Below are 280,733 nucleotides of genomic sequence, written 5' to 3'. Positions count from 1 at the left end.
GGCCAATATCCAAGCTGCCTCCCCCCCCCAGGACAACCCCTCTTCCAGCCTCTACCCTCCAGCAGGAGACTCAAACGCAGAACCAACAGACGCAGAGACCATTCCTTGGCCACAGCAGTGTCCCTCACCAGCAGTAACTGTTCCGCTATCAACAGACACTTTGCACTATAGTCAGCTGGGATCCTATAACTTTAGAATCACCACAGTTCTATCTATCTGTCATCTATCCATCCATCCACCTTTTATTCAACCATGTGCTGCTTCTGTATGTAGGTAGACAGTCTAGTGTTCATAGTATGGAAATTTCACATGCACATGCTTGCAAATTGTCTTCAATTGCATGTTGGATGTTACGCCAGGGCCGCACCCACTGAGACAAATTCCTTGTATGTTCAACGTACTTGGCCAATAAATATCGCTCTGATTTTGACTCTGATATTTCATGCTGCAATTTCTCACCCTTGTGGTAACTGTGGTGTCCTGTCTGTCAGTGCCCAATGACATAGTATCTCTCCCAAGCCAATTTCACACTTACTGCATCTGGTGTTTTTGGATGAGCAAACATTTTCTATTTGGTGCTGTTTGTACGTTGTTTATTTGTTTGTTTGCATTCTTAAGATGCACATTTTGCTCCATGTGCTTTGAATTGTGACTGGTTTGGGGCTGTTTTCGTCAGTGCTAGATGAATTTAACAGAAATGCTGCACACATGCTGAGTCGAAGTCTGTCCTTGGACAGACAATAGTCGAGCCCCTTTTTTTTCCAGTAACTAGCATCGATGTTTACAGAGATGCGGCCGTCACTGGACTCTTTGGACTTGTTAGGAGTTTCTTAACCATTGTAATGTGTTTCAAGACCTCACGCCAAACAAATTGGCTCACTAATTTCAGATAGATCTCATTTTCAAACATCCTTTGGGTGGCATTAGTTGAAAAGTGTTTGAACTTTTTTCTTGGAATCTAACACTGGCATAAAAAACAGAAGTAGAATGTCAGTTCAGCTTTGGTCGTGTTTGCTGTCTCATTACAATCAGTTGGATCATAAGGAATCCCGGCCATTAAACAACCCAATTGAACTTTTTATAGATCGTTATCTTTGTTATATATTTTTGATCTTCTGACAGCTTTAATGAGCTCTTAATTTGACAAAAAGTACATAAACACAGACACAGCAAATCAGAGAACCGAAGAACTGCTGTGACCCCGGGACCAAACGCCCTGGAGACAGAGGGAGTGTAAACAAAGCAGACAGAGCAATCTGCTCCTTTTGATATGCTTGTTTCTTCGCATATCTTTCAGTTGAGCGTTTTTTTGAAGTTTGCCGGCCTGGTTGTAATCGAGATTCTCAGAGAGAATTAAACATACAAAACAAATTAGCTGCCTCAGCATCGACGGTTTGGGCACGGAGCAATAGCACCACGTTGACTGCATTCGCAGCGTTTACGGTCACTTCCCTCTGAGTGCCCTCCCAGCTGGGGCACCCCGACCTGAAACCTGCGGTTGGCGCCCAGATCAAGGTCCTGTTTTGGTTTCTGTGAGCCCTCAGCCCCTGAAGGCTTAGTTTGCCGCACTTATATGACGCGAATCGTACCTCTCCCAGTGCTTCAGCTTGGTTCTAATTAACATGTCCTGTGTGAAACCTGCCTCTCCAGCTGGCAGCGCTGACCAGCTAATTACACGAAGGGCCTGAAGCTGAATTATCCAGCTGGACTAACAGACGAACCCTTGGTTACAAGGTGCCGGACACAAAAGGCGCAGCTCAGCGCCTTTAAAGCTGGACCCTGAAGCGAATTTCTCCAAACAGGGATTTGAAGAGCTCCTGCGCAGCATGACTGCGTTATGAAGTCCAGAAATACACATGGGTAAACAAACAAGTCATGCGGCTTCACCGTCCTCGGTATCCCGCAGGTTTCACGGGGTGCCGTGACGCCGGTGAGGTTACCATGGCTACAGCCTCGGCAATGGGAGAACCTTCCAGTTCTCTAGCATTTCCCCCGGATTAGCCAGGAGTGACATTTCTGATATCACCGATACCCTTGACATCTACCTGCTTTTTCCAAGCCACTATGCTAGATTAATCTCTATAGCAACCTCTGTTAAAAACGAGGGCTGCGCAAGGACACCGTGAGGAGTGTGAAATGACTTTGAGACGGTGGGTTTAGCGCTCACCACCTCTCCGCGAGAGTCCACTCCGCGGTCGTAAACATCACCTAAGTGTGACAGAGTTCCGTGCACCCTCATCTCCGCTGGGCTTGGCCTGAACGTCCGCTGTAAGGACCGTATGGAATCTCTCGCATCTACGTTCACCTCCCGGACATTGAAAAATGACAGTGATGGTAGGGGAGTCTTCAGAGAAGAAGGGAAATCGGGGTTGGATTAGAGGAAGTGCAGAACGGTATGAAAAGGGCCTGTGAGGTATCATTCAGGAAACCTTAGAGGCATAATTTTGGTAATGAGTCTACAGGGTGAGTATCTGGATTTACTTTATAACCACAAAAGTCCATGAGGAGGAGGACTGGCCACACAGTTATCTGCATCCATCCTGGGGGATATTTTCATTCATATTCTCTGAGGTCACTTCTTCTTCCCTTGGTAATCCTCCTTGAGGAACCTACTGACCAGCTCAGTCTGTATCACTCACTCTGGTCCTACCACACTTTATGGTTATGACCTTACTGGCTTCTTTTACTGAAACCCAGATGATCCCAACAAACTCATTTTCCTTACAGACGCAGATCCCGTAAAACATCCCATAAACCACTTGACCATAACTGCAGCGGCAGGCCGTGGGAACCAGACGAGAGCGCATGGGAGTTTGTCAGACTTCCCTGCCGTAGCTGCTCTGCTTTGACCCAATCAGCAGTTCCATGATAGTAAAACATGACGCGATGTTCCCTGTTAAAAGGCGTCACCCGGCAAAGGCCATCTCGCCTAACTGTAGCAACCCGGTGATGATTTATGGCTTGTCTCTGGAGAATTTCAGAGGGGACTGCCAACCCCAGTGACGAAGCCCTCATGCTTCATGGAGATCTGACACGTGGGGGGTGCTATCAGGGTTTGGGTTGGGCCTTTGGCCTCCATCAGGAGAGGACCCCCACCCATTAGCACTCTCCGGGGATTGGTCCAAAGGTAAGTGTTTCTCTATCTGCGAGGCCCATAAGAATCACGGATCATATACATGCAAACATGCTAATACGCATCCTGCCCCCATCTCCTACATGTCGATCTCTCCTCATTCTGTAGAAATGTCCCCCCTCCACCCACATGCCAAGTCCCCACCCATTCCTACTCCTCCTTCTCTGCTCCAGCAAACCTGAAACCTCTTAAAAGCTGGGCCCCATAGCAATGATAATGTAGAGTTTTGCAATCATCATGAAAACTCATTTACAGTCTGATCGTTACAGATAAGCCGCAGACCCCCACAGCAGCCAGCAGGGGGTGCTGTGGGGGAAAGTCTTTTATTCCATCTATCTGCTTATTCCGGTCAGGGGCCCGGGAACCTAATCCAAACAACGCAGGCCACTAGGACGGCATACACTGACGATGAGATTCCAGAGGGAACATAACCTCCATGCACAGACAGTCATACACTATGAGATACCAGGTACCCGCACTACATATATCGAGACTGTGAGAGGAAATGTGCACAACGCAGGAATAACATGCAAGCTGCACACACAGAGAAGACCTGTGAGGTCACCCAAGTCTTCCAGTACACAGTGAAAATCAAAGGATAGGGTTAGCAGGAACAGGGGATATAAGAGAATGCCACCGATAGCCCTCTTAATGCCCAAGGACCATCTAGTGTCTGCTGATGACCTCTGAGGCACTGGTCTTAGCCTATGACCTATGACCTATGACCCATATAGCCACAGTTACTAAGGGATGTCCGGAGTACACAGCAGAACTGATTTCAGTGGTCAGGTGGCTATTTGCTGAGCAGAAGCGTATAGAGGAGCATGATGGGTAATCAGATTTTCTCCCGCTGAAGTCCGCTTGGCGCATTCACTACAAGCCCAGTACAGGGAAGCTGGTCAGTCAAAGTTCTGAGACGAGTATGCTGTGCTTTAAATTTGCAAATGCAAGGCCTAGGACCTGCTTGGGAAAGGCCATCTTTGCAGACTGTGCTGTAGGACATATATCCCTGTCTTCAGAAACCTGACGACTGAAGTGTCAGTTTCAGGCAGTTTGAAAATGTCCCTAAGCATCTGTGAGAGTAATTTCAGGGATTTCCCAAACCTAATGCACCATTCTCTCTTTGAATTGGGGATTTAATGCTTTTTTTTTGTTACAATTATCTAGGTATCGTTTATGCTCATTAAGGAATCCATTACATGCTTTTTGATGTTAGAAACACGCATGAGAATGACTCTGAAAAGCTGTCCGCTTCACGAATGTTCCGGAGCTGCAGGGCAGCTCCTCTGTCTCTACTTGCCGCATATTTATCTTCATTTATGCTTTTTCTTCTTTTTCAGCTGAGGCCCATCTGGGCTCCGCCCTCTCAGGCCTTGTGTGCTGAGCTATCTGTGTTCACTGCTTAACCTCATACCTGTGTTACTATCTACTCAGATGGTGTTCAGTATTACTGCTATGCTGCGTGATGTACAGTGTAGCTACAGCACTTTGGTGTTCAGTATTGCTACTGTGCTATGCAATGTTCAGTGTAGCTACAGTGCGTTGGTGTTCAGTGTTACTGCTGCGCTATGCAATGTTCAGTGTAGCTACAGTGCTTTGGTGTTCAGTATTACTACTCCACTGCGTAATAATCAGTGTAGGAACAGTCCTGTAGTGTTCGGTATGACTACTGTGCTGGGTAATGTTCTGTATGCTTGCAGTGGTGTGATGTGCAGCATTACTACTGTGGTGTATCATGCAGAGTTTTGCTTCACTGGTGTTCAGTATTAATTTTGCACTGCCCATCACAGCAGGGGGCCCACTCCCGCCTCCTGCCCGCCGCCAGCAGATTTTTCTAAATGCCAGAGAACAGATGATCCTGAAAATGTACACCCCCCCTCCCCGCTCTGAGACCCCTCCACCACCCCTGCCATAACCCTAAACTCAGCCCCAGTTTGTTTGGCAGCGACCAGTCCATGTGCTTCACTGTGACATCCTGACTGATGTGCTGTGGCCATAGGCCAGGACTCAGCACAGTACCAGGGGGTACGGAGACTCGACTGAGGACAACATGTTCAAGACTTTTGGCCATGAACCTCTGGAGACAGACCGGTCGATAATTTGCAATCTGCAATGGGTCGATGAAAAAATGGGTACGCTGAGTCCTACAGGATATTTGTGAATGAGTCCCGCTGTCTACCCACGAGTCCTATGGAAAGGGGAAGTAGGCACTGAGCTCATCACAAATCATACCATTAGGTCACCAGATCGGTTCCAATAAAAGCAGACTGACAGTAATAGAGGAAGTGATCTGATTTTATCCTGATTCCATTACGTGTGTGTGTGTGTGTGTGTGTGTGTGCGTGTGTGCGTGTGTGCGTGTGTGCGTGTGTGTGTGTGTGTGTGTGTGTGTGTGTGTGTGTGTGTGTGTGTGTGTGCGTGTGTGTGTGTGTGTGTGTATGTGTGTGTGTGTGTGTGCGGTGACGAATGCCGTCGCGGATATGACCTGTGCTATGCTTTAGTTTGTGTAGGATGAACGCCGTCATCCTCGGCTCAGACCTTTATTAGATTAACTGGGAAAGCAGACAGTCATGCTGCCAGATGCGTTGATTCCCACCGTTACGCTGTGTTTTGTCAGGGAAAGGGGCCCTCTGTAGATCCTTACTGCCATTCTGCTGATGCCGAGGGCTGCCGTACGGGGGCCACGTCGGCCGGACGGATATTAACACACCGGAATGAGAGGAGGATGACAAAGAGGGAATGAAGTTCATTTTACTTCACCATACCAGGGCATTTTCTCATGAAATGACTGCGCAGTCCGTACTGTGCGTCCGCCGAGCCGCCACACCTGACCGCCAGCTGGGCGGAACGGAGAGTCTCAGAAGCAGACAATGTTGCTTCAGGCTGAGTATTGTCATTCTCCACAGGCTCACTGTTAGCCTAAAATATCATACTTTTTTTTTTTTGTCTTCCATATGAATATGGAAGAGCAATCCGGCGCTTTGTGTTCGGGAACACTGGACAAAAATGGCTGTGGTTCACTGTGGACCAAAGCTGTGTATCGATTGGCCACTTCGCCCTGGCTCGCGCCACTGGCCGGGACTTCACACAGCCATTTTGCTCGTCCCTAATGAAAAACAGAATTAATGTATTTGTTCTTTTTTTCTTATTTGTGCTGAGGCAAATGGAGCTGAAGTGCAAGGCCTTGGGACGCCGGGCCAGTTCCGAACCACAGAACGTGATTATTGTTTCAGCTGTGTGCTGGCTATTGTCTCAAGCTAGTGATGCACAGGCCTGGAACGGAGGGTGGAGAACCAATTGTGTGGGTGGTGCTGAGGGCAGGCTAGCGCGTTAGCGGCCCGGTTAATGACGCTGGCGTTCCGTCTGTCAGCTTCGTGAAGCATTTTAATAGCAGCATGGTATATTACACAAGAACAAACCCAAGTCAAGCCAAACTTTATTGTCATATCAATGCATATCGATCATATGCAGGCACACAATGAAATCAAACAGCATTTGTCCAAGAGTCTGAAAACAGCTTTACACATAAGACGAGAGACACACGAATTATGAATAAATAAATAAAAATGCTGTATAATGTAGTGCAACTTACTACTACGGCTGTGCAATGGGTTTAACTGTAAATAGCTTATAGTGAAGGGCACATGCTTCCATAGCGATTAGTATTATTGTGGGCAAGCTGGTGTAGTATCTAGAGCAAGCTCTCGTGTTAGCTGGCATCCTGAGGGCATGCTGCAGTAGTAGGAAATGAGTTCTCACCGAATGTGTGTTCAAATGCAGTCTGAACACCGTTGGTGCCAGAATAAATCCGAAGCCCAGGATTTTAAGGGGCACCAGTGGCATAGAAAAGGGGTGGGCATTTGGCGGGGATTTGGGTCCTCTGGTCAACTGAGGTGGGGGATGCAGACCTCCCAGTTTGGCCCACGTGGCTGAATCAGACTTTAGTGAGGGTTGGTCCCTGGTCAGATCTGTTGGGTCCGACCAAGTTCTCACTATCTGTCAGAGTTCTGAAGCAGCAGAACCCCCTGGAACGGATGAATGTGTCTCTCATCGTTCCACGCTGTCTTCGCCGGGACGGTCATGCCAGTGAGCCAGGCGTCTTCGCGTACCTGTGCCCAGGTGTGTGACTCAGCAAGGGCCCCGCTGGCCGGGCGGTGACCGTAATTACTGTCATCATGGAGCGGCGTAAGTATAGTCGTCAGCCTGTGGTTCTGGCCCAGAAGATGCTTCCTGTTGGTGTTGGAGCTGTCCGGAGAACAGCTGTAATGAAACAGTGCATGCCTGTTCTTTCCATAAAACCCTGAGAACCATTTATAAGTCTCTAACCTACGTAAATTTCATTTGATAAGTCTTCGGGGAGAGATCTCTGTCTGCGTATCAATAGAAGAATACACGCAGAAGCTAGGACAAGCCTCGTCCAGCTTTGGTTACATCCATTTGTACGATTTTTAGGTTTTATATGATTCATGTTGAGTAGTACAGTGGTTAGCACAGTTGCCTCATACCTCTGTAAGCTGGGTTCCAGTCTCTGCCAGGGTTCCATTTGTGTAGGGTTTGCATGTTCTACCTATGTTGTTGTGGGTTACTCCAGTTTCCCCCTATAGTTTAACAACATGCTAAGTTTAACTGGAGTTACCAAATTGCCAGTGAGTGTGCCCTCTGCTGGGTTGGCACCCTATCCTGGGTTGTTCCCTGCCTTGTGCCCTCTGCTGGGTTGGTGCCCCATCCTGGGTTGTTCCCTGTTTTGCGCCCATAGGCTCTGGCCCCCTCTGACCTTGAACAGGACAAATGGGTTCAGAAGATGGATGGATGTTTCATGTTTTTTTCTTTGATCAAACAATTTTATTGTTTTTAATTTACAAAGCCATACACAAATTGTTCCAGGAACAATGTCCATGTTTAATGTGTCCTCCTCCCTTTACTTTTCAACCCAACATCACTTGCTGTCTGTCCAGTATTTTACCTTTGGCACCGAACCACAGTCAATTCTGGAAGGTTCACACCTACTGACCATAAAGCATTTCAAGTTCTGACAGGACTGAATAAAGCTGAGTTCTGACAGGCCTGAATAAAGCTGAGTTCTGACAGGCCTGAAACGATACGTGTTTTTGCTGAGCCTTGCGGCCTCAGCTGACCATGCACCCCCCGCCCCCCCCCCCCCCCCCCACCCTGAGTGGACCTGCCTGGCACCTCATTAACATCCATCTGTACGGTGTTTCACTGCGCTGCAGTCACCATTCCGCTTTAGAACCGCGTTCACGCTTCTCCCCGTTTTCCCGACAAGCACAGTGAGATAACCTCACAGGCGACACATAGCAGAGCTGCTAGTCTCTCCCCACGAGTCTGGGCGGGGTTGGCAGTGACCTACGCATGGGGGGAGAAGGTCTCGGCCGTGCGATGGGTCGGCGAGGTCGAGGAATGCGCAAGAGCGTGACGCATTCAGCCTGTAATCCAGTCCAGTGGTTTGTTCTGATCCGGCAACAGAAGATGACTGAACTGTCAGCATACTGAACGGTTTCAGCACGCTGTTTGCCTGGCACTTACAGACAGTTCAGTCATTTGCACATGATGCTCTTATGCAACCTCATTTGAAAAGCAAATAAACAAAACTTATTTTTGTCATTTTTGATATGAGACCATAAATTACTTAAAGTCGGGCTTCCTCATCATAAGTTACAGTATCGGGGACCAAAGTCATCCAAATAAAAACTTTTGCTAAATTTCCCTCATGAAATTTTCGTAAACATGAGCTTTGGAAATCTGCTTGTCCTTTGTTGTAAGACATCTTTGTACTGTGTTTCCTGTAAAATTTTTATTTCTATTGTTTTCTTCAGTTTTGTGTATATTGCACTGTGAAGTCTGCCTGCTGAGTGTTTGTCCCATATTTCGCGTTTGGCGCTGAACCGTAGCCAATTCTAATAATCAGGAGTTATTAGTGCTGAGTCCTGAGTGCAGGACGGACAGAGCTGTGGTTCGTTGGCCAGGAAGCTGCAGGTTTCTGCCGTTTGCAGGGTGAATATGGGTGAAGAGGAACTGAAGGCCGTGTGCTGGTGTCTCACCGGCTAGCGTATCCGTCTCCCGGCACACCGTCGAGCACCGAACAATAACAGCTTTATCAAAAGCACTGATCCAGGCAGAAGCAGCACCATTCAAGGAAAGAAACGGCACACATGGAATTCTTCCAGGAACGTGTTTTATCAAGTAATAGTTTGTTTTTCACTTTTCCAAGGTGCTTGCTTGCCTTGTGTTCTGTGCCTGCTGGGATATTCTCCAAGCTCACACTACCAGCCTTTACTGGGTAACTGGCAAAGTATATGAATAGATGGAAGGTCTGTTCATTTCAATAAGAGAATATAAAATTCACTGCATCGAGAAGTTTGTCAGGTTGTACCTGTTTGATTATACCTTTGCTGACTCATCAGATAACATTCATCTCTTTTTGTAATTTATTTATATACAATACACCCTTAATTATTAAATAATCTATTACAGAATAAGGTGATCTGGTAATTTTCCCAAAATAAAAAAAATCTACCAGGAAATGACTTTTCTGCCTGACCACAAATAGAAGGAGCACAGTCACTTTCATGCCTGACCACAGATCCTCAGGAGCACAATCACTCTCCTGCCTGACCACACATAGAAGGAGCACAGTCACTCTCCTGCCTGACCACACATAGAAGGAGCACAAGTCCTATCCTACTTCAACCACGTCAGATCTACAAATTGACCACACCCACTAAACCCCCGTTTATTTACTTTTTGGCCCAGTGCCTGTCAGAGAAAGGAAAAATATGCATGTAGTGTATGCATATGTGTGGTTTTGTCTAAAAGTCCGAAATGATATATTTTATTCTACTTAAATCAGTATAACTCTACAGCCACTCCTCCCAAATTACCCCGCCCACTCCCCACTACACTCCACCCTTTGAGGGAAAATGATTATTATTTTTTTTTCAATTCTGAGATTTTGACCTTAGATAGTTGTTTATGGGTTGTTTGACTAAGGCGAGAGGGATGATCTCACACGTCAATGAATGAGAAGATTGTAAACGATCCCGAAAAGCCACCTGACCTCTTACTGGCTCAATCTAAAATAAGCCAAATGTTGCACCGTCATCTGGTACGGATCAGCGGAGACGTCCACTTCGACATCTACGGGGTCCAGCAATCCAGCTAGAACTGTTTTCACTGCGGCTCAGAAATATTGTGGCTTATTCACAAACGTTATGTTCAATATACATGCCAGGCTGAAAACATTTTCAGTTGTTTGGAAGCCAGTCAAACCTGTAAAAATGTTTATTCTTCAAATGAAATTGAAACGGTTAGTCTCAGTGTATTTAATAAGCACAACACTCCCATGATCCAGAATGGTAAAAACTCCACTATTATTAATGAGATCTGAAACAGGCAGCTGTGACTGGGGTCCCAGTAAATGATAAAACTCTGCTTAATAGCGGTAGCTACCGAAATGATCAGGAAGGTGCAGGTTTCCTTACATTTGTACCGTGTTGGGCTTCAATCTCCTGTGTTAAAACCTTTATAGATGTCATGCAAGTGCTAACATAATTATATTTAACTGTATTTCAGTGCTGGCTCAATAATGTCTGAAGGCTTTTGGTGAGAGGCTCCAAAAGATGCTGTTGGACCAGTTTTTGGTGAAGAAATTTCACTACAACAAAGAAGACTCATGGATTCAGGATCCTGGCTCTGCGCTGTGGAACACTGTGCCACACTCGCATCCCTGCACCTTCATCCGAACCACATCCAACATCATCTCCAACCACCTTTGAGTTGGTCTGGTAGGAGACATTTTTTATACATCATACGCTTAGAACCATATGACAGATATCACATAGTTAGGCGCTTTCACACTGAAGTTCTGGAACCTGGGCTGTTTCTCAGTATGCATACTTGACCATATCTGTGTCCTCGTATTTCAAGTCGTCTTACACTCTTGAAAACCAGTTCCGATACTAAGAACAGAACCACAGAGGATGGTAAAATCCCTGGATGTTTTTCTTGCCACAACCCAAATATCAAGGATGCATCAGTTGCATCCTCGCCAAACGAGACCAATCCCATGATTCACCGTGCCCTTGGGAAGCAAGTTAGCAAGATTGGTCTTACTAAGACCACAAGTATGATTTTCGCGTTCTTGGTATTTGGTCTGGAGAACTAAGAAAGGGGTTTTGGAACTGCCTCCAAGAAACTACAATCAGGCCTGCAATGTGAACATGGTTCCGCAAAAAGGTTCTGGTTCCTGAAAAAAAGGTTCCTGCTTTGTGAAAGAGCCTATTGTCCTGGTTAGATCACACATATTTCCATCGCTGTGTCAGGGGAATCAGTGTTTAATTTGTTGCTTTCTTTTTGCTTACTCGGGTAGTTTTGTACCACTGGTGAATCTGACATGTTACCTGTAGTTTATGTGCATGTCAGTGAAGTATCAGAGCTTCTGGTGGTAGAGATGGTGCTCAACAACAGGCCATAGTGCTGGAATAAATTTCCAAGTTGGTGACCTGAGATGACTGGCTAAGGTTGCCATGGCTGGGTCACTGGGGTCCTAGCGTCAGAAGGCTGGGGAACGATTATGAAAGAGAAGGCTTTCATGCCGCGATACATAACAGCAGTGTTGGAAGACAAATCTCCTTAGTGAAGCGCTGCTTCTCTGGCAGACTTCTTGTTTCTGCGGAGAATCAGCACGGAGATCCTCTGGCTAGGATCTGTAATAAAACGTAATTAAAAGGCACAGTCAGAAGACGATGTATAGATACACTGAGCTTTAGCATGGAGTTTTCCCACTAACAGTTATGGCTGAAATTGGTAATGACACCCAGATGGTTCCGATCAATGAGGTTTATTTAATTTGCCATGTCACCAGTGGGGCTGAAAGTGGGGACAAGTATAGCTGGGGTAAAGAAAGGGGGGCAGAGTCCCCACCACGGAAACAAGCTGGGAGCACTGAGACGCCCGTTAGGAGAGCTCCCCAACTTATGTGGATTTGCCAGTGTGCTCCTGGATCTGCTCCATCCTCTGTGACCACCTTCCTCAGATGAAACCACGATCTGTTTATTTTTTTAACGTATATCATGTAGGCCAGTGGATCTCGACCAGGGGGCCACATGGCCAGGGGGCCATGGCCCACTAGGGGGCCTCAACAATGAAGGAAGGCCACGCAAATTATTTAAAAAGCTAGAAAGCACTACTATGTTGCTGTAGCTACAGCTTCGTATCGAACAGCCGATATCGAATTTTTACCGTACATCAATATTATTTCAAAATGAGGTATGATATGACACAATGCCATTCATATCAATTTATTTTAATTGCGTGTTATAATTTGGGCTTTAGAAATCAGCAGTATTCATTCCTGGCTGTGAACAGGTCATGATGCACAGAATTCCAGAATCCACAGCTAGAATCAAAATATTCAGTTAACGAATCATTATTACCTGGTTCACGTCACTTTAAAACGTTGTTAAAAATATTGTAATGCTGCAATACGTTTTATTACGTTGAAGGCTAATTCCTTAAAGATAGGGTCTATTCAATTATTAGATGCACATTAAATGGCTGTCAAACATCTGACTTTAGAGCCAAATAGGTTTTAAATCTAGATTTTTAGATTTTTGTTTTTAATTTTTTTTTATTCATAAATATTCACCTTCTGATTTCAGAGCAATATCATAAACTGAGAAGAAAAAAAGTGTTGGTGGATGTAGGACAGTAAAAACGTATTTGAGTCATATTCATATTAAATGACATTTCTTGGCAGTGTAACCAAATAAAATTATGTTTATGTTAATAATGACAGGGAAGCTTGTCATCATTGCAGAGCGCATAGAAGAGGAACCTGTGTAAGAGAGCTCAAACATGTTTTCCTGGGTACGGGGGGGTCCTTGGATAAGGTAAGGCTCAGAACCGTTGGTGTAGGTGGCTGACACAGCGATGGAAACGCCAACGGCATGCCACTGAGAGGACTGCCGGCGTTCGGACACGCCGCCGCATGGCCTGGATGCGAGACGAGTGCGGATCTGTTTCGCATTAATCTGGCACCATTTTACCCCAAAAAAAAAAATAATTCCTCCACCTCATGCCTGGCTGTGGGGGTCAGAAACCGCTGCAAGAGCGTGGATGCCTCTGGGTGCAGGCGCCAAGTGCCGAGCGGGGGCTGAGCTCTGGCGGTTTGGACAGATGTGGGGAGGGGGTAACTTTATCTCCCTTAATCGACAGGGATGGCAGTCACTCCGGATGGGAGCCCCTCAAGGCGCACACACACACACACACACACACACACACACAGTCCACGTATTCATATCTTTATGGGGACTCTCCATTCATTTCTATGAGCATAACCCTAATCCCAAATATATCAACCATAACCCCCTCCCAGCTCATACCTTAAGTACCCAAAACAAAATAAAAAGATTTTTGGCTATTTTTGCTTTTCGACTGCATCCACAGATTTTTATAAAACTGAGGTTATCCTTGTGGGCACAGAAAAAATGTCCCCACAAGGTAAAAAGTTACAGATTTTTATCACATTGCCCACATAGCCAGGCCTGTGTGCTCCGGCATCAGCCTGCTGTGGATGATGCTGATGGTTCGGAGTTTCCATGACCTCCACTCGAAACCCTCTACGCTTCCTGTTTGACTCCACACCACCCACATGTTTACCTGTGTGCATGTGAACGTTTACGTTTGTGCGTTTCGCCGTGTGTCCCTACGAGTGTGATGGAGGCCCTGAAACCTATTCAGGCCTTAGGGTGTGGTTCTGCACCGTGGACGCGGTAACAGCTGCCTGCGTTATCATCGTCATGGATATCTGTACGATTATCTCAAAGCGTAATGCTTTCTTCAGTATCGCACACTTAATGATAAACCTGTCGACGCACGCCCAGAGTAAATAGCGGTGAATCCAGACGAAACTAATAAATCATCTCTGTCCTCACTCTGCCTTGACTTATGCACACACACACACACACACACACACACACACACACGCAGCCCAGGCCTCTCGCCCTGCGGCCTGACCATGCTTTTCTTGGCAGGGCAACGTGAAACATCATCGCTTCATCTCTCCCTCCATTGGTGGCTGCCCTCCGCCTGCAAGGTCACCGATTGGTGCTCCCTCTATTGTGTTTAACGATGGAAAAATGACCTCAGTTGAAACCTCACCGTCTCCATCTCTGATCCAGAGGGTCGTATTCGGGGAGGAAAACAGATTAAATCGGAACCTGACGTCGACATCCATGGGCCATAAATGACAGCACTCCTCTGCTGAGGGTAGGCCTGCGATGGCTATCATGTTCCCAGAAGGCCATGGCTCCATCTGAGGTGATACTTCCCCTGTGACCAGCTTTCCAATCCCAGAGCTGTCAAAGACTTGGCTGGTGGACAACATCAAACACATCAAATGTCCCGGAGATGTTTTCTCTTCTGTCACTCCTCTGATCTCCTAAGGGACTTCCTGGATTTCGGCCCTGAGGGTGAATCCATGTCTGGCACACTTACTGCTCTTCACACACGGAGTCAGACATAGCTCAGGTAAATATGTACCTGATGGACTACGAATATAATTCTTTCATCTGATAAGAGTGTATGCTCAAGACGATGTCAGATATACATCAGTAAGTTCAGACTTCCGTAAGCTTTCTTTGCTAAAATGATTCTTTTGCTTTGAAAAGCATCTAAGCTCTTAGTTTAATAGTGTGATTATACGGCAGCATTTTGGTCACTGGTGACGGCTCAGGGGGCGGTGCTGTTGCTGCAGGTCTGGTGTTGTGGTTCTGGACGTTCTCTGTGTAGTGCGGGTTTCCTCCTTCAGTCAACATTTAGGCTAATTGGTGTCTCTAAACTGCCTATTTACTATGACTGTATGTGCATGTGGCCAGCGATGAACCGATATCCTGTACAGGTAGCATCCCCCCCCCTCTGCTGTCCAGAACAGGCCACAGGTGACTTGGACTGGATGCGTGGATATTAGAGACCAGCAACTTCTGTATGTCTCTGTTATTTAGCTTAATATTATGTGAAATTATTCAAATTACCATTTTAAAAAACATTTGAGGAAAGTATTCCCTTTTTTCAACAAACTGCAGATACAGTTCTCCCTGCCAGTGGCCAGCAGTGAGTTTCTTTGATCGATGCTGGATGCTTTATGATCTTATCTTGCTTTGATGTTGCTCCTGAAAGCTTCAGGGCACAATCTCGATTTATATCATTTATGTTATATTCCGGCTGAGGTGCAGGAGTTACTGCCGCCTTTATGGGATGGACCTTGGTCACCTTCTGCCTGATCAGCACTGTCCGTTAGAAGTTCTCATCCCTGGTCCAGATCCAGGGTGACTTTGGTGTCAGAACCAGTCAGCTTCAGGGTGACAGGACTACATGTCTTGAGCCCCATGACTGACGAGAACTTCAATATTATTTTTAGGACTTTATAGGCAATTAAGTGACGGATTAACTTTAAGGTAAGCCTGGAGTAGTCGGTGCATCGCTGTAAGGTGGGGGGGTGGGGGGGGTGGCTGACATATCAGACCCATTGCTCCATGATATGTTTCTTAGGAAGGCTGCCCCCTACTGACTGGGGTGAGAATGTAAAACCATCACAGGAGAGGCTCTTTATTACGTAACCGTAATAAACCTTAGCAAGCCTTAGTTGCCCCGCACGTTCTCTCCTTCCCTGTCTCGCTAACCATCACGCAACACTGTGTGCTTCATAAGCCGATCAGTGTCACCCATTACCTGGTCACGTCCATCTGGGGCAGGAGTGTACTGATCCCAGCTGAAAGCTCATTGGCCCCCGGAGTGCCCCGTCATTGGCTAATGAAAAGGTTGACTCCTCTGCATGAATTATGGCCCCTCTTGCGTCCTCCCGTCCAGTTCGGCTTCACCTGAGCCGACACGCTTTCAAGTCCGACTACAACAGAAAACCCGGTGTGTATCTGGGTTATTGGACGCTACTGCAGCCTGACCTGAGAAGCTCCCTCCTCTCTGCTATTTCGGTAACTGTGTCTTCGCCCTGACGCAGGCTTCTGATGTGCGTAAAAGCTGCTGTCGGCTTTTGCCCGCGTGACCCAGAGAAATCCCAGCACATCCATCCCAGCTGCTCAGGTCTGCTCAGTGTGTCCCAAGGCAGGCGGCTGGGCTCACATTGAGGTCCCTGGACTGGATCAGAGCTCCAGCAGTGTCAGGTTTCGGGGGGGGGGGGGGGATTCATTCAGCTTTTTCTCTATGAACGTCAGTGATCAGCTGCAATCAGCCTTGAATGATAAACACTGCATACCCCCCCCCTCTACATGTCCAGACTCATAACTCACCCCCCCCCCCCCAAACTTCCCCCATAATTCATGCCACCTCATCCCCAAATCTACATTTCAAATATGGTTTAGCCCTTAATAGTTCCTGGAACATTAACCTTGTTTCCGTTTCAGCATTTCAGTACACTGGGTTTCATTAAAGACAAATCAAACCTGAATCAAACATGAATTCCCTCCCTTGTATGAAATGATGAGAAGGGACAGACGCCGAGGTTCAGCTTTCAGGATCCGTTCTTTTAATGGTAAAAATCTCCTTTCTCACAGGAACACAAGGTACAACATTTCTCCGAAGGGCTGCTAAGAATCCGCACAGATGCCCAAGGACTGCAACAAAGGGAACAGCCGAAACATTAACAAAAATAGCATTAATAGAAAAATACAAGGTTCTCCTTTGCAGCAAAATGTGGTTCCACCGCGGGGTGATGCAATTCGGGGGGGGGGGGGGGCGTGTGAGCCTCTTCCCCGCAGCGCAGCGCTATCGCATCATGGGTGAGGGGGCCGCTACGGAACACATGGGTCCATATTTCCAGCACAACCTGCGCAGCATCATTCAGCCGTACGTAGCTGAAGAATCAGCACAGGATTTCTGACAGGTTCACGTGTGAAAAGAATGACAGGCTGGGGCCAGACTGAGGGATTGTGGGTAAAGCACTAATAGGTAGCTAAAAGTCACCCTGAATGACTTCGGCATGGTGCTCGTATGATCATGTGACCGATTATGCTGAGAGAAACAGAACTGAAGGTGCCCACATCTGACTGCTGTTAGCCTACCTCAGGTCCTGTATATGCTAGCGGAACATGGTCCTGCCGGACTGTGGTGCAGATGGATTGTAGGGATTAGTCCCACTATCCGTTCTGGGGAGCAGGAACCAAGATGCCTATATGTACTGAGCTGATGAGGATGGGTGGAGACAGAATTGTGACCCATTCACCATGCAAACCTGCTCCCCTGGCCCGTACCAGGCTCCACCCCCAAGCTGCCCAGCCCACCTCCTTCCATAGGCTGTGATTCGAGTCCCCGCATCCTGTCATCAATCAGACGCTGTGCAAACATCACTCCGTCAGAGGAACTCCTCTGAGAGCACAGAGCCATGGAACCCCCCCCTACCGCATGCTTCTACCGCTTTTGCGGGAGCTGCAGAATTCCCTGCCCAAGTGTCACTGCAAACAGCATAGAGCGCCTCACAGGGGGGAACACTGACCCCTTATAAAGACATTCCCAGTGGCCCCAGTGGCCCCAGTCAGGGGAGGCCGTAAAGGCGCCTCACTCAGCCCTACGATGCACCACTACCGAGCACACATTACACTTCCTCTTAAGAGATCCTATCTTTTCAGCCCTTTTGCAATTCAGTCTTTCTACAGCGAGAGTCTGTGAAAGGAAAGTATCTGAAGTGTTGAAAAAAAGTCACAACTTTACACACATAAAACAAAAAAAAATCCAAACACTAGCACTCCCTTGGCAGCGCTGAATGCTGGGGACATCTCGCCGTCGTCATTAAGCTAAATCTTTGGTATTTAGCTTTGGTTTATTTATTTTTTTTTACTTGTCTTCCCGCCATCGATGTCGCCGCTCAGGTCACACGTGGCAGGTGAGGCAGGATGCAAGCCGGGAGCCCCCCCTGGGGGATGGGGCAGTGGGGGGGAATCTGCGTGGGTGGCCCCCAGGTCTCTGCCAGCCCCCAGCATGTGCGGACAGCAGCGTGTTCCAAAAACCTGTGCCTGCGGCACTCAAGGCAGGCGGCCTGACGAGGCCGAGTGTGGAACTGGGGCTCTGCTCTTTGCCCTTCCCATGATGCTTCTGGGCCACGCAACTGTTCATGAAGCCTGTTATGTCTGCCCTCTGTGCCCATGTGCAGGACTCAGTTACAGGGCAGCCAGGTTGAATAGGAGTGGTGGTGCCACCCAAAGACAGGCTGGACCTGGGCGATGCAGTAGTTGCTGAAGTTGCCATCGGCCACGTAGGGTGCAGGCTGGTAGTAGCAGGTGACGTTGGCCACGTTGGGGATGGCGTTCTGCTTGGCCAGAACGTGCACCGCCAGCATGGCGATAAGGCTGAGGGTCTGCCGCCTCTCGTGTCCCATCAGGCACACCGTGCTCTCGTTCACCACGCCGTGCAGCGTCATCAGATAGTCGTACTTGCGCTCCTCCAGGCCGACAAAGTGGTTCTGCAGATAGGACTCCAGCTTGCGCCGCTGCTCGCCGATGTCCGAGAAGTCGATGAAGAAGCGCGAGCACATGTAGCGCTGCAGCGACTTCATCTCCGCCTCGGAGGCCGCGCGGAAGCCCCTCACCAGCAGGTGGCAGTACTTCAGCAGGCCGCCCCCTCGAATCTCCTCTGGGCTGCGCGTGCAGATGACTCGGTGGCACAGGTGCTCCAGCGCTGCCTGGAAGTCCCCGTAGACGCTCTCAGCGACGACGGTGGGGTGCAGCGTCTCCGACATGGCGTTCTCCGAGCAGTCGTGGAAGAGGAGCAAGGAGTCCAGCTTGATCTGGAAGGAGTCCACGCTGAACTCGAACTGGCGACGCAGGGAGCCCACAAACTTGAGCTCCACGTTCTTGCCATGGTTGTTCGACAGTGAGATAAGACTCCATCGGTCCGTGTCCGTGCAGACCTTCACCATCTTCTGCACGTAGGCCTCCTGGGGGAGGGAGGGGGGGGAGTGGAGGGGGAGAGAAGCAGTCCTTCATGCTGTTACTGTTCTGATTGATTTAGATGAGGAATGATAAAAACTCAGGCAGGTGTTTACACTTAGAAACTAAATCGACTTATTTTTCCTGGTTACAAACGGGAAACTTAGCCAACGACAGCAGAGGCGTTTACAAATCGACTTTTATGGATGATTAATGATCAGCTTTGCAGAAGTTTACTAGGGAACACATCAAGCTGAAAGCACCGTTTTAATTTGTGCCCGATGGCATCATTCTCCTACGTGTTATGCCAGGTGTCATTTCGTGCATTAAATCATTAAATCAGTAGCGGCCAAAATTAATGTAATTGCAGGATTATGTCTCTCCCGGTTTAATTTATTTTTCCTACATCTAAATGCGCGATATTACAAATTATGTTAATTGATATAATTACGTAACTGAATCCTTGGAATCGCCCTCTTCCGTTTGGCATAACGAGCACTTGCTGGCTGTGTAGAGTTTGAGGATCCACTTTAAATAGGTTTAATTCAATCCTCTTAATGGTAGAAAAGCATCATTTTACTAACAGAAACCTTTCTAAATATATCTCAGGAATACCTAACGGGCACGAGACTTGGGTCTGCACTGTCATCCGGGAAATGTTACTTTATGGTCTTTACTAATATGATGTAATGAGTGATCAAACCCCAGAAACCCATTTTAAAGAAACGTGTACCTTCAGCGTTAGGGACGTGATTTTCTTCTTATTCACGCCTTCGGGTAGGAAGTCCAGCAAACAGTCCAGAACAATGTCCTTGATCACCTGAAACTCGGCTTCACCTTTCAGGTCCGCGCAGAAGATGAGGTCCAGGTCTTTGTAGCCCAAGCCGCTGTCCTCATGAAGAACGTGGCTCGCAGCAGACCCGTTCAACCTCACATCTCGGACACTGATCTTCTTGTCCTCCATCCGACTCCTGACTTTCTTAACAATTTGCTGGGGTTTCATCTCCAGGGTGGGGAAGTTGCCCCGGCCGTGGATGGGGATCGTTTCCGTCAGAATAGAGTCCAGGCGCCGAACCTGCTCCCAGTTCAGCACGCTGGAGTTCCTGCTGTCTTTCTCAAGTCTTTCTCTATCAGGGCGCCTGACATCGTCTTCGGCCATCCTGACAAAATGCAATCTGCAGACACAAACGATTCTATCTATCTCGTCCCGGTACCGGTTCGCTCTCGGCGGGGCGGAGCAATGCTGACTTTATCCACATCGGTTAATCTGCGCCACCGCCACCGTCTTAATTCACTGCCTTAAATCTACGCATGCTTTAAGTAACTGCGCTCGTCCTAAGGCGTCTTCGGAGGAGAAGTCCTTACCGATCTGCGGATCTCCGCATCCTGCCTACTGCTGTAGCAGGGCTTTTCTGGAGGTCCGCCCGCGCCTTCATCGCCCCAAGGCACGCCTATCAATTTGCATGCAAGCTCGGTGGCTTTTGGCAGCTTCTGCGCATGAGTCTCCGCATAAGATCCCTGCCAAACTTCTCCGGACTTAAGCTTCAGATAAAGTGAGGGTTTAGATGGGGTTATATCCGAAAATAAATAGAATATCCTGTCAAAATGTCCATGCTCATTTTGACTAAACATAAACTGGAGTTAATCTGTAAGGTGTTGCGTACTTTAAAACTATTTGTAAACTTTTAGTGGTCTAATAGCGTCTAGCTAACTCCTTCTCGGGCTGGAAGCTTCTATCAGAATTCTGTCCCTGTTCGATCTATTTAAAAAGGGCGGTGCAATTAAAACTTTTGTCGACCATTTCTAAGTCCAAAGCACTCCTAATATTCTACAGACTTGGATTCGGGATGAACTTACTGTATTGTACCATAAAAGTGCATAAACACTTGAGAGGCTGTTTCAACTTTATTATAATGTTCATAAAACATGTCATAAATGTAATAGTATATGTGCAGAACATTTGATAATGTGTGAGATGCCCCTCCCTTCACAAGCCTTGTGGAGTACAGCTGAGAGTTCTGTACATTAACACTGCTCCCTAGAGGATGTACACTGACTTGCAGGATGGTGTGGAACATCACTCCATTCTGATCTATGTATTTCCATACATTTGCATCTTATATATACAGCTTGTTCTGATGAGGACATTTTCTCTTCCAGGATGGAGGTCTATAGGGGAGAAGAGACCAGAACTGAGAAGGTGGAGGTTTTATGGGGGCTGTGTTTTTCTGGGCTTCTAACGGGGTCAGCATGGAGCAGGAAGGGATGGTAGTGAAGAAGCAGAGAAGTTTGCCTGGGAGTAGAATGTTGGAGGGTGGCCGGGGTGGGGGGCAGAGATACACGTCACCCCGAATCCATCAGCCTCCACAAAGCCCGACGTCACTGCGGCCTGACATCCCTTAAAGCCAGATTATCCCAATTATTCAAGCACTACCTTAGCCTGGAAACCTGCCACCGCCCAGCAGTCTGCACTCAAGCTCCCCTCCTAGGCTCGGTGGCTGCCAGGCCTGGCCTGGACACTTTGCACGAGGGAGCACGCGTCCGGATCCCGACACCGATCCCACATTCCTCGGCTGCCTTCACAATGAATGCAGTTTGCAAATGCGCTTTGCAGGCAGCGCATTAAGACCTGCTGGCTGCACTTGCGTATGCCACGCCTCCTCTTCCCTCTCCTCTGGAATTGTTTCCATAGATATGGGATATCAGCCTTTCCCCCGGAGCGCCAGAGGTCAGGTGATCAGGTGGACGGCATGTGGCCCCTCCCAATACCGGGGTCGGTGAATAGACACACATACTGTCACCCCCGCATCCACCTATCTGCTCCTGGAGGTGGGTCCCCTTTGGAGAGTTTGTTGGGCATCAGCTGGAAGGTCCACCGGCAAGGCCTTGATCTGCAGAATTACTAAGGGCTCTTCCTGGCTCGAATAAGCATGGGGTTCCTAGGGACTAGCAGGAGAATCAGCTCCAAAAGAAGAGGACAGCTGCACCACATCGCCACCATGCAGGCAAGGTGCTGGCAACAAGTGCTGAATTCACCACCAACCACATGCACTGTAAGAGCTTCACTCCCATTCAGCCGGAGGGTGCGGGAGGCATCATGACCTGGAGGGTAAGCTGCGGCGGAAGGCATTTGATACGTGTCCCTGGACTTAATTAATTAGTCCCCTTAATTGTGAGATTACATTCACAGATTGTGTTTGGCACTTCATCACTATTCCACTCAGAACATGAAGGTGTGAATCTCCCCCCCCCCCCGCTCTCAATGTTATGGACACAGCCCCTTCTCCCACATTTCCTGGGTGTGAATGTGACGAAGCAAGACCTCGGCCATCTGTTTGCCACCCTTCCTAACGGTGCGCCGATGGTTTCCACATTCGCGGGGAAGGTCAAGAAAACCAGCTGGTCTGCAGCCCTGTGCCACGGCCCTTGAAGGAGGGCCTGTGCACGCTTTTAAGACGGATAATCAGCAGGGCCGCGTTCGAGGTCTGCTTGCAGGTCCACCACTCTATTTTTGTGTACATGTGGACTTCAGCCAGAGTCATTAATCCCGTAGGGGTGCTAACACACAAATAATTCCTGAGGATATATTGTTGATTTGCCTTAAGAGCAAGACAGTGACCCTGGGTGCACAGTGTAACCACTTTTGGTTGGGACTGTGGCTCAAGATTATCTGATATATGATATCATAGCTTGTCATGAATTTCGTACTGATAACACCCACCACTGCTGATCTTAGCTGCAGATTTCACCTTCAACGTATCAATGATTGCGAAAGACCAGAGCGACGAGTAAGATGGGTGGATAAGTTAACTACAGACGGCTATGCTATACTCCAGAACATATATTTAACAAGTTTTCTCACTCTGACCACTAATGTCCGCGTCTCTCCAGTTCTGGGAAGCTCTACCTCTTCTCTAGGCACTGTGCCCAAAGCTTAACAACCGAAGAAAAGTATCACTGAAAGACGGCGATGTTTGCCTTAAAGACAGGCTATGCTGACTAGCTGCTCCACTGGATGAAGTGATGCATGCACAGGACACAGCTGAGAGCGGCAATCAACAGACATCAACACTCAACTTCCTGCACGATGATGACAATGTGTAATCAACAGAGCTAAAATTAGACACAAAGGTCATTGTGGGTTTTTTTTTAGGCTAGTTTGTGTTGGAGCGCAAGTTGAGCCACGTGGTATCCAGTTACGTTTGGGACGTGATCACAGAATGCAAGGAGAATATGACTTCAGCTGAAGGCGGAACCGGGATGGAAAATCGTTTATGTTTAGGAATGAGGGACAGAGGAGCGCAGTTCTTCATCTGGATGTGCATGTCAGCATTCCAGGGGATTCTTAAGGAGGCCTGTTGCCATGCACCTAAGGAGAGAGGATTGAGAGTTACCTTCTGAGGAGGAAACTATATGAAGGTCCTCCGTATGATCCAGGTGGCCGGTGTAGAAACAATTAAGGCGCTCAAACACTCAGCACCATGCTGCCTGCTACCTTCTCCACCCAATGTCCACCTCCACTTCATCTACAGGGGATTATGATTCAGCTGGATCACTTCGCTCCATTCTGTCGCCATTCTGTCAGGAGAAAAGGCATCACAGGAAATTGGCCCCGTCCACCCATAGTGGCTTTGCCTTTGACGGGACAAAGCCAAAGAGCAGGTAATCCCCCTCCCCCCCCCCACCGCCCCCCTCCGTAAGGCCTCTGGCTGCCAAATGGGATTGAACGGCCGGCACAGGCTAACCCGTGGCCCAACTGTAAGGACAGGCATGACCGGAGGGTTCAGCTAAGGAGAGAAAGAACTAAACCAGTGAGCATGTGAGGCTTTGGCACCCCCCCCTCTCCAAAACGAAAGTGACAGATGTCACAAAGATGACAAAATGAACAATGAGGACAATTAAAACAAGGACCAAGACAAATGTTATTTCGGAGAAACCGTGTTTGGCTAGGAGGTTTTTTGCCTGCTAACTACACCATTCATGATGAACTATCGCAGAGGCAACAGCGACCCCACAGAACACCTGCCTCACTATCAGTGTGTAACGTGCACACATGAGCAGCCCAGACGCGCTATCGCTCGACAGAAGCCCAGATAAACACAGCCCACAATGAAGAAGCATCCTGCGAGCTGATTTCACAATCAGTCTATGGCTAAGAAGAAAATGGAAAGCTCTGATAACGGAGGGAGGTCAACTTCGAAGGGATGATGCAGCTTGTGAGAGGCAAGTAAACGGCAAACCAGCACCATGTTGAACATCAACCAGGGGACAAAGCACCTCCAGTTCCTGGAGTGATGCTGCAGTAGGTGCTGAGGCGGAGGGCTGTGATCGAACCGGCTGGTGCTGGTGCTTAGAGGAGAACTAAGGTTGACAGTGTTGAGCAAGACAAGCTAACAGCTTGCAGAATAAATGGACAAGATAAATACTCAGGATAGCATCGGCTGCACGGCACAAGATAAGAACCAGCAAATACACACAGCAACAACCGCTTGGCAGGTGTCTGGCCATAACAAGGCAGGCCACTAGCAGAGTGGCTCCCTCCTGCCAGGAGCCAGACATATTAATTCCGGCCCGATTTCATGTGCCGCTCCATAGATTAGGCGTCTGTGCCTGTGACCAGAAGGTTGGCAGTTTGAACCCCGTTTTTGACAGAATAGTCACTTTTCAGTTGGGCACTTGACCAAGGCCCTCCATGCCTAAGGCTGACCCTGCACTAGGACCTCAAGCTTCACTCTCAACTGAACTTTGCGCTTAACTTACAAAGCAATGGACGACTTTGCACCAAAATATCTTTAGATGTACAATTCTCATACAACCCTCCCTGTCTGCTTCAATGTTAAGGGGCAGGATATCTGTTAGTATCTAGAGTAGAAAGAACTATGGAGCATTTGACCCAGCTCTGCAGCTTCCAGTAACATTCAGGCTCACTCTCAGTATTCAAGACTAAAAACACACTTTACATTATCTTATGGGCACTCTGATTCTAGTTCAAGTTCTAGCTCTAGCTAGCTGCTCACCAGAGGTGGATAGTTCAGGTCCATGAAGTAAAAACCCAGACCAAGATTTTGTATCAGCCAACCAGTTGAGTATAGAGGCATAGTCACCGAATATGCAGCTGATTGGTTGAAACATCTTGATGTGGATTTTTACTTTCTGAACCTGAACTATCCACCTGCGCTGCTCACTCCAAGTCAGACCTATGGTGTGAGGCGTAGAGCTGGGTGGGGATCCGTGCCATTGGCTTTGGATAAACTGGACTGTCAGTGCTGTCACTCTAGCTTCACACCCCCTTGTGGAATTGCAGTGCTGATGTTTCAAGGACTCCCCATGCCTGCATTCCCACTTGCTTCTCCCTCCTACTTATGCTGCCATTGCCATACCAGTACTCACCTGCCAGTCTGCACTGCCTCTAGTCTCCCCTACTCTGGCTAATGTACTTTTTTACCCACCCATTCCTTCTGGGGATGTGCTGCCTGGAGACTCAAAAATCAAGATATCCTGCCCACCCTGCAAAGCCCTACTACCTGCGACTTCCTTCCCATCTGCCCTGCTGCCAGCGATTCTGCATTTACACTCTGTCTTAATCTGGTGAGTACAAATCAGGATGTCCTCTGCCGGCCCCAGGAGAACGGGCTCCCCGCTTTGAGACTGGTTCCTCCCAAGGATATTTTATATATACACACACACACACTACTGTGCAAAAGTCTTAGGCAGTCCAAAGAAATGTTCAAAGCTGTTTATCTGGGTAGCAAGTGTACTTTGGTTTAGAATAAAAAAGACAATCTATTATAACATGTGCAGATTAAGAGTAACACAATAAAAACTAGTAATAATTTCTTCTGTTTTCTAAAGAGTTACTGATATCTAGTTGGATGGCTAGATGAACTGCTTCAGTTCCCAAACTTGAGGGGCACCTCATTGATTTTGTTAAATTTCACCAACAGCTCAATTAAATAAGTAAATATATTGGTTTAAAAAGTCACTGACAGATTGACCAGCTGTATGAGGTGTGCTAGTGGCAAAGTCAAAAAATACATGGCTGCACTGGACCATCGCTGCAAATACTAGGATAATTTTAGCAGAGGTTCTGAAATGGCTGAGCTGACACACTTTGACAAGATAATACCATAGTTTTACACCAACAAGAGGATAATCTAAACATTTTTTTGCCTGCCTAAGACTTTTGCACAGTACTGTACACACACACACATACACACACACACTTGTACAACTGGCGAATAAAAGCATCGGTGGATTATCTCTAACGTTGCCGGCAGCCACTCATCACTGACACAGAAGCAACATACTGCAGAGAGCAGCTCTCCACAGACATGAGAAGAGCAGCAAGTCGCCCAATGCGGGTCTCAGCTCACTCTGCTCTTCAAAACTGGAGTGTAGCAGGTTCTCAGGAGAATGAAGAGAAAGAGAGGTGTCATTGCACAGGTGTGGTCTTTATTGCGTGGCTGCAGGCTCACTGCAGGACTGGGGGGGCACATAGCCTAAGACACCCAGGGTCGAGGTCAGCATTTTATTTTCAAGACCTTAGAGCACTGGTTTCCCAACCCAGTCCTCAGGGTACCTCCAGACAGTCCACATTTTTGCTCCCTCCCAGCTCCAGGTAGCAGAGACACGGACTCTCTGGGGTTGAGAAACACTGTCAGGAGCAGAGCGGTTCCACAACGCAGCTACAGGTACCAGCAGTCACTAAGAATGTAAGAACGGCACAGACGAGTACAGGCATGTCCTGAGCATTGCTCTCCAGCCATGCAAAACACACACAAAAACTGTGTACTTTGCCCCACTGGGCCCCTCTGTAAAAAAGACACACTGCCTGGTACGTTCTGTGCCATCATTCTCCGAAACAGCTGCCTGCACACTGCTGTAGTCCTCAGTGTCTTATCAGGCTTATCAGGCTTCATCGCCAGACACTATTAAACTGAATCCCAGACCTGTTCTTCAGACCTGGCTCCATCTTCCCAGCAGACATCTGACCCTGTCTCCCAGAGCTTCCTGGGAAATGAAGTCTGTACTTTAAATCAGTTCTGACAGAGACCAGTTTCCTCTCTGCCAGCTCTTAACCTGGTGTGTTCCAGTTCCTGGGGGGGGGGTAATATGGGCTGCCAGGGCCATGCTATGGGACCATCACCAAAAGACTGCAAACCTATTTCACACAGACACTCAGGTAAAGCACAGCACTGCGTCGGAGAGGATGAGGGCGGGGGTGGATGTCACGGTGACACTGGTGGTGGTGGTGGTGGTAGTGGGGGGGGTGGGGTGTGTGAGCACTGCTTCCACTCTTTGTCAGTGCTTGTTCCATGTGGGGGCTGCAATGGGCCCCTGGGAAGCTCTCTCCACCACAACAAACTCCTCCGGGTTGTTGAGGGCCTTGTAATGGAGAAGCAAGTCCTGAATGGCTCGCTCCTCGATCTGAAACATGGAGAGGTCACAGAGGGGTCACAGAGAGGTCAAAGAGGGGTCACAGAGGGGGTCACAGAGCCAGCAGTACCTGGATGAGCGCCAGCGGTTTCTCCCGGCTACGACACAGTGCTGCCTCCTGCTGGAGCTCCTCCTCCACGATGGAGGCGAAGGTTACCATGGTACCCACAGGTGGACTTCCCACTGCCGGCAGCACCCAGGGGCTGATGGGAGAGGACAGTCGGGGTGTCAGCTTAGAATGGGGCAAACACAGCAAGACCTTTCACTGAGATCTCATTACCCTGCATGTGGTGGTCTCTCAGGCCTGATCTGGGGACCGCAAGCCTGACGCTAACATACACACGCACACACACACACACACACGCACACAAGCGCTGACAGGCAGACAGCCCGAGCCATAAGCAGATTTCCCAGCTCTCTTATCTGCCAATGACCTGAGAATTAAGGGCTAAGTGTCCCTGACTTACTGCTACACAAACAGCATGAAAACAGAGAGCCCCCTGCTGGAGATAGTCCATAACTGCAGCTACACAATACAGCCAGACAAATATGCTGTACCACTGCCTGCATCCCCAGGGTATGTGTGTGTGTGTGTGTGTGTGTGTGTGTGTGTGTGTGTGTGTGTGTGTGTGTGCGCATGTGCATGTTGTCAGAAAAAGGGGTACAGCTCACCCTGCTGGTCTCTCCATTTCTTTTATCTCACAGCTCTTAAAGGTCACTTTCCTGGCAGAAGAGCAGGACCCTCCTGGACCTTCAGCACTGGCCCTGACCCGCATCTCCTCCTCTACCAGAAGGTTCCGAAAGGACTGGGATGCCTGGGGAGACTGGAGAGGCGTCGCCCTGAAAGCAGAGATGCAACACAGCCAGGGTTACTGGCGAACCTCACTTTGCATTAGGGAGGATTTGGCTCAAACCATCACAACCCACAATAGACCCAAACACGACTACTTAAACCTACCATGCTCTCGCGGTTTTGGTGGGGGTGGAGGTGGGCGCAGGGGAGGACTTGACCGAGATGCTCTCTGTGCTGGGCTCCTTGGTTGCCATGGCGATCATCTTCCGCTGCTTCTGAGACAGTTTTGGCGGGAGCGAAGAGGACTTGGTACCACCTCTGTCGATCAAGGGGAATGAAGAGACCGGCGTCACGGGACCTTGAACCTACCCAGAATCCCTCAGGGGAGTAACCCAAACGCCTTCCTGCAGAGCCCAGAGGCACTAGGACGAGCGGAGATGAGGCCAACTTACGACCCAGGGCTTTTGGGCGGAGTCTGCAGGTTCCAGGAACATGCCTCCATTTCCATGATGGTGCGCATGTCCAGAACAGGAGGTGGCTGGGAAGCGCTGGAAACAGATCATATGTCGCCCATTAAATATTGGTCCCCAGGCAACACAGCTGGGTTATCCGATAACCTGAGGTCCACCCACCTTGGTTTGGGTCTTGGAATGGGCTGGGGGGCAGAGCTCCAGCCAGGGGGAGCCACCCGGGATCCCCCGTCTGGGGTTTGAGGTGGGGTCCTCAGTTTCAGGATACGAGTCTTGTCCTCCAGCTGCATAGACCGGACCCAGAACCCGAATCAGAACCAGAGCCGAGAGCTTTTCTCTGCAGCAGCAGCAGTACATGGGGGGCCCACGGCTGCACCCTACCTGGAGTCCATCCTGAAAGATGGGGGAGTGGAGGTCGCGGGGGCTGCCCACCCCTGCATAGCTCCCCTCAGAGTCTGAGGTCAGCAGCTCCTGCAAGGACTCAATGGAGCTGGTCTTCCCTGACCTCACCAGACCTGCAGGGGGCGATACTCATCTGATTCGACGCATGCATACCATTACACCCGTCTCAAAACCAAACTGCATCATATCGTCTCTGTCTGACTTCCACTTTTTGACTATTGCGTCTTTATACTATAAATGGAACGCGTCCATTTTCCTCCGTCTACTGATAGCATTTGACATCTGACCCATAAAAAGATGTTTTATGAAGTATTCATGATGGATGTTTGTATAGATCACTTCATATAGCTAATCTTAATCTTGATTCCTAGATAATTGTTAATTGTGAATATAAAGCGAGATTAGTTTGTATCTTGCCGACTCTGACATTTGCCTCACTGACAACAATCACCATAAGTCCGTTTAGAACATTAAACCGCTGACTGACGGCTGTGTAAAGGCAGGTTTCTCATTGCGTCATTACGGGTGTCTCTACGTTGTTTTAGGTTAATTTTGTCGAGTAGTTACTAAGAAGATGTTTCTTCACACTGCTGAAATAATGGATTTTTGGAGCAGTTTTTTCACTGGCCAGTGACGATATGCGGTATGGTGCGGTGGAGATGTTCAGCTCAGAGGGGGAGAGGGTACCTGCAGCAGGGGGGCTATGGATGACGTCTGACAGAATGTACCCCCCCGAGCTGTCGGACCTCCGGCGTGGCTTTCGTTTTGCCTTTGCTTTGGCTTTCTTCAAAAGAGTCTCTCTGAGAAGAGCGATGCAGCACAGGTGAAGTGAGAAGGATCCTGGATTGTACCACTTTAACCACAAAGCAAAACGTTCTGTACTCCTGAACCACAGGTGGGAGACCTGAGGAGTATGCACCATGTCACAGGGCAAAGGTCACCAGAGGTCGCCATCATTGGTGAGTGATTGGTACGCCATACAGTACCAGTCAAAAGTCTGGATACACTTAGTGACAATTATTTGGTTTTCAACACGATAACTCTAAGCACACCTCAAGGTTGTAGTAAGTATTATCTTAAGAACAAGGAAAGAGACGGAGTGCTGTGACAGATGACCTGGCCCCCACAATCCCACCCCCCCGGCAGAAACCCTTTAGAGCTGGTTTGGAATGAGCAGGATCCAGGAAGAACTTTTGCCCAGAACCGCTGGAAACATCTTCAGGCCTGTTGGAGAAGCATTACAGGCGGCTACATCTGAAAGCTGGTTGAAAGAATGCAGGGAGTCTGTGATGCTGTCATCAAAGCTAAAGGGGGCTGTGTTGAAGAGTCCAAAATTTAAGAAAATGTTGAGATGATGAACACTTCTGACGGTAATTGCAGTATTTGATGAGTATTACTTCATTGCCCCGTGGCCTTTTACTATAAGGGGAATAACAGAGTTAAAATAGAGACGGATGCATTAACAGCAGGTGTGTCCAGACTTGACTGGTGCCGTGTGAGTGCAGGTGTGTAGAGTCATGTGACCAGAGAATCACCGGGAGGTGTGGTCTATCTCCGTGCCGCTGTCCGTGTTGAGAGAACAGTCCCAGTCCTCATAGGCGCTGAGGTCCGGGCCGTCGGGGTTCGGTGTGATCAGACGCTTCTGCATCGCTGGAATCTAAGGGCAGGTTGCGAAAATGACAGCGTGAGTCACACAGAACGTGGAGGAAGAGGAGGAGGAAGAGGAGGAGCAGTAAGGGCTCACCATGTCCCTGTACACCGCTGAGAGCTCAAGCTGCACATCGGCACTCAGGATATCCAGGGCTCTGAGGACAGACACAGGGGGCATGAAGCACAGAGTCCACACTCCAGGTCATTAATAAAGGACCATTATTATTTATTACGTCTTATTTTACTATTCACTACTGTATATTTTGCTACTTATTCTAATTAAGTGTTTTTTACTGTTGGTGTTATTGTGTAATAAGCCGCTGAGTCCAAGAATTTTCATTGCCAGTTAATGCTGTTCCATTGATATCTATATATGACAAAAAACTGGATCCCTGAGTGATTCTCACTTGGTCTCCAGCAGGGAGGCCATGTTAAGCACGATGAACTGCAGGCAGGACAGTTTGAGCTGCTGGGCATTGTACATTGCTGCGAACTCCAGCAGCTCCGCCACGTTCTTCAGGGTCACTGGGGGGGGGGTGACATCACAGTACATCACCCAATCAGGTTCCTCCACTGGCCTGCTCAGAGTGACAGCTAACTAAGAGTCAAGAGCAGAAATGGCTGTGATGATTGCCCGACGACAGCACCCAGCGCAGAAACGTGGCCCTAACTCCAATACCCTAACGTCGCTTTGACCCGGAAGTTAACGGCTCTATTTTAACAGATCTTTCAGGTTCGCTACTGACTGGGAAAGGATCTGTCCACACGAGCCACATTTCGCTCTGCGGCCGCGCGAGAACGAGGAAGTGAACGTGGAAGGTGGTACATACGGTTCTCCACGACGGTCACCTCACAGATCTCCTTCAGGCGAGGGATGAGAAGCTGGTCGGCCACGACCAGGACATTGCACACAAATTCCACGTTCAGCGACTCTGCGAGCAAAGATGGCGGAGACAGACATCTGTTAGCACATGGTCTACTCCAAGCACATCAGCATTCATGTGCATTTAACTACCAAATATATAGAAGGTTGCTGGTTCTAGTTCCTTCTCATTCTGCTACAATACAAACTACATAACTGGGTTAATTTTGGCCAAGCTAGCCAGCAAACGCTGTCCTAGCTGATTATGTAGTTATTCTCAGACTTTCTACGCTGCATGCCACCTTAAAGAGAATTCTTACTTCACTTTTCCATGTGTGAATTCAATTTCATCATCGGGGTTTGGCTGTGGACGGCTATAGTCCGTACGCGCATAGCCCAGATTTTTACATCTAGCAGAAACCTTGTGCATCCATGTGTATGTGCAGGATAATCGATTAGGTATTTCCGGTAGCTGGCAGTGCAGTCTTTCATAGATCAGCGGTCACTGACAAAGGAGTAGAGGAAGGATAGCAGTTGATGTTGTAGTAATTATGGTGAGCAGCTGTATGAAGAGGGTCGGAGATACCTGCATATCTAATTTTTCATACTGTCCAGACGTTACACCGAGGTAAACGGTATTTTTAAAAGCAAAGTTTTAAAATTCGCCAAGCGGGTTGGGGGGGGGGGGGGGGGGTTGTGGCTAATTTTGTCTTCAGGATTTAAAAATACCGCAGTACGCCTTCTTACCGTAATACCACCCAAGCCTGGACTAATAACGTTAAAACTGTTCACCCGTTTCGCTACGCTGCTTATATTTGCGTTTGTTGCGATACATCTGCCCTCTGCTGGTCTGGTGGAGTATCACTGCTGTACGCAGCGCCGACCGCGACCGTCCGCATCTGCAGCTGAACGTGGTACGAACACAAGCTGTTGCGCACGATGGTCTGCAGCCCAAAAGTGCAGTATAAACTACTCTTTAGAAAATATCTGGCTCTCCGTGGCCAACCATTGTAACTGATGTTCAAAAATAAATATACCTCACTGCATCACTAGAGGGAGCTTGAGTACCACTGGAGGTACAAATACCATCGTTTGATGAGCACTGCAGTAACAGACTATCCTGTCTTTCCATTTTCCTCACTGGCATAGCGAACGCAATCTCATATATCTGATTTTATGGGCAGCCTTCACCATCATGACAACGTACATAAGGGCGCTCAAACACAGGTAGGAGCCCAGAGTTGGCTGTGCAGGGCAGAACCGTCCCATGTCCTCATACATGCACAGCCCCATGTCCAGCGCTCACCTTTGACTGTGACTGACTCATCTGTGTACACATACTCCAGGATGACCTGCAGGATGTCTGCCCTAGTCGGCATCACCAGTGCAGTGCAGCAAGAGGCCTGCAGGGGGCAGAGTGAAGTCATGCAACAGAAACAACCAACTCAGCTGTTGTCAAGCATGGATACAGAGGACACAGGATGGAGATGGTCCAAATATGAACTCAAAGCATAATGCAGTAATATTACTAGAGTTCAAGTGGACTGGAAATTACCAGCAACTGACTGAACTAGACTTTAACAGTTAGAAAGGGTAACGCTTACTTCAATCCAGGGGTTTCCCAGCATACTGTGGAAGTACTCTGTAAAGAGAGACCGCGCCAGTGTATGAGAGAGTCCATAAGAGGCGTGCACACACGCGCACGCACACACGCGCACGCACACGCGCGCACACACGCACACACGCGCACGCACGCACACACGCGCACGCACACACGCGCACGCACACACGCGCACACACAGGAACTCACCAAGTCGAGCACACAGTACACACTTGTGGCACGGGAAATCCTTCCCATCTTCGGACCGCAGAGTAACATCGCAAAGGTAAGAGCTGTGGTCAAAGCGAGGGTGAAAAGCTGCAATGAATTCTGGGTTACAGTCTCTGTTCTAGACCGAATTTCACCCCATGGAACACAGGAGAGCGTCGGGGTAATGAGAGAGGCTCGCTGGTCCCACCCCAACCCACGACCATGATGCTTCTTCAAAGCCACGCCCACCCACAGGCCTCGCTGACACCATGGCCACCTACCATTTCTTTGGGTTGAATTTCAGCTTGTTTCCGGACTTCTTTTGTACAACGTTGATCCTTCCGTTCTCGTATTTCACTCCATCCAAGCTGTAACGGCCAAACAAAGCGATCTAGACAAGTTTAAACTCAAATAAGTGTTTTGCTGTGAAATGTTGAGGTATCATAAGACAAGGAGTGTCTCTCAATATGCATACTTGACCGTACTTGTGTTCACGTGCTCCTGTTTGACGTCATCTTCCATGCCAAAGACCAGTTCCAATACTCAAGAACAGAAGTACAGAGGAAGATAAAAATCCCAGGATGCCATTCTTGCCGCACTTCAAACATCAAGGAAGCCTCAGTTGCATTCTCAGGAAACGAGGTCAATCCCGTGATTCACTGCATCCAAAATTCATCTTTGGGAGGCAAATTTGGCAAGACTAATCTTGCCAAAACCACAAGTATGATCTTTGCATTTTTGGCATTGAGAAACACCCCAGTGCCAAGAACGCAAAGATCTACAACAATGGAAGATGACGTCAAACGGGAACACAAGTACGGTCAAGAACACATTTTGAAAAACACCCCATGTCTGATTTAGTCACCTTCCAGAACAGTTTTGAATGCCCACCCACTAGCCAATTAGCCAATTACATCAAACTCTATAAACCTACCTAAGTAAATGACTTGAAGTTGTGAAGTTAACAGGCTAAGTAAAGGGAGAGGTAGAGTTTCATTGGCCAGTCCAACAGTGGGGCGTTCCTTACCGTGCAGACAAACTGCCGACGCCCAGTCTCTTGGCCACACCCTGAAGGACCTTCACTGGGTTGACCCCTCCCTCACTGGCCTCTTTTCCTCTGCTCTTCTTGTTGCTCTTATTGGCTTTGCCCTTTGGCCCCTCCCCTCTGCAGTTGGAGGCGGGCAGCGAGCGGTACACCTCCAAGGCAGACCGGCCCTTCAGCTCCTGGTGGAAGCCCAGCTCCTGCAGGTCATGGATCAGCTGGTCCGATTCGATCCCCGGGCTGCGGTCCTGGCTGGGCGCAGCGGGCTGGGATCCCGGTTGTAGCATCTGGCAGCTGTCCGTGTAGATAAACTGCAGCACCTGCTCCAGCATGTCCGCCGGGACCTTGTCCAGCACCAGCAGTTCGCAGCCCATGGCATCCTCGCTGCGCGTCACCTCTTCCACCTCTTCCCCCTGACCCGGCTCCGGGTACAGAATACGCCGGAAGTAGTCGGAGCGGGAGGACAGGATATATTTGTGTGCCGGGAAGGTGCGGCTTCCGGCCCGCAGGGTGACGTCGTGGATGCTGTCCGTCTCTTCGGCCTCAGCCTGCAGGCTGCGGAGATGCTCGGGGAATGAGGAGGCAGAGACGGAGGGGACCTCGAACAGGCTGGGGGGGGGAGACGACATTGGGGGGGGGCGGGGCATCAACGCAACGCTCACACGCTGCACACTTCCCACGAAGCCGGCATTTCTGGAAACTCGTAACAGCCAGCACCATATTTGACAGCAAGCAGGGTGAGATAATAGTCCTTGAAGCGATTAAAGGGCCTTGCTCAGCAGCCCAACAGCAGAATCACACTACCTTCTCTGGGATTTGAACCAGCATTCTAACCTGCTGAGCCACACAGCCACCCCCTACCCCCAATCCCACACCAATACCTCGTCTTAGGGTCCGACTGCAACACCGCAAAGTTGCGGCCCTTGGCGTCCATGGTGATGCTGACGGCCCTGTGGATAAACGGGATCCTCTCCAAGCGGATCCGCTCGTACGGCCCGCCGGCCTCGGACTGACCCAGCTCCAGCACGCTTCCTGCCTCTGAATGACCGGAAAGAAGTGGGGTTTAGAGTCACGAGGGGGTGTGGAGACGTGCAGGATGCTTAGAGCTAGCAGGTGGACGCAGAGGAAACCTTTGCGATCTGCGTTCTTCTTGCGGTCTTGCTGCCAATGGCCATTGAAGCCTTCACCCTCCTGGGTGACGAACATCAGGTGGTCGTCGCTCAGCGCCATGTCCTCCACAAACACCTGCCGGCCATACGCCCAGCGACACTGCTTCACGGAGCTGCTGGAAGATCTCCAGCAGAACACCTGACAGCGAGAGGGAAGGCGTCATAAGTGACGAGCCAGGACTGAGCAGGGCCGAGAGAGAGGCATCTATACATACCCTTCCTGCCTGGTCCAGGGCGAGGATAGACACCTTTGCCCCACCCTCATCCGTCAGCACCTGGGGGTCCACACGATGGTCCAGGCTCCCCCCACTCACTAGGACCTTCTTGATGTTGAGCTGCCTGGGATGGAAAGAGGCAGAGGGGTGTGGTCAAAGGGAGTCAGAGGGAGCTCTCCACACACAGACAGAAGGACGGCACCCCACCTGGAAGCTAGCTTTTTGCACTGGTAGTCAGCGAGCAGGTAGACATCTCCCCTCTCGGTTGCACACACGGTCGCCCCGGTGCTGGCTGCCAGCATGCTGATGGTCACGTCCTTGTGGTGCAGGGCAGATACCTGTCGAGGGGCCGTCACGCACTTCTCCCCATTAGGGTCGAGCAGATAGCCTGCAGGTGGGGAGGAACATTCCTAAGAAAGCACCGGAATGGGTGGAAGCTGCTCCTTAATCGCAAGGCCGGGACCCGAAATGGAGCAGGACCTCCAAGCTCAAGGTGTCGGGTCTCACCCAGCTGGCCTCCGTTCAGCCCCATGGTGTAGACCGCCTCCCTGGTCCACAGGACAGTATGGAACCTTCCTGCCGCCACTCCCACCACAGTCCTCCCCTTCAAAGCCTTGGAGAACACCTGGAGGCCCATGGATCAAAGAGCTGATCGCTCCGCATGTCTCAAACTCAGACCTAAACATCCCAAACAACCGGAGATCTCCAACATTCATCTTATCAGGCGGTCTGGCCAATTATGCAATTAGCTTTTCGCCGCAGCTTTTTTTATAGTCAGCGTGGCACAGCTGTCAGTGAAGGCCAAAGCCCCCCTTCCAAGAGATACGAGCAGGACACAGGGCGCTGATCCCCAAACAGGGGTTCGACAGGGCCTCACCTGTTTGGGCACATTGCTGGATGCCGGTGGGGGGGTCAGGCCCAGCTGGTGAAAGGTGTTAAGGCCAAAGGTGTAGACATAGCCCTCCTCCGTCAGGACCACGGTATGATCCTTGGCGGCAGCAACTTGCGAGCAGTGGTGGGACAGAAGACCTTCCACCACACGGGGCACCTGGGTAACGGAGGCCAGACGCAGGTGAGGCAGACCTCCCACGGCACCGACGAGGAGCTACACCCAGCGCTAGACGGGGGAGACTCCTACCAGGTAAGTCTGCTCGTCGCCGTGCCCCAGGCGGCCGCCCTGACCGTGTCCACAGGTGAACAGCTGTCCCTTCTGAGACAGGAACACCGAGTGGAACTTGCACAGCACCACCTGGGGGATACAAGTCGAGTTCTGTTAGATCTATCATCTGGACAGCTAAACCCGTGAAAGAGAAAGGTCTGAGCTGGAGGACAAAGCGGGGGGAGATATGAGACACACTGACCACAGACACGTCGCCCCCGCCAGGGGCTGATGTCATACTGCAGCTGTCAGAAAACAGTGTATATATGTGTGTGTGTGTGTGTGTCACACTGCCCCATCTCTCTCTCTCTCTCTCTCTCTCTCTCTCTCTCAGTGAATACGATATCACAGGATGTTCCTTCTCCTCATAATCATCTCTTCCATGAGCACCAGACCATGCTCTTTAACATCTGGCACAGACACCTCTCATGGAAGGAGGCCATCAGCCCCACTCCGACAGGCCAGAGGACACCATGCTGCCACACGTAGGCCAGAACAGGAATTACACTCTTCGGCTTGCCAGGCGCACAAACACTCTATGTACCACAGTAGGGAGGGAGGGTGAGATTAATGGACAGAAGAAGCAGACATGGGACCAGTTACCCCGCAATCTCCCCCCCCCCATGGCCCCTCCCAATGCCCAAAAGGAGAGCAACTGAGACAATGAACCTCTATACACAGCTGTCCATGGTCAGACTGACTGTGGCTGCAGCACAAGCTATAAATGGCACCAATGCCAACCGACTCCCATTAATCCAGATTCCACAGGCCAGTGCCAATCATCCTCAGCCTGTGCCCGCATCCCAGTACCAGGGAAATCACGGCCCTGCTATGCAAACCCAGTTCTTTGGGCCACCCCTGTGCCAGACCCAACCCAACAGTCCCATTTTAAGACATTGACAGACTGGGAGAATGACAGCTCACCTGTTTGATGTAAACCCCAGTCCGGGCGAAGAGGTCTACAATCTCAGGATGATGACGGCTCTCCTGGTTACCGTGTCCCAGACTGAAGTTAGTGTTGCTCCCCCATGTGTAAACCTCCGTGGGGTCTGTTCAGAGAGACAGGCCTGCTTAGAACAGCTCTACATTTCCATAATAACATCAACAGACACCTTCTGCTTACACCCCGTTCAACAACTAACAGCTTAGTGTTCCTAATGCTCGTGGCAGTTTTACTTGCACAGAAATGTTGAGGGCAGAATGGAAAATGAAAATATGAAAATTCTTTCTCCAAACCAATCAGATTGTAGAGGAGGTGGGTCCAAGCAACTCGAAGAGGAGGGACCAAGACATCTTATTGGTTGGTCTCACCTCCTCTACAATCCGATTGGTTCTTTCTCTGAACCAATCATTTTCCGTTCTGCTCTCATTACATTTCTGCGCAAGTAAAACTCCCAAGAGCTTTCCGAACAGGAGTTATACTACCTGCAGTCATGGATGAATCCGGGGAAGCCGGATTCCACCATTCCACTCTGCAGATGGCAATCCCAAAACACAAGTGAGTGCGAACTAGAGAGGCCTTCACACGAGCCGAGTTCTGCTGTCCTGGATTCCCAGCCAGAAAAAAACTAACAGATACGATGCCCCAACGGCAGTAAAGGGACAGTGAACAGCAACAGGACCTGAAGTCAAAGTTCTCCTCACCAGTACTCCTGAAGACCACATGCTGGGGCCTGTCCTTCATGGTCAGGTCCAGGACGGAGAGGCCTTCTTTGTCCAGGGTGGTGAGAAGGCCACCATGCTGGGTGGGAGACAGGAAAGGCGTGTCGAGTCTGAACCAACTATGGTTTGGTACGATTAAAGAGGAACAGTTTGAGGCGGAGCTTGAATGTGGATTAGCCAATGAGAAGCAAGCACACAAGCAGAGACCAACTGTATAACCAATAAACACACACCACGCACAGCCGGTACCTTGATCAGTGCCAGCAGACAATGGATGTGCCCGTAGAAGGCGCTACGGTGCAGGGCGGTCCACCCGGACTCCTTGTCCTTTACCAGGAGGTCAGCACCTTTGTTCTGAAGCAACCACTCCACCAGGGGGCGCCGTCCCAGCGAGGAAGCCATGTGCAGTGCGGTGCGGCCGAAGGCGTCACGCAGCGTGGCCGCGTTGTGACAGTGGGCCGATAGAAATGCCCGCAGACGTCCCTCTGACTCCGTAGTCGTCATCGCTGCCACCACCTCAGCTGCGTGCCGCGCAGACCGGCAACGGGCCGTACAGTCCGAAGGGGGGGGGCTCATCCTGACCGCCAGAAGTGTGCCCACACAGAAAGGATCCCCCAAACGCGGCCACGACCAACTCGCACGGGAAAGTGCCGAGAACCAGAGGCTGATATCTCCTGGATGGGAGATAGGGGGCGCTAGCACCGTGCTGATGTCAGGAATCCACCGCACGCTAGCAGCCCCAAAACAGCCTCACCTCACCGCACACGCGTGTCGACCTGCTCCGCACACACGCGCCGTCCACATAAATACATACAAAACTGTACAAATATAGACTCTCTCTGTTGGCAAAAATAGACTTTTCTTTTATATAAACAGTTCCATAGAAAATGTAACGACTCCTTCCTCCTTATTGCTGCAGTCTCCTGAGCCCCCACCCTGGGGAAGGGAAGAGTCCACCTCCCCCAAACTCCGATATCTTTCAGGCCTCCATAATTGTATGTCGAACCTGGGTAGAAATGACACACAGACACACACACACACAGAGTTAGATACCTTTAGTAGGTACAGATACCGCGGTATAAAAACATCATGGAATTAAGTCAGTTTCCATCTACATTTAAAAACTGTATTTAAGAAAATATATATCTGTACACACTGAAGGACTGGAAGAGACAAATAATCAGGGCCCGCTCTGCCCCTTCGGCGGTCCAAGGAAAAGGTTTACTTGGGAGGCCCCTTTACCGAGAAATCTGCTGTAATTCAGGAGGCCTAGCGACGCCCATTCTGCCTAGCTATACAGCTGTAATCTGCAGCAGGCAGATTATGGATCAATGAAATTCAGTTTGACATTCAACAATTTCAACAATAATAAATTCATAAATAATCTTTTGGCACCAACCCCACCCCACTCACTCCAGAACTTAGCAGTCTGTGTTCCATAACGTGACAGTTCCAATTTACAAGGAGAGGGTCAATGACAATAGAGCAACCTTTTTGGGGGAGAAGAAGGAGGGGGGGGGAGTTTGCTGGTCTGCACTGCTGTGAAATGACACTGCAAACTCAGCTGCTACTTTCAGGACCCGGAAAAGTGCATTTTCACTAGAGTCATTCTGAAGACACAGGGCAGCTCTTACAAAGCGGCAAACAGACTCCAGCTGCTACATGCAGAAAAGCTCTGGCCCACAGGACTCCGGGCGACCGAGCCGCACAGGCGATCCGCTTCATCTCCAGTCAAACGAATATCTCCAAAACAAGAAGTCCCTTATCTAAATAGTTCTCATAACGTACACTTGAAATTTAAGGACTTTTATGTTTAACGCCTTTAAAGAGTGTTCTAGCTCCTTCCTCATTTACGTTTGTGCGTTGACGTGAAAAAATACCAAACGCAAGACAGTCGGGTTGAAATCAGGACAGGAAATGTACCCATGTTGCATACAGATGTCCTCTGGTGATGAAAGACCCCTTACCTATAAACAGTCATCCTTTGCAACTTTTACTAAACCGTGCAGTGCTGCGTATTATAACGCTGCATGGTGCTGAACCCTCAATCAAACCCCAACAAGCTCAACCCCCATTTGGGTACTTTATTACAATCCACAACACGGGTGCTGTATTGACCACCAGCAATCAGAAACCTGCGGTTATCCTTTTAGCAGTCCGGCTGATGACCTGTAATTAGGCTGTGACACTTTTAATGCTGATATGTGTCCGGGGTGTCGAAGCCCGATTTAAACTTACGCCTAGGTAACTTACTCCAAATCCTTGGCAGGAAAGTGACACTGGGACCGCAGGCGTATATATGAGCGCAGATCGGCCTGACGGATAAGGGAAACGACCGGCCGGAGCCGTCTCTGTATGTCCGGCCCACAAACCCCTCTCACCTGCCGCTAGATGAAGCTGAAAACGGGGGTTCGGCGGGCCTCAGCGACACAGATCCAAGGGTTCATGGTGCAGAAGAACGCGGATCTAACAGGAGGACTGCTGGAGGTATACGGCCAAGGAGAGGGGACACGGAGGCGCAGGGTTGGCTGGAGATGACGGCCGTAAGTCGCGTCAGACTGTCGCAAACGCTGCAAATGCCCTTAAATGAGTTCCCCACTTTTACCGCGATCGGCGTCGTAAACCGCCCTGTCAAAAGTAGTCGGTCGGCTTTCACATACTACGAGACCGAGAACGACAGTAAGATATGAGCAGAGGTCTTATATTAGCTACCGCCCCTGCCCATGTGTAGTGAGCTGATAATATGTGCTCAAGCAGCCTAGCACGCTTACAGCACCCAGTGAGTCATTCTGTCAGGCATAAAGGGGCCTCATTCTTACCACAACACTACCCTTCACTACTTTTTAACATACTAAGATATTTACTAGAATAACCATGCGCAGGGTTGCTGTGCAGAAGCACAACTTCAGCTTCTAGGATCTCAGCCCCTAAACTTTAGGTCTCATATTTCATAACTAAATACCTCCACTGTTTACGAGCAAACACTGCAGCTTTTAATTACACATAGGCATACTTTAAGGTTAACAGTAAGTGCTTACTTCTTGGATAAAACTAAACATTAATATCGACATACTCTGAAATTTTATGACAGTAATATTCTACGATTTTATCATGTACAGTAGAACTAAACTGAAAGTTAGGTTTTATTCTCTATGAGAAAAACAGCACTGCTTCTTATAGCGAAATTATTATTTTTTAAAAAAGTTGTTAATTTTTGTTTTATGTCTTAGACGCTATTTCATGTAATTAACAGCTTGTTGTGTAATTATTTTTTTATGGCACTAGGTGGCCTAAGAGGACTGAGGTTTGCTCTTGATAGATCACAGCGTAGTCCCCGATTATTGCTACTTATCAAAACCTTCCATCCTCCGAAGGCACTAACGGACGGTGCGATAACAAATGGCTGACTTTTGTTAGTCAAAAATGGACTTGTGGTCTTATCTTTGTAAGATATACTTTTAGATTTTGTATGGTCTGGGGGCTCTGGAAGTGAAGCCTTATTCCATTATTACACACAGACACACACACACCCGCGGGTTCCTGGTAACAGAGATGTAAACTATTCGAGTTAAATTTGTTGCTTCGTGTGTATTGGGTGTGAGACTCCTCTGACAGTAAGGGGGGGTGGTTGCATAGATCACATTTGGGGACTAAAAAGTGCAGTAAAACCTGGAACTTCCTTACTTTTGGGGTTACTTCTTCAGGTCCCCATTTGATAACCTCAGTTTTATAAAAATCTGTGAATGCAATCAAAAAAGTAAAAGTGCCCAAAGTCTTGTATTTGGGTTGGTTACTTATGGTTAAGGTTAGGGCTGGGTGGGGGTTAAGGGTGTCGTGATTGGGATTAGGGTTTTTCCCATAGAAATAAATGGGCGGTCCCCATTTAGATAGGTACACCAACTTGAGTGTGTGTGTGTATGTGTGTGTAGGTGTAATTTAGGAACAAGCCATGTCCAAAACATGTGATAGTCCAGCAACATGACTGTGTCTCTCTCACTCCTCTCCTGCCTGGCTTTTTGAGGTTCCTGGAATTTGTCCTATGCATATTTACTCGTCATTAATCAATTAAGATTACTAATTAGCATGTAATTAGAATCTAATCTAAATTCATGAGAACCATCATAAAATAGTGGACTTCTGCTGCTGGGCATCGTGGTGGGGGGGGGGGGGGGGGTAGTAGGACAGTGGTGTTACGCTGTATTGTGACTAAACTGTCTACGAGGCCTGTTAAAAAGCACAGCACCTTGTGAACGTTCATCCGAAGGTGAACTGCAGAGGTTAAAAAGCCAGCCGCTTGGTTGAATTGTCAAGCCAACCCAGCAGACCACTGATTAAATTTATTATGATTAGCAAAAAAAAAATAAAAAATTATAATCACCTGGTGCTTTCATCTGTGAGTTACTCACTGGGCCAGTTTCCAGTCAACAGTTGTTGTTTCCAGGTAAAAGCCAGGCAATGTAATTTTCCATCCAAATGATGCTTTGGATGTATCCATAAAGGTGATGACCATGGGGCTCTCTTAGGTGCCCATTTGGGTACCTAAAATATGCGTAAGCTGGGATATTTGTGTTAGATGTGGTGTTTTGGTTAGGGCTGCAGTGCCAGGTCGAAAGAGGCTTTAGGGAAATAAAGTACATCGTTACAGATGGCTGTCTGTGACTTTAACTTCATCCTGCATCCCTGTGAAACCTATAAGCTGGAGAGAATTAGGCTTGAAGCCACCAATCGAGATTTGAATAAAAGGTACCATGTTGATTTGTGATCCACAACTAGAAGGTTGATGTGCGGGAAATCACCAGGACTGTTCCTTCGGGTCTCTGAGGAGTTGCTGAGAAGCAATTTACATCACATTTTTATGAAATATGGTGGCGTATGAATGGGTGCTTTGTACTATTAATTTCGTAACAATACAGTAGCTGTACCGACCATTGCTCACTGGGGGCGCTAATTTCATCTTCCTATAAATGAAATGAAGGTAGGGACAATTTCGTACAGGAGTTCGGGTAACTTGTTTTAATACCGCAAACATCCTAAGATATCCGTGTTTTGAATTTGATGTTAATACTAAATATTCGGAATTACATTTCCTACACTCGATAGTCTCCGTAATTAAGCGAAACTAGCCTATAATAAGTCTGAGACCGGTTATTATATTGAGGACAGTATATTAATCTGTATAATACAGATTATTCGTGTTAGACATGTTACTTCGATGTTAAAACACTTAAATAATGACATGTGGAACTATTTTCCACATGGAACATCTGGCCAGATTCAATCCAGGATCAAAACTTTGAATACGTTCTCACCACCCACCAATTTTAATGCACGCTAATAAAAACATGATCGGTGTTTACTGCTGCATGAAGCCATTTTTTCCATTCGGTTTGGGATATTTTCTGGATAAAATCGCACTTTATAAAGTTATGTGATGGGTGGTTACACAGTTGAGGGCGGGCGGTCCGAAACCCCGCCGCCCTCGCCTGATGGTACATCCCTGGCACCGCTCCGTTTTACGACTAACTCTCTGGAAAGACTCCCCCCCCTTTTCCTAAAACAAGAAGGAACATACAAAGGGATGGGGACTCTGGAGCAGCTGTAAACGCAGGTTTGCTTCAGTAAAGCGCTGCGCTCGGAGCATTAGTTCGGCTTAAAGCGCCTGTAACGACCGAAAAACGCCTAGATCTTACAGTTTAATTTTGGATTTGCCTGTTTAGTTGTCAAGTCAACGCAACAGGAGAATGCTGCAACAAAACCTTTACTTTTTCATTTTATTTAAAAATTAGAAAACAAGAAAGAAGAGTAACGCCGGCATGCGTGTAATGCAAACTTTCTTCCTCTATATTTCGTTAATGTGTTAATGAGCCGAAATCTGTGCGTGAAGTCTTGCTTCATTTTTTCGTGTCTTATCGCTGGCGTGATCGGAGTTATGCGAAGCTTCCGGTGCAAAGACATTTGAATTTGGACCAGCATAATTTACCAACTTTCTGACGACCGTGGAGAAGGGATCTCAGAGCAGTTCAAGAAAATGCGTGTTTCTGGCACCCGGCTTTTATCAGATTGGAGACATGTAATTACACAGAAGCTGTGCTTGGTGCTTTTCCTCAAGGTATTTGCTCCAGCTCTGTGTCAGGCTTGCCCGGACCCATGCCAGTGTAACGAGACAGCTGTACGGTGCGAAAATCAAGGCTTATTCGCCCTTCCACAAGCATTTCCGAGAGACGTCAAGTACATTCTCGTAACTGGGAACAACATCAGCGATCTTACCAACAAGTCCTTTCCAACCGTCCTGGAGCAGCTGACCAAACTACTCCTCCCCGGGAATAATATCGAGCAGATTGGTCCAGAAGCGTTTGGTAAATTGCCAAACCTTAACTTCCTGGATCTGAGCAACAACAAACTCAGAATGTTCAGCCCAGAAGTTTTCTTCTCAAAGAAATTGATGCTGAATCCTAGCTCAAACAAGTCTGTCTACAGCAGCCCTCAGAATGATGGAAATAACACATGGCAAGTTGTAGCCGTTCAGGTGTCTACTCTGAATCTTTCCAACAACAATCTGTTTTTTCTGGATAAGACACTCCTCAGCCTGGCCAGTCTCCGTCTGCTGGACTTGAGGTCCAATGCTCTGAAAGTGCTCCAGAACAGCACACTAGCAGCCCTCAGCCAGTGCCCTGACCTTCAGGTCCTCTTGGCTGGTAACCCCTGGCTCTGTGACTGCAACATCGAGGACTTTCTCTCTTGGCTCAGGGAGTCCGACAGGGTTCCCGATAAGTTTAATCTGTCCTGCTTGTCCCCTAAGGAGCTGCAGGACGTCACCTTGCTGCAGATCAACCGATCAGAGCTGCAGTGTGTTTTCTCCAGCGGTATGAAGGGTGTACTGGAGACATCCTACGTGTTCCTGGGTATGGTGCTGGCCTTTATCGGCCTGATCTTCTTGCTGGTCCTCTACCTCAACAGGAAGGGGATCAAACGTTGGCTTTATAACATCCGAGACGCATGCAGGGACCACATGGAGGGATATCACTACCGCTTCGAGGTCAGCCCTGATCCCCGGCTGGACCAGCTCTGCATGAACTCAGAAGCATGAAGGTGCAGGTGGTCAGGGTCTGGTCCTAGATATGCATGCCACCCTCCAGGCCCACCTCTTCCCCCCCAAATTCGGTGTTTTGTCATATCGGCTGATGTACTGTATTTGTGTTGTGCAGTGTTGCATGGATTGAACAGGACAGGTGTGGATCCTGTAAAGTGCTGCCCCCATGTTGCTCATGGGACTGATTTTTATATGTTTATCTGTATTTGTAGCCTCATTATTGGTTCGGGTCATTGCTGTACCCATTGTTCTTGAAGATGTCCTGTACCAGCACTTCCTTTGTCAGACGTGAGCGTGACATCCACGTACTCGTCTTACCCCTGCTGGACTTTAATGTGGTGTACTTTGTTGTACAACGAAGTCCTTTTCCAGCTCTTTCCTCCTGAAGATGTTCTGTTGAATAAAATGTCCTTCACAGCAGCTGTGGTCAGTTGTTCTAACTGGCGGTGGATCACATGCGTGTACAAAAAGACACACTTCCTGCATTCTCCTCACTTAGAAATACACAGATCTCGCATACAAACGATGCTACTGTACAGTGCCAGGCTGGCCTGCATGGAATGTAACAGAAGGTCATGCTAACAAAGTGATTATCCCAAATACAGTGTAGAAGTTCATAGAGGAAAAGGTAGTGATTATCCCAAATGGAATGCAGACATTCATAGCAACAAAAAGTAGTGATTATCCCAAATGGAATATATCAGAAGTTCATGGTAAGAAAGGTAGTGATTATCCCTCGTCAATGTATAAGTTTTCAGGGTTGCGGGAAATGGTATCTTTTTCATATTTGTGTGTAAGTATTGCTGACAGCTGGCAAGTGTCTGCAAGTCAAAATGCATTCGTTTGCCCGACATTAAAATCTGCTTTTATAATACTTTGCTAATTTCAAAGATAGCAGCAGGGAGGGTGCTAAGCCTATAGGAGCTGACCAACAGGATCCTGAACAGTGTTAGTCCATGGTCACATGTTGGTGAACTGAAAACACAGGCCTTTCCAGGGTGGTCCTGAGTGGGGTGAATACGTGTGTCCATCAGCTGATTCATTAGGTGGGGGTGGTCATGAGCACAATTACACTCAGGGAGGTGTTACGGTAATGATCTCCTCAAAGCTAAAACCAGAGGAGCAGAAATGAGACGTGTGCATCCATCACTTAACTAAGCACCATCGGAAAAGAGGTGAGATCCCAAAAGACACAGATTACCAACACAGGGAGTCATAATCCCTTCAATGAGGGAGACGGAATCACGTTCTGGGGATGCACCAGCATGGATGTGGGTTGTGAAGAGCAACGAGAGCCTTTATAGTGTCTGATGCTGACTTACAGTCTCACCTGGGAGGCTGGACCACGACTGATCTGATCTATCCAAATGTAGGAACCCCCAGATGTAAAGAAAATCACAGCCACTTTTAATATAACAGCTATGAAGAAGCCGCAATGACATACGGTCACAGTCTGAAATCGGAGGCTGGATCCTGTGGGCCTCCTGCTGATTCAAGTACCCTGGAAATCACAGAGAACTTTGCTGCTGCTTAATCACCACAAGCAGCCCTCAGTCCTGCAGGGTGTCACTTCTCAAGGGTTATCATTACAGCGGGGCTCATTTGGACCTGTCTGCCTTTAATTCTACCTGAGGGGTGAGGTGCTCATTGAACGCCCTAATCCAACTAACTGAGTCTGATCTTGGTCCATGCTAACATGCTACCTGCAATAGTAACATGCTTATTGGAAGATGTGAAAATACACCAGTCTCCCAAAACCAGGAAAGCTGTATTGATCTGATCTCAGAATCATTGAGCTGGTAGAGTTTAGAGGAAGAATCAGCACATAAAGTCACCATAGAATGAAGGTTGAATTCCCTGTCCTGCTTACTAAGAGTATATACAGGGGCGGGGCCACAGCTGAAATTTGATTGGTACCCAAAGAGTCCCCTCCCCTGTCACTCACTGATTCAAAACATATCATTGGCTAACCATAGTGTTGGCCCGAGAGCATGTCTATAGGTGGGCTAAATCCTAAAATCACCCTTGCTGCATATGCACAGCTTTCCGGAAGTCTCCATCACTCCATCTTGGTCAGTAGGTGAGATGGGGACCATGCAGTACAAGGCAGTTTCACAAGCAGGGAGATGAGCGCTAGTTGAGATGAAGGCCATTGTGAACTGGATTTTCCCAGAAGTAGGGGATATATCAGCTGCAAGGTCATTTTACATCTTTATTATGATTAAAAAATGTCTGTGGGTGCAGTAGCCACTTCACGAGGAGCTGCTGGAAGTACAGCGATACAACAGCATCCGATAACCCACCCCCTCCCCCTCCACAATAAACACAGGCAGTATTTAAGCCTCACTGGAGGCCTTTCAGACGGCATCTCAGTCAAGACCAGCAAGCGGTTTTCTGACCATCTGTTCCACAGTGACCTGCGGCCTTCCCAGAACACACTGCCTGGGCATGTTCTCCTGACGAAGAGGACCAACCTTCCTCACAGGAGGGATCAAACTCGGCCTTGATAGAAGCGTGTGTGGTTACGCTGGAGGAAACGGGCCTTTATACCCGGTCCATCAGCCTGTCCCTCAGGCCTTCGTACCCGGTCCATCAGCCTGTCCCTCAGGCCTTCGCTTCAGTGACTCCTCACAGAATCAGAGATGTATTGATGAGTGAGAAGATGTTTGCACTGTTTGAGAGTGCTCACTCAGTCCCCGCTCCTGTGTCTGGCCTGGCCTGCAGTCTACTTCTGTGATAAAGGCTGAGCGTTGTTAGTTATCACACAGTACACAGGACGGCCCTCTTTGCCAAATGAGAGGGTATTTGGTGCTTTGCTCATGAAAACACACATCCGCCGTTTTGGAAACGGCTCCTGTCCGCCCTCTGTAGTTACACATGAGGTCTGGTTTCCCTACTTCTGTGCCAAAGCTTGAAAAATGCGACCCGGGGTCCAGGGTCCTGTTCAGCAAAGGGTCGTGGGTGCAGGGACACGGTGACACGCCCAGAGGACGTGACACTCGCCTGCCTCTCGTTTCTATGGTAACGGTGCTGCCGCCCTTGCGCAGTATGGCCCTTTATTAATGCTCGTGCTCTGCCTGCATCGGGCCGGCCTCACGGGGCAGGTGTAATTAGGTCTGGCGGAGAGACAGGAGGATATCAATGCGGGGGTAGCTCTGGCAGCCCTAGGCTGCTGCAGCCGAGCTTCTGTGCCCATTAAGAGTGGCCCCTGGACGTTTTGGAGATGGAGCAGCAGTTTATAACGCCAGGCTGTCATTCCAGCCAGGATGCGGGCTGCCATACTGGACGCCATCCTCCCCTAACCGCCACTTTGCTACGGTGTCTCTCTGCCTCCCCCAGGGGGCCCTTCCTGGGTGTCGTTGTGGATGGGGACATCCCCCATGTGTGACTTCAGGCTCCGCCCACCCAGGCCACTGTTAAACGTACAGGGGTTTGTGGGATGAGCTTAAATCTCCACTGGTTTTCAGAAAGCCGTATTGGTGTTTGTATAGTGCAGGGAGACCTCTACTGGTTTTTTGCAGAGCACGGTCGCTCCATACTGGTTTTTACAGAGTAAGGTCATTCATACTGGTTTTGGAGACTACAGTCATTTCATGCTGATTTTTGCAGAGTATGGTCTCTCCATACTGGTTTGTGCAGAGTCTGGTTGGACTTCCTGGGATATCTGTAATCTGTCTCTCAGTCGTGGTTGTCTTGTGGTTGAAGCTGTGACTGCAATCTGCCGTGTGGGTGTGTGTGTGTGATCCTGCCCAGTCCCCTCAGCCCCGCGCTGTGATATCTGCCCCACGGGCGCCACTCTGCTGTTGATCTTCATTTTCCTCATTAGACGCTCCCTAATTTGGATTTATTGTGCTGCTCATTAGTGCTTCGCTGCTCTCCTCAGAGCCACGCCGCCGTTTATTAAAAACCTCTCTGCTAAATGAAGACGGATAGGGCCACCCGTCGCCACGACAGCCGGGCTGCCCTGCCCGACATGACCGCGGGACGTCCGCCCTGAGGACGGCCGCGGAGGACGAGAGGGCAGGGCACAGGGGCACTCCAGCCCGCCAATAAGATTCGATATGAAAGCAGCAAAGGTGGGAAGCATAAGAGGGGGGCATAATTCATACAGAGAGATCAACCTTATCATTAACCAATGATATGTTTTCAATCAGTGAATAATTGGGAAGCGGCACTCTGTGGACCAATCAGCTTTCAGCTCGGGGCAGGGTCCCCTGTGAGTCCACCTCTGAAAATGCCCCTGCAGACAGACCCACTTCATGTTATCGATTGCAGGCGAAGGCAGACTCACTTAGGGTCTGCATGATTATTTAATGATGCATGTGAGAAGTAAGAGATGTCCGGGTTCGAGCACGAACCGCGGCCGGAACCGAAGTCGGATAACACTTTATGCAAGGAAACGATGACGTGAATGTCAGTTTGCGGCGCAGATGTATATAGGTTTCTGCAGCTGTAGGGTTAACGAGAAGTGCATGCTGGGATATCAGAGTGTTTCTCACTGAAGCAGGGCTCAAGGCCACCACTCATTTGTGTTTTTCCTAATGACATGCGGGCCTGCAGGAGGCGCCGTTCGCAGCCAGCCCACATCGCTTAAGCTTTCCTCGGCCATCCTTAAATACCTTCTGTAGCCATCTCTGTCTCTGGCACTTTCTCACCCCCCACCCTATATATCATATTGAAATGAAAGGATACTTTATTTGCCATTTGTACCGACTGTTTTTCACATATCCCATCTTGCTCTCCTCTGAGACATACATGGACAAGTGACAGCACAAGTGGATTTTTATTTTATTTTTATTTTTTTGGGGGGGGGGGGGGTTAAGGGCCCTGCCCAATGGCAATTCTGGTGAGCATGAAATTCAGACCGGCAACCTTCTGATCACAGACACAAGCCTAACCACCTGAGTCAGACAGGGACGCGTGTGGACATGTGATCCATGTTGGTACCTTGCCGGGGGTGTCCTGATCCCATGAGTGTGATCTCTGTTACCATCTCCCAAGACCCAGGGTGAAGGCTGGGCACGTCTCTGTCTGTTCAGGACCACTGCCATGCCGAGGAATGTGACACAGGATGAGAAGATGTAGCTCACTGGATTAGGACACCATGCCTGTGATCAAAACACTACTGTTTCAGAACCCAGAGCTGGCAGTGATTTCACTGTTGGACCCTTGAGCAATGCCCCTGACCCCCAATCGCTCCGTGGACAGTCCTGACTCTACTTTCTGAAAAATGCACGTTCTGAATAAAAGCTGAATTAATGGAAATAACATATTCAAAATGAAGTTAAACTTGAGTGGAAAGTAAAAGTATCATTTGGACAGCGTTGGAATGACACTCCTAATAGAGCTAGGTCAACATCTGGAGCCATTAAGCCCTCTCAGTTCCAGGCCATGGACGAGCGTAGAGATGAACGCCCAGCCAGATGCAATGGCCAGGTCACCTTAGTCAGGCTTCCTGGGCTCAGCACAGCATAAGCCACCAGACTCAACGTACGCATCCGACATCCAAGTGTTTTTGATTACGACGCAGATTAGAAGTTATGCAGGTGTTATTTATCAATGCGTTCTCGGTGCAGTTTCCAGTGTAAACAGTCAGCAGTTGTTGTGCACCTTGCAGGGCGCTGCTAAGCTTTTGTAGCATCGTTAATAATTAAGTCTATAATATTTTCCGGTGTCAGCTTCCCGACACGCTCGCGCTGAATGTGCCGGAGGGAATCTGCAATGTGGTAATTAGGCGTGTTTCGGTTTAGCTGTGCAGGACAATCAAAGCGCTCCTCGGTGCCTCACGGTCTATGAATAGTGCTGCCTCGGTCCCTCGTCTCTCCGGTATCCGCCGAGGTATGTTGACCCCGCAAACAGAGCTGTTACCCAGTATCCAAACTCCGAATCTGCTCCGTCGCTCAGATGACGGGACCATTAGCGATGCTCTCTGCGCTGCCCCCCCCCCCCGTGCTCTAACCCGATCGCTGCCCCTCTCCTCTCACCGTTAACCCATCCATCGTTATCCCTACTGGGAGCCCCTGTCCGCAACCTCACCACCTACCGCAGCCTCCTGTCCCTCTTTTCATCACGTCAAACTAAGGAAGCAAACTTCCCTTCTACGTGTGATTGTTGTTCTCTGGTTTTCGCCCCCCCCCCCCCTTCCGCGACACATCTTTTATAGAATGCTCTGGAATATACGAAGCTCACAGACCGCAGCCCATTGCCTTGGGGCAACACTCATGTGAAAGGCACTATATAAAAATAAACTGAATTGAAGTGAGCTCGCCTTATCACTCCGTTCGGTTTTATAGAGCGGTTGTCTCCAAAACACATAGCCTGGGTGTCACATTGGACAATCAGCTGACCTTCTCCCAGCAAACAACAAGAATCAGTGGGAAAAGTGAAATATTTTTGTACAATATTCGAAGAACATCGTTTTCTTTCGCAACTGTTCTCGTCCTTCCAGCGCTGTCCGACCAGGCTCCAAGTCCCCCTCCCTTACTAACAGCCTCTTCCAACAGCTAATATTAAATCAAAGATCTTTACGCTGTACATCTGGTGCTGGAACGTGATTACTCCTCTCCCTACTGCCGTGCACAGAGATTGATATACTTTCTGATAAGGGGCTTTTACCGCGTTTGTGCTTTCTAGATCTAACTTGAACGGGTGTGATTAATGAGGTCTTTCCAGCAGGACACATGCAAGCCCCAGTCCGCGTCGCCCGCCACATACAGAATCCAGCTCGGGATTTTTTTTTTTAATTCTCAGAGTAGTCCGGGTTTAAAAATAAAGTCCGTAAGTGAATCTGCTTTTCTTTACTGACCTGTCTAGCAATGTGGAGATAGCATCGGCGAAGAGAAATAACCTACGGTTTCAGAGAAGCGCCGCAGCGCGGAGCCCAGAAGCAGGAGGCTATATAATTAACAGGCGCTTGGCCCGGACCAGGGCTCCAACCGAAGGGGATCCGAGGCAGTGATAAAATCCTTAAGTAAAACTCTAAGACGTTTTCGCAAACTGAAATACGATAGAAAAATAAAATTAAAAACAGCTAAACGAAAATTAGAAGTAATATGCTTCTCAAACTAACCAAAATAAAACAAACAAAAAAAAAAACAAACGTCAAATACTTTCCGCTACTGTTTCAAATACTATTTAGCTAGAGTAATGACTTATCTTTAATTACCATTAATAACAGCTGGGACGGGGGTGGCATGGTGGTGCAGTGGTTAACACTGTTGCCTCACACCTCTGGGACCCGGGTTCGAGTCTCCACCTGGGTCACATGTGTGTGGAGTTTGCATGTTCTCCCCATGTCGTCGTGGGGTTTCCCCCGGGTACTCCGGTTTCCCCCCACAGTCCAAATACATGCTAATTGGAGTTGCTAAATTGCCCGTAGGTGTGCCGTGTGAGTGTGCCCTGCAATGGGCTGGCTTCCTATCCTGGGTTGTTTCCTGCCTCGTGCCCATTGCTTCCAGAATAGGCTCCGGACCCCCCGCGACCCAGTAGGATAAGCGGTTTGGAAAATGGATGGAATACCTGGAACATTTTTGTCCATTTTTCGGACATTACAAAATTTATGTGCGCTGTGTATTTATGTAGGATTCTCTAAATATCAGAATGTATCTTTGATCTAGGTAGCTGTGGTTTCAAATGCACCGAGAATGCACGGATAAAGAAGAGTTTAGGGATCACTGCCCACATATGACCATCTTCCAAGATTGATATTGTCCCCCCAGCCTCAGTCAAAAACTGTTACCGTCGCCACGCCCAGGTTGACTGCTCTTACAGCATTATCACACATGGTCGGACTGCCCAGCAGGACACCCCCCAAAGACACTATTCGATCACTGGTTTGTTACCGACAGCCTTACGGCAGTAAAGCCCCCCTGACCGCCGTCGATAAGCGTCACGCTCCAGCGGCCCGGCGGCTCTCAGCCGGTACGCGCTGCTACAGCGCGCTGAGGTCTTAATTATGACTGATTAAGCCACCGCTTAAATGAATTGTGCTATTTGTACCACATCACGGTCAACATGCTGAGAAAGCTCCCCGCAGTTCTTCAATTAAAGCCGTGTATGTGTTAGTCCACAGACACAAATAATGTTCCGTAGACTGTTGCGCATGCGTGGGAGTGGATTTGGCACACGCCGTCCTGACCGGTCTTTACAGACCAACATTGTGACTATAATCTGCCTCTTCTCCACTATCTGATCGGGACGGAATTTCAGTTCAGTCTTTAAATAAATTATTTTAATTGGATCACAACTGCAGGAGAACTCCCACCACCCCCTAGGGTAGTACGACGCTCCTAGCTCTGCGGCTCGGGGGGGGGTCCTGCACATTCAGCAGAGGCAGTAACGCACGCACATGGACAGCAGTCGGTCCTCCCACCTCCTTTCTGTACAAGCTGCACAACCTGCACCCCCCCACAGAAATAGTGTTTTTCTCATTCAAACCCACTCAGCTGCTAGACAGATCTGCTGAAACAGTTTCTGTAATTACCTGCCTAAAATTGGGAAACGGCTTGGAATTTGGCCTGAATGTGCAATTAGTAAATTGAATTTAGGTCTCAGACCTAACACCACAGGCTTCTCACACCAGAAGGCTCTCAGGTCCGAACTCCTTCTTAGGTCACTGTGGGCTCTGCCAGGGTGAATCCGTAATTAATTGTCGACTTGGCCAATAGCTTGGCCTTTAGATATATAATAAAAAGTAGAGCGGTGATATCTCTTCGATATAATAATAGATAGAGTGGGTACACCTGTTAGATATATGGAATAAGACAGATAAGCATTAATCCTTGCAGACTGCATAACACCTGCAACATCTGTAGCACCTGTAGTTGTCCAGCAACACACATTTCTAGTCCCTGTGCAGATCACTCTCTCTGTTTCTCTGTTACATCTCCACCAAAGTGCCTCATGGGAAATTGTGATGCATTTGTTTCTGGTGCTGCAGAGATAATTAGGTGAGTCAGGTACTGCTTTTATAGCCACAGGGATATCGTCGCTGGATGTGCTCCTGCCCCCCACCACCAGCCGGAGCCCCCACACCGCTCCCCTGAAGCCCCAAACCCTCCGTCTCCCAACTTCGTTCACCATCTGGCCATTGTGATTGGCTCTGACGTCCTCATGGTTTCATAGGATGTCAGGCAGGAAAGAGTCTAGGATTAGCCAATCATGTGTCTTCAGCTGGTGAGAGACAGGGAAGGTGGCTGGGGGTTAGGGGGGTGCAATATACGCCACAACATTGCAATGGGCTGACATGCAATAGTCAAATCTTAAAGAATGTGACGTAAGAAAGACTTTAATAGTTTTTAAATAATAAAGATTTCATAATTTAAAATAAGAATAACAGTTTAAGGTGCTGTTTCACAAACAGATTACTTAACTAAAAAAGAATAACTGATTCATATAATGAAATGATTTTGTCTGATATAGGACTACAGTCTCGGTTATGTATCTGCAAAGCAAAAAAAAAAGGGGGGGGGGTGAAAGTTCTTTCTGACACCTTATTTATTTGTCTGCATAAACTCTGCCCACAGGGGTGCTGAGCTGGCTGTAGGACCTGCACTCAGCACACTGGAGGGGAAAAACAGAGACCCTAGAATTTCTGGCTGTGACCTGGGGGGGGGGCAAAACCCTCTAATCAGCCAATCATGACTCAAACTAGATTTGGCTGAAGGGATTCATTTATCACAGTGGTGTGAAGCTTGAGAGGCTGATGTGAGCATAGAGGTAACTGTGTTACGCTCCCTCAGAACTCCACCAACCCCCCCAGGAGATAAGAGAAAAACCATAAGGCTCTGAACAGCGCTCGGGGCCCCCAGTCAGACACTGAGTCAGACAGAAAATGAGAAATGTGACAAGCTCCAGTTGGGGACTCTGATATAACCATCCAATAAAACTGAGACAAAACCCCCCCAAATGTTTTTAACAAAAGTTTATTACATCTGCAAGTAAACACTTTTTGTGTAAATGAAGAGCAATAAAAACTGACTATATTAAAAAAAAGAGTATAACTTCCTCCTTGCTCACTTTGGAGGTGACGGATTTAACTTCATAAACATTTTACAGAGACACATGTTGAAGGGCTATCAGTGGGGCTTCTGCGACACATGAGATTCATTATCTTCTCACACCAGACCTGCAGCGCAGTTCATTTCTAGAAGCTTCCTTTAAGCTTGCAAGTGCCACAGACAGAACATGCCGGGTAGCGCGAGAGAGGCCTAATTAGCTCACTAGCGCTTTGCTTACGCAGTACCAAACAATGCTCCTTAGGGGAATCGTCGCACCGTCAGCGCGTTTATAAGCCATTTAAATGCCGCCAGAGGGCCAACAGCGGCGACAGCGAAATCACGCCGATATTTGTGAGAATGAGCCGAGGTGGGAACGGTTGAAGCCACGTTCATCTGTTCTCAAATACTTCCTGTGGAACGTCCACGTTTCTCCATCTCACCGACAGAGGACATTCCCTACACCACACAGCCTTTGACTCATTCTCTAAGCACAAAAAAAATCACCCCATTGGCAAGCTGGAAAACACCCTCACCCTACCAGCAGTGGGCAGCCAATAACCAGCTCGGCCTGTGAGTGACGTGGGATTCCCCTCGACTCTAAAGACATATGGCGTTGGTAAAGTGAACCAATTGGGGTCTTGGGGACCCCAGTAAGCCTTAAGGCTGACTTATACTACTGCGTTTTGCGTACGCAGGGCGTATACCGTGGCCTATGACACCGCGTGCATTTATGCTTGTGTGCTGGTGTGTCTGTCATTCTCCAATTACGCCACCAAAAAACCAGGCGGCTGAGTACAGAGGGTTTAAGTTTTGCTAAAACATTTTTACTTTCATAGGAAACATTACTTAGCAACGTAGCTTTGTAATGTTAATGATTGTTCCTTTTCAAGATGATCTAGTATGTTTCAAAAATCGGTTTAAACTTTTCTGCCGCTGCTTTTCCATGAGCCCTGCATGCACTCTTGAGCCAATCATAATCATTTTCATCCCTGCCGTTTAAATCACTCAGGCAGGTTAGTGAGAAATTCATTTTGAGCTTCATTTTTGCTTTATAAATATTGCAATATTTATCAGGGGGAAAAAAAAACCACATCGTGAGGTCTTAAATTTTCCAATATTGTGCAACCCCGACATGAATGGCTGCAACCAATTCTTATTATTTTTTTTTTTAAGAAAGTGGACAGCAGCAATCATGGCAAAAACGGCAGGCTAGCAATGAGCTGCGTAGTTTCTATGCAGAAATATCAATCAGCCTTTAGACACCGTTTCTCACAGCCAGCCCGATTACTGAAGTTTTAAACACTCCAATAAAGTCTCAAGATGATGGAAGATCCCACAGAGAAGATCATGCGGCAAATGTGTTGGTGTATGTTCGCGTGCAACCAAGTGAGGATCAGTTTACGTCCTGAAGAAAACACAAAGCTCAACAAAATAAGCGTTTAATTAAGGTCAGGATAATGTCACAAGCAGATGTGCGGGGGCCGCTGGGCCCAGAGCCGGACACTCCCACGCCGACGCGTCCCTGGGTGTCCAGCTTCAGAGGGTGAGGAACGCCACCTGCGGGCACACGGCGATATCTCAGGTGCTGCGGCATTTCCTGCACGGTGCAGGCTGCCATGTGAGGGAATGCGACCACGCCGCTGAAACGAGCAGCAAAACGTGGAGTCTGGAGGTTACGTCCCACCCACCCACAGACCTCTGGGTGTCCAAGAAAGTCTCCACACCAGCATCTATAAATCCACTCGATAGCAAGGGGGAGTCCTGACACCCCAATAACTTTACTGATCATTTTTCATCTAACTCAAGAGTAACCAGGCTGTTACTCCGTTCGTGTGGATATCATCCTCTCTTTTCTGTCAACCTGACATTTTTATCACTTAAATATTATTATCATCTTCCTGTTTATAATTGGTTTTGTAGTCAACACTAATGCTAAAATATTCACTTGTAATGAAAGTCGATTTGAGTGCTTATTAATGCCTCGTTCTGTTGTACAGATGAGGCGCAGTAAAGGAAAACAGCCTTTGCTAATGAGGTGGAGCGTTCCTACAGGGTGATTCGAGTGAGCAGCTGGTAGCATCTGTCAGATACAGCACCTCAGACGGAACTGATTCCTGGTAGATTTATTCCTGGATGATGAGAAGCAAGGGAGGAGGGAGATCTGTTACTCAAAGCTGGGAGCTTCCTGAAGCTGCCCACCAGAGTTCGAGTCTCAGCAGCAAGCTAAATGTCCTTCTTGACTCCAAGGTAACCTGCATCCAGTTCCTGAAGACCCTGGGACATCCCTGGAGACCTGGGTTGTGGCCATATCCAAATCACAACCCTACAGCAGCCAAGTCGAGAAATCATTCCTGGGCCAAGTTCACAAAAACCTGGGATGCAGAGAAAAAAAAAACACACCCAACCTGGTTCTGGGAACAGGCCAGGGGAGGATCTACAGAGCGACGGATCAGGCTGCAGAGGCCGAGGACTCAGACGATTTCGCGCAAAGATTTTGCTTGGGATGTAAGCGGGACACGACGCCAGTGAAAGCCTGCGCCTTACTGAGTGCTCCGTGTTCAGAGATATCACCCAGAAGTTCTCAGAAGTTCTCCAAGCAGGCTGACAGGTAAAGAACGAGTCTGTAGTGTGTAATTACCCTTAATCTGCCAGCAGAGCAGAGAAGAAAAGGTTTCAGGAAACGGCAGCGTGCAGGCGGAGTTAACCTCTTCACCGCCTGAACCTCCGAGTATTCCAGGGTTTAGGGAAATGCACAGTACTCAACAGAACCAGATTTAGGCTGGTTGGTGCCGTGACCCAGGGCCACGAGCCAGTGGCTGGGCTCACGGTCCATCATACCACATCTGCTTAATTAAGTGGCACCGACCCACTGCTGCGTTTACCGACTCACCTGAAAGGAGTTCATTGTGCGCAGAGACGGCGGCAGAGAGGAAGTGCTGGCAGTCAGCAGCTGCATCACTTCCCGGCAGGTGGATAAGGGCAAAGTAAGGGGATGCACACCTACATCCTTTTCCCAGGCCTCAGTTAGCCTGTGGAGACACACAGTAACCAGTAACTACCCAGAAAAATGCCAATGACGATCTCTCTCTCTCTCTCTGACACACACAGACACAGCAGGACAGCCCTGACTGCTGACACTCATTACAGGTTTATTCTCAATGTGTGTGTACAGGCTTAATATATCAAATGATGGGAATCCATCAAAGGGGCGGAGTCAATTCTCAGGAGGAGAAAGGAGATGCGATTACTGCTTAATTACAGGAGTGGAGTTTATTTCCGTGGATGTGTTAAGCGAAGGATCCAGGAGGTTAAATATAAACCCCTGAACACAGCCTGGCAGGTACCTGTCTCCCCTGCCTGCTTCTGCCAGGCCAGTTCTGCTTCCCTGGGCCCGCCAGGGACACGGACGCCCCCCCACAGCCGCGGCCTGACATCCGCAAGAACGTACATGGGGACAGCGCACCCTCCTTTCCCATTTCATGGCAAAGAGCCAGAGGTTGTCCAGCAGCTCTGATGAAGTTCTCCCTCAGGAAGCAGAACCCAGCAAGACCTGAGAAGCCCCCCCCTTCTCACCACCGCCTCATTAAAACACTTTAATGCGGGGGTCCTCATCCTTGTTCACATGCCTTCACTACATGAGAAGCATCATTTCCAGTCGGTCATTTTTTTTGGACTCGTCTCCAGATGCCCTCAGGTTCCAGGTCACAATTGCCGAGGCGGCTACAAATCGAAGCCGGTCCAGTCAAAGGCAGATCTGTTGCCTTAAGAGACAACGATGGGCCCCCCGCCTCCATTCCCAGCTCTACTGGCTCATTAATGGAAAAATAAACAGTAGGAAGGATTCAGGGGCTGGTCATTAAGATGGGTGTGACCTGGTGCGTCGGCATCCCCGCAGCGGCGAAGGCGAGCCGGGCCAACAAGGCCACCTCTCGGGGGAATCGACGGGGGACGGCGGGGCGTCTGAACACACGGCTGGCTGGCTTCTCGTATGGAGGAGTTAGAAAGCATGCAATCTGCCAGTAGAGTGGCCAGGAATCTCAGGAAAGGAGGAGGACCCGAGCGCATTACAGCTTAACGCGACGCGGGTGCCGAGCGGGACGACGTTCGGCTCACGCTTCAGCTCTCCTTTCAAAGGCTATTTCTGCGGTTACAGCCGAGTGCATGGTAATTTACATGACAACACAGCAGCTTTACTTACCGTGAAATAAGACTGTCAGCCTACAGCAAACACTGTGAGGAAAGTCCGACAGCTGAATCCGGATACTCACAGATGTGAAAATGTACAGGGGATCTTATTCATTGCCTATTATTAAGACTCATATCATTTTTTTTTTATGATCCAGCAAATCATCATAATTGGGGGGGGGGGGGGGGGGTTTACAAAGTTTCACAGACTTTGACCAGAGAGCCCAAGTAATCACAGGGTGGGGAATTAAGTCATCTTCACAGGGTCGGACTAGCCTCACTGTCACCACAAAGGAGCCCAAAACGGTCAAGAGCAGATCATTCACCAAGCAGATCATTGCCCATCTACTCCATTAAGGGGCGCTGGTGAGTCCGTGACAAACGCTAAAGGAGGAGGCTGGAAACATGAGAAACATGGTCAGTCACTTACTCCTGGTGCATGCTGGGAAGGCAGGCAAGGTAGAGGACTTTGACAGCACCCCTGGCTTTACACGATGGGTGCTCACCAAGGGGACCGTCTCCAGGAGAGATGCGAGAGTTGGGGTCGGACAGAGAAGCCAGGAGAGTATCTGTGTTTAGCAGCCAAAGCTGGAGAAGACAAGAGAAATCGGGACTCTCATCTAGACAGGAGTACCATCAGGGGTCAGCTGTGGGGCAGTGTGTGTATATATGTCAAATTCATACAGTGGCCAACCTTATCATTAGTCAATTGTTTTGAATTAGTGAGTGTCAGGGAGGAGATACTCCGGGGACCAATCAGCTTTCAGTTCCTTGACCCGCTGGCTGTTGTATACATCCATGGATGTGAATCTCCCAGTGGACACATCCACGGAACACTGTACATCACAATTTCTCTCGCTCTCGTTCTCTCTCACACACACACACACACACACACACACACAAATATCAGATTCATACACACATCAACTTAAACGATAACCGTGTACATTCTGCTGCACACACAAAAGCATACAGGATTGGACCACACACACACACACACACACACACACACACACACACACACACACACACACACACAATACCAGGACGTAGGCCTTCCCGCTGGGAATCTGGATGCAGAACCGGAAGATGCTCTGTGAGCTGGAGAGCTCCACCAGCCTGGCGGCCAATGTCTGCTCCAGGAAGAGGTGCCTGTGTTTGAGGAAACAGGGAGCATTCGGCGGATCGGAAAGCCGGCATTTTGAATCCCATCAATGGTAGGAGTCACAGGTCGTTGTTTGAGCAAGGCCCCCCCCCCGAAATGATTCAGGGGCACCAGATAAATGACTGACCTTCACCTCTGAGTAGTGCGATTATTTGTGTGCGTCTCAAAAAAAAAAAAAAGCATTTCAGTGTACTTGTGCAAATCGCAAATAAAGCATCATTTCATTTGATTTGACCCAACAGGCTGGGACCACGCGCTCCTCCTGCCTGCATGCTTACCGGCGCGTCCTCAGGTCACTGTCCCCGCCCTCGGCTGCGTCCCTCACTGTCACCTCCGTGATGTACAGCCTCACGGCCCCTGGCAGGAACATGCTCAGTCAGGGATTCCGGAGCTCACGCAGAACACACCCTCACACGCCGATGTAGCGCAGCCCCGGTCTGAGCACACACCTGCAGCCTCGGCCTCCCCAAGCGTTGCCCGGCAACTGGCACACAGCACCACCTCGTTTTTGGACACCCTCTGCAAGAGACGGAATGCGTCACCGAGGGCGACACCCGAGTCACTCACCAGCAGACATGCAGAGGACTATCTGATGGTGACAGAGCCCCTCTCCCTCCCCCAGAGTGATTTCTGCTGGTTTACGGTTCAGTAAGGCCCCCAGCTTGATAGGTCCGATTAAGGGTGAATAATAATAGATACATTTATTGATCCCCATGGGGAGAATTTATACGCCTTTGTACGTTTTTACACTTCCCTCAATGTGCTCTTTGTAGAGTAAGCTGTCTGCTTACTGACACTATGACTCACGAATACTAGCAGTATTTCTCAACCCAAGTCCCTGGTGACCACCAGGCGATCCATGTTTTTGCTCCCTCCCAGCACATCTGAACCAGGTATTCGGTATTCCTGATTGGTTGGGAGCTGGATGGGAGCAAAGATGTGGACTGTCTGGGGATCCCTGGATCATCCACACGGTAGCGCTCACCTGCACGGGATCTGAGCCGTGTTCCAGGTCAGCGGGGGCTGGCATCTGTACGAGCCCCCCACCCGCGTCCCCCTCACAGGCCAGCAGGACAAAGGTGTCCCCCAGTAAACAGTCCTCTTGTCTGGGGAGCAACTTCTTGTTCGCAAAGGGATCAGGGTGACAGCACCAGTCCACCAGTGGATTCCAGTTCCCGGTGGGCAGGGGGAGGACCCTTCGGAAAGTTCTGGAAAGACGAGACTGTCATGCACCGGCAGGTGGCATATTACGTCATCTCTGTGCGGAGAGCTTTAAGGGATGGATATCAGAACAGCAGGAAGCAAGCGCAAATTGGAAGAGGGACACGCACACATGCAGGCAGGCAGACAGACAGCAGGGGGCATGAGAGGGCACATCAAACTGTGAGCCTCCTCACCTGGCTGGCAGCAGAGTCTGTCCACAGTGCTGACAGCAGAAAGCGTGACTCTGCTGAACACGCAGCTTGGCAAACACACTCCTGGGGACCTCTGTGTGAGACGGAACACACCGTCAGAGTAGCCTGGACAGCCGAGGACACTGAGACAAACCCTGTGGCCTCCCCAGTGACTAACGTACCCCAAAGATACCCCAGGGGGGGGCTTGGGGGGGATTGCCTCTCACTAGTGAGAGCAGACTAGCACAATGATGGCTCCCTTACCTCCACATGTGATTGGAGGAATGAGCTGTCAATCACTACCTATTTCATTGGTTCCTATTGGGCCAGTAATCCTGCCCACTACACACTACGGTTAATATGTCCATATGCGTGTAGTACTTTATGGGTAGATGGCACCTGTGCATCATATCCTATAGGAACGAGGTCAGTGAAACCATGAATACCTGTGTGCTGGTCCACCTCCAGGCGCAGTCTCAGGTGCAGCCCATCTCCTGTGGTTGTATGGGCCACCCTGCAGGATCCTGGTACAAGAGTGACCCCTGGTGGTAGCAGAGTGCACAGCAGCTCCCTTGATGTCTTTATAAGCAGAGACGCCTCACCAGCAGACACCGAGACATCTGCAGGGTCTCCAGCAACATCTGCCCTGGGGGGGGGGAGTGGGTACAGCATGACCTCAGCATTATGTGCATAACACCCACACACAGTTTCTGCCGGCTGTCTGAGAGAACTGGGGCCAACTACATAGAGAGACTTAGATTACTAACCACTCAGCAGACTTGTTTACCGCTCTGCTATATTTTTCCACGTGTAGAGTAAATGACATGTATGATTAAATGCATTGTGCCCTGTCAGACGTTACCAGTGATGTAATGGCGGGTAGAACCGACTCTAAAAAGTGGATTGGCCGCAAACCCACCTAAAAATTGTCAGAAACTCGTATGAATCAGAACAGAAGTGCGTATACATAATTATACGGTAAAACCTACCAAGACACCACACACCACTGGGTGTTGCCATTAAACCACATCAACCAATGGACATGTAGAACTGATCATACACCTCCAGGTACCATGTCCCACTGTCCCATTATGCCTTATCTGCCCTGAGACTCGGAGGAACTTCAGCTGATAGCCAATAATCTCCCCTCCGGATGAGTTTGAGCAGAAAACTCAAAAGGGGCTGTGAATGGACACACGTGCACATGCACACCATGCTGTCTTAAAAAGACCATGAACGTGCACGACCTTCCATATCCAAAATAATCCTAAATTTTTCAAGCACTGATCAGCCTATTAAAAAATAAATCAGACTTCCATTCGCTGCTCGTGTTGGTTATAGGTTACGATGGGAGCAAGAATACGTTTAACGGCTGTAAACGTACAGCTAAAACTCCAGCAAAAAAAGGTCTCACTGGCCAAAAAAAAAGTTATAGGTCTCACTGGCCAAACCACATAACAGATCAGGGTAGCTATAAGAAGCCATACGCTTCTGTTTAACTTTATAATTCCCGCAAACTTTGCCTTTTGTTCTTACTGTACATTCCAGCCATCACATGCAAGGCACTAACACAGTACAGAAACCGCCCGTGTACCTTAACACCACCAGCCCGCTCTTTAACCGCTGCCTGAGCTCCAGGAAAACTCTGGCTTGCTTCTGGACTTCAGCCATACTCTTTCCCAACTGGCCTTATTATGTGCTACCGTGTTATCGCTATTATCGCTTAACGGGACAACCTGGCCAGTCACGATATAAACAATACGTTTCAACTAACTCATCACGGGTGCCGGATGTTTAAATCATGCTTTCGAAAATCACCCCGGAGGCGAATGTTCCTGCGAAAGGAAGTGATTATGTTAGTCTAGCGTAATGAAAGGTTATACGGAAGTTATTCATTTTATGGACCCTAAACGACAATATTATTTGCTAAAACACGTTGATTTGTTAAATACCGTAATACCATCTAAGGTATTTTAATCCAGCCGATTTATATACGATTACTTAAAAGTTTGAATATGTTTCAGATGTCTTTGTGTCCGACATAAGCAGGCGGAACCTTTATGCTATTCTTCTTTCAGAGTCGGACCAATGTAAGGCGGCACACGACATACCGCAGTGATTTCTGGGAGCTGTCAGTTGGGCCGTCGAAGCTTTGTACGCTTGAGCGACAACGGTTATCGCTGCAGTCCCTTTTTGTTGGTTCTTTCCGATGGGAAAACGCGCGGGGGGCATGTAAGCTACGCTCGGTCCCGGCTCCTGGAGTTCTGTTGTAGTGTTGCCGGCAGCGTCCGCCCCCTTACTCGGCCCGGAGCTGATACTGTTCTCCTGAGTGACTGACAGCGATGTGCGGCTGAGCTGGAGTCGGTGAGACATTTCCTCTGCACTGACAAACAACAGCAAGCCGTGTTGTGAACTGCAGGACCAGCGACAATGGACACATCTGAGCCGTGTCGGGGTGTCGAAGAGGGTTAAGTAGTCAATGTAGTGGTAGGATACAGGGGTGTCGTGTTACTGTGTATAGGAGAATGTAGGTGTGTAGGTGGTTAGTGTGTAAGGTTAGTGTCATCAGTTTACAAACCCAGTGTCACGTTGTCAGATCGGTGGAATTAGGGGTTTGAGTGGAAAAAGAATAAGAGTGAACAATACAAATGCACTGGTAATTATGAGGTTGAAGACACGGAAGAGTGATACTGGTGACCGTTTGATTGTTTTGAGAAGTGAGATTAAACACAGTCTGACTCTCCTTTTTGTGAGATGCTCAGATTACACACACAGCCTGACTTTTATCTTTGTGGCATGCTCAGATTTGACACATCTCTGTCAGCAGAATGGATATAAGTGTGAAATCACATTCCTGCTGCTTTGTATTCCCAGATAAAGACCTGACTGTGTAGCTTATCTGTCTATTTTTGCTTATGGGTTGATGTTTTATAGGTGCGCTGGACTGATGGTCCAATCCATTTACAAGAAATGCACTACTATATTCAAAGTTGCTTGCTTTTGTTTCTTCATATATACAACAATGCATGATGCATGTTGAAAAGTGAGGATATACATTGTTTCCCGTCTTAAAGCACAGTAAACGTTTGCGTTTCGTTTTGAGCTGTGTCAGGAAATGACGTTTTCCTCTGTTATGACACATTTACTTTTTACAGCCTGTTCTAGTTAATGGGTTACATTTGGAAACTGTCTTATGGTCTGTCAGTGTTTTGTCCAAATCTGTTTGTAAAGTCTGGATGTATTTGTGTAATAATACTATCCTACCTTAAATTTTGATTCGGTGAGTGTTGCTATGTTGAAGATTCCGTTTTACAACCATATATTTGAGGGTGTGATGGTACTGAAGTACAATAATACCTCCCTTCCTCTAGGTGGCATGTGACCTAACATTGGATTGTAGTGGTACCGCACAGGATGAATGCAGAGGAGGTGGAGCTTCTCAGTGACTCAAAGTACAGGAACTATGTAGCTGCCGTGGACAAGGCGCTGAAAAACTTTGAGTACTCCAGCGAATGGGCGGACCTCATCTCGGCACTGGGGAAGCTGAACAAGGTGAGGATTGTGTTACATCAGGTGACCTGTTTCATTTGCCTGAGATTGGCTTTGGATGACAGCTGAGCATGTACAGTTAGGATTATATGTGTAATGACGATATCGAGAACAACAGTAAGCCGAACTATCACCTTTGTGATATTACCTCAGTGTTTCCACCTGCAGACAAAAGCCGTCTACTCTTCGGTGATCAGTCTTTACTTTTATAAACCAGTCTTATCTTCAGGATGCAATACATCAGATTTTATCTGATTAAATTAGACTTGAGACTCAATGAGTAGTTAATTAGTTTTTATATATGATGATTTGCATATGTTGTGAACAGGGAGCGGTTGCGGACTGGACTGGAGGGACTGGAGAATAGCCCTCCTGTTCCTTCTGAATTTACCGTCTCTCTGGTATCTGTGGGCATCCTGTCACTGTCTTTGTCCACCTGTTCCAGGTGCTGCAGAACAATGCAAAGTACCAAGTGGTGCCTAAGAAGCTGACTATTGGCAAGCGGTTGGCGCAGTGCCTCCATCCAGCTCTGCCCAGTGGTGTCCACCGCAAGGCCCTGGAGACCTATGAGATCATCTTCAAGATCATTGGGCCCAAGCGGCTCGCCAAGGACCTCTTTCTGTACAGGTGACTGGCGTTCTGGTCAGGCATATGCAAAGCTCTTAGTTCCCTCTAGCGGTCATCTGCAGGGGGATTGGTGCACACCTGCTGATGCGTGCGCCCTTTCGTCTCCACAGTTCCGGCCTCTTCCCTCTGCTCAGCAATGCTGCCATGTCCGTAAAGCCGGTCCTTCTGGGTCTCTATGAGACCTACTACCTCCCTCTGGGCAAAACGCTGAAGCCAGGCCTGCAGGGGCTGCTGACGGGGGTGCTTCCTGGCTTGGAGGAGGGCTCAGAGTACTATGACAGGTGAACGAGGGTGGAGACTGTGCCTGGGGCAGGGGATGGGGTGTGTGCATGGGGAAGGTTTTTGAGGGTGGGGTTTGAGCCAGAGGTAGGTCTGTGATGGTGGGGTCTGTGCATGGGGCGGGCCTTTGGGGGTGGGGTTTGTACATGGGGGTGGCCTTTGTGGGTGGGGTTTGAATCTGAGATTGATGTGTGAGGCTGGGGTCTGTGCCTCTAGAGACATGGCCTCTAGCTGGTCTCCGAGTTGCAGTTGCCGCGCCCTCATGTGGTGTACAGGGGTGATGAGGAAGGTAGGGTGTCCTCTCCAGCCTGTGATGAATGCAGCTCGGCTGGTCGTATTCACCACCCAGTGCCCTGACATGCTGCTTTGCTCCTTGTGTTGATGGGATTTCGCTGGGCTTTCTGTCTGTGTTTCCCGTTTATGGTCATTGGTTAAATACAAACCCACCACCCCCCCCAACCATGCTCCCCAGAACCAACAACCTTCTGGAGAAGGTGGCAGCGGCGGTGGAGCAGAGCGCCTTCTACAGTGCACTGTGGGGCAGTATCCTCACCAGCCCGGCGGTCCGTCTGCCTGGGGTCACCTTCGTCCTGCTACACCTCAACCGCAAGCTCTCCATGGAGGACCAGCTCTACGTCATGGGCAGCGACATCGAGCTCATGGTGCGGCCGCCTCTCCTGGGCCAGGCCCGCAGAGCCTCCTGACCCACGGAGGAGTCTGACCCGGTTCGATGTTGTCTGGCCCATTTGTAGGTGGAAGCAGTCAGCACTTCAGTGCAAGACTCCAGCGTCCTGGTCCAGAGGAGCACACTGGACCTGATCCTCTTCTGTTTTCCGTTCCACATGAGCCAGGTACTGCATGTGCTGCGATCAGTCCCGGGAGATCCGGCGCGTCTGACGCCGCTGCCGCTAAGTGACGCGTGTCCGTGTTGCAGGCGACCAGGCCAGACATGATCCGCATCCTGTCAGCAGCACTGCACGTGGTTTTGCGGAGGGACATGTCGCTGAATCGCAGGCTGTATGCCTGGATGCTGGGTGAGACACACACATACACAGCATGACGCGCACTTCACAGAACTAACCAACCATGCAGAGGTCAGTGTCACATGACGTAATCTGCGCGTTAAGTTATTTCTGGGTAAATGACGTCCTTGGGGTAGCATAGTCACGCCAAGTCAGATCAACTTGACTTGACCTGGCATAACTTGACTTAAGTCAAAGTACATTGTCATTTTTAAATATGCAGGCATACAAAGAAAAAGTAGTGTTTCTCAGAGACTTTAGAAACTGATTTATACATGATAACATAAACACACGAGAAGATAAATGAATAGTGCTGTACAATATACAGTAGTGCAACATTCAACTAGTGCTGTGCGATGGGTTTGACTGTAAACCGCTTACAGTGGAAGAGCAGTGGTAGATAGGACAGGAAGAATAGGTGCAGTTCTATCAGGAAAACAGTTCTACAGTGGTGGACATTTCAGGTCCAGTAAGTAGACATCCAGATCAAGGCTTTGTTTTTCTTTCAGGACCTGAAATGTCCATCTTTGCGGTTATGATTCAGGTTGTTCAGTGAAATTCCAGACGGTGGTGCTGAGGAAGAAATGTGTTTGTGAGTCAAGTTAAGCTAACACATTAGTTAGGGTGAATACGTGTGGCTGCCCGGTCTTCAGCCCCTGTTTCACGCAACCGCAGCAACTGTCATAAGTTAGGGCCGTGCAACATCACGTTACGATATAGTCATGCGGTCTCCAGGGATTACGGTAACAGGCGAAACATTTGTCCAGATGCCTACTTTTCGGTAGTATGTGGATGTTTACTTACACCCACAATTTGGGAACCAGATTAGTAGTGGCCCTAAAATATTAATGAGATGCGATTGTGACACCCAAAAGTTAAATTCGACATATGTTCAATAAATATGCTGGATTCTCAACTGCAAAAAGTGCCGCCACACCACTGACGTCTTTTCGCCTTGTTTATCTGCAGTCTCCTCTGTTAAAGAGCTGCTGAGCTGTCCCTTTCTTCACCGCCACTTCAGTGCTTCTCGCTTCCACAATACAACAAAAAGAGTAGCATGTGCTGTGCTCCTCTAGCCGAATTTACTGAGCATAAGGATACGCTAGATTTAAACAGATTACTAACATTTGGGCGTCACTACACACCTCTTATTAATATTTTAGACATACCACTAATCTGCTTACTAAATTGAGGGTGTAAGTATAACATTATTATAATACAGGAAAAACTTGCATCCAGACAAATGTTTCACCCGCCATCTCAAACACTGGTGACTGTTACATTGCAATGTGATACGTGCAACCCTATAATAAGTAACAGCCTAATTTCTTGCTGTTCTCCCTCTCCCTGCTCCTTGATCTGGATGTTGGCTGGTGAGTCCCTCCCTGCCCTTTCTGCTGAGGGGGGGAGGGGGGTGTACATGGTCATGTTCCTGGGAAAGTCAGTCCCCCGGCATTAGTTACCCCCCAAAGTACGTTATATGACCACAAGTATGTGGACACCCTTATTAAGCCATTGCTGACACTGGTATAGAATTAAACACACAGTCACACAATCTCCTGTAACGAACATTAGCAGCAGAATGGCTGGTTAATACAGGAGAGAGCAGTGACTTTCCGCTCGGCACCATCACCAAATGCCATCTTTCCAACAAGTCTGTTTGCCACATTTCTGCCCTGATAGATCCGCCCTGGTCAACCGCAAGTGTAGTGATTATGAAGGTCAAAACGTCTGAGAGACACACAAGCTCACAGAAAGGGGGCTGATCACACAAGATCAATACCCAGCCTGAATGGCAGCAAATACCGCCAGCAATGTTCCAGCTTCCCCGAAGCACAGGGGCTATTACAGCAAAAATGGGACAAGCAAATTCATATCAGTACCCTTAGTTTTAGAACGACGTGTTTGTGAAGCTGGTGTCCACATACTATTGGCCATATAGTGTTTGGCCCAGACCATCATACCCTTAATGCCGAAATCATTCCACGTTAGATTGTCAAAGCGTGATGTCGTCGTGGTGTCAGATAACCCTGTGCATGACCTCCTCCTCAGGCTCCGACAATAATGGCGCGAGAACAGGCCCTCGCAGCTCCAGGCTTAGCAGTCCCGAAGAACATGCTTCTTATTACTTCAACACATTCTCCAAAGATATGCTGGTCCAGGTAGGCCTGCCTCAGTCGGCCCCCTCCCCCCATTCCCTCCACCTCAGTCCTGCCCGGGGGCTGAACCTGCCGCAACACGGCCAGCGTTTTGTTCTGTGTGCTTTTCGTTTTTGAGCGATTCGAATTGAAGCGGTTTCTTGGAGTTCCCCCAGTGGCAGTGCTGGGAATTACAGGGGACACAGCAGTCTGTGCTAGTAGAAGCAGCACATGGGGGCAGGGTGTCAGCATTATTGAACACAGGGTTTTGAAGGGAGCGAGCTTCCGATGACCAGACTTGTATGGGACCAGGAATGGACGGCTTATGTGGGGCCTCTTTTCAGGCGATGGTGGGGATCCTGCAGGGAAAGGCCCGTGGAGGAGAGGAAGAGAGCGTCCTGATGCACGACCTGAAGCCATTCCGGATTCTGATCAGCCTGCTGGACAAGCCAGAGCTGGGTGCGTTAGACAGTGCTATAGACACAGCTGGGTGCGTTACATTACACAGTGCGGCAGACACAAGTGTGTGCGCTACGCGGTGCCATAGACACAAGTGGGTGCGCTACGCAGTGCTATGGGGTATTCTGCCAAGTGGTTTATGGGGGCTGCCATCTTGGAGCACCCCCATCACTGCAGAGGCACATCGTAGCCTGCTGACCGTAGCTGAAAATGACAGCAACATGAATAGATGGTGTTCAGGATTAACTCGCTTTTTCTCCAAATTTGGAGTTTTCTACAACTGTTTCAGCTGCCAATGACAGCACATGTCCTTCCTGATTTCCTGGATACGTTTGTCAACGTGTGTGTGAGGAGCTGCCATAACAGAAATGGCAGCTTCTTTACTTCCGGTACTTTGCCGGGTTACTCTGTAGGCACAGTTGGGTGCATCCCACAGTGCTATACACAGATCTGGGTTCGTTTAACCAGTGCTGTAGATACACTGTTATACAGTGTCATGGACATAATGGATGTGTTACACAATGCAATAGACGCAAATGGGTGTGTTATGCAGTGCCTTAGACACAAATGGGTGCGTTACGCAGTGCCTTAGACACAAATGGGTGCGCTACGCAGTGCCTTAGACACAAATGGGTACGCTACGCAGTGCCTTAGACACAAATGGATGCGCTACGCAGTGCCTTAGACACAAATGGATGCGCTACGCAGTGCCTTAGACACAAATGGATGCGCTACGCAGTGCCTTAGACACAAATGGATGCGCTACGCAGTGCCTTAGACACAAATGGATGCGCTACGCAGTGCCTTAGACACAAATGGGTGCGCTACGCAATGCCTTAGACACAAATGGGTACGTTACGCAGTGCCTTAGACACAAATGGGTGCACTACACAGTGCACAGCTGGCTGCATCACACAGCACGCACAGAACACAAACCTTACTTCTTTACAATTTGTGTACTTTCCTGGAACAACGGTAATTAATTATGCCATTCCCTGCAGTGAGTTAACCTGCAGATGAGTCACTCTGATTAAGTGCTTGACTCTTAAATGGTCATTTCACACCGCAGGACCAGCCATCCTGGAGGACGTGCTGATCGAGGTGTTCCGGACCCTGCACACGCAGTGCCGAGCCGAGCTGGACCTTCAGAACCAGAGCCCATTCAGCAAGGACCACAGCCATCTTAGCAGGTTAATTCACTTAATTCAACCCTCAATTGAAGGTTTATCTCCTGTCTACTTTTTATAAATCTCTAGTGACGCTCCTGGGTTCTGAGGTCACTTCCTGGTTCTGAGGTCACTTCCTCTGTTTCCTGTTTCTTCATAGCAAGCTGCGTGAGAATAAGAAAACAGCGGAGCTGATCAAAACAGCCAACTTGCTGTTTAACTCCTTCGAGCCGTTTTACATGTGGGATTATGTGGCGCGCTGGTTCGAGGACTGCTGCAGGTGCGTGTGTGGGCGCCAGCTGGGCGCCAGCCCCCCCCCCCCATAATCCAGCTGCAATACAAAGCCTCATCCCTGATTGCTGCCTCCCACTTCAGGAAAACCCACAATTCCCAGTCAGACCACACTGGGGGCTCCCCGAACCAGTGTCCTCTGCTGCTGGAGTTCTGCCAGCTGGTGGATTTCCTGCTGGACATAGTTTCCCTGGTGAGTTTTCCATGACGTCCTCTGCACGTGCAGACATCGCACACGCATCGCACACGCATCGCACAGGCATCACACACGCAGCTTTATTCTACCGTGACCGGGTTAGTTCTCTGTGTGCACGCCTGTGCGTAGGCGTGCCGGTATACCCATGAAGGCATTAACTTCTGAAAAACTGACATAAAAAAACACATTTTATTTAAAATTCTACTTAACACTGCAAGATACCAGCCTGTCTGTGGGGTCTATTTTTAAAAGTACACTGTCTGTACTGTCTGTTTTATAGACCATCTAGCCTTTCCGTGTGATTTTTAGATGTCATCCTGTCTGGATTGTCTCAGAAACCTCCTGTTTGTACTGCATCTTTCTCACAGACCACCTGTCTGTATTTTCCTGTCTTAGACCACTTGTCTGTACTGCATCAGTCTCAGGGACCGCCTGTCTGTACTATGCTTGTCTCAGAGACCACCTGTGTGTACTATGCTTGTCTCAGAGACCACCTGTGTGTACTATGCTTGTCTCAGAGACCGCCTGTCTGTACTATGCTTGTCTCAGAGACCGCCTGTCTGTACTATGCTTGTCTCAGAGACCGCCTGTCTGTACTATGCTTGTCTCAGAGACCACCTGTCTGTACTATGCTTGTCTCAGAGACCACCTGTCTGTACTATGTTTGCCTCAGAGACCGCCTGTCTGTACTATGCTTGTCTTAGAGACCACCTGTCTGTACTGCGCCAGTCTTAGAGGCCGCCTGTCTGTACTATGCTTGTCTCAGAGACCGCCTATCTGTACTGCGCCAGTCTTAGAGGCCGCCTGTCTGTACTATGCTTGTCTTAGAGACCGCCTATCTGTACTGCGTCAGTCTCAGAGACCGCCTGTCTGTACTATGCTTGCTTCTCTCTGTTCACCTCTACTCTCTCTCTTTTCCAAGCCCACTAGAAGCATGCGTGTGATCTGCCAGGTAAAGTACCCCTCTTCCAGCTCCCCTCCGCTCCTCTGACGCTCTCTGGCCTGTGGTCCATCTTCACTTTGTCACCTCAGTAGGTGACTTTAGGACAGCAGGACTGCTGGTTCTCCCTTCGGATTGGCAAAACTGATTACGGCCCAGGAAGCATCTGTTTTGCATGTGCAATAATTGTTACTAAAATATAATTCAGAATAATAACAATGTAATATATTCCTGTACTGTATAAAAGTGTGTATCAGTGTTGTAAGTAATCAGGTAAGTGCAGAAGCTGAAGTTTATGCTGCATGGAGTCAGTAAGGAACCAAAGAGACCCCTGGCCTGCCTCTCTGACCCCTGACCCCCATGGCTCCGCCCTCACCAGGAAACATACATCGAGATTCAGACGGAGCACCTCCCACAGCTGCTGCTACGCATGGTGTCTGCATTGACTGCGAATCTACAGTCGCTGGACCTGGGCGAAATCACCCACTGCCTTCGGCTCTGCTCCAAAATCCTCAGCAAGGTGCAGCCACCCCTGGTGTCACCAGTGACCGGGGCCCCCCGACCCCCCACCAGCACCCGGGACAAGGAGGACAAGCGGGTGAGACACGTGCTTCCTGTGAGGAAACGTCTGTGTGATGCTAACTCCCCATTCAGATGGGGATGCTTTGGTTCGCTAACACTTTAGCTTGCTAACTGTAACGCTCCCTTTAGCTCGCTAACTGTAACGCTCCCTTTAGCTCGCTAACTGTAACGCTCCCTTTAGCTCGCTAACTGTAACGCTCCCTTTAGCTCGCTAACTGTAACGCTCCCTTTAGCTCGCTAACTGTAACGCTCCCTTTAGCTCGCTAACTGTAACGCTCCCTTTAGCTCGCTAACTGTAACGCTCCCTTTAGCTTGTTAACTGTAATGCTTCTTTTAACTTACTAATCTTAATGCTCTCTTTAGCCTGCCCAGGCAAGGCGAGCTTATTTATATAGCACATCTTCAAACACAGACGTCATTCAGTGTATGCTACGTAGAGTAAGATCAAATAAGAAGCAATCATTAAATGAAAATTAAACACAAGTTAAAGGCCAAAGCCAAATGGAGCTGTAATGCTGCCTTTGACTCGCTAATTGCAGGGGTGCAGTAAGGGTGGGGCAGGGGGGGGGGATGTTACGATGATTTCAAACAATTTGGAACATAATTGGATTGGTCTAAAAAAACGTAATGACTGCAACAAACCCTAGACCTGGGGGTCTGTGCCCATCTCTCTGTCCATTTTCTTACCTTCACGATCTCTTCATCACTCCAGAAAGATTGGACTGCACCCTGCCTAACTGCTTAGCTGCAGTTGGAGGACCTTGGATGCTCCGTCCTAATGTGCTAAGTGGTGGAGGTGGAGAGACCTTTCTCTGAATTGCTCTTACTCAGCCTCCCCCCGTTCTCCCAGGGCTGCGCAGTGACTGAGCCCCCCCCCTCCGTCCCACAGTCTCTGGCTCCTGAGGTGTTTGAGGAGGAGAATGCTTCAAGCAGTCGTTCCTCGGAGAGCGGCTTCACTGATTTCATCCAGTACCAGGCCGAGCGGTCCGATGAGCCCGTCGCCTTGGAAACGGGCAGCCCATCGAAGGCGGGGCGTGCCGGCGCTGGGTCCGCCCACAGCCAGCCCCAGGAGACGCCCGTCATGCAGGGCTGCCTGGAGTGCTTCCAGCAGTTCCTCACGCGCCTGATAAAGTTGTACATCGTTCCGGAGGCGAAACCAGAGCAGGACGAGCTGAGCCAGCAGGGGGCGCTGCAGAGTGGCGGGCCAGCTAACCCTGGGGCTCAGCCGAGGCTGGAGGCTTTCAGCGCCGCATGTCAACTCTTCCTGGAGTGTTCCAGCTTTCCCGTCTATATCGCCGAGGGCAACATGAAGTCATCACCTACGTGGGAGGAGCATTCGGGTATGTGTTGCCGGGAACGACCAGCGCACAGTCCTCCGTCTGCAGCCCCGCCTCTTACTCTCTGCTGCGTGTCTGCCTCACCTGCAGCCGGAGAGCATGCGCAGCTGCCCCTGTGGCTGCAGACACTGATGGGCGCCTGCTACTTCGGGCGGGACTTCAGCATCCAGGCTGTGGCCATCTCCCTGGTCATGGATCTGGTGGGCCTCACACAGTCCGTCGCCATGGTGACCGCCGAGAGTGTGGGCGGGCCGGACGTCGCACAACCTATGAGCCCCAGTCAAGGCCGCGTTGCCGTGGTGATCAGACCGCCACTTACACAGGGCATCCTGAAGTTCCTAGCAGAGAAGACAGACTTTTTCAAGGTATGTTGCAGACGCACTGTGTGTAGTCATGTGTATATGACATTATGGGGACAAAATGTCCCCACAGTGTGATAAAACCGTGTTATTTAAGGGGAAACTCAATTTTTATAAAAATCTATAATTGCAATCAAAAAACTAAAACGTATGGTTACGTATGGTTAAGGTTAGGAGTGGGTGGGGGTTAAGGTCGTCATTGTTGGGATTAGTGTTATGCCCTTATTAATGAATGGAGAGTCCCCAGAATCATATGGAAACGTGTGAGTGAGTGTGAGTGAGTGTGAGTGAGTGTGAGTGAGTGTGAGTGTGAGTGAGTGTGAGTGTGAGTGAGTGAGTGAGTGAGTGAGTGTGAGTGAGTGAGTGTGAGTGAGTGTGAGTGAGTGTGAGTGAGTGTGAGTGAGTGTGAGTGAGTGTGAGAGACACTATCCCTGCTTTCTGACCTTTACTTGTATGTTGCTTCGGACAAAAGCGTCTGCAAAATATGAGAATGTGTTGAGGTGTACAAACGAAGCCCTGTGCCCCCCCAGAGAGTGGCCCTTACCCTGTGGGAGCAGCTTGGGGAGGGAAGCCCACAGCACCACCAGCGCAGTGTTGAGCTCTTCTACCAGCTGCACAACCTGGTGCCCTCAGCCAGCATCTGCGAGGACGTGATCAGCCAGCAGCTCATGCACAGGGACAAGGTGACACAGAGGGAGTCACAGAGACGCGCGCGCGCGCAGGGGGAGTCACAGAGACGCGCGCGCGCGCAGGGGGAGTCACAGAGACGCGCGCGCGCGCAGGGGGAGTCAAAGAGATGCGTTGCACAGGGGGAGTCGCAGAGACGCAGACAGGCTGCACATCAGCGACCTGGCTCACAATGTCTGCCTCCTACCTCCGCAGGAGATCCGTCTGGAAGCCCATGTGAAGTTCTCTGTACTCTGGCACCTGACCAGAGACCTGAACATCACCAAGTCCTCACCCTTCAACCGTACTTTTGACAGGTGGGTGTGGCCTGAGTCTGCTTCCCCAGTGTTGGTTGGCCATTCTGACCAACACCTGCCATTGGCTATAATTATGCATTTTCTCTTGTGTCCAGAATGATGTATGTTTTATTTGCCGTTGGCCCAGGTATGAGTACAGCTACATTAGAAGGCTTCTTTTGGCTTCTTTCTCTCCTTTGCGGGTGTGTGTGTGTGTGTGTGTGTGTGTGCATATACTGCTTATAGTGAAGCTTGGCATTTGAGTGCCATATCAGGGGTTAGGGGCTTTACTCAAGGGCCCCATAGACATATGACTATTCTTCTGAGGCTGGGGCTCAAACCAGTGACCTTCTGATCATAGGCACAGAGGCCTAAGCTGCTGAGCCCCCACCCCACTGTGAGTCTATTCACAGCTTGAAGGACGAGGTAGACTATGCACCAAGTAAAAATTGCACTTTATAGTACTGAGCAATGACTCATACTATAGAGATGAACGATTGTTGCTGTGGGGCTTTGAAATTCCTCTATTCTGCCTCAAGATGGCACTGATGTGCCACTAACCCAGACTCCCACTTTCTGTTCAGGTCCCTGTTCATCATGCTGGACAGTCTGAGTTACTGGGACGGGTGTAGCAGCGCCGTGGGCCGGGCCTGGCTAAACCAGGTGCTGCAGAGGCACGACGTTGCTCGCGTCATCGAACCCCTGCTGCTACTGCTGCTGCACCCCAAGACGCACCGCGTGTCCATCCAGCGCGTGCAAGCTCAGATGCACTGGGCTCACAGCTGCCCACAGCCCGCTGACCCGGACTACGTCGGGGACCTGGGTCCTGACGGTGAGTATGCGCTGTGCTGCCCCCATGTTCTTGACATTCATGGTTCTGTCTTCTGTCAGCGCTTACAATGTCACTATCCCCCATCAGAATTCAACAAGCTGCCAGCAGATGGCGCTACTGCGGGGCCTGGGCGTGGCAGGGACCCGCCTTTGGAAGACATGGAGACTTTCAGCCTCACTGTGAACCCACTGAGTGACAGTCTATCTGTGCTTAGCCTTAGCAGCGAGAACCTACAGCTTGGCTCTGACTTTCACCTTCCCCACCACCAGGGGGAGCCCCAGACCTCTGATTCTGGCTCCCAGTCCTCCAGAGCCTGCAGTTTTGATGATCCTGATGGTGCCAGCACCATGGAAGCACCTGACTCTATCCAGGCTCCACCCACCCGCAGCCTAGCCACGCCCCAGGAGGAGCCTGTTGATGACATGGTGGCAGAGGTGCTAGCTGACCTAATTGATCAGGTGGTTAAGATGGTGGAGGAATGTGGTGGGCGGGACCCACCAGCACTAGAAGTGTGGCCGCAGTCCAGCTCGGACAGCACTGACTCCTCAGACTCGTCCAGCTGCCTGCCGGACCAGCAGCGCCCCCAACTCAACAGAATGGAGGCAGGCAGGCACCCAGACCTCCTGTCCACGACCTCCGACACCGGGGATGAGGAACCCCATGGGAGCATGACCCGCCACAGCTCATCCCCCTCCATTGTGACACTGGCGGACGCTGCGGGCGAGCGGCGCCCCCCAGTGGGCCCAACAGTACGAAGGAGGAGTCACAGCAGCACTCAGCTCAACTTGAAGGGCCGCATCCTGGAACGGCTGGGTGACCGCTCACCTGGTGCCAAGCCTAAGATCAAGAAGGCCAAGAGGAAGGAGGAGCGGGGGGGGCAGGCATCGGCGGAGCGGGGGGGGCAGGCTGGCATCTTCTTTGGTGAGAGCCTGGACCTGGAGAACTGGTACAGCTGCGGCGAGGGCGAGGTGTCCGAGATTGAGAGCGATGCGGGTTCTCCCGGTGATGGCGGTGCCACGCCTGCAACCCCCCCGGCGCGCCTGAATGTGCACCCGCTCTACCAGCATGTGCTGCTCTACCTGCAGCCCTACGACTCGTCACGAGCCCTGCACGCCCTCTCCGCCATGGCCGCCATGCTGCGGGCCTCACCCGGTGCCTTTGTGAGCGCCATCTCTACCACCAGCGTCAACAACGCCTACACACCGCAGCTGTCGCTGCTGCAGAACCTCCTGGCGCGCCACCGCGTCTCCGTTGCCGGCCGCGACTTCTACTGCGCCATTCCGCAGGACTCGCACTCGCACCCCTTCCGCGGCGCCATGTTCATTGAGATCATCATCTCCCTCTGCCTGTCCTTCCTGCGCAGCTACTATTGCGCACATGCGCCGGCCACAGCGCAGGACCTGGCGGGCAACCGCAGCATGCGGCTGACCAGCATCGAGGTATTGACGCTGCTCTTCGGCGAACTCACCAAGGCCATGGAGGCGTCGGCTAAGGGCTTCGCCAGCTTCATCTGCGACGTGCTGTCCAAGTGCAAGGTGCAGAAGGTGGTGCTGCACTGCCTGCTCTCCTCCATCTTTGGCGCACAGAAGTGCCACGAGCGGCGCCTGGGCCGGCCCAACGTAGCTGCGGTGGAGGAGGGCCTCTCCGAGGACAGTGTCATCAACCTGTCAGAGGACCAACTTGACGGGTGCAGCGCCCTGCAATCGCAGCTGCTGCGCCTCTTGCAGAGCCTGGTGTTGCTGGAGCATCGGGTGCTGGTGCCGGCCGAGGAAGGGACCGAGAGCGGCCCGGGGCCCGGTCCCGGCCCGGGGACAGGCTTTGAGCTGCTCGCAGAGGTGGAGCATGCGAGTCCGCAGCAGCCGGCGACGTCGCTGCAGTACCTGCATGGGCAGCCCATCACAGCGCAGGGCATGTTCCTGTGCGCTGTCATACGGGCGCTGCACCAGTACTACGCCTGCAAGATGCACCCGCAGTGGATCGGCCTCATCACGGCCACCCTGCCCTACATGGGCCGGCTGCTGCGGCACATCGTGGCGTCCGTCACCCTACAGCTCTGCCGGAACCTGGACAACCTGATCCAGCAGTACCGCTATGAGACGGGCCTCTCCGAGTCCAGGTGCCGTACCGACAGGCGGGCAGGGTACAGGCGTGGACCTTGAAGCCGTCCTCAAAGGGCGCCGCTTTGATCATTTGCCGTGTGTTATTCGCAGGCCCCAGTGGATGGCGCTGTGCACTCCGCCCGACCTCATCCTGACGATGCTGGAGGGGATGACTGCCATCATACACTACTGCCTGCTAGACCCCTCCTCCCAGTATCACCAGGTAAGGGTCCACCCTGCTTTTCATATTGACACGTCAATAAGTTTCAGTTACTAAACACAGGTGAGCTGAGCTTCACTGGCGAGATGAGTTTATACGGGAATTGCTGTGAGGTTTTCAGGTTTCCGTTTAATTTATATAACTTTTATCCAAAGCAGTGTCCTACTTTTTGAGAATGCAGGGTCAGACACTGGAGAAATGGAGGCTAAGGGCCATGCTCATGGGCCCAGCAGCGACATCACTCTGCCAGCACTGGGTTTTGACCCAACTACCTTCTGATCACAGGCCACTTTGTGGGGCTTAAGAATGTGTCCAGACCCTCTTCTCTCTCTGTTATTTTTCTATACGTTCCTGAAGTGACAATGACTCCGCCATACCTTCTCGCTCTGCCCTTTGTGACCCAGCTGCAGGCCGGTGTGGATCAGAAGCAGCTGGCGGAGGCTCGCTCCGGCATCCTCTCCATCCTGCACACCATCATGTCCTCCGTCACACTGCTCTGGAGTGTGCTCTACCTGGCCGACAGCTCCGAGCGCCCTGCTGCCGCCTCTGCTTCCTGGCTGTCCAACATCAACCTGGGCTCCACCAAGGTGTGGCCCGGCCCTTCCCCCTGAGCCCTGTCCCGCGGGGTCCCGTATGTCCTTCCTGCATCTGTCCCGTCCCGCCGGATCTGACACCCCCCCCCCCCCCGCCGTCCTCGCAGAACCTGCGGCAACAGATCCTGGAGCTCCTGGGCCCCATCTCCATGAACCACGGCCCGCACTTCATGGCCGCCATCGCCTACGTCTGGAATGAGAGGAAAGCAGGGAAGAGTCCGGCCCGAAATAAGGTGAGTTTGACCCATTAAAATAATGAGCTGTGCTCCGTGTGATGTCACCCCCTGGAGCAGTGGGAGATGGCGCAGTCGCGATTGCCTCCATGGAACAGTTCCGTCCACCCGTTCGTGTCTCTGTTGGATGAGCGCTTGCAAGCTCCCTTCATGCAGGTGATCCCCACGCCGAGTGAGGAGCAGCTGATCCTTGTGGAGTTGGTGCGGTCGGTCAGCGCCATGCGCACGGAGACTGTCATGCAGACGGTGAAGGATGTCCTGAAACAGCCCCCTGCCATCGCCAAAGAGAAGGTAAGATGTCGATGGGGGTCATTACTGGCGCTGCATTAAACAGGAGAGATCCCGCGGTATCAGGCTACAAGACTGCTCCTTTATTCCTATATTTGGCACAAATTTGAAGTTCCTGTGTATTTGTTACAGTACATGCTGCACCACCAGGCAGGTAACCCCCTGCCAATCAACTTTCTTTTTTATAAATTCTAAGCCAATCTGAGGAGCTGCATAGCCCCCTGCGCTAACTAATAGGTTTCAGCTTCCGGTCTGCTGGAGACGGCTTGTGTGGCAGGCATACTCAGCCTTATTGAGTCCCTGTGTCCCTTGGAGAGGAGATATGGTTAATTAGGCTGACATTGCCACCACCTTCAGGATAGATAATTGTAACGCTATCGACAGCAGCCATACGGTACTTCCTGCGTGCTAGTAGTTGCCTCTTGTCTCTCCATTGCCCATTCCTTCCCCAGAAGCACCTGTCACTGGAGGTCTGCATGCTGCAGTTCTTCTACGCCTATGTGCAGAGGTGAGCATGGCTGTCCGGGGACACGCCCATTTATTATCCGGACGGGATTGGCTTGGCACCATGCCCGAACATGTGCCTGAACCAATCAAACGGAGTCCCTTTTCACTCCCGGCCTGCAGGATCCCCGTGTCCAGCCTGGTGGACAGCTGGCCCTCTCTGTTGGCCTTGCTGAAAGACTCCATCCAGCTGGGCCTCCCCTCCCCAGGACAGTTCCTCATTCTGGGGTATGTGGTGTGTCGTACCCCGCCCTGCCCCCCACCCCACATTCTGTGACTCTCCTGATTTGTGTAGCACTATCTTTTATAATGGAGACAGATATTCCAGCCAAATCAAGTGAGCTTTATTGTCATACTTTCCACATACAAGTATAAAAAGGCTGGAAATAACTAGCGATGGGCAAATTGAGCTTCAAGAACCATTTGTTGTATTTTTTGACTCCACTAGGTGGTGCTCTATGTTTGCTTTGGGGCATGATGTGAGCCCTTTTATGAACAGAGAGCAAAATCTGTTGGGGTCAGAAAATACAGCAAATACAGGAAGAGATTTCACAAGATGTAAAGTACACAAATAGCGAGTCCAGCAAGGATTTGTAGCTGTGATTTTCGCATGGTGTGTAGAAGCCTGCTGTATGTCTGACTTGCAGGGTTTTGAATGAGTTCATCCTGAAGAACCCAAACCTGGAGAACAAGAAGGACCAGCGTGAGCTTCAGGTGAGACCGGAGCCGCACCATCCCATAACGGTAGCCTGACGATGGAGCTCCCAGAATGCCGTGCAGTAAACTCGGATGACTCATCCTTGTGTCCGGGCAGGACGTGACCCACAAGATTGTGGAGGCGGTCGGCACTATCGCCGGCTCCTCCCTGGAGCAGACCACCTGGCTGAGGAGGAACCTGGAGGTGAAGGCCTCGCCGCAGATCGTGGTGGATGGTGCCAGCCTGGAAGCGGATGTGGAAGGTATGTGTGTGTGTGTGTGTGTGTGTGTGTGTGTGTGTGTGTGTGTGTGTCCTTAACATTTCCTGTGTGTGGGTGTGTTTTTGTAATTTTTACATTGTAGGGATCAGATTTCCCCACAATGTAATCAGAACTTTTTACCTTGTGGGAACATTTTTCCGATCTGAACAAGGGGAAATTCAATTTTATAAAAATCTGTTAATGCAATCAGAACACTAAAAAGAGTCTTTGTTTGGTTACTTGTGGTTAAGGTTGGGGCTGGGTAGGGGTTAAGGTCGTCATATTTAGGACTAGGGTTATGCCCATTGACACGATTGGACAGTCTTCCCCAAAAGATATGAATATAAACCTGTGTGTGTGTTTCAGATCTGATGCTGACTGTGATGGAAACCTCCAACTTCACTCCCTCTGTGTACAGTGTCCATGCTCTCACTCTGCTGGCTGAGGTATCCCCCCGCCCCTTATATAAGCCCCACCCACGGGCCCGCCCCCCTGCAGCTCACCCTCTTACCCTGCACTCTGTGCTGCTGCAGGTCCTGGCCCATCTCCTGGACATGGTCTTTTACAGCGACGAGAAGGAGAGAGTGATCCCCCTGTTAGTAAATCTCATGCACTACGTCGTGCCCTACCTGCGTAACCACAGGTAAGCCATGCGCCCCGCCTGTCTGGCCGCTGCCGAGTCAAACCCGGGCCCATGACTGATGCAGCCGCTTGTGTGTGAGTGCAGTGCCCACAACGCACCCAGCTACAGGGCCTGCATCCAGCTCCTGAGCAGCCTCAGCGGCTACCAGTACACCCGGCGCGCCTGGAAGAAGGAGGCCTTCGACCTCTTTATGGACCACACCTTCTTCCAGATGGATCCCTCCTGCGTCAGCCAGTGAGTGCGACCTCCTTTCCACCCCAGCACCCACCTCGCCTGTGGCCCCGATCCTCCAGCCCCGGGGTTGTGACCTTTTGACCTTTTTGGTCTTTCAGCTGGAGGGCCATCATCGATCACCTGATGACACACGACAAAACCACGTTCCGAGACCTAATGAGTCAGTACCGCGCCGAGCCCGCCTGCCTTGCCGTGTTCGGTCGGCACATGTGTCATAAATCATGGTGTTAACAGACCGCCTGTGCATATGTGTGCATACAGCGCGTGTGGCCGTGGCCCAGAGCAGCTCTCTGAACCTGTTCTCAAACCGCGATGCCGAGCTTGAGCAGAGGGCCATGCTGATGAAGAGACTGGCCTTCACGGTGTACAGCAGTGAGGTGGACCAATACCAGAAGTACCTGCCTGACATCCAGGGTTTGACCTCGTTCCTCTGAATACCTGCCCTGCCACATTTCTGTGTCTTGTACAGCCATGTGCCCATTAAATGCTCAACTCTCCCCTGTACTACCACCCCCCTTCGTGGTCTGTGCCCTCTCCTGTACTCCCATCCCCATCGTGGTCTGTGCCCTCCCCTGTACTCCCAACCCCCATCGTGGTCTGTGCCCTCTCCTGTACTCCCATCCCCATCGTGGTCTGTGCCCTCCCCTGTACTCCCATCCCCATCGTGGTCTGTGCCCTCCCCTGTACTCCCAACCCCCATCGTGGTCTGTGTCCTCTCCTGTACTCCCATCCCCATCGTGGTCTGTGCCCTCCCCTGTACTCCCAACCCCCATCGTGGTCTGTGCCCTCTCCTGTACTCCCACCCCCCATCGTGGTCTGTGCCCTCTCCTGTACTCCCATTCCCATCTTTAGCTGCGTTCTCCTGTGCCCCTCGCAGAGCGTCTGGTGGAGAGCTTACGTCTGCCACAGGTGCCCATCCTGCACGCTCAGGTGTTCCTGTTCTTCAGGGTGCTGCTGCTGCGCATGTCCCCTCAGCACTTGACCTCCTTGTGGCCGACCATGATCACGGAGCTGGTGAGACACACACGGGCTCCGCCGCCCACTTACCCACATCACACTCCTTGAGACAGGCCCGTGAACGGACTTGCTTCTGCTAGTGAGTGGGATTTCAGTGAACAGCCTCTCGCTGACTTACCCCAACCAGGTACAAGTGTTTCTACTCATGGAGCAGGAGCTTACCGCAGATGAAGACATCTCCAGGTAAATGGCAAACTATAACCGTACCGTACTGTGACAGCATCCGCCCACACCTGCGTCTGACGGCCCTGCTTCCCTAGGACTTCGGGTCCCGCCGTGGCTGGGCTAGAGACCACCTACTCCGGGGGAAACGGCTTCTCCACCTCCTACAACAGCCAACGCTGGCTCAACCTGTACCTCTCAGCCTGCAAGCTGCTGGACTTGGCTCTGGCGCTACCATCTGAGAGCCTGCCGCAGTTCCAGATGTACGTCAGGCCGCCTGTCTCCATGGAGTGGTGCCCTCTGTCTGCAACCTGTGGAGAGCCTTTGTTCCCACTCACCCCGTCACTCTTGTCCCAGGTATCGTTGGGCATTTATCCCTGAGGCATCTGACGACTTGGGGCTGGAAGGGAGGAGGCAAGGAACCCATCAGCGTGAATTCAAGCCCTACGTGGTTCGACTGGCAAAGCTGCTGAGGAAGCGAGCCAAGGTACCAGCCAGGATCTGTTCTCCAAGTGTCTGCCTGTGCTCCCAATCCCTCCTCTTCACACTTTCTTGTCTGTCTTCATGTAGAAGAACCCGGAGGAAGATTGCTCGAGCCGGACCCTCACGTGGGAACCGGGCCGCCTCCTGCTGACGCTCTATGCCATCCGAAGCATGGAGCAGCTGCTGCCTTTCTTCAACCTGCTCAGCCAGGTGTTCAGCAGCAAGATGGGATGCCGCTCAGGCCCCGCCCCTGGCCCCGCCTTCAGCCCCGCCTACAGCGCCAAGGATGGCAAGCTGGAGAGCCAGAAGGTGTTCTGGAGCCGTGCCCGGCAGGCCATCGAGGAGATGGTGGAGAAGGACTTCCTGGAAGGTTTGATCAAGACGTGACGGGTCAAATCTGAAGGACCCAACAGTACCACCTCAAATTGCTAACTAAAGAATCAACTTTGTATATCTTTCTTTTTGTATGTATAATGCCTGTACTTTACCTTTCAGAAGCAACACTATTTAACTTAAATGATTTTTATTTGTATATATGGGGCACCTTTGTCCATGTGTGGGCCTTCTTGGCCAGTGTGAACATCACTGTACCATTCCACAATGTCCTGTCTCACTGAATAAACCACTATAAGATCACTGTGCCAAGAGTGAAACGTTGCATGCTGGCTTTCAGGGGGCTGCTCCTGGCTCCATGGGATGATCGCTTAAGCTGCACCTGCAGTATTGGTCCTGCTTCTAGAAATGCGTGGTGTGTTTGGTCATGATGCTCTCCTGTTAGTATGGGAACATGAGAACAAGGACTTAGCGGTTTTGATCTATTTAGGACCTAAGTGACAGGGTCCCCAAATGGCAGACTTCTACGGCCTCTGACACACGTTCTCTTAAAAAAAAGGTAAAACATTTTGTACCTTTGTTCGTTAATGGGGCTGTACCATCAAGAGTCTACCAATTGTACCTTTAGTTGTAAGTAATTGTACATTTTAAAGTACAGACACGCACTCTGAGGAACATTTCTGTACCATTGATGGTATAATAATGCTGTTTGTACCTTTGGAATGTTCCTCATAGTCTCTTTCTCTACCTGTACAGAGTCCTGTACAATTACAAGGGTTCAGCCCCAGTAATGAGCAAAGGTACAAATTTTTACCTTTTTTCTGAGAGTGTATTGTGTGTGTTTTGGGTTTTTGTCACAATGACCTCTGTTTGGGTGTGATTCAGTGATTTCCTACCGAAATTTATTTATTTATGAAGCTTATGAGCCAGTGATTGGTCTATAAGACATCTTTAAAGCATATGTTTAATTTAATAGAGTATTAAATATTCCGTTTTTCAATTGTATGATTATTTGGTTGATCCTAAACAATGACTGAATTGGTAATACTAATTACGCTGAATACTACTTTGTATTACTGTTGACGGTGAACAAATAAACACAAATTGCGTAAAAAAAACAAAACTTTTTATTGACGCCAATTTAGCAAAAACATTTTAGCAAACAGCTGATGTCTGTTATTGCTGATCACCAATCGGATCACGTTAACTAATTGTTAGTTAACCGGTTTTTTAATCTTAGGGATCTGAGGAAGGATAAAGAAGTTTAAAATGACACACGGCAGTCGGCAGCCCACTGTCCGATAAGATGGATGAATTTAATACACCGCGACCCATAGCTGAGTAACTGCTCTGTATATTAATTACTTCTGTGACACATTTCGAATAGCGGCCAGTATTCTAGAGGACTTAATTTATATAAAAACCAGTTAATTCAGTTTAAAGGCTTATTTGGTGTTTGACGCTCACGACAATATAGAATTATTTTTATTTAAAACCAAATGGATTATGATAGTGATATTTTGATTAGTTCCGTTATGCAAACTGGCACCATAAGGAGATACAACACAAGTGGCCATATTTTGGGTTATATTTTGGTAATTGGTCAAAGAAATGAAAGATTTGATGTATTTCATGCATCGTTTAAGACGCGTTATTGCGGGAGCAGCCGCTCCCCTTGGATAAGCGGGGGTGTCGCCAGTGCTTTAACGGTGGTCAGCTGACTCGGCCAAGGGGGGAGGAGAGAGACTGGTGGCTAAATAAATAAATAAATGGCTAAATAAAGAAATAAATGAACGCCCGTTAAATCGGCGCAGCTTCCAGCACAAAGCGGCGTGAGGAAGAGGAGAGGCGAGCGAGGCGCCTCACGGAACTGCACTGATACGGGTCCTTGAGCGGAGGAGAGAAGGGCATCAGCGGCGGAGCGGCAGCGGCAGCGCCCAGAGCCAGCAGTCATTTCAGCACCGCTTACAGCCTGTGCAGCTTTTCCGCTCTGATCCGCCGCATTAAAATCGGAAACAAAGAAAAAACACGCTGGAGAAGTGGATGGCGTCGGTTTTATTTGTAGGGAGGAAAATACATATATTTTATATATAGGTTAAATATATAAATATATTCAGGCTCTCTCGGTAATTCTTTAGAAACGCAGGTTTGTCGCATGCGGATTAATTGAGAGTCTGTCTTTATTATAATAGGCAATTCGGTTACTAGCTTTTAAACGCCAGAGGAGGTAGTTCGTAACATCGGGCATCAGCAAATGTGTTAGAATAAACGGCGAAAGGGGGCTGAAGCGGCGAGAAGAGCGGCGCAACCTTTCTTGCGAGTGTCCATGTCCGATATCGCCTATGAAGCTGGCATTTTAACGCGGCGCTGAGAAAAGGCACATTTCTTTATTAGACCAGGGGGTTTCGGGCTCGCGCATCCCAGCCTGTGTTGGATAGCCTCGGACACACGAGAGGCGCTGCGATCTGACGCTTTGGCGAGGCTGAAGCTGCGGAGAGAAGATGTCGGGGCAGACACTAACGGATCGCATTGCTGCGGCGCAGTACAGCCTGACGGGCTCCGAGGTGGCCCGGGCTGTCTGTAAGGCCACCACTCATGAGGTGATGGGCCCCAAGAAGAAGCACCTGGAATGTGAGTATGTCCTCGTGTCCACCCCCAGTGGCTGCCAATGGCCGCCGTGCCGGGCGTACGCGTGCGAACCACGTTTTAGTCACGACATGGTATAAAGGGGCACTGACACCAAGAGGCTGCAGTATGGAGGCTGTAAAGCCATGGAGAATGGATGACATACATCCATTACACAACCCCACCCCCACTCTATTCTGGCAGGGACAGGCGGTCGCACACACACACATACATCCCGTGATTTCTGCTCTCTGCCAAGAAGACACTGACTGAGACAGGTGTGTTCATGTCTACGGTCATGGTGAGCAGGCCCATCGCTATGTGGTCAGAATGTGGCCTGAATAAGTGTTCTCTGTCCCTCCGGGGGATTATTTGGATGGGAGATTACCTCATCACGGCCACTGTTCCATGGGAGAAGGAGAATCTTGAAATTAAAGAATAAGAAATCATTTCAACCTGTCAGTTTGGGGATTATGCTCTTTCGCTACTTGCAGGCTAGGACATGCCTGTGCGTTGTGTGGTGAGCAAACTGAGCATATCACCAGTATATAATGGCAGTATAGATATAGATAAGATAAGATAGATCGTTATTGTCACTATTACAGAATCAGTGAACAACAGTGTTTCTGTAATACTATATATCAGACATATATTCCATATTCTCCACTGCACCTTCAGTGTGCATATTTAACTGGTCTGTATTCCTCACTGCATCTCCATTGCACATATCCAGTTGGCCTGTATTCCTCACTGTAGATATTTATCTTCGTTTACACTGCCCCTTCACTGTTTGAATTTAACTGGTTTGTATTCCTCACTGCTCGTTTATTGTATGTATTTAGCTGATATGTATTCCTCACTGCACCTTTATTGTGTGTATTTAGCTGGTCTGTATTCCTCACTGCACCTTTATTGTGTGTATTTAGCTGGTCTGTATTCCTCACTGCACCTTTATTGTGTGTATTTAGCTGGTCTGTATTCCTCACTGCACTTTTATTGTATGTATTTAGCTGGTCTCTATTCTTCACTGCACCTTTATTGTGTGTATTTAGCTGGTCTTTATTCCTCACTGCACCTTTATTGTGTGTATTTAGCTGGCCTGTATTCCTCACTGTACCTGTATTGTATGCATTTAGCTGCTCTGAATTTCACATTACACCTTTATTGTATGTATTTAGCTGCTATGAATTTCACACTGCACCTTCACTGGATGTGTGCTTGTTGTCTGTGCTTTGATGTCTGTGTTTTGTAGTATGTAATGCCAGGCAGGTCTGGTTAATGCTGTGGAATTTTTAATGCCGACAAGCATCACAGCCTTAACCATTAATCTGCATTATGTTTTTGCTTAAGAGATGCATCAGTGACTTGCTGGACTTTCTGCAAGGAATTATTAATCAATGTATGCAGTGCAAGAGAGCCTTTATCTGAGACGTGCAGTAAGACAGGGCTGGGTGGTATTGGCCGTCCTCCAACTAGGTCCTTTTCATTGGGTTCCTTTTTGTAGTGAATATTAATTCATCCAGTAAGCTGGCATCTGCAAGGTCAAAGGTCATCATTTTAAATCAGTTGAAATAGCCTCACTGGGCAGAACACTGCATATCTCTGAGCCCTGAATTACAGGATCTCTAAAGGACGGTGTTTACAAAGTGGACCTGTGGGCAGGTGGGGTGTATATTTGTGTAGTAAGAGCAGTCATTAGCAGCCCTGCTTGACTACCTGGATAGCCAATCACGTGTGGGCCAGGTCATTCTCCATGGCATATTGCTAGGGAAAAACAGGCTGTTTCTAGTTGTGATGTTGGAGCTGGTCTGCCAGTAGGGGGCACTCTTGCTTCTGAGCCAAATAAAAATACCAGTGCTGAGGGTACTGCAGAGGGTGCAGTGCTGTCAGAACATTTAACTCGAGGTCTTGTGATCAGCTTCCTGGCACAAAATGGCCACCATGTATCATTGTGGTGGGGGCCCTATGTTGGCGTGAGTGAGATGTGTTAAAACCTTTTGTTGTTAATTTGAAATGGGTCTGTAGCATGGAGAAGGTTAGTGATTTATGGCAATAGGCTCTGTTGAGGATTGGTTGCCATTAATTTAGGAATCTATATTAGTATATAGAAATTCACGTATCCTTAAAGAATGAACAAATATTGATGCAAAAAATGTCACAAGGCCTGTCTCACAGCTTTGTAGAGATGGCAAATAGGATGAGCATATTAAAAAGTGATGTGAATGCCCCCCCCCCCCAAGAAGATGGAAGGTTCCTGGGACATACCACCTTTCAGTCACTCAGGGGGTGTCTCATTTCATAAGGTGGGAGGAGGCGTGCTGCAAAGAAGCTCACACAGTCTCGCAGTACACTCGGCCCACCCACAGAGCCTGTGTTTTCCTTAATCATCGCATCGTCGGTCAACAACATTGAGTGTCAACATTAAGCTGATGTTTGAAAATGTCAGCTTGTTCTGTTCACATGATCCCGCCCCCCCCTTTCTGAACATGGACAGTATATAGGCAGGTCCCTTCTCTGTCCTCTGCTGTCCGTAGCAACAGATCAACATCAATCTGAAAATGGTAATACTGTAGATTCATATAAATTCATATAAAAATAGGCAGCAATGATAAGAGTACCGGCCGGAGGTGAGTCACACAGCTGCATCGCTGGGCTGCAGGAATGGCTGCTGTAGTCATGCAGTGAAGTCCTTCTAATAGATGCTGAGTAAGACGCCGACCGTGGGCCGCACAGCTGGGGTTATTGTGAAATCAAGGCTTGAAGTATATGAGGTTTGTCTGAGTGAAACCTTAATTCACTGAGCAGAATCGTCCACTGGCTGTTTCACGGCTGTATCCATGAACTTATCATCCTAAAAACGTATCAGGAAAACTAACATGCTTTTCGCATGGATGGCCTTGTCTTCTCTTTTTTTATGGCTGAAGGATGGACAGACATGTACTCTGCTGCCTCTGCTGGCAGGTGCCGCTTAACATGTCCGGCTGTGTGAATGGGGGGGGCTGCTTTGGGCAGACGGTCTGTGGGTTATGAAGATGCCTTTGTGTGCCTCTGTTGCGTGTCTTCAGTTGTCTTTGGTGCTGTTTGTTTCAAATGCTCTTTGCTTCTTCAAAATACTGCCCCGCAAAGGCAAAACACAGTAACTACACTGGTACTGAAACCGAGAAAAAGGGCTTCAAAGTGTATGTGTAATAGGCAGGTAAATCATTGGTAAATATTCAAGACCAAGCACAGCTGAAATAAGATATTTTATCATGAGATAAAACAGAGTGTAAGTAACCCGATTTTGGTCATAATTCAGTTTTCATAAAATATGCAGTTACTGTGTTTTACCTTTGTGGGGCAGTATAGAGTCATTGTTGATTGATTGTGTGTAGATGTTCTTTATTTGGTTGATATGATGATGATCTGCCCTGAGCTGTTGGGTACTTTAGAGAAAAGCATCTGCCATATAAATATAAACGCTTGCCGGGTTACGATGGGGTCACGTTCCGATAGGTTTATCGTAAGGCGAAAATGCATGTTAATGCGGTAACCTAACAAGCATCGTAGCCTAGCCTAGCTTATCGTAAACATGCTTAGCACACTTACATTAGCCTAAATAAAGTGTTGTACATCTTACGTAATTTATTGGATTTCTTTACTGAAAGTGAAATACAGAATGGGATTGTAATACGCATCGTAAAGCTGAAATATCGTAAGATGGACCAAAGTAACCCGGGATGTATCTGTTCATGTAAATATCAAAGCCTCAGCAAAGTGATGTATTATCCTCATCATTATTACATCTTTGTTATTATGTGGACCAGTTTGTGTTTTAGAAATGGTGCCTTTAACAGGAAGTGGGGGTATCGTATATTTTCCCACAATTCCTTTCAGGAGCAGCGCCTTTGGCCACAGTGAACGTAATGACACTGACAGTCAAATAGCGTGTTCAGTCACTCTGGGCAGGTAATTATAGTGCGAGTCACAGACAACATGCTGAGCATGCCAGTGGGGCTTTGACTCCTTATTCTTGCAGTTTCTCACTGCGCATTTCAGGTACTGAGGTTCTCTGAATGTTCATATGGTTACTGTTTTTGTGTTTTAAGTTTACACTCGGTCACCGTATAACTCATGGTTGAAGAAAGATGTGATTCCAACACTTGGAGTATGAGACTGCAGAACACTTGGAAGAGGAATGGGAGGGTTGATCAGGTGCAGTACCGACCCATGTGGTCCAAATATGCGGGGGAGGGACAGTCAGGGGCCACCTCCCGCTATAGGCAAGAGGGCAGCTGCCGAGGCCCAGAATCACCTTAGTTGTGGAGGAGATTAAATGATTGTCAGTTTTCTCATTGGGAGAACATCCAAGTAAAGCTTTCCCATGAGAACCCAGGAAAGGTAGAGCCTGCCCTGGGCGCTCTGGGGTTTGAGATTAAGATTAAGATTAAGATTAAGTTTAAGATTAAGATTAAGTTTAAGATGGGCTTTATTGACCCCAAAGGGAGATTCTGGTTCAAACAGCAGTGAGAATGTAGTGCACAAACAAACATAGATAATGTGCTAAACATACAAGCGACAAAGACAGCAGCCATAGTGCAAACAAGTAAACACAGTGCAAAAAAATGAAATGCATACACTGTGTGTGTTATTCTGGTGTCAGTTGATCAGGATAATCAATTGAGAGGTGAATCCATATTCTACTAATTTGTGTCCTATGCCACAAATGTATAGCATCACCCGGCCTCATGGGGGCACTATACATTTTTATAGGTTCTCTGTGGAAAATGGCGGCTGCTGGCGGCCCTCCGTTGCCAGGTGGTCCTGTTCAGCTGCTCCCCACAGATTACATCACAGCTTATCGGCCTCACAACGAAAAGTGCTTGGAAATTAAACCGTCTCTTTTCGGCCTGCTGCGTGGAAATGGGTTGCCGTGGCAACACAAGCCGGCACGCAATGCTCCCCCCCCCCCCCCCCCCCGCCCGATAATACGGGCCAAGAAGGGCTGGACGAATTCCTGTAGAGCTGGCATGTAGCGACGGTTCTGGTTGTAGCGTGAGAGAGCTGGAGGGGAACTCGTCAGTCACGTGTACACCGGCCTGTGACGTGGTCTTTGGGTGATGCTGTGTTTCTCAGTGTGTGAATACAGCTTCTATTTATGCCTTTTTAACAAAAATGTGCATGTAACTAAGATCTCCAGCCACCATAACAGAAGCAGTGAAAAGCCCGGCAAGGCTGTGTGCTTGGTTTTGGATGTGGAGAGGGTCAGGAGAACGTTCCTCTGTCACGTCTTCGGGGAGGTCCAAAGTCCTTCTGGACGGGGGCAGTGCAGTGGCGAGTGCTATTGTGTCACACCTCTGGAGACCAGGGTTCGAGTATGTGTGTGGAGTTTGTGTCTCCTCATGTCGTTGTGGGGTTTTTCCATTTCCCCAAAAAACATCCTGGGTTATTCCCTGTTTTGTTCCTGTAACTTCCAGGATAGTCTCTAGGTCCCCGTGACCCTGCGTAGGACCAGTAGCTAAGGCACATGAATGAATGGTCCTGTATAATGTACTGTGTGCATTTGTGGTCCAGCTCTACTCTGCTATTTAAAAAGGATGAATCTGGGGCAGCTGGCCTGGGTTCTGTTGCGTGAAAGTGGCCCCACATTTGCTGTGGGCTGATTGTGTGGCTGCAACCCCCCCCCCCCCCCGCCCTCCCTCCCCAGGGTGTTGTTGGACAGCTTGGGAGGATTACCCCGTGGAGAGATTCCCCCTCAGCTGCTCTGTGCCCTGACCCCAAACACAGGTGGTCGGTTGCACAGAATTCTGGGAACAAAAAAACAAACGCACAATGTTGACCATAAATAAGCGAAGTCTGTAAGAAATATGGCGATGTGACGGCAAAGTGACCTTGAGGCTCACATAGAGTCACATCTCTGTCACTGTAAGGCCTCGCCATCTGTCATAGTAGAAGTGGTGGTAGCATACGGACTCTGATTGGAGGATTGTCATGGGATGGGCGGGCTTGCATCCGGATATGATGCTATAGCTGTTTCTGTCTCCTTTTTCTCTGCTGCTTGTACAGACAATGCTACTACTGCATGTTAGCTTACATGCTGTAATCATTACTGTTAATGTTACTCCTGCTATTGTTACTCCTAATGTTCCTGCCACTATCTATCATTACTGTTAATGCTACTCCTGCTATGGCGGCTGTTAGCGTACCTGTTGCTAACATTACCGTTACTGCTACTCCTGCTGTTGTTACTCTTAATGCTCCTGCTACTATTTATCATTACTGTTAATGCTACTCCTGCTATGGCGGCTGTTAGCGTACCTGTTGCTAACATTACCGTTATTGCTACTCCTGCTATTGTTACTCTTAATGCTCCTGCTACTATTTATCATTACTCTTAATGCTACTCCTGCTATGGCGGCTGTTAGCGTACCTGTTGCTAACATTACCGTTACTGCTACTCCTGCTGTTGTTACTCTTAATGCTCCTGCTACTATTTATCATTACTGTTAATGCTACTCCTGCTCTGGCTGTTGTTAGCGTACCTGCCGCTATCATTACTGTTAATGCTACTCCTGCTATGGCAGCTGTTAGCATACCTGCCGCTATCATTACTGTTAATGCTATTGTGTGTCTTCAGCCATAAACTCACACTATTGTGCCGTGTAGAGCTATGAAAGCACATGCTCAGGAGGCGGAGGTGTGACACCGCTGATTTGACCTTTGTAGAGGTGCACTGGAGAACAAGAACTGCTCTCACAAAAGAAATCTGCTCTCACAAAAACATGGCATTTTTCAGAGAGGCGGAGCCAATATGGGGTATGGGAAAGCACCCAAAAATTTGATTGTTGATTGCCCCTCAAGTACCCCTCATTTTCATTGGTTCTGGGTGATGATGCTGATTGTAGAATTCGGGAAGCAGTTTTCCCAAACACATGTATGTGATGCAGCTATATTGCACGAATATACACATTTCCTAGTGTTTTCCTTTGTGCAGGCCTGGTTCCTATGTAGATATGGGGGGCTCCGCTGAAGCTACTTTGCTAACTGGTGGTTAGCTAGTCGGCAGGTAAAAACTCACCAACCTATCACATGCAACGAGGGCATGCACTCATGGAAAGTCATTGTTGCATTTCGCTTTATATTATTGTGTCTTGTCACTTTCTCTTTCTGTTAGAGGCAAGAAAGTACATCTTCTGCACGGATGTAAATGAAAAATAGCGTTACTAGACGGGGTTTGCGGCATTTCGCTGGTAGTTACATTTTAAATAACCTTCATGGTTCTGATACAGTAAAATACCTGGTGAATGAACTAAACAGCAAATGTGACGTAAATGTTGCGAAATGGTGATGATTTTCATCAAAAGGAAGCGAAGTGTGTGATTTACTCTTGATCAAGGATTAGAAGAAATTAACAGCATATATTTTACTATTCATTTTCTGACACCATTGTTCCCTATGCTGCTTGGCATAGGCTCCAGCCAATCCCCCCCCCCCCAAGCAGATAGTAAATGGATGATTGCATGGACTGATGGATAGCTAGCTTTTCAGGATAAACACACAAACACCACACTATGACCGTAATTACTATGTAATTTAAGAAAATGTGTTTTCGTTTATTATTTTGTGCATTAAATGCAGAAATTGGGGACAATTTATATTTTTGTTCAATTTGCATGCCCCCCCCTTCCCCACAGAGGATCCACCTCTGATCTTTCAGTAATAGAAGCTCATACATACATTTGTATTATCTCGTAGAAGTATCACAAAACTGTTTTGTGAATCATTTACCATGATTATAACATCAAGAATCTCGGTTTTGAAAAGACCCGTCTCATTTATGCACTTATGTGAGTCACAGCGCAGTGAGTCAGCTCTCCTAACATGTGGGGGGGGGGGGGGGTTTGCATACAGGTAGGTACCTTTACTTAGCCTATCATGCTATGTCCTGTCTCTGAGAACCTAAACATGGGAAGAACAGTGACAAATGTATTTTTTTCCAGCTGACCAAAGCAAGCCATTTGTTGAATGTTAATTCACAGTCACAGCTAGTTACTCTAATACATACATGATCGCTGAGGCATAAGAATGTGATTTGGTGTTTTGAAAGATGTACTTATACTGTCGGGGAATAGGGCTCATATATTTGTCACATTTTAATATTTGAGGTTCTACTTAAGCTAGGATGAGCATCGTCTTCCGAATATTTTTTTACTAACGGTGATTTGACAAAAAGAAAACGGGAAGATAACTTTTATTCTCACAGAGCTCTGATCTTTGACGTGAAGGATGTTCCATAACCCATGTCTTATTTGTCTAGAACATGCTTTTTTCTTAAGTGACATATAACTGAAAGAGCTGGGTGAGCCACTTCCTGGAGCAGTCGGGGTAAACGGCCTTACTCCTTGTATCCTAACCTGCTAGGCCACACCTCGCCTATATCAAAACGCATATTTGCGTTTTTTCTGTGACTTGCAAAGGCTGTGCTGATGTTTAAAATCTGCAGAGGCTCCCTTCCTCTCAGCCACCCTGACTGCTGCTCCTTGTGCTTCCTGGTGTTATGGCGGTTCTGGGTTTGGGGCACCTTGCCCTGCACTGACCCTGGAACTTTCAGAAGGAAATCTGATCCATCGATAATTGCCACTTACCCGCGGTACCGGCACAAAGCAGCTGGCGTTTGCAACCACGGGAGCTGGAGTGTCTCCTCTGCCACATCATTGTCCTCCTGTGGAAGTATCTTGTTTCAGTAAATTGTATAAATAGGGTTGTCCCTGTCATTCCGGTTCACAGTGTTAGCATTGTTCTGATTATAAGGGTCGTCATGGGTTGGGAAACTCAGTGTAAGCATTTGGTTGGCCCTCAGCTTCTTCATGGCAGATGTTTATCCTCGTGTGTTGGCCAACAGGTTAGGAGTTCAGCCGTGGCTTGCGGCTGTGTGTTAGACAATAACACATTGCTGTACAGTCACACTGATGCTACAGTTGAGTGTCACTGGGTCATTCCAGGTTTATTGCGGCATGATCAGTTTACTTAAGAATCGACAGCTCGTGGTAATCCTGCCTGGCGTGAAGCGTAAAGCCGAATATCTCTGAAGGAGCAGCTCTTGTACAACCAGCAATGTGACAAGTGTGTGACACAAGTTTGCCTCTCTCCTCTGCTTCTCCTCAGACCTGATCCAGGCCACCAACGAGACCAACGTGAACATCCCACAGATGGCTGACACACTTTTCGAGAGGGCGACCAATGCCAGTTGGGTCGTGGTCTTCAAGGCACTAGTGACGACACATCACATGATGGTCCTCGGCAATGAGGTAGGTGTCACACCCAGAATAATCACACCTCTTTGGGTAGTCGGGGATAAGACCAGGCTGTCCAGGTTCATTAACTGGTCCATTAATTCGGGCTGGTCCATCGTCTTGGAGCTCTATAAGGAGAGGGTTGAGTTTCACCAGACACAGTAAGCTGACTGTTTTTATTATTTAAAAATAGGTTTCTACGAAATGGTCATTGAGCTAACTCCAAACATACCATGCCAAACGTCGGTATACTGCTTGACATTAGTATGGCTTTTTCTGCAGATGGAAAGGCGGTGATTGCATTATCATTGTTTTCGTTAATATTGCATTAAAAATTAAAGAACGTAAAGTAGATATAGGCATGATATTGTTTCGCTGATCTCTCAGGGTGAGGTAGCAGCAGCTGCTCGGTCGGTACAGCGGCCAGACAGACGCTTCCCGGGGCGGTTTATGTGTGAAGACGGTTTCTGTGGCTCACAGCCACACTGATCTCTGACCACCATGTCTGTGCAGAAGTCATGCCGATAGGTGACCGGTAGCACGACTTTTGCCTGTCCTGCATTTCCCGTGTAAAAAATAAATTCACTGCTGTCCGCTCGGGCGGCATCTCATGTTTCATACCACCATACCGTCCAGACATGATACGCTGGGGATTTTGCCGGTATTTTCAAGAGCAACAATGCTATGGTATTTTTCAATCTTGGCCAAAAATATTTGCCAAGCTGGGGGCGGGATCCCCCCCCCATGGTAAAATTCGCAGAGGGAATATTGGGGGCACACCCGGCTAGGATAATTTTGCCACCAAGAATTCAAAATACCAAAAGTATACTATATTAACATTATAAGCTTACACTGCAGTAACATTCAGGTATTTTGCTTACTGGGGGGGAAATTGACAATTTTGTGTATTATTCATACATGTATTTTTACTAAATGATCTTACATTGTTTGTTTGTTCAGTGAAAAGCAACACATCCAGCTTTTCGCTTCTGCCAGCAAGGTGCCACCTCTCATATTTCATGGTCACACATCACAGATTGATGATGCGGTTCAAAAAAATCCCTTATTTCTGTTGCTGAGGGGGACTTGAGAGGTCAGGAGCCCCTGTGGGCGAATTGGCTATTTGCTGACAGCCAGCGCAGGTGAAACCTAATGGGACCTGGTAAAGTAAACAGCATAAACTGGATTATCGAAATGCAGGGTGGTCTCTCCTACCGCGCCCTTGAAAGCCCCATTTTTCTCTGCCCTAATCTTCACCCCACCTCTGTGCATGATGAGTGCACGGTGAGCTCGGTACGTTCTGTACTCTGGGCCTCATAATTGTTCTTTAGTCACGGATTTGGGCGTAATTAGCAGGTCTTGCAGCAAAATGCATTTTGGCTGCACTACAGGCGCCCAGATGACTGAAATTAACGTCGGAGGTTCTGGCAACATCCTCACAGAGAAACCCTCACTGTCCGGGTGGCCATCTTTGTGCCCGACATTTTCACGTTAAATGTAAACAAGTCATACAGTTGCTTAACTTTATGGAAATAAATCTAACACTAAGTTTATTACTGCAACGTTTATTCTCTGCAGAATATGGCTGACACACCCACCTCTCCAAATTAAATTTAGCCATGATGTGTCAGCAAACCTGGGAGACTATGAAGATATAAATGTTTTTATGAAATGATTAATACCCAGAATCAAACATCAGTAAGATGTTTTGCCTGTAAGTTGTGGCCCTGCATGTCACAGCATGTCCGATTGGGCCCCGAGTCACAGCGGTTTTTCGTAAATGTTGTTTTGCTGTTTATTTGCTGATAATAGCTCTGTTATCTAGCTCCTAGCCTGTTCCAATTTGGGTCTGCATGCTCGTCTCTCACACCTGAGCTCAGATCAGACTCCTGTCCTTTGCAGTCTGAGACTGTGACTTTTTTCCACGCTGAAGGAGGGCCAGTTTAATTCCATATGGATGTCTGGGCACATCGTTGTCCGGACGTCCTTCACAGGCCCCTTGGGTGCCGGGGCTGCTGTTTGCCAGAAGACTCTCCTCACACGCCCTGTCTGTTTGGCGGCATACAGTGAATATGCCCCTGCCAGCGCATCAGAGCAGCACTCATCAGTTGTCAGCCAGGGAGCTCCTGCGGACAGCCTGGGGTGGGATACCTGCCGCAATGCATGCTGGGAAGGCGGCGCTCCTCCTAGTTAGAGAATACTGCCCTAGAAAGGCAAAACACAGTAACTGCACGTTTTATCAAAATTGCGACAAACTATCTTTCTTCAAATATGTGTGCTTTTGAAGAACACTGTGACAATAACATTATCTACTAAATCCACACTAAAACCAAGGAGAAAATCTATTTTCTTAGTCTCAGCATTAGTGTAGTTACTGTGAAGGATTGACACTAAATTATTGATTAAGGTATTGAATGTTTCATTTTGAGATTTGATTCTCACGTTAAAATATAGATTTTTTAATCTGGTAATTTAAATGTTTATATTACAGACAGTGGTGAAAACAGAAATAAAATACGTGGTAATACACATCCTTAGTTACTGTGTTTTGCCTTTGTAGGGCAGAATTGTGCTCGGGTTGAGATCTGATCCATTTGTTCTGCATGCTCCATTTCTGTAGAGATTCATCCAGTACCTTGCCTCCAGGAACACTCTTTTCAACCTCAGTAATTTTCTGGACAAGACCGGCTCCCATGGTGAGTAAGGCATGCTTACTAATAAGTTTGACCCACAGATCACGTGCTCCAAATATCAATTAATTGATCAGCGGCCTGGTTTCCCACTAGGAAAACCCTAAAACATAAAGTTCTCCTCATGCTGTGGAGCTGTGGGCCTCTCAGCCTCTCTCAGATTCTCTCACCTCTCTCGGCCTCTTGGGGGCCTCTCTGGGGCCTCTCTCGGCCTCTTGGGGGCCTCTCTGGGGCCTCTCTCGGCCTCTTGGGGGCCTCTTGGGGGGCCTCTCTGGGGCCTCTCTCGACCTCTTGGGGGCCTCTCTCGGCCTCTTTGGGGCCTCCCAGCCTCTCTGGGGCCTCTCTTAGCCTCTCTTGGCCTCTCTCTGCCTCTTGGGGGCCTCTCTGGGGCGTCTCTCAGCCTCTCTGGGGCCTCTCAGGGGCCTCTCAGCCTCCCTCAGCCTCTCTCGGCCCCTCTGTGGCCTCCTGTCATGCGCCACTTCACCACCTATGGTCTCCTCTTCCAGGCTATGACATGTCTACCTTCATCAGACGCTATAGTCGCTACCTGAACGAGAAGGCATTCACTTATCGGCAGATGGCGTTTGACTTCGCCAGGGTGAAGAAAGGGTATGTCAGCCTTCATCGCGGGGGTGGGCTTCTGGGCCAGCAGGTACCCAGACGACTGCTCATTGAGAAGCGATGAGTGACACACGCTGGGTTATTGTTCAGCCAACACAGCCGCTAATCTCGGGCTAACCTGGCATGGCTGCTGTTTGGTTTACATGCCTCGTCTCACGTCAGAGCGACAAGCTGCTTTCTCCCGAGCTCTGGAGCTGACTCGGCTGCCGCTCCTGCTGTCAGGCTACTGGCAAAGAGATGGGGGTGGGGGTGCTCAAGTAATGTTTGCCCACAGTGGGCGGAGTCTGACTGTAGATCAGAATGATAAACTGGTACAGGCACAGGGAGCGGGGTATGAAAGCGGTAACCCCACACTCCTGATCTCTGCCACTTCCCTCCCTTGTTTACCTACATCTGCCGTGCATCCCAGTGCCGATGGAGTGATGAGGACCATGACCACGGAGAAGCTTTTGAAGGGAATGCCGACTCTCCAGGGCCAGATCGACGCCCTGCTGGAGTTCGATGTGAGTGAAATCACAGTGTTTGACGTGATGCGGACGCACCGGCAACGACGGATAATGCCAGTCTGCATGTCGACACAACCGGCAAACGCTGTCACCTGCCGGTCATGATTACCGATTACCGTAGCCACTGGTCAGCGTGTCGTGGTTGTAAATTCAGGCATCTTAAATCCCAAGTACAAATCCAGTAAATATAACTCTTAGTGACCCACAAAATACAATTCAGTTCTGTATGTTTTACACTTCATTCAGCAATAACATCAGGCATGTTATTAAATATGGGAGAATTCATTGTGGATGCATAAAGCTCTTGCTGGAATTGATCACGCTTCTAAATGGATATTCGGCGTCTACACAAGATGAAGCTTCCTCCTTCTTCCCCCCTGACAGGTCCATCCTAACGAACTTGTCAATGGAGTCATCAATGCGGCCTTTCTCCTGCTCTTCAAAGACCTAATTAAGCTCTTTGCCTGCTATAACGACGGGATCATCAATCTGTTAGGTGAGGATTCCCCAGTAAAAAGCTCATTTGTAGTATAATGACACCTTTTCTGCACATTCATGGATGAACTTAAGTGGCTTCATGTAGGCTATTCAGTCGGAGTTCAGGGCATGTAAATAACTGATGTGCTCAATGGCACTGCTCCAAGCAATTAAACTAACTACACCTCTGCTAAATAGCAGGAATTGATATAACGTGTGATTTATATATGATATGCTTTTGCTCAATAGTATTTTTTTCGTTCTTCGTATGACAGAGAAGTTCTTTGAGATGAAGAAGGGCCAGTGCAAGGACGCTCTGGAGATCTACAAGCGCTTCCTGACACGGATGACTCGCGTGTCAGAGTTCCTCAAGATCGCTGAGGTGCCTGATGGCTGAGCCCAGGCTCCGGGTTCAAAATGACGAAGGCTGTCTAGGGTTGACCTCTAACATGCTCTCTCCCTTTCAACAGCAAGTCGGAATCGACAAAAACGACATTCCCGAGCTCACTCAGGTCAGCTCCCCTGAAAACAGTCGCCTTTTATCGTAGATCCTCCTCTTTCATGACGCTTCTACTAACATCGCTTGTGTGTGTTTGGTGTTGTACATTGTGTGTGTGCATGCTCTGTGGCCAAAGCCAACTCCCAGACTCCTGTACTCTGAGGTCCTGACCAGTTGCGATTCGTTTTCCTGCGGCAGCCCTAGCCAATCGCAGACATCCATGGTGCAGTTCACAGGTCATCCTATCCTATCCTCTCGCTTTGTTCCATCTGGGGCGGATCCCATGGTTCCATTGTGTCCTCTCTGCACTCTCACCCAGGTGATTGACAGCCACTCTGCCTATTCTCTTCTCACTTCCAGAGGTGCAGCTTGATCACACAGGCTGAGAGTGTGAGTAGTGCATAGACGGTGCATTCCGCATTTTGGGACAGCCAATGAGGGGGCATCTCTCAGGGTCCCAGTCACAGATATGCACACGTGATACCCCTCCTGTCCAGAGCAGTGCAGGCCTCACTGGACCGGGATGTGACTGGGGGATTTTCTGGGATATCGCTCCACTGCAGGACAATGTAAATTCTAAGATGTGGACCAGTGTGTGCCATTTCTCTGGAATCTTCCATACGTCTATGTAGAGATTCTATCATGGACCTGTCTGCAAGGTGCGGAGGTCCAGCTGGAGCTGCTCTCCAAAAGAGCCTTAGCCGCAGTGGTCCGACATTCTGGAAGGCCCCCAAGAGGGTGGGGTCTGTTGTCTTGCACTGAAGCATGCACTGAAGCTCCCCCCCTCGGGGCAAGGCCATGGGCTTCACTGGAAACGGGGGCTGAAGCTGGGATTTTGGACTGGGGGCTGAAGCTGGGGGCCAAGGCTGGGGGAATTTGCATGGAGTGCTAAGGGACAGAGGTAGGCGGTCTCTGTGTCTGATATGGTCTTACATATACCACCTACAGACCTCATATGATCTTACTTATATCACCTATAGACCTGATATGGTCTTCATAAAACCTATCTATACTGTAAACTTGGCGTGGTCTACATATACCATCTATATACCTGATATAGTCTACATATACCACCTATAAATCTGATGTGGTCTGCATGAAACCTGTCCAATAGACATGGTATGGTCTACATATGATCTTCCTATCTCCTGTCTGTAAACCCAATATGATCTATATCCTTACCTGATATGGTCTTCATATCTTCTGTCCATAAACTTAATCTGGTCTGTGTATCCCCTCCTTATAAACCAAATATGTTTCATATAATCGATCTATAAACCTGATACAGACTTCATACCAAAACCTGTGTAAGTACTGCTCGGTATGAATGACTAGTGAACTCTGTTCAGAACTCAACATTCAGGCAGGGTTGGGGGAGGCCTCACTTCTCCGGTATGCACTCCAGGAGTGCCGGGAGCTGGAGTGTCAGACATATTCATCGGTTCAAGTACCAGACAGCAACAGCTACTTCGAGACTTCGGGGACTGGCTGTGTGACCAGGCTGCAGGTTACAGGGCCAGGGATCTGCTATTTTCTGGAGAAAGGCGACTTATAAGAACTGTAAACTACATTGGGTTAAAATGTCTGTAAAGCAACTAAATGTAATAAAATACAGGGCAGCAATCAGCCAGAGGAAAAGCCGCTTCGTGGCTCTGGCCGGAACAAGGACCGTCGCACTAAGCTTTGTTTGGGTTAACATTCTGAGAAAGGTACCCTTATGAGAATGGTGTCTCAATGGATGCCTGTACTCCGCGTTCCGTGTCGTGCGGCGATGGTAGCGAATAAATGGTCTCACCTATGGAAAGCAAGTTGAGGGAGGCATAAAGGCATAAATTTCTCCCTCAGGAGTCAATAAAGTATCAATTCAATGGTGACTCTGGAAGTGAGAGATGGTCCTCAGTCAGATAATCCTGGGCAGACCATCATGACGGCACAGAAGAACATAGGGGTGACATATTAATAATTTTTGACTGCTTTTTGACTGGTGTCCAGTGCTGTCGGTGCACTTCAGGCAGTGTGGGCAGCAGTATGGCCCTCATCGATATGCGTGGTGACTGCAGCTTCCACGGTTTCTCTGTCGTATTCCCAGCATCCTCTGGGATCTCCCTGTCTTTCATTATTCCCTGAGAAAATTGGCAGCAAAAAAAGCAATAACGAAGAAGTGACCGTGACTAATTCGACGTCTCGCAGTGATTCTGGGATTTTTTTCTCACGGACGAAGCATGCTTGGCTACGCTGCTCTGCTGTATTTGACTCTCAACGCATGTTTGGGTCTCATGCGTCTCTGTTGTTCTTGGGTGAGCATGCTGCGTTGCATTATGGGCAGTGAAGTGGGACGCTTTGGCGGTCACATTTAAGCATGGGCATGTATTGTTCGTCTGCTACTGTGTTAAAAATCGGAAGCCTTGAGCTATAATTAGTGGTTCTGATTGGAGCTGTATTCCTTTATTTCTGATCTCTTATTTTAGCTCTGTTGTTGCATGTCCCCTCCCTGAATCTCCTAACTGTGCATTGTCCAGTAACCCCTGCTGATAGCCTCTGTTTTTTCTGCAACACTCCTTATATGTCTCTCCCCTAGTGTGATGACATTTTTGCCTCAGGCCCTGTGAAGCTAATATGTATGCTCCCGCTCTCTTGTCTGATTAATTATTCTTGTGATGCAAACCTTGATGGCCTTGATTCCTGTTGTAACGTTATTACTATCATTATAACCTTTTGGTCCTTGATTTCTGTTGCAATTTCTTATCGCCATCCTGCTATTCGTGAAGGCCTTCATTTCTGTTGTAATTTGTCATCGCTGGCACACTAACCTTAATGGCCTTGGTTTCTGTTGTAATATGTTGTTATTATCGTGCCAATGACAAGGGCCTTGATTTCTGTTGGCATTTGTTATCACTATCATGCTATCCTTGAGGGAACTGATTTCTGTCATAATTTCTTGTTCCTCTGATGATGCCAACCTTTAGGCCCGAATCTCTGGTTTACTTATGGTCCTTGTATTGCTTGTTTTCAGGCACCTGAAAGTCTCCTGGAGTCACTGGAGACGCACCTGAACACACTGGAAGGGAAAAAGGGGTAAGTGGTCCTAACTGGCTAAACTGTCGACGGAAGAGACCTAAGTTAAAATGGAATCAAATTAAGAATGTCTAAAACTTAATTTCTAACATATAGACTTTACAGGTAACAGTTCATGTTAGACCAAAAACACAACTTCGATAGCAGAGGCTAGTCCAAAGCTGGCATTGAAACTTGTGGGTCATGTACATTTTTATGTATTAGAGGTGAAGCTTCATCTTCAGTGATGGTTTGTGATGTATTTTTCATCGTAATTGATTGGTGAGGAAAGAACTGACTCTGAAAATAGTAGCATCAGTTGTGGGGATGTGATGAAGGATCATAGACACAAAATCTTTTGGAAAATCTTTGGAAATGAAATTACACTTAGAATTTTAGTTACAGGTAATGAGTGTCTATCCAAGTAGTGGTCATTGCTGTCAGATACCAGGTGCATGAAAGGAAAAAGGGATATGATTACTGAGTGAAAATAGTGGGAGGTCCCACTACTGATCCATGAGGGACACCCATGCAGAAGGGTAATGGTGACAAGCAGTTACTTGGCCATTTGATTGAAAGTGGAGGTCAGGCAAGAGAGGGGCGAATAAGATGGGCACTGTTCCTGGCTACCCAAGCTATTTTCCCAAAAGCACGTTCCCATAATTGAACATGAATTTTCACGAATTGTATTCATAATTACCATGAATTTTAAGATTTTTTTTTATTCTATTTTATTTATTTTGTGCTCTTAGTGGAAAGAAGTGGGTGGCAAACTTCATTTTTCCTCTTTGGATGCCCCTCCTCTACCCATTTTAACTGCCTCCCCCTTACCCCTCCCTTCAAAAATAATTTGGAGCGGCCACTGCCTCAAGGCACTGGAAGGAGAAAACAAGGGATGAATGATTATATGCATATATGTGTGAAATATATGCATATATAATGTAAGTGCTGAATGTAAAATCAGATCAGAAGGCTCCATTTATAGTGAGATGTACAGTGCCTTGCAAAAGTAGTCACACCATTCAAAATTACAATATTTAGTTAAAAATAATATTTACATATGCAAGTATCTCCTGTTTTACGAATGTTCACTTTACGGCACTTCGCTTTCACAGAAGACCTACATTAGCACCTGTTTTCAGTAACTGAAAGAAACTCCCAAGAGGTTTTTTGCTTTTATTAAAAAAAGGAGAAAAGGAAAAAGACTGTTTAGCGTTGGTTTATCAGCGATAAACGTCATGGGTCACATAGCGTTTTGGTCAACGACCGACTGCATATACGACGATAGTCCCATAAGATTGCAATGAGCTCAAAATGTCCTTCACCTTGTAATATTGTAGCTGTCATAGTGCAGCACAGCAGTCACGTGCTTGTGGTGATGCTGGTGTAAACAAACCTACTGTGTTGCCACAATTTAAGTATAAAATATAGCACATACAATTAAAGTCTGTCCTGCTACAATGCAACTAACGCATTCCTGAAAAATCTAGCATTCACTAAAGTTGCATACGAAAATACACATATGTGACCCATCACCACAAAATAAGTCTTAAGTTGCACTGGTAGAAATACACCCATAAGACTAATTTCGTGGTGATGGGTCACATATCCAATGGGGAAAATAGGGTTAGGGGAATGTGACTCCAAAACTTAGTAATTTACATCAAATAAAATGAATTCAGTAATTTCAAGAGTGATACCAGTCGCCAACAACGTACTTTCATATATTTTAAATAAGAAACAATGATACGTTAGTAAATGATATCATAAACACCTCCTGTGGGTCTTATGAGTCTCACGAAAATGGTCTAGCAACCACTTCAACTAAACGTGGCGAACTCGCTACTTGTGAAATTGGCAGTAGTGAGCCACAGTCACCTCGATGGATTAGGAGCACTGATTTCTTAAAGCAGGGGATACCTGTATGCCTATTTACAAAAATGTTTACCAGATGATTGAGTGCTCCAACTTAAAGGAAATGTCAGCAATGAATCAAGTCCTTGTCCTGTTCAGACGTGAGGTTTTTGTTACAGCTCCATTACATAACAGTCATAATCATGCTTGTCGCATGGACGGCACTGTGGATCACAGCAGCTTTTCCCTGTGTGGTTGCAGCATCTCCGAAACGCAGGGTTTGAGATGAATCAGTTGCTCACCTGTCAGCTTCGTCGGCTTCTCATGATGTCGCCCGGTGACTCATGGCGACAGCCATCCTCATGTGTCTTTGACCTTGCGGCTTTTGTAATTCATTCTCGACCTGAACTGCCCTCGTTACCGACTGGTGTCTTCGTCCTTCGCCGTTAAAGCTCCATGTCACAGCACAGGACAGGGACCTTAGGGCAGGGAACGCATGGCTCTCTATCACTGAAGACAATCAGTCATTTTTTGGCCTGGGGAAGGAGCTGAACATTGATGCCTTTGCTTAGAACCTCTGCATTAGGGAAAATCATTAGTGTTTAAATTGCTGAAAGCTCTGAAAACGCAAACTTTGCGTTCAAATGAAGAGGGTTGCTATCTTTTCGAGGCACTGTGACACCATGTGTGCTGAAGCGCTTCAGACTCTTAACTCTGTTTCTTTGTTCTCTGTCCTGTTCGTTTGAACGCACAGGGAGGGGTAAGTATTCTCCTCCATCCGCACTCTCTATCTAGGGCAGTGTTTCCCAACCCGGTCCTCGGGGGCCAGTTCATGTTCATGTTTTTGCTCCCTCCCAGCTCACAAAAATGTGGACTGCCTGGCAGGGAGCTGGGAGAGAGCAAATACAGACAGAAGCAAATACAGACAGCAAATATAGACAGCAAATACAGAAGAGGGAGACCAAATGGTGGGCTCCGAAGACCGGGTTGGGGACCACTTGGCTTTGCTGCTGCATTCGTCCTGCTGAGGAATATGAGCCTCATAGACTTCGGACACTAATTACATGGTTTCGCTGGGTGCATCTATAGCCGCCATTGTAACGTCTGTGAGACCATGTCAGCCTGGAAAATGAAAAATTCTTGCTCCTGTTTGTTGGCCTCATTCTGTGGACGACATGTTTGCCTTGACCGAGGCTAACAGCGTACCTTTCTTTGCAGCTCCCCAGGCAAGGTGAGTCTGAGACCCCCAATTACTATCCTCCTGCCTCGTTCTGTGACACATGCCATCCTGCAGTGCCATATATCTGCATGGCGTCTGAAGGCGACCGTGCTTCGATGTGGTAAAGTGGATGTCCCAGTGACCCTCTCTGTATGTATGCCAGGACTCTCCCACCAAAAACGGTTCTCCGGCCTCCACCCCGGTCAAAGCCACCGATCAGGCTGCTGGTCTACCGACTGAGGCTTTTCCCACCCCCCTGGCCAATGCTGCCACCTCCGCTGCTCCGGCTGCTTCATCTGCCTCCACGTTAGTTGTCTTACGTCGTGCGAGAATTTCGAGCGTAACCATGTGTGACAAATCGTAGAGCCATTAGAATGAAAAACGCACACGCTACAGAAAAATATCGCACCCTTCCATTCCGCATCGTAAGTGTCACGGGTCGTGGGCAGCGATCGCGAGCCGAGCAGGCTGACAAGCGGGATACGGGAAAACGGGGTTTTAATCGGGGAAACTGGAGCAGGTCGGGAAACAGACATTGACAACATCAATGACGGACACTGGACTCGGGTAAGACACGGACTGATATACACAGGACTGAGCAAATGAACTAGATACAGCTGGGTACAATCGGGAGAAAACACGTGGGTAGGCAGGGGGCGTGGCACACAGGAGGAGCCGACGAGCAGGGCATGACAGAACCCCCCCCCAAAGGCGCGCTTCACCGGGCGCGCCAGGGAGGAGGCGACAGACGGGACACGGGAACCGGGACCTGGAGCAAAAAAAAAAACAGAACCATCAACGAGAGACAGGAAACAGGACCGAGGCACAAAACACAGCCAGGGACAAGACAAAGGACAAAACCTGACAGAGGGTCGGGAAAGCAGAGAGACAGACCAGGAAGGGAGACACAGCGGGAACAGGAGGAACAAAGGGGCCAGGAGTGCAAGGCGGGTACACCGGGGCACAAGGAACAGAGACGGGCGGAACGAAAGGGCGAGCAGAAAACGAAGGGGCAGAGACAGGCGGGACAAAGGCAGGGGCGTAGGGAGACAAGGAGGGGGAACAAAGGGGAGCCCGAGGGAGCCCAAGCGGGTGACGGGAGGCAGCCAGAGGGGCCGCAGGCGGCCGGGAGGCCGGAGCCGGAGGGGACCTCGGAGGGGCCGAGGAGGCAGGGCGAGGGACCCGCGGAGGGGCCAGGGAGGGAGCAGGAGGGAGCACCAGGGAAGGGGACGAGGGAGCTGGAAGGGGCCAGGGCGAAGGCACGGAGGAGGGGGGAGCCGCAGCAGGCGGCGATGTCCGGGGGAGGGCCGGAGGTAGGGGCCCCGCAGGCGACCGAGGAGCCGCCGTCGGGGAACCCCCAGGCGACCGACCAGGACCCGGAGAGGGGAGCGAGGCAGGGCGACGAGGCACCGGAGAGGGACCCGCAGGCGACAGCCCACCCGGAGGGCCAGGACCCGCAGGCGGCAACCGAGCCCCAGCGCAGGCGAGGCAGGGCGAGCCAGGGGGCAGGGCGGGCGGGACCCCAGCCCTGCGTCTGTGTCCCCTCCCTTTACGGGACACAGACATGACCCCAGGTCGGGGTCGAGTTCGCCGGGGCGAGGGAGAAACTGTCACAGGGGGAGAAGGGACAGGAGCGCGGTCAGGAGCTGCAGGTGGCTGCAGTGGGGGCACCTGCCCGGGAGCTGCAGGTTGCTGCAGTGGGGGCGCCGGCCCGGGAGCTGCAGGTGGCTGCAGTGGGGGCGCCGGCCCGGGAGCTGCAGGTGGCTGCAGTGGGGGCGCCTGGACAGGAACAGGAGCGCGGTCAGGAACAGGAGCGTGGTCAGGAACAGGAGCGCGGTCAGGAACAGGAGCTGGCTGCAGTGGGGGCGCCTGCCCGGGAGCTGCAGCAGGCGGCTGCAGTGGGGGCGCCTGCCCGGGAGCTGCAGCAGGCGGCTGCAGAGGGGGCGCCTGCCCGGGAGCTGCAGCAGGCGGCTGCAGAGGGGGCGCCTGGACAGGAACAGGAGCGCGGTCAGGAACAGGAGCACGGTCAGGAACAGGAGCTGGCTGCAGTGGGGGCGCCTGCCCGGGAGCTGCAGCAGGCAGCGAAGGCGGCTGCGCAGGCGGCGGCAGCGGCGAAGGCGGCTGCGCAGGCGGCGGCAGCGGCGAAGGCGGCAATGGCGGCTGCACGGGAGCGGGGTCCGCCGGCAATGGCGGCTGCACGGGAGCGGGGTCCGCCGGCAATGGCGGCTGCACGGGAGCGGGGTCCGCCGGCAATGGCGGCTGCACGGGAGCGGGGTCCGCCGGCAATGGCGGCTGCACGGGAGCGGGGTCCGCGGGCGGCAGGAGCGGAGGGAGCTCCTCGGGTCCGGCCGTTGCAGCGAGCAGCGGAGGGAGGTCCTCTGTACCGGCGATCGCCGGTTTCTTTCTCCCTCGCTGGCGCCTAGCGGTGGCGGGAGGCGGCGCGACGTCCGTAAAAACGGACGGCGGAAGAAAGGCCTCCGGCTCCGGGTATGGGTAGAGGAAGGGCTCCTCGTCCTCGTCCTCACTGGAGAACCAGTACTTCCACACGGGATCGGGGTCGCGTGTGGTCAGCCTCCGGGCTGGAGGTAGGGCGGGGTACTTCCCTCTCGTCCCCTGTCGGGAGCCAAAGCCTGGAGAGCGAGCAGGCGCCGAGACGGATCGTCTCCTGCGGGACTCTCCTCCTCCCTCTCCGCTTCTTTTTGGGGTCCGTCATTCTGTCACGGGTCGTGGGCAGCGATCGCGAGCCGAGCAGGCTGACAAGCGGGATACGGGAAAACGGGGGTTTAATCGGGGAAACTGGAGCAGGTCGGGAAACAGACATTGACAACATCAATGACGGACACTGGACTCGGGTAAGACACGGACTGATATACACAGGACTGAGCAAATGAACTAGATACAGCTGGGTACAATCGGGAGAAAACACGTGGGTAGGCAGGGGGCGTGGCACACAGGAGGAGCCGACGAGCAGGGCATGACAGAACCCCCCCCCAAAGGCGCGCTTCACCGGGCGCGCCAGGGAGGAGGCGACAGACGGGACACGGGAACCGGGACCTGGAGCAAAAAAAAAAACAGAACCATCAACGAGAGACAGGAAACAGGACCGAGGCACAAAACACAGCCAGGGACAAGACAAAGGACAAAACCTGACAGAGGGTCGGGAAAGCAGAGAGACAGACCAGGAAGGGAGACACAGCGGGAACAGGAGGAACAAAGGGGCCAGGAGTGCAAGGCGGGTACACCGGGGCACAAGGAACAGAGACGGGCGGAACGAAAGGGCGAGCAGAAAACGAAGGGGCAGAGACAGGCGGGACAAAGGCAGGGGCGTAGGGAGACAAGGAGGGGGAACAAAGGGGAGCCCGAGGGAGCCCAAGCGGGTGACGGGAGGCAGCCAGAGGGGCCGCAGGCGGCCGGGAGGCCGGAGCCGGAGGGGACCTCGGAGGGGCCGAGGAGGCAGGGCGAGGGACCCGCGGAGGGGCCAGGGAGGGAGCAGGAGGGAGCACCAGGGAAGGGGACGAGGGAGCTGGAAGGGGCCAGGGCGAAGGCACGGAGGAGGGGGGAGCCGCAGCAGGCGGCGATGTCCGGGGGAGGGCCGGAGGTAGGGGCCCCGCAGGCGACCGAGGAGCCGCCGTCGGGGAACCCCCAGGCGACCGACCAGGACCCGGAGAGGGGAGCGAGGCAGGGCGACGAGGCACCGGAGAGGGACCCGCAGGCGACAGCCGACCCGGAGGGCCAGGACCCGCAGGCGGCAACCGAGCCCCAGCGCAGGCGAGGCAGGGCGAGCCAGGGGGCAGGGCGGGCGGGACCCCAGCCCTGCGTCTGTGTCCCCTCCCTTTACGGGACACAGACATGACCCCAGGTCGGGGTCGAGTTCGCCGGGGCGAGGGAGAAACTGTCACAGGGGGAGAAGGGACAGGAGCGCGGTCAGGAGCTGCAGGTGGCTGCAGTGGGGGCACCTGCCCGGGAGCTGCAGGTTGCTGCAGTGGGGGCGCCGGCCCGGGAGCTGCAGGTGGCTGCAGTGGGGGCGCCGGCCCGGGAGCTGCAGGTGGCTGCAGTGGGGGCGCCGGCCCGGGAGCTGCAGGTGGCTGCAGTGGGGGCGCCTGGACAGGAACAGGAGCGCGGTCAGGAACAGGAGCGCGGTCAGGAACAGGAGCGCGGTCAGGAACAGGAGCTGGCTGCAGTGGGGGCGCCTGCCCGGGAGCTGCAGCAGGCGGCTGCAGTGGGGGCGCCTGCCCGGGAGCTGCAGCAGGCGGCTGCAGAGGGGGCGCCTGCCCGGGAGCTGCAGCAGGCGGCTGCAGAGGGGGCGCCTGGACAGGAACAGGAGCGCGGTCAGGAACAGGAGCACGGTCAGGAACAGGAGCTGGCTGCAGTGGGGGCGCCTGCCCGGGAGCTGCAGCAGGCGGCTGCAGTGGGGGCGCCTGCCCGGGAGCTGCAGCAGGCGGCTGCAGTGGGGGCGCCTGCCCGGGAGCTGCAGCAAGCGGCTGCAGAGGGGGCGCCTCTGCAGGAACTGGAGCGCGGTCAGGAACAGGAGGTGGCTGCAGTGGGGGCGCCGGCCCGGGAGCTGCAGGTTGCTGCAGTGGGGGCGCCTGCCCGGGAGCTGCAGGTTGCTGCAGTGGGGGCGCCTGCCCGGGAGCTGCAGGTTGCTGCAGTGGGGGCGCCTGCCCGGGAGCTGCAGCAGGCAGCGAAGGCGGCTGCGCAGGCGGCGGCTGCGCAGGCGGCGGCAGCGGCGAAGGCGGCAATGGCGGCTGCACGGGAGCGGGGTCCGCCGGCAATGGCGGCTGCACGGGAGCGGGGTCCGCCGGCAATGGCGGCTGCACGGGAGCGGGGTCCGCCGGCAATGGCGGCTGCACGGGAGCGGGGTCCGCGGGCGGCAGGAGCGGAGGGAGCTCCTCGGGTCCGGCCGTTGCAGCGAGCAGCGGAGGGAGGTCCTCTGTACCGGCGATCGCCGGTTTCTTTCTCCCTCGCTGGCGCCTAGCGGTGGCGGGAGGCGGCGCGACGTCCGTAAAAACGGACGGCGGAAGAAAGGCCTCCGGCTCCGGGTATGGGTAGAGGAAGGGCTCCTCGTCCTCGTCCTCACTGGAGAACCAGTACTTCCACACGGGATCGGGGTCGCGTGTGGTCAGCCTCCGGGCTGGAGGTAGGGCGGGTACTTCCCTCTCGTCCCCTGTCGGGAGCCAAAGCCTGGAGAGCGAGCAGGCGCCGAGACGGATCGTCTCCTGCGGGACTCTCCTCCTCCCTCTCCGCTTCTTTTTGGGGTCCGTCATTCTGTCACGGGTCGTGGGCAGCGATCGCGAGCCGAGCGGCGATCGTGCGGAAGGAGCAGGCTGACAAGCGGGATACGGGAAAACGGGGGTTTAATCGGGGAAACTGGAGCAGGTCGGGAAACAGACATTGACAACATCAATGACGGACACTGGACTCGGGTAAGACACGGACTGATATACACAGGACTGAGCAAATGAACTAGATACAGCTGGGTACAATCGGGAGAAAACACGTGGGTAGGCAGGGGGCGTGGCACACAGGAGGAGCCGACGAGCAGGGCATGACAGTAAGCATAACAGCTGACTTTTATTATGAAAACCGTTTTGCCCCCTTCAGTCCACAGTGAGGACATTTATCCAGGAAACAGTATGAATAAGCCATGGAAATATCCACTTAGGAAATGTATAATCTTGTTTGAAAGTGAATGACAGATTATTGAATGTTTATAAACATTAAAGCTGCCTATTTGTATTTTGTATACTTTTAGGAGACAAATGGACTAAATGAAATGCTGATTTTTACTTTGTTTAAAATGAGGACAGGTTATATCGACATCCTCACCAGGATTCTGACACCGATGTTGAACCTTTAACCAGGTCAATGATGTAGATGTTGAGCCATTAGTCTTTTAGTCACCCTCAAACTCTCTCCCTCTCTTGCTTCCTGTGTTTTTCTGCAGTGCGCTCTCCAATGACCTCCTCGATCTGGACCTCTTGTCTGCCGCACCCCAGCCGGCTGGAGCAGCTGCTGCAGCCCCACCCACATCCTCCTGGGGAGGTAGGCAAAGCCCTCCACTCCCTGAGCTATAATGGGTTTTTGCAGAGGGACTAATTGGCTGGGACAGCTGCCACTCAAAGTGCAACTGACCTATCAGATGGAGGAAATGGCATCTCGCTACAGCATTTCAGTTTTTCTCATCCAGAACTGTAATGACGCTGCTGTTCCACGCAACGTCTACAAACCCCTCTTTGCTCCTGGGTGCGTGCAAGATAGATTGCCTGCAGATGATGAAACATCACATCGGCCGCCTGGGCTGCTATGGCAAATTCTTAAAGTTGCAAATGTTGGGTATAACGTTTTTTAAAGAAGAAAAATAAGCTCAATGATGAGTTAAAGAACAAGTTGGCTCAGCAATGTCTGACAGAAGTGTAACTTCCCACTTATACATGACTCTCTCTCCCATGCTGCACTGCGGTTTATCTCAGATCTTCTGGCAGGTGGTAAGTGAACAACGCCCCCTATAGGACTTTAGTAGACACCAGAAACGGCGACCTGCAGGCTGAAACTTGCATTGCAGCTGCTGATCACTCGCCTGGACATTTCCCATGTCTGTCACTCTGTGGTTTTTTTGCTTTCTGGTGTTTCTTTGATCTACCTGGTCTGAGGGGTCTCCATGTCTTTTTGCCCCTCTCTGCTTGTCCGACGGGGATTCTTACGGGGGGACGGTGGTCCGCAGACGCCCTGGGTGCCCCAGCCGCCCCCACTAGCTCAGAGGCCCTGCTAGCTGAGCCCTCCCTCGCTGGTGACTCTGCTCCTTCTGCGGCCGCCCTTAGCGCCGCGCCCACCGCCTGCGAGGCCACGCCGGCGCCTGCTGCCCCAGCCGCTCCACCTGCCACCTCTAGCACCTCTGACATGGATCTTTTTGGAGGTCAGTCGAGCCTCTGTGAGCGGGTCCATCCCACTGGCCCAGCTCGTTTTTCTCCACCGCCGTGGCTCATAGGTGACACAGAGCTGCTGGACCTTCAAGCGGCAGAGCTCCTGCTCCGGTCCCAGTTCTGTGTCCAGATGAAGCTTTCTGGTGTCACCTGGTTAAAGCCCTCAGAGATGCCCTGCTTCAGAAGCTGTCCTCCTTAGATTGCTGATCTAGCTCCTATGATGCCTCAGGGCTGGCTAGCTGGTCTTCGCTATGAAGCTGGATCTCCATCCCCATGGAGTCCAGCTCCACTCTGTCAGCTCGGCTGCCGGTCTCCATCTGAGAAATGTGGAAGCTGCTTTTGCCTGGATGGACACTCTTTGAAGTGATTTTCTGACTTGTTATTCTGTCTCCCATTCTGCACCAATGCTTGCTGCTCCCTGGCGTTCCCAGACGCATTCGCGGCCTCTCCAGGTGACGGCCCGGCTGCCTCAGAGGGCGGGGCTGCAGCTGCTACGCCCGTCCCTGCTGCTGATGCATGCGCCGGATCCGGTGGGTGACGACACAGCCTGCGCGTGACTGCGCATGTGTCTGTGACAGTCAGCTCAGTCGACCAGGCGCATTATAAGGACTCTCCATGGGGACAGTAGTTCAGGGGCCCGGGACCCCGTAGAACCCCCCCCCCCACCCCCTCACCTACCTCCCCGCTCATTCAGTCCAGCCTCCTTCTCCACTCTTGTCACCTGAGGTATTCACCTGGTGAATATTCAGGTAGTGCCCAGCTGGACTTACCTTGTTTTATTTTGTAAACTTTACCACGATATCATCCTGATTCATCATTGACCTTTTGCAAGTACTATGTGAGGGGGGGGGAAGGTTGGGAGGCGGGTGGTGGTGGAGGGGGGGGGGTCTCAAGTCATGCAGGCGTGTCCAGGATAATAACTGAATTACTGCATTTATTTAATAAAAATGCTCACGGAGCTCTGGTGGACACAAAGGCATAGAATTGATCGAGACCATAGAATAGTTTTTAATTTTTATGATTTCTTTGCAACATTAACTTTAATCTGCACTGAAGCTGCTGGCAAAACCTTCAGAGTCAAACATAGATTAAAGAAATCTTCCCAAGAATTACTGCCCCGCAGATAGTGCCCCCCAAGTGGTCAATATGCATGAATGCCGTTGGATTATGAGCAACCCTTTGAGGCTGTGTGTGAAATAGCAGTAAATTCCACACTCATTTTCCCAGAGGCCCCAGTCTTAACATTAATGGCCTCAGGAAGTATGACTTCTCTTCTGTTTTTCTTTACCCATGTGGTCAGTGTCCTGAGGTTTGCTGGCTTACTGAGGGTCCAGGCTTGCTGGCTTCTTGAGGTTCAGGCTTGCTGGCTTCCCGAGGTTACAGAATTGCTGGCTTCTTGAGGTTCCAGACTTACTGACTTCTTGAGATTCTAGACTTTCTGGCTTCCTGAGGTTTCAAACTTGGTAGCCTCTTGAGAATCCAGACTAGCTGACCTCTTGAAGTTCCAGGCTTGCTGGCCTCTTGAGGTTCCAGGCTTGCTGGCCTCCTGAGGTTCTAGACTCACTGGCCTCTTGAAGTTCCAGTCTTGCTGGTCTCCTGATGTTCCAGACTCGCTGGCTCCCTGAGCTTCAGGCTTGCAGGCTTCCTGAGCTTCAGGCTTGCTGGCTTCCTGAGCTTCTGGGCTTGCTGATTCTACCTCTATTCACTGTGTAACTCCCTCATTTCCCTTTAAGACCCCTTCGCGCCTTCTGAGGGTAGTGCAGAAGTGGCCCCCGAGCTGGACCTCTTTGCAATGAAGCCCACCGACACCAGCCCCGCCGTAGTAGCCCCCAGCAATAGTGCCGCGCCGAACTCCACCCCCGCAGCTGCCCCTGCCGCCCCCACTCCGCTCACGACCGCCGCTCCTGCTCTAGATATCTTTGGTGGTAATGCCTTCGTCCTGTTTCGTTTGAGCTATCCGCATCTATGATCAGATGAGCTTAACCCTGCATTATTTGGTTTTCTTTAAGCCAGTTTTCATCTGTTCTAAGCCTACGGCTCAGGTGTAGAGACTGAATCAAGGCATTGACCCTGCCCTCCAAATGGTAAAGTCAGTTTTCTGTTAGCTCGGCTGGTGGGCAAGACCCTTTTAAATAACTAACCAGCATAACGACCCTGATTAGACAAGCTAAACTAACATAGGTATTGAACTAACACACAAACTGGACTAACTTACCAATTACAGAAACACGTGAACTGCTCTAACCCATCAGTTAGACTTTTCTCTGATTGGACAAGCCCACTAATTAAACAAGCCCTCTTATTGGACTAACCCACCAAACAGACACCTATAGGACTAATGGAAATTGATAATAATAATGGCCATTGGGGGTGAGCTTGGCCTCCAGGTTTTGATTCAATCCCACCCTGGCTGTCCTGGCAGGAGGAAGGGAGAGATGGTGAAGGCAGTTCCCTCACCTTCCACCCTGCACATCCTCCTTTCCTATGAATGACGGGATTCTGCACTGCTCCTGTTATGCTTAACATGTTTGACTTAAAAAAGATCCATCTAAGGATTGATTCTTTTTTTTTCCCCGGAGCTTGGATTGTTGTGCCCATTGCCTGTTTCCGGCTATGCCACTGATTGTGTTTGTCCTTGTCCATAGATTTGTTTGATTCTATGCCCGAGCAAAGTTCCTCCACAGCTTCCAAACCAGATGCTACTTCTAGCATAGACCTATTTGGGGCAGGTACAGGAGATGACTACTTCTTTTGTTCGTGACTTTTGTTCCTCACCATCCACCACTCGTTTTCTCCATGCGTCCTCGTTTGTCCCTGCTCTGGAACGCGCCTTCTGCATGCCTAGTCAGAGAAGTGCTACTTTCTCTCTCTCCCTCTCCTGCTTTTTCACGCTCCTGTTTGCTCCCCCCCCCCCCCCCCCCCCCGGAAGACTTGCCCGCTGCCTCCCGTGGGCCTTCTCCTCTTCCTGAGGCCAGTCTGACCACTGATCTCCTGTCCGGTGAGTCTGCTCCCCTTCCTCTTTGGAGGGCTAACGGCCATCCTCCAGCTGTTTCTGCGATGCTGCCCTTTGCAGATGGTGGATGCTGTGTTGCTCGCCCCATGTGCCCCGAAGGGCCGCTTCCTTGCTTTCTTTGACATGTTATGAGTAACAGGCTCCATGTCTGGGTGCGTCTGCTGACTCTTTGTCTTCGGACTCAGACGCATTCTCCACCCCTGCTCCGGCCCCAGTGTCTGCAGCTCCTGCCCAACCCAGTGGGGGTGATGTTCTAGACCTGTTTGGGGGTAAGTATCACATGCAACATGCAAGAGGAACTCTGTCCTTGTGCCTAACTGACCTCTGACCTGATATTTCACTGTGTGTGTTCCCCCCAAACAGATGCCTTTGGTTCAGCTGATTCAGAGAGCCAGTCAGCTGCCCCTGGAGCTCCTGCTACAGATCTTCTGGGAGGTAATTACCTAGAATATTTCATATGGGTGACCTAGACTGTCTGTACCTCACACTGTCTGTACCCAGACCTCTCACTGTCTGTGCCTCACACTGTCTGTACCCAGACCTCTCACTGTATGTACGCGTACCCAGACCTCTCGCTATCTGTACTTCACACTGTACCTCACACTGCCTATACCCAGACCTCACAGTCCTCTCACGGTCTCTACCTTGCTCTGTCTATACCCAGGCCTGTCACTGTCTGTACCTCACACTTCCCGTACCCAGAGCTCTCAGTCTGCAATTCACACTGCCTTTGCCCAGACCTCGCACTGACTGTACCTCACACTTCCCACTTCTCAGTCTGTATTTAGACCACTCACTGTCTGTGCCTCTCACTGTCTGTACCTCACACTGCCTGTACCCATACCTCTCACAGTCTGTACCTCACACTGTCTGTACCCATACCTCTCACAGTCTGTACCTCACACTGTCTGTACCCATACCTCTCACAGTCTGTACCTCACACTGTCTGTACCCATACCTCTCACAGTCTGCACCTCACACTTCCAGTCCCCAGACCTTTCAGTCTGTACCTCACACTGTCTGTACCCATACCTCTCACAGTCTGCACCTCACACTTCCAGTCCCCAGACCTTTCAGTCTGTACCTCACACTGCCTGTACCCATACCTCTCACAGTCTGTACCTCACACTGCCTGTACCCATACCTCTCACAGTCTGTACCTCACACTGCCTGTACCCATACCTCTCACAGTCTGTACCTCACACTGCCTGTACCCATACCTCTCACAGTCTGTACCTCACACTGCCTGTACCCATACCTCTCACGGTCTGCACCTCACACTTCCAGTCCCCAGACCTTTCAGTCTGTACCTCACACTGTCTGTACCCAGGCCTCTCACTGTCTGTACTTCATGCTTCCTGTACTCATACATCTCACCATCTCTGTATATGTTTCTCCCTTACTAGATCTGATGACACCAACCCCAGCTCCTGTCGCATCTCCAGCCCCTGCGTCCACTGCAGCCCCAACTCTGGGCCAGGACAACCTCCTACAGTCTGGTTTTGATGCTTTTGGTTCCACAACGAACCCAACACCAGTCCCAACTGCACCCTCTAGTGGTTTTGATTCAACAGGTAGGTTTCCGAATCTTCTAACCCTAATCTCGCATCAGCCTTCGAAGTGTTTGGCTCAGATACGGCATGGAAATGTAGCTCTTTGTCAGTTTAATAGTAATCATTTAATCACTGAGCTGCGTTTTAAAAATGAGATGCAATTCATTTTTTAGCAGTTTTTTTTTAATCTCATTTTAAACTGCTACGTTCAACAGTTTGCTTCAAACTGAATTTAATTGCATCCTAATATGCAATAACAATAAAAAAGATCTAATCTCATGGGCAGGCACTGTTTATTATATAATAGTAATGTTTGAGTGTGCCTGGGGTTGTCAGTAGAGTACTGGTTATGGGCTGGGCTTTACTCGAGCTATTAGTTAAATACTGGTTTTGGACTGAGATTAGGTAGGGCTGCTGCTGGAGTTCTAGTGATGGACTGGGTGTATCTGGGGCGGTACAAAGAGAAAATGGACGGGCCCTGAGGTTAAGGGGGGGTTCACTGCTCTTTACCAGGGTACTATGGTGTATTATGGGTAATGTCCACTGCCTGCATAATACGTGGTAACTGCAGGTAGCGACAAGAGAATCACTGACAAGGTGTGTCTACTGTGGTGTTTGATGGATCTCCAGAAACGCTACTGTCTCACAAATGCTACCAGATACGTCCTTATTCCTTAATCTGGGAATGTGTGTCATTCCCAAATGGAAAACAACATTTATAACGGTATATTCTAGGACCGATTTGATGTGATCTCCCATACTTACATCTGCAGATAGATCGGATTTCAGCTCGAATTACAACTTAGGCTAACTAAATTTGACTACTAGTTTTCTAAAAATAGCCTGCTAGATTATGCTGAGCGCCACCTGACTTAGCAACAGGACTAAGTAGGTCATTGGTTAAGTGAAGCGTTGTTTATCCATCCAAGACCACAGCAGAAGCTCCAGTCCAGCAAGCAGCCCGAAGCAGCAAGCAATGCTGGCAGACGGAATCAGTGCTTTTCTTAGCCGTTCGCTGTATGGTGGCGGCATCGGCCCCTCACTGTAACCGAATAAGCCGTCATAGAGCAGGCTGTGTAGGGAACGGGACATTGATTTGGGACAAAGCCCGCGTTGGGTGCCTGTCCGAGACGTAAGCAGCAGCTGTGCACTCGCCGTCGCCTCTGCCCTCCCCTGACACGCGCGTCTCACCCCACCCGCCCTACTTCTCTGCCCCCCTTTCTCTCTCTCTTTCTCTCTCACTTCACCCTCTTCCCTTGGGTCTTTGCTTGCTTCCGCTCTGTCGATGGTGAGTTCCGGCTCTTCCCCACCCGCTTACGCCCCACAATGCTTTGCGGCATGACGATGTTCCTCCGATGAGTTCCCACTGTCCAGCGAACATGACTGGCTCGTCTCCCCGGTGTCTGTTTCTGGCACCTGATCCTGTCTATCTGATATACTTTTTGAGAGCCCCGATTAGTTCATACGTTCATTCATTTATTATTCATCTAAGAGGCTTGCGGGGTCAGTAAGTGCAGGTAACAGGAGAACAGGTCATGATCACTGAGGTTTGTGAGGACTGCTCTGCGTCTGTAGATACTCTGACTGCTGATGTGCAGTGGGCATGGCTCGGTGCATGCTATGTTTATCCCAGGTCCCCTCAGCTATAACTGCCACTGTTCTTGTGGTTCCAGTTGTCCTGTGTTGTTGTCATGGCGATCTCCCTGGTTACCTTCCTATTGGAGGGTTTAGTGATGTGTGAAAGTGTCACACGTGCCCTGTCTTTGACCCCCACGTTGTTCCCCTTTCCTCTAAGTGTTTGATGGATTAGGGGACCTGCTTATGCCTGCCATGGCACCCCAGGGCTCAGCAGCGCCCCCTGTGATGGGAACTGGGATGACGGCAGCAACTCCACCTGCGAAACCCATCGCCGGTGACCTGGACTCCTCCCTGGCAAACCTGGTTGGAAGTACGTGCTGATCTGTGGAGGTGTAAGATTCATCAGTGACAGGAGTGATCACAAGTGTTTAGAAAAATAATGCTGGAAGCTTCAAATGCCCTTTAGCGCCCCCTGAAGGTGACTGGTAGGAGAGCGCGATCAATTTAAATACCGATGACAGTGCAGAGTGCAGCTGAGTGCAGAATCTGATCCTGTTTCCCTTTTTCGCAGACTTGGGCATGGGGAATCAGAAAAAGTAAGAGCACACTGTGTCATATCTGTTTTGGTATGTCCTTGTGTGTGTAGTTTTCAACTAAGAGTCATTGATTTACTAATTGACTGTAAGTTCTGAACCTGAGTGCACGGGGGGGGGGGGGGGTTGCTTGGAGGATGCTGATTGGCCGATCTCCTCTGTCACTCAGAGACATGCAGTGGAACGAGAAAAAGCTAACTGGTGGTGCTAACTGGCAGCCACAGGTAGCCCCCACCAGCTGGGGGGGGCCTGGCTCTCAGATGGTGAGTGGGATTTTGGACAGAAAAAGTTCTGTGTGTCTGTACTAAACTCAGAAACACCAATCATCCTCACCCTCTGTGTCCTCCCGTCTTCAGTCAGGTGCCTCCCCCGGGGCTCCAGGTGCCACGCCCCCTCCCGGAGCCATGGCTCCACCAATGGGAGCACAGCCAGGATTCGGCATGGTAGGGATGTGATCAGCGCTCTGTGTGCTGCTTCTGTGCCTGCGGAGGGCCTGGCTCACCACACCCCTATCTCCCCGCCCACAGCCCCCAGCTACCGGAGCCCCCATGATGCCTCAGATGTTCGCTCAGCCAATGATGAGGCCACAGTTTCCTGGTGCAGGAGCCCCTGGGGCCCCGGTACTGACAGGAACACACCGCAGTGCACGCAGTGACAGACACACGCAGTGACAGACACACGCAGTGACAGACACACGCAGTGACAGACACACACAGACATAAAGAGCCAGTGACAGAAACACGCAGTGACAGACACACAGACATACAGACACAGTGACAGACACACACAGTGACAGACATAGACAGACGTAAAGACACAACAACTGACAAAAAGTGACAGACACACACAGACACACAGGTATAAAGACACAGTGACTGACACACCCAGTAACATACGGCACTCAAATAGCCATAATCATTTTCTCTGACTGCCTGAGACTTTTGCACACTGCTGTGTGGTATAAACACAGCCTCAGATAGGTGCTGTGTCCGCTGTGTGACTCTGCTTTGCCTATTACCCCCAAAGTTGTCTCCAGGAGCTGCCCAGAGCCCTAAGAAGCCCCCCTCCAAAGACCCCCTGGCAGATCTTAACATCAAGGACTTCTTATAAAGCCCAAGGTACTTTGTAGACGTTTGCAGCGTGAGGGGCCTGCACACGCACTGGAGTTCCAGTGTATTGGTCTCCCAGCACACACACACACGCAGCCACACAGTTACGCACAGACATGCACACGCGTGACTCCCGTCTCCTCCCCCGCAGCTGCTTTCTCCATGGCGACACGTTGAGCGCGGCTGCCAGACATGGATGACCCCTGAGGATCACAGCTACCACCGGAGCCCCTCCCCCCTGCCTCAGCCCCGCCCCCGCCTCAGTTCCACCCTGCCTTAGCCCTTCCCCCTTGTCATGTTGTAGCACAAACTGTGAAACTGAACTGTAGGAAAGGATTGTGTGCTTATCTCAATGTTATCTTCCCTTGAACAATAAGACATAAAAAAAACAAATAAAAATGGTGTATTATGTTCTACCCCTTTCGAATGATGGACGTGTGTGTGTTTGATGCCTGCTGCGTCTAGCAGTGCCCCCCGAGCTGACGTACAGGCGATTGTCTGGTGTGCGTATCGTTCATTGCTGATAGCTTTCGGTGTACATAAATCCCTTAAAATATCTTATTTCCTCTGTATCTATATCTATTCAAGAGCATATTGATGTCGGTCTAATATCAAACTGAATCAAAAGGCCATTATTTTATCTCCCATCTGCAGTCTAATTTGGGAACAAATATGGATATATGAGATATAGATATATAAATAAAAATATATATATATGTAAAAGGTTTGCAAGCTCCTCACACCTGGAACAGCCTTTTCACTTTATAATGTTTATTTATTTAATATTTTTTTGGTTTCATTTTTATGTTGAGCTCCTCGTTCTGTTATTTATATCTTGTTTAAATTTGTACTGTTTACATTTCTGGACATTTTGTCTGCAGATTTTATTGATCTTTATTCTTATTTTGAGGAATTTGTTATATTTTGTTTATTGTAGACGTTGTGCACATAAGAAAGAATTGTCCCATGATTACTTGAAAGCAGAGATCGGTATGGATGCCCATTTAAATAATAACTACACTTGTATAGTGGCCTAGGAAGCGGATTTGTTCTTGCTGTTTTGTTTTTCTGTCTCTATCAGTGAACTATTGTGTTTTGACCCTCATAGTAAGTAGTGTTTTATTCCTGCCGACCCGTGGTCAGCTCCCATAGTGTTATTTTTGTAATACAGTAGAGCGAGCAGGCGTTTGGTTCCTAACCCTCTCTTGCGGTCACCCCGCACACCCGAGCCCCCCTCCCTTTCACCCTGGTTGATGTACACATGGTGTTTTCTGTTCCTCTCCCCTTTGGTGAACAGTGGTATTGTAAGTGTAGGCACTGGCAAACGTCTTAACAGTTCATTGAAGTGTCCAGGAGAGGTCGCTGTTGACCGCAGTTTCCGTTCGTTTCTACGGCAGCTCAGTGGAACCAGCGGAATCAGTTTCTGACTGTAGATGCCGTACACTGTTGTTTCCTTCCAAGTGACCGTGTCAGCAATCGTCGTGAAAAAAAAAAAAAAACAATGGATAAAGAACAAGACTTTAACTTTTGTTTTAAAGATAGCTTTTGTTTTCTTTTTGATTTACCCCCAGTGCATGTATGCTCTTTGAAATGCAATAAATACATTGACTTAAGGAAATATGGGTGTCTCCAAGACGAATGCATGTGTCCCTTCCATATTTTGCTCAAGTTTTATAAATGGATGTAACATTTCAGTTCTCAGATATTGAATCTACATAAGGGTGTGAAAAATAAAGTTCTGATCTATAAAACGTGTTATAGTTTAGCCTCCTACTAAATCCAGACACAGTGTTAACCGTTAAAAAAAATTTATTCTTTTTCTTTTCTGAAAATGTTACAAAGTAAAACTAGCACCAAGAATTTGTGATACAAAGCACCAGCACAGCCGTGCAGGACACCACAACGTAGCTTCTGCTGTGAGAGAAATAATCTTAAATCAATATAAAAAAAACCTTCCCCAGGATTTATGATTCTGCTCTCTCAAAATGTAACACTGATGAAAGATAATTCATTTCAAGCTCATTTAAAATAAGAAATCATAACCATTAAGTATTTAATAATTAATCTTATCCTCTCATAACCTTAAGTGACAACCAAATGTTTCTATCTAAAGAAAAAATCTTTCTGCGTCAGAAAATCAGAAAATGCTTGTTTTGAGACCGACTACACAGAAGCAAACTCTTCAGAAGATCTGGCACCGTCCTACGTCGTCTGAAGTAGCAGAAGCACTATCATGTTGTGATAATATGTTTTGGAGAACATACTAGAAGCTGTCACACCTGGATTGTCTCAGTATCACACACTTTTTTTTTGTAAGAAAGTTTGCATCTATTAACCAAATAAATTAAAAAAATACAAGCTGACAGAATTTGTTCTTGCTCACACGTTTCCATTCTCCTGGTGATCAACATTGGAAAAGTCCGGAAAGACACTCATACAACAGACAGGCTTTACACAATGGCATGAATGGAAGTGCGAGGAAAAATGGCCACATGGCAGGACTCGGGGGGGAATAGGGTTCCCTCAGGTGCTGAGACATGCTTCAGAGTTGCCGTGGATCCAGTGGCAGATCTGGGCGTATTTGGCCGGCGTGATCCTCACAGCCACGTTGTAGTCCCGCTGCACCCCGTCAACATCCAGCCATCTGTGACCCGAAAACACGCCGATGATCTTCCTCTTCCACTTCTTCTTTCCTGGGTCTCTCAGGCGCACGTAGACCCCTGAGCCACTGGATCCTGGTTGGGCATCGCAGTACTGATACAGCAGGTCACTGGATTCGTCTGACACCGAGCAGAACCGGTACACCAGCTGGCCTGGACGGTCGTCATCGAAGCCTGAGAAGTGTATGCGCCCAGCGGGCAGTCTCTTGACAGATGGTACGAAGCCCAAATCCATGGCGTGCTGCTTCTGTGGACGCTTGAGGGTCAGTAGGGCGTAATCGTAGTCCAAGGCTACATCTTTGGACACGTCTTTGAACCAGCCTTTTGGGATCTGAGTCTGCTTCACACGTGTCCACTGGAAGGACAGCTGCTTGGGCTGCACGCTACGCCCACTCCGGCTCTTCTTCACCCTTTGCCCGTCCTCCGTGCCATCGCCCCTCCCTTGTCCTCTCCTCTTTCCTCCGCCTCCTTGGCGCCCTCTTCCCCTACCGTTGCCGCTACGCCTTGAGCGCAGCTTTAGAAACCCCACCCGTAGCTTCCTGGCACCCTTCACATAGTCCTGGCCATCATGGATGCAGTGGGCGGCCGTCAGCACGTGCTTCGGGGACAGTAGGATACCTGAGCATCCAGTGGAGACCTTCACGGCGGTGGAGAATGGATAGTTGGTGGAGAACTGCGAGTCAGAGATGGTGAAACGGCCATCCATGCCGTACAGTTCCCTTCTGCGGCGGGTTCCAAAGGAGATATTCCTCTTGGGTTCCCCCAACCCCTCACTGGGGTTCCACAGGGACACAGTGGTGATGGTCCGCGTGCCGTTCTCATACAGGGTCTCGTAGGACAGACACTTCTCCAGGTCCTCGAGGCTGGGCTGGGCGAGATGGCCTTGGCACTCGATGCCACAGGCATGGCCAGGCTCCGCCCGGATCTCAGCCTCAAACGCTGTGCTGCCAAGAGACACCGTGTCCCTGTCCTGCACTAGCGGCACCCTCTGCCGGGGCCAAACATTCCGGCTGTCTCCATTCGTCACGCTCTCGGCCACAGCCAGGGCCACGGCTAATGTGGCTACAGTGAGCAGAGCACACAGGGGCGTGGGGCCCATGATGACAGTGCTGTAGGTCTGGAACAGAAGGAAAGGAGCAAAGTTACCGTTCGGCTTGGCAACATCAGACAGACAATAATACTCTTCAAGGTACGATGAGGACACCGTCACACAGGGATGCTAGCACTTAGCATTAGTCGGCTAGCTGAAATCGCTCACCATTGTACTGCTTTATCAATACACAAGAATAGGTATTTACAGTACCACACATTTCATATACAGTATCACTATGTATTCATGCCCTTCTGCTGTAGTTGTGTCATTACCCTTTAATTATCTGATCAGTTACATGATGTCACTGCTGTGTAGCATCACCGGAGGCAATATGCACACAATCTTCTAGCAGTGACTGCCATGTTGTACTTACTATAAGGAGTCTGCGCAGATAAAGGAGGATGAGTTTGTGGTATGATGGCTCACTGAAACTGATACGATTTCTGTTTTGTGTGACACGTTATTTCAGGGTATGACATCACTCCAGTGTCCCCCAATCCGCTGTGACCATGGAATGCAATAATGCTAGAAGCCTCGGGTGGAATTACGTTAGCAATTCTTAGCTCTCATTTCTTAGGGCTGACATGCTTCCACGGGGCAAAGATGTTTGTCAACATCTTGCGTCGCCGCACAAATTTAAAAAGCACATTGAAGAAATAGTTCACTCTTCCTAATTACAGACTCTCTCTCTTTTGGCAGTGTCACCCATGCACGCCCCAGTAGACATTTTGGATTGATGGATGGATGACTTGCTGGCTGGCACTAGGCAAAAACATCACTGCATCATTCCCCTGATGTTTGCCATTACACACCTCACACCCCGAAAACCACAATCATGTTATAACCTGTAACAGCAGTCAAAATCTTGCTGATAAGGGTTATCACTACCCCATACAGTGTTACTAGGGGTTAACAGCAGCTCGTACAGTGTTACTAGGGGTTATCACTACCCCATACAGTGTTACTAGGGGTTAACAGCAGCTCATACAGTGTTACTAGGGGTTATCACTACCCCATACAGTGTTACTAGGGGTTAACAGCAGCTCATATAGTTTTACTAGGGGCTAAGAGCAGCTCATAGAATGTTACTAGGGGTTAACAGTAACTCATACAGTGTTACTAGGGGTTAACAGCAGCTCACATAGTGTTACTAGGGGTTAACAGTAACTCATACAGTGTTACTAGGGGTTAACAGCAGCTCACATAGTGTTACTAGGGGTTCACAGCAGCTCATACAGTGTTACTAGGGGTTAACAGCAGCTCATACAGTGATACCAACTGTTAACCTCACATGCTGTGCTGACAAACGGGGTTTATCACCATTCATACTATGGATTATCACCACCTCCTCCAATACTGCTCCTAAGCCTTATATGATGCTCTTATTGGCTGAAGGGGATTATCCACATATACAGTGTACCAGTCAAAAGTTTGGTCACTTACAAAAAAGAGTGATAGTGTCGCATCACATGACTTGGCCATCTTAAACATAGTAGAAATGGTTTTGGAGGAATTTGACCTAAGAGAGAAGGAAAAGTGACCAATGACGGCTGTGGGATCTCCTTAGGGACGGCTGGGAGAGCATCCCGGGAGGCCACCTCATGGAAATGGCGTAGAATAGAATAGAGTAGAATAGAGTAGAATTTTCTATTGCACTTTCAACTACCAAGTGCTATTAGCCTTTGCCACTCTGTGTTACTAGAGATTTATGTAAAGCAGGGGTCACCAACATGGTGCCCGCGGGCACCAGGACGCCCCTAAAGACCACATGAGTCGCCCGAGGACCTGTTCTAAAAATAGCACAACTCACCAGTGAGCAGGGTCTAAAATGTAATTTTATCCTGTTACTATTCTTCTTTAATCACATTTGCATTTATATAGATTTGAAAATGAAAATATCAAAAAAAGCATTTAAAGCATGTTTATCATACATGAAGTTTGGATGAGTTTAGGAGGGCGTTTCCAACTGGCAGCCCTTCGTATGGCTCAGTACCCGTGAAGAAGCTCTCAGTTTTAAAAAGGTTGGTGACCCCTGATGTAAGGCCTTTACTACACTGTCAGAAAAAGGGGTACAGCCCTGTTACAAACAATAAGGTACTGCCAATGGTGAAAAATGCTCCTCGAAGTCCATTTCCATACCTAAAAGGTACATTCACTTACAGCTAGGGTACAACTGGCAGCCCCTGGGGTGTATAGCCCCATTGGCAACTACAACTGATAACTCTACCCTCAATTGTACAAATTGATACTTTTTCTGACAGTGTATGAGAGGCCTGATTTTAATAAAAATTGATGTGAAGACAGTATTTCATTTAAATTCATATTTGTTTGGGGGACGGGGCTAAAGAATATTATAGAATTGTGTAAAAAACCAAAAATGGTTTTACTGACGAAACTACGGCACTGTTAAATGCCGACAAAAAAATCGACAGTAGAGGGCAGCAGTGGTTCATGTACCCTACATCCGTTTATTGATATTTTTTTATTGAATAAGAACCCTGTTATTGCATGTTTGTTTCTCTTCAGTCCGATATAAAGCAGATATGATCCTTAAGGATGAAAAAATTGCCAATACATTATAAAACCTGCAGCATTTGTGGTGCTGCATTTTGCAGACTAGCGATTTGCAGTTATCATGGATTCGTTTGCACGTTTGCTTCGAGTCTTGCCTCTGAATTTTAAAACTGATCATGAACCATTTTATATACTGTGCTTACATAACCTAAAACACAGCCAAAGACATTGTTTATTCACAAATTTCCATAGTGTTTATTTTATTTTATACGTTTAATGCTCATTCAATTTAGAAGACTTCAACGACATTTTCACATCCGTTGAATTTTTCAGAGCAACTTTTCAATCTATTCCGCAGTATAAGCAAATACTTCTGCAATTAAATTATGGAGGTGTAACAATGGGCAAATAATGAATTCATTGTATATTTAAAAAAATCGAGAGTTTTTTTAGTTGCTTGACAGGATCTATAACTCAAAGGTGAATCGGTTTTCCTCAGATTCGTATTAAGTATTACTGTTCAAATTAAGTGCAGAGACCAAGGGCCCAACAGCAAACCTCGTTCAAAGACTATGCATCAGCGGTCCTCGGTAGTTCTGTCGTTATTGCTATCAAAGTTTGAGTGAATTCGCTCAGAATTAATAATTCATATATGCCATACTGTATCTTGTTATCAAATCAACTGAAAACAAACGCGTCAGTTGCACAAAAACGTAGTTTATTTCTATACGGAAAGTGCAACCCAAATTTCACGTGTATGAAGTTATAGAGTAGTCATCTTATTGTTAGCGTCCCACATGCAAGTGCATTGAGCCTCTGCACCGTGTGTCCCGCAACAAAACGAACTGATGCATCACAAGATGTGATAAAACAAATCAATTACATTTAATAACTTAACACGATATACAATATTCAATCAAACAACCGGATTATGTACTTGTACGAAATCGATCTTATAATTATTCAAGTTAACGTACCTGATATAGTTCAATGCGTGAAAATGAAAGATCCAGTATCTGTACGTTTAGACAATCACCAGCAGTTCCTGTTTCAAATTGCTATCATTCCCAGTTTCTGCACGAACTGGGAAAGCCCGCTTATCGCAGCATTTGCACCGAGGACGGAGGCAGCATCCAAAGCGCTCTTTATGGATTACACTTGATGCTTGTGGAAAAAAAAAAGATTTGCGACGAAGAAGTTTGCGTTGGGAGGGACCAGCAGTCAAGACAGGGACCGGCCCGTGTTAAGTTCATAAACAAAGCAGTGCCGCAACTCGGGGGTTTGGCTCTGCACAAAGAGAGTCCTGATGCTGTTGAGTGCAAACTGTGCGGCATTCAAAGCTGTTCCATTCATTCATTTTTCGGGGCATCCGTCCCGGACCCTCCGCCGACGCCTGGCCGAGTGTTGGTTATCACGTGACCACGTACCCGGTCCGAGCGGTTGCAGATAAACTAAAGGCAGCCAGTTGACCTTGGACTCCCAGAGTATTTTTTTTCTCCTTATTTGGGAGTTTTTGATTCCTCTCCTCCGTTGTCATCGCATGACTTTCTTTAATTTCTTTTCTCCCTTTTTCCCGTTCTGTATCATACAAAGAAACAGTCTTGTCTCGTCTACCTCTTCTTTAATACATTTTTGAAATGTCAGTTACCCTACACAGAATTTTGACCTAAAATTAATGCATAGATTATGAAGTCTCATTTTCTGGTGTTTTACCCATAATTGCGAACCTGTAGAATATAATGCTGTCTGACTGCACTTAAAAATTAACTGCAATTTTGTTCATCTCCTTGATATATAAATAATGCAGGAATACAGATGTGACCTGGTTGCTGTCAATGTAATGTAACCTTTATATTGTTTATACCCCCCCCCCCCCCCCCCCCCCGCTGTTTCCCCTCATTTCACTTTTTTTACTTTGTACTGCAACTTTCTCAGCCATTTTCTCATCTTTCCTTCAGACAGTGTTATTAAATTTTGACATTTAGCTATTTACTGTAAGGAATATACAAGGTTTATTATAGTCTATTATAGATTGTGTACCAGGGAGAATCCTGTTACTCTCTTTTATGCTTTTGTACTTGAACAATTATTTTAAGAATAGCAAGCTTCTGCCTTATTACAGAATCTGGCTGTCCAGGTTCTGATGCAGCAAAGCCTCTTCCCAGAGGGCAGCAGGGCGAACAGTCCGTGGTGGGGGTGGGCGGAGTCTCTGATGATGTCACGGGCTCTGCTGAGACAGCGTTTGAGTACAATGTCCTGGATGGATGGAAGAGAAGTCCCGATGATCCTCTCTGCAGTCCTCACCACTCTCTGCAGCCATTTCCTGTGTGAGGCTTTCGAGCTGCCAAACCAGATGGAGATACAGCTGGTCAGCACGCTTTCTATGGTGCCTCGGTAGAAGGTGCTGAGGATGGGAGAGGAAAGCTCTCTTCATCCGGCGCAGGAAGTGCAAACGCTGCTGAGCCCGTTTTACCGGCGATGTTGTGTTTGGTGACCAGTCCAGACTGTGAGTTATCTGCACCCCCAGGAATTTGATGCTTCTGACCACCTCCACAGCACTGTTGGCAATGAGAAGGGGTGAATGCCTGGGCTTGTTTCCTCCTGAAGTCAATGATCGTCGATGTTGGTCTTCTCAACATTCAGGATCAGGTTGTCGTCACTGCACCATCCCACCAGTCGTTTCACCTCCTCTCTATAGGACGCGTCGCTCCTAATGAGACCCACCACTGTCATGTCATCTGCATATTTTACGACGTAATTCGAGGCCGATGCCGCGCAGCAATCATGTCAGCAACGCGAACCACAGAGGACCAAGGACACTGCCGAGGGGAACCGAGGGAGAGACAGATGGAGCTGGAGATGTTGTTAGCCACTCTCACTGGCTGCGGCCTAGCAGTGAGGAAGTCCAACAGCCAGTGACACATGGGTCTGCTGATACCCAGGAAGTCCAGTATGATCACCAGCTGCTGGGGGATGATCGTACTGAACGCTGAACTCAAATCAACAAACAGCATTCGTACGTTGGTGTTCTTGTCCTCCTATATATATACATATATATGTGTGTGTGTGTGTATATATATATACACACACACACAATTAATACAATTAAAATTAAAATTACAATTACAATTAAAAAATTCTTGTATTTCTTCTGCTCTCCAAAATGCCACTAATATCTCATTGGATGATGAGAGGAGTAGAGCTATGGTTCAGAAAACTATCCCGCGGTGGGCCAATCCGTGTGTTTGTTAAATTTCACCAACGAATCATTTAATTAATTACTTAATTAAACTTAATTAGTGGATCCATTAAGCATTGTTTACCCTAACAATCTGTTCTAGCGGGTGAGTTCAACAAACACTTGGATATATTGGATGGTAACTCAAAAGACAGGGGTGACTTGACAAGAGATTTTAAAATAGCTAAGCTGACACTTTGATGGTCATAAAATCACCGTTTTATACCAACATAAGCATAATTTAAACATAGTTTCCTTTGGCTTAGTGAGAGTTTTTGCACCGTGGTGCTGTGTTTGTAGTGGTTACTGTCTGTTAGCTTGGTTGGAAATGTAGTAGGATTGGTTGGCCTTGTGCACATGTGGAGTAGTGAATTAGTGGTTGTTCAATAACGAGCTGCATTACCGGAGCTGGGGCAAGAAGATAAAAATCAAGGGCTGAGAAGAAAAGGTGAAAGACCGGCAGGTTGTGAGGTCAGATGTAGAGTGAATTTGTGAAAAACATCAGCTTGAAGTTGAGAGACCAAACAGAAAACGCAAATGGACCACATAGACACAAGAGAAGCTGGCGTGAGGATTTATGACTGAACACGTTAGTCTCCAACATCAGGCCTTCAGTTGAGCAAAACATCTCTTCCCTGGTCAGCTTTGCTGATACTGTTGAGCTGGTTGATAATTCAACTTCAGGCTGCTGAGCAGGATCTGTAGAAGGCATGCTGCAGATACGTGCACTTATCACAAATGCCTCTTATATCCTCTACAGTACACATGCATGTGTATATGTGTGTGTATATGTGTGTGTGTGTGTGTTCCCAGAACTCTCAGCAGGCATGGGAGTGGAATCCTGCTCAAAGCGTGCTTTAGCCCAACATGCCAAAGTAAACATCCAGTAAATCAAGAGCATTGAAAATATGGCTGTTTTCCACAAGCAATTACTCTCATGGAATGTAAAACACTTTGAAAAGAGTATGAAACAACAGCTTATCCTTGACTAGATCTAACAGGTCCAGTAAGGAGCTGCACGGCTAATCTAACACTCCTGTGTCTCCTTCAAGCCATCCTGCTTTCAAGGTAGGTTAGTTTACACGCCTGTACAGTGTCTTGTGTGCTAGAGCCACAGCTGTATCAACACCCAGCATGTTGGGAATCCTGCACCAAATGGCCAACAGAAGAGCGTGACTCCTGTGTTTGGTGCAGAATCAAATGTCTCCTTATGAAGTTGTTAAGCTGAACATTCTTTAGAGCACAAGCTGCTCGATTTAACCCGTTGCCAGCTGAAGGATCTGAAGGATCTGCCGGTATTAAGCATGTTGCCTCTCAATGGATGAGTGTCTGATATTGATAAACACATTGATAATTAATGTGACGAGTCCAGACTGGTTCTAAACCAAGCTGTAAACACAAGCATCCTTCTTCCATCAGCACAGAAAAGGCGGCTGCAATTAAAAGGCAAACTCCCTAAGATAAGAATATCCAGAACTCTTCTCAGCTACTTAGGCCTCCTGTGAACCTGGCATCAGTTCCAAATAGCAGTCTTATTCAGGACTGGTGCTCTATGCACCTGTAGCCATGTCACACTGATCTGCATCTACTGCACAGCTGAGTTGCACCTACACTGTGCTGTACTCTTTGTGGTGGCTATCTGGACTTCCCTCCTGCACAGTAGTTAACTGAACTGCCCTTCTGCACAGTGATTAACTGGACTGCCCTTCTGCACAGTGACTAACTGGACCATCCTCCTGCACAGTAGTTAACTAGACTGCCCTTCTGCACAGTGGTTAACTGGACCATCCTCCTGCACAGTAGTTAACTGGACTGCCCTTCTGCACAGTGGCTAACTGGACTGCCTTCCTGCACAGTAGTTAACTGGACCGTCCTCCTGCACAGAGGCTAACTGGACTGCCCTCCCCGCCTGCACAGTGGTTAACTGAACAGCCCTCCTACACAGTGGCTAACTGGACTGCCCTCCTACACAGTGGCTAACTGGACTGCCCTCCTACACAGTGGCTAACTGGACTGCCCTCCTACACAGTGGCTAACTGGACTGCCCTCCTACACAGTGGCTAACTGGACTGCCCTCCTGCACAGTGGCTAACTGGACTGCCCTCCTGCACAGTGGCTAACTGAACAGCCCTCCTGCACAGTGGCTAACTGAACAGCCCTCCTGCACAGTGGCTAACTGGACTGTCCTCCTGCACAGTGGCTAACTGAACAGCCCTCCTGCACAGTGGCTAACTGGACTGCCCTCCTGCACAGTGGCTAACTGAACAGCCCTCCTGCACAGTGGCTAACTGAACAGCCCTCCTGCACAGTGGCTAACTGAACAGCCCTCCTGCACAGTGGCTAACTGAACAGCCCTCCTGCACAGTGGCTAACTGGACTGCCCTCCTGCACAGTGGCTAACTGGACTGCCCTCCTGCACAGTGGCTAACTGAACAGCCCTCCTGCACAGTGGCTAACTGAACAGCCCTCCTGCACAGTGGCTAACTGGACTGCCCGCCTGCACAATGCTTAACCAGCTCCTGTCTCCTATTTGGCCCTGACTCTGCTCTTCTGCTGGTACCTGGTGTGCGTTGCCAGCTCACAGATGCTTCATTTTGCGCTGCCCAGCCCATTTTTTCTTTCTCCACCACTGAAATCCAATAAACCCCAAGAACAAAGGCGGCTGTGTGAAGTGCCTGGCTGAACAATAGCCACAGGCATGCCATGCCTCTGCACAGAAACGGCCCGAGGCTGAGAGCTGCCTTTGCTTCTACGTGACGAGTCAGGGTCCACCGACACCATGTACTGGCGCTCAGGTGCATCGCGTCTGGTATGAGCCGACGTGTGCCCTAACACCGCAGGGAGGAGGAGCTCCAGCACCAAGGCTGAGCCCCCAATCCAAGACACAAGGTAAGCTGAAAACTTTCCCGAAAGTGTCCACGCCTTTCTCAGGTATCTTCAGGAGCTCCCTGTGGTCCAGAACAGGCATCACCCATTTCCTGTTATTCTTCTTGGGAGAAATTTGCCTTTGAAACCCACAGGAGGTGAGATTACTGTGTGCTATCAATTACTGCCTGGTTTCACCCAATGGGGGGAGGGCAATACGGTGACCAATGAGAAGCGGCAAATGAAAAAAACACGCTGATGATTAACAGCACGTTATAATCCCACCCACCGTGGGTGTGAAAGCCATAATCTCCATTTAGCCCAGCCTGACACTTTTCCTATCACAGCGTGATTCTACATCTTAAAGACATCGCTATGGAATTCGGATATTCTTACTAAGTCAGCTCCAATCTTCCACCAGTCATGCTGATTTTACACAAATACGACCATATTGCCAGAATCACTTATTACAACTTCAAAAATGTTATTATTCTCCTTTTGCATCTAAAAAACATTTACTGCAAAAATTAAGTACACAGGTATGCCTTATGTTGATTGTAACTGAACATACAGAATGTGTTATTTAGTTGGTCAGTAAGCTTATGTTAATTAAACACAATGAAACATACACAACATTTTAATTACTCATTCAGTTTAAAAAGTAGCCGTCATCTTTGCATTTGTTTGAAAGCTAATTATTTGATATTATATACATTAATTACACTACACAGTCATACCATAAATTAGTTATTAATTAACATTGCCACTCCAAAGGGTTCTGCTCCACCCACTCTAGGACCGCTACCCAGAATGCTTCAGTCCTAATGTGACACACCTGGTTAACCCTGATACTCTGCAGCTGCACCCTAGGGCCACTTCGAGAGCGTTGGAGAACTGTGTCAATCAGTGCCTGGTAACAGGTTATAGTTTTGTATCTCATAACCATATTTTCTGCTGCACAAGTCACTTGGATCAGTCTCCTAATTTATTATAGTGCACCAATTATAGCTAATGTAACACTATCAGTAATTTGTTTATAATGTGATGAACAGAATGGTTCCAATAATCATTTAATTTAATATGGTGTAGTAAATACTAAGTTGGCCTTGCATTGAAATGGCACTCTATCCAGGCTGTCCCCGGCTTTGTGCCCTGTGCTGCCTACGACAGGCTCCACCCATCCCACCCCCTCACCCCGCGAACCCTGACCATGACAGATGGATGGATGGATGCATGCCCTGTAACACAGCCATTCCCAGTTATTCTCGAGACCAAATAAACAAAAGCTTCCCTTGAACTTGAGGACAGGATCTGGCCTCCACGCGTTCAGTGCCTCCACGCGTTCAGTGCCTCCACGCGCTTCTTGCATGACCGGTGGCACAATTAGGTAACCTTGACAGTGCTTAACCAAAGCTCCCTGCATGTCGAAATCATAAATGCAGAGACCTGCAGGTAAAACAGAACAGACCTCTGACAGTGTTCCCATCATCAGAGCTCAGGCGAACCGCGAAAGCGATCCAGTGCTGCCAGAATGAATCATCAGTCATCCGGAGTCAGCATGACTCAGCGGTAACCTAAAACAAAATAAGCCGGCGTCATACACACACGTGCAAACAGTCAAAACACACAAAACAACGAAAATTAGGTCAGAGGTCCATCGAGACCATGTTTGTTCAATGTTCCCTCATTCGGCTTAACTCGCCTTTATGTATCGAGCGCCTTTGTAGAGGTCACGTGTTTTTACAGTATGAAACCGCAGAGAATCAGTCCATCATGAGGCCACTGCTTTTCTGCCTCCCCCGTGGCTCAAAATAATACCTGTTCAGTACTCTGCCCTTTGTAGGAGGTGTTCCGGCTAATTTAACCTGCCTCTGTCGCCAAGATCCGAGGAGCAGTTTGTTCTTGCATGTTAGGCTTATTTTCCTGAATTTAACTTTCACCTTTGGTAAACTGGTGCATTTTAAAACCGTTATTTTATAAATTGTTTTCAGTTGACTTGTTCAGAATTACCGGTAAGAATTATTAGAAAAAAAAACGCTCTTTTTATACATAGGCAGAAATAATTATATATGTCTTTTAATATATATATATTGTCATTTGCGCTAATAAACTTAGTTAACGATCAACTTTTGCGGCACAGCAATAAAACGCCTAGCTGATCAGAATTAATAAAAGCGGGTTTAAGGTGTCTGATAAGGTACAGGACTCGCTCACCTCTCCTGTCTCAAGCGATCCGATCCCATCCACTTGTTGCCGTTCAGTCGGGTCACCATTAGTCTATTTAAAGGAACCGACATGGCACACGGCTCGGCCAAGCGGGACAGCCCCGAGTGGGAAATGAGCAAGTCGGGGGACCAAGGTAAAACCTTCATTTATGCCAAGAAGAGGGGGTACGAAGTGACACGAACCCCCCACCTGAATAAGGTAAGGTGTTTGCGAAGTTCCGGTGTTATACGGCCTTGTACAGCTGCCACCCGAGTCACAGGCAATCGCTGGGACTATATTTAGATGTTAAGACGCCCGGCGGTGGCGCAGAAGCAGCCCGTCCCACGGATCCCGGCTTCGGATGACGGTGTCTATTGCGTCCTGTCCTGTTACTCTAAGTTGTATCGCCCTGTATTGTATTGTATTGAACTTTATTATACTGAGTCGTCTTTTTTTGCCTTTGCACTTAGCAAAACGGCCGTAGTTCAAATACCGACCGTGGGAGAAGATTTTTAGATAAAGGGAAGGTTCCTACCGGTTTGTTGTTGTTCTTCCCATGTTGAACTTGACGCGTAAATATAACACCTCGTTTTGCATTCGTTACTCCTGGGTATTTGAGTCAAGCTGAGGAGCAGCTGCGCTTTCGCAAGGTGCAATTTAAAGCGAGATGATCTTAACGGGGAGCGGTTGCAAATAAGTGGCGGTCCATAGCGGTCATCCTCGCCGGTTAATCGTCAGCCTGACATATTTCAGGAATGAGTTGCACAACAGGGAATACACTTCAGGTAGCGACTCAGATACCTTCCACAACAATCCTAGGTTATGGTGACTGCGATGCATTGCTGTGTTTTTGTAGTTGTAAAAAAGGGGCTTCTGACGGAGAATGACAGATGTGTTGCAGGCTGACCTTTTCGTGACCTTTAAGTTGTAAAGGCTAATCTCCACGAGACCTTGCAACAGTGAGTACGTGAGTCAGTACTCAGGATTTTGGGTATTGACCATGATATTGCCCATGTATAGAAAAACTGAGACACAAAATATAATTGCACAAAATATTACTGGCATTTCGGATTTTCTATCCCTGTAGATTTAGTTGTGGGTTCAGCATTTCTGTGCTGCTGTACAAAGTCAGCTGATGCTGGCGAGTGACTGATAAGGGTCCAGTAATAACTGCTGATAAAGCTGATTGAAGCAGCTCTCCAGCATAAGGCTGTCGGTCAGGATTATCACAGTCCCATCGCTGTCCTCGTCTGGTTGGATATTAGCCTGTTCAGCAGAGAGCAATAAACCCGTTTGAGGACGATAAGGCGGGGTCAGGCTATTCAGGGTCATCCCTCGTTTTCTGAGATCCGGCTGGGCGTTTCCATGCCTCTCCACCCGACACCCCCAAAGATGAGACCGGGGGTTGTGGAACTATTATAAAATTAACGCCGATAGTGTGAAGGCCTGATTTATACATAAGTAATGCAGGCCTGTCTTCCTAACATGAGTAATTCACATTGGTACACCGGGGGTGGGCTCACAGCTACCCCTGGTAGCTTCCACAGGCTTTGGTTTATACTGAGCAGTTGATGCCATACAGTGTTGAGGCACACGGATAAACGTGTCTTTTGCTTTCTGCAGTTTGCTGCTGCTCAACAATTTTACCGCCACTGTTGTCCTAGCTGTCGGATCTCTTCTGCTGCTGACACTGGTGTATGCGTATGCCAGTCTGTTGTGCCCATTGAATTTGCGCATGGCGTGATTCTCATTCCAAAGCACATGCCAGTTTGGATGGCGCTGGGTCAAGTCGGCACCCATTCAGAAGATGCCACACCAGGCGGCCTGTGTTGCATAATTGGTCGACCGGCCCTGTTCAGTATATCTGGTTGATGGTTGGCTCAGTGCTTCTCTGAGGGATGGTCTGTTTGGCGGGTTTTTTTTAAGGAACTTATCCTGTGTTTTGCAGTGGAGCTCAGGTAGAGGTTACCGGCCTCTGGTGAGGAGTCACTGCTGTCGTGACACATGTGAGACACGGACAACATTGACTCGCCTTATGGGTGGACCATCCACGTCTACCCCCACACTGCACTCTGATGTAGCGCTCTTTGGAAAAGGTTTCGGCTGTGAAGACTATTTGAGCAGAAAGGAGGGAAATCATAACAGAAGTGACCCATAACCGTTTCCTGTCATGTTGCACAATTGGGCCACTATGAGGCAGAATGATGCACTATACCTTTTCCAGGGGTAAGTGTGCCCCCACCCACTTATGTTGGGGGACAACAGGCTGATTGAAGCCCCCCACCTCTGCCTTGTCGGTCAGCACACACTCTCTCTTTGTAAGATTAGAGCCTGATTTTGAGGGCCTTTTTAAATTGTCTGCTTCTCTTCAGAGCTTCATAGGCCAGGCACTGTACCAGGCCAGAAATGTCTACTCTCAGGTCGACAGTTTTATTGGACGTACAGAAAATGTTTTCCTGCTAAGTTCAAAGGCAATATGAATGAAGCAGTCAGGGCGGAATTTCAAGCTGCGTTACGAGTGCTGAGTCTTTTTCTGACATTGGTCTCCCCACCTCATCTCTACCCACAACAATTTTGTTGCTGTCATCTGGGATAGTGAAATTTCTAAGGCAGCCTGGGAAGGTAAAATGTGGTATTTTCGTGATTGGAAGCTATGTAGCACAATTTAAGTGCAATAATCTTTCCTGTTGCTTGTTTAGAACCAGGGACACAATAGGGGCATGGATACCCTGGCAGATATGGGGGGCCCAGCACTTCACAACACTACACAAAATTTCATGTAAAATTTGGCAGGGGGGGGGCACAGTGACTTTTCGTTTGGGCACAGAATTTCTAGTTGCGTATCTGTTTATTACAGGAAATGCGCAGTGACCCTCTTAAACATTATTCATGATGCACTAACCAGTTATAGTGCTGAGTGGTTAATGAGGAAGCATGCTAATGATCAGCTGTGACCCCTGTACGCTAATGCTGAATATTGAAACTGACCTCATCCCCGTTACTCCATGAAGTTCCATTTACAGTGCTCTACTCCCATGTCTTACAGTACTTCATAGAATTGTGGGGGGTGAATGGGTTAAACCAACAGGACTCTGCTCCTTATGCTTGGCTCTTGTTAGGAGACCTCACCTTATCTAGGCCGTATATCAGGCATGGGTGGGGCTCGGCCAATCAGGAATGCCAGCTCGACTGGTGAGCATATCACCCAAGGACTCTCTGTTCACGCTAGTCATGCTCTCCAGAAAGCGCGTCGGTGAGGCAATACCTCCTCTCACTTGCCAGTTCCTCTCCCTTGTGAGTAGTTCTTGTTTTTTATCGCAGCCTGTAATCCTGACAGACCGACGGTCTGGTGGGACCTGGAAGAGCTCATGCCACTGCTGCCAGTGTTGGTCCTTCTGAAATAAGGAACATCTACTACACCTTACTGATGAGACAGTTTCCCCATGCTTTTGGGACCACTGGGAGTGACCCCTGGGGTCCAAGGTGCCCTGACGGACTGACCCCTGAGCCACTCAGCACCAGCCCGGCAGGCTGTGTTAACCAGGAGGTCTGTGGAAGCCCTGTGCAAAGCATGCTGGGATATCTGGCAGAGGTGCACCTCCTATCTCCGAGCGCCATTCAAAGTGAACTCCGATCTGCCACTTCAACTGGCTCATCAGTCGATTTTGAAGACTTACTTGCCGTTGACAGAGTAAAGCCCCCTAGAGGTGTGGAAGTGTTACTCTTGCCTTCTGGTCTCCTAGGCAGAGGTTGCTGGGGCCTTACAGCAGAGTCCGCTGGCACTGGTGTGTGTTTAGAGGTTGGACTCTAGGGTGGGGCCTGGTTTGCCTGAGCGTCGATCTGGACTCTCTGACTTGTAATGAAACCATAATAAAATGACACTGCACATATTACAAGGAGGTGCTGAATTGTCTTGCTGAGGATTAGGGTCAGATAAGGCCCGCTAACTGTCATTTTTTTATTATCTGAGAGAGCGGGGGGGGGTCCCATTAGCACTGTTGCCTCATACATTGTTCGTAGGTGCAAATGGTGTGTGTGCTCTGCGATGGGCTGGCGCCCCTGAAATGACTGACATGCATATCATTATGTAATGACCACTGCTTGGTGACGGTCCTGAAGTTAAACGTGTGTAATCCGGTTAAAAGCAACCTTTTTAAACCTGATTCTCCCGGCTTGTGCCTCTAATAATGCCCCCAATTCATGGCAGTAGCGGCACTCCGCCTTCTGCGTGTCACGCCTGCGTGGGGCCACTTCCTGTCCCAGCGCGCTCCCCGCTGTGATGGAGGTGCTGTTTCTTTTCCTCGCATAGGAACAGATCTCCCCTGAACTTCCTTCCCTGAGGATTGGCTGCTGGAAGGGGCTGTGGTGAGGGTGGCCTGGGCAGGGGCTCCTAAGCCTAGATGTTTGCTAAGACTTGTCAGGAGAGCGGCAGTTCCTATGAGCCGAGATTCATATGCATTGCTGTGCCCTGGGTGCCTGATCGGCTGCTGCCTTGCAGCTTGGTAGTTCCTGGTTCCTCACCACCATGCAACTGTCTCCTGATTCTTTTCAGTACTGTAGGTACTGGCCAGTAAGCAAATTGACTGGGAGTAAGTATAAAAACTGACCGCACACAATTTGTACAGAAATGACAAATAATATTTTTCATCAAAATAAAGGAAATTTCTTAGCCTTTTCACCAACCTATGCCTGCTCGTTCTTCCTTCAAAAACCACACTGAAATTGCCCATTGAAATGCAATGATTTTTCAACAGTTTGACCAAAATATTGGTCAGTTTCGCCTTCAGTTTTCTCAGAAGTTTACAAAAATCCAGTGAAGTGAGTAACAAAATAGAACCTGAAAAACAAAATCTTTCAGAAGATTCATTCTATTGCAAAAATTTTGCAATCAGTGGCAGAACGTGAGGTCTGCATTCGTCAGGTCAGGGAGTACCTCATTTGCTGAATCTCGCAGCTAAAGATAATTATTTGAAAATGTTTGTGTCATTCATTACTTTGGAAATAAACATTCTGATTATTAAATATAACCTGGGCCATTTTTCAGCTTTTACCTGCCGGCAGTTGAGCCCCTGTTGCTTAATGAAGTCTAAATAGATCCCATCAGAACTGAATACAGTGAATGTTTCATATGTTTGGGGTTGGATTGTCCTACATCAGCATTAGTTTTGTATGAGACTGATAATGCAGGACCCCAATGCACTTTTTACCCTGGACTGGGTTGATAAATGGAGAGTAAATAACTGGAAATGCGCAGAAGTGGGTTGAGTGTGGGGAGAGAATTTGCCAGATGCCAGAGGTGTCCTGGGAAACCCTGAGGGACTGTTCTGGTTGTGCGAGTGTGGCGAGTTCATTGGGCCTTAAGTCCAGCTGGGTCAATGAGTACTCAAGAACTCTTGGTTTGAGTTTTGTAAATATTAGCCTTGGACTATGTGCTTGTTCCCAAGGGAGTCAAGGGGATCAGCATCTCCACTATTTGAAGGAGTTTAGCTAATGGAGAAGCCACGCTTGCTTGTATTGACATTTGCAGGCTTTTTGTATGTTCATGTACTGTAGGCTCTGCGGGTCTCTTGAACCCGCCTAAGCAAATGGGAAAAACAGCTCTAAGGACTGACTCCAGTGATAAGGAAAAGGCCATTTAACAAGGGACAGGTCCAGTGATGAGGGAAAGGCCCTTCAATGAGGGACATTTCAGTGATGGGGAAAAGTGCTTTAATAAGGGAGAGGTCCAGTGATAAGGAAAAGGCCATTTAACAAGGGACAGGTCCAGTGATGAGGGAAAGGCCCTTCAATGAGGGACATTTCAGTGATGAGGAAAAGTGCTTTAATAAGGGACAGGTCCAGTGATAAGGAAAAGGCCATTTAACAAGGGACAGGTCCAGTGATGAGGGACAGATCCAGTGACAATGGAAAGAACCTTTAATGAGAGACAGGGTCCAGTGATGGGGGAAAGGTCCTTTGATGAGGGACAGCATCCAGTGATGATGGAAAGGAGTTTTGACAAAGGCCATTAACTCAACTGATGGAGGCTTCTGGTTCTCTGGGGAGATGTGTCAGGGCTGCTCTGAAAGAGTATGTTTGATTCTGGTGCTGCAGAAAAGCAGCTCTTGAGTCTAGATGATGTTGTTCATCTAGCCTGGGATCACTGCACTCCGCATTCTGTCTTTCCTGTCTGCATTTGGCAGCCTGCACTCCTCTCACTGTTTTCTTTGTGTCTAGACTGTGTGGCTAAAACAAAACGTATCTATGGGAAAGGACAGTGCGGGATTAATGAGCACCAAAGGGGTTCAAGCTTGCAGATATTTCCCTGGGGAGGTCCGCTGTGTGTGGATGCTCCAATGCATGCTTGTTCGCATATGAATGTTTTGCACATGGAGGGCAGTGCGTCAGGCTGAAGTCGTGTCCCTGCCCGTGTGTCTGTTCTCCTGTAAGACAGGCCGGCTGAGTCACACTGACCTCCAGATGTTGTGCGTGTCAGCCACATGGTCAAGATTGCGTCCATCCCAAAAACAAACCATGCGAAAAAAGATGAAATGGTACAAAATCATAATATTCTACCTTATTGTGTCATAACTTTAAATAGGCCACTTCAGAGATCTTTTTCAGTCTTATAATTTGGCAGTGGGATCTCATGACAGGAACGAGCTGGATGAGTTTGATTCCTGCTGATGCTTCTGTTGACGCAAACCTGCTCCTTTCATACAGTTTTTCTTAAATCTGTTTCCCTGCAGAGTTTGTCTATTTTTAAACTCTGGTTTGGCTGCCTTCTGCCAGTTCTGCTGTCTCTTTAAACATTGGGTTTGGCAAGAGGAATCTGCTGCCTTTGGTATCGCAAGCGAGTCCCACAGGAAGCCCTGCAAGCTGTACCCTCAACGCGTCACCTTCACGTCTGGCAGCATGATGTCCTGAGCATCAGCCTGATTCTGCGGCTTTGTCTTCCCCAGAGTTATTCAACAAGAGACACACCAGTTGTGACTGGCTTCTACCGTGGTTTATAAAATATGGGAATTAAGATAACAGTGATCAAGGTGATGGGGGTGGTATGGTGGCACGGTGGTTAACATTGTTGCCTGACATCAGTGGGATCAGGGTTCAAGTCCCCGCCATGTCTCCATGTGTGTGGAGTTTGCATGTTCTCCCCGTGTCGTCGTGGGGTTTCCTCCGGGTACTCCCCTCACAGTCCAAAAACCGGCTGAGGTTAATTGGAGTTATCAAATTGCTCTTGTGCGTGTGATCTGTGATCGGTTGGCACCCCTGTCTTGAGCACATAGCCTCCAGACCCCCCCATAACCCTGAATAGGACAAGTGGCTGCAGAAGATGGATGGATTATCAAGGTGTCAAATTACAGAATGTGCCATCTGCTGTGTGCTTGCCAGTATCATGGCGAATCAGAACAATTTCCAGAACAAAATCCTATTTCCAGCAAAAATCAGAAGGAATTAAGTTTGTGAAAGGAAACAACAATAAAGTTTTTTTCCCTAGAAATTAGATACTAACAACTTAAATATTGTAACAGAAAAGTTACTTTGCTTAGTTATTTTAGCTTAGCTGCAATGTATTTATGCCATCCTGCTTTGGGGACATTGGTACAACAGTGACCTTTGACGTAGCTGCCAGTTATAGCAAGCATGACAATCTCCAAGCACCAACCAGAGATGGATGTTGACTGACCTAGACTGGACCTAGACTGAATCTAGAAGTTTTTATTTCCCCACAGTGCCTCTTAGCCTTTCTGCACATACAGGAACATGAATCGTCTGTTTCATCATTTACAAATGGAATCACACCAACAATTTCCGGGCAGAACTTTCACTGGGGGTGAATCAGCCTCTTAGTAGGTACTTTTAATGAAGGATCATGTTTAAAACCATATACAGACCTGAAATATTCTTCAGAAGATACTGATTTTTTTTGGAGATGGTGTTTAACCTGGTTGCCATCTGAGTTCAATTTCCTTTCATTTCATTCTCTTTAGATCTCTGTATTTATTTACTCTGCCTTGTCCTACTTCTGCCCCCCCCCCTCTGTTTGGAACAGCTGCTGGGGCTGATGGTTGGCTGACAGGAGATGGTCCATGATGAGATGACTGACAGGAGACGTTCCATGATGTTGTTTGGTTGGAGATGGTGCATGTTGAGATGATTGGCTGGAGATGGTCCGTGATGGGATGATTGGTGGGAGATGGTCCATGATGAGATGATTAACAGGTCTTACGTAGTGGCTGTGGTACATACAGTCCATACCTTCTACTGACATGTGTATCTGCATGGACTGCTTTGTTAAGAGCTTGTGTGTGTGTGTGCGTGTGTGTGTGTGTGTGTGTGTATGTGTGTGTGTGTGTGTGATACAAGGTATACCTTACCTTGTGGGGACCAAATGTGATCAATACCTTTTTTTTCACCCATAAGGTAAAACTCAGTTTTCTAAAAATCTGTGACTGCAATCAAAAAACTAAAAACGGAAAAAACTCTTGTATTTTGTTTAGTTACTTATGGCTGTGGTTAGGGCTCGGTAGGGGCTAAGGTTGTCATAGTTAGCATTAGCATTTTTCGAATGCCCATAGAAATGAATGAGCGGTCCCCACAAAGATATGATTGCAGGTCTGTGTGTGCACATGTGTGCAAGCGTGCGCGTGTGTGTGTGTTTCTGTGAATTTATTACATCTTGCTGAGCAAATGTCCCCACAATGTGATAATGCCTGTTATTTTGATCTTTAGTTTGATTACTCATGGTTAAGATTTGGGCTGGGTAGGGGTTAGGGTTGTCGTTGTTGGGATTAGAGTTATGCTCAAAGAAATGAATGGTTCAATGTGTGTGTGTGTGTGTGTGTGTGTGTGTGTGTGTGTGTGTGTGTGTGTGTGTGTGTGTGTGTGTGTGAAGGACATTACAGAGCCATATTGCCAACTTGTCAGATACCACAGCAATGTGCTGTACATGTCAAACTCTCTATTTAAGAAGAGCATTCAATATACATCATACTTAACAATGAAGCTGAGCAGGAAGCCGGATATCTCTCTGCTCTCCAGCTGATCCAAGTTCCCTCATAACTAAAAACAAGCTTTTCATTTTTCACTTGTGGAATTTGGTGAATCAGCTTTGGTTGAATAATTGTTTGCTCTCAGCGACTTTTCAGAGTCCAGTGCGAGGCTTTGTGTAGTTTTGAAATATATCTTGTGTCTTTATCTTTCAACTTTTCGTTTAGTTTTTTTCTTGATTCCCCACTATATAAGTGCTTCTCTGCCTCTTCCAACTGGATCCCAGCTCACCTCATCCCAACAAAGGCACTGGATGGCTTGAGTCTCACACAATGACACAACATCCATTGTGTTTTTACATTTATGGCCGCGATGAAGTCACCGTCTGACCAAAAGAAGCTGCGGTTAGGGAGGTGCTACAAATGTGGTTGAAGGGTTCGCTGTCTCACCGATGTCCTGGCATCTCATCCTTTTAAACTGTGTGTCTGTTGCAGGCTGTTTCACTTGTCACAGTGGACTGTGCACAGCACTGCAGGAAGTGAAAGATAGGGGGAGTTACACGTCTTCAGTCTCTGGCCTGTTTTGATACAGAGAAGGGTGCAGTATGGGGATTAATGGAAGATCCCATCTGAGCGCTGCTCTCTGTAGGATTATTATTGTGTCAAAGTTTTCATCAACTAATTGCTTTACTTTGGGGTTAAAACAGCCTTGTTTTGTTTTTAGATGATAAATATTGCTATGTGTCATATTTAATATGCCTGTATATTATTTATTGACAATAGTTTACCTCTCCTGCAACACAGATGTTGTGGCACTGATAGCAAGGAAATTTAATTTGGGCTGCGTGCCGAATATATTTTTGTCCCAAATAAACAAAACAACCCTCGTGTTTTTGAAGTTACAGAAGGCGCTCGGCTCATCAGCCGGGCACGGATGACTCTCACGCGGCGTTTGATCTTTCCGCTGGTCGTCAGCTGGCTCTTCGAAGGGAGCAGAGAAGGAGATGCTGGGGTTCCAGTGGCTTCCGGAACTGGGCCGGAGCAGGAACCAGAGCCGACGCTGGGGAGGAGCAGGGACGACTGTGTGGACTGAGATTGTGTAGGAAGGCTAAACCCTCTGGCGGAGAGCTGTAACCAGCAGTTTGTGGGAGCGTTCTGGACCAAAAGAGAGTAGCGATGGGCTACTAAGCAGTATTTTTCTGTTGAGCATTTCTCTGTAGACCTGCAGCGAGGGGGCTGTTCAATTGTTTTTTGTGAATCAGTCATGATGGCTGCAAGGGTGATTCTAGTATTTTTTTTAAGGTAGGAGGGCGTAGTTCATACAGAGGGGCCAACCTTATTATTAGCCAATGATATGTTACAAATTGGTGAGTGACAGGGGGAGGGGCACTCCACAGGCCAATCAGCTTTCAGCTGGGGTCAACGCTTCAGTGGTCCTGTCCCTGAATGGCTGCTTGTCCATTTTTATTTATTTTTTTTTTACTCTGTAATCTATGAGTGGTTTGGTAGAGGCCGTTGTGCCGAGTGACCATCTTTCATCTGTGAATCAAAACACACACTCTTAACTTTATTACACTGGTTGGAATGTTTTACCACCCAAAACATGGACCCCCCACAAAGAATGACGACGATGTCTGATCATACCGCATACGCTTCTAATGAATTTCAGCCTTTAGGTAATTGCTGCCTTCCTGCAGTTTGCTTTTTTGGTGAATGATGCTGTCACAGCTGTGTTTGCATTGCATGTACACAAATTACTCAGCCCATGAATCGGGGGCACTTTGCTGCACCTGTGTGGGCATGAGGCCCCCTGCTGGTCAGGCTTTAAGGTTACGACCCCAGGGCAAAATGGGCAGAAGGGTAATCAGGATGAAAAAAAAGGCAGCGCCACAGCTGTCATAGGAGCAGCAAGCAGCAGGATTTGGTCTCATGTGGTAGAGAGCAGTGGTCCTGATGATCTGTGCAGTGTGTATGTGCCCAGGCCCCATTAAGCATCTGATTAATTATCATGTAAATTGAATCAATTTTGGGGGCGGCATGGTGGTGCAGTGGTTAGCACTGTTGCCTCACACCTCTGGGACCCGGGTCTCCGCCTGGGTCACATGTGTGAGGAGTCTGCATGTTCTCCCCATGTCGTACTCCGGGTACTCCGGTTTCCCCCCACAGTCCAAAAACATGCTGAGGCTAACTGGAGTTGCTAAATTGCCCGTAGGTGTGCATGTGTGAGTGTATGGTGTGTGAGCGTGCCCTGCGATGGGCTGGCCCCCCATCCTGGGTTGTTCCCTGCCTCGTGCCCTTTGCTTCCGGGATAGGCTCCGGACTCCCCGCGACTCAGTAGGATAAGCGGTTTGGAAAATGGATGGATCAATTTCATCTTTTCATTTAAGTACCAAGGCTGGTAACTGAAAGCTGCTTGTGAGGAGTGGTATTGAGAATCACACATACAGATCAAGTAAAAGCCTACAGGAAGCAATTGGGTCTGCCCAGGTCATAATGATGGCGCCCCCTACAGGGCATGGCCTTCACCCTGGAGGAGCGCCTGCAGCTGGGCATCCACGGCCTCCTGCCCCCCTGCTTCATCAGCCAGGACGTTCAGCTGCTCCGGGTCCTCAGGAACTATGAGATGAAGAAGGATGATTTGGACAGGTTAGTAAGGCAACAGGGGACACCAGAGCCTCTGCCAGCTGCCTCCTCATCTGATTCAGATTCAGATTTAGAATCAGATTCAGATTTACAATCAGATTCAGATTTACAATCAGATTCAGATTTAGAATCAGATTCAGATTTACAATCAGATTCAGATTTACAATCAGATTCAGATTTACAATCAGATTCAGACTACTTCTTTTATCCCGAAGGAAACTGCTTAAATTGCAAAAGCTAAACTGTCACTCTTCTGTTTTCTGTTCCCTGTATCTCTATAGGAACCAAAACTAAACCTATAAGAAATCATTTTCATAGACTGAAATAAATTAAGATACGAAAGTGAAATAAAAAACTACAACCAAATGAAAACTATTGCTGTTTAACTATGGTAATGATTTGTTTATCTTTCATTTGAGGGAGTGTAATCCAGTGTAATCCAGCGTATTGCCTTTAGATGATCATCAATAATACATGGAGCATTTTTTGTCCATTCTGAGGACATTATTTTCTATAAATGAAACACATAAAATATCTATCCTTAGAAATGAAATTACTAAAACTGAAACAGAAACTAAAATATATAGAAACTAAAAATGTTTGTTTAAATAAACTAATAAAACCACACTGAAAACTAACTCAAACTAAACTGGATTTTCCATTTAAATTTAAAACAAAAATCAAAACTAAATGAAAAAAAATCTAAATTATAACTAAACCGGAATGAACCTTTGGGAGTCTGTAGAAAGGTCTCTGACTGCTGATGCTGGTTTTCCAAGCCCTATTCAAGCCACTTATCTCCACTTTCGCTCTCTGACTCTTTCATTTGCTCATTCCTGTCCTCTTAGTTCATGCTCCCTGGTCCTCCACACCTTCATTACTTATACGTTGTCTGTGTCCTCGTACTTGGGGCCTGTCTTTGATGTGCACGTGTCCCATCAGAAGGTCCGCCCATCTCGACGTCACTCACGCTGAATAACGTTACAGGCTTTGCTGACGGCAGAATTAAAGGCCCTTGCATCCATCTGCAAAATAATGGAGGCATCATTCAGACTTCAAAGTGTGACCTGAATCCACTTTGATCAGAAATGTTAGAAGTTATAATTCTGCAAAAGCTCCAGTGCAGTGAAATGAAATCGCAGCTGCCGATAGCAGATTTAAAATCAAGCTGTAAGTGGCTCTTTCTGATTCATCTGCTGTTTGGGGGAGAAGCTTTTCCCAACTGAAAGGTCCTGCCCTTTTTGTCTTGTGTGAGTAATCTCAAAGCTCATGAACATGTGCATACAAGCTACACTCTGCCACGTCCATTGACATCTCATCTGCAGAGAACTTATCATGTGGTCATGTGACTAGAACAAGGATGTTCATGGTTCGCAGATACCTGGCCTGGGTCACAAGCCGTCTCCATGCTAGCCAGTTAGCCTATGGTACTGGGTTAGGTGCACTAAACAAATGACATTTGATGTGTCGTATGTATGATGTGACGCACCACATCTGTCTCTCCTTCTCTCAAACAGATATGTGTTCCTGATGGGCCTGCAGGACCGTAATGAGAAACTCTTCTACAGAGTGCTCACTTCAGACCTCGAGCGCTTCATGCCCATAGTCTACACCCCTACCGTCGGCCTGGCATGTCAACAATACGGCCTCATCTTCAGGAGACCCAGGTACAGACAGACAGACACACCGCACACATACTCAGGGGTAGCGCTAGAGAGACCAATCCAGTTATAATCCAAATTTTCTACAGCAGGGGCAGCACGGTGGTGCACGGTGGTTGTTGCTTCACGTCCCTAGCGCCAGGGTTTGAGGCTCTTCCCCGGATCTGTGTTTGCATGTTCTCCCCGTGTCATCATGGGGTTTCCTCAAAGTTCACTAGTTTCCCATCCACAGTGCAAAAACATGCTGAGGTTAATTGAAGTTGCCAAATTGCCTGTAGGTGTGAATCGTGTGTGAGTGTGCCCTGCGATGGGTTGGCGCCCCATCCCGGTTTGTACCCATAGCCTCTGGGACAGGTTCCAGACTCCCCATGACCCTGAAAGGATGTGCGGTTACAGAATATTGATGGACGGATGGATTTTCTACAGTCCCTGTCACTCAGGGGCCCTTGAAACCGTCCTAGCTTACCCCCCCCCCCTTTGCGGCGTTCCTACATACACTGCCCCTTGGCTGATTACGGAGCACTCCACAGGATCCCAGCTCTGCTCCTCAGAGTGGTACACTGCTTCTTGTTAAACTTCAGGTTTTGTTAATGCTGATTCAGTCACATGACTTTGCCAAAAGCTGACCATGAAGACCCAGACTCGGCCATCTCTGCTCTGGATTATTCTGAGCCAGACATGAGTAACAGCAGCTCGGAAACTGTGAGCCCTGCTGATTTTGGCTGGCCCGTCTTTCTCAGAGTTATAATGTTGGGCACTTTGGGTCTTCCTGGCAGGGCTCGAGCGGTATGGTTTGACGCTCCTTTGTTAGCCTCTTTATGCCGACGTACACTGTGACTTGTTTGTGTCGAAAGGGCCTGTCATCGGGCTGCGGCCTGATCATTGCTTTTCCCTCCCTCTGGGGCCTCTTCGACTGTTCCTCCATTTGTCCAAAGTTTGCTCAAAGCTTCAGTATCATATTCGACAGTACAATAAGTGAAGGAAGAATGTAACTTTCCAGCACGCACCCCGGAGAAACTGCAGTAAGTCCCTCTCTAGCGTGCAGTGAGTGGGGTTTGATCCGGCTGGCGATGAGGTCTCTGTGTCATGGACGTCTACGGGTTTGGACCGTCAAGATTATAGGTATTTACAGCTCCTCAGGCTGCTGTAAAGATAGAGATCTTCATAGACTATAGACATGGTTTGCTTCTTACCGTACATCAATGCAAAGTGCAGGTGTCTGAAGGTGCATTAGCTCACACTAGCATGAGAGGACTTTGAAGGAACTTTTATGTGATCATTGTCTCCTTGAATGTCTCCACTTCACAGTCCTGCAGGAAAGGTGTGGACCCTGTAGCAGCAGCCATTGGGTAGAGGGTCTATATTCTATCTGTATTTTATCCAGAGGTGATAGATTTTGCTTCAACCAACCAGTTGAGTATAAAGTGTGACATTCAGAGAGTACTCAACTGGCTGGTTGAAGCAAAATCTTGGTCTGGATTTGTAGTCTCTGGACCTGAACTATCCAGCTCCGATTGTATCCAAAGCTCAATGGAAAGTCACGAGAAGGCAGAATGTTGTGAGGATTCCTTAAGACCACAGGCATAGGAGACCCTGTGGTTCAGGATCACTGATGCACTGAATACACCTGGATGAATAGAAACTGATGTTTTCCGATGCTCCAGTGACTAAGAAGAAGGGACAATAGTCCTCTCGTGTGATGATGTTTGTCGACACTGGTCCTCAGTACTGTTTTATGTTACATATAAAACGTGTTTTTATTCAGCAGCATGTGAAGAGATAGAGACAAGGAGTTAGAAACAGTGACTGAAGAGACTTATGTGAGGATGGGACAAGAATCAAGAATAATTTTGGATTTAATGAATGTCATTAGGGATCCATTTTCCTTGGGAATGTTCAGGAACTCATAAAAGAATATTCGGAATGGAGGCCGGCCATCGCTAGCCAAAAGAACACATGCACTCCACTCTATCTGCAGTGTCACGTTTCCGTTTCTAACATGACAGAGATCGCGAGAAAGGCTATAATGGGCCATAAAGAAAACCACTTGTCCTGCTTTTAGAGTTAGCTGGACTGGCACCTGGTTGTGACTGTGCCAGGAGAGACGCTGTGGGTTGGGGTCACCCTTGGACACACTCTGGCATTAACACCTCATCTTGCTGTCAGCATTTTCAATGTGCCTGTTTCACCTACAATGTGATTTTCTGCCCTGTTCTTGTCTTTCTTAGGGGAGGTTTGTTCCTGTTTGAGCTTTTGAGATTTGGTTGTTTTGCGTTGTCTTTGGTACCACTTTAAGGTAGAGTAACATAAGTAAACATCTATGAATGTTCTCCACTGATTGAGCTCCTGGCTTAAGGGACCGTCCAGTGCCAGACTCATTGCCCCAACCTCCCCTTGTCAAGGATCACTGCTGGTCTGAATACTGATAGGGTTTTGGGAGCTTCTGAGTCTGTTTTACCAAGTAGCACAGCCTTTTTCCAGTTCTGACAGGTCTTGGTGCTGCTGGTTGAGTGACCTGGGGCAAGGAGTTGAATGCCGGTTCTGTGTTTTGAAACACCGGGTCCATTATCTGCTGCTCTGGGCCCTAGCAAACTGCGATTGGCTGCCAGGGTGAGTGAATGCAGAGAAGCTGACTACCCTGTTAGGGGATCACAAGGATGATGTTTATCACCCTGGCAGCATCCGAACACCAGTAACATGGGGAGGAGGACGATTCAGCATCGTGCCGCACGTCTGGACCGAGCGACCCCGCTGAACTCCCGTAACGGCGTTGCAGTTTCCACTGGCATTTAGGGGATCAGAACAGGAAGGCCTGTACAGGGATATGACGTCTTCAACAGAACGTTCACTAGAAGTTTGTTAATGACCATCTGAGCTCTGTGAGAACTCAGTCCCTGTTGTTTGTGGTTGTTTGTGTGCCGAGTCCCAGAATGTTTCAGGTTTCAAAGGTCTCTTTTTTTTTCCCTCACAGACTCCATATTTAGCTGCGGTCTTTGTTGTGGTCGTTCTCCTTCTCACAGAGAGTGAGATTTTAAACGAGAGGTCGACTGGGCCTCGGTAGAGCAACACATGGTCCAGGCAGGAGGAGCACTGAGGACCAGCGTGTCCTGAGCTCCCCTAATCTTCCCTGCCTCCTGCGGTCTGTAACTCACCCTCCTTAACACCCTTGGTGCCTTTAACCCCAACCCGGCAACACAGGATGCAGATTGGAATCAAATGCATGCATTTTCTTGAAGATCTGATGGCTACGACATGAACAAACTAAATGATGCTTCATTTGCCATTTGCACAACTATATTGTGCAATAGAATGTGTCTTCGCACATTTCCCACCAAGAGAGCAAGGCTTGGGGGATTTGAACCAGCAACCTTCTGAACAACAGGGACAGATGCCAAGGAGACTGCAGACAGAGATGTTTCTCTGTATTCATTTATAGCAGGCACTGGCCAACAAAGAGCTGAGATTGGTATGAAAGAAGTATTTCTAAGCTTCTCTCATCACCCATTTAAACATGTTTATATTTCAGCCAGGAATAATAGGCTTGTTTAATCTGTGATGTGGTTTTCCTTGGGGGTGGATGCAGACTCACAAACACGTGCTCACAGATCTGTCTTTGTTCATTAAAGGGACATACCATATCCCTCCATTCTGCAATCACAAGGTGCAAAAACACGTAACAGAGGTTCAGCTATTTTAGTTTAAACCAAACACTGTACCTGGTAATAAAAATACTGTATGTATGAGACACACACCCTTCGAAGTCTGTTTTTGTCCTTATGGGGAAAATACCCCGACAAAAACGGAAATATGTAGCCTTTAGCCACAAGGTTTAAGGATCTTTTTCCTTAATGATTGCGCTGCATGGGTCTCTGGAGCTGGTGAAGCAGCCCTAAGGTTTCAGAAGAGGCTTTTTCCAAAACCGTCCAAGAAAACGAGTCTCTGAAAACTGCCCACGTCTCTGATTTTTCACTCGGTTGTGTGTAACTCGGAGACCTCCAGTGAAGCCCTCTTCTCCGATTGGCTGTATGCTGAACCCTACTGGCCAGTTACAGGGCCTCTTGCTGCCACGGCTTCACACACGAGGATGCGTATTAATGGAAACTCCCTGCGCCGATGGCTCCGCCATGTGCGGCTCCATAATTCCGTTTAGCTTGACGTCTGATTCATTTCCCAGAGAGGCCTGCAGAAAGGCCTTTCCATTCGTGCAGTTAAATAAGGATGAGTAATGCAGCTCCCGTGTCAGTGTCAGCCACTGCTGCCCCAGTGTAACTGCAAGTCTGCTGCAGTATGATAATGTTTTATTTGCCATTTGGAGAAATACAGCTACACTGGAATGCTTCTTTTCACATATCCTATCTTGCTCTCCTTTGAGACACATACGAGGGCCAAACACACTGTTCCCCCAGAGCTGGGATTAGAACCAACAACCTTGCGATCACAGGCACATACAGTGTAATTAGCAGATGTGCATCTGGAGCTCCTTCAGCCCTCATAATAGTTCCTGCTTTTTTTAAAACACATGCATGGGAGATGGCTATCAGGTGGTCACATGACTCGGTGCTGTGGTCACATGACAGTCTATGCTGTAGACCTTCTTTAGCTGGCTTGATTGCACACTGATGCCCCCTACAGATGGGTTTCAGTATTTAGAGGGGTGCTGCGTCAACCTGAGCCGGTTTGAGAAATTTGTGTTTCTGTCCTTCTCTCCGTTTCCATTTTAATTAATATTTCTGCAACAATATTTATTGCTTCACTGATTAAGAGTTAGTTGAAGGAAAAACAATGTACTGCTGCATCTCTATATACAGTATCTGTCTGACAGAAATGTGTCATGTTAGTGAGCTCCTTTAAAAATAATGCAAAATCATGCAAAAATAGTTGCCTGAAAAGGTAAAAAAAATCTAGTCATAACATTTTGAGGGGGTAAATATTGAGGAAGGAAATGTAATTTGTCTCGTTTGACACCCAGGTTGTAGAATTGGCTGCCATAATGGGGGCTTCCACACGTTTTGTCTTTCTGTTACAGGGGGCTGTTCATCTCCATCCACGACCGTTTCCACATCTCCACACTGCTGCAGAGCTGGCCAGAGAACGACATCCGGGTGAGCTGCCAGTGTTTCGTGGTCTCAGTCGATTGGTCAGATCTCATATGATTGACATATTGGCCAGTTGTGCTGGAGAGAAAAGATGTGCTGTGTTATGATTGACAGGCTGTAGTCGTGACAGACGGGGAGCGAATCCTGGGCCTCGGTGACCTGGGCACTTACGGCATGGGCATCCCGGTGGGCAAGCTGGCACTGTACACAGCCTGTGGAGGCGTGCCACCCCAGCACTGTCTGCCCGTTATGCTGGATGTCGGGACAGACAACCAGGTATGCCAGGCTCCCCAAAGAAAATGCCTCAAAGGGAATCCCCGGAATCCATCTGGAGGTCTAATCAGAGCATCCTTCAGCAGTGCTAAGTGCTAATCAGGGATCTTTAACTACCAAAAGTTGCTTTAGCCGCTGCTAGCTTGTGCTGCTAGATGCTAAGCCATAAAACATGTTGCTGAATGTGCCCACAAGTGGGCCTGCTTTCGTCACATGGGAACGTATCACTGGTGCCTGGGGCATGGCGCTCACCACAGATGGTAAATCCCCCGCAAAAACATCATTCCTTCTTTTTCTTAATATCTTCCTTTTTTTCGCTACACGTACTCCGACCTCTCCTGGACTTAAATAGCGCTGCCTGGAAGCGAGTGAGATGGAAAGATGCAACAGGCCAGACGAGTCGATTACAGATTAATCACCCCTGGTACAGGTGCAGGGAGAATGATTAATGCTGGACTGTAGCCTGAAGGAAAGTGTAGGGTGTAGGGTGCCGGGTAAGGGGCTGATTGGGCAAGAAGACAAAGGGTGCCACGGTGCACAGACGCAAACCTGCAGACACAGAATTGCACCTGAATGCCACTTCAGGCCCAATAGCAGAACAGCAATATTGGAAAATGGATACTGTGTCAGTCTGCAAGTGTTTACTGTCTGTAGAGCCTCATGAGTGTTCGATCGTGTTTATTCATGAGAAACGTTCCAGGGGTTCCAACAGAAAGAGGCATGTAATCACCTGCGGCCTCATCGGGGCCCCTGCGACCGATCCCAGGCGCGCTCAGATCCCAGACAGGAGCAGGCGCATTCACACATAAGCGTACATGCATGCGCACATGCGTAGAGACAGCCGAGCGACCTGCCTCTCCTCCCCAGTGGAATCTGGGTCGGCGAGGACAGCTCTCAATGAGGCGTGACACGGTTCAGGACCATTTCAGCCCAATTCATTCCTGGCTTCCGCAGAACCAGCCACCGGCACGCCACAGTTCTTTGAGACGGAATGCAGATTTGCAGATTAGGTAGGGCCTCGTTTTCAGGGGGAGCGGAGCCCCTGACAGCGGAGGAGCTGCTCCATGTGAAAGGAGCACAGATTACAGCGTGACCTGCTGACACCGGAGGGGTGGCAAAGCAGATGCAGATTTCACATTGTGTGTAAATAAAAGCCCTTTACTCACATGCATATTGAAACAGAATCCATTATTCTGGCTGAAGAGAATCCCGATGTCCTTTTGTTAGCGGTAAAACACATCATTGGACATAAACTTACTGACATTTCTCATTTCCCCCCCACATGATATTGCCAGTGGTACAGCCCACAGTGCTGTTAAATTAGCTGGATTTCTTCATTAGCAGGAGTTTTTGGGGGGATGCTTGTACAGCCCTGTATGAGGAGCTATGAGCCCGTTCTCTTTGCAGACCCTCCTGAATGACCCCCTGTACATTGGACTTCGGCAGAAGCGAGTGCGAGGTCAGGCATACGATGACCTGCTGGACGAGTTCATGAAGGCCGTGACAGACAGGTACCATCACGGGAAGGTGACGCTGGGCGTCCACAGGGATGCACTTGGGGGATGCTGGAGGCTGGCCACAGAGACATATAAGAACTTGGGGTGGAGGATTCTGTCTTGGCTGTAAATCCTCAGAGGGATCAGCACATGGCTGGGGTGCTGAGGCAGTGCTTCCTGTCCTGTCCAATGTTACACTTCCATGCTGGACGGGGCAGCAGAGCAGGTCTGTGAAGCTCAGCTCGCTCGCTGAGTTTCTGTTTCTATTTGAATTTCCTTCTCGTGGACAAATCTCCAGAGCAGCTGATGACTGGGGATCAACAATCAATGACAGGGGAGGCCATTGTGCCTGTATCATGTTCAGCACATTAAATGCAGGTTGCAAAGTGTAAGATGTCATGGGGTGGCTCATTAATATTCATAAAGGAAATGTTCCTTGATTGGTCAGTGAATACGGTAGTAGGAGATGGCTTGCTAATATTAATAAAGGTAGCACTACCTGATTGGCTGGTTAGCTGGATCACAAAGGAAGGCTCAGCTCATAAAGGAAGCACTACTTGATTGGTCAGTGAAATGCTGCTATAGCGTTTCCTTTATGAATATTAATGAGCTTCTCCCTTCTGAGGGTTTGCAGGCGGATGAAGTGACGTGGGAAATTGATGCTGTGGGATGCAGTGGCTGTGCAGGAGTGGCACTGGCCCCGCAGTGGTCTCAGAAGGATGGGACCCTCCCCTGTGCAGTCTGGGATATTTCTGATCAGACGCACGGCGCGGAATGCGAGTCTGTACAGCTGAACCTCTTCCCGGCGGGCTTTCGCCGGAGCCCGCTCAGACTCCCTCGGGTCACAAACGAGGCTGGGAAATAGATGCTGCTCATCTTAGAAAGGACCAGCGCTGCCGCACCACTGGAGCGAGCCGACGAGCACTGGGATGTTGCTTGGGCAGAGCGTGTGTGACTTAATTAAATCCACAAGGCCGCATTCTCAGCCTTTCTGAGTAACCCACAAGATTTTATTCTCCTTGCTTTGCCCCAGACGATCCCCTCCCCACCCCCCCCCCTCCCCCCATGCCCACGGGGCCAATTGCCAGCCATCCCCTTTTTTTGGTATATTAAGCTGAGGACGTATTAAGCTGTTGTCAAGGCGACAGAGGCGTGCGGCATTGGGCTGGAGGTCTTCCATCAGACAGAGGAGCAACAGATGGCAAAACGCAGATGAACGACAGGCGTCTGTGATGGGGTTTTCTGAAGGGGCCCAGGGCCCCGAGCTGAGGGAGAGTTTCACTGCACGGGAGGAGTTACAGTCATACCTGCGGGCGTAGAAGCTGCAGAAGTTAACTTAATAATCGAAAGAGAGGGCTTGTGTTCTAAAGGAGGAATGTCATATTCCATAAGGATTTCTATGAGATTCTATAGACAGCCAGACTTCCCTTTGGGACCAGTCTGGCAGCATGGAAAACCTGCAGTTTGCGTCTACAGAGCGACACAAATCAGCCTTGATGCGCCCCCCCCCCCCCTCGCCCAGCCCAGACACCAGGCCCCGTGTCTGCGTGACACTCTCATAGCCTGTGGAGCCCTTTTTACACCAACCAATCAGAAATGCTTGGATTATTCTCAGCACTAATTGAGGGCCTCATTAAGAGGTGCTGCCTCGTGCGGCTCTCGAATGGCCATTAAAGGACAAAGCCTGACTACATTACCCCCATGGACAGAGCAACGCCCCTCGATGAGTCTTTGTCTGCGAAGCTCTGCACAGCACCATGCAGCAGGGGGCACGTGACCGGGGCTGAAGTGCCCCTCTGCAGGAAAGCTGGGCAGTGACCATTTTGGGGGCCAGAGAGCACCTCCTCCTCCCCCTCCCCCCCCCAAAAGAAAAAATTAAATTACAAAAAAAAACTCAAGCAGTACTGGGTGGAACCACATAGATGTCATGTGATCATTTTTCATCTTTTACAGCCCCTCTCAGCTGTTTTTTTATGTGTTGATTCTGAGCCAAATATGTGCTAATATTATAGCCTTATTTTTAAAGCTAAATATCAAACTCAGCGTTATTACAAGGTTTAAAATCTTTACTTATTAACCCTTCAAAATTCTGCCCACTGTAGAATCTGCTTGTTGTAGGCAAACTATGTATTACCTCAGCACCTTATTATCCTTTATAATGAGTTAGACCATCCATCCATCCATCCATCCATCCATCCATTGGTTCCCATAGCAACTTATCCAGAGCAGAATGGTGGTTTGGGGTATGGACTCCATCATATGAAATGTGTCTTCGTCAAATGTTGGAGGCTCCGTTTGGCTTGATGATTGAACGAATCTGACTTTCAGAGAATGCTGATGTTTCTCCGTGATGGACGGGCCTGGAATCGGCCGATGGCCCTTTGGGGAATCGACAGCCCCTTTTGAAAGAACGGGAATGTAAATAAGCGTTTCTCCATTTCCATGAAAAAACCATTGTCATGTAATTGTCAGGATGGACTCATCAACGAAGGCAGTGGAAAACTGGTGATGGATTTATCATACATTGTTTTCGTCCAAGTAGATGCGATCGGAGTGTTGGACCAGGTGCTGCTCAGTTTAGTTTTAATGACTGTTTACACATTACATTGCATCTCGAATTATACTAGTCAACCAAAAATACTGCATGATATTAGCAGAGCTTAGCAGGAAAGTGCCAAACCTGCCAGAACAATTTCACAAAACGACAATGAAGTACAAGCTAAGGAGAAGCTGACCATTCGCCAACTCAGACTTTCATTTTATTCCGTGTTGAACATCTTTTTCCGCAGGCAAGCAATTTGTTTAAATGGAACCAATTTGTGACTAGAATTGGCGTTTTTAAGCAACGTCATTATGTTTTGTCCACATAAGTGTTTGTCGTGGAAGTTCTAGGTCTTCGGTAAAAGCCCCACTGTCTGGATCACAAAAGCAGTCACATAATCCAAGGCTCTCTATTTTATTCCATTTAATCTCTTTGACATTCACACGTCTTGTATAATTTGTAAGGGCTCAGGTAGCCTTGTGATTCTGAGAGTATTGTGATGAGGACAGACAGCACAGAAAGGAATGTATGCAGGGTAAAGTCATAGACAAAGTGTCCGTCAGCGATTAGTTTACTTCAGCAAACACCACAAGACTCGGCCCTCAGGTGGAAAGCTGAGAAGCTCCTCCACTGTATGAACTACAAAGAGGCACTTGCTGGTCACTTCCTGAATTCCTCTCTTTTAAACCACTCAGCCAGTCCTGAATTTCACCCAGGTCTGTAGCCAGGATTTTTAAAATTCCGAGGTCAAAAGTGTGAGCCCTTCCCAGGTGTGTCCCCTAATGAATCGTGGTTATCAGAGATGCAGAAAAAATACTGAGATACCTGACCTTGGTGTCCACTATGATAAATACGGCCATGGTGTCACCTGTCCAATCGGAGGGAGCTGAGCTTCATTTAATACATCTCTTGGTACCGGGCCGCTGATTGATCACCATGGAAACGTGAAATCGCCACATTCCATGCCTCAGCCATTGTTCTGTATTGCGGAGAGGAGGACCCTGGTTTGATTCATGAACTGCGACTCTATGGAGTTTATTCTCTCGATCATCTTACGTTCATCTTTGAAGGCTTAAAGTTTTGAAAAGAACCAGAGGACAATGACCTGAAACCACAAAACTCAGCATCGCCAGTCTCAGTCTGCTGTTTGCCACAGTTTTTATTTTGTCCCGGAGAAGCAAGTAAGCTAAACGGGGGGGATGTGTCCTACATGTGCCTCTGAAACTGTGTCGTTTCGCCTCTGTGTCCCCGTGTGAGTGGCTTTGCCTTCAGCAGAGGGCCAACTGAGCAGCTTGGGAGACCCATGGGCCTGATGCTTTTGTGTGTGTCTTACAGCACACTGAAAGGTGCATTGTGGCTTTGGGCTCCAGTCACAGAGAGCGGCTGTGTGTGCACAATGGACCCCAGCCGGGCCTTTATTCGCCTTCCACGGCTTCATCTGCCGAGGCAGGTCTCTGAGGGCTTCTTCCACAGGAAGTGACCCCTGCTGAAGGGATCAGCTGACCTAGTCTCAGCCCCTGATTGGTGGACACGTGACAGTCAGGGGAGAAAGCTAGAATCTGATATTAATGCGTCGTGAATGGGTCCTGTCATTAAAAGAACCCAAAAGCATACATAAATGACTCGAACAAAGCGAGATGTCCATATCACTACTGCTGAAGCGGAAATTATCGGCCACATTGAGGCAAATACTGCAGTCATTATACTGGGTCACACTAACCCAGTGCTAAAAATGCCTGAAACATTTTATTTTCTTGGGAGGTCTCCTCATCAGCAAACTTGAATGTTGTGTGGGCAGATGATCTGGGCATTTGTGAGGAGCTCAGCCCAGCTGCAATGAGGAGCTCAGCCCAGCTGCAATTATGCCCAGTCAACTCCCCCACTCATGTTTACAGTGTATTGTTTTGCCTCACGTGCTCGGCACGTTCAACAAAAGTGTCTGCTAACTAAAGTAAATGTAAATAAATAAAAAAAAAGATTTAGAACACGTGCAAATTATAAAGCAGAATGTCCACAGTGAAACACTCTAACATGTGAATGAAGTTTGCTCTTTGTAATATGTGAAACACAATGAGATAAAGTAGGAAGGTCACAGACATTTGGAAGTTATTTCTGAGAGGAATAAAAAGATTCTGCATGAATGAGAGCCCCTCATCTGAGTGCCTTGTGTGTTTTGAAGAGCCATTTCCAACGGCAGGTGATGTATTATCTCCATCGCAAATTAGGAGTCAGTGACTCAGGAGCACTGACAACAATGCAAGGTCATTAAGGAGAGTGCTGTAGATCTGAGAAAATTTCCAAATTCCAGTGAATGGGAACGTACTATTTACTGAACGTACTATTTACTATTTACCAGGTGGGAAAACTGATTCATTCATTTGGAATCGTTTCTGCCTCATACTAAATTGTGAATTAAAAACTGGGAACATACATATTGCACTTGGAGTTTAAATTCAGTGTGTACATGATTGAAAGTGTGTAGGAAATGAATCAAAGGAAGATTACATTACACAGGACAGAGAGGCTTTTGAAACTCATTCTGATTCTGATGCTAATATCTGCATGTAAAGAGAATGTCATCAAAGGCCATAGTGACCAGTGTCTCCTACGGAACTGCATCATAAATATGAAGAAGCCTTCAGGACAGACCTACTACACAGCACAGGCGTCACCTTCACGTCAGAACATTAACACTCATGCAGACTGCAGTCTAATTTATGAGCCACAAAGTGAACAACCGAGGAACCTGACAATAAGCAGAACTGATAATGGACCCATGGGGACGGTATTTAAAGCAAAAGTGTTCCAGAAATGCATCTCGATGGACAAGCGAAACACAGAATTGCTCTCCACCGTGTAACTAATGGAGCTGCTCCTCTCACAGGCTCATTCTTCTGTTTGCGTCCTTAAATTCCACTCCAGCCTTGTTGTTGAAACCCAGTGCCCACATTTTTAGTTTAAGCTGCAAGGCTTTCCACTATATCACAAACACAAAGCGTCATCTAGTTTTGGGGTACGCACTTTCCCAGATTCACGTATACGCCGAAATTAAAGCTCGACTCAGTTTAGGCTAAGCTGTTTCACTGCGTCCAGCATCGTAAGTCGCCCTTGAATTCCTACAACGCATGATGGATTTTTGCGCTGCTCGGTTTCTGTGGGAAATAAGATGATCTGATCTCAGCTGTGAGCCAGCAGCAGAAACTGTGAGGATGAGGGGCTCAGCTTGGGTGAAGTTTCGTATTGCTGTGGGAAATTAATTAGCAGCTGGGAGCAAAATGAATGAATGAAACCTAGGAGGCCCTGATTTGAATACTTGATGGACAAACGTTTATATAGGGTCAGCTGGATGGATTCTGTAGGGATTCTGAATGTGTGTCTGGTTTGGTGGGTGGGCAACTTATTTGTGTTAGTGACGTTTTGCTGTTAATTGGGGTTGGTTTGTTTGCCGTTAACAAAGGGAACCCGATGCTTTGTCCTCTTGTTTTTGCTGAATGAAAGGTGTTTGTTTTGTTAAACACTTGAATCCCAGAATCCCAGAACCTACAGAGATGTTAAAGCAGACTGAGGGTCACAGGGGTGTCTGACGTCTGACGTTCAGGTCCCCACAAAGTTCTGTGAATGCGATCAGAAAACTAAAAATACCAAAAATCTTGTATTTTGTTTGGTTACTTATTGTTAAGGTTAGGGCTGGGTAGGGTTATGGTCGTCGTGATGGGATTAGAGTTTTCACCATAGAAATGAATAGAGAGTCCCCACAAAGATATAATTACAAACCTTTGTGTGTGTGTGTGTGTGTGTGTGTGTATGTGGACCTACAGCTGGTGCACCAGTAGAATATAGCCCTGTACCTTTGTACCATGGCAGAGTGTGCAGTGAATGTTGAGTCACCACAGAGGTTTAAAAATAAAAAATGTTAAGCATGAAACATTCACCTTTCAAACCTGGGCCGGTGTGTGACTCTGTCTCTGTGATTGGAAGGTTGTCAGTTCAAATCCCGTGGCCGACGGAGCGATCCTTTCACCATTGGGCCCTAAAGCAAGACCCCTACCCCCCCTCATTACTCCAGGGACTGGCTGAAGCTGCTCTCAGGCCCTCGTTTTTACATCTCTTTGGTTAAAGGGTCTGTTAAATAAATAGTAATAAAATGTAATGAGACCCAGAGCAGCATATTCAGGTTCAGCTCTGTTTTATTCTCAGTTCACTGCGACTGGGGAAAGAGCGCCCTCTATAGGAAAGAGGCTCCAGGGCCGGTGCTATTCCTTCAGCAAGCAGACAGCTACTATCATGATTATCTATGTAATGCAGTGAAGTCGTGGGGCTGGGTGTGCCGTCATGCCAGTGTTGACCCTCATTTGTTGTGATGGTCCGAAATCATCTTGTTTTCTAGTGTTCTAGCTGCTTATTGTAACTTGCACACTCACGATGCTGTCGTATTTAACACTGCCTTTCATAGGTAAAAGATTGACCTGTTGTCTTATATTCTTCAGATATGGAATTAACTGCTTGATCCAGTTTGAAGATTTTGCCAACACAAATGCTTTCCGTCTGCTCGACAACTATCGCAACAAGTACTGCACCTTCAACGACGACATCCAAGGTAGGATGTGATTGCTTTCAGCATACAGATATGGGCACAGCGTGGGCAATGTTTGGTGTACAGTACAGGGCACAGTGTGGGCAGTGTTTGGTGTACAGTACAGGGCACAGTGTGGACAGTGTTTGGTGTACAGTATAGGGCACAGTGTATGGTGTACAGTACAGGGCACAGCATGGACAGTGTTTGGTGTACAGTACAGGGCACAGTGTGGGCAGTGTTTGGTGTACAGTACAGGGCACAGCATGGACTGTGTTTGGTGTACAGTACAGGGCACAGTGTGGGCAGTGTTTGGTGTACAGTATAGGGCACAGTGTATGGTGTACAGTAAAGGGCACAGCATGGACTGTGTTTGGTGTACAGTACAGGGCACAGTGTGGACAGTGTTTGTGTACAGTATAGGGCACAATGTGGGCAGTGTGGAGTACAGGGTACAGTGTTCAGGTTACAGTGTGGACAGTGTTTGTGTACAGTACAGAGTACTGTAGTATGGTCAAATACATATACATGTATACTCATGAATCCAGACAGAACAGTAATGTACTACTGTATACAGGTACACAAACCCTATATTCTGTACGGTCCTCCAATTTGCACACTGCATTAACCCACAGATAGAATAAACACGAGTCCCGCACACGCCAGCCAGAAGTCTGGTCTAGGGGGAAAGCTTCTGCACTGCTGGTGCATTGTGGGTAATCTGCACTGAGGCATCCGTCTCCCTAACCCTTTGTGACCATTGGCCAGTATTCTTACGAATGAAAGACTGCATTCTCAGAGAATTGTCTGTAATCACAGTAGCTGCCGATTTAAATACAGTAATTTGAACCACATTTCTTCCTGATTGGTTTCAGCACATCTGTTAGCAGTTACTGCACAGAAGCTGAGACTAATGGTTCAATCAAGCTTGCCTCATGCGATTGGCTGTGCCTTCTCCATCCACTCTTTTCCTCCATCTAAAGGTATAGCTTACATGTCTCCCTTCCCCACCCACCCCCAGGTACGGCTGCAGTGGCAGTGGCCGGCCTCCTTACTGCCCTGCGCATCACCAAGAGCAGGATGTCAGACCACACCATTGTGTTCCAGGGTGCAGGGGAGGTACATGTCGGGTGCCTCTGTTGAGGGAAGTGGATGCATCAGTGTAATTTTCTGCTCTTAATTGTACCACAGAAACTGCACAGTGCCAAGACCGCACAGGGCTCCACGACCATTGTAAATATAAAAACACTGTCGTAAAACTGAAAACTGTCGAACAGAATTTGTATTAAGCACCAGTCTCATTTGTAAGTGCGCCTGGATAAGTACTCACTAGTTTTTGTGTACTTGGTGTGGAACTATAATTCATGTTAGACCAGTTACTGGTGTCTGACTGGCTCGGACTACAAAGCGTGTCAGCATATTTGCCTATAGAGCGATGTTTGTGAAAGGCACATGGCACCAGACTGCCCGCCTGGGGTGGAGTTCAAAAGAGCCTGGTCCTGCTTTCTCAGATCAGCTGCCAGGCTGTGGGCAGGGTGGCACACAATCTACGCAGTGCGCTCACTTGTTTTGCTGTTCTGCAGGCGGCCATGGGAATTGCTGATCTCATCACCAAGGCGATGGAGAAGGAGGGTCTCCCTCCAGATGAGTCCCTCAGAAAGATCTGGATGGTTGACTCCAAGGGCCTCATCGTCAAGGTTACCGGCATGGCTGATTTATCAGTGATGATTCAGGCTGACTTTTAAAAATATATATATTTTACTTTGAAAGTTTTAAATAAGAAACACGAAACACACAGCAAAACGGCAACAGAAAGACAAGAACGACAACCGGCATCCTTCAACGATATATCTGAAAGGCACTCAACAATCCATCGTCAAATAACTGGGGCGATAAGAGAGGATGCGGCAGAGCTAGGGATGTGGTTAATTCTACAAATACAAGAAAAAGATAATAATAATAATAATAATAATTATACAACACCAACAAAGATGGATAGAAGTATGATTGATGCTGATTTTGTGTGGCTCCTCTGGCCTCTCTGAGTAACTATAAGTATGAAATCAGAGCTGAACTCCCTGGCTTAAACTGAAATGAGAATCCTATTCGTTATAAGGTAATTACAACAAAAATAAACAACTATATTATGTTTTTTGAAAGGAAAAAACAAGGAATTTAATTCTCCATATAAACGAAAGCTTCCCTCTGCGTAATCAGGCCTGAGATGTGATACTGCATCTGTTTAAGTACTGCCACCTAGTGGCCAAATACTATGTATCTACTATAATCTGCCTACTGTACAGCATTCCCCTTTTCACATCAACAAACCCAAAAGCAACACACACCTCTGTGTTTGGGCCTCAGGACGTGTAGGAACCGGGCTGAAGTACATCCAGGCTTTCTCATGCGTTTCACCCTGCTGTTTCCCAGGCGCGTGGCCACCTGACCCACGAGAAGGAGCGGTTTGCTCGCGAGCACGCCCAGATGGCGAGACTTGAGGACGTTGTTCGGGATCTGAAGCCTACTGTAATAATAGGTACAGAAGGCCGACAACCAGCTGATTCTTCACATGTTCCCGAGTCAAAACAGAAGCAATTAGCTGCTCTGGTCCCGTTTCACATGGGATGTGTCAGTGCAGGATGACATTTACGTCATGTGCCACTTATTTAGCAGGAGCTTTGGTACAAAGCAACACACTGTCAAGGGCTGTCAAGAAGCCAACCGGACAAAAGTGCCGCTAGGGTGAGCTTCCATTGACCAGTAACGAGGGCAAATTAGCACTGAAGTCTGAACTATAAAACAACAGCCTAATAAGAGAGTTATCAAGAAACCATACCTAAGAAATGTCTACAGTGAGACTTCTCACGTTGGCTAGCTGACCAAGGAGGGCGAGACAAGGTGTAGGTCATGATGAGTGGCTTATGGAGATGGGTGCTGCTCTGATAATGGCTCAGAAAACCAGGAGCATGGACCTGAACTACAAGGAACCAATGAAGAGAGCCAAGGAGAAGCCTAACATAGGAGTATTTTGGCTGACTGAATAGCAGACGTGCTGCTGCATTTTGAATCATCCGCAGTGGTCTGGCAGTTTGACAGCTGATATTTCAGTATCCTCACTAGGCATAGGCTGATGATGTCATTTGTTCCATGGGCTAGGGGTGGCTGCAATCGCTGGAGCATTCACTGAGCAAATTATCAAGGACATGGCATCCTTTAATAAGAGGCCCATCATCTTCGCCCTCAGCAACCCTACCAGCAAAGCGGAATGCACGGCAGAGCAGTGCTACAGAATCACAGAGGTAACCTGTCACCTCTGACCTGTCCTGACCTCAGCAGTCATGTGCTGTTCATCTTTTTAAATGTGCGGCAAAAATCTGTGCTGGGAAAACGAAGAGCGGATGGTGCAGCTCTGATCTAAGGAGACAGGAGTAGATTGCACAGCACTGATCTGTATAAATAATGAAGAGTAGAGGGTACAGTATTGATCTGTATACTGAGATAATAAATCAGTTTTCTGTGTTTTAGGGACGGGGAATCTTTGCCAGCGGAAGCCCCTTTGACCCTGTCACTCTCCCTGATGGGCGGTGCTTCTTCCCCGGACAGGGCAACAATGCCTATGTGTTCCCTGGTTTGGCCCTGGGCATCGTTGCCTGCTCGATGAGGCACATTCCCGATGCTGTTTTCCTCACTACAGCTGAGGTACCGTTGTACCCTGAAAGATGCCGTGAGACTTGTACTGTTCACAATGGCACAAAAATATATACGTACCTCCCCCCACACCTGCTCCGTCTCTTACTGTCTTAACCCCTCCCACACCATCTTATTCTTAGCCCCTCCCAATCTCACTCCCTATATTACTGTTGTAGCTCCTCCCACACCAACTAGCTCTCTTATTATCTTAGCCCCTCCCACACCCGGTCCTTTTCTTACATTCTTAGCCCCTCCCACACAATTCCTTTTCGTACTGTCTCAGCCCCTCCCACACCACCTCCTTTTCTTACTCTGAGCCCCTCCCACACCCACTCTTCCTTTCTTAAAACCTCCCACTCCCTCTCTAACTGCCTCAGCTCCTCCTACACCAACTACCTCTCTCACTGTTTTGGCCCCTCCCACAGCCAATTCCTCTTATACTCCCTTAGCTCCTTCCACACCCACTCCATCCATCTTAGTCTCTCTGCATTAGCCCCTCTCACACTCCCTCTTATTGAATAAGCCTCTCCAACAACCATTCCCTCTCTTGGCTCCTTCCATACACACTCACTCACTTGCTGTCTTAGCCCCTCCCACACACGTCTCCTGTCTTGGCCCCTCCCATACCCACTGGCTCTCTTACTCCTCACCTGGTGCACTGGTGACCTCCTGGATATGTGGCTGTAATAGTACCTTGTGCTTGGTTTATTTTAAAGGCCATTGCTGAACAGGTAACAGAGAAGGACCTCTCTGAAGGGAGACTCTACCCTCCTCTCACCCAGATCCGTGAGGTCTCCTGTAAGCTGGCTGTTAAGGTGAGAGGCTGCCCATATTATCCCTCCTTTACAATGTGCCTTTATAGCAATAACCTCTCAGGCTCCTTTGAACTCATTGCTAGTCCCGACACAGCTGTGCCTTTGTTCTGTATGTATGCAGGTAGTGCAATATGCATATGAACACCAGATGGCAGCGTTGAGTCCAGAGCCAGAGGACAAGGAAGCACTGGTGCGCTCACTGATGTACAGCACGGACTACGAGGACTTTGTTGCGGACTCATACCAGTGGCCAGCGGATGCCATGAATGTACAGACTTGTAAATTGTGACCTGGGGGGAGGGGGCAAAGGGATGGTGGGGGTGGGGAGAGTGAAATTCCAGTGATTGTCATGCTCAAGCTGTACATGCACAAAATCAATGCCATCTGTATAAATACATAAAACTATATAGTGCTTTAAATTTCCTCACCCGCAGTGCAGCAATGTGATGCTAAGTAAACGTTTTAAAAATCGGTTTCACTACGTGTTCTTTCACTGCACTGAGAGCGACGCACACAGAGTAACTGGATAAGCGACGCAGGCAACCAGGCAGAGCCTGTGGTTCTCTGCAGAAAGTACTGGGCCACAGCCCCTAGAGACATAGCGGATAAACTGGAGCTAACGATGGGGGATTCATTCAACTCTTCGTGACGCTGCAGCAGCTCGCCGCAGGAGTCGTCTGAAGTCACACTCGCAATCCTGATTGGCTGTCGGCTGGATGGGGGGGGGGGGGGGGGGGGGTGCGGGAATTTCAGGTAATGGTAAATTCTTGCCGATTTTGCGTGATTGTCTTTTACGAAAGGCACTGAATAAAATTTGCTGGGTGTGGGGATCCCTTAGTAAATTTAGCAGAACCCCCCCCCCACCCCGCTACTGCGCTTGTTATATGTGCTTCCTTGTGCTTGTTTGGCAATTTATGCAGCAGAAACAAAGAGCTGATATTCGTCCCAAAACAGCGGTATTTTGGGAGGCAGACCTAGCTGCATCCTCCTGAGTTCCGGCGGAAAATATTATTTTTCATTTTGACTTTTTGCATTAATTGTTGGTAAAAAAAAAGCACACCCCCACACATGTGATGTCATCCTGATGCCCTAATTGTTCTCCAAGATTGAGATTATACATTCCAGGGGGAAATTCTGAAAAAGGCTTATGGTAGTGGGAAGAGGTGCAGTGCTTCACTGGATATGAACCTCGGGGCTCTTTGTTAGCACAGTGCTCTATCTGTTAAGCTCTAGGAGAGCTGTTTATGGAACAAAGGTGGCTTGTATAGTATGAGGAATATGAGCAGAAACATAACGTCCTCTACAGAGGACAAAGATCAATTGCTGGATCTCAGCAGGAGACGACATTTCCCTCTGTCTGTCAAAGAGAGGGACGAAATTTGCCCAAAATAAGTCAGCGATTGCTGCTAGTGGCTTCTGGGAAGCTGAGCAGGATGTCCTGCAGTTTAGTGCATAGCCACTCACGCAGTATAGCGCAGGAGAGACACCAACTGTCTGGCACTCAACAGGCACCTGCGCACTGTGCAGCGGAGAACACAGCTCACACTGTCACCGTGGTCCACAATGTCAAATTTCCTGGGGAAATCACCTTCTGATGAGCAACTCCAGAGCTTAGTTTGGCTTGATTATTTTTTCATTTATAAAGAAATATAAAATAAAATGTTTAAACGTTTTCTGTTAAATCTGAGAAGTCGCCATGGCGTGTGGCCATAAGTATCACAGCAGTCATACTTTGAGTTATGGGTTTTGCTTTATGGGAAATTATAGTGCTGATATAAAACCCAGACTATAGCAGTACTTTTATTTTTCCTTGCATGAAAAAAATAACTGAATTCTGAGGCATTATGGGAATTTGACCTGCCCCTATGAATTCTTTCCATGTGCTGGATCCTCTTTGCTGTGCGTCGTTGGCTGCGGGACCATTCCGATGCTATCGTGTCACATTTCTCTATACGCATGGAACATTAAAGTCTGGTAGTAACACGCTGGTTTCTAGGTCGGCAATATAGGAGACGCTGCAGACACAAGTAAACGACATCGATTTATCACTGAAGCTTAAGCTGTCTGAAATCTGTTTTATTTTTGTCTAGTATTGGGATGGTCAGAAGGATACAGCCTGGGGGAGCGTCACCAGTATAAATAGGTTGGAAAGACTGGCTGGCACCCAGTAAGCATTGTGGGAAACAGGGCCAAGGGAAGCTCCAGGTGCAGTCAATAATCTACCCAACCAGACCAGACATAAATACAGACAGACCAATGACTGAGAGTTTGTACCAGAGGACAGAGGCCACACCCTTTTCCCTTCCTCTCATTGGCTATCAGCCGCAGACTCTGTAAGCCCTGGTGGCAAAATCAATAAAAGGGTCTCAGACTCACTTCTCTCATTGTGACTGTCATTAGCGTTTACGTTTTCTGTACTCTGCTCAAGCTGGCGATTTTGGGAATCCCCTGAGAACTACAGATGTCTGCCCTTGGTATTGCATCATTATTACAGGACAATCCCACCTATGTGGATTGTCTGACTAATATATGTGTAATCCATTTGTAGCACTATATACTGTTTCTATAAACAGAAAAAGGAGTTTCAAGGCCTTGGATACAGAGAATCAAAAAACAATATCAAAGACTAGGGGTGTGCGATTTGACGATATTAGATTAAAATGTCTCCATGATCTCCATTTATCATTAGTATCTCCTTCAAGTGCACATTCTATCAGTTGCTCCTATGGCTCATACAAGCATCTAAAGCTGTTTTGTTGCCCGAATCTGTTTCAACACACTACTAAACTGGTAATAGCAAACAGTATTCCCCTCTCCCCCTTTCATGCCCTTGACCCAACATGCAATGCGCGACATTCCCTATTTGGCAATGTATCAGCATGGAAGAAATGCTTTGTCCCTTTTAAAAATTCATCTTTGGTAATATGGAACTTGTCTGGAACTAACATGGTGCAAATAATAGTTTCAGTCAATTCCATTCCATTCTCTGCTGCTTATCTAGGGTTGGGTTGCGAGATCAGCAGTCTAAGCAGGGATGCCCAGACCTCCCTCTCGCCAGCCACTTCCTCCAGCTCCTCTGGGGGAACACCAAGGTGTTCCCGTGCAATGCGAGAGATATAATCTCTCCAGCATGTCCTGGATCTACCCCGGTGACTCCTCCTGCTTGGAGATGCTCGAAACACCTCCTCAGGGAGCCATCCAAGAGACATCCTAGACAAATGCCCAAGCCACCTCAACTGGCTCCTTTCGACATGGAGGAGCAGCAGCTCTACTTTGAGCCCTTCCTGAAAGTCCGAGCTCCTCACCCCATGTCTAAGGCTGCGTTCACACTGCAGGTCTTAATGCTCAATTCTGATTTTCTGCTCAGATCAGATTTTTTTGTGCGTCTGTTCACATTTTGCCTACTTGTATCCGTGATCTCGTTCTTTCAGTCACTACCCAGAGCTCATGACCATATCTGAGGATAGGAACATAGATCAACTGGTAGATCGAAAGCTTTGCTTTCCAGCTCAGCTCTCTCTTCAGCTGGAGATACACTGCACTGACACTGCACCAATCTGCCTGTCAATCTTCCTCACTTGTGAATAAGACCCCAAGATACATAAACTCTTCCCCTTGGGGCAGTAACTCATCCCCCACCAGGAGAGGGCAATCCACCCATTTCCAGTCGAGAACCACGGTTTCAGATTTGGAAGTGCTAATCTGCATTAGACAAATAGACAAAGCCAACAGAACCACGTCATCTGAAAAAGGCAAAGACGCAATCCTAAGGCCCCTGAAAAGGGCCCGCTCCACCCCTGGCTACACCTAGGAACTCTGTCCATAAAAATTATGAACAGAATCAGTGATAAAGGCCAGCTCCAACTGAGTCCAACACCCACCGAGAACGAGTCTGACTTACTGCTGGCAATGTGAACCAAACTCTCGCTCCATTTGTACAGGGACCTGATGGCCCACAGCAACGGACCCCATACCCCACACTCCTGAAACACCCCCCACAGGACACCCTGAGGTACACGATCACGTGCAGCACATGCAGACTGGTTGGGCAAACATCCATGAACCCTCTAGTTTCCTTGTGAGGGTGAAGAGCTGGTCCAGGGATCCGCAACCAGGATAGAATCCACATTGAAGTAATGAGACCACGACATCTGATTGGTCGGTCCCACCTCCTCCGGTTACTTGGAACCGTCTACTCTACAATCTGATTGGTTATCGCTCTGAATCAATCATTTTTTTTCCCTTCTGCCCTCAGAACGTTTCTGTGCACATAACACTATAATGACAGGAGTGGGGAAACAAACTCTGACGTGGACACCGAACTAAAGAGGACAATTCAAAACAGCTGGTAAACACGGGGAATCCAAGTGGGATTAACGAGGGGGGCGTGGCACACAGGAGGATCGGGCGAGCGGGTCATGACATAGATTCCCACAACTGCTTTTTTTCCCTTTCTCATACATTTACATGCGTAATCCTCAATGATATTCCTTATAGGCTTTAAAGAAAAACTTTCTTCTTTATTTTTAATCTGAAATATCACTTTTACAACGACCTGTATGTCTGTGTTTGCGTCTGTATAAGCAATGCATGTGCTGCTCTAGTCTCAATGTAAACTTTCAAGACGTACAGCAGATGGCGCTCAAGGATAAATTTCATCTACCTTAAAACGCAGCTGAAGGCTATTTGGAACGTAGTAACTCACTGTTTCTAATTTCAGAAAGCATCCGATACAAAAAAGGTGTTAACTGGGATTTACTAGGCAAATGGATCATAGTAGATGCATGACCCTGACCTGACCGCCACTCCACATGCGCATCAATTAATAGTATAACTGCCCTTCGCGTTTTAAGTATCTGTTCACAAATTCAGTGTAGAATTCAGTTTTTTTTTTTCATTTTATTGTCCCGAATGCGGTTTATATAAACAGATTAAATCGGCTGACTTTATATAACTTAAAATGGGATTGAAACTGATATAATGTCACCACACCACTGAAACCACGACTATCAGTTTTTATTATTAACGAAATGGGTTTAAATAACGAGGACTATTCTGCCGTATTAAGTGTTTGATCATTGCTGTACATTCAGTTTTGGTTCATATTAATTACTTAACCAGTAAATGCGGGAATCCGCTCTCATGGCGGAGGAGCCCGCGTGTGAACTGGCACACTCCGCCGCACGAGTGTCGGTCTCAGAATCGGGCCTGAACGGCAGGGTAAAAAATCCGTTAAGACACGTGGCGCCGCGCGTTAAAGCTATTGGAAATAATTGTGAACCGTGTGTCGGTACCGGAAGCGGTGATCGACCGCGGCAAGTTAAAAAGGTACCAGTTTGTATGGTAGTGTGGTTTGGCGGTGAGGTAAGGCTTCGCTGTTAAGAGTACCATTTGAAATGTATTAACTCACTTGGGAATACTACATATGTCATTCGTTTTTATCGCATAACTGCATTAGATTGACAGATGGAGTGCCAAATTAATGTTTATATTTATTATATATCCGTAGGTATTTTGTTACTTTCTAAACGTTGCGAAATCTTTTGAAGGTAACGTAATATGGTGCACGTATTACGATTAACTGTAATTTAGAAGAAGAAAAAAACGAAATGATAGACTTTATGAATGTTGATGCAGAGAAAGATAAAATGCGGAGTTGACAAAGCACTGCTTGAAGCAAAACGGGAATGTAGGTCACATAAAGCTATTTCTGTAATTCCGCGTGGCATTTCACCCCCACCAACAGTATCACTCGGGAAGTTCGCGAACCCTGGCTCCCTCGAACCCTGGACCCATAATGTGTGAGTGAGAGAGAGGACAGAAAGACTCAAAAATCCAGATCACTGCACGGGTATCATCAGTCATCCATCTCTGAATTTTTCACCTTTGAGATGTGTTCTATATTTTACTGCAAACGATTCACGTCTCCCAAAGGTTCTTTGCATTTGCACAGTCTTGTGGCAAGACTAAGTAGACAAGTCAATAATAATAATAATCAGCAGAGCTTGAAATGGCAGTGCCGAGGTAACGTGGGAGCGTTCGACGGCGGCGCACGTTGCGCTTTTCCCACTGCTGCACATACGCCGCTTGCTCTCATTATCCTGCCGCCTAATCGCCAGATGGACTAACACATGCTGCAAACGCGGTACGCAAGTAATGGGTTTATTTCTGACCTCAATCTATCACTTCTGGTTCTTGCGTGAACCTGACCGTTCAGCTGCAACATGGGGACTGGAACTTGGACCTAGTGATATATCTAATTAAATGGCTCTCAGCTCACTTTGATATCAGTTTTGGTAGGTTTGACCCGTTTGTGTAGGCAGAAGACACGCGGGGAAAGGCATATTACCAAGTTACCAGTTTGCCTACACAGTTACGGGAACAAAACAGAATACAACCCATCAATTTACATTACAGTTTGGGACATGAATAGAAGTTGTGGTAAAAGACTCCAGTTTGACTGGTTTATAATCATGGCATTGCCTTCGTTAAGAGGATCTACTTGTTCGCACTTTAGAGAGAGGAAAGGTAGTCGATCTACTCATCAAATTCTAGCACTATAATCTTCAAACAAACCTAGTGAGGGAGCTGAATAGGAGAAGTGTATATGAAAGTGATATACCTTCCTGGTCCCGTTTCTTAATCTGAATAGACAATGATGAGATCTGTTAAATTGGCCAGTTGACTCGAGTTTAAGAATGCGGCAGTTTTTCCAATTAGACCGATTTCCCTCAATATAATGTGAAATATTTTAATTACCTAATATATAATTTACAGCATAATACCAATAATGATTGACAGTAGATAACGTGATGGTATTTGGAATGTCATTTTCAATTTAATTATGAACAACTTAGGAAAATAATCATACTGGTATCAAACGAAGCAGTGTGAGATTAATGTACACACGTGACATTTGTGTCCATGCTTTATAAAGGTTAACTACTCCCACAAATCTTAGCTACCACTGAAGGAGTATCTGGATAAAATTTAATTATAAAAGCAATAACTGGAATTATGAAATCATAACAATGACCAACAGTATTTGCATTTCAGTGCAATGCTCATTCTATAATTGCTTCAATAAATGTATAATTTAGCAAAACAAGTCTTGTACTTTTGGACGTATTAGCACCTGTTGCACTAAAAAGAAAATATGAAATATACTTTTTGCTTTATTATTGTAAAATACTTGATACATTGTCTATATGTTAACTACATTTTCTTGTTAACAATTTTAAAATAATGCTTGATCACTGTTATCTCTGTACTGGGTTTAGACTGACTGAAGTAACAGTCAATTATACTGTAATGAAAATGGAACCCGGCACATTTATTCATACTGCATTAACATGGATATATTTAAAACAATGGAATGGATCATTGTTCCCTGTTTCTTCATTAATTATTCTGTGCCACTGGTTGAATGCCACTGAGAAATACATCAAACGGTTTTCAGCCCTCCCAAAACCCATTAAATTAACATGCATATTGAATCTGTTTCCAATAACTTCCTTAATGAATTGCGAGTGCTTGACAATAGGCAAGCCTTTCGTTAATGGCAGAACTAAATGTTAAAAGTGGTTGTGTGCTAACTGTGTGTGAGAGGGAGAGAGTGTGTGATGTAAATGAAGACTAGTGCACTTTAGCCCCTGTTAATAACCTGCACCGCTTTGATATAGCAGAGCCTGGTGAGGTGGTGCTTTCTCTACATCACTTGTGGCATGAAAATCTGGCCTGCATCTTATCTCTTTACCTGCTCGAGGGTCGTCTGGAAATGCTCTGTGCATACAGGCGACCTGATTAGTTGGGTGCTGCATACCAAGGGGCTTCAGTGGCAATAATTAAAGTGATAGGGTGAGTGTTAGGGTGTGTGGCTGTGTGTTTTAAGGTGTTAGACTTTGGATGTTAGTGGTGACTTAGTGTGAATCCGTCTGTGTTTGTCTACAGCACTTTGTTTCAATTGCACTTGTGTGAAATGTGCTATAGAAATAAATTGAACTTGAAATTAATATCTTTTGTTTCACTTTTGTCTAATATCGCCAGTGCCGACAGTGAAACTTACCAGCGCTTATTAATGGATTATGTTGCACCATTTTTTTTTATTCTATGAAACTGGAAGATTGATCAGATTTAATAATGAAATATGAACATATTCCAAACGTATAAATAAAAGGCTGTGCCCCATTTTGATCACAGTCGCTCTCCCCCATACCTAAGAAATAGCTTACAAAACAAAACGACTTTGTCATTCTTCATTGTTTTGGGGTAGCGGTGTAGTTCGTAATTATGTGTGAAGTTTAACCTAAAAGTTGTGTGTGTCTCCCATACTTATTTCACATATAGGTCACAGTTCTGTGTCCATTGTGAAAGTGACACACAAAAGTCCCCAGTCCAGACAGCCCCAGAACTAGGGACTAGGTTCTGGAACTTTGGTGTGAAAGTGCCTAATATTCACTAGGAACCCTGGATCTTCTTCCAAACCAGCACTGACATTCTGCATTTACCATGGAATTCTTATCAGCACCTTGTCAATGGATATCATCACACTTTCTTATCCCTGTTGCTGCCTATTCAATTAACAGTTTTGGTGCCTTGCTTCCCACTCACACCCATTCAGAGGCCTTCTTGTCTTCTTTAAATGGTGCTTTTCCTTTGCTACAAAGAACCAAGCCATACCCTGGATAGATTGTTTTCCATTTTGAATTATCTGAGTCATACCTGAGCCATGCCTTCACTGACATGACCCTGCTTTCTAGGGCAATGACTACTCAGCTGGTTGTATCATCACTATGTGATGGGTTGAAATACACAGGGATACTAGCGATTTTTGTTGATATACATGGATTATTTGAATGAAAAAGGGCATATTCTATATATTTTTCATTATTAGTAGTATCACACGGGGCGGCATGGTGGTACAGTGGTTAGCGCTGTTGCCTCACACCTCTGGGACCCAGGTTCGAGTCTCCGCTTGGGTCACGTGTGTGGAGTTTGCATGTTCTCCCCATGTCGTCGTGGGGTTTCCTCCAGGTACTCCGGTTTCCTCCCACAGTCCAAAAACATGCTGAGGCTAATTGGAGTTACTAAATTGCCTGTAGGTGTGCAGGTGTGAGTGATTAGTGTGTGAGTGTGCCCTGCGATGGGCTGGCCCCCCATCCTGGGTTGTTCCCTGCCTCGTGCCCATTGCTTCCAGGATACGCTCTGGACCCCCGCGACCCAGTAGGATAAGCTGTTTGGAAAATGGATGGGTGGATGGATGGATGGATAGTATCACACCTCGTGATGTATTGATGCTTTCCCAGTAACTCGGAACTTAAACTTTTCCAACCTTTTACTTAAAAGAGTACTAGAGAATGGTGGAACGTGATGAATTTGAAATGCAAATTTACACAAGCTAATGCTAATTCTGCTAGCATTTGATGCTAAAATAACACGGCGATTTGCACAGATGCTGCTTCAAATTAATACACAGTAAATTACGATGTACACCTTGTGAACAGTAAATAAGTGTCTTCAGTTTTCCGTCACTGTCGCTGTCCAAACCTGTCAACACTTTACCAAGCCGACCCTTCTGCTGTGGGAAATCGAATCCAGCTGGAATCGCTCTGTACTGTAACTACCGTCTGTTCACAGTAAAGCTCTGGTATTGCCTGGTTCCTGTAGTTTTCTGAATATGAGTAAGATGCTTTAGCCCAATGTTTAGATTTCTGTCTCAATTATGCATAGCATGTCGATCAGTCAAACCTAAACCAAGCCCACGATATAGGAATGAGCTCAGATATGTGACCAAATAGAGAACTAGTCCAAAAAATGTAAAAACCTGCATAGAAAGCCAGTGTCAAACTGAAACATGTCCCTTACCTGCTCTGCACTTAGCCAAGCCGTATGACGGAGCTCATTGTCTGATATGTCGTTACTACAAGCACAGTTGATTGCCCCTTGACCTTGGTGGAATCAGTGCAAATTTACATTCCGATTGTGTCAGGGAAGGTTATTTGATGTTTAAATGGAGCCAGGCTTCAAAGAGATGCAGAAGCCTTGTGGTAAATTTACAGTATCTAGTCTAAGGGCATCGTATGATTACAACCGGGATTTTCTGTAGCCATTGTGCTCTATCCTTGATCACTGCCTACACAGATATCTCATTATCTTTTGTTGACCAGCACAATAGTTACAGGGGGCAGCTACAGCCTGTACTGCGGCCTCACATAATACCTGTAAACAGCATACCTAATTGAAAATAAGGACCAACACCAGACTGTTTTTAATAGAGGATTGTATGAATAGATGAATTAAAAACTGGCCATGAGAAAGACAGATAACTGAGCTGCGTGTATATTCACAGTTTGCATCCATTCGTCCATCCATCTTTCCATCCTTCAAACTTCTGTCCGCATATCCCGGTCAGGGCTGGGGGGAGGGTACTGCAGACTATTCCACGCAGCACAGCGTACAACAATGCATTGCGGTATAGGACATGGATGTTAGTGCCCTTCCAGATTGTAAGCCAAAATGGAGGTGATATTAGGAGATGGCAAGTTAAATTTAATATTCTTTAGCACTGCTCATTGAGAAGTATGCCCATAAAAAACTGTAATATGGATATCTCTCCTATACTGTATATACAAGACTCTAAACCATAAAATCAACTGGTTAAAGTAATGTGCCTTTTCAGTTGGGAACCCGTCAGTAGTGAGAAAGCCTCGAAAATGTAATTATGTGTGATGCCTGCTGTTGACCCAGTGTAGAAATATCCAAGTGCTTCATGTGACTCAGTGAAGTTGCCATTCTGGTGAATTCCTGTGATGTGTCAGCTGGCCAGCATCCATCCTAACCCGAAATGGGTGTTAACTGGCCATTCCAGACTGCAGGAAAGTGGGAAGCACATAGAAACAAACAAATACCGAGCCTGAGCATATCCCAGATGATTTCGCATGAATTTAGTTATGACGAACTGGAACAAAGCAGGGGGATTCTCAGGTGGTGGGATGGATAAAAAGATATACATCTGATACCCAGCTGTCATTTGTTTGTGTGTGTGGATTACGTTTGTATTATATTGTGGGGACCAAGTGTTCCCCAGAGAGAGAGAGACTGTGTGTGAGGGAAAATAGTGTGTAACATCTAGTTGAGCTTTGTGTGTTCATATGATTGTCTGTTGTTATGTTGGTTTATAATTGCCTCCTTTTGATTCTTATTTTGAACCTGTTGTAGGCTAATCATCAGCTTCTAGTCCTACACTCTCTGTCCCTTGTGCTCTGTCATTATGAAAACATGAGGGTAGCTTTATGCACACATGACTGCCTACACTCTTAGTAAATACCATTCGATCATGTAAAAGACTGGTTAGCCCCCACATTTTGCTTGATTTGTTATTTCTTGGGTGTTAAGTACAAACTGGTTTGTTAGTTTCTGCAAAGCTGGTGCACGATCCTCTGGGTTTAATTCCTCTGCTTGCTGCTGATGAGTGTCCTGAATGTGTAGATGCCCTTCTGTCTCATGTGGGGAGCTGCAAGAATCTTCCTCCCAGCTCATTGGTGATGACTGTATTAACAAGTCTAATGACGTTTGACACGCGGTAGCCATATTTAGTGCATGGTCAATGCCTTTGCTTTGTTTGTTCATGTCCTGCCTACCTAAGCTGGTGCACGAACCAAAGGCAGACTACAGTGAATGCAAAAGATAAAGGAAAGTGAAGATAGCCCTCCGGGATAAAGCTAGATTTAGTGTAAATGACAGACAGGAGCCTGGAGTGGTTAGAATGAAATAGGCTTTCCATTAAAGCCTCTGTGTGGGCAGTTTGTTTATCTGCAGGTATGTGCTATTTGCACTGCAGTATTCTTGTATATACAGTTCTACGTGCTTGTTCTGTCTCCTCCTTATTGCGGGGCATGTTATTCCATCTTAACATGGCTTTGGACAGCTGTCCTGTAGTGTCAGTAGAAGCCCTGCTCATGCAAGCCTGATTTGGTCATTCTGCTAACACTGACCCAGGGAGACTCGCAGTTCGGTCATGGCACTGCAGGCTCTCGTAAACTGAAGTGGCTCCCCCACCCCCCGAAAGTGCCGCCTCACATTTTTGGTCGAGCTGGACGACAGATCTACCTAGCTGAGAGCCCAGGAAGCTTTCGAGTTGGAAGAGCACTAATGCGTAGGCTAGTGATGTGGGGTGGGACGCTGGTGCCCTGGGAACCAGGCCAAGCAGGTCATAAGGCTACTCTGGGCTTACTCAGGCCTGAAGTGATATGATACGAAGGCCGGGCCACATCGTCACTCTCTTTTCAGGCGCCAGATTCATAAAAGAAGAGGGAGTAACTGGGAAAGATGGGCTGTGGCAAATGGGATCCCACACACCACCCCACACATCTGGCTGCTTATATTTCCCCTGTGAAGAAATTGTTGGGGCTCTGGTGTGAAAATGTGTACCACCCCCACCTTTTCTACATTCAATTTACTTGCCTAAGCAAAAAGCCGTTTCCCATAAAGTCTCACAGTTCGTGGTCGACAATTTTTACTGTTGATCCCCCCCCCCCATCAGCCATCTCACTATTGTCCCTGCAGCTAGGTTCCCCTTGAACCTCAGCATAGAATGCTATGGACCTATGGTGAAGACCAGCTTCAGCTAGGGCAGCAGTGCAATTATTATGAGTGAGCACTTGTTCCTTCAGTTCACAGCACCTGACTAAGCCATTTATAAGGACCTCAGCTTATATCCAATCCATATTATTAACAATAAAAACAGCTTTAACTTTGAAATAGCCTTTCCATTTTGTTATGGTTATGACAGATGTATACTCAAATTCAGTCTAGCATTCAGGCATTCTGGCATTCAGTCTAGAGTATATTCTGCCCCTCTGACCCTACGCTGGATATCAGTAGAAAGATGGATTTTGTTATGGATTCAGCAAAACTTATTTCATTAATGTACATGTTCCAAGCAGCCAAATTATCAAAAATCACTGACGGCCCAAATCCCTTCGTGACCCAATATCCTTCCATTATTCACGCCACCCTCCTTTGGACATATGCTTGAATAGGAATTCCTAACAGTGGGAAAACTCATATATCAATAATGTTATTATAAGCACTCACTTCAGCTTTGCGTTTACTGAAAGGGTTTTCATAATTTGCTAAAGTTTACCACAAAGTGAGCCTCAATGCAGCACCAGATTCAACACTTTTTAGATGGGAAATATGTCCCATCAGCAAAATTGAGACATTTTCTCGTTTCACCAAAATGGCAAAGAAATGGCTAAACACATCTTTCTAGAGAAATAAACATCACAGCACAAAATACATGACATGAGGAAGCTAGCTCAATTATATCAATATTATTCATATGTACTATATTAGTTTAAGGGGGACCAGCCCATCGCATGTCTCTCTCACACACCATACACTCATACATGCACACCTACGGGCAATTTAGTAACTCCAATTAGCCTCAGCATGTTTTTGGACTGTGGGGGGAAACCGGAGTACCCGGAGGAAACCCCACAACGACATGGGGAGAACATGCAAACTCCGCACACATGTGACCCAGGCGGAGACTCGAACCTGGGTCCCAGAGGTGTGAGGCAACAGTGCTAACCAATGCACCACCACGCAACCCCCGTGTGTGTATATATATATATATATATATATATATATATATATATATATATATATATATATATATATATATATATATATATATATATATATATATATACACACATTTCATATAAAATCTTAAGCCATTTAACAGCATAACTCTGCAATGTATACAATAAAGGGCTAAAGTTCATATTCCCACTGTGCTAGTTAAAACGAGCATATAGCAGACTGGATTGTGGAGATAATGAGCACTTGAAAATGACTGTATGCCATATTCATGCTTTGAATATCGTAGAGAGTTTCGTCATGATGATATGCGCTGTGTTATGCAAACTGGAAAACAGGTCATAGAGGATCATTGTTTTAAAAATGCAAATGTTTCAAGTACAGCGTTCACGCAACTGACATTAAACTGCAAATTATGTTTCATAGAAATTACTACATAATTCTCTTTTATAGCTGAACGACAAACAACAAAAATGGCAGATGAAATTAGACACGATGAACCCGTTTCCTTGATAGGTTATCTGACATATTTTGCAGCGTTAGTGCTGGTGTTACGTTCATTTAACTCCCTTGGGTATGTCCCTGTTAGGTTCCCTTTTTGTGGGTTCAGCTCACAATATTAATTGGGTTCCGTCCTGCAAAGCTTTATTGAATGTGACAATTGGGCTGGGTGGACACTGTGAAAATAAATTATTGACCAGTAAATTTGACAATTTGGTCAATTAGGCGTGTGTGAGGAAGTGTGAAAATTTCTCTCAAACACCTCGGACATGTCTGCAAACCTTGACCCATTCCGCCTCCATGTAAATGTGGGTGCGTCTGTTTATTATGCTTGGCATGTATCTGCAAGGCATGAAAGGCTACATGTGGAGGTCTTTTGGGGGAAACTGGTTTTGAATGAATAAATTAGCAGGCTAAATTAAAAAGTTTTTTTTGGTAACATGTTATTTTTCATTATTTTTTTATACTTAATAAACATTCATAACAAATAATGCATTCATAAAGTATGAATATGGCTATAAATATTTCTCAAAAGGCATAACACATAGCATGTGTATAATGCATTATGAATGCTTTATGAAGCTCTCATCTGTCATGCACTATTGATAGCTTTATAATGCATTATAATGGTTGGTATAAGCATTCAGGATGATTTGTACTACTTTATAAATGTGGCTGTAGTGCGTTATAGTTGAGAGCTTTATAAGCCAGACATAATAGATAATAAACATAGCTAATGTGTTATGGCATTTTATAAATATAAGCATGTTTATAATGCTGTATGTGTTACGATCCGCGGTGAAGCGGGTGATCGTGAAGGCTGGCGATCACACGGGCAGGAAACAATCCCAGCAAGGAGCAGGCTGGCAGGCAGAATACGGGGAAACAGAGGTTTATTCTCTGAACAGGGATCAGGAAACATCACACGTCAACTAACATCAAGGACAAGGACCGAAGGCAAGGCATAGACTGAAATAGACAGGACTGGGCGAAAATAATCGGACACAGCTGGGTATGATCGGGGAAGCACACGTGGATAATCAGGGGGGCGTGGCACACACGAGGATCGTACGAGCCGGGCGTGACAATATGAATGTGTTTATAAATGACTAAAAACAAGTAAAGTGTATCAATGTTTTTTTTTTTTTTACATACGACTTCAGAAATGACATTATTTGCACATGTAATAAGGGTATTAAGGGTAATACTTTATATAAGGTGTTGTGTCTTAAAGGCAGTGGTGTCTTAAAGGTTAGGGAAGCGCACTTATAATTAAAAGATTGTTGGTTCAAATCCCTTACTAGCTAGGCACCACTGAGGTACCCTGAACAGCAGTTACATGGATCAGGCATACAGATTATATGGCAGTGTACTGTTGTGTTATGATGGCAACCTTATGTCTCTGCATGTGGATGTCTGTGAAAATGACACACAGAACACGAAGAACTGCACCCGTGAAGACTAATGTGGTTTATTTGGCTTTTCGACTAAGGATATGCACTATTAAATGTGTTTCGTAAATGCATCTCTTAAGGAACTGAGCAAGAAACGTGAAGAGGGACTGTCCGCATGCTGGCGAAGTGTGTGTTTGCCTGGCAGGTTGTGTGTCAGTGCTCTGTGCATGTGCGCTGTTGTCTCCATGAGGAGCTCCTTCGAAGGGCGACCGTGAAGCCTGGCTCCTCACGCACACCTCCTTCCTGGAGGGATTGTCTGTCAATGCCACACTTTCCAGTGGCTTGAAAAGCACCTTCTTCATATTGAATAAAAACCTTTGACGTTCACAGTACCAACTGTTCACATAACAGAAATGGTTTTTGTGAAAGCATCATATATATTGATATCAGAATATTAAACCTTTCAGAGCTTTTCCATGAATATGACATCCTATCATCTCCGTTGATTAGATTTAATGAAAGAGCAGAATTACCAAGGCTTTTACCCTCTTATTACATTGTGGGTGATGTTGGCCATCAATGAGAGGGAAGAGAAACTTCACTTTTCCCAGTGTACTCTGACCCTCAATCGGGAAGTTCTGGTCAGAACTGAAGAACATGAGCCCATGATTGTATATTTCCGTTCTGAGATTTGACTTTTTTCATATCGGTGCAGGTTTGTCTGTGGCACCAAGGTCCAAGAAGAAACTTCAAAACATCCATTGTTCTCATGAAAAACACATCTATTAGTTATGCTGTATATGTATATTCAGCTGATAAAATAGAACAGTAGGCCTGTGTGTCAGAGCCAACACAAATGTAAGTAAAAGAGTAAAAAAATACAAATAGTAAAAGTTACTGTTATAAGTTTGTCATTGTGAACTTGAGTCTGGTCCATTGTGTCTTAATTCAGTTTTTCTGCCATCCTGTAGAATGTGGAAAGGAAATCCCAGTTCATGCCGTACAGCAGGTGTTCTCAAAGTACTTGTCCTGCCTTCAGAGCAGGGAAGTAGGAGCCAGAGCTGAGGAATTGGGTAGACTAGGGATTTATTTAGCAAACGCCACGAGGCAAAGCAAAAGACGGACGTCAATGACCGGACTTGGGAAAACGTAATTTAGCGCGGACTTAAATACACAAGGCCTAATCAAACAACAACGAGAAACAGCTGGTAGACACGGGGATTCCACTCAAGGGGGCGTGGCACACGGGAGGATCTGACCAGCGGGGCATGACAAGACCCCCCCCAAAGGCGCACGCTCTGGGCACACCTAAGGCCAAAGAGGAGCGAAGAGACAAAACCGGGGATACGACGAAACCTAGGGAGACAAAAGCAGAACCATTAATGAGGCACAGGGAACAGGACCGACACACAGAACAGGCACAAGGGCAACAACCAGGACACCAACTGACACTCCAGGGAAGGCAGACAGACACAGGGGCACCAACAACAGAACCACAGAGTCCCAAGGAGTGGAACAACAAAGGGACAACACAAGGGGTCACACCAACGAATGGAGGACAGGGACCAGAAGGGAACAAAGGGAAGGGGAGCAAACACAGGGGGCAAGGAAGCAAAAGGAGGCGGGGGGAAGACCGGGAGCCGGAGGAAATTACCGGAGGGTAATAAATCCAAATGTTACATCTCTTCTCCAAATTCACATTGCTTGCTATGGACCCGGGGAAGGGTTTGCACTAAACCAGTATTTCAATTGGTTACCAAGTGTAGGGCTTTAGTATTCAGCACAGGTTGCAACAGGTAGAACTTGAATTAAAGTGTAAAAGGAGAACAAAGATATATATTGAGGCAACTTTTTAGCCAAAATGGGACATTTATGAAACTATACTCAGTAACAAAAAAAGTTAAGCAACTAAATGGAGTGGTGGAAATTAAATGAATCTGCAAATGGTGAAAGGTCATGTGACTGTATCGCAATGATTATAATATCAGATAAAACGGACAACAGAGTTGGCAGAGATCCTGCAGATTAGCACTGAGTCTGAGTTGACATTCAAGCTGATCCCACATATGTTCAATTGGGGAAAGATCGGGGGACCTGGTTGGCCACATGAGAACATTAATGAACACATTAAAATTTGCTCACATAAAACACTTGCATGCAGACAAAATAAATTTGTACTATACAGAGTTGTGGTCTTGTCTTGTCCAACCTTGGTCCTGCTTTTGTTCCCCAGGTCTTGTCACTCTGTCCCCGTTCTGTTCTAGGGTGTCCTCACCCCCTTCAGTGTCCCCTCTGGCTCCTGCCTCGAAATCACCTGTTGCCTCTGCGACTTCCACCTCCCGGAGTTCCCTCCTGGTCCCTTTATTCCTTCTGTTGGTATTGTTGTCCCTTTGTTGTCCCCCCGCCTTAGGCTCTGTGTTTCCGTCATTGGTGCCCCTGTGTCTGTCTGCCTTCCCTGTAGTGTGTCAGTGTCCTGGTTGTTGCCCTTGTGCCTGTTCTGCGTGTCGGTCCTGTTTCCAGTGCCTCGTTAATGTTCTTGCCATTGTTTCCCCAGATGTTGTCGTGTCCCGGCTCTCGTCCTTCGCTCCATTCAGACGCGTCTGGAGTCCCCGCCTTTGGGGGGGGGGGGGGGGTTCTGTCATGCCCCGCTCGTCTGATCCTCCCGTGTGCCACGCCCCCCCTTCGCTGCCTCGTGTGGAATCCCCGTGTTACCAGCTGTGTCTAGTCTTCTTCAATGTAGTTTGGTGTATTTAAGTGCCCCCCTGTTCATCTTCACCCAGTCCTGTCATTGACGTTGCTACCTGTTCTGCCCCGTGTGTCTCCCCAGTAAAACCCTTGTTTCCCCCATAAATCCCTCGCTTCCCCGACTCCCTGGACTCCCGCTCCTCTGTCTCCGCCCCATTCGGCACGTAACAACAACAAGTGCATCATCGCAATGTAAGAGTGAAATGTTATTTCTAGTACAGGACAGACTTGGTGTTCTACTCTTCAATTTGATAAAAAATGTGTATATATTGGTATCGACTAAAATGAGGGAAACATTGAATATTGGCAAAAATCCAATATCGTACATCCCTGGTTAAATCAGTTTTTACATTGAAAACCCATTATTGTTATATATTTATGTCTATTTCGAAGGTTATTAATTCATTAAAGTTCATGAAATTGTTGAAAATTGTTCTAGACCTTCTGTCTTTGAACAAAAATCTGATGAGGACCTTTGATAAAAACAAAAATGCGAGAACCCCTGACCTATAGTGGCCTTGTTGTTTACTTGGAAGCTGTGTATCCTTTGAGTTGATGTCATGGTCCGCAGTACCGGGGGGGGGGGGGGGGGGATTACATGCCGGGTAACTTTTGGAGCATTATTTATAATGCAGTGATGAACAATCATGGATAATTTCCCTATGAATATTTTATGTGGACTGATAAAAACGTATTACTAAAAGCCCGGGCTGGATTACATCCATGACATCATGTGTTCGTATTATATCCTATAATATCCAAACATGGTTTTTCAAAAGCAAATGGACAAGTGGACATGACTTCATTCATATTTCTGTGTTATACACATAAAACAACCACCGAGTCTGCCCTGTTGTACTCCTGGACCCTGAACCTGTGCTTTGTGGATCTCATGTGCACCTCCTCTGAGAATGCATATAACAGACGTTTTATATATTCCTATTCTGAAGAGCATAAAACAAGCTAGCTCTTCCAGTGTCAAAACCACTCACAGGAAAGCTGGTGAAAATGTATTGGAATTGTGTAATGGCAGTTACACTCTATATATATTTTCCATTGCATTTCTCACACATGCTTTTATCTAAAAGCAATGTACAGTTGAGAATGGAGGGACAGAAAATCCCTGAAGCAGCCAGGGTTAGGGGTCTTGTTCAAGGGCTCAATGGTAAAATGACTCTGCTGACCACAGGATTTGAACGAATGACCTTCCAATCACGTGCTCAGAGGCTTTTACCCACAGAGCCATAGACCATCCCCACCTCTATTATATCTTGCACATTTATAGATAGCACTGCTATGGCTATCATTGTCAACAGCAGTGGCATTATGTTATTCTTAACACTATTGGTTATTGATATTCTTATTGAGGATAATGATAGCTGGATCAAATTTTGGAGCAAAAGAATTGGATATTGTGTAAATGACAGTCTGAGTATGAAATGGATGAATTAATCTGCTTACCTGCTCTAAAAGATCAAGATCTCAATCAGGAAAATATCCTGCCATAATGAATTAAGTTTCATTTGCTTGCATCAGCCAAAAAGGAAATTATTTCAATAATACGCAGGTTGAGTGACTGGTTAAAGTTGGTTATGATTTGGACACTGTCCTGCTCTGTATGACCGTCTTTCAAAAGCATGACTGCAGTACCAAGTAAAAAAACATATAGAATAAGGTGTTTGAAGAATAAGAGAATGAGTATGTTATGCTGATTTCCCCCGTTTGCTTGATTTTATAATGTCGTCATGAGGGCCAGGCAGAAAAAATGCACTTGTAGCCTTGAGCCTTTTTAGCAATTCAACGCAACAAAGCCACAAAAATGATTTTTTTTTTCTTTAATATGCACTGGAACATGGTTGATTCTGCTCTATGTAGTGGACCCCGCATGTTGGAGATTACAGGCCTTTCCCCCCACCAGGTACAATGGGTCTCTGACCTTCTGAAGACTTAAGGAGAAGGGAACACTTTAAAGGCTTGCAGATAGTACATTTATCACAGAAGCAAATTCAAGAAATAAGGCAATATCAAGTCATTTATGTTTGTGAACGCATATACACGACCAATTAAGAAACCGTAAATGGCATAGGCAATGGCTGCCCTTCAGTAAACATGGGCCACGGTCACCATGGGCTTATAGCAGTGTTGTTGCAGATCTCATCCAGGGGTACTGTAAAGAAGGGGCAGGACAGGACGATTCCAAGAACTCCTGAGTGAGAGGGGCCCTAAAAAATCTGGAACATAATCGGATTAGTCTGGGTCAGGGGCCAAATATGATGTGCTTTCACGGGTGTAAAATCTCTAGCAGCACCCCTGCCTTATCTTTCACAGTTTATGCGTGTTTTTAGTTCATGCAGGTTTGCGTTTGTAAATGCTGACCGTTCGGAGTGACCCTACTGAAAGAGCAGCGTCGTCCCCAAATAAGTTCATGTCTAGAGAGTTATGTGTCAGGATTATTTCAATGTCTCGAGATGTGTTGAGTGTCAAGTGGACGTCTGAACATGCGCGCAGGAATGGGCACGAGCTATCGGAAGTGAAAATGAATGATTAGGGCCAAGTTTACCAATGTAGCAGAAAATCAACCAAAGAATACTCTTTCAAGTGCAAGTAAATATTGGCTTATACACACAAACAGACACACATACGCTCATTCATTATTTTGGATATAAATTTCTTTTGTTGAATAAAACATGAATCCACTTGGAGACTTAAGTTATTTTTGTTCTAAGGTTCAAATTTCGTCAGCCTCAAAGAGCCAAGGTCCACGGTAAATTTTGCCAATTGTGTTTTGATCTGGATGTGGAAATGAGTCCACCACTTTAGTACCTACTGCTTTATGCCTTTATTTAGGTAATTTATTCATTTATTCAGGCATTTAAATTGTTTTCGGTTCATATATTGCTAAGCTTTTGTTGAAAAGCTTAGCTGGTGCTCAGCATCGTCAGAAAGGCAGGAGAGGGGAGTCTTGCCCTTGTGCATTGCCACTGGATGGCAGAATTGTTCATGTGAGACATTACATTGATCAAGAGCTAGGCATGTGTGATGCTGAACCAGGTGTACCCATTGCAACGGTCGCCATGTCCATCAGCTGATGGTACGTAGTGCGTCTGTAAATGGATGAATGAATACAATTTTCTGGGGTTGGCTTGCCACTGTGAATGCATAACAGGCAAACAGAAAGAATACACAGATACTAACAGTTTAATTGTATTTCAAGTACAGTCTAGACCACTAACTACAAAATATGCAGTTGTCTACAGTCCAGAATACCACAATTAGTGGTAGTAGTGATCTGGCAGCCTGCTGTACTTCATATTCCGTTATGCTCCAACATAATGCTAGTTGTGGCACCTCTTTAATTTAAGAAGCCCCTGTTTAATGCACATCCACAGTTCTTTCTGGCCCTAGTCTCTATACTGTATGCATACTATCGATCTTTTAACTGCTTATCCTGGCCAGAATCCTGTCCTAGGAGGCACAGGTTGCACTGGTGGCACAGGAGGCACTGGTGGCACTGGAGGCACAGGAGGCACTGGTGGCACAGGTTGCACTGGTGGCACAGGTTGCACTGGTGGCACTGGTGGCACAGGTTGCACTGGTGGCACAGGAGGCACCGGTTGCACTGGTGGCACAGGTTGCACTGGTGGCACAGGAGGCACTGGTGGCACAGGTTGCACTGGTGGCACAGGAGGCACAGGTTGCACTGGTGGCACAGGAGGCACAGGTTGTACTGGTGGCACAGGAGGCACAGGTTGCACAGGAGGCACAGGTGGCACTGGTGGCACAGGAGGCACAGGTTGCACTGGTGGCACAGGAGGCACAGGTTGCACTGGTGGCACAGGAGGCACAGGTTGCACTGGTGGCACAGGAGGCACAGGTTGCACTGGTGGCACACGAGGCACTGGTGGCACAGGAGGCACTGGTGGCACAGGAGGCACAGGTTGCACTGGTGGCACAGGTGGCACAGGACACATGGCTGGGGTACACTGTGAATGAAATACCAGTCTCTCTCAGGGCGGATACCTGGGCTGCACTGACCATCTGGCATCTGGGCAATTTTCTGGTGGGCTGATGGGTGTGTGGGCCGGCGAACTTGTGTTCCTTTACGCCTGGGGACCCCAAGGTCCTGGGCTTATTTTGAATCCTAGTCTAGTCCTGGCGCACATACACCTATTAATCTAACTGCATGTCTTTGGAGCGCAGGAGGAAATGGGAGCGTCCAAAGGAAACCGCGTGACACAGAGAGCACATGTAAATATCACACGAACAGAGAGGAGATGGGATTCAAATCTCCAACACTGGAGGCGTGAGACTAGAGTGCTACCCAATGAGACACCGTGCCACCCCTGCATGTATGTATATAGTGCTGTGTAAGCTGGAAGCTTTTTGGTTGGGTTGGGAGAGAACGAAAGCATCTCATCAGTTGGTAGATATCCAACACTGTCCACCAATGCTTAATATTACCGTGAAGCATACTGATGTGACATGGGTGATGTCCGTGACAGGAAGTAGTAACAGGCCTTGGAGTACCTGCCTGTCAACCCTCATTTATCACAGCCAGCAGACTCCCATGCCCCTCACCACGCTACTCCTACCACATTCTCCCCTCAGATGGTTGATGATTCCTGCCAGGATTATTTTTAGAGCATCCTTCCCATGACCCTGTTGGCACTAGCTTCTCAGTCTTGCCAGGGTATGTGTCTCCCTTTGGAGCGCATTGACAGGTTCTGGCTCTCTGGCTAGACAGCCCAGCATGGTCGGGCTTCCCCTGCAAAAGGCCATGTCATTGTTTGGTAACTTAATCAAGGGGTATGTTTGTCTGCGCTGCACCTCTGCCAGCCGGTCTGATCATAATAATGAGGACCTTCGGCTATGCGCTCATCGTAGGATAATTGACTTCTTCCTCTCTTATTTAAATAATGGACACTCCAACCTAGAGCACATAAAATTCAGTATAAGAAACGTCAGGAAGGATTGCAAGTTTGTGCCTATTAAATTTGAAAGCTGGCCACCCAGTCTGCCGCAAACCATCATGCCATTGCCTCCCTGTCTCATTATGCAGATTCCCACGAGTTACATGTGATCCCTGTTTCTCCTCCCCAGGACCAAAAAAATACAATAACGTGTTATGTTGGTAGGCTTGTAAAATAAATGTATCTTCATAAATAAGTTCTGACAGTAAACATTGTTGTTATCATCATCTTATGCTTGCTTTTCAAGGCACATTGAAATCAAGCCGAAGTCTGCTAATGTGCCACAGAATGGAGAGAGCAGTGGATTTCACTGTCACAGCCTGTCAATTTGATATCCACCGCATAGTAAACTAGGGATTTGGCCAGTTGTGTTCGAGCAGGTCTACTGCAGTGAAAAGGACTGGAGACCATGACACTGGGAGCCCCCAGTACCCAAAGCTGATGTATGTAGCATTGTTTTATGCTAACAGTGAGCTTGGCATCTTCATGTCCGAACAGGTTTCACGTCATCTGCCTCTGGTGGAGTCGAATGGAGAAGAGCAAGGTACAGAAAGAATTAGCACCACAGGCCTGTTTAAGTGCATGCAGCATTGCATACAACTGTGTAAAGCAGCAGCAAGGTTTCTTTAATGGCAAGTTGAAAGCCATGTAAGAACAAGGAGCACCAGCTAAATGGCTGATCCTGTGCTTGGCCCCCAGGCTTTGCAGTGTGTGTGTGTGTGTGTGTGTGTGTGTGTGTGTGTGAGCAGGTATACCTATCCTTACCTATCGTTAGGTATACCTAACGTGATAAATACTCCCTGGTTTCCTGGTCCCCATAAAGGAAAACTGTATTTTATAAAAATCAGTGACTCCTATAAAAAACTAAAAATGCAAAAACTCTTGTATTTTGCTTGGTTACTTATGGTTATGGTTAGGGCAGGGTGGGGGTTAAGGTTGTCATAGTTAGCGTTAGCATTCTTCCCATAGAAGTGAATGAGCGGGCCCCATAAGGATAGGTATACCCTACATGTGCATATGTGTGTGTACGTGCATATGTGTGTGTGTGCATGTGTGTGTGTGTGCATGTGTGCGTGTTTTTGTGCAATGTCTGTGTGTGTGTGTCTGTGTTAAAAGGAGAGGAAGATGTGATTGTCCTGCCTATTAGTATTTATTAGGTACCATCTAGCCAGTGTTGACCCCTGGTAAGCAAAGAGGCAGTGCTGCTCCACAATGTCTCCTTTCCAACATCTTCATTGTTGTGATACTTGAGTCCATTCATCCTGTTGCTGTTTGTGCTCTTCCTCTTTCGTCTTCAACTTTTCCAAACGGTATGATCTTCTTCAATGCAGTCAGGTCAATTGTGCAAATTCAGGCTTGATTTGGTGATACAGTCCATTTGTCTGTTTTTCATGCAGTCCTTTCTTTGCAAGGTATTCTTAGAAATCTTTGACAACAGCAAACTTCAAATGCATCAGTACTCCTCTTGCTCTGTTTCATTGTCCAGGTTTCACATCCATAAATGGTTATGGGAAACATCATATCCTTAACAATTATGATTGTGTTTCTTAGAAGTCGTTTTCTAGGTTGTTTGTAAGTGTTGTGACATCAGCAATTTGAATTTTCCTCCACTAATCTTGAGTCCACAATTGTCTTCCAGTATGGTTTAGAAAACAAGTGGAATAGGTGTGGTGATAGTACTCATCTTTGTCTAAATTATTTACCAATGTAGAACGAATCAATTTCTGCATATTCTCTTCTGAGTGTGGCTTCTTGTCCAGAGATTTTTAAAGGACAATGAGGTGCTTTGGTTAAAAAAAGCATGTGTTGACCTTCTTCTGGTATTTCCTGGTTTATTAGATAACACTGCACAACAAAGTTTTTGCTTCTTGAACAGTGATGGCTGTTCCTTATAGATTTTTAGCTGCTGATCACGAAAATCACATCCAAATTTGCCCATCACGCACCGTTTCATCGATATCTTCAGTTTTGTGAAGTCTTTTTCATATATTTGTGTCCAAAAAAATTGTTTCTGGAAGAGACCTATCAAAAATGTTTTATACAGTCTGGGAATGTCCAGGCATGGAATCAGGCCAGGTTGGAAGCTTGGAGCCTGGAAAGGCCGGAGCCGGCTTGACCCTGCCTCAACAGGCTATTAAAGCGGCTTGCGTACACAGATGCTGCTCATTGGGTTAATATAGACCTGATTGTGTATATGTATTGTTTCAGAATGTAGCATTGCCTCAGCAGCAATGTAACAAGTAAGCTAGATGCTATAGACATTTCCAGGACAATTGGTGTCGGTCTATATGTCTCGTCAATGTCGTAACAGCTGCGATACATTCTGCTATGTTCCAATATATGCTTGCGCCTCAGAGATGCTCAATGACTGGTCTCGTGAAGAAAGCATATCATCTGTACTTCGGCTATAAAATCGGTGATCAAGACAAGGAATGGGCGCCTCACCTTTGTTGTGCGACATGTGCTGTCTGTCTGAGAGCCTGGCTCAGAGGCACTCGAAAGACAATGCTGTCCCGGTGATATGGCGAGAACAGAATGACCATGTGACGGACTGTTACTTCTCTTTGACTAATGTGTCTGGTTTCTCCGCCAAAAATCGAATGCCCTAATCTGCCTTCAGCAATGAGATCCGTGCCACATGATGGAAGCTTTCCAATTCCGAAACCACCAGAGGAATGGACCTTAGACAAACCAGATGAAGAAACCGCAATGCAGGGAACTGGCAGCGTCAAAGATCTGGATTTTGAACTGCGATGGCTCTGAGGCTAGGGATCTGTGCCAGTAATTGGAAAGTTGGTGGTTCAAATCCTGTGAATGCTCCAAGTGATTCTACTCTGTTGGGCCCTTGAGCGAGGCCCTTAACCTGCAAGTGTTTCACCCTGGGTGTAACGTTAATCTACATCCAGCTCTGCAAGGAGGTCCTTCAACTTACAGGGAATAACACGGGGGTTGATGGCAGGACTGGCACTCCAGTCACCAGAAATAAACTCACACTGGTCCATTTAGACTGATGCAAGTGTGTTCCCCACATGCTGAGGTTAGGGACTGGGGGGGGGGGGATCATAATCTGAAAATTGCAGATTTAGTATATAGCACAGGCCTTGATGCAGTACCACGCCATTTCTAAAGGTCCCTTTGTATGAAAACATTGGATAAACAGATCATTGTTTTTTGAGATAGTAACCAAAATATTTGGGTGCGTGTAGAGCAGTGTTTCTCAAAACGGTCCGTGGGGACCCCCAGACAGTCCAACATTATGGACTATCTGACAGGGGGCTGGGAGGGAGCAAAAACATGAATCACCTTCAGGTCATCAAGGAACCGGGTGAGAAACACTGGTATAGAAGCCCAAACACTCAGGAAGCCAGCTGGTGGCCGAAGCACAGCCAATGAAAATGGATCCTTCTAGACTTCACTTTTAGGCCCTTGCCGTTCTTTTCATCCTGCGTAAAAACGCGTTTTCTCCTTGGTCTCTCTCATATTGCCATATCCTGAAATGATAACTGCTTTGTTTCTTTTTGCCGGTACGTATGGGAGCAAACAGGCCTGGTGCTCCCTGGTTCCTGAACTGAAACGTCCTTTACACGTCCGTTCTGTTTGTCCGAGCTAGCTTCTCCATAGCATTCATCTATGCCGGCACAAACAGCTTCAGTACAATTTAGGCAAAGACGAGACTTGCAAACGGTACTGGTAAAAACAACAGATCTAGATGTTGTTTTGCAACGTTCTGAAATACATTGTGTGGAACAAGTGCCCTTCAGTGCTCATCCTACAAAGGCACGGCTAACAGCACACACTCAGAGTCACAGAATCGGATCTGAGAGCAGCTGAGCAAATGGGCCCAGCATTCAGGGTCTTGCTGCCTTGCCGGGACTCTAATTGGACCTTTTTCAGCAGGGTAATTATCTGAGGCAAACATAGTCTATCTGAGCTTCATCAATAGGTAGGATTCACTGCTGATTATTCGTAATTATCCCCTGGGTTATCTACCCTTTGTCTGGATCTGTGGTACAAGCCTAATGTCCAATGGTGGCTTCTCTTGCATCTCCAATCAGGCTATCTTTCCCCATTTTATCTCTTGTCACTTATCGTCCTCTCCAATATGGGGCGATATTGCCCCTCACATGTCAGGATGGTTTACCTCACAAAAATTTCAGTATCTGGATCATAATTGTTGTGGCACAGTGAGTTATGTGACAGCACCAAAATGCAGCTTTTTATGTAAATTTTACATTTTATATTTCAAAACAAGGGTTTTGAAGTATAAGTTGATTACAGTAACTTTGAAATGCTTTGTTTCATTGGTGGCTAACTGGCCAGTCGCAATCCGCAAAATATACCACATCCCCAGTCGACAAAATATACCAAGAGGACCAGCCCCCCCATCCCCCCAGCTGGTGGCAAAATACACCACCACGATTTGGTATCTTGTCAGAGTATTTTCTTTGTAAAAGTAGCTCTCACTGTAAAAAAGCCTGGGCACAATATTGTGGAGTGTGTCTGTGGCAATTTTGGCCCATTCATCCAGAAGAACATCTGTGAGGTCAGGTGCTGATGTTGGACGTGATGGCCTGGCTCCCCATCTCCTTTCTAGTTCATCCCAAAGGTGTTCAATAGGACAGAGGTCAGGGCTCTGCGTAGGCCAGTCATGTTCTTCAACACCGAACTCATCCAACCATCTTTATGGATGTTGTGCACTGGAACAAGTCACACTGAAACAGAAAAGGGTCTTCCCTAAATCATTCCCACAAAGTTGAATGCATAGAATTGTCCAAAATGTCTTGATATGCAGAAACATTAAGAATTCCCTTCATTGGAACTAAGGGGCCTAGCCCAAGCCCTGAAAAACAACCCCATGCCATTATCCCTCCTCCACCAACCTTTACAGTTGGCACAATGCAGTCAGACAGGTAGCATTCTCTTGGCATCCACCAAACTCAGACTCGTCCATCAGACTGCCAGACAGAGAAGTATGAATCATCACTCCACAAAACACGTTTCCACTGCTCCAGGATCCAGTGGTGGTATGCTTTACACCAGTCCATTCGTCACTTGGCATTGCCCTTAGTGATGTGAGGCTTTTACTTGCAGCTGCTTGGCCAAGGAAGCCCATTCCATGAAGCTCCCTCTTGTTTTGGGGTTAACTTGCTCCTAGACATTGTGACCTTTACAATCATTTCACTTGCAGATGACCAGGGCAGAAATGTGGCAAACTTTGTTGTTGCAAAGATGGCATCCTATGATGTACCTGAGTAGAAGGTCACTAACCACTCATTCTGCTGCTAATGTTTTGGAGGAGATTGCATGACTGTGCGCTTAATTATACACTTGTGTCCGCAATGGATATGGCGTGATTAGCCAATTCTAATTAATGCTTTTGACTATATAGCACATGTAATGAGAATCCTTCAGGATTCAGTAACAAAAGCAAAGGTTGGGAAGCCAAAGGGTCTGTCCTGGGAGTGAGGGGCAGGGCAGACGCATGTGCAAACACAGGGAAAGCGGGGCACACGCTGGCATTGGCATGAGGATCGGAATCACTCTAACTGAGCAAGGGAGCAGGGAGACCACACTCATTAAACCACAGGGAAGGGGTAGCAGGCACGCAGCAAAAAGTGGGGATCAAGAATGCTCTGTAGAAGCTCGTAGCTCACATAAAGACCCCAGTTAGACTTGTTAATAAGACGGGCAATTAGCAAAACTAATGCTACAATACTGTGATGTGGAATCAGAGTCCTTTCTCACAGTGTGCATGTCTTTGTGCCATGAGGAAAGAGTGAAGAGCATGAGGGGAATATTCCAGAAGGACCCCCATGCATCTTCATGCTGGTCCCCTTATCTCCTTCCAAATTAAGCCGACCAGATGGGTGGTGTCTCGCTAAAATGCGATATAAAGAGTTGCTTTTTTTTTGATGAAACCTGTAGCTGTTCAGGGTCCGATTTCCAAGGTTACTGGTAGCTGTAGGAAGAGAGGGTGATGCTCTTTCAGCGTGGTCCTTTTCCCCTGGAGCCGCGTGAATGAAAGGTCACGTCCGCATCTGTTGCAATCTGCGAGAGAAAATTCCAATTTGGCTTCATGAATGCACCTTGTTTGTCCGAAGGCTTTTTATGGGGACAAGCACTTTAGAACAAAAACAGGACACAAACAACATTCCACTGAATCACCTAAAGATGTTCCAACATGGTCATAATTGGCACAGGGAACAAGAGGTAAAACAGATGAATCAATAATAAATCACTAAGGGTAACTTCGGTCAGAAGGAGCATTTTTTGAGGCTGATCTTATGCATGATTGTTAGTAGATAAAAAGTATTGGAGGAGCAGTAATGCTGTATGTAGGTAGGTATACATAATTGATCACGACTGGAAATTACATAGGTTTAGCAACAGCACAATAGTAAGACAATGAATACTTCATGCTCACTGTGAGGATGGACTCTGATCCTGCACTTCAGCCACGCCCCCCCCATCAGGGCTTCATCTCCAGAATACTAACTGCTGAACTAATTACTGACAACTGCATTTCAGTGATAAACTATAGATCCGGTTTGATCAGTCTGCTCTGTGTAACTGGGGCTAAATCTGAAATCACACACTAGGTTCTCTGTTTTGACAATCTAACACAATTATTAGGTGCAACTAATAATATATATGAGTAAAGAATAAACCATATCGTTAAGAAAATCGTTCCGAGTTCATCATCAAAATTAGGAGTTGATGATAGGCTATCTGACCATTCGGCACACATAGATATTGAAACGTACCAGGTTGAGCAGCGAGCTTCTGTTTTCCATGTCTTCTGATATCATTGTACCACTTTCAGTATTGAGTGGATGATCTGGTGATGCCAGGCATTGAGGACACACTCACTGCTACCTCATCCCATGCCCGCTTCATCTCGAAAGGCTTAGGTGGAACATTGGTGCTCCAGTTAACGGTGTGCATTTTCAAAACCGATCTGGTTTGCCAGGTCAACGCGTCGTTATAATATCAATCAGCCATAGCTCATGTGCCCCTGCCTTGTAAAGGTGAGGTGACGTGCCATTCTGACTGGCATGTTGCACGTTATGCCAAAAACACACCTCTGAATAATTAAAGTTTTGCACCAGCGTGAAGTCTGTTTCTTCCACCGTCAAAATAGCAAAGTGGATTGTTAGTTGCACCTTGCATTTAGCGCTTTGCCTTAGATTGTCAAAATAGAGCCCTAGACGTGGTTTTTGTTGGTCTTAAAATACCCAATAGGGCTGCCATTAACGACTATTTTTCTATGGATTAATCTGTTGACTATTTTACTGATTGGTCGATTAATCTTTCTTCCAGAAAATCAAATTGACTATTTAAGTTCATTTTATTTTGGCAACAGCAAACTATGTCATCGTAGAGCTTTCGATAATAGCCGCTTCTGCACTATACAGACATTATTTTAGCCTGTAATTCGATAAACAGATTAGTAGTAAAGCCTAAAATATTAATGAGATGCATATTGTGATGCCCAAAAGTTAATAATCTGCTTAAATTCGGTGTATCATTACGCTTATTAAATTCAGCTAGCGGAGCGCCACGTGCTGCTGTTTCGGTAAATGATGGAAGCGGGAGACAGTGAAGTGGCGGTGAAGAAAGGGGCAGCTCAGCAACTACGATATCTTTTAAAAGGGGAGGTATTCTGGTTAAACTAGGTAAAAAGGCGTTGGCGGCGTTGCTGTTTGTGCCTTTGTGTTCACCAGTGCCAGCGCGTGCATTGTGTGTGAACAGGCATGTGCAGGTGAATTGCGTGTCCCCGGCCACGTTCCCCGTGAGAGCGCGCGTGCGGCGCCTGGCGTGTGTGCCGCATGTGGCGTCGTTCACAGTGAAGCAGCGGGACTCTAATGAGGACCATCTCTGGACAGCAGCTGGTAAAGTCTCCGCTCAGAAAGGGCGGCCCGCTCTCCTTTATGCGCACACAAAGGAATGCAAATGAGCCGGGCGGGTGAGTGGGCCCAGACCCAGCCCACACGGCCCACCCTCCACAGCACACATGCAGGTTGGCTCACACGCACCGAGGGGCCCAGACGAGGTCAGCCGTTGTAATGGCACACCTATCCTGATGCGTGCGCTCTCCTGCTGGCCTCGTTATGTGTCAGTGTGCGGCTAAGCTGGTACGGTTAACTAAAGTTATCTTCATGTCCCATGACTGTGGGTATTTCTGTGTGTGTGTGTGTGTGGCCTGGTCCCACTTGTCCAGCCCTCCAGTCTCTGAAGGTTATCACTTTTATGATCAGCTCCATCTGCGGATTGCCCACCAAATGTTACCTTGGCGTCCGACAACTCCCCTACTCTGGGTGCATCAGACAGAAAGTGTGCGTGCAAAGCACTTTCGGTGCCTCCTACAATTAACAGCCCTTTCCTCACTAGATGAGTACATTCAGCTTGACTTCTATGTTACTCGGAGTGCTTATTTAACCGAGTATGCCGGCATAAGAAAAAGAGCAAGATCTTCAAAGAAAACACTGCCAACACATCTGCTATCACACAGGAAGGCGAAGCACCATTGAAGGTGGGGATGCTTCACCTACCATGACAGCATTGTTGACGAGGAGGGTGTGATTAGGATCAGCAAGGCAGGGGCAGCTTTCCTGAAAATGAAAAACATCTGGGAATCCAGGGACCTGTCCATCGCCACCAAGGTCAGGGTTTTCACATCAGTCCTAATCTGCAGAGCTAAGACAGGGAGGACCACCATTACAGCCACCGAGAAGATCCAGACGTTCATCAACACCTGTCTGAGAGGGATCCTCCAGATTCACTGGCCTGACACCACGAGAAACCGAGAGCTATGGCAGTGATCGAAAAACAAGGGCCTTCAGTAGTACTGGGGGTGGAGAGACCATGCCCTCCATAAGTCAAGCCCTCGTATGGAGTCTCCATGGGAGGAGGGAAAGAGGCTGACCAGGAAACACCTGGGACCATGATTTGGAAGCAGATGCCAAGAAAAGTAGCCTCACCTGGGGAAAACTGAAGAGGCCAACCCAGGGCCTAGATACCTGGAGAGCTCTTGTTGGCAGCCTATGCCACAGGAGAAGATGATGCTGGCATAAAGCAGGCTCTACAATGCTCTGCAAGGCGGTTAACGCGAATGCAAGGCAATGTCTCCCTTAAATCTCCATAATACAGAATGTATGACTATGCAGACCATGAATTGGATACAGCAAAGCTCTGGGGTTATCATTATAAGAAGACATTCAAGGCACTTTTCACAGCAGGGATATTAGATATGCGGGGCTGTGTAGAAGCAGTGCTTTAGAGAGACGTGTATCTGTGTGTGGTTTTGGCAGACCATACGGATGTGTTGACCATGACAACGAAATTAAAAACAATCTAAAAATGGTACCATAGGAAAATACTCGAGATTCTGTCGGATCTCCAGCATGTTGACAGAGAAAACACAATGTTAATATTAAGAGAACCATCCCACACATTTTGCCCAGGAAAAGGAAAGACCACACATCCTGTATCTGTGGGCAGAAATAAAGTGCTACACCCAAGTGTACCACACATGAGGTGGGGGGGGGAGATGCAGTGTTTTCCAAGCATGTTGTCACCATAGGAGACAGGACGCATTTTTCACGTGCTCGTTGACAGGGAACTACAGCTTCTCCTGAACCCACAACAAGACACATATGCCGGCAACATTATGAGCACGTTGGTATAAAAATGGGCCAAAGATGCTTCCTCCATGAGGCAGCTGAGGTTCTGGGCCTCCTTGTCTTTCCCATGCTGCAGCCATTCCAGCACACGCCGGGTAAAACACTCTTCTGTTCCCTCCGCCATGCAATAAGTAACCTTCCCTGTGCACTTGACGGCACTTGGCCTAGGATATGCAAATCGTTTCGAGCACTTCAGCTTAAGCAGCAAGTACAGGGCAGCAGGCCCCGCGCCTGAAGAGCTCTATTTGTGCACATCTGTATCTCTCCATCAGACCCAAGTTGTCACGGTAACCCATTAAGTGGAGAGGAAATCAAAGAGTCACTGCGATTTCTTCAGAAGAGTTTAAACGAGGGGCCAGCAGACTGAGAGCAGCCCACACCTGGCCAGAGTCGGGCTTTTGCCACATGGAAATTGGAGCTTCAATGAGACTTGGGTAATTAGAGCACATGGAGATCAGGTCCATCGCTGGCCCGCCAATCATGCGGGATGGCTTCAAGGGCATCAACGTAATGCTGCGAAACAAAAGTCTTATTATAGAAAATTATAGCTTGACGGTACTGACGTTCTGAGGGCCTGAATTCAGGTACTTCCCTCACTCAGTCCAGGAGTACGGGGGCCATTATCCAGGAGCAGATGTCACGGAATAGCTGTGATGACACATACAGTGATCCACGTTCATACCATGACTCGTATGGCGAGGGACAAAGAGCACCAGGACTCACTTTGTGGCTTACACAATGATTACCGGCTAACACCATCTTCAGCCTTGACGCCATAAAACTGTAAGAGCACATGTGTGCATGTGTGTGTAGATGGAATGGTGTTTCCATTGGTGCAGAGGTCATAAATATGACACATGGGTCATGTGACACAAACAGGAAACAGTTTCGGGAAACTGACTTACACTTTGGCTATTTCGTTTCCTTTTCCTTGAGCAGTAATACGCGTACTTAATGCTCCCCTAACAAGAGCGTGTGTGTGTCTCGCTGGTACAGCGCGGTGCTGTCACCTGCAGCCCTGTCCCGCCTGCGAGCTCATTCTCAGCCTGTCTCCTGCAGCTGCTCCTCCAGCTGGAATCTGAACGCATCCCTGGAAAAGGGCAGAGCAGGAGACGGACAAACGGTCCCATCGTGCCAGGTCTACGGGGCATTCAGTGTCGACCCCTCAGCACCACGCAGGCGGCTCCCGTGACAGCACTGAGACGGAGAAGATCTTCAGTTCCTTCAGTTCTCTACACTCGCCACCTTTATAAAGCTCTGTTTTGCAGATCAACAGCAATGCAGCAAACTGAAGATATCTCATACTTTATGAATGATATATGTGCCAGAATGAATCTGGGCCGGCTTCAGTAGTTGGAGAGGTAAATGTGAATGTTACTATACCACACAAAGGCTTAACTATAAGACAGCCAGTGCAGTTAATTAGTGTGCTGAGCTTGCCTTTGATTCAAAACATGCACTTTTTTGACTGAGCTGATTTGCCAGATATGAACAGTTACTGTCATTGACTTCTAACCTTGACTGATTTGGTGGTAAGATGCTGGCACCTGCTGCCATTGTGTTTGTTATCCTGCTCAAAATGCGGTTCTTTTTAAGGTTTAATATGCTGAAAATGACAAATATCAGTTTATCAATGTGCAGACTTTAATATCTACAACACGGTGGATTGGTGGGTAGTAATGACAACTCAAATTATACCTTCTGTTCTGGGTGCATCTCTGACCAGGCGAAGTGGTTGAGATTGTGCTGAAGTGTCATGGTTCTTAGTATTTTGAATTCTTTTTGGTGTCTTTCAAAACCAGCCAACCATCCTTTATGCGAAAAATATGCATCCTCTTGGTCCTGCTCGTCTGCATGATGAGATTTACATGTAATTTACTTAGCAGGTGTTTTTCAGGGTCAGGTGGTTCCTGGAGGAATTGGGAGGTTAAGGGCCTCACTCAGGGGCCCAAAGGTGACATCACTCTGCTGACCTCTGAGTTTCAGCCAGCCACCTTCTGATCACAGTGTCCCAACACCCCGAGCCACACACAGTCCCTGAATTAAAGACCTCGGACCATGACCATGACTAACCCTACCAGCACTCAGCGATAAGGACCCAGTCCCATACAGAGGATTTAACCCCATGTCCGTCACTTAGCTGCCCCGTTTTCAGCAGTGATTGGCGGGCCCACTCACCAGTTTCTCAGCCTCATTCCTACCAGCATTAATGACAATAATGCACCATGAATCGAAGAATTTTGACCTGTTTTCAGGTATGCATTTCAAAAATACAGAATGTGTTTATCCAAGGTGACATTTGAAAGAGGTTTATAAAGTGCATGTTTACCAGCTGTTTAATATATGCATGAGAAATTAGCTACCAGCAGGGTCTAATACCTTGGAAAGCTGTACACAGCCAACACAACATCCCCAGATGGTAACCTTTGATTTGATCCACGTTTCTAGCCATGCTGATAATCTTATAATAATGTGTGTTTTATCCCAGTATATGTGTAGGTGCAGATAGAGGGCCACTATCCTCTTTTCTTCAGGATGTCATGGACTCATGTAAGGTAGGCTGTCATCAAAATTACTTCCTCTGAAGTTAAAAGGCTTTGCTGTTAATCAGTCTATTATATAGCACTAATAGATGACTAGTAATTGCAACTAATACCTTATTACTCATCTATACAGAAATTCTAATGACATGTATTTAGAAAACAATTCTCTCAATAGAAAAAGAAAAAAAAACCTTTTCACAAAACCAGGCAAGAAAGTGAAAACCTACAATAGAACCTTAAAAACCAACCTGTAGCATTTTTAGCAGAATTAATAACCTCATTCATACCATGTGAATCCCTGCTTGTTCATCTGAAGAACAGCCTGAGGTCTTTGTCTGCATGTCCCACTTGAATAAGCCAGGGAGAAATTAAGCATGTTTATATAATGGTCTTCATTCAGCTCAGGCTCAACCTCTGACTGGCTGCCGTCGGCACCAACCCAGCGAGGCTGAGAACCAGAGGCCTTGAACCCGACCCTCATCGTATCCGCAGCACAGTGGCACACACCAGAGTCCGCCAGAGTTAGACCTGAAAAACAATATCACTTTATTGCCATTGCCCGATAATTTTATATGCATCCAAACGGTACCGTTACAAGTCATTTGGAGACCAAACCTCTGTGGGATGTTGAGCCTCTCCAATCTAATGACGTTTTGTTGATTTTGTCATCTGATGATTCGCTCTGTTGATTGAGGGTCTCTGGGGAATCGATGTGGAAGTGCTGAGAATTCCGGAACTGGCTGGCTGGGTCTTACAGCGGACATAGATTCCCAGGAGCTGTCTGAGCTCTGCAGCTTTCTGTGGGCTCCATCCTAAGTTAAACCACCAGAATCTCCTCAAGAACTGAAAGCAGCACCCCTGCGACCCCATATGCGGCTTATATATCCATAAAGAGAAAGAACAAAATGAGAAAATAACACGACTGTGATCTCTGAGCTGGTTGCTGCAGTTTGATTTTCTTTAAGAATGATCCGAAAACCTTTCCTCATTAGATGACGAGGTAGCACTTTACTTGAGCAGGCACAAATAATACTCTGTTATGCTCTTAATTCATCATGAAGCAGCTCTTAATGCATTACATAACCATAAACTAAGTCTTATCAGCAACTAGTGATTAGGTCATAGTTATTATTCATTCTCCAATTGCTGTAAGCCAGTCATTATGTTAATGATGTCATCTGCTTTTGGCTGCTACTGTATTTACTGCTATATCCATTCATCTATAAATTAATCTTTGTTAACTACAAAGGAAACAAATAATGAATAACAAGCAGTGAAATATTGATCCTGTGTTCATTTGCCAATAATGAATTGTAACGGATCATTTATCTCAAGCAGATGCTGTATGTGTTTATCATTTGTGAAACTAAATTGCTAAGGAACCATATTGTAAGGTGTTAACACATATAAATGCATGACAGGATAGTGTTTGTCTCTGGGCCTCTATACTCTAGTATGCTAAAAGGGGCACAGAAATCTGAGTTTCAGCTGGTAATACTCCATATCTCTTGGCCATGGCATGTGTCAGCCTCACGATGCCGCTGCTTAGCATCTCCTCGCCGATGCTGCACTCCAGTTGTATCATTTTGCAGTGGACGCTTCCGGACAGCGCCCCCTGCTGGTACTGCACCCTGATGTTATGTGCGTGGTTAAAAGGGACAGGAAGCTATTGAATCTCTCTCATCTCAGCAGACTCCCCATGACATCGACGTGTTCTGGTCCAGCTTCCATCAGGAGACTGGTAATTTGTTCCTGGTGTTAATGTAACTCACTAATGACTTTCCATTGCAAAATCGTTGCACTAATGGGTGTCCATTCCCCATTGCCATGGCAAGGGGCTGCAAGTGCATCTGCATCCTGCACCCTCCGATTTGCCCTGCAGATCTCGGATGTGGAGTCGAGGACAGACACTGCCTTGTTTTTCCTAAAGAGGAATTGTCACTGTTTTGCATGAAGTACTGCTTCGCAAAACCACTCACTTAATCGTTTCTGGCCCATGTCTCTCTGTCCCATGTGATCTTTTGCCTCAAAATCTACGACAACATTCAAAATTAAAAATGACTTACCAATACAGCACTCCTTCGTAACCTTGAATACGTCCTGAATATGTGTTTTTTTTCCGGCCTGATGCATTGAGTGGCCCCTATGCACAGGCATATCAACCAGTGACCATTCTCCAAGGACGATGCCTCCGTTCTGTTTTTCTTTAGATTGGGAAAATGAGTTCAGAGCGCAAATTTCATATCTCTGCCCCACTGCCCTCCCCCCTCACGACTCTCAGCGGCTGCTCCACACTCTCAAGCCCCTGAAATAATGTCCGTACAACTGAAGGAAATAGTTTTTTTAATAAATATATTTTTTATTAAATAGGAATGCATGCTACTGGACTTGCAAGCATCTGGAGAACAAATCTGATGGTGAGCGATTACATGATGTGCAGAGGGGACTTATAGGACCCCCTCCCCCTCAACTGTACTGAAGGGGGGTTCAGTTGACCCAGACTCTGTTTTAAGTGGCTCCTAAAACTCATTTGTTTAGACAGACCTTTAATAATAGCAATAATACATTTATTTTATATAGCACTTTTATAGACACTCAAAGTCACTTTACAAAGGCAAATCAGAGTAATAGAATCACATGCACACTAACATATTGTGTTATCACTTGTTCTATATATACTTTTGTCTCTGTTTTATTTATATATCTCAACTTGCTTAATACATAAAACCTTAGGATTAACAAAATCAACTGTCTGAAATATCATTAAGAAGAGAGAATGCAGGCGAGATCAGTAACTTTATAGGGACTGGTAGGCTAAAGAAGACCTCCACTGCTCATGACAGAAGACCTGTCCAGCAGATCATAAACAGTCTTCAGAAGGCAGGCGTGTCTTTGTCAGAGATTACTATCCACAGCCGACGTCATGAACAGAAGTACAGAGGCTACACTGCAAGATGCGTACCACTAGTTAACCCCAAAAACAGGATGGTCAGATTTCAGTTTGCGAAAAAGTACCTGAAAGAGCCTGCAGAATTCTGGAAAAAGGTCTCATGGACAGATGAGACCAAGATTAACCTGTATCAGTGATGGCAAGAGGAAAATGTGCAAGGGGAAAACGTGGAGATGAAAAGGAACCGCCCTAGACTCAAAGCATACCAGCTCATCTATGTCTGGGGGGGGGGGTTATAGCTGCATGAATGGCTGCCACAGGTACTGGCACACTTAGCTTCATTGGTGATGTAGCTGTTGTCAGTAGTGGCACAACGAATTCTGAGGTGTACATAAACATCGCATCTGTTCAAGCTGCAGTAATTGCCTCCAAACTCATTGGATGGCGTTTCATCCGTCAGCAAGATAATCTTCAGTAGGGTTAGTTGTGAGCCTGTGTTCATATGGATTTTGTGTGGGGCAATATTCAAGCACACACCACTTTCAGCAAGTTCCATCCTCTCCCTGTATCCCATGCATTGACTGGTCTAGGGCTGCCTGTTTGGTGTCTTCTAGCGTCTTACTGGTTGAAGACGGTCCTTTTATAGTCAGATAATATGAATGTTGCGCGGATTTTACTTATATTTTATCCACCACGACGATGAAGGCATCAGTCAGCCTGGCCTTGGTGCCATGAACTAAAACCGCCATTGCAAGACCCTCGACATTGCAGTGCTAATTGTCAGAGCTGCCTTCTGCTGGGATTTACCAGCCTTGTCTTTCCTTTGCATGCGCCAGTCTGAACGGCACTGAATAGTGGCACTGCCGTATGTTTTCATCTTTTTTTTTATTTCCATTGCTGTAGTCACTGCACTGGAATTCACTGTTATTTCTACTACGCCGGGTTTGTAACCTGCCTCCAGTTGCTTCTGCTGGATACATTTCATTGTTGCCTCTTTTCTGCCTGGTTGCCATAGCATTTTGAAAGCAGTTTAATTTTAGTTCCACCCAGGTCTTCTTGATTTTTAAACGCTAGTCTCAGTCGAGCTCGAATGCCATTAAAAAGCGGGTCATTTTATGTTTTGTCACTTAGCTGAAGCTTTTTCAATAGAAGCATTTTTAAGGGGTACTTTGGGTTAAATAGTTCCCAAGAATACTATGAATATGAGCATACTGCACATTCTGAGGTTTGATCCGACAACCTTCAGGTGCAGGTCTACGATTTTGAATGGTACTTCACTTGTTGATTTACCTACCTTGCAAACATACTGGGGCCAATGAGATTAGACAGGAAATGGTGTTGTTGACAGAGACACGGTCATGAGAAAGGGTTGGGCACATACTCACTGAAGGAGGCTGTTTGGCCCAGGTTCTTATGCTGCTGCCTTAGCTGGTTATTTGGTGATCTGTGTTTAGAGCTGGAATAGGTCTAGAGGGTCACCAGAGGACCTAGTGGTTCCAGCACTCATCGCCATGGGAACAGAACCTTCCCGCCTCTCATGCCTGACATTCTATATGATTTTGGCGCCTTTGAAGGCTACTTGCCTTAATTTACACATATAGAGTTCTACATAGTGTCTAGAACTAAAACCATTTAACATTGATTCTGTGTGTTAACTATCAATCCCATCTCTCAGACAACTGATTAGCTCCCATTAATGAGCTGGACGTGACGTAGCTGATTAGGATGTAATCAGCGATCGATCTCTAGCGTTATCAAGAGTAAGAGAGCTGGGGGGGGGGGGGGGGTCAGCAACACTGGCACAGTCTGTGGAGGGGCAGTCAAACCCAGCCTGGTCTCTGAGGTCGTTGCCAAGGAGGGAAGCGACCTATATATTTTCGCTGGTACTTGTGACTAGTGACATGGTGTATTGCAACAGCAATAAAGGGTTCTCATATCATATCATCATATCATATATGGGGAGTCGAGCATGGCTCCGGTGCAAGGCACTGTTCGGGTGGAGGGGACTGTCAACTGCAGCCATTAACGTGACGCATCTGCTCCTTATCCTCCCATTGCCTGATAGTCAAAGGGCTTCCTTTGCTGTATTTTCCATTTTCAGAATCACTAATCCCAAGAAATTACACTGCCTGCTTGAAGTGACAATATTTTTTATTTTTTTATTTCCGGGATCTTCTAGAACCTCGTCCTGTCATTGTATTGTGATGCGTGTGTGTGTGTGGTTCGTCAGAGGGGACGCATTGTAGGCATAGTCGATCCAGAGACCAGAGTGAACCAGTTAAGCACAGCTCACACATGCACAGTACAAGGCCAGCGAGTGGTGCTGAACCCAGGCAGCTCTTCAGAGGCTCATGTGCCCACAGGCATGTACTACACTGGGAAGTTGGTGCCTGGTGTCAGAGGTGCCTGCCTCAGCTTCCCCTGGCATCGCTGGAAGGGAGACCGTTTTGTCAGCTTTCGGTCGGCAGCCTCAGGGTCACACAATGGCCCCATACATCAGAGCCCCAGGCCTGATTATACCTCACATCAAACAGGGACAGGCTCATTTGCAAGTGAATGTGCTGCTATTGTAGGAGCAGGGGGAGCGCACGCTGTGATTAGCATGTGTTTGTGTGCGTCTGTGTGCGTCTGTGTGCGTCTGTGTGCGTGCGAGCGAGCGAGGACACCAGTGGGCCTCAGCTGGCGTGTCCCACGCTCTTACCTGTTGCTCCAAGAATGGGGTCACATGCTCACAGTAGCTGAGGAATCAGTAAATGTTGGCAGGGGTCAGTGTGTTACGGTGGGCATGAGGAAGTCAGGGGTCAGTGTGTTACAGTGGGCATGGGGGGGTCAGGGGTCAGTGTGGTACAGTGGGCATGGAGGGGTCAGGAGTCAGTGTGTTACAGTGGGCATGGGGGATCAGAAGTCGGTGTGTTACAGTGGGCAGGGGGGGTCAAGGGTCAGTGTGTAACAGTGGGCATGAGGAGGGTCAGGGGTCAGTGTGTTACATTGGTCATGGGGGAGTCAGGGGTCAGTGTGTTATAGTGGGCATGGGGGGTCAGAGGTCAGTGTGTAACAGTGGGCATGGGGGTGTCAAGGGTCAGTGTGTTACAGTGGGCATAGGGAGGGTCAGGGGTCAGTGTGTTACAGTGGGCATGGGGGGTCAGAGGTCAGTGTGTTACAGTGGGCATGGGGGCGTCAAGGGTCAGTGTGTCACAGTGGGCATAGGGAGGGTCAGGGGTCAGTGTGTTACAGTGGGCATAGGGAGGGTCAGGGGTCAGTGTGTTACAGTGGGCATGAGGAGGGTCAGGGGTCAGTGTGTCACAGTGGGCATGAGGAGGGTCAGGAGTCAGTGTGTTACAGTGGGCATGGGGGGGACAAGGGTCAGTGTGTTACAGTGGGCATGAGGATGGTCAGGAGTCAGTGTGGTACAGTGGGCATGAGGAGGGTCAGGAGTCAGTGTGTCACAATGGGCATGAGGAGGGTCAGGAGTCAGTGTGTCACAATGGGCATGAGGAGGGTCAGGGGTCAGTGTGTCACAGTGGGCATGAGGAGGGTCAGGAGTCAGTGTGTTACAGTGGGCATGGGGGGGGACAAGGGTCAGTGTGTTACAGTGGGCATAGGGAGGGTCAGGGGTCAGTGTATTACATTGGTCATGGGGGAGTCAGGGGTCAGTGTGTTATAGTGGGCATAGGGAGGGTCAGGGGTCAGTGTATTACATTGGTCATGGGGGAGTCAGGGGTCAGTGTGTTACAATGGGCAAGAGGAGGGTCAGGGGTCATTGTGTTACAGTGTGCATGACTGATCAGGGGCCAGTGTGTTACAGTGGGCATGGGGGGTCAGGGGTCAGTATGTCATAATGTGTATGGGGGGTCAGAGCAGTATACCCTGATATTGAAGATGAGCTCTGTAATGCTATGCAGTAGGGGGCACCCTGCTAGGCTCATTTTAGGGAAAGTGGGAACCCTGTTGGCAGACCCAAGGTGAAATTTTTTTCAAGGGTCCCAGAATTTCCAACTGCACCTTTGCTAGGCACTGGGGGTTAGTTAACTTCATGACATCCACCTTCTCCTAACGTATCTTATAAACCACGGTTCCGGAATTAATCACAATACAACATTTAGCACCTGTACACAAAAGCATCGCCTGAAATACATTCAAATACCGTCCCTGACGCTGGATTGTCTTCTCAAGGTAAAACGTCGGTACACAACACTATCATAGCAGCAAAAGCCAAAATAGTTATACTTTCAGTTCTTTTGTATGAAATATTTCCAAATCAGGATGTGTGTAGCTGGATGAAAGGATCACCTGGGAGGGGAGGCCTACACACTGCAAATGAACATGCTGCTTAACTGAGGCTTTCATCCAGTGTAGTTTATGGTACAATTTAATCCAGCTATACAGAGCTAGGTATTCCACTGGAGAAGTTCAGGTTAAATAGCAGCAGGGTCACTGTTTCAGTACTTGAACCCGCAGCCTTTACCCGCCATTCCCCCTGCTGCACTGTTGTGAAAGATATGGTATTGGCATGCATTTCATGCAACAGTTTGCCTCAATTCAGCGTATGAGGTGTATGGTTGCACGTCACCCGACTGTTGTCCTTACGGACACTATGACACATCTCGGTCATATCACTTCTGGTTATGTGTCTTGCGCATGAATCAAGGGCAGTATAATGAATTAAATGCAGAAGCCTCAATGTCAGGGGACTAACTTTGCAAAAAAAAATATTTTAACATCACCTTGTACTGACTTGCGAAAAAATCTTTGAAAGTTCTTCAATGGGACATCTAGAGAGCCTTCAGGAAGGCTTGAACTTCAGGGTCTTGGTCACAAGTGTGGCTCCTTAAGCAGCAGTCTTCCTGTCCTTGGTGTTATGGCTTGTTTGCAGCGTTGAATAGCGAAGACGTTCCTGGTTTACATTAGCAGTTTAATTGCTAACGGCACAATGGCAGAAGCCAGTCAGACAGACGACACACTGCTTTCTGTCTTTCTGCTCTATGCTCATTCTTTGCCAGGGTTGTGATGCAAGGCTTCAGACGACTGTTTTTGTTTGGTTTTGGACAAAACTCAAGGCCACCCAGTGAATAAGGATCTAATTTAATTAAATTCTGTTTTGATTTTTTTGTTGATGTAATTAATCAGATTTAAATAACTGCAGCATCTCCCCCCCCATCTGTGGTACAAGATGGTGTGACTGGAATTGTTCAGTCAGCTCTGCAGTTGCAGGTACAGACGTTGGCTCGCAGTCACGTTTCTGTTCAATGTTTTGGTCCAGCTTTTCATAGTCAGATATGTCATGACTGGTGGTCTTTTCCACATATTTCCACATGCACTCTGTATATATGACATGAAGCGCATATATACATATATCAGTGTTGCAGGTCTGGTCCTTGTTGCATACTGGTTTGCCGGGCATTAGGCCGCTGTTGTTTATTTATTTGATTGTTCATTTATGATGCAAAGGTCATGATGGTGATGCATTTTAATGATCGAATAATGGGTGTGTGGAGGTTTGATCGATTTCCAGGCTTTGTGTAGGAGTTCTGGCTGACTTTGGCCTGAATGCCTCTGATTGATTACACGGCTGGTAGGACAGGATGGTTCCTGAATGGATGTTGGGTTCTGGACCCATTATCCTCCATGAAGGCCTGGAGCCGCCCCTGCAGCCGAACTTACTCATAAAACGCAGATCCTATATTTGCACACATGCTCTGATTCTCACGCACACACCTGGAATTTACAGAGGGGAGTGGCTACAAAGTAAGATTTGCAAAGTGTATAAATTTTATTTTTTGGAATTCAGGGGCCACTTCCTCTGCGCTACTGACAGACATAAAGTCTTGTATACAAAGCCAGGCTGTCATACACTATTTTGCTTATGTTATTGTACTACACTCAGTGAGTGTCTTTAATTAAATGCACTTGTATGCAACCTTATGAGTAACAGGGTGAATCAATTTGTACCACGTACTGGGTAATGTATACTTGTATATTTTTATGTTACCCCACGAAATCTCGAATGCCCGGTTATCTCGGTTAATAAAGCGGTCAGTACTGGTAGCGAGTGATACATGCACGGAGGCGTAGACAGCACTCAGAACGGATCTAGCCGCCTTTTGTCTAACCCTTATAAATAAACGCTAATTATAACCAAGACTCGATCCCACATTCTGCGGTTGTGACATTTGACAGCGTACTTCGGCTGAATTTCGTGGGAGGAAACCATTTTTACAATCAAGAAAATTATGGATGATTGGATGTCCTACGTGAAGAGGCGCATTTTATAATGAACAAACAGATTGCGTATAAAACTCATCTGCCGTGGACCCAGATCACATTTGATATATTTGATATCGCTCAGTTTATAATGATATGCATACTTCCCTTAGTCAAGGAGGGAAAATACGTTTTTACGTAGAAATCTTTTTAAAATGTAGTGAATTTTTATTGCACCTAAATAATTTAAAGATTTCATATAAATACACATTTTTCCGTTGTTTGTGTAGTTGGCTAGGCTGTATTCCAATGGCATCTCTCCGGAAAACAAAACTTAAAAGTTTTCCTGTTGTGTGTTCCACCTTATCTTTCCTTTCCCGACTAAAAGGTCCCAGTCCACAATACCCTGCCGCCATAAATTTGACGTCCGGCGGTTTGCTGACGGAGAGCAAGACTCAGCCTGACCGTGACAGGTTTATGGCCGCCTGATTGGTGGCAGGAAGAAGCGGCTGGATTACAGTGTCACACAGTCCACCAGTTGAAAGTCCAGCCAACAATAATGTTTAACTTATTATTATCCTATTATAACTAAATTAGCCTTCGGGTCGAAAAGTTAATGTGCTAGAATGTTATAAAGTTTGTCATAAATACCTATGTATAATTTCATAAGATGTTTACCTTTAGTTTTACATTATTGGTATTATTATTATTGTTGTTGTTGTTACCGATTTAATATCCACTGCCGCAGAAATCCTCGAGCAGTTTTGCTTAGCTGTAATCGCAGCTTCTCGTCCTCACACAGCAGAATTTGTGGTTTTGTTTCTCTGGATTTTATCAGACGATCAAACTGAACACCGTCAATCTCACTCTGAATAGCGGCCGGTCTACCTGTCAGTGTCCCGTGTGTGTTTTAATGACCACCTGCCCACTTTGGCGACGATTTACTGCGGACATACTGTAGAGTTCACGACTGAAGCATTTCGTCTGGTGGTGATAACATCACGAGAGGAAGCTTGAATATCTGCCGAAGTGCCGCGTGTCCTGAAGATAAGGTGCGCAGAGAAATAGCGAGAATTACGTATAGTCACACTAAACCAACTCAGAATTCAGACAAAACTATAGGCCAATATCTGCTAGTCCTCTGCGGTTACTGTCCAGTTTTTCAAGTAAACAATGCATTTCTGTGATTTCTTTTCGTATTAAGACTAAACACAATCTGTAGTAAAAAAAAAAAAATAGGCTAATCGAAAATCATAATTTTAAAAGGCGGAGATCACATCTTTGACGATTTTAAAATTAAAGTTATATTTATTTAAGAAGCAATTACAAGGATGGAGGAAGAATTTGATATACAAATGTCGGTTCTTAAAGAAACGTACGCCATCTCATTAAACAGCAATTAATTGTATAATACATTTTAAACTGTAGTCTCGCTTTTTAAATGACACGTTTCATTGATCCTATATTAGAGTTGATTTCAACGTTGACAGCTGAGCGGTGGTGGTCGCACGGCGATTGTGCCATCAAAATAAAATATATAAAAAGAAACAGAATTAATTCTTTTTACAGGAAAGTGCAAAACGTTAATACATCAGGGCAGCATTTTAATAATTATCGTTTGAAACAGATTGGCTTCACCTCAAAAGCAATGCTACAATATCAGTATAATTTAAAAGGCACACTCTTTCATCAGGTTAAAGAAAATATTTATTTATAAGTTTAAACGTTTTCAGCGTTTGTCTGCGAGTTAAAGTGCAGCCGGAAATCTTCCATAATCCCTCATGATACTGATTTACTGTATTAAATATTTCGGGGAGAAATGTTTAGGGGAAACATGTGGTGTGTATATATATGAAAACTTTTAAAGAGTAGCTGGTGTAAAATGTCTAGCTTTCTACGTACAATTTATCAAGTCCTGTCAACGCATTCTTCAATGTCCGTGCAGAAGCTGATATGTCGACTTGGGGAAACTGCAAACACGATTAAAGAAAACAATTATATCTTTTAATCAGTGGTAATTTCCTTTAGTTCTCTGCATGAAATTAGCCGCCCGATGTTTTTTATTATCATTATTTTGTCATATAGTGTATTTAAAAGATAAATAAAGGAAATCTATACAAGTATAAATCATATAAGATCGCAGTATTTAGTCTTTTCACTGTATGACTGTACAGTTCTCTAATGGTCGTTATTTTTGCCTGATTCTGGCTCGCTTTGATCATCAGTAAAGCACACATCAACGTCGCTGTCGTTGTCACTCTTTTGTTCCTGTTCCTGAAACATGTCTTCCGCTTTGTCCTCAGTTTTTTTAATCGTTTGCCCGGGGTGCCTGGATTTGACGTGCCTCTCCAGATCTCGCCGACGAACAAGCACCTTCCCGCAGAAATCACACCTGTACGGGGTGTTGCCCTCTGCGTGCAGACGGATGTGCTTGTTGAGGTTGCTGGGGTCGCCGAAAGGTCGGAAACAGACCTTGCATTTCAGTGGTTTGTAGCCTGTGTGAGTCCTCATGTGGATCTTCAGACCGTATTTCCGAGAATACAGCTTACCACAGTAAAGACAGAGGTGACCCTTTTTGGGTTTTCCCGGACCGGGGGTCGAGGCGGGCGTGGAGTCGAGCCTGCCTCTGTTCTTTTCAGCAGCGATTTCCGACAGTTGCTGCGTGTGCATGGCAATCTCCCTGTCGATGTTAGTGATGGAGCTCAGGTCAGGGTTAAGAGTCGGAGCGCCGAAGTACGATACGGACTCGGGGTATTTGAGGAGATTGCTAAAGTGGAATTTGAGCGGATAGTACGGGGAGCTGTACAGCAGCTCTCCGTTGTATACGGTGAATGGCATTAAGGGGATGTTACAGTCTGCGCTGTAGGGCTTGGTGCCGTCAAACTGGGGGAGGGAAAACCGTTCAAAATGAAACCCGGGGGACATCTGTGAGTAACGTGAAGGGGAGAGCCCGGTGTGCAGGCGGCTGTCCACGTGTTTGAAGGCAGAAGACTCATCAAAGTGAGGAAGCAACGGAAATCCCCGCATGGCATTAGTACACGGTGCTACCGGCGTGGTGGAGTCTATTGGATGGATGCACTTGGAAGGTTGGCTGCTTGACAAAGGTTCAGAAAGGGAGCGGGGGGACTTGTTTACTAAAAGTTTACCGAAGCCCAGACCATTAGTTTTCACGTTGGGCTCTTCTCGTAACACCTCTGCAGACGTGATCTTAGCCAGGCCGGCGGGCTTGAATGCGGAGCGCACACCCGCATGAAATCCTATGTTCATTGACGACGATGCCGCGCGAAGTCCGAAGAGGTGTCCGTGGCCCCTCGTCGACGGCACACTCATATCCAGGGCCCTGTCCTGCTCTTCCACGCTCGTTTTCTTTGCTGCCGCACCCCTGTTTGCAATCGGGGAGGAAGACACGTTGCGCTTGGCCGCCTCTGAGCTGGCGATGCTATGGCTGCTGCTGGGCGAGGCCGATGCGTTGGGAAGGTCCCCAGATTTAGGGGACTTGTTGTAGTTCTCCGAGTTCCTGCCGTGCTCGTTGTTTATAAAGCCCCGCCCGTTGCTCACTGCGCAGTGGAAGTGAACGTGTGCTTTAAGTGTGTTGGGGTATTTAAAAATTCTCCAGCAGTACCAGCAGATATAACGTTCTTCGCCTGTAATAAAACAGAGAAAACAATAATAAACCGGTTCATTAGCTTTTGTCTTTATGTTTTATGGTTATTGCTTACTAATGTATATTGTATTGGCTATCAGTCATTATATCACCGAAATAACAATGATTATTGTATTACACCCCTCCAGTTTGCTCTGGCGTGACGCCGGTTAACATGACAATGATAATTTAGATGTAAAGATTTTGTAATCTTTATGCGGCTGTCGTTTATGATTGCCCTAAAAAAAGAGCAAACGCCAGGCCAATCTGGCGCCCAGAACCAATAGGTTGAATGGGGGCTATCTCTGCGTGCTTTCCCGTGGAAGTGACAGCAGCTGTTGCTTGAAATCGGAAGACGCGGGGGACAATGCGTGTGCCCATCTGTTGGCGCGGAAGAATAGTAAGCGTATGTCAAGGAGCGCGGCGCATTGGCCGGGGAGCAACGCACACGGCGCTCCCTCGCAAATCAGGGCAATATACGTCCACATAAAAGTTAGCATTCATTACACAACAATACCTTGTGTAGCCAGCTAATTTACCGTATAGCACCTTTTTGAATTTATTTGGTTTTGAATACATGAATATTAAGGACTTGACATTCGTTAACCCTTTCCCCTGGAATTATTATTAGCAGCCGCGGTAATTATTAGAACAGTGTTTTATTCATTTATTTAGCTGATCCTTCGAATATTTTGATCTTTCGAATTATCATCTGCGTTTTATTATAGTTACACGTATTAACCAATTTTCACAAAGTACCTTTATATTTGCTTACACTCACCTAGAAAACATTAATCTATATTTAAACGAGGACATATACCTTTACGGGACAAAATGGATATACTTTATCGCTGCATATAAAAATAGAAAAAATATATGTTTATTTCTGATATTTCTCGTTATGATGCCTGTGAAACTACGAAAGGCTGAGCGGATTTGTGGTTGTTGCCTGTAGATGTGCGTAGGTCACTGTTGCAGGCAGACTCCACGGACAAAGTCCCCGAAATATCAGTCATACGAAATTAGTTTACAAGTCTTAACTTTACCGTTTTTAGTAATAGTACCAACAATTATGTTGGAGCTATTGCTATAGAATTATTGTGAAAAATGAATAAAACATATTGAGAAAAAGAGAGGAGAACGGATATATGTATGTATTAATTTTGTTCGATAAAAATGCGCATATATTTGTTTTATTAGTTTAATTTTTATATTTTAATTTAATTTTTGTAGCATTGAACAAGCACATATTTCAAAACACGTATTAGCCTATATTAACGACTGTGAACGACAAATTAAGACGAGATGCTATTAAATGATTTCCAGTTTCCTTACTTGCTAAATATTTCGACGTTAAGTGCATTCTTGTTAGGTCAAGTCCTTCATTAAGTAGAATAATACGAATTGACATATTTGCGCAAGTAAGTTTTAAAAGGGAATTAATCGAACATTTCTAAATATCGTCGGCAAATGTCGATGAAAATTATATAGGCCCACTGTTACAATCCGTTTTCATTTATAATACACCGCAAGATAATGCACGCAATAAACCGTGGTATGATTTATATGTATAATTAACCCACTTGTTGAGAGTAGTAAACGATCTAATCGTCCATTTAAAAACAATTCATACGATCCTCGCGTAGCCCAAGGTTTAAAAGCACTTTCTCTGGGACCAGGGGGACTTATAAACCAGGTGTTTCTGCAAGCCCTTGCCTGGTTATATAATAGGTTTAACACGTAATCGCATTTTCTAGCATGCAAAATTAGTGCTCATTTTTGGAAGACCTCTTTAAATTATCTGTATCCTTTCGCCTACCTTTTTCGTCATGGGTTGGCGTAGCAGTTGTGGGCATATCAAACCACTGGGCCAGACTGTTGGAGTACCACACGGTGAGCTCCTCGCCGGGGTGCACATCTCTCAGCACCCGGTAAAATATCTGTTAAAAGATGGCCATTTCGCTGTCAGCTTCGTGGAAAAGTGTCATTCCTTGCCAAAGAGGTCAACTGAGGTTTCAGAGTAAAAATTTACCTGTCCTCCCGGTAAATCCGAGACAGCCTCGAGGTTCTGCTCCTGGACATTTCTTGCGGCCCGAATTAACCCAATCCAGTCTGCCACCGCGCACCCCGATTCGTCCACGAAGTCCCCTCTCAGTAGACGTATCTATAAAAATTTCGGGAAATGAAGAGTGCAAGAAAAACGAATTTATTCGTTTAAAGGGTTTGAAATAATGTGTGGATTTACAAACATTCATTGGACAATTCATGAAACTACTGAGCGCAATACAGAAACGTTTCTCCGATTATCGAAAATGTGTGTCGTTGATGGATATTGCTAATACTGGTAAGTATTCACTCTTAGTTGCACTTTTCAAAATGACTTGTATTTTTCACACATTGTTCTCTTTTCACTGATAAATTTCGATTTTAAATTAGCCTACTGTAATTTAACGTGAAAATAAAGTTTTATATCCCACTTCGTTTTATTTGAGTAATAAAGTAAATCGACTCTTTCTGAAGTAATTCCACAGTTCCTTTTATTTGTTTCCCTAAATGGCATAGTTGTTCTTTTTTTTTATTATTCAGTGAAACGACATATAATTGAGTTAATACGAGAAACGAATTTGATGAGTGTCAAAGCGTCTCTAAACCGTTCAAGCAAATTAAAAATTAAAGCGTGACATTTGACACGGCAAATGCACCTGACGATAGCTTCCAGCCCCGGGGGTGACATTCAGCGCTATTAATCAGGGACGTGGAGCGGGTATAGGGGAGCTGCACAGCTCCCAGATTCCTCTAGGAACAACAACTAAATACATCATATAATCGAATAAACAAGTTATATTGCATTATTTTAATGTCTTAATGCGAACCTATGACTTTACTTTAGTTGTGTTTTTGGAAATTCTGCTTCATAATCATGCCGGCGGTTGCACATCTTGTATTTTCACAAGTTGTTTTTTGTTTTCAAATGAAATGGTTCAGCGGAATAATACGCGAAGTTGGTTGTGGGTTTTAAAGAGAGGGAGTACGAAATGTTGCTGTCGGCTCGATCTTTCCTATTAGGGCGGTTAACTGAAGGCGCAGACTGACAAGTTGTCTCACTAATATAGCTCAATTATTTCTAACCTGACAGCACGCACCAATTAATAACTGAACGCAAAATGACTCGTGACAGGTCTGTTTTACGATTAAAAACAATTCGTAGGATTTTCCCGCTTAATCGTTGATCGATACAATTTCTTTTAATATTTCGCAAAAACTTTTCTTTTTTTTTTTGCTGTACATGAGTGCTCAATGACTCCACCCAAAGAGTTCCGAAGTCTACGGGGAAAAAAAATCGAAATCATGTCACTGTGCACTTCAGATAATAATTATAATTATAATTATAGTAATACTAATTATAGGCCTGATTTTAACAAAGTTTTGCATTGTTTAATTATTACTGAAGTTGAAATGCAATAATAGAAATAAATGAAAAAATGTTTTATTTGATGAATAAACTTTCTAACCCAAAGTTTTTCTAAAATATTTCATTTCGGAGAACATTGATGACATTTAAAATGTACATTTTACAGTGCGACCCAGGCTGTGTAGAAGCAATCAAATAAAAAGGAGTTTTTGCAGTAGACGTAGTTTTCGTACCTTCTTCTTGTGGCCCTGGTCCTTACGGTCCGACATGTGCTTCCCGAGCTTGAAGGCGCCTGGCACCGGCCCTATCCGCAGGCCCGCCGGGATGCTGCAGTCTGCAAACACGCTGGAAACCCGGGTCGCTTGCATGGCTGGCTCACCGTGCACTGGGATCAGAACCGGGAAGATCAAGCAGGGACTGATTGAGCTGAGCTCAGCCAAGAATATGAGGACGGGCAAATCTCCGCCCGCGAAGTGACGCGGTGGCGTATGTGATCCTGCTTTTCAAACAGAACAGCAAGGTATTCCTCAGTTCATTAATTCACGAGGGCGAGTCGTACGGTGAGAGAGTTGGCTCTTTTAGCAGCTGTGAAGAACCCTCGGAGCGGGTCACATGGAGACTTTCCCTCACCCTGGCGCATAATGAACTGCTCCAAACGGGCAGGAGACAATGGGCCGGTCGACCTTCCCATCCCCAAAATCCAATTTGTCAAGGGCAGAGAAAAGAGAGGAGAGAATCAAAGGTCTGGGGCGCACATTAATCCTCAGCATGAACCTTTGTTCCAGAGACAGTTCCGATATTTTAAGTGACAAATCCACTGTATAATTTCTCCATAAATTCTCCCTCTATTTATTGTCCCTATACAAACCAGTTTTTGGAAATCAGTGACTACTTTAGGTCTACTTGGCTGCATCCTTTTAGCCCTAATATACTTCAAAGCTCTTTATTCCTTTTCCTTGGTTGTATTGTATTACTTTGACTCACAAAGAGCCGGGAATGTTTGGAAGACTTGTTAACTTCTATTGACTCCCGGCGTGTGCCTGGCTGAAATCGGGCAGGTACTCAACGGGAGAACCACCAGAAAAATAGCAACAGCGTTCAAAATAACCACCATCATTTCATTTCACACTTCTGGTTTTCTTGTCACGAGCTCACGGCTTCAAGATGGTGTCATTCAGCGCGTTCTCAGCACAGCACCGAGCTTATACAACCTGTGCGACCGATGCTCTTAAAAACTTTAGGAATTTCAGTAAATGCGATTTTCATTTTGATAGAAAACGCATTCGATACAGTTTTAGGTCATGTGATATTCATAGATATTTGCAAACAATATGTTTCGCCAATACTAACTTTTAACGGTATAAATATTAGAAAACATTAACTCGATTTTGCATATGCCGGCACCGGTGTTATGTGTGGTGTCGGATTATTTTTTAATTATATCCGTTTTGTTTGCCTGTCGTGATGAAGTATTTGGACTTACATTTTTACTGCTCAAAATTATATGCTGTAGTATTGTGTACTAATATCACAGTAATGTAATTATATCAATATATAATGCCGGCGTGTATTGTAAGTATATTCATCCTGCTAAAATCAGGCTAGTTTACTGTTCCATGCAATATCTGTCCGTTTACTTAATTACCAAGTGCCTTAATTCATTCGTTACATTTGATCTCACTTTATACTGGGAGACAGTGTGAACGTGAAAGCTGGATGTTTCAAACTTGGGGAATGGATTTACCCGTGGATTTGTGACGCGGGTTATAAAACTATGTATGACCCCTTTGGTCATCCATCTGAAAGCCACAACAGAGGACGGAGAAAAACACAAAATTGTGGGCGATAAATTCAAACCATGAACATGTCCTGCTAACCCCTGCCCTAGAGACTCCGAGAAGAGCGCTGAGCTGTTATTGGAGGCGGTAAGGCGAACCATGCCCTGTGCAAAGGTACCCCACTGCTCCATTCTAGGAGCGCTGCATTTCCCCGCTTAATGAGTCAATGAGCGTGAACGACACGCGAACAATTTTATCAATAGGTGCTTGTAAAGGCCGGCTGTGCGGAGGGTTATTTATTAATGTTGCCATTTGTGACTGGTTCCCATCCGCCCGAGAATAGCAAGTCCAGCCTCCAAAGCGCTCACACCAGCCAGCCGATTCTTATTCTTATCCTGTGGCTCAAAGTTGAAGTTCTCCAAGTGAAATAAATTCTTAACAAAAGAGAGAAGGAAGACATTCCCCTTTATAGTTGCCTCAGTCCGAAAAGCAGGGGTGCAACCCAACTAATGCGCGCAATGGCGCACAGGGCAGAGTCAAAGGCTGGGTGTTAAAAGTGAACGCAGTGTTCGGAACCAATGGGATGGAAAATTAAATGAAATTAAATAGCTTGAAGGACGGCTTTGTCCCCCTTTAAAAAGACACATTAATTACATGGTCGCCGCTTTATTTAAGAACAATATTGTAGTCTCAATCAAAACATTCCACCACTCTTTAAATAGACTTCCCCGCTCTTGAGAAAAGCTTCATTGAAGTATCTAACATGGGGCTGAAACTTTCAGAGGAGTCATTTCACCTCTTGGAGCCGAAGCATCGAGCGGTCAGGGCTTGGCTTTACAATCCGGGCTTAATGCAGGTTTTGATTTAACAGGTTGCCACATAGTGAGTCTTAAACGCGGAGGAACAACCGGTCTGCAAAGCATCACAGTTGCATGTTCCAATGTCTCACCGGGGATCCTATTCAGAGCGCCAAAAAGCCCAGGAGCGTCAAAGATTCAACACCTTCTGTGTCTGCCTCAGTGTGTGTAAAAAGCCACCGAGGTCCAGGGAAAACAAACTCTATTATAGGCTACTAACCAAAGCTTATTAAGCGTATTAAAACTTATTAAAACGTTTTAAACTTTCAGTTATACCACCTGTTATTATTAAAAATAGACCTACAATTTTTATCTGTGTAAAAATCAATACACAGAATAAACCGAATAAGCTACTTTTAAAATGACAGCATTTGGTTATGTATTTTAAGACGAAACCCCAAAGACGCCTCGATCACAGTAAGCTAATAAATGACTGGGTATACTGATCAATGTGTTTAAAAAAATCGCAATTCCGCCCTTTCTTGAATCGTATTTATCTTGCAGTCAGTGCCGTGCAAGTGCCGCACCGGTAGATATAAGAATCTCAAACCGCGAAATAAAACACGTAAACTGGTAACGCGCATGTTTCTAAATGCTGGAAAGCGCTGTGCCCATAAAGCGCAGACCAGCTGCAGCGCGGATAGCGCGCGCGGGTGGGACATTACTGGCTCCTTTCAATAGTAATTGTGCTTGTATGGGAGTCCCACCAGATGACATGATTGGGATTTTAACCCAGACTAATATTCAAAATCGCATTAGAATGTGGCAGTATAAGTGGCAACTGATTCGATGCTGTTCATGCGTGCTCTCATTTTTAAATGCGTCCCTCCGAAAAAGGGTGCTCCGTTTCAGTATTCAAAGTCTGAACAAAGTTAGCTTTGCCTTTTGAACTGAATTTCCCTAACTTTAACTCACTTGTTTCGGTTGAAAAAGCTGGGATAAAGGGGAGTAAGCTCGTCTGAATTGAAATGTTTCGGTGTACCTTATAAATTCATACCTTTTTTCACTCGAGCGCTTCAGAATGAGCCCCGGGTCTATTCGATTCTCTCTGCTGTCGAGCGCATTTAGCGTGGACTCCATTTGTGAAGTTCATTTCTAGGCAAATGCATTCCGGGAGGGCTTCACATGAATGGCGCTCTGTGTCAGCCGGCCCTAATTGGTATTAAAGCACTTAAACCATATGCATAGAATGGCGGAAGTTCTCAGGTTTCACAGCACACAACGTCGGGATGCTCTAGCCTTAACCTAGTCGATTATGGGAAATTACTCCACAGCACCACTGAGTTCGAATATGTGTATTTATATGTAAATAATATTTATTACTTACTACCTAAGTATAAAAATAATAGAAGTATTACTATAACAATATCATGAATAATTATGGCGACACGTTATTGAGGTTTATTTAGCATATGTCAATGTGTACCGAATACAATATTTAGAACATTTATGTGTTTTTATATATATATGCACACATTGTATATAATTAATTATGTAAATACAGTACTACTATATTTGTTGGAATTTGCTGAGCTAATGCGATTTGTTCCTGTCGTAGGTGAACTCAAAACGATACAGTACTTCATGTATGTCAGAAAAAGGGATGAAGTAGAACAGGATTTGCTGGACGGAAACGCGGTTGTTGCATGCGGAATGTTGCATGTGCGTATTACTTTATGCATATTTTGCATTTCGAGGGGCATATTCTGTTTTTATATTGATATGTAACTAATGACAAACCAACTAATCAAAATGTTTCACAGTTGCGTAATTTTACTGATTTGGTTATAAGCTTTTATATTATTGTTGTTCTTACTGTCATCATCATGATCATCATCATCACCAGTATTATTGGTATAGTAGCACCAGCAAGAATAGTAGTATTATTTGTCTGTTAATTTGTTCGTTCGATTACTTGTGGCTTGCATATGGATTTGTTTTAAAACTCGCCCTTGGTTAATGCAAACATATAATATTTGGTTAATTGTCTTTAGAAAATTGACTGCTATCTAACGTAACAATATCATTATCTAAGAAAATCATATTTCTGAAGCGGTACACAGTTTTAAACTTTTACCAAGTCAAGTATTTTACAGAATTTCTGTTCATACCGAATAAGCTCGGTGCATTTACAGCAAAGTAGATGCTTCTTTCTAAACTGAATTTGCTGTAAATAGGTGCTGCGTTGTTTCGAAACTTATTTTTTATTTTTATATTATATAAGCTTATATATCGCAAGCACGTTTACGACAAAATATGAAATTCTCATTACCTTTAAAACTAACCTGTTTTATTTAATGTCATCTGGTTTATTCGATTTTGTTCGATCCTTGCGGGTTTTCTGTTTAATTTGGTTAATCATAATTATGTGAATTTAATACTTTTGACCTGCAGGGATGAATCTCAAAATGTGATTTATCAGACACACAAACATCTCCATCTGAGTTCGATGTCCTTTTTTCCATATTCGGTTAGTAATGTTTTATTTAGTAGATTATAAATCCGAGTAGCAGAAAATCAGTCTTTCTGTTTGTTGTTTTACTTATACTTGGTCACGTGTATAACGACGGAGGTGAACGTCAGGCTGGGTTGCTCACCGTGATGCGGACAGGACCCTGGATAGCTCCCGGTTTCAGGGGGGGAAAGGCCACCTGGCTCGCAGCTCCTCTAATTAAATTGATTAACTGTCGGCCCATGCAGCATATATTAATATTAACTCTTTATCCTATTATAGGACATGGAAAGACACGACGTTCTTGAAGGTCAGCAGCAAATTGAAATAACTGCACAGCAAAGATATTAATCAATGCTCATCAGCGGCGCGTTCTCATTAGAGAAGCGGACTGTCAGCTCTTGGGTTAATGATCTCCGGTCACGTTTTAATAAGAGAGAATTAGGAATGATGGCCAATAAATTCGGCAACTATCAACTAGAACCTCCTCTTAACTGCTATCGGTGAACTAGCCTAATTCTTTTCGTTTCTGATTCATTCGGGCGATTCTGTGATGACCATCGATTCCTGTTTGTTTGTTTGTTTGTTTGTTTAATTCCGTTCTAATAAAGAAAATGTTTTATTGCCTTCAATGGCTTATATGACAGAATTAAATCCCATCATTTTTCGAGGAAATACAAATTGTTAATAGCGCCGTATTTAGAAAAAAAATATGGGGAGTCAGTTAATATGGGACCCAAGCAGTTACTGTATGTATTTAGTAATACTTTGTTTTCTCTTCTATGTAATGCTCACGGAGGATTGATATATTTAGTATTGTATCACATTGGGACACTGAAATGATTCAGTATTTTTTTCCAGCAAGCAAATGTTCAGAGAGTGTCTCATTTTAACAGTATTCACCCTTAATGCAACATTGAAAATATAGTTCAGCATTTCTCTAAGACATGCGCATGCGTCTACCGGTAACTCGACGGGATTTGGTGAAATCATTCCGTTTAAGTTGACTAATTCTTAACGTCGCAGGTAGTCCAGTGGTATTCATCAATAAAAATCATCTAGGCATTCCTAATTAATTCGCTATATTTAACATATAATTATTAAACGAATTAGCCTACTCATATCTAATGTGACGCAGGCTTCTTGTAATACCTGCATGGCCGCCTAGTTTGCATGTCTCGCTTGACGGTGTAATACGTACAGGATTCTCTCCAGGCGACACACACGCGTTACCCAAACAAACGCGGCCTGGATCATTCACGTCTTTCTTTTTCTGTCCACACGCGGCACAAACGCACGAGACCGCACTTACATGCGAACTGTCGGCTTGTCATCAGGGGAAGTCTAACGCGGTCTAACTAACCGGGTGCCTTGCACGTACTCACGGCCTTTCATTAAGCCTCAGAGAGCAGTCTGACTGAATTCTCTGCTGGAATGTATAAGAAGGATACTGGGAACGAACAGCAGATAAGAGAAAATGGAAAACGGATAATGAAACAGAAAACCACTTGAATGAAATTTGGAACCACTGCCACTGACTTATGTCTGCTCTCGGTCCTGTATATACTGTCAGAAAAAGGAGTTACCATACTGGGATAGTTTTGTTCCCCATGGTACCAACAACATTAATGTACCTCCAATGGTACAAAATATTTCCCAGGGTTCATTTTTGTACCTTAACCTAGACTAAAAGGTACATGTACCTATAACCATAGGGTGCCATTGACAGATTCTTGAGGGTACAGCCCTAGTGACAAGTAACTGTACCTCAAAGGTACAAATTGGTACTTTTTATCATGACAGTGCCAGTCTGGACTTAGGGGTCCCCCACAGATTTCACTGATGGGGCAGGGCGGGGGTCCCTATCCAGTATTCCAGATGGCTATTCCAGCCTCAGTCCTGTCTCTCCTTCCAGCCTCCTATTGCGTGCAGGGTCACCGAAGATGGGGTCCAGCCCTCCCCGTCCATAACCGGCTGGAACCTTCGAGGCAGCTGTTAATCGCAGGGCACCCGCATTACCGGCCCCTTCCCTGCCAACGTTCACTGGCACTGCAGGGTAGCCTAATGCTCGTGACATCGAACTGGCAGTAAAACAGTGTGGCTACTTAGCAAGAAAAAAGTTCAGTTATTGATGGGATTTTCACTTGAACTGCGAAAACAAACAAACAACAACCTCAACCTATGTATTTTGTGTAGTGAAGGGGAACTTTATGCCTGGGTATGTGTGCGTGCTGTGGGTCAGGTGCCTGCGGCAGTGCAGGGAGGTGTGTCGCGCTTGGCACACCTGCGGCCCGCTCCCCCGGCCTCCTCAGCCCCATCCTCCCAGGACACCGCTCGCCCGGCATGGCTGCTTCATGGGGACACCTCCACGGCCTGTTGCCGCGGTAACCATCCGGCGGGATGGAGCCGCTGTGGACGGAGCGCTTTTCGCTTGAGCGGCTGATCCAGTGCAGATTAGTGTGCAGGTGATGCAGGATGGGGTGGGGGGTGTCACTCTCCAGCCTATGGGGACCTTCCCCTATGCCGGGCCGCCCCATCGGGGCACCGACGCCGGCTGGCATTTGACGGGAGATCCGCCCGGTCCCCAGGAGCAGCAGACGGGGAGGTGAGAGCAGGGATGGGACAGGGACAGGGAGCAGCAGCTTCACGTCAATTCTGGGTGTCTGAGACAGCAAAACACCCCCAGCTGGGGGCCTCAGGTGTTTCTCGCACCTCAACCTCCAGTACCTCGGGCCCAAATGGACCGACGGCACGTGCAGCACAGCTACTGGGGCCCCGACGTCCTCCATGACATGACTGGAAGGCCTGTTTGCACACTGAGGCGACGAGCAGAAGAATCATTATCTGAAGTGGAGAATCACTACAGTCAGTCCCATGTGGTGTTTGGCATTAGGTAGTCAGAGTCACTTCCATGTATGAATATGAGGATGACAGTATATGGCCTAAAAACTAAAGGAAATTAATACAGTCATGCGACAGAATGTATTTCTTGTACTCATCTAAGAGGATCTATGTAATGTACAGTGCAAAATCTTAGGCAGTCAAAGAGAGTGATTCTTAAATAATATTTCTGTCCGTGTAAAATTATGATTTCCCATCTGTTAAAGTGTTTCAGGTTAGCTGAGCATGGCAGCTTTTCAAAACCTAATTGGGGAACAGATAGATTCTCATTATTTTATTGTGTTACTGTTAACTTGCATATATGTTCTAATGTAGACATTTACCATGCAGATAAACTGCTCTGAGCATTTTCTTTGATTATTTTACATGGGTGATACATCTGAAGAGATCTAAGGGGTGTAAACCAGCTCATTCCTAGAAAAAGAGGGGATGGAGACCGGCAGGCATGCAATCTGCTCAAAACTTTATTTGTTTCATGAAGTAAAGCGTAAGACATGTGCCGGTTAATCTGAGAAAAGCGATGCAGGGTCTATGATTTGGACAGTAGCTGCTTGGCACATGAGTCCTGCTAGGTCTGTGCTGAGGGTTGGGGTTGGGGTGTCAGCGGTAAGCTCAGGAGCCAGCCGACGGGCGGTCGTGAGCGCATGGCAGCCCTACTCCTCCTCGCTGTCATCAGCCGCCCCGGAAATGGTGATGGTCCGCTCATGCATGTCGCTCTGGATGGAGTCGTCTTCTGTCTTAACTGTTCTGAGTGGAGATATAGTCCGTTGTAAAATATCTACTTCGCTGGGGGCGATTCAGGATTTTATAAGGTTCATGCAGAGGGGCCAAGCTTATTATTAACCAATGATACATTCCGAAGCGGTGAGTTACGGGGGAGGGGCAGTGCGGCAGCCAATCAGCTTTCAGCTGCGAACGGCGCCCCTGCGCTCCCTCCTTCAGTTGAAGCCCTTGCCAATTTGCCATTTTAGTTACTTATTGGGAATCTTGAATTTTCACATGAAACCTTTGAGTCAGACCTTGGCAGTGAAATGACACTCTGTTACATTTTAATAACAGAGTCTGCCTCATCCCATCATGCCCCCCCCACTGCATTTAAAAGGCTGACTTTACCTGATGAGCATGGTCTTTCTCTCAGTCATCTCCACTGCCTGCTCTTTGGAGTAAGATGCGCCGGCTTCCTGATAGCTCAGCCCTCTACCCATGGCACCGAGGTCCCTGCTGACTAGGGACATGCCCTGCACCATTCCGCTCAGCCGGGAGTCCTCCCCTTCGATCAGCTTCCTGCAAAGAAGTGCCTCGATTTCAGCACAGTCCCTCCCTTTGTCATGTGCTTGGGGCCTTAAGACTTTGCAGACTGTTTACAGGCGCAAAAAGCCATATAACACACTAAAGGAAAGAGGAACACCCATGAAGCGTTATACGTTATACGGTCCCCTTAAAGCGATATCTATCCCCAGAAATGTACCTGTAGGTGGTGATTTCAATCTCGAGAGCCATTTTCATGTTGAGCAGATCCTGGTATTCACGGAGGTGTGATGCTATCTTCTCCTTGGTTGATTTCACCTCCATTTGTAGACTCTCAATTCTTGCCTGTTAAATGACCAGGGGCAGCAGTTTCATTTGGTGCAAAAAAAACCTTCTTGAAATGAACAGAAAATGCATCCCTGCTTAAGCAATCCTGCTAAACCAGCACGACTTTGCGGGCCGCTGTGGTGGCATCCTGTCACCTGCAGCTCCTCCAGCTCCTTCCGGTGTCTCTCCTGCGCCTCCCGGATCTGCACCTCCAGGGCATCGCGCTTGGACTTCAGGGCCTCCAAGTCGCGGTCTTTGCTCTGAATCTGCAGAAACAATCCGACGGGGGGGTTAAAACGTGTTTAGGAAGGCTCCAGTGGTAATAGATATAAAATAACGTTAAATTAACATACGTCTTTCTTTGCTCCCACTATTTCCTGCCTGTTGTTCCGCATGGTGTCCACATGCCTCGTGGATGCTTGGCTTAGGTCATCAAATTTTGTTTTGTACCACGTGTCCATTTCCTATAAAAGGAAAAAAATTATATACATAGCCTAGGAATGAAACAAATATGAGGCATTCGGTGGATGGATGTTTTAGAGACCATGTTAGGAAATTTTCAAACAAGAGGTAGATCCGCCACACTTATGACACAATAAGATAAGCATTTGCAATCCATTCTAGTGCATTTTGAGATCTGGTCTGCGGGCAATCAGGCGAGTTTTGGCTGTAATGTGAATTTATTCACCTGCAAGCTCTTGGCTGCCATATCATCATATTGCTGTTGAATTTGCTTGAGTGCGGCGGTGAGATCCGGAAGACTGAATTCCACCCCAACTACGGCGCTGATGCCATAGATCTGCTTCATCAGCTCCTCGATTTCCTGAATGCAAAAAAACATGCATCACGCACCTCTCCAATAATAACACCCCTTAATAAAACCACGAAACTCAACACCCACTCACCTCCTTGTGAACCCTCTGCAGAAACTCAAGTTCCACCTCCAAGTTTTCCAGCTGTTTCTCCAGGGCAATGCGTGCAGAGGTGGCAGCATCGACATCCTGGTGGTTACAAGGTAACATTAAGTCACAGAAGCGTTTGTACCACAGGAGGTTAGGGCTATCCGGTCGCGTTTTACTCTTTACCGGGCGGAAAGCTTCGATTTCCAGCTCAGCCTTCTTTCTCAGCTCCACCACTTCCTCATATTTCAGTTTTAGCGCCTGAAGCTCTCCGGCCACAGCCTCCTTTTGGACAATGGCCATGTCCTGAAGACACGAAAGAACAAGTTTAGAGCTGGAGTTTGTGTCGCTATCCCTAGGCAGCCACCAGCAAACCATTAAATCGCCTATTGAGGTTTACGCGGCAAATTTTCACCGTCAGAGAAGCAGTCTGCAATCTCAGAAAAAAAACTACAAATTTGTACCTTTTCTTGTCACTGCTTGTACCCTTGTAATTGTACCTTTTAAGGTACGGAAATGGACTCTGGGGAACATTCCAAAGGTACAAACAGCATTAATGTACCATTAATGGTAGAGAAATGTTCCTCAGAGTCCATTTCTGTACCTTAAAAGGTACAATTATATTCAGCTAAGGGTACAATTGGAAGACCCTTGAGGGTACAGCCCCAATGACAAGCAAAGGTACAAATTTTTATCCTTATTTTGTAAGAGAGTGGAGATGGATGGATGGTCTATACTTCTATATGGGTTGTCTTAGAAATAAGTGTATTTATAAATTAGGCTTACTAAATATAAATGTCACTCATATACACGCAACAAGCAGGTCTAATTGTTACCACCAGCTGACATTCATCATAATGAGTGCAAATGTTGTCCTTTTCTGAATTTCAGTGTCAGTGAAGAAAGAGCTGGAATTGAAAGTGCTGTCCCCAGCTGTCCAAATGTCCCACCCTTTGCATTTTCATCTGATCTGCCGTTCTCTGCATCTCCTTCAGCTGTTCCTCATACAACCTACGCAGTCCGGTTGGCTTCACGACCCGGTTCTGTAGACTTTCAATCTCGGTCTCCAGCAGACGGTTCTGCTGCTCCAGGGATCGAACCTTTTTTTTTTTTTTTTAAAGAAACGGAAACCCAGATTAGCGAGGACTTCGTGAAATGTACCTGTAAGCGTGAGTCATCTTCAGATGGTGACCCTGGGTAACGGCATACTGTACGGTTTCCTCTGGGCAGGCAGGATCAAACAGGTTTTGTGGAAAGGCCACATTTAAAGCATAAATGTAAACGAAGTGTACCCAGGACCCAAACACAGTGTTTTGCTTATTTGTTTTTGGGCTGTTCCGTACACCAGACCGATGTTTAGTGCAGCCTTGCCTTCTCTATGTAGAGAGCCAGTCTGTCATTCAGCACGACCATCTCCTGGCGCTCACTGCCGCGTGTGCTGAGGAACTGCTGGTTCTCGGCGGCAGCCACCTCCAGGTCTAGGGCCGGCGCTGTACCGACCCCCATGCAGATCGCGCCCATGCCTGAGCTGCAACGGCACTGCGTGTTACGCTTTACGTGCTGCGACAGGTAAAATAAACCTGGGATTTAAAAAATGTAGTTATACTGAAAATTGTATTTACTTAAATGTTAATACAAGTCAAGATAAGAAGTTACGCCATAGTCTATTTAAGAAATAAATGATCCGCCGTTCTGATTTTACGTCGCTGTATTTAGTTAAGATTAGAATATTTAAAGTTACGTATCGTAGTCTATGTGATAATCGTAGTCATAATTATAATTTATTGCAAATAAATATTATCAGCAAGTGAAACCTAAATTTGCATTAAATGCTCGTATTGGAGAAGCGTACCTTGCACCCCTCATTAAGGAGCCATGAAAACAGGTGCGTTCTTTTACCCGTGTGCTGCGAACTGGCTGTGAGGGCGGAGCCTACCTGACTGGGCGGAGCCTGATGGAGCTAGAGAACGTTCTCTTGCCCACAGCCTGGGCTCTCAGGCTGGCTGAAGCAGCGCGGGTGAAGCTGGGGGAGCGCTGGCGAGTGTCCCGCCGGGTGGGGGACGGGCTGGATACGCGCACCTCATAGGAGGCGCCGGTATCCTCAAAGTGACGGCGGTAGGAAGAGATCCTCTCTGGGCTGTGGCTCATCGTGACGCCGGGTGGCTGCTTCGGGCTTCCTCTGGGTGGGGAGTTCTTCACGTCTGAGGGTCTGTGCTGCCCTATCATCCGGCGTGACCCGCTCTTATAACCCTGCCACAGCCGGCCCACCTTATGAGTCGGCACCTGCAGAATGTCGAACCTCCACACAAACCAGAGCCTGACCTGCCCTCAGTAATCTGTCGGGGGCCCGTGAAGAACAGGGGCAAAGTGGGAGGAAGGGGAGGGGGGCGCCGAGAAAAAGAATAGTGATTCATAGCCATGGGGCAAATCTCTTTTCGGTTATCCTATCTTGCTCCCCATGAGACAAATGGATGCGCACAGGAACTGGGGGGGCATGTACAGTACCCCGCAATATTTAATTTGGATCCATTGATCCCTAAATAAATCCCAAGGGAGGAGAAGCATCATGGGGTAAAGAGACCCAGGAGCAGGGGAGAAGAGGGAAGGGGAACAGGAGAACGGTAGAAAAGTCGAGAGCAAAAAGGCAGGAGAGTAGAGAACATCTCCATGATGCCCAGAAGCATGGGCACCTCCAGACAGACACACTCTCTCACCGCCTCTGATTAGAGTTCATGTTCTGAAAGGGGCACTGAATGAAGACACTACTGTCTACATAACTAAAAAATCAAGTTCGGGCAGTGGACAGCAGGAGCCTCTGTATGAGGCCTGTGAATAGCTCATCTGGTCATGCCAAGTGGCACTTATCTGTGTCATTTGGCATCGGAGGAATTTAATATGGACCTGGGCGTGGGTGGTATGTGAGAGAACTGATAAACATTAGTTCATGAATAATGTGCTATTATACGATATGCAGTCATTTTCCAGTTGTTGTACCTGCCTTGTTGTCAAGGGAGATGTTTGTTGAAGATTCCTCTCCACAGTTGGAACAAACGATTAAGCATGGACGTCGTTAGGTCCGATCACTCTGGGGTACAGCCCCGAGTATTTTAAGCCTGCCCTGAGTATTTCAGCCCCAATGCCAATCTTCCTTCAAAAACAAAATTATCGAGCTCCAGTTAAACTTCACTTAGCCCCCTGACATTTTCCTTTTCAATAGCTAGAAACTCCCCAGTGGTTAAGGTTGACCCCACCAACCCTCAAAGGTCAGCTGCCCCTGAGGACCTGGCAGTGTGTAAAGCTAGCGATTCTTTGCTAGCACGTCCAGACGAGGGCTGCTGTTTCCGCAGCACGATCAGCGGCCCAGATGTACCGACTGTGGTGGATTTTAGCAGAGTCCTGGCAGAGTAGATCTGACCACTGTGACGAAGACAGGCAGGTTCCAATGAGGACAATGGAGGAGGAATGTACGTGGCCATTTTAATCTGAAGGAAGCAGCGATAAATCCCATTAATAATAACTGGAACATTTGAAAATAATGTGCACTGTGTATTCATGTAGGATTCTACAAAGAAACAACTAGTTGCTTTATTAAACCACTTAGGTCACATGATCATGGGTCACATGGCTGATGGAGGAAGTGGCTGCCTATGACTCTGTTTCCTCGAACCACCTTAGTTGAGTCCAAACTGCACCCGGTCACATGGGCACGGACCCACGATGTAAGTCAGTTAATGTGGGGGGCGGGGTGACACCCCCCCAAAATCGGATCAAAAATTAGACCAAAGGCTATTATGAAATGCAACTGTGATTTCCAGTTCCCAGAATTAGTCAGCGTATTGTGAAAAAGCTTAATACTAAGAAACTGATGTTTAAATGATCTTCATGTTGGTATAAAACGATGACATACTGTCTGTCATAGTGTGTCAGTTTGGCCGTTTCAATACCTCTCCTAAGTCACCCCAACATTTGCAGCGACCGTCCGATATTTCCACGCACCTTTTGACTAGAACACTAACACAACATGTTAGGCCAGTCAATACTTCATTCAGTCATTTAATTAATTCAGCTAATAAAGTGAGCCGGTAGTGAAATTTAGCGAATACATGGAATGGCTGGGCTGCCCCTGATGAGAGGTTTGGCAACTGAAGCAGCATTCATCTAGCCATCCAGCAAGATATCAGTCATTTTTGGGGGAACAGAAGAAAGCCTTGTTATATTTACTGTGCTACTGTCAATTTACGTATGTTCTAATGTTACATTGTGTTATTTCCTCTGGAGCAAACACACACTTCCTGCCTGGACAAACAGTTTTAACCATTTCCTTTGACTGCTTAAGGCTGTACTCTATATGAATCATAAGCATTAAAATTATTTAATATGTACATTTTGCATCCTTAGTAGAAGGAACACGACGGCCAGCGCTTCTCCTCTTCAGATGCTGCTCCCCTGCAGCCACCCCAGTGCCTCCCAGCCGGATGCTGGATGAACTGGGTGTCTGGAGGTACGCAAACCCCCCCTGACCTGCATGGTGCACGAGCATGAAACCTGTGAGAAGCGGCGACTTCCACAACTAAGCGGATTCGTTTCTAATTTTTCGGGCTTGATCCGAATCAGAACCAGCGTATTCACCAAATGTACACAAGAGTTTGACCTGGTGTTCTGAGTGTAGTGTGAACGGCCAGCTGGAACCCCTTTCAGAGGCATTTAAATACCCTTAGTGGGTCAGAGCTCTGTGGGCAGCCAAATGCTGGTTTTTATTTGCATCTCAGGTGTGCCGGCATAACACAAGCTTGCAGTACTTACATAATTTTTATTATTTCAGATAATACAACAAGCAGACAAAACAGATATCTGGACCGCAGTGACGGTTGCTACTTTTTCCAGTTACATTTTTTGGTGAGGGTGGGGGGTGATTTCCCTCCTAGGGGTAGGTTACAATCAGTGGGACATTTCTCTGCATTTATGAGTCCAGGCGCCCATGTCACTGTTCACAGATGCGCGTTTGGTTTTCAGAAGCTGAGGGGAAAAGGTCAGACAGATCATTGAGGGGGGGTTGGATGTAACATGATGCAGGCGCACTGGTACATCATAATTTTAGTGCACAGAAGCTAACTCATCACACATTGAAGATTACCAGCAGAACGTATAACAGAATGGGAACACCAGGGTATGCTTCATTAGCTACTAAACATGCATTTGTTTCCACTACACAAATGCATCAATAAGTACAGCAGGCAGGTGAGAAGAATCACTTCTCTCTTTGTTTTTTGGAACCTTTTTTCCCCCCCATGTGGTGAAATCGGTGCCCTCCCATACGGATTTAAATCAACGGTAATTTCAGCCTGACCCGACACACAAGACGATTAGCCCTTATCAAGCAATCCCGCAATGGCGGTCTGCAGCCGCTTTAAGCCATCCCTCTAAAGGATCCATTCGCTCACTCTCCGGGAACAGACGATGACTCTTCTGGGTTGGCTCGGAGAAGTCCTTCAGTGTTTAGTCCGTAACATCTCACGTTCGGCCCACTCCTCCCATCCGCCGGGATAATGCTGAACGCTGCACACATAACGATTTTGGGGTGGGGATGGGTGGTGAAAGTGTCACATAGTTGATCACATAATGATTTCTTACCCCACTATGACAAATCGTAAAGGGTGGGAACTGGAAACAAACACAAATAAATATCAACTGGAGTCACAGGCAATGTCAGTATAATTTTCCGTTTTTTGTTTAGTTTTTATTTTTATATTATTTTCAATGTTTCTTTTCAAATCTAATTTAGATGTAGCTTGTTTTCAGTGTGGGTTTATTCCTTTGTATTAGTTTTTTATTTTAAAGATATATTTCTGTTGAGTTTTTATATATTACACACTGGAGAGATTATATCTCTCGGCTGGCCGGGGAACGCCTTAGTATTCCCCAGAGGAGCTGGAGGTAGCTGGGGGGGGGGGGGAAGGCGGGAGGTCTGGGCATCCCTGCTTAGACTGCTGCCCTCGCGACCCGACCCCGGATATGCAGCAGACAATAGATAGATAATTCTGTTTCAGTTGTAGCTTTCGGAATTTCATTTCTAGGGACAGAAAATTGAATTTGTTTGTGTCTAATCTTTAGAGAATCCTACATGGATACACAGTGTACATTAATGGTAATTAAAGATAAATCATTACTTTAGATGAATAGTACTAAACAACAGTAACAAGGTCATTAACATTTGTTTGTATTCCAGTTAGTTTTGTCAGCAGTATTTATATTTTTCGTTTCTATGTAGTTTTTTATTTTGGTATCTTATTTTAGTTTACAAAAATGTTGTTTTCTTATAGCTGTAATGTTTGTTTTCGTTAACGATAATAACCCTGGTCAGGGGGAGGTCCCCAGGTTTCCTGTGTGATTCGGGGCATCTCTGAAGTACAACGTGCGCGTGTCTGACTTACTTGGAGTACCCTAAGGATACCGCGGTATCCAGAGCCTTCTTACTCCGGATACCTGCCAGGCAGGAGAACACAATCTGGTCGCTTGGGCCTGGCATGTCAGAGCCGTACTTCTCCCTGAAATCCTCAGGAGTCAGCCGGAGTGCCTGGTTCACCTGCCCCACTGATAACGGCACCAGATAGGAGGCAGAATTGGAGGCCAAGGTCATGCTTGCAGTGCACAAACAAGCTAAAATTACCGTCAAAGCCAGTGTGGTCAAGGTGAATAGTAACACAAACTGTGAGGTCACTGGATGATTGAAATCAGGGTATAAGGTCACATGAAGATTCTGATCACGGCAGTCAAAGGAGGAGACATTGTGTTCAGCATAAACGATCAGAGGCAGTGCGGTTATAGGGTCAGAGGTCATGGGAAGAAAACACTATTCCAGTTAGCCATCACACAATGCTGTCAGGGTGCATGGTCAAAGAATGAACAAGGGCACAGTGTGCGGTCATGCTGGGAACACGATACTGGTGCAGAAAAATCAGCCAAGTACAGGAAGGAATGAGGAACAAGGGCGCCGGCAGGAAAATCACAGCCAGACAAGTCATAGAGGTGCAAAGACACACCGGCGGAATTAGAAACGGCGAGAACTTAACTCACGGGGGACGTTAATTGACCCAGGAATGGATCCGTACTCCCTGAGTTCCCACGGCTCCCGGACGTCGATGACCACGCCAGTCCGGGTAGACAACAGCTGCTTTAGTTGTTGGTGGGACACCGTAAAGTCCGTCTGGGGTGCGGAGCTGCAGCCGCGCAACACGTGCAGGGCAGCGGGGGTCCGCGGACCTGGCGGGACGCAGGCAAGCGTGGGTTCACACACGGCTCCAACCCAGCAGGCGACATTACCCAGGGTGATCCACGGGTGTACAGACACTGCCAAATGGACAATTTACAACTTGCCCTGCGTTCGCAGAGGTTATATTAATTACAACACGTTAGACAAGGACATTGCATGCCTTTTCGAACGTAAAAAAACACATATTTACGGTTTTACTAGGAAGTATATTTACTTTAAAAGAAAAGAAGAGTTTAAGGTTGAGCTGTCAACACTTACAAAACGCATAGTGAGTTCGAGCTTTCGATAAGCACGACAGTGTCCTAGAACAAGTTGGTGGAGTAAGGTTGCCATTTAATAGGACACGGTGAATCAGTCCCGTAAGCTTGAGACATTCTTTCAGAGACATCCCGAGGTGTTTTAGAAGCCTAGGACGCAAAGCCAAGTCTGTGCAGCGAGCTGACACTTCCTCCGGGCGCTTTGCTTTCGCCGAGCTGTGAGGCGCTCCCTGGGCGGGGCGCATGCGCGTACCGGCACCTCGTAAGGGCACTGAATGAGTCCCATGCATGCTGGATGTTGTAAGACCTGGACCGGAAAGCTAACACTTTCGGGGAGCCCTCCATGTGACGGCAGTGTCTGGTATTAGAGAAAACTCTGGAGCAGCAGCATTTCGAGAATGGAATGCACTGCCCCCCTAAACCTCCTTCGCCCGTAATTACTTCGAGTTTTTTTGAACTATGCAAAGCAAAATGTACAGTAACCTTTACAAATAACGGCAATAACAATGTTCAAGTGAAACCTCATATAAAATATGAAATGCTACTTAAATTGGCAAAAGCTGTGTGCTTCATTGTATTTTATAAAACACTGCTTCTTGTTTTCTGTAGCCCCGTGTGACTGATATTTCTATTATTAAAACGCGAGGCGAAGGCTCACACAGCAGAGAGATATAGGCTCTGTTTGACTTGCCTGAGCTTCCGTGACGCGTCACCCGTCGACTTCCGGTGCATCAGTGTCACCGTCCGACGCTTGATGCGGTTCTGAGTGTCCTCAAGTACGTTCAAGAAGTTCGCGGCGACATTCGGGACCCACTTCTCATAAAGCGCGTCCCGTACACCTGGACAAAAGCACTTGACCTTGGAAACGGACCGGGTGGCTCGAAAAATTATCTTTTCTAAAACCGTAGGGCCTTTTAGCCAATTAGCCGGGAAGCTATCGCGGAGGGGTGCGGCAGAGGAAAGGTGAGTCGCCGGGCTTATATGGAGCAGGTCAGCCCGCCGGGCACCTCTTTAGCACGGTGCCCAAGACCAGCGTCTCTTAGCCTTCATCTCTCTGAAGGGGGCGTCGCCCCACTGTTTATTAGTAACATGTGCCTGAAATATACAGCTGTTTTGACAGCTGAGGGGGAAGAGCGCAGGCTAAAACTTATCAGACTTTTACGAACTGTACCACGCTGACCGGTTTGTCTTTGTTTTGTTTGTTTGTTTGTTTTTTGATGTTGCAAAAAATAATTTTGTAAATATCTGGAAGGAGCGCGTGTTTCATACTTGGGCTCCTACGTCGTGATGCGTCGGATATGTGGAGAGTCGTGTACCGTTTAGGGAGCACCTTTTGCCCTTCATGAATTTTAACGCACTAAGTAAGCTGAAGGCAGAAAATATCAAGTTTAAGGAAGTTAATAACGGTTACTGGCTAATCTTGGCCACGGGGAGGGTTTCTAAACCTCCCAGGTTTTCAGCAGGAGAGTTCGCTTTCCTGAACACAGTCATTTAGGCTATAAATATTTCGGGATTTTTTTTTAAATCCAGATTAAGAATGGGCAAAAACAAAACTACATTTTAAAGGAAATACCTATACGTCTGTACTGTATTCTTATTAACCGATTTTTCTCGCGCTGGAATGTCTATTGACAATGCGAATACAATGTATATCCAAATAAATACATCTTTACGAGCCGTTGAGTAATGGACACATTTTATATGAAATGAGGAAGCGAGTTAATTTTAGTTACAGTAGTAGCTGTGGAACATACCTTCATTAGTTCACCGGGGACGGCCGTTTGGGTGCGGCGTTTCAGCCTCTCCCGGGCAATGAAGTTTAGTTTCCCTTCCGCAGGCACCCATGAGGCTCAAAGACCCATTCTCCTTAAAACCCGCTGACATGACGAAGCGGACCAGCCGGCCGAAAAAAACTCGCGATGAGGAGTCCTCGGACGAGATCAGCGGTAAGGGTGTAAGCTGTATGCATTTGAGACGGCTGGGGAAATTTACTGTTAATCAGGGAAAGTCACGCTTGGAGCTGTACTTGCGCAGAGTGAATTTAGGCAGTCTTAACCTCCGAGCTGGCAGAGTGGATCCTGACAGCGTTTTTCTGAAGAAGGTTCACCTGGGAAGCAACTTCCATCCTCTGCATCATGAAACTGAGTAACCAGAGTGGGCATAACCACATGATGATCTAATTTATGCCACTGTTCATGGGGCGGCTGGCTGGTTTCACCTCTCACTAATCCTTCTTCCCCCAGGACTGACATGTCAGCATGTCAGCAAGGCGGTGGACCTGAGTTCAGTGAAGAAGGCGGTTGCACAGAACTTGTGGTCAGTGTGTACAGACTGCCTGAGAGAGAGGACCGTGATCGAGGGCGAGCCCGCTGGGGATGTCCTCCTGTGTCTCAGGTGTGGCTTCCAGGTGAGGTAGTCGGACGTCTCCGAGTTGGACCCATGGCTGCAGTGGGGGGAACAAAATGGTCATACAGTGGCACCATGTCCTCTCCTGCAGGGCTGCAACCAGTTAGAAGTTCAGCACTCGGCCCGGCACCAGGTGGCGCTGCGTTCAGAATGTCACTGCATCTCCGTCAGCCTCAGCACGTGGAAGGCGTGGTGAGGACCGCCACTCGACCCGGAGTTCCCGAAAATGTAACAGTTCTACTGCAGTTCTGTAATGGGCCAGCAGGTGGCATAGTGATAAAGATGACATGCAGACCGTACGCACTTGTAAGCTGAAGATTCGTAGTTTAATTCTCAAGAGGGGATATTTAACCTGAATCTCTTCTTCTAAATTGGGATATACAGTTAAAAATTATTATGTCCTATATCACATACACCATATATAACAGTGTAAACAGTCTTAGGTTAACATGATTTTTATGTTTGCGTGGTTCAGTATTGGTACTGGGACATGTTAATCTAAGGTGACCCTTAGTAGTGCTCCCCGCCTCTGGGGTGCTTAGTGATACTTTGTTTGGCTGCTTTCGGTTCTGGTTTCTTTGAGGTTTTTCCTGAATTTCAGTTTCACATTCATCACGCAGAATTTGAATAACTTTAGCGAAGTGACCCAGTGGGTCTCCTCTAAAGGCCGTGGTTTGCCACGGACATGGGCAAAGAGGATACTTGTGACATTTCCGCAACCACACCACCTGTGCTGCTTCCTTCAGACCAATGAGCAGTTTCTGTTCATTTACTTGTTCTTATGACTCCTCCCCCACTCTGCCTGACCAATGAGGTGATGGTGTCATCTTCCAATCAGAAGTCTCCTTGCCCTCTTCTTGGAGGCTCATCCCCCTGCACTTCGGAGCCTCTTGTTATATCCCCTTTTCTGCCCCGCTGATCCTGATGGCCGTCATCTTGTGGACCAATCCAACCTAGTGGGTCTCCCAGTAGCTTTTTCTCTCTGTCAGACAGCAATGAGGGCAGAGACTCCTGACAGGATGATTTTGGTGTGTGGTGGCTGGAAACACACACACACACACACACACAAAGTGATGCAGCACATGCTCGCCTTAATTGATTATTATCCTATTCTCTTTATTTTTTTATCCAAAGCATCCCATAATAAGATGGTCGCCACTGTTCACAGCTGGGTCCTCAGAGCTAACGGGCATACGTGAACGAGCTGGGGTCTCGCAGCTGGGGCGACGTCACGTCAGGGCCGTTCTCAGGCTGTTTCTCTTACCCTGTGTCTCTCTGGTGTGCTGCAGGTGTTTAGAGTGTAACGAGGAGCTGTCCACACACTGCAACAAGAAGGTCCTGGCCCAAACACTGGACTTCCTGCAGAAGCACTCAGTGAAGGCAGCCTCAGGTAAGCGTATGCTGACGCCCGCTTCATCCATACCAAGAGCCGACTCATTCTGCCTCTCTGTGGCTCTGTAGTGGGCAGGCTTTGTTCAGCACACCCTCCTGATATCCTGTGGCGCCTCCTGGTGGCTGATGATGTGTCCTGCATGGTGGAGCTGGCAATTCGACTGCTCTGAGTAGGGCCCACTTGTGATGCTCAGGGATTAGTACGTATTTACGGAGCACCTGACTCGCGGTGATGTTGGACGTTGGCTTTTGATGTACTGTATCTACTTTTGGACAGAGAGGTTGAGTAGATACCTTGGTTCGGGAAATCCCAGCATGCATATGTACCTGGAGTTTAAACCACCTTGAGTCCAGGTCATAAGAAGCACAGTTCAGTGTGTAGCTGACACTGGAGCACATGGCCTTGGGCCAGGGCTGCGCAGGCTGCTGCTAAAGCTGTGGCATATTAGAGGCATACGAAGCTGTCCTCTAGAGGAGAAGGTGTCCCCTTGATGTCCTCGGAGGCTGTGGGTGACTCACAGGGAGCCTAAACCATTAGTGTGCTCTTCCCCCATGCCTGCAGACCATGTCACGTGGACTTCCCACGTAGCATGTCCATGGCGGGCATCCTCCGCCGATGCCGTGATCACACGCCGCAGCCTGTCTCTGCAGTTCCGGAAGCCCTCCAGCAGGCCTCTCCCCCTTCCCCATTCCGCTCTCTCTGCCCCAGCTGCATTTGTGCCACCCGGCCGCTCCCATCAGTGCTGTCAGCAGCTCCGTGTGCTGCCCCGGCTGCGGTGGAGCTGCGGGAGCCGCAGCAGCTGCGCGTGTCCAACCCGCTGTCATGCTTGGCCCCCCCCCTCCCCAGGGTGCGCCGTCTGCTCCGTGCAGCGCGGGCCCCCGGGGGGCTCGCTCAGGGTCACAGCACACGGAGTGCTTTTGGATGCCCGTCCCTCATAGCTGGCCGGGAGCCAGATTCTTGCCCAGGCGTTTCCTTATGGAACAGGCGGCCTGTGGAGTAAGTGGTGCGCTTCTGGGAAGACTTCCCAGAATGCAGTGCGTGGTTAACTGGACGCTAGACTAACCGCGTGACATGCAGACCTTTGCTGTGGTAGCCTGTGTTGATCTGCCGGAAGTGCCCCCTGTGTGTGTGTGTGTGTGTGTGTTTACTGCAGCTGCCTCATGGCATCTGTAAGTTTTCAATTTTGATGCTGCTTGGCCGGCATTACATGTTTCACCGCCCATACATTGTACCACAGTATTTGGTATTTTAATAGCAATTTCAAATAGCAATTCTATTCCAGTCTTTTCAGATCTTGCCGATACAATTTGCTGGATGGGGTATAACGCATTTCATAATATGAGGCCCAAGCCTGGTTTGGTCATGCTTTTCCTGTTGCTAAAACCTGTGTCAGAGGTCTCTGCACCTGGTCGTACTCAAACAGCTTCCTGCATGAAGCCGGGCACCCGGGCGATTCCCCTTCCGCTCGCTCTCCTCCCCGTACTGTAAGTATGTCCCACGGCCATGAGTACGGAGGAGTTGCTCCCGCCGTCTCCCCCCATCCTGCGCCTCCCTGCCACCCCCGCATGTCACAATTTCAGGGTAACGGGGCATGGAGTGATGCGCAGGGGACCCTGGCATGGCACCCCCCACGGTCCTTAAGTGACCCGCCGACGTCACCGCGGCCTGACGACTCCATGGCCATTGTCTGCGCTGCTGCGTGGCGGCTTGTGGAGCGAGCTGGTGAAATTGCATTTCTGCTGAAGGCCAGCGCCGAGGAAAGGATTGTGCTACCTCCTCTTCCCGTATCCCCCCCTGAACAAAAGAGTCCCAGCAAGAATTTAGAAGCCATTATAGTTTTATACAACAACGGCTTAGAGAAGAAAGAAAATCTATTAACTAGGCTCTTGTCAACAAGGCCTTCAGCTGGAGGACCTGGGTCCTGGAGGAGGGAGACTTGACCTCAGCGAGATGTGCAGGTTTGTATGGGCTCAGCACACAGCTGGGATTCTTTGTTGAGGAAATTAAAATGTTTCCCTGAATAGACATCAGTGGCTGGCGCTCGGCTATTTTGGCAGTTATTGTGCAGTATTGATTTTCCATCCACTCTCTTCCTTATAATTATGCCTCTCCCTGGTGGAACCGCACATACAACAGGATCGAGGGAGTTTGTTTGCGTACCAGAGGCAAAACAAACACATTGTATTGTGTTAATTGAATTTTAAAAGGGAACAAAAAAAGTGTTGTCTTGCTGCCAGATAGTAAGGCCTGCGATATTGCGCTTTCTCGAGTAGGTGGCAGCCGTGACTCCTCCAGCGGTAACTACGGCAGGCTTTTGACAGACGTCTGTAACCTTGATTTTCTGTGACTGTTCCAGTCCCCCCCCACCCCACCCCAGTACCTCCGGCCTCCCCCGCCCTGCAGGGCACTCAGGGTGCTGTTTTTACTGCTGTTTTTTGCCAAGCTGTTGTTGACCCATATAACATGGGGATGAGGGGGGCCTCTGTGGGATAGGGGCCCGGCCACCAGACCCGGGGGACACATCTCGGCCTCTGCATTGACGGCCTGTTTTCTCGGTGTCGCTTCTCCTTGGTCTGAACTATCCTCCATTTAATGCTCCTGCCATCTGATAACCCACTTTACTCCTGGGCTGCTGCTGACCTGCAGGTGGCGTAGTTGTTAAGGAGCCATTAGTCTTTGTTGGGTAATATGCCCTAAATTTCCCCGTGTATTTCCAACCTTGGTTAAAGGCACTGTCCCATCCAGCCATCTTTCTGATCAGTGCGCTGCCGCCATTATGATTGATAATTATGATAATTGTGCTCATTATGATTATTAAGTTGATTCCTGAGAAGGTAATTCTGCTGGCCTTTACAGAGGCTGCCCATTGTCCCATAGAGATTTTATTTGAATTGAGTTTCATGGATTAAAAAAGCCTGTTATATTCCTGGCCAGTGACTTGCCTGTGAGGGATGATGCAGGGGGTTAGGGTGCCAGTGAGGCTCTGTGTCTGCTGTGTGGGCCGGGATCACATGGGATCTTTGTGCCCCCCCCCCCCAATCCTCCTTCTGCACATGCTGTGCTCTGGAACCTGTGGCCAACGCTGTCAGCATGTTGATACTGCGTTTATGCTGGATGGGAGTGGGGGGTGTGGTCCGTGCGATGCCCCAAACCCCCCCGCTGCGGCTGAGAGCCAGGTGGTGGAATGAGTCAAGCGTGGAGCTCAGTGAGGGCGACTCGGCCCGTCGCCGCCGTGGGGACGAGAAAAATCTGCTTTTCCATATGCTGAGGCTGTGCCCCCCCCTCCTCCCGCCCACAGCTCTGTGCAGATGGCAGCGTGAACATTGTTTACCTTGAGTGCCCCTCGTCTGCAGATGCTCCATGTGGACCCCCCCCCCCCCCCCCTCACCTGTTGCACACAGCTGGAGTGTCGAGGCTGAGCTTGTCGAACCCCAGACCGGTCTCGCCCCAGATCTTCGAGAGTCTCTCCTCTCCCAGCTGGGGCCTCCTGACCCGACTTTCAGCTTCCCATTTAAACCTTTACCCCGAGTCCTGCTCGGGCAACATAATGTCTAACTGGTTACCTTTACCTGTGACCCGCACAGACGGCGCTGTGTTCCCGGTGGGGGGAGGGGGTGCTAATGAGCTGCTAATGACAGCAGGCGTCACAGACCGTTAGCGTCGCTGCTAAATGACCGTCACTGGCACAGAATGGCTGGGCCGTTCCAATAGCCTCCCTGAGCTTTTATTCCGGAGGTGCGATCGCACTGTGGGGCCTCTGCGTGGCCCCCAGGGTGGAGTCCAAGTTCTTCCATGCCTCCGGTGTGGACCTTGGGGACTCGTGCGCCTCCCTCATCAGCTGCCTGCCTCATCTGTCGTCGCTGTGGTTTGTGGCGCAGCTGGGAATAGTGCAGCAGCACTAATAACTCCAGCCTGCCGCCCGTCCAGGTCTGTGGGCCCAGTGAGCTGGAAAAGCACGTGTCTGTTCCTATTGGGGGGCCACCGGTGATGGTGTAGTGAAGACGCGGTGAAGCGTCATGCGGTAAATCTGGAATTATCTGTGTGTGGAGCGCGCCTGTTGAAGGAATGCCGTGGAAACGTATGGCTTTGTGGACGGCTGGCTTGGAGGGTCTTATGTATGATCTGGGACCCCTGACCCTCCCTGCCCTCGCCACTTCTTTGGGGAGGTGGTCTGCAGTATTGGGGGTCGGGCTCCACACCGAGGTCCTCAGCTGGCGGGAATGCGTTCAGCTGCCGTCTAGGCTCTTGCTCCAGACTGTGGCCCGTCAACATCTGGGAGAGGCAGACAGGGGGCGCCAAAGCTGCCGTTTCTCCATTTACAGTGTCGATCTGTGTGCTTGCAGCCCCAAACCTTTGTGTGTGTGTGTGTGTGTGTGTGTGTTGCGTCCCTTAAAGCAGGGGCCCTGTCCAAAGTAATCAAATTGCGAGAGGAGCCCTTGGAGACCACAGAATCCCTGCGAGGGAAGGTGGCCAGCAGTAGCAGCAGCCTCATCCCCGTCAAGGGCATCAGCAACCTGGGAAACACCTGCTTCTTCAACGCAGTCATGCAGGTAGGTGTATGTGGGCCTCAAGCTAAGCCCTTTCCTGGCCCGGAAGGGTGTATGTTCATAACTTCAATATGGACCTATAGATGGGATCTCTCAAGCGTGGGGCAATCTCAGATGGGGTGTCTGTAGTTTGAGGGCACACCCCGCCCCCCCCAAAACTTGCTGTAAACATGCGTCCCTAATGCCAGCTGGCTGCTTTAAGCAGCCATGATTTAATGGGGCAGCTTAATGCTGGAAAATTCAAGCTGTTACTGGGATCGTTTCCACCGGAGGCGGTTTTCCAGATCACAGGAAAGGGTTGCTGGCCTCTGCGCCATTTCTTATCTGAAGTGCAGCCCTCCTTATCGAAAGTGTCCAATGGGAGTACGGGGAAGCCTCCCCGCTCCTGATCCGTTACTGTGCCACCCCCCCACCCCCAGAACCTGTCCCAGACGCACCTCCTCAACGAGCTGATCCTGGAGGTCAAGGAGAAAGGACACCGGCTGAAGATCTGCCCGCTTCCGGACGCAAACCTGGTAGCGTGCCCCCGGCGTGGTCGCTCCCGCTGGCCTCTGCGTGAGGCTGTCATGTGACCTCGCTCGTCGTCTCCCTCCGGTTAGGCCCCCCTGGTGGTTACCCTGCCCAGCCCGGAGCCCCTCACCTCCGCCCTGCTGCAGTTCCTCCATAGCATGAAGGAGCCGGGAAGAGGCCCAGTCTCCCCCAAAGGCCTCTTCAACCAGCTCTGCCAGAAGTAAGCAGGAGGTCCCACGGGTCGCCGTGTGTTTGCGTCTGTGTGGGTATTTGTGTGCATATGTGTGTTTCTGCATTTAGGTGTCTGTGCATGTGTCTGCATGTGCTAGGATGTCTGCATCACTGTGTGTGTCTGTCTGCGTCTGTCTGCCTCTGTGTATGTCTGCATGTTTATCTGCGTCTGTGCGCGTGTCTCTCTGCGCGTGTCTCTCTGCGTGTGACTGGTGTCTCGCTCTGCGCTCATGTCCATGGGCTGCACCTGCCAGGACGTACATTTGGGAACACACGGCAGGCAAGCTGCACCTGCCGCCCCCCCGCTCCACTACAGAAAACCAGCCCTATGTGGCACCCCGCCCCCCCCCCCCCCCCGCCACAGACCTACACCGCACACACGCACCTGCCCAGCTGGTCTGCACACAGCTGCGCAAAGTTTGGTGAAGTATAATCATTGTTTGTGCTACCTGCCCTACAATGTGTTACTGGCTGGATGAGGCCTATAGGCTCTGGGCTGGGCGTTCGAACCACAGCCAGCAGCAGACCTGCCCCCCCACTGTCACGTGACCCACGAACGTGACCCTGCTCCCACGTCTGCCTCCTTTCCACTACCTGCTGCTAACTCATGGGCTGCTGATCACGATAAGGCTGCATGTGATGCCGTTGGGCTTTTCTGTCAGCCATCCGCTGCGCTGACCCCCTGTCTGACCCCCTGTCTGGTTCTACTAATGTGGTGCTGACCGCTGCCCCCCCGTGACCAATGCCGCGCTGTGGTACCTTCCCAACTCGCATGTGGAGGCTCTCGGGGGGGTTAGGGTTCGGCAGAAAGCTTCTCCGCTCCTCATGGCCAAGTGGCTGGGTGCTCAGTGCAACCCTGCGACCCAAACCGCAGCTTAATGTTAATCTCACTGCCGAGAGAGTGCTGGTGGTATGTGGAAAGTGCGGTGGATGTAACATGACAGGTGGCCTTCTCTCTGCACATCTCCCTGCACATCTCTCTGCACATCTGTAAGCTTCCCTGTGCATGTACAAATAAGGTATTATACTGTGATGCTTAACTTACCTACAGTTTCAGTGTGTGTGTGTGAGTGTGTGAGAGTGTCTGTGTGAGTGTGTGTAGCCGCACCGTGCCTCAAATGCATCCACCAGGTGCAGTGTGCTCAGGTCCTTGGAGTCAGAAAGAGCGTATTCAGCTTGTGCCTGTGAGCGTCTCTCTCGGAGTGTGTGTCTGTCCTCCTGAGTCTGTGTGTCCCCCTCCCCCATGGTCTCTGATTCAGCCCTTTCATTTGCATCTCATTCTGCCCGTCTGTGTGTCTCTCTCACTCTCCAGGGCTCCACGCTTTAAGGGATACCAGCAGCAGGACAGTCAGGAGCTGCTTCACTACCTGCTGGACTCCATCAGGATGGAGGAGACTAAGGTGAGAGTCACCCCCCCCCCCCCCCGGCTCCCAGTGTGTGTGGCATTGGTCTGCTGCACGTGCTTGCTCTGTCTATAGCAGCGTGATGCCCTGTTCCTGCCCAGCACACACAGGCCCTTTGTCCCCAGCCACCGAGCGCCGTGTCTGGCCAGAGCGGGTGGGGATGGTGGGCCAGCCGGTCCATTGTGTGCCTGGGAACCACACAGCTGCTTGGGGGCTTTGTGTTCAAGAGCTACCAGCAGGGGGTCCCTGCTGGGGTGATGGCGGCCCTCTCAGGATATACATACACAGCACAGGGTCCCGGCTGGGGAGAGGGCGCCCTCTGCTGATATACATACACAGCACAGGGTCCCGGCTGAGGAGAGGGCGCCCTCTGCTGATGTACATACACAGCACAGGGTCCCGGCTGGGGAGAGGGCGCCCGCTGCTGATGTACATACACAGCACAGGGTCCCGGCTGGGGAGAGGACGCCCTCTGCTGATGTACATACACAGCACAGGGTCCCGGCTGGGGAGAGGACGCCCTCTGCTGATGTACATACACAGCACAGGGTCCCGGCTGGGGAGAGGACGCCCTCTGCTGATGTACATACACAGCACAGGGTCCCGGCTGGGGAGAGGACGCCCTCTGCTGATGTACATACACAGCACAGGGTCCCGGCTGGGGAGAGGACGCCCTCTGCTGATGTACATACACAGCACAGGGTCCCGGCTGGGGAGAGGGCGCCCTCTGCTGATGTACATACACAGCACAGGGTCCCGGCTGGGGAGAGGACGCCCTCTCAGGATATACATACACAGCACAGGGTCCCGGCTGGGGCGAGGACGCCCTCTGCTGATGTACATACACAGCACAGGGTCCCGGCTGGGGAGAGGACGCCCTCTCAGGATATACATACACAGCACAGGGTCCCGGCTGGGGCGAGGACGCCCTCTGCTGATGTACATACACAGCAAAGGGTCCCGGCTGGGGAGAGGACGCCCTCTGCTGATGTACATACACAGCACAGGGTCCCGGCTGGGGAGAGGGCGCCCTCTCAGGATATACATACACAGCACAGGGTCCCGGCTGGGGAGAGGACGCCCTCTGCTGATGTACATACACAGCACAGGGTCCCGGCTGGGGAGAGGGCGCCCTCTGCTGATGTACATACACAGCACAGGGTCCCGGCTGGGGAGAGGGCGCCCTCTGCTGATGTACATACACAGCACAGGGTCCCGGCTGGGGAGAGGGCGCCCTCTGCTGATGTACATACACACAATGAAGGAATGTGGAGAGTTATGGCCAAGAGACCCAAACCTGTACAGTGTTTCCTTGCTGTGTTACCCATGTGTCCGTTGTTGTCATTTCAGGTGGCTGTCTGTAAACATTTGAAACTGTTTCAGTCTAACTGAACACTGTGGATTGCTTAAGATCTCACAGGAGGTACCTCTTTTCTCATGTTGTTCTGTAGCGCATCAAAGCCAGCATCCTGAAAGCATTTAACAACCCCACGGAAAAGACTGCAGACGAGGAGACCAAGAGGCAAGTGAAAGGTAGGTTGGCAGCAGCCATCGCACTCAAGCATGTACCAGTGGCGCCCTCTGGTGGCTAAAGACTGTAACGCTGTTAAAAGTCATCAGTAAATGGCCCAGGAGTAAGAGTAAAGTCATTGTGAAGAGCTAGAAAAGCAGTCAGAGTGGTGACATCTGGATGTCGTTCCTTCTCAGCCTACGGGAAAGAGGGGGTGAAGATGAACTTTGTGGACCGGATCTTCGTCGGCGAATTAACCAACACCATCATGTGTGAAGAGTGTCAGCATGTGTGTATCTCTCTCTCTCTCTGGCTGCCTGCTGTTTGTTAGCATAACTGCGGATTTTCAAATCATTTCCAGCGGGATGATGAGTGTTTGGTTGGTGTTATTGTTCCGGGATCGTTAATGTATCGGAGGCGTGACTCTTGTAACGGGGGGGGGGCTGCTCAGTAACAGTGTGGTGGGAAAGGAGGGAGATCAGTGACAATGATGTGCGCTGGTTTCTCTAGATATCCACCGTGAAGGAGGCCTTCATAGACATCTCTCTTCCCATTATCGAGGAAAGGGTGAGTGAACCCCCCCTGCCCCCTCCCCCAATGTGACGCCTCATGTCTTTGTGACTGTCTAATAATTATTATGCTTATCGTCAGAGCTCCAAACCCACCAATCCAGCGAGGAGCGGTAAAGGCAGCCGGGAACTGGAAGTGCTGCTCCCCCGCGGTGATGAGACCCCATCCCCCATGCCACCCCAGGTCCGGAATGGCAAGAGGCTGGGCTCGCAGGTAATACCTGCGCTGCCTGCAGGGGGCGTGCTTGAGCAAACGCAGCAGCTTCTCAGTGCGCCCGGAACACTCCGTCTGCTGATGTGAAGGAGACTGGCAGCTAGCTGCAGCTCTGTTTGTGTGTTTCTGTCAGCAGGGCGGTAAGAGTCTGGGTGTCCTGGGGGAGAGAGGCACCGACAGAAGCCTTGGCCGCCAGGAGGACCTGGGCGGTATGGCCAGGGGGGGCGGCTCGGGGGCCAGCGACAGGGACACGGGGCTGGAGGATAGCAGTAATGACGCGGACAGCGAGGCCTCTGAAAGTGAGTCTTCCTCGCGACTCCCGGGGGGCACCGTTGCTAGCCCAGCCTCCCTGAAGGTGCAGCAAGGGGGTGCCGTCCAGCAGCTCGTCAGCGCCGTTTCCAGACTGGGCCTGGGCCCTGCCTGCGGTGAGGCACCGGCCTCACATCTCCGCGGGGAGGAGCAGCAGCAGCCAGAGGGCGTGCGGGAGCGCCACCAGGGGGCGTTTCAGGCGCTGTCTCACAGCTACACGCCGTACTCCAAGGAGTGCTCCATACAGTCCTGCTTGCACCAGTTCACCTCCGTCGAGCTTCTCATGGGTAACAACAGACTACTGTGTGAGAACTGCACGGAAATGAGATGGCGGCAGCTACGGCGGAGCCCTACAGGTAGGGGGCGATCTGCACCCAGCATGGGACCCTCATGATGTCACCTTGACGACCGCTGTACAGCTCACAGAGAGGAGCTTCAGTTTGGAGTCTGATATTTGGGTTGCTTTCTAGGGGACAAAAAGACTGAGAAGGTGTACACCAGTGCCCGGAAGCAGATGCTGATCTCCATGCTGCCCCCAGTGGTCACTCTGCATCTCAAACGGTTCCATCAGGTCAGCGAGACGCTCCAGCAAAGGCCTTCCTTCCAGCCTTTGGTTGACATCTGCTGTCTTTTAAATGTGCCATCTAAATAAAGACGACTTCCACACACACTGTCATTGTTTGCACTGGTGACTGATCTCTGGCTGCGTTTGCTTTGGTCTGTTCAGGCTGGAGTAAGTCTGCGCAAGGTCAATCGGCATGTCGATTTTCCCCTCGTTCTGGACCTGGCCCCGTTCTGCTCTGCATCCTGCAAGGTACCAATGATCCCCACAGACCAGAGCCTGTCCCCCATCTGCCAGCAGGCCCTAAGTTTCCATTTCTAAGTTGTCTTCATGTGATACCAGCGGGCCATCTTAATCTCACATGTTCATGTCTGCAGAACATGGGGGCAGGCGAGCGCGTGCTATACAGCCTGTATGGGATTGTGGAGCACAGCGGGTCAATGCGGGGGGGCCACTACGCCGCGTACGTGAAGATCCGCTCACCTCAGCGCCGGGTCAGCCTGTCAGGTGAGGTCTTCGAACCCGGGTTCCCATCATCAGCCATTATCGCATATCACCTGGTTTCCCCTTTGAGGAGACCGCTGCCCTTGCTGATCAGACCTTCAACCTGCAAGGTAAAGGTGAAGTCCTCTGCAGTGAAGATTTGACCAATAGGATGCCCCCCCCAAAAAAAAAAAAAAAAAAACACACCCTAACCTTCCCTAAGGCACAGACATCACAGATATCTACAATGGCGTGTCCGCTGCTCTGTCCAGTAGGGGGCCTCATTCAGCACATTAATGTATCCCCGCTCTCTGCAGGTCCCAGGGAAGGCGGGGGTCCGTCGTCCGGCCAGTGGGTGTATGTGAGCGACACCAGTGTCCAGGTGGTGGCTGAGTCGAGAGTCCTCGGCTCTCAGGCCTACCTGCTCTTTTACGAGGAGCTGCTGTAAGCTGCTCAAGCGCCTGTCCACCCCAGAAAGAGACTCCTACAGGATCGTGCAGGCCCTGCCTCCAGAAGAGCGCCCTGCACTGGCCAGTTACTCCTTTAAAAAAAAAAACAAACAGGAGCGATGGATCTCAGCTGTGAGGGACACGTTTGACCTGTGCAATGCATGCTGGGATCTCTCCTTCAGGGCTTATGTGATTCAGAAGGCACCTTTAAGTAAAGCCTGTCTTTATGCTGACTGGCGGCCGTGATGGGGATTAAAGGTGCCCCTCTCTGTCTCTGTGGTGCACAGAGAGCCCTGCCTGTAGTTTACAGAATGAGGTGCTGCTGTGAAAATAATATTGTGGTTATTTTGGAAGAATGTATGCATGTGTGTCATTCGTTTTCTGTGCCTAGTGTGCGTGCTTCCAGATGGCACCACAGCGCTGGTATCTAACCGGCTTCAGGACTCTGCTGGTCCTCACAGGGTTCTGTTGTCTCCTGTTGGATCTCGCCATCCATGTTCCTCCTGTTACACCACTCAGGGGCACTGACCAACAGACACATTGCAAGCTTGCTGAGCAGTTTGGTCATTAATTTATCAATTTATTCAAAGTCTAGATGGTTCTGATTTTTTTACATTAAATCACCAATATCTGATGCAAAAAAAAAATAATTATCTACAGATTACTTTATTTTGGAAAGGAATGTATCTGGTAACTGTATCATCTTTGAGTGTTCAGAGCTGTCTTCTCCCTGCTGTGTTATTATATATAATTTGAGAAAAATGTTCTTGTAACTGGCTAGTGATTCTTTGCCTGTAAACAAGAGTTAATTATCCACTGGACTAACATGAAAATGGAAAGGAGATGATGGGCATTTCTGCTCTGGCCGCATGCTGCATATGTGTCACCCAAGGGTGCTCTGTGATCTTGAATACTCAGCACCTTTGCTTACCAGATCCTTTTTTGACCACACTGCATCCTCACAGTGGCTAAATGTTGTTTTCACTGCAGATGATTTATTTTTTTGTCTTGCTCTGAAATTCCAGCTTTTAAAATTCCACGTCTGTTTAAAAATGCTACAGTTTACAGCTTCCGTCTGCTGCCTCGTAGCTCTTCGCCAAGCAGACTCTACGACGGGAGAATGTTTATCGTCCAAATCCGGAGGATTCCCTGTCTATCGGTACACGCTGTCAGCACACGTTACAGTGCAGCGCTTCTGATCTGCTGTGACTGGAGCCGAGCCATGCTGTTTGGGAACATGTCTGGAGCTGGTGCAGAAGAGGTGGGTGTGGATGGAGGAAAAGGGCACCGTCAGAACAATCTCATGCACTGCCACACACATTAAACTCCGCTAATGGTCCAGCATGGTGTCAGGCAATGGCGGAATCTTTCAGACGTCTATAAAGCCAGCGTGCCAAGCGATGTTTTTTTCAAAGGTTAAAGATGATCTGTTATGCACGGCCTGCTTGTCTTGATGAAACGTGGGCCCCGGGGCCATTGCGCATACCCGGTCCAATCTTAGCGTCTCCCCCTGGATGCTGCGGCAGTGGTCTGTTAGGACACACTTTCCACTCGGCAATGGGTCCCGCTCAAAGTCTACCTGCAGAGCAGTTACCGGGACCGTCCTCTCAAGGCTAAGCCTACGAAGGATGAGCTCCTTAAGAAAAGTGTCGGATTTTTCCTGAAACCAGTTCTGGAGACAGCTGAGGTTTGTAGTGTAATAAACAAGAGGAGAAATATGAAACAAAGGAAAATGAAAAGAGCTCTCGGATTGTGAAAAGTGTATAAGACTGTTTCGGTGTCTCAACCAGTCTAGAGCATTCCACATGAATAAGGTGTTTTACCTTTTTCAATCCAGAACACATTCCAATGTTTTCGCAAAAGACAAGTCCTCACAAACCAGCTGGTGCCATATGAAACCAGTCAGTCCAGGTTGAAAGTCACAAAGTGTAGGAACAGGAGCACCAGCAGCTCTGCTGAGATTCTCAGATCTGCCCATAATGTGTGGTGTCTATTTCATAGCCTGGCAAGGGCTCTTAGCCTGGAGCTTGGTGGGTCAAGTCACGGTAGGGGCTGTGCTGTGATACTCTTCATCGATATCTCCAAATCTGTTCTTCTGGGACCCACAGTTGGTTCATATTTTTGCTCCCTCTGAGCTCCCTGCCAGACAGTCCACATTTTTGCTCCTGGGAAGGAGCAAAAACATGGACTGTGTGGGTCCCTGAGGACTGGATTGGGAAACTTGACCAAAGCTATTTTGGTAGAACAACCTTAAAATTGCCAACCCTAAAACAGCAACTCTTTCTTTTTTATTATGGTTCAGACCACCATTTCTACTAAGTACAGGCGGGGGCATACCTTGAAATTCTGGGCGCCACAAAATGTCACCTAAACCCCTCCCCTCCTTTATGGTTGCCATTTTTAATCAAAATAAATACAGGTCCCTCACAATTTGCCCAAGGTTATAGGGTGTTATTTTCCGTATTCAGGGATCCCTGCTGGCCCCCTGAATCGGCAAGGGAATCCAAAGCCCCTCTGATGCCCCTGAGTAGAGGCAATTTTTCGTCACATCTAGGGCACACATGAGCACAGGAGGTGACACGTTTTAACTTACATGCAGCTATCATGCAACCATGGAAACATGTCACTCCATAAAGCATGCAAAGTGAAGAAACAAAGAGCAAGGATTTCCATCAGTGGAATGTAGATGGCTAATTGTAATGACACTAAGAAATTCCTGCAGTTCAAACAGACAGTGATGCCTTCTCCAGATTTCCTAACACTGACAGAAAGGCTAGTCTCTAAGGACAATTCTCAGTCATTTCTTGGGTTTCACCCAACTTTAATTACTGTGAGTGTCTATGTCAGTAGTCACCTGACTTCTCTGTCATCTGATGCAGGTGTGATGAAAATGGCTTTCCAAAGTGTCATGCTCATAGTTGCAAGGGTTTATTCATGTGGCAAAATACCAGTTATTAACTATTAAAGAGCCTGCCAAATCCCTTAATTTGGTTGCCAGCTGTTTATCTCCCCGTTTACTGAAATTCACTATTCTGCATTTACCTTTTGGTTCATGCACAGAATGCCTATTTGGTAATGGGTGAATTTTGCGTTAAAGTTACACTTGCAAGAGTCTGGTGGTTAAAACTGCGGCTATTGAAAGGAAAACGTTTATCTAGAAAGACACTACATTGCGCACTGGACCCAATAGGCGCAAAAGCTTGTACCTGACTTACGTGTCCCAAGTCGGGCACATAATCGTACAGAGGGAGATGTCCCATTTTATTCGGTTCCGGTCTGTTGTCTTAGTGCTTCCGGGTTGTCGCTTTTGCCGCCATCTTGTCTGCGACGCGGAGAAGAAGCGGCTTCAGGAGGTAGGTGTTCGTTGTGTTTCATATCGGATTCAGCTATCAGTCGTACGCCTTGTGATCAGGTTGGGTTTTTTTCAGAGAAGTTTTAAAGCATTTTTATCCGGATCTTTTGACTTCTGTGCGGGTGTGAGTGACAGCAAACCCGCAGGCTCTATTCCGTGCGCTAGCAGGGCCTATGCTAACTGGAGGTGGGGACCGGGCTAGTCGGAGAATGTAACTAATCCTCTCAATCGCACATACGACCTTTAACGTGGTTAACAGCGATCGCCGTGGCTTAACTCGCCTAATTAGCTGGTGTGTAGCGCCGTTATCTGGACGGGCGGGTAAAACACACGGCAGCTATATGAGGAGCGGTAACCACAGCGAGCTACGTCGCTAAACAACATATTTTTAATACCGTAGAAGAAATACTATGTGACGGAGGAATTGAAGATTGGCTGTCAGGCCACCAGAAATAAATGGTGTCGCGTAGAGAAGTAGGATGGTCTGAGGGTGAGATGATCTGAAGATCTGTCGGTAAGATGTTTTGATGATCTGATGGTCTTCCATGCAGAAATGTGGGATCAGGGTGGCCAGCCCTGGCCACAGTGGCCTTTGAGCCAGCAGCAGTGGATGCAGTCCTTCCAGCACCAGCAGGACCCAGGTAAGTATCCACTACATCTGCATGTCTCATTGGGTATTCAGAAAAATGAGGCATGTGCTGTAGGGACCTGCCTCATCATAAGGTCCAGATACCAACCACTGCTCCCAAATCTGCCAGAATATTACCATCTAATTTTTTTTACGGAGAAGCCAGTTTGCACTAACAACACTGCACTAACACGGTTGGGTATTAAAAAAAATGACGTAAATCCTAAATTACCTGGCGCAAGTAATTCAAAGCAAAGCAAGCTGTGGGAACGTTACAAATATACAAAAGATTATCATTAAAAACTTGAATGTTGTGGCAGTGGTAGAGCACTAATGCTTACTGTAGGAGTTCCTGGGGTTGAAACAATATGTAATATGGTAGAAATAATTATAGGGAGATAATGGGACTTCTGAGTGATGGACTCTGTCTTTGCTCCAGGCCAGGTGGACTGGGCAGCCCTAGCACAAGCCTGGATAGCGCAGAAGGAGTCAGCGGGGCCCCCCGTGGAGCAGCCGAGCCAACAGCCCAACGGGCAGGACATCCAGTCCCTGGAACCGGCCCCGAACAGCCATGGCTCCTTCCAGGGCGACGCAGCCTTCAACCGAATGTGGCAGCCAGGTTTGCTCTCTCGCTATTAGTGCCTTGGGACCTGAAGGGCTCACTGGTGTTAGCTGGTGATCTGTAAGCGTTCTGGGCCGGCTATGTGGCACGGAACTTTGCAGGGCGACTCCAGGGTCATTTTATAGTTTGCAGGATGATTATGTATTCGTGCTTTTGCGCTTGCATTTAGTATTTTTGTTTTTTAGTTCTTTGAAATGGCATTATGGTGTAGATAATGCCATAGATTGAGATAATTGTCCTTTAAATAAAAATCTTTAATTAAATGTGTTTGAAAATAATACAAGCCGTAAAACGTCAGTAAATCACAATGACACTTTTTGTAGCCCTAATGCTGGTACGTTCTGCTAAGTGTCAGGTATCTTAGAACTCCTAACTCCTTCAGAGATGATCTGATCTGCTGTTGATACAATAAAACATGGCAAACATATTATTTTAAGACCAGAAAGAATACAACCTATCAGTGATGAGCTGCCCCCCCCCCCAGATTGGAATATGCATGGCCCTCCCCCAGAGCAGGCATGGCTCCCCCAGGGCCCAGGGCCCATGGACGTGGTCACCCCCTCGGAGGACAGCAACAGCCAGGACAGCCTCGAGTTTGCGCCAGATTCCCACCAGGGGGCGTTCCCACAGAACAGCCATGGTTTCGGGGGCCAGACAGACAGCTTTTCCATGACGCCCATGCCTGTCAACCAGTTTGACTATCAGGTACGCAGTATGTGATGGGCCTGGAGGTGGTGGATTTATGGGGGTGGGGGTCCTGCCTGTCGAAGGAATGGTGGCATCCATCCGTGGGGTTATTCAGTTGGGTGACTCTTCCTCTTCCGCCAGCATGGGGCTGCTGCCTTCGGCCCCCCTTCTACAGGGTTTCCTCCTCCATACTGGCAGCAAGGGCCTCCCCAGAATCGACGGGACCGGCCCCCAGGATTCAGGGAGCGCCAGAGGTCCCCTCTCCAGATGCCCAACAAGCAGGAGCCCCCAGCCTTGGGTGAGTGTGGCGGTGACCCTCGGCCGCACGCATCCAGCTCTCTCTCCTCGCGCGATCGGGACTGACAGTGTGCTGACTCCGGTCCTCAGACGCAGTGAAGCGTCGGATCCTCCCCGCCTGGATCCGCGAGGGTCTGGAGAAGATGGACCGTGAGAAACAGAAAAGGCTGGAGAAGGAGAGGATGGAGAAGCAGCGGGCGGAGATGGCGAGAGAACAGAAGAAGGAGGAGGACGCAGCAGATGAGGAAGGCGATGGCCCTAGGCTTCCACGCAAGAGCAAGTTTGTAAGTGGAGTGAGACAAGGAGCCATGAGTCACTGGGGGGGGGGGTCCAATACCAGCGTGGATTCCCCTTTTACTTTGGGTAACTCCCTGAGTCTTATCTGTGCAGGACAGTGACGAGGAAGAGGAGGAGGGGGGTGAAGAAGAGCAGGCCCCCACCAGAAATCCAGAGCTCGTAAGGAGCAGTCCGTCCCCATCCCACGAGGACCAGAGTGAACCGGAGATGACGGAGGAGGAGAGAGAGTACCAGCTGGTTTGTTGGTCATGTGATCGGAATCTGCATGCTGATTCTCCTGCCTGTTGTGGTGCCGCGTTCTCTCCCGAGACGGACGAGGTTTACAGTATTCCTTTCATGTTTCTCGCAGATACTTCTGACAAAGACTTTGCTGACGGAAGTGTTGCTGGAAGTGACCACTGAGGAAATCTACCAGGTGGCCCGGGATGCTCATCGCAAGGCTACCAAAGGTAAGAGCCCCCTGCTGCTGTCCATGTGAGCCTGGCCAGGCGCCCTGACATGTAGCATGCAGTCGAAATGGACACAGTCTTCTGAGCTACCAATCAGCGAGGTGCCTGTGTGTTTTAGCCATTCCAGCTAACGTAAAACGACAGGTTCAGAGGAGCAAAAGGGGGAGGAGCCAGCGGCGAAGGCCTGGCGTAAAAATGAGCCCTCCACTGACCTCGACGTGCCCTGTAGAAATACCCCCCCCAGTGACTCTTGGACAAAAACAAAAGTGCATTACGACAGTGGTGCGCCCTCTGCTGGGCAGACAGTGATTTGCATGTCAAAAGAGGACTGTGTTGCTAATTGTCTCTTCTCTCCTTTGCAAGGCAGCTCTGAATAGCCCGTTGTATCTGTGCCCCCCTTCTCTGTAGAGTCTTGCCTTTGAAATGGTGGCTATATGTTTTAACATGTTGTTCCTGTTGTGAATGAAAGCGCCTGCCAAACAGATCGCACAGTCAAGTGCACTGGCTTCTCTGACCGGCCTCGGTGAGTGGGTCCTCGTCCGGAGGGGTGGGGCGGGGGGAGGGGAGTGGGCGGCGTTCGTTCGGTCGGATCGGGGCAATGGGCAATGTTTCAAATGCAGCGGTAGAATACCACACAGACGTTAATGAGACGGGCCAAGATGCCACAGCGTGATGTTGGGTGCGGGGTTCAGTAGACGCGTGTTCAGACATTCCTACGCATGCTGTCTCTGCGAGCTCAGCCACCTGCAGACAGGGTCTCAGAGAGAGGTGTGTGTATGTGTGTGTGTGTGTGTAAGAGAGAGTGTGTTAGAGAGGGAGTGAGAGAGGGTGTATCCTGGCACTGCCCGCTATAAAGGGTCTGGCGTTTGTTGCCGCAGGGGGTCTGGGTGAGTACGGCTCGGACGAGAGCGACGGCGAGCACAGCACCAAGGCTTCGGACTCCTCTGACACAGACGAGGAGGAGTTACGGCACCGCATCCGTCAGAAGCAAGACGCCTTCCGGCGCCAGGAGAGGGCGCTGCAGCTGCAAGAGGAGAGGCGAGCGACTGAGGGCCCGCTTGCCCCAGGTGCGTCTCTGCAGAATCTCTACAGTTCTAGTAGGAGTGAGTTATTGTAGTATAGCGGTGGTTCTCCAACTATGGTACGTGAACGCCCTCTAGTGGTTGGTGGAGGGATTTTGTATTTCATTGGCGATCATAATTGTGGGAAGCGGTGTAAAGCGACGAGGAACCGCTGAAGAACAGGAATAGAACTGTGTCTTACTAGTGTTTTACGGTTGCTGCTCCTCACTGAATGCAATCGCGTCATAGACAAACTGCGGAAACTTTTACCGAGTTTAGCAAATGCTATGTGACAGTGTCTACAGGCTTGGGCATTAATGATTGTTATCTTTGCTACCCCCCCCCCCCCAGATGACCCAGCACTGGATAGGGTGGGCCGAGAGCAGGCACAGTCGGAGAGCTTAGATAGAGCAGCAGTCAGGGAGGCGGAGCCTGTCAGGGAGGCGGAGAGACGCAAGCCCCGTCCTGAGCAGGAGTCTAGTGAGGTCAGGCGGGCGGCGCCAGTGAGGGAGCAGGCGGGGCGTGGCGGGGTGAGCGGCAGCGCCTCCCCCAGCGACGCTCACAGCAGCACCTCGCACTCCAGCTCCAGTAGCTCCAGTAGCCGTTCCTCCTCCTCCTCCTCCTCCTCTTCCTCTCGCAGTTCATCCCGCTCCTCCTCCCCAAGGAGGAAGAGGCGGCGCAGCCCCTCACCCTCCCGGCGGACGCGGCCACGCAGCCGCAGTCCGCGCAGACGCCCCAGCGAACGGGAAAAGGGCCGGGAGAGGAGGCGGGGCAGTAGAAACCGCAGTGCCGAGCGCTCCGGCCGCCGGGGGAACCGCAGCCGCTCCCGGGAGAGGAGGCCCAGCAGGGGGCGCAAGAGTAGGTCCAGGGAGAGGGCGAAAGGCAGCCGCAGTCGCAGCGAGGACCGGCGGCAGAGCCGGGAGCGCAGACGCAGCCGAAGTCGCAGCCGGCGCAAGCAGAAAGAGTCAAGCAAAGACAGGGACAAGAGGAGGGAGAGGAGCCGGAGTGGAGAGAAGGAGAAAAAGAAAAAGGAAAAGGATGTAGATAAGAAAGAGAGGTCCAAGCAGAGGGCGAAGGAGAAGGAGAGCGTAGTGCAGGAGGGCAGCAACGGCAGGGCTAAGCGCAGGAGAGAGAGCGAGCACACGGACTCCCACAATGAGGCCTCCGGCAGGCCCGCCCGCTCGGACAAGAGCGGCAAGAAAGGCCCCAGCAAAAGTAGCAGGAAGTACTCGGACTCTGAGTCCAGCAGGAGCAGGTCACCCTCTCCTGAGGTTAGCAAGGAAAAGAAATCTAAAAAGTCCAAACGCAGTCGCTCAAGGTCAACGGAAAAGTCGCACAAGTCTGGTAAGAAGGCGAGCCACAAACACAAGTCTAAGTCGCCATCAAGGTAGTATTCAGTTCTCTTTACTTACTCCTTTTCACTGTCCCTGTTCATGTTGTTGTGCTGTAATATCCCGCATATGTTTGCTTACTGTTAATGGGGCAGAAGCCATGTCGGTCGTTATGATCGCGCCAGCTGACTGTGCTGTGCTCTCCCTGACGCTGCGGTCAGGCCTCGCCACAGGAGGCGCTGTCCTTTTGCACACTACCTCACAAGGCGATTGGTGCGTTAGTGCGTAAAGAGAGGGCACAGCGTATTCTTCCTGAAAAGAAAGTGTGCATGTCGACCCGTCTCCTTCCGCAGGATACTGCCCTTGCAGCCTGTGGGTGACGGTTCCGCTCTGTCATATGGTGTGATGCCGTTTTTTGGCTGGAGGGAGGGGATGGTCTTGGGGCTGTCTGTCAGTGACTGTGCTTATGCTGATTGGCCGGCGGAAGCGTCATCCTGACGCCTTTTCCCTCCACCTCTCTTGCAGGTCAAACTCTCCCGCCCGCCGCTGGCGCTGAGGATCCTGATATGTGTACTTATTTTAAAATTCCATGAGTTTTAAAGGCTTGTCTCATTATAGAGGCAACAGTGTAGGTGACTCTCCCGTGACCCCCACCCCTGTAAATATCTCATTTTTAATTCCTGTCTGCAGTGCAACACTCCCTCCAAAGCCTGATCACATCTGAGGACTTAGTCAGTAGAGCATCCAAGTTGTAACGTTTTATCACAAAAGGAAAAAAAAAATCACACTGTAAATTGTCCAATAAAGCGAATGATTGTTGGTTTGGCTGTTGTGACTGTCCCTTTTTGTTCTGAAGCATTTAAAAGTAACTCCCCAGCTCCCCCTAGAGGCCTGGCTGCCCTTCCTACCTGTTAGCTAGTTAGGGTTTTTTTTTAAGGAAAAAAAAACATGTTTTTTAAGGTGAATGTGGGCTGTCAGCACATGCTGTGATACACTGTAAAGTCTGTACAACTTCTAATAAAATATCGATCTGAATGGTGTGCTTGCTTGGCTTTTCTTGTATGTTTGACACAGTCCGTACAATACAGATGAAAGTAGGATGATATTTCAGTGTAAGTTAACCTGAATGGTTGGAATTGATGGAACAGTGTAGACCAGTGGTTCTGAACTGTTTTAGCCTCAGGACCCACATTATTCATCAATCACGACCCCGAGTTTTTGTTGGAATGTATTTGTTTATTTTGGCAAAAAATTGGGGGGATAGGGTGTTGCTGGCAGTAAAAAAAAAAGTATTTCTGGGATGACATTTAATATCATTTGTTGACCACCAAACCCATATTTAAAAAAAAAAAGCTTTTTTTTCTTAAAACTACATTGTCTGTGACCCAAAGAAAATGGTTCCCATCAGTTGAGGATCACTAGTGTGGAGGACTGAGGATCAGCAGGATGTGTGAAATTTTAGCCCTTCAGAGGTGATGCAGCATTCTGGGCAAATGGGAAGAAAGCTTTGGTGCATGCATGTCATGGTAGCTCCACCTTCCTTTCTGCTGGCCTTAAATATAAATAGAACCGCTATAAACCGGGGTGGACGGTCTTACTAAAGACCTTCAGTGTATGCAGATTTTTGCTTCAGCTCCCTAATTGCATTATTAATTAGAGGACTGATTACCTGAAGAGTCACCTGGGTTTGAACATCTGACCTAAAGGGTATCCCAAAAACCGGCATACACATTGGCCCTTTGCGGATAAGACTGGCCATCCCTGGTGTTAAATATATATGTAATTTTTTGAGAGTACTGACTTTATAACAACGTTTGACAAGCAAAGCCCTCGATGTAGGAACTTTAATGCGCCCGAGTTCGTGTTTCCGCCCGGTTCGTCCTGTCGCGGGTCACGCCGCCGCTATGCTCCGTAAAGCGCTGGGAAGCTCCGCTTTCCGTCTGTCCCTGGGTCTGGGGCTTCAACGTGGCAGGGTCCTAGGAGCGATTTTTCCGGGGATCCCCGCGAGTGCATGCCGTGTACACAGTCCCCAACCCAACGGAACAAGACGCCATGAACTGGTGCGCACAGATGGCAGCACCGTGTGTAGGTGGGGACTGACTGTCACTGACCTTCCCGATACGGTGATAAGTAAATAAATAATTAAACGATGTAATTAACGGAATTAAATTAGCGTTACCTTCTGTTGCTTTGTATCGCAGTCATATAATATTAACTAATATTCTGACTCTTCACCGCTACAAGGCTGCCAATTCTCACGTATTTGATATTAAACTCACGCTTTCAGACTGTCACGCTCACGCAAATCTTACGGCAAAGCTACATCATTCCATTAAAAACCTAAAATTAGCTGCATCGGGGTGGTTTGCGAGCTATTTACACGGCAATAAGAGTTACGCACATGTAAATGTGTGCAGACTTGTTTCGAAAGTCTCACGCCAGCCAGATGACCACAGTTGGTAACGCTAGGGTTAACGCACCGTTTTGCCTTCATTAGAACGTTTTATTTATTTTAAAACCGTGCTGTAGTACACCGAGCTCTGCAACAGAGCTACCCAGCAGGCCGTTAACTGTCACTGGGTTTCATGGTACCCACACATTCTATGCCCCCGCAGTCTGCACCACTACAGCACGGGTTCATCATCACGGACTACTCTGGACCCCAGCGAGTTCAAGAAATTTCAGGCTCTGGCCAGCAGGTGGTGGGATGAGCGAGGAGCTTTTGCAGCTCTTCACTCCATGAACAGCCTCCGGGTGCCCTTTGTAAGGTGAGCATGGGTGTGATCGTGTGGCCAGGGGCCATCTGGCTTCACCGTGAGGCCTTTTTACTGTTTCTAACATCATTCTCAGTTATGTGTCTGTATTTGATCCAGCGACCCTCCAGGTCTGCCAAGTGAGATGTAGAGGCATCTCACAATGTGCCCTTGTGTCTCTCATTCACCAGCTAGTCCCTAAAACAGTTGCGGGTGAATGGTCTTGCTCAGGGGCCCAGACATTGATTCTACCCTGCCAGCTCTGGGATTTGAACCAACAACCTTCCGATCACAGACAGTGCCTTAACCCACTGAGCTACAAACTGCCCCCACTCCTGTTCTGTTTGTGGTTGAATTTCTGGAAGGTGGGGTGGGTTATTGTGAAGGCGGGATTGGTAGCTACATTAAGAGAATGAGGGATAGCAAGAGTGGCCTGACACTTTCTGGATACCTCTGTCTGCAGGGACAATCTGCTGAAGATCCACCAGGGCCTGCAAGGAGGGAGGCTCCTGTCCGGGATGAGGATACTGGATGTAGGCTGTGGAGGAGGCCTGCTGAGCGAGGTACAGCCTGTGCTTTGTGGGTGTGTTAGGGTGCTGAGGTGACATCAGAAAGAAGCAGGATATCTCTGGCAGCATCTGCAGCCTGAATAGTGGGAATGTGATTTGTGCAGAAAATACCCATGAACGGCTCCTGCGTCTATTCTGCTTGCTTTACAGTGTCGTTTTTGGCCTCCCACCAGAAGGTGGCACTATTGCCACACGGATTATTTAATGGTTAATCTTCCTTGCGATTCCCGCCCAGCCCCTGGCTAGACTGGGTGCTGATGTTATGGGCGTGGACCCGGTGGAGGACAACGTGCGGATTGCGGAGCTCCACAGCTCGTCTGACCCGGCCCTGCGGGAGCGGCTCCAGTACCGGGCTTGTACCATCGAAGAGCTGTCCAGCGAAGAGAGAGAGGCGTTTGATGCCATAGTGGCATCCGAGCTGGTGGAGCACCTGCTGGACGTGGACGTGTTCATACAGTGCTGTCACCAGGTGCTGAAGGTGAGCCAGAATGGTGTGGAGGCCTGCATGCATACATGCATCTAGTCTCTTAAAACCAGTTGGTGGTGTCCAGTCTGTGTGAGAAAATCTCTCTCTTACTAGCTCTAACTGACAGTTCGTGGTTTGTTTCTGATAATGTGATTTGCCATGGCTCTATAACTGACTCTTTCAGTCCAGTCAGATATTGCCGACTCAGTTGGCTGAGATTCGGCCAGAAAGGGGAACATTGTAGATCTGTGAGCATTCTATTTTTTGGCAGCCTGGGGGTTTGCTTTTCATCACCACCATCAACAAGACCAAACTGTCATACGTGCTGGGCATCGTGGTAGCTGAGCACCTGCTACACATCGTCCCCCCCGGCACCCACACCTGGGAGAAGTTCATCAGCCCTGTTGACCTGGAGAGGATGCTGGAGTCCAGTAAGTCTCCCTTTCCCTTAAGGTTGCTGTGACGATCAGTCTTGGCACACCGGCCTGTGCAGGGTTCAATAGGTGTACTTTTTTTCTGTTCTGATCCCACCCGCTGTCCATGATTGGCTGATGCAAATGTGACTCCGCGGGGATGGTCAGCAGGACTAACTATGCGGTTACTGGCATGTATCTTTTAAATGGTATAACCGTATGCGTTTCTACTGATGGTGAGTGTCGCTTACTGTGGAATGTGTGTGTTTTGTTAGCATATAACCTATGAATGTTTAATTTTCCTGGCTTCCACGTCTGTGCCTCTTAGTATTAAACCAATAGTAGTTGTTAACGGAGAGTAACTCTTTTTTTTTTTTTTTTTAAAGGGCTGTCATCTCTGTTAAAATTACTCACCACGTTTATTTGGGCTCTTCGAATCTGCTGCCTCAAACATCCTGCACCCTCCAGGGTTGTGGCATGACAGAATGACCGCGGAGGCGTGGTTAAGCTTGTCAGATTGTTCACACGGGCACGTTCCGGTTTCATTTTGTCCGGATGTTGTTTTTAAGTGTGATCTTCCCCAGATGGCTTCTGCGTGGAGTCCATCCAAGGCATGCTGTTCAACCCGCTGTCGGGATCCTGGAGCTGGGCGGAGAGCACGGCGCTTAACTACGCCCTCTGCGCCGTGAAGGGGAGGGAGGAACAGCCACCCAGCCACACCCATGGGCCGGAGCAGCAGCGGACCCACGACGGAGGTGCGGCCGACCAGGAGCGCAGGGAGAGCTGACCGCATCGTGGATTCTGACGGCGGATCGAGGCAGCGGGTACTGGGTCCCATCTGCCTCATTTCTAAACAAGCTCCGGAGACCCATAGCGTTGGCGCGGTGTGACATCATCTGGGGGTGGGGTAGGTGAAGGAGGTCCCCAGACCACGGGTCCCCAGGCTGAGGACAGCAGTCTGTCGAGCTTGACACTAAGTGCGTCTGTATGAAAGCGTGCCTCTCTTTTCGATTTCAGTATGACTATATGGTTATATAGAATAAAACTTATTTTTGTTATGATGTAGGGGGAAAAGTCTTGGATTACAGTTTGAATAAAATTCTGATGAACTCCACGACTTTTTTTGCTCGTCTTACAGAGAACTGTTAACCCCCCCCCTTTGCCTATGAAACCAAAATTTCCCAGTCCCATTTCTCAAAACCACGCTTTATTACATGTGATTGTATATGCGTCTTGTGAATTGTGAACAGCGCATGAAATACACGTGGGTTAAGAAGGGCATCGTGAAGGATAGTCCGTCTTAACTGGCCGTGACAGTGAACCACTTCAGGGGATCATTTTGGAATTAAACGCAGACAGGAGTAAATGCGATTCGGTATAGTGTGGGCTGTCAGTAATACGTTTATATGATCCTCGGGAACAAATGAGGCTATAAGAGGTGGTCCGGTAAGACGACGCTGAGCTGCAGTCCCGCTGACGACAGCTGCACCCCTAGTGGAGCAGGGAAAGCAGGAGATGCTGGATGTGGAGCGCAGCGATCAGAGGACCAGCGAGCGGACCGGCCTTCGCACCGCCTCTCGCCGTAACGCCAATGCAGCCGGACGCATGCGGCCGGGGACAGGATGCTGTGGTGGGGTGGTTTCCAATCCTCCCGATCGTGCGTGCTCGATCTGGGCCGCAACCGGAGTTTCTCGCTCGGGCTTTGCGGCTCCGATGATCGCTTCTCGCTGTACGGGTACGTCGTGGCCTTCCATCTGCAGGACGACGGCGGGATTATGTCTGGGCTGGGGTCCGACACCTGGTGGAAAAGGACCCTCTACCTGACCGGGGGAGCCCTAGTGGCAGCCGCTGTCTACATCCTACATGAGCTGCTGGTCGCCAGGTACCGAAAATGACACTGATGCCTATGTCTCTGATCATCTCCCCCGAATGATGAATGGGAATACAAGCTGTCTAAACGCGGCGCACCCGCGGGGGACGTATCGTATGGACTTTGATTATTGGCTTTCATTTGAGAAGTGCCCCGTCTCGGCTTTTTAGGGATACGTCTCACTGCGTTTTGCGGGATCATCTGCATGTCTTTCGGGATGCATTTCTGCATTTACACACGACATATGCATGTGAATTACGATGATGAAAAGAGCATCCTGTATAGCTTATTGGGCTATAGGGGACTGAGGCATGTTTATTAAATTGCTGCCGCTGCATAAAGTGCATACATTTTTAATTTTCCGTTTGTTTTCGATGTATTTCGGATGGCGGGGACGTCACGTGGGTGTATGCAGCCTCACGTGGTCTGCTACTTAACGTCGCACAGAAAGCAGTGTTCTGACGAGTTGAGATACTTGTGATGTACTATCGAGCATTTTTGCGCATGTGCAGCTCCACCGTTTGGGGGTTAGGGTAAAGGTTTTAGGGGTTTTTGGGGGGTTAGTGTAAGGGATAGGGTTGGGGCTATCGATTTGCACTGCGGTAGCCTAACTCGACAAAGTAGCTCAACTCGACAGGACAAGCAGCTTTCCACCGTCTACTGTGTACACCATAATCAACAAAGGATCCTGTGGTACCCCGAGAAGCCGCAGGACATGCATGATGCTCCAACACACTCCTATCCGACACGGACGTGTGTATTTCCATGCAGTTCTATTCTGAATAATACCACGTTCTTGAAAATTGGGGAAGACACTCAACTGAATTCTTTTAGAGCGATAAAAGATGGAGAGATGACCACCCGTATATTCATAATATTTATAACACTGAAGAAATGAATGCTGTTAGAATCCAATGGCCCGCAGTCTACCGACGTCGATAAAAACGTTTGCTGGACAGTAATAGCTGCTTCTAAAAATAAAGTCACAGGTACAACTGCAGTCACTTAATAGTGATGAAATACTGGCTGTCCGTTTGGAAAGGAAACATCTCAAGCAATCATTGTTTATGCGAAAAGGCGGAAATAATGAAGGATTGTCAGACGTATAAGAGGATATCGGGGGATGTGGCTTAACAGTTTTAATGTAAAGGTCCATTTTTTTGAAGGGGCAAATGAAGCCAAATTAAATATTGGGGGTGGGATACATGATGATGTGATTATGAAGTTTCTCACGCTGCATGTTCTGCGTGTAGGAAGGAGCAGGAGATGGACTCTACAGATACCCTCATCCTGCACCAGTTTTCCAGGCCCTCGGGCTCCATTCCCAGCCTGTCGCCGTTCTGCCTGAGACTGGAGACCTACCTGCGAATGGGTGGCGTGCCTTACCAGGTGGGAAGACGGGTGTTACTCTCCTCGGCACTTGTTTGTGCCCTGAGATTAAGTCGACTTCCTTTTGTATGTTATGAGACTAAGGTGGCTTCCCCCCCACCCACCCCCCCGGCAGAATTACTTTGACGGGAAGCTCTCTCCGCAAGGCAAAATGCCGTGGATTGAGTACAACCAGGAGGAGGTGTCCGGCATGGAGTTCATCATGGACTTCCTGGTGGAGAAGCTGGACGTAGACTTGGATAAGAATCTGAACCCTGAGGAGAAGGCCGTGTCCCACGCCATAACCAGGATGGTGGAGGAACACTTCTACTGGTTAGTGACAGCAGCAGGCTGGGCTCCTGTAGCTGCTGGTCATAGGGTCATGGTTACGTGACATGTCGTGTGTGTTGTGTCAGGACCATGGCGTACTGTCAGTGGGTGGAGAACCTGGAGACGACCCGGAAGATGCTGGCCGTGACCGGGCCGCTGAGCCCCATCCTGAAGTGGATCCTGAGTCAGGTGAACCGTGGCATTGTGAAGCGAGAGATGTACGGCCACGGGATCGGCCGCTTCACCAGGGAGGAAGTGTACACCCTGATGGAGAAGGACATGCGCGCGCTGGCCACGTTGTTAGGTATTGCTGGGGGCGTGGCTGAAGGATTGGGGGTGTGGCTGAGGGATTGGGGGCGTGGCTGAGGGATTGGGGGTGTGGCTGATGTTGGCATGGGTGGGAGGGAGAGGCCACCAGTCAGGTGACACAGTGAAATGTATTGTGAGGTGAGCGGTGTGGCATAAGGCTAGGGGTCATGTTCAGGGGTGTGGCATAGGGGGAGGAGTCATGTTCAGGGGTGTGGCATAGGGGGAGGAGTCATGTTCAGGGGTGTGGCTTGAGATTTTTTTGATGATTCTGCTGCATGTGGTTTTTGCTGTAGGTGATAAGAAATACTTCATGGGGCCAAAGCTGTCGTCAGTGGACGCCACAGTCTTCGGACACCTGGCCCAGGCCATGTGGGCGCTGCCGGGCACCCGACCGGAACAGCTCCTCAAAGGTCAGGTGACTTTGCATCACTTCCTGTTTACCATCCACATCTTATAGCAAGTGTGAACCTGTAGCTCAGAGATGGTATCAGTGGTAGAAAACTCACTTTCCATTGTACAGACTTTATTTCAGGGTAGCCTGTATAGATTTATTCTATTCATCCATCCATTTTCCAAACCGCTTATCCTACTGGATCGCGGCGGGTCCGGAGCCTATCCCGGAAGCAATGGGCACGAGGCAGGGAACAACCCAGGATGGGGGGCCAGCCCATTGCAGGGCACACTGACACACCAGTCACTCACACATACACATCTACGGGCAATTTAGCAACTCCAATTAGCCTCAGCATGTTTTTGGACTGTGGGGGGAAACCAGGGTACTGGGAGGAAACCCCACGATGACATGAGGAGAACATGCAAACTCCACACACATGTGACCCAGGCGGAGACTCGAACCCGGGTCCCAGAGGTGTGAGGCAACAGTGCTAACCAATGCACCACCATGCCGCCCCAGATTTATTCTAGAATAGGCTAAACAAAAGTTTGCCATGATAGCTTATAACCTAATTTTATTATTTATAACATTATTATGACTTTATTTACAAACATAACTTCTCAACTAATTTTCCTGTCCCGAAGGTGGCTGATTTAAGTGCAGCAGATTCTCGATCTGTGCATTTTCTTCAAAACGGTTTAGAAATGCAGTTCAAACACGTGGCCACTAGATGGTGCCGGATGACTATTCACGTCTTTGGTCCCAAGGTTAAAAAACCATTCACAGGATACTCAAACACGACGTTGTCTTACATATTTTGATTCCATAAGGAATGTATCTGGTAAACCAGTCATTTTTGGTACATAAATAATTACACTTTTTTAAAATCAGGTTGTCAGCGGAATCATTTTCCATGACTGTTCGTGAGCATGACAAAATATCATGTGACACAACAGTCAATTAGAACTCCTGAACGATAAATAAAACACCTAAAATCCAGTGATTCCTTCTGCATTGCGACTTTACCCAATGCGGTTTCGATATATCGCGGGTTCTGCGTAAGAAATTAAATGGGATATTTTTTGGGAGTTTTTCTGATAGCCACAGACCAAGCGTGTTTACGGCAGTAAACCTGCAGTGGTCTTGCAGTGACCTCGCAGTGATTTTTGTATCTTGCATTTCTGCAATCTTTTTGCTTCACTTTGCTTGGCAAGGGGCCCAAAAAGATATTAGCAGTTTTTTTCTTATTGTGGAGGTCATGCACCCCTAAGCCCTGTGAAGTATCGACTGTACAAGAATGCAAAGAGCCTGCAATGCTGTCATCAACGCTTAAGGGGGCTGTTTTGACGAGTATAAAATGTAAAAAAAAATTGAGATGTTCAACACTTTTTGCAGTATTTAATATGTAATACTTAATTGCCTCAAGGCCATTTACTATAAGGTTCAATTCAATTAAATGTGATATATATAGCACTTTTAACAACAGTCATTGTCACAAAGCACTTTACCTATAACCGGCCCGAACCCCACCAAGCAAGCCTGAGGCGACAGTGGCAAGGAAAAACTTCCTCTAGCAGGAAGAAACCTTGAGAGGAACCTAGACCGGGAAGGAGACCCCATCCGCCTCTGGGCGACCGGGGAGCATTAAACTGTATTTACATTGACAGTACCATAGCTAAAATAGACGCAAATGACTTAACTGGCACTGTGCAGTAGAACATGCAGGAATATCCCAGTGCCAGTCTGATATCAATCTTTGCCAATTGAACATCATTGTTAAAGACAAATGCAGGACTTGCTGCTCCTATGGCCATGTTCTGAGGCTGATCTTTGTGTTGTATCTGAATGCAGCTTAAACTTCTAATGATAGGAAATCTATTGGTTTTACCCTGTCAGAGCAGATTTACTGCCTCAGGGTTTCCGCTAAGACGAATAACGGCTAACGCCCGTGTTTGCCTGTCCCCAGGTGAGCTGATTAACTTGGCCATGTACTGTGAGAGGATACGGCGCAAGTTCTGGCCCGAGTGGTTCGTGGACTGCTACGACTTCCAGTATGACGGCTCCAGTGACTCCAGCGAGGACGGGGGCTCCCCATCTCGGCCGCCGGCCCCCCGCCCGGTCTCCCGGACTGACTCCTTCGAGGAGGAGATCACTGGGAGCAGCCTGACCTCCTCCTGCCTGACTGACATGGAGGTCACCACAGACGAGTCACTCTTCAACTCCGACTTGGAGATGGAGGCGTCTGACCAGGAGCTGTCTAAGTGCTAGACAACGAGGTGGAAACACCTGAACAGGCCTCTGAGATTCCATTCCACAAATCAGGAGGATGTCACTGCAGCTGGGAGTCCTGCCAGTATCAGGGTCAGAAGCTGACAGGGGTATTTCAGGGGTTACCCTGCTGAGGGCTGTCTGAGCAGAGTGTGACTCACATTCAGCATAATGCAGTACAGTGGTTCTCAAACCATGCACCGTGAGCTCCCTCTAGTGGCGTCTCCGCTTTAACGCCGATTGTAACGTTGGTACGCGGAGAGCTTGGTGTTTGTGCACGATGCAAGAAGGTTGATAGGCGCTGGTATAATGGAAAATAATTTATTATAAATAAATAGTGGTTATTGTGAAAGGTGCTGTTTCACAGTGATTATGTCCCCTGTGACCCCTCGAGGGCTGGGGGTGGCTTTCTGGCTGTTTTATGTAGATGTAACCAGTTTAGCCATCCGGACTGAGGCTGAGTGCTAACACAGCTAGCATGATAGCTGCGCATTACAGGGACGATTTTGGGCAAAGTGGGATGATGCTGTCGCCGAGCGTCACTGTCCCTCCCTCAGGCATGGCCGCGCACATCTCTGGGTGGGGGGTAAGGTCGTCATGTTGGGATTAGAGTTTTCCCCATAGAAATGAATGGAAGGCCACCACAAAGATATGAGTACAAAGGTGTGTGTGTTTGTGTGTGTGTGTGTGTGTGTGTGTGTACCTGCATCTGCCTCTGTGTGCTTCACTCCATGCTGATGATTGGCATCCATCCAGCTGTAGTAGCAGGATGATTAGACCTCCACCAAGCTGGCGGCTGGGGGGAGGAGGTGGCTGGGAGAGGCGATTGGGGCACGGATCAGGAGCGGTCTTCCCTGGGGACGGAGCAGGTGCAGCCTGCAGGCTCGAAGGGGCAGCCAGAGCTTACAGCAGGCAGCACGGAGTCTTTTTCATTTGGGTGTGTCCCCCCCCCAACCCCCGTACCCCCTCCGCTGTCGCTCCGCAAAGAGCAGTAAACAGAGGGAAATTAAAAAGAGACTCCCTTGACACAGCCAACCAAATTAGAGCAAACTAATTACACAGAGTCAACACACTGCAGCATCTGTGTTTGTGGCCTGGGGGGGGGGAGGGGGGGCACACGCAGCCCGCTCGCCCACACGCCACGGCATCTGTGTTCATGGCCTGGAGGGGCGTCGCACACACATGGATATACACACCGCAACCCAGACCCGCATGGACACTCACGGCCAAAGCAGTACCTCCAATCCAAGAGCACACACACACACACACACACACACACACACACACACACAGACATATATGAATCTCCCCTTCCCGCACCACACTGAGGGGGCTGGACCTGCACACGCACCCGCTAAATCCTTTACAGACCTTTGCTAGCATCCCATTCCCTTATGCTGAACACAACCCAGGTTCTTATGACGAACACGCTTTTTAAATAAGGACACGGTTGTCCTGTGTCGTTCGCCGACTGAGCTGCCGAACCACGTCCGACCATCAGACTCCCTCTCCACCTTCAAGAAACCTCAAGAACTATCTGCTCCATAAACTTAACCTCAAACCTCATGCCTCTTACATTCCCTGAATGTTCTCATGTTGCACTTCTACTCCTTTCAAAGGCCTATTAGGTTCTTACTTTGTTACCTGACTGTAGTCGTGTGGCTTCTGCTCCAGTAACTGCTTTCGTTTGCACCTGGGCTTTCGTTAGTAGCTCAGCCTAACTACACTCATGTGTAACTACAGCATGTATGTTTGCAATGTGCTGTTTGCTTCACTTTGGACAAAAGTGTCTGCAAAATATGTCAAATGTAAATGCCGTGTAAATTAGGGTTTATCCAGGGGGGTGACGTGGTGGCACTGTGGTTAGCACATTTGGGACCAGGGTTCAGGTCTCCTCTCCTCCGTGGAGTTTGCATGTTCTCCCTGTATCTTCATGGGGTTTCCTCTGGGCTCTCCAGTTCCTCCCCCACAGCCCAAAATACATGCTGAGGTTAATTGGAGTTACCAGATCGCACATAGGTGGGGGTGTTTGTCTTGTAACACATCCCTGTGCATAATGGGGTGTCTGTGACCGCTGTTGTTTCCATGATAACGGCCAAGACCCTCAGATTATGAGAATATTCTGCGTCACAGGTCCCCTGTGAATTGACCGTATTGCTGTCGGACTCCTCTCTTTGCTGAAATGTCTGTAAAATTCACCCTGGAAATATAATATCTTTGAGTACTTAATACTGTAACTTGCTCGTAGGTTGTGTTTTGGCATTTCTGGGTGTGTGGTGATGTCATCATTCAGGGACAGGTTTCTTTTGGTGTGGGGGCTATCCTGTAGAATCCCAGAGCGAGACAGAGTGACACTCTAGAACCTGATCAATGCTAACAGCGGCTGCCTATGGGTGTTACATTGCTGTCTGAGGTCCGGTGTGCGGTTTGGCCACTGAGTGGATGTCTGCCTTAGCCCTGAGGCTGGCTTGTAGGACCGGAGGTGTCCTCAGTCTACCATCCCTCCCTGCCGGGGACAAAAGCTCATGTTAGCCTCAGCTGGAGCTGGTAACATGTGCAAGGGGGGTGAATAGCAGTCATTGCAGCTTGAGGGGGTGGCAACTCCAACAGGTGGTGCTATTTTCTTTTGCTAATGACATGGTGTGCAGCTGCTGGCATGCAGAGAGGTGCAGCTGCCGCAGCAACTGGATTGCACTGGGGCCAGTTTTAGTTGACCAAGCTGACAATGACTCCACAGCGCCACCTTGAGCCAACAGGCCGTATCAGGCTTCGTCCGTTCGTGAACAAAAAATTCTAAAATGCTAAAAATTTCCCACCAGAATCTGACTGTTTTACGGGCAGTATATAGATATGACAAAACACAAATGTCACTCGCAGTAATTTTAAAAAGTTCCTCGTCTGCATGTCCTCCACAGTGATGTTTCTATGGGGTATCATGAGTTAAATAACCTGTTATAATAATCAGTCAGAGCTGTACAACCTGCAACCAGCCTCAGAAATAGACACTCTGACTCACATCAGATCCCCTCCTCTTGTGGTCCTGCCTCATTTTATTCCTTTTTCCAAATCTCAAACCGATTGTGCCTTAAAACCCAGCCCAAAACCCTTGTTCTCCAAAACAATAATTATCGGGGCCAGTGAGACGAGGAGAGCCGAGCGGCCTTGCTCCGCCGTTTTTGTTCCCGTTTTATCCCCCCCTTCGTGGGAGAGGGGGGGCCGCTGGCAGGGCCTAGCGGAGCTGGCAGGCATCAGCGCAGATTACAGCGCTACTCTACCCCTCGGCGCGTCTGGGCTAGGCGCCGAAGGTAAAGCGTTTGTGTCACACTTGATTGCATTTAGAAATGGAAAAAACACCCAGACAAAGGCGAGAAACACGGACACCAGGAACCGGAGCCCTGAGGGACAAACCCCTTGTGTTCTAGGTCTCCACCCCCGTGCCATTAGGGCAGACACTGCCAGCGCTCACTCTGGAGCACAGCTTGGACCATCTGTCAGATCTCCCTCCTCCTGCCCCACCAGGTCTTGCTGGATAGCGACCAGCTTTAACAATTCATTTGTTTACAAACAGACACGCTCGCGGCGCCGGCCAGGTCCATGTCGTCACGGTTACCGCACTGCCAGCTCGGTCTTCCCTTCACAGGATACAACCGCGACGTCGCCGTGATCGATCATGTGGGAGGACCTGAGGACTCAGACGTCGCGAATATTTGCCAGTAAACTTGTGAATGTTTTATTTAGTATTTTGCATTAAATCGACGACCTCAGATACATTTATTTAAGTCTGTGCCTGCAGCACCTCCCCCTAGATGAAAGCCTGTAGCACCTCCCACCTCCCCCAGGTAAGGGTCTGTCTCCTCTGTCTTTCTCCTTTGTGTCTCTGTTTTTATAGACCCCCCTCTTCCCTACCACAGCCATTTTTTTCGGGAATAGACTCAGAAAGGGGGCCACCATACTGTGGTCAGTTTTGGGGAAACTACTCACAAAAGTAACCCGTTACAGAGAGAGGTGAAAAGTTCAGGTCCAGAAAGTACAAATCCAGACCAAGATTTTGTTTCAACCAGCCAGTTGAGTCTCTGTGACTGTGACTATTTATACTCAGCTGGTTGGTTGAAAGAAAACCTTGGTCTGGATTTGTACTTCCTGGACCTGAACTTCTCCAACACTGACTGTAGCTCATGATGCTCCCAGGGGGCTGTGGAATCACAGTTGCCCCACATACTTGTCCGCTTACAGCACCTACCCCTACTCCTCCTGACTCTGCGCCACCCCACTCTTTCTCCTCCACCTTTTACTCCTGTTCCGAACCCCATCCATGGTTACTCCTATCCATATCCTTTCTGGCTGTACCGGATCCAGTCCAGACCGCTCCTTTCCCAAGTTCTCTTTCAGCATCAGGAGCTGATGCACCAGAACCGTCCTGTGGCCTTGGGGGCAAACGCAGCCTAAGGCCGTCACTCCCTGGTCCCACAGCCCCCCACCCCTCCCTCCCAGAGCCAGAGACATTCATTAATCTAATTAAGTGTAGCGTATAGCCTAAACGAGACTCAGGAGTAGCCGGCTGTAGAACAGGCATGTCGCTCAGTCCCAGCAGAGACCTGATGAGCTGACTGGAGTGAACAGTCTCACTTCATTAAACTTATAATTAGCTGCCATTGCACCTGCTTTAATGACAGTCTAAAAGCTGTTATTTTAATAGACGTTTCCTAATATACTCGTGGATTTACCACAGAATGGTATTAGTGAACTTGGCTTTTAATTGGCTCCTCGTGTTGGTCAGAGTGACAGCTCAGGCTGCGGTGCTGGGAGAGACGTCCGAACTACATCTGCATCACTCCTGTCTGGGTCTGTAACATCTCCATGGAGACCGTGTGTTTAGATACAGAAACGTCCCAGGAACAGGGAGACATGAAAAAGGGCTCTCTGTGGTGGGTGGAGCATAACGTGTGGAGATGCATGATAACGTTCTGCCCTCTGGTGGTCACGTTTGGCTGGTGCGTGGAGATCTGGAGAAGGTACCATTGCCCCAAATATTACGGTCACGTGAAACCATGCAAGCAATGACGCACGCGCTGGAAACCGTGCTGCATGTTCTATGAAGAAAATGACGTTGTGAAGATGGAGATCGCAACATGGTTAGTATTTTTTTGTCTGACTTCATAGACTGTGGAACTTCCCTGTCCAGAGGCACGTCCTCAAAGTCCTGGATGAGCCCTTCAGAGAGCCATTGTAAAGCGGAATGTCTTTTCATTGGCAGTAATCATGGTCAAATAATTATTACCATTTGCTAGAAAACCGTATTGGCTGATTAGTAGTGATTTAGAGGGCGGAAAGTTGGAAGGACATTAAAGTTTCTTGCTCGGTGTTTATAACCAAGCTTTTGGGGAATGATTTATCAGTAAGGACAGGAGAGTAGTGCTTTCACAGGGACAGACAGATGCATTTGGTGATGGATGATGGTCTGCATGCAGAGCATAAGCGTCGCTCTATCTCTGCACTGCCAAACAGTCAAGGAACAGTGGCTGTAGAGAGACCTACATCCAGCTAATGGGGGGCATCACTCACAGGCACTGCTCGCCTGTCAAACCGTGGCCTGCCCTCTTTAGCACCTCAGCTGTTCCTCCTGTGGACAGCAGACTGTGTCTCCAACATTTAAATACAGGTCGCATTTACTCCTTCGGCCTAATTAATGGAACTCCACCTTGATTCTGGTGGTTTACGCAGTTCAGTCCACTTGTCTTCTTACAGGCCAGTCTTAAAAAAGCCGTGAGCTACTATTGCAGTCTATCAAAGGTGTAGGACTTTATGTAGTTTTGGAGAGATGAACCCAGGGAACGACAGCAGACAGGGAGGCCACTGCTCTCACTGCATGACTCTGGATAATGGCTATAGGATCATATACTGGCACCTAGATGTCCCGTCCAGGGTGAACCTCAGCCCTGTGCTCTGCGAGAGGCTCCAGACCCAACGAGGAGCTCAACAGGGTGGAGCATAAATGGGCAGATAGATTCATTTGGACAAAATAACTATATTAACAGTATATACAGTGCAGTGAAAAAGGCAGTCAAAAATGGTGCTTAAATGGCCTTGATGTTGGTGTAAAACCATGATATTATATCAATCAGTGTGTCAGCTTAGCCACTTCAAAACCTCTCCTGAAGTCGCCCCTGTTTTGGCAGCAGCTGTCCAACACACCCATGTATTTATGATTCAAACACGAGCCGACCGTTTATTTAAAGCAGTATTTTTACAAGCTACGGCGGCGAATGTGTGGGGAAGCTGCTTTTTGTCCCCCTGTCCCTCTGGGACGACGCTGCCTGGTTGCTGATGTGCGCTGGGTCCATGTTCCCCAATCCACCGCACCATCGCTCTCAGATTTGGGAGCCAGGAGAAGGGATGGTGTGAGAGTCTGTGTCATGTGGATGTGACGATTCGTCAGGCCTTCCGACGAGCCACGCATTGGTGATTAATTACTTGGCAGGGTGTGTGTACACATTTGTCCTCATATCGCCAACCCAGGACCAGCCTTGTGCGTGTGCCTCCATATTATGTATCCAGATTAGAGTGTGCGTGCTTTCAGTACTAAACCTCATGAATGACACGCAGCTGGCCCTAGTTCAACCTGCTGCACTCAGAATATTAAAGTCAACTGGTTTGAAAGAATGATCCACATTCTTTCTGCCTGTTTTTTTCTGTGTTGTCTTATTTATGGCCATAATATGTGTGTGCATCAGTAACACACATCATTTTTCAGTTTTATTCTGCCTCTTTAGCTTCTCTAAATCGTTTTATCCAGTTTGTGACTATTTGTTTTAGTAATCTGACTTGCAAAATATGGGGGGGTAGGGGGTGAAGGACGTGGAAGGTGTATGGATGGAACATTAGCTTTTTTTCAAACATGAATTTTTACTTTTTGATATAATTCATTTCAGTTATGACAGTAAATGTTTATTTCATTAAATGGTATTTGATTCCTCTGTAGAAATGTACTTTATTTCCATTTGACAGCCTTTTACATTTACTGAAGAGTCAGATGATCACAGTTTCAATAGAGTTTTAATAGGATTTTAATGAGATAATAAGATTAATCTAATGCTCTTTGTTTAAAAAGTTACCAAGCGTTTATTCTTTTGTGTAATTATATTGAAAACCCAGGTGGCATTTTTTCATGAAATAACCATTGAAATAGAGTTGTGGTGACGTAAGGTGTGTTTTGGGCTAAACGTTTGAGTGATTCAGGGTAATTATCTGGCCCCATTGTGGTGCAGGCCTCTCGCTAATGAGAGATTGGCCAGTCAGGACTCCGTGGAGAGCGCTTGCTCTTTGTGTAGACAAAACCTGCTCAAATCAACAGTGTGCCTGTTGCTGGACAGATCCGTCATCTACACAAATGCCAGCCAAGAGCAGGTCCATGCATATTTTACTCTCTCTGTTAACGGTGGAGTGGCATAGCTGTAACAATACGGAGGATGACCCCGGGGAGCCGCACGTGCTCCGTGTGGCGAGCAAATGTCACATGGCCTCACTTCCTCGTCATTTTAGCTGACAAATGTTCTATTTGCTATTTCAAAACAATTAGGCTTTTGGAGCTGAAAGCCTTCACTTTGTAAAGTGATGGTTACCGGGAGGACAAGCTAGAGCAGAACTGTCCCGCAAAACCTCAAAGCCCAACATACACAGGCACACATATGCAAATAGGCGTTTCACGCCAACGAGGCCAAGGTGCCAATTCAAAATGGTTAAGACCCAGAGGGGGAAACCCAGCGCGGCCTTTGTGTTAGCTGCAGAAAACACCCCCAAAATCATCACCACCATGAGTCACACAGGTGCCCAGTTGTTTATAAGAGAGAAATCTCAGTAAGTAATCAAGTGTCCTAAAACATGGGTTTCCAAACTGTTCAGTCCACGACCCTTAAAATAACAATAGCAGAGACTCGCGACCGCCATTGTGATTAGGCTAACAATGGATTTTTTTTTTCACGCTTATGAAGGGACTCAAATTGCTGTTTACTCGTGTAGCTGCATGTGGTGGAACTATAGAGGGTGGTCCAACAAACAGAACTGATGTGTGGGGGGTACTTTCATGTGCCCCCCCACCC

The 280,733-nt window shown here is 48.0% G+C and overlaps 15 protein-coding genes across 32 annotated transcripts; 8 read left to right on the top strand and 7 right to left on the bottom strand.

Moving 5' to 3' along the window:
- Window positions 1-16,668: 16,668 nt before the first annotated feature.
- On the bottom strand, window positions 16,669-20,963 carry tent5aa (terminal nucleotidyltransferase 5Aa). The gene is made up of 2 exons (XM_049024692.1): window positions 19,820-20,963; window positions 16,669-19,094 (listed from the first exon to the last, which is right to left on the bottom strand). Exons 1-2 carry the CDS (start codon window positions 20,243-20,245, stop codon window positions 18,315-18,317), a joined length of 1,206 nt encoding a protein of 401 aa, XP_048880649.1. The 5' UTR covers window positions 20,246-20,963; the 3' UTR covers window positions 16,669-18,314.
- Window positions 20,964-26,529: 5,566 nt separating this feature from the next.
- ibtk (inhibitor of Bruton agammaglobulinemia tyrosine kinase) lies at window positions 26,530-41,463 on the bottom strand. Its single transcript, XM_049024688.1, has 28 exons — window positions 41,138-41,463; window positions 39,006-39,762; window positions 38,739-38,835; window positions 38,019-38,143; window positions 37,074-37,184; window positions 36,813-36,983; window positions 36,443-36,560; window positions 36,143-36,323; window positions 35,936-36,059; window positions 35,682-35,859; window positions 35,433-35,589; window positions 34,537-35,160; window positions 33,791-33,877; window positions 33,510-33,592; window positions 33,304-33,341; window positions 33,006-33,102; window positions 31,668-31,769; window positions 31,245-31,362; window positions 30,932-30,992; window positions 30,723-30,844; window positions 29,875-29,987; window positions 29,167-29,300; window positions 28,948-29,069; window positions 28,768-28,863; window positions 28,481-28,633; window positions 28,195-28,362; window positions 27,593-27,725; window positions 26,530-27,513 (listed from the first exon to the last, which is right to left on the bottom strand). Exons 2-28 carry the CDS (start codon window positions 39,330-39,332, stop codon window positions 27,388-27,390), a joined length of 3,966 nt encoding a protein of 1,321 aa, XP_048880645.1. The 5' UTR covers window positions 39,333-39,762; window positions 41,138-41,463; the 3' UTR covers window positions 26,530-27,387.
- Window positions 41,464-43,956: 2,493 nt separating this feature from the next.
- On the top strand, window positions 43,957-46,266 carry tpbgb (trophoblast glycoprotein b). The gene has a single exon (XM_049026726.1). It carries the CDS (start codon window positions 44,785-44,787, stop codon window positions 45,841-45,843), a length of 1,059 nt encoding a protein of 352 aa, XP_048882683.1. The 5' UTR covers window positions 43,957-44,784; the 3' UTR covers window positions 45,844-46,266.
- An 11,001-nt stretch (window positions 46,267-57,267) lies between these two features.
- Window positions 57,268-64,610, bottom strand: ube3d (ubiquitin protein ligase E3D). 3 transcript variants are annotated; one of them, XM_049025458.1, is made up of 10 exons: window positions 64,183-64,610; window positions 63,035-63,234; window positions 62,592-62,682; window positions 62,180-62,402; window positions 61,644-61,713; window positions 61,473-61,551; window positions 61,073-61,181; window positions 60,460-60,617; window positions 58,735-58,873; window positions 57,268-58,167 (listed from the first exon to the last, which is right to left on the bottom strand). In XM_049025458.1, exons 1-10 carry the CDS (start codon window positions 64,257-64,259, stop codon window positions 58,057-58,059), a joined length of 1,257 nt encoding a protein of 418 aa, XP_048881415.1. In that variant the 5' UTR covers window positions 64,260-64,610; the 3' UTR covers window positions 57,268-58,056. The 3 variants fall into 3 exon arrangements, with proteins under 3 accessions (XP_048881415.1, XP_048881416.1, XP_048881417.1); XM_049025459.1 differs by having other exon boundaries at window positions 57,268-58,216; window positions 64,183-64,608; XM_049025460.1 differs by having other exon boundaries at window positions 57,268-57,401; window positions 64,183-64,605.
- Window positions 64,611-64,666: 56 nt separating this feature from the next.
- dop1a (DOP1 leucine zipper like protein A) lies at window positions 64,667-85,395 on the top strand. 5 transcript variants are annotated; one of them, XM_049025457.1, is made up of 38 exons: window positions 64,668-64,952; window positions 65,960-66,140; window positions 66,583-66,764; window positions 66,875-67,045; window positions 67,516-67,705; window positions 67,796-67,894; window positions 67,978-68,077; window positions 70,118-70,227; window positions 70,548-70,662; window positions 71,732-71,852; window positions 71,989-72,108; window positions 72,204-72,312; window positions 73,238-73,267; window positions 73,635-73,853; window positions 74,688-75,177; window positions 75,265-75,539; window positions 76,064-76,216; window positions 76,416-76,516; window positions 77,080-77,327; window positions 77,415-79,443; window positions 79,538-79,649; window positions 80,051-80,233; window positions 80,347-80,472; window positions 80,629-80,763; window positions 81,213-81,268; window positions 81,388-81,492; window positions 81,912-81,978; window positions 82,079-82,223; window positions 82,587-82,666; window positions 82,754-82,863; window positions 82,948-83,097; window positions 83,196-83,257; window positions 83,359-83,511; window positions 83,975-84,111; window positions 84,242-84,297; window positions 84,375-84,539; window positions 84,634-84,763; window positions 84,847-85,395. In XM_049025457.1, the coding sequence occupies exons 2-38, from the start codon at window positions 66,003-66,005 to the stop codon at window positions 85,144-85,146; spliced, it is 7,272 nt and encodes a 2,423-aa protein (XP_048881414.1). In that variant the 5' UTR covers window positions 64,668-64,952; window positions 65,960-66,002; the 3' UTR covers window positions 85,147-85,395. The 5 variants fall into 5 exon arrangements, with proteins under 5 accessions (XP_048881411.1, XP_048881413.1, XP_048881409.1 ...); XM_049025454.1 differs by having other exon boundaries at window positions 64,667-64,952; window positions 70,145-70,227; window positions 77,080-79,443; XM_049025456.1 differs by having other exon boundaries at window positions 64,667-64,952; window positions 74,727-75,177; window positions 77,080-79,443.
- A 1,421-nt stretch (window positions 85,396-86,816) lies between these two features.
- snap91a (synaptosome associated protein 91a) lies at window positions 86,817-124,293 on the top strand. Of its 2 annotated transcripts, XM_049025186.1 has the most exons (28): window positions 86,817-87,723; window positions 96,862-97,004; window positions 99,610-99,685; window positions 100,186-100,288; window positions 100,710-100,803; window positions 101,191-101,302; window positions 101,559-101,665; window positions 101,754-101,795; window positions 104,796-104,857; window positions 107,909-107,921; window positions 108,073-108,215; window positions 113,854-113,951; window positions 114,380-114,394; window positions 114,631-114,822; window positions 115,261-115,359; window positions 116,563-116,754; window positions 117,475-117,558; window positions 117,759-117,827; window positions 118,028-118,111; window positions 118,206-118,277; window positions 119,249-119,416; window positions 121,191-121,343; window positions 121,545-121,569; window positions 121,736-121,829; window positions 121,923-122,009; window positions 122,094-122,186; window positions 122,593-122,684; window positions 122,827-124,293. In XM_049025186.1, the coding sequence occupies exons 1-27, from the start codon at window positions 87,594-87,596 to the stop codon at window positions 122,674-122,676; spliced, it is 2,634 nt and encodes an 877-aa protein (XP_048881143.1). In that variant the 5' UTR covers window positions 86,817-87,593; the 3' UTR covers window positions 122,677-122,684; window positions 122,827-124,293. The 2 variants fall into 2 exon arrangements, with proteins under 2 accessions (XP_048881143.1, XP_048881144.1); XM_049025187.1 differs by lacking the exons at window positions 107,909-107,921; window positions 115,261-115,359; window positions 116,563-116,754; ... (10 more) ...; window positions 122,593-122,684; window positions 122,827-124,293 and having other exon boundaries at window positions 86,820-87,723; window positions 114,631-114,816.
- A 173-nt stretch (window positions 124,294-124,466) lies between these two features.
- prss35 (serine protease 35) lies at window positions 124,467-138,378 on the bottom strand. Of its 4 annotated transcripts, none has more exons than XM_049025191.1 (3): window positions 137,786-138,378; window positions 136,514-136,619; window positions 124,467-126,452 (listed from the first exon to the last, which is right to left on the bottom strand). In XM_049025191.1, exons 2-3 carry the CDS (start codon window positions 136,532-136,534, stop codon window positions 125,199-125,201), a joined length of 1,275 nt encoding a protein of 424 aa, XP_048881148.1. In that variant the 5' UTR covers window positions 136,535-136,619; window positions 137,786-138,378; the 3' UTR covers window positions 124,467-125,198. The 4 variants fall into 4 exon arrangements, with proteins under 4 accessions (XP_048881148.1, XP_048881149.1, XP_048881151.1 ...); XM_049025192.1 differs by lacking the exon at window positions 137,786-138,378 and adding an exon at window positions 137,260-137,397; XM_049025194.1 differs by lacking the exons at window positions 136,514-136,619; window positions 137,786-138,378 and adding an exon at window positions 129,920-130,810.
- Window positions 135,051-169,483, top strand: me1 (malic enzyme 1, NADP(+)-dependent, cytosolic). 3 transcript variants are annotated; one of them, XM_049025189.1, is made up of 14 exons: window positions 135,051-135,069; window positions 148,735-148,868; window positions 150,383-150,532; window positions 155,553-155,628; window positions 155,737-155,898; window positions 157,303-157,406; window positions 164,421-164,530; window positions 165,528-165,625; window positions 166,090-166,203; window positions 166,937-167,042; window positions 167,663-167,805; window positions 168,032-168,205; window positions 168,913-169,011; window positions 169,133-169,483. In XM_049025189.1, the coding sequence occupies exons 2-14, from the start codon at window positions 148,738-148,740 to the stop codon at window positions 169,298-169,300; spliced, it is 1,635 nt and encodes a 544-aa protein (XP_048881146.1). In that variant the 5' UTR covers window positions 135,051-135,069; window positions 148,735-148,737; the 3' UTR covers window positions 169,301-169,483. The 3 variants fall into 3 exon arrangements, with proteins under 3 accessions (XP_048881146.1, XP_048881147.1, XP_048881145.1); XM_049025188.1 differs by lacking the exon at window positions 135,051-135,069 and adding an exon at window positions 137,339-137,469; XM_049025190.1 differs by lacking the exons at window positions 135,051-135,069; window positions 148,735-148,868 and adding an exon at window positions 137,338-137,469.
- A 46,238-nt stretch (window positions 169,484-215,721) lies between these two features.
- Window positions 215,722-228,474, bottom strand: prdm13 (PR domain containing 13). The gene is made up of 5 exons (XM_049025518.1): window positions 227,970-228,474; window positions 220,832-221,094; window positions 219,219-219,350; window positions 219,006-219,126; window positions 215,722-217,187 (listed from the first exon to the last, which is right to left on the bottom strand). The coding sequence occupies exons 1-5, from the start codon at window positions 228,472-228,474 to the stop codon at window positions 215,722-215,724; spliced, it is 2,487 nt and encodes an 828-aa protein (XP_048881475.1).
- Window positions 228,475-229,032: 558 nt separating this feature from the next.
- Window positions 229,033-233,301, bottom strand: zgc:172323 (uncharacterized protein LOC564165 homolog). 2 transcript variants are annotated; one of them, XM_049024219.1, is made up of 11 exons: window positions 232,997-233,301; window positions 232,432-232,588; window positions 232,011-232,160; window positions 231,247-231,366; window positions 231,067-231,162; window positions 230,850-230,984; window positions 230,515-230,625; window positions 230,317-230,427; window positions 230,055-230,179; window positions 229,700-229,870; window positions 229,033-229,333 (listed from the first exon to the last, which is right to left on the bottom strand). In XM_049024219.1, exons 1-11 carry the CDS (start codon window positions 233,284-233,286, stop codon window positions 229,240-229,242), a joined length of 1,560 nt encoding a protein of 519 aa, XP_048880176.1. In that variant the 5' UTR covers window positions 233,287-233,301; the 3' UTR covers window positions 229,033-229,239. The 2 variants fall into 2 exon arrangements, with proteins under 2 accessions (XP_048880176.1, XP_048880177.1); XM_049024220.1 differs by having other exon boundaries at window positions 229,033-229,328.
- Window positions 233,302-235,850: 2,549 nt separating this feature from the next.
- tstd3 (thiosulfate sulfurtransferase like domain containing 3) lies at window positions 235,851-238,853 on the bottom strand. 2 transcript variants are annotated; one of them, XM_049024224.1, is made up of 5 exons: window positions 238,589-238,853; window positions 238,135-238,320; window positions 237,492-237,651; window positions 236,502-236,616; window positions 235,851-236,076 (listed from the first exon to the last, which is right to left on the bottom strand). In XM_049024224.1, the coding sequence occupies exons 1-4, from the start codon at window positions 238,830-238,832 to the stop codon at window positions 236,550-236,552; spliced, it is 657 nt and encodes a 218-aa protein (XP_048880181.1). In that variant the 5' UTR covers window positions 238,833-238,853; the 3' UTR covers window positions 235,851-236,076; window positions 236,502-236,549. The 2 variants fall into 2 exon arrangements, with proteins under 2 accessions (XP_048880181.1, XP_048880180.1); XM_049024223.1 differs by having other exon boundaries at window positions 235,851-236,616; window positions 238,589-238,849.
- Window positions 238,854-238,918: 65 nt separating this feature from the next.
- usp45 (ubiquitin specific peptidase 45) lies at window positions 238,919-253,935 on the top strand. Of its 4 annotated transcripts, none has more exons than XM_049024215.1 (18): window positions 238,919-239,020; window positions 240,425-240,533; window positions 240,831-240,994; window positions 241,085-241,185; window positions 242,283-242,383; window positions 246,785-246,936; window positions 247,353-247,448; window positions 247,533-247,663; window positions 248,987-249,074; window positions 250,529-250,610; window positions 250,785-250,876; window positions 251,098-251,154; window positions 251,239-251,370; window positions 251,504-252,035; window positions 252,150-252,250; window positions 252,407-252,493; window positions 252,619-252,748; window positions 253,042-253,935. In XM_049024215.1, the coding sequence occupies exons 1-18, from the start codon at window positions 238,991-238,993 to the stop codon at window positions 253,170-253,172; spliced, it is 2,316 nt and encodes a 771-aa protein (XP_048880172.1). In that variant the 5' UTR covers window positions 238,919-238,990; the 3' UTR covers window positions 253,173-253,935. The 4 variants fall into 4 exon arrangements, with proteins under 4 accessions (XP_048880172.1, XP_048880174.1, XP_048880171.1 ...); XM_049024217.1 differs by having other exon boundaries at window positions 246,782-246,936; window positions 251,507-252,035; XM_049024214.1 differs by having other exon boundaries at window positions 246,782-246,936.
- A 2,463-nt stretch (window positions 253,936-256,398) lies between these two features.
- pnisr (PNN-interacting serine/arginine-rich protein) lies at window positions 256,399-262,932 on the top strand. Its single transcript, XM_049024213.1, has 12 exons — window positions 256,399-256,526; window positions 257,077-257,166; window positions 257,593-257,772; window positions 258,260-258,480; window positions 258,604-258,760; window positions 258,850-259,043; window positions 259,150-259,293; window positions 259,406-259,505; window positions 259,975-260,028; window positions 260,384-260,572; window positions 260,918-261,953; window positions 262,423-262,932. Exons 2-12 carry the CDS (start codon window positions 257,079-257,081, stop codon window positions 262,451-262,453), a joined length of 2,394 nt encoding a protein of 797 aa, XP_048880170.1. The 5' UTR covers window positions 256,399-256,526; window positions 257,077-257,078; the 3' UTR covers window positions 262,454-262,932.
- Window positions 262,933-263,712: 780 nt separating this feature from the next.
- coq3 (coenzyme Q3 methyltransferase) lies at window positions 263,713-267,212 on the top strand. Its single transcript, XM_049024222.1, has 6 exons — window positions 263,713-263,986; window positions 264,513-264,665; window positions 265,114-265,213; window positions 265,455-265,697; window positions 265,957-266,116; window positions 266,683-267,212. The coding sequence occupies exons 1-6, from the start codon at window positions 263,745-263,747 to the stop codon at window positions 266,883-266,885; spliced, it is 1,101 nt and encodes a 366-aa protein (XP_048880179.1). The 5' UTR covers window positions 263,713-263,744; the 3' UTR covers window positions 266,886-267,212.
- Window positions 267,213-267,339: 127 nt separating this feature from the next.
- Window positions 267,340-273,002, top strand: faxcb (failed axon connections homolog, metaxin like GST domain containing b). The gene is made up of 6 exons (XM_049024221.1): window positions 267,340-267,980; window positions 269,222-269,357; window positions 269,473-269,669; window positions 269,753-269,970; window positions 270,269-270,385; window positions 272,336-273,002. Exons 1-6 carry the CDS (start codon window positions 267,721-267,723, stop codon window positions 272,635-272,637), a joined length of 1,230 nt encoding a protein of 409 aa, XP_048880178.1. The 5' UTR covers window positions 267,340-267,720; the 3' UTR covers window positions 272,638-273,002.
- The last annotated feature ends 7,731 nt before the right edge of the window (window positions 273,003-280,733 follow it).

This window comes from Brienomyrus brachyistius, chromosome 9 (genome assembly GCF_023856365.1).
Source record: "Brienomyrus brachyistius isolate T26 chromosome 9, BBRACH_0.4, whole genome shotgun sequence".
NCBI lineage: Eukaryota > Metazoa > Chordata > Actinopteri > Osteoglossiformes > Mormyridae > Brienomyrus > Brienomyrus brachyistius.
The sequence above is the reverse complement of the archived record's forward strand: the minus strand, read 5'-3'. Positions and strand labels throughout refer to the sequence as shown.

What these genes read in the sequence shown, in the direction of transcription:
- tent5aa (XM_049024692.1), bottom strand. Translation starts at nt 20,245, where the DNA reads ATGGCCGAAGACGATGTCAGGCGCCCTGATAGAGAAAGACTTGAGAAA. An exon ending in TCACGTCCCTAACGCTGAAG is followed by an intron (nt 19,095 to 19,819) that starts GTACACGTTTCT and finishes TCCCTCCCCCAG; the next exon opens with GAGGCCTACGTGCAGAAGAT.
- ibtk (XM_049024688.1), bottom strand. Translation starts at nt 39,332, where the DNA reads ATGAGCCCCCCCCCTTCGGACTGTACGGCCCGTTGCCGGTCTGCGCGG. An exon ending in GGTGACCGTCGTGGAGAACC is followed by an intron (nt 31,363 to 31,667) that starts GTATGTACCACC and finishes CCCCCCCCCCAG; the next exon opens with TGACCCTGAAGAACGTGGCG. An exon ending in TCTTTCAGGATGGACTCCAG is followed by an intron (nt 29,070 to 29,166) that starts GTAGGGTGCAGC and finishes CGGTCTATGCAG; the next exon opens with CTGGAGGACAAGACTCGTAT.
- tpbgb (XM_049026726.1), top strand. Translation starts at nt 44,785, where the DNA reads ATGCGTGTTTCTGGCACCCGGCTTTTATCAGATTGGAGACATGTAATT.
- ube3d (XM_049025458.1), bottom strand. Translation starts at nt 64,259, where the DNA reads ATGGCTGAAGTCCAGAAGCAAGCCAGAGTTTTCCTGGAGCTCAGGCAG. An exon ending in AGTGACCTGAGGACGCGCCG is followed by an intron (nt 61,182 to 61,472) that starts GTAAGCATGCAG and finishes CCTCAAACACAG; the next exon opens with GCACCTCTTCCTGGAGCAGA. An exon ending in CTTCCCAGCATGCACCAGGA is followed by an intron (nt 58,874 to 60,459) that starts GTAAGTGACTGA and finishes GTGTCTCCACAG; the next exon opens with GCTAACTGAGGCCTGGGAAA.
- dop1a (XM_049025452.1), top strand. Translation starts at nt 66,003, where the DNA reads ATGAATGCAGAGGAGGTGGAGCTTCTCAGTGACTCAAAGTACAGGAAC. An exon ending in GCATGCGTGTGATCTGCCAG is followed by an intron (nt 73,268 to 73,634) that starts GTAAAGTACCCC and finishes CGCCCTCACCAG; the next exon opens with GAAACATACATCGAGATTCA. An exon ending in AGGACCAGCGTGAGCTTCAG is followed by an intron (nt 81,979 to 82,078) that starts GTGAGACCGGAG and finishes GTGTCCGGGCAG; the next exon opens with GACGTGACCCACAAGATTGT.
- snap91a (XM_049025186.1), top strand. Translation starts at nt 87,594, where the DNA reads ATGTCGGGGCAGACACTAACGGATCGCATTGCTGCGGCGCAGTACAGC. An exon ending in CCTGGCAAACCTGGTTGGAA is followed by an intron (nt 121,344 to 121,544) that starts GTACGTGCTGAT and finishes CCTTTTTCGCAG; the next exon opens with ACTTGGGCATGGGGAATCAG. An exon ending in CACAGCCAGGATTCGGCATG is followed by an intron (nt 122,010 to 122,093) that starts GTAGGGATGTGA and finishes CCCCGCCCACAG; the next exon opens with CCCCCAGCTACCGGAGCCCC.
- prss35 (XM_049025191.1), bottom strand. Translation starts at nt 136,534, where the DNA reads ATGATGGGAACACTGTCAGAG. An exon ending in TGATGGGAACACTGTCAGAG is followed by an intron (nt 126,453 to 136,513) that starts GTCTGTTCTGTT and finishes CTTCTGTTCCAG; the next exon opens with ACCTACAGCACTGTCATCAT.
- me1 (XM_049025188.1), top strand. Translation starts at nt 137,341, where the DNA reads ATGGCACACGGCTCGGCCAAGCGGGACAGCCCCGAGTGGGAAATGAGC. An exon ending in CTTCAACGACGACATCCAAG is followed by an intron (nt 164,531 to 165,527) that starts GTAGGATGTGAT and finishes ACCCACCCCCAG; the next exon opens with GTACGGCTGCAGTGGCAGTG. An exon ending in CCAAGGGCCTCATCGTCAAG is followed by an intron (nt 166,204 to 166,936) that starts GTTACCGGCATG and finishes GCTGTTTCCCAG; the next exon opens with GCGCGTGGCCACCTGACCCA.
- prdm13 (XM_049025518.1), bottom strand. Translation starts at nt 228,474, where the DNA reads ATGGAGGACGTCGGGGCCCCAGTAGCTGTGCTGCACGTGCCGTCGGTC. An exon ending in CGGATTTACCGGGAGGACAG is followed by an intron (nt 219,127 to 219,218) that starts GTAAATTTTTAC and finishes ATCTTTTAACAG; the next exon opens with ATATTTTACCGGGTGCTGAG. An exon ending in GCCAACCCATGACGAAAAAG is followed by an intron (nt 217,188 to 219,005) that starts GTAGGCGAAAGG and finishes GTTTTATTACAG; the next exon opens with GCGAAGAACGTTATATCTGC.
- zgc:172323 (XM_049024219.1), bottom strand. Translation starts at nt 233,286, where the DNA reads ATGATAGGGCAGCACAGACCCTCAGACGTGAAGAACTCCCCACCCAGA. An exon ending in TGGCTCTCTACATAGAGAAG is followed by an intron (nt 232,161 to 232,431) that starts GCAAGGCTGCAC and finishes AAAAAAAAAAAG; the next exon opens with GTTCGATCCCTGGAGCAGCA. An exon ending in ATTGAAATCACCACCTACAG is followed by an intron (nt 229,871 to 230,054) that starts GTACATTTCTGG and finishes ACTTCTTTGCAG; the next exon opens with GAAGCTGATCGAAGGGGAGG.
- tstd3 (XM_049024224.1), bottom strand. Translation starts at nt 238,832, where the DNA reads ATGCGCCCCGCCCAGGGAGCGCCTCACAGCTCGGCGAAAGCAAAGCGC. An exon ending in TGGGTCAATTAACGTCCCCC is followed by an intron (nt 237,652 to 238,134) that starts GTGAGTTAAGTT and finishes TGCCGTTATCAG; the next exon opens with TGGGGCAGGTGAACCAGGCA. An exon ending in GTATCCTTAGGGTACTCCAA is followed by an intron (nt 236,617 to 237,491) that starts GTAAGTCAGACA and finishes TTATGTGTGCAG; the next exon opens with CGTTCAGCATTATCCCGGCG.
- usp45 (XM_049024214.1), top strand. Translation starts at nt 238,991, where the DNA reads ATGCACTGCCCCCCTAAACCTCCTTCGCCC. An exon ending in ATCTCAAACGGTTCCATCAG is followed by an intron (nt 252,251 to 252,406) that starts GTCAGCGAGACG and finishes TGGTCTGTTCAG; the next exon opens with GCTGGAGTAAGTCTGCGCAA. An exon ending in GCGCCGGGTCAGCCTGTCAG is followed by an intron (nt 252,749 to 253,041) that starts GTGAGGTCTTCG and finishes CGCTCTCTGCAG; the next exon opens with GTCCCAGGGAAGGCGGGGGT.
- pnisr (XM_049024213.1), top strand. Translation starts at nt 257,079, where the DNA reads ATGTGGGATCAGGGTGGCCAGCCCTGGCCACAGTGGCCTTTGAGCCAG. An exon ending in CCAGCACCAGCAGGACCCAG is followed by an intron (nt 257,167 to 257,592) that starts GTAAGTATCCAC and finishes TCTTTGCTCCAG; the next exon opens with GCCAGGTGGACTGGGCAGCC. An exon ending in TCAACCAGTTTGACTATCAG is followed by an intron (nt 258,481 to 258,603) that starts GTACGCAGTATG and finishes CTCTTCCGCCAG; the next exon opens with CATGGGGCTGCTGCCTTCGG.
- coq3 (XM_049024222.1), top strand. Translation starts at nt 263,745, where the DNA reads ATGCGCCCGAGTTCGTGTTTCCGCCCGGTTCGTCCTGTCGCGGGTCAC. An exon ending in GATGGCAGCACCGTGTGTAG is followed by an intron (nt 263,987 to 264,512) that starts GTGGGGACTGAC and finishes ATGCCCCCGCAG; the next exon opens with TCTGCACCACTACAGCACGG. An exon ending in CTCCGGGTGCCCTTTGTAAG is followed by an intron (nt 264,666 to 265,113) that starts GTGAGCATGGGT and finishes CTCTGTCTGCAG; the next exon opens with GGACAATCTGCTGAAGATCC.
- faxcb (XM_049024221.1), top strand. Translation starts at nt 267,721, where the DNA reads ATGCTGTGGTGGGGTGGTTTCCAATCCTCCCGATCGTGCGTGCTCGAT. An exon ending in CATGAGCTGCTGGTCGCCAG is followed by an intron (nt 267,981 to 269,221) that starts GTACCGAAAATG and finishes TTCTGCGTGTAG; the next exon opens with GAAGGAGCAGGAGATGGACT. An exon ending in TGGGTGGCGTGCCTTACCAG is followed by an intron (nt 269,358 to 269,472) that starts GTGGGAAGACGG and finishes CCCCCCCGGCAG; the next exon opens with AATTACTTTGACGGGAAGCT.